Here is a 277,222-nt window from a genome sequence, read left to right on the forward strand (position 1 = left end):
CCCAGTAATGAGATTGAGGAAGGGGTATAACTTAGTGGCCTGGTAATTGCGGCAACGTGGCTTCCAGAAACCACCATTAAGGATGAGGGATGCCTTGGGCCACCCAGGGGAAGTTCCAAAGTTGAAAACTGCAACTTCCAAATGCTTGACCTCTCCCTTCCCTTCCATCTCTGTCGCCCCCGTCACCTGGGCCTGTCAGGTTAACTTCCTAAATAAAGCTGCATTTAGCCACTTCTGTCCGTCCCCACCAACCCTGGCCACCTGAGTCCAGGCTCCCCAGCATTGCTCTTTGTTTCTTTTTTTTTTTTTTTTTTTTAATTTTTTTAACGTTTATTTATTTTTGAGACAGAGAGAGAGCATGAACAGGAGAGGAGCAGAGAGAGAGGGAGACACAGAATCTGAAATAGGCTCCAGGCTCCGAGCTGTCAGCACAGAGCCCGACGCGGGGCTCGAACTCACGGACCGTGAGATCATGACCTGAGCCGAAGTTGGACGCTCAACCGACGAGCCACCCAGGTGCCCCCCCAGCATTGCTCTTTGGGACTTGGCCTGATGATTCTGACAGCATCTGCACTTGCCTCTTTCTCAATCCACTTTCTACACAACAGGTAGAATGGTATTTTCAGAGCAGATCTGATTATGTCAGTCTCCAGCCTGAAATTCTTCATCAATTTTGGATCCAGCCCTTTCCCTTCCCTGGCCTCATCTGGGGCCTCCCCTCCCCTCACTCACTGGCTTCCATTCACACTGCCCTTCTTTTGCTGCCTGGAAGGGATCTTCGTTCTTCTCATCTCAGGGCTTTTTGCACATGCTCGGCCATCTGCTGGAAAGCTCTTCCTCAGCTCTGAGACCAGTGACTTTGTTTCCTCCAAGATTCCATCTGAATCATCACCTCCTCAGGGAAGCCTTCTGTGACCCTTTAGACTTCATCAAGCCCCCAACACCCCTGCCTACTTCACAGCCTCTCATCACATGGGGCATTTCTCCTTCAGGACCTTATATCTTTGTTCAATTGTATGATTCACGTACGTGCATGGATTTGTATGATTAGTTGAATACTTTCTGTCCACTACCAGTTGGAAGCTCCATGAGTCTCTGGCTCCTTAGAACAGATCCTGGGCATGGTAGGTGCTCAGTCAATACTGTTGGATCAAGATGGATGGGAATGTGCATACACTACCTCTGATCTCTCAGAATGAGTTTCTGGAGGGTCTTCACGTCCTTTGGCAACTCCTTAATTCACTCTATTAACTTACGCATCTATTCAACCATAATTCACTGTGCACGGACACCAGGCACATACCAGGTGCTCAGTACCAGGGCTAGAGTGGCACATAGAACAATTCCTGCCCCCAAAGAGCTGGGGGCACTCAGAAGGCTTTCAGCTAGGAGAGCAACATGGTGGGATTAGTAATTTAGAAAGACCACTCTGGCTGCAGGGAGGAGGTTGGATTGCAGGGGCCAGGCAGGAGACCCAGATGGGAAGCTGGTCCAGTGATACAGACTAGAGATGATGAGGCCTGGTGAAGGCCACAGTGTGGAGATGGAGAGAAGGAGCATTTACAGGAAGTACACGGGAGGTAGGAATTACAGACCTTGGAGTCTAGATGTGGGTGGAGGGAGAGAAGGAGCCTGGGATAACCCCTAGGATCCCAGCTTGATGGTGCCATCATTCATGTAAGAGAAAACAGGAGGAGAGGAGAAAGGAGAAGGAGGGGGTGGGGAGAAACTTGGCTTCTCAAGCCATTTATCAGTTTCTATTTGTAGAGAGAGTTTGATGAGCCTAAGGCGTCATTTAGAAGAGACTCCACTTTTAGGAATAACCAACTTGACTCTGTTTTTAATTTACATACAGTAAAATTCACTGTGTACAGATCTAAGGGCTTTGATAAATGCATAGAGTCGTGTAAACACTGCCACAGTCAAGATACAGAACAGTTCTATCATGGCCCTTCCTCCCCCAAATTGCCTCATTTCTTGTAGTCAGATCTTTTCTAACCCTTAACTCCTGGAAATTGTTGATCTGTTCTTTATAATTTTGCCTTTTCCAGAATGTTACATCAATGGAATCATACAGTATGTAGTTTTTTGAGTCTGGCTGCTTCTTCTTCTTTTTTTTTTTTTTAAGGTTTATTTATTCATCTTGAGAGTGTGGGGTGGGGAATGAGTGGGGGAGAGGCAGAGAGAGGGAGGAGAGAGAGAGAGAATCCCAAGCAGGCTCCTCACGGTCAGTGCAGAGCCTGATGCAGGGCTGGAACTCATGAACCGTGGGTCTGGATCATGACCTGAGCCAAAATCAAGAGTCAGATTCAACCTACTGAGCCACCCTAGGCACCCTGAGTCTGGCTTCTTTTACTCAGCATGATACATCTGATTCATCCATGTTGTTATGTATGTCAATAATCAACTTTATGTTACTGTTGAATAGTATTTCATTCTGTGCATTTACCATGGTTTATCTGCTCTGCAGTTGAGGAACATTTGGTTTTCTATTTTTGAGGATTACAAACAATGTTCCTAAAAAATCTTTGTGTACAGGTTTTTGTGTAAACCTAGATTTTCATTTCAAACTGGGAAAGAGGTTGCTAGCTTGTATGGGTTGTATGGCAAGTATTATGTTTGACTTTGTAAGAAAATATCAAACTTTTCCAAAGTGGTTGTGCCTTTTTGCATTTCTACCAGCAATTTATGTGAGTTTCACTTGCTTCACATCCTTGCCAGCATTTGAAATTTTTAAAATTTTATTTTTAAATTTAAAATTATAACCATTCTAATAGATGTGTAATGGTATTGCAGTGTGTTTATCATTTGCATTCCCTCATGACTAATGATGATGAACATCTTTTTATGTACTTATTTTGCATATTTTCTGTGGTGAAGTATCTGTTCAGATCTTTTGCCCATTTAAAAACGTTGGTTGTTTTCTTTTTATTAAGTTGTAAGAGTTCTTCAGAAATTCTGAATGCAAGTCATTAGTTGGATATATGATTTGCAAATATTTTCTCCCTGTTTGTGGCTTGTCCTTTCATTCTCTTAATAGTGGCTTTTGAAGAGCAAAAATTTTAATTTTGCATCGTATCTAATTATTCTTCACCTAATCTGAAGTCACAAGTATTTTCTTCTCTATTTTCTTCCAGAAGTCGCAGCTTTGCATTTTGATCCATTTTGAGTTAATTTTTTATAGCGTGTGATGTATAGGCTGAGGTTTGTTTTTTTGTATATGTATATTCAGGTGCGCCAGCACTATTTGTTGAAAGACTGTCCTTTCTCCACTGAATTGTTTTGTACTTTTGACAAAATCTCTTCGCCATATGTGGGTTCCATAGAATATGGAATATTCTGTTCCATTAATCTATGTGAATATCCTTTTGCCAGTATCACACTGCCTTGATTTTTTAAAATATAATTTATTGTCACACTGTCTTGATTATTATAGCTTTATAGTGAGTTTTAAAATCAGGTATGAGTCCTCCATCTTTTTCTTTTTCATAACTGTGGCCATTCTAATTCCTTTGGTTTTCCAAATAGGTTTTTCAAACCAGCTTGTTGCTTTCTATTAAAAACAACAACAACAACAACAACAACAACAAACTCCTGCTGGCATTTTGATTGAAGTTGTGCTGAATTTATAGATTAATCTGGAGAGAATGGACATCTTAATAATATTTAATCTTTCAAATGATGAATAAAGTATACCTCTTTTGTTTATTTAGATCTACTTTGACTTCTTTAATCAGAGTTTTGTAGTTTTCAGCATATATATTCTGCACTTATTTGTTAGATTTATATCTAACTATATCTTTTAAAAAAATTTTTTTTACTGTTTACTTATTTTTGAAGGAGAGAGAGACAGAGCATGAGCCTGTAAGGGGCAGACACACATGCACGCACACACACACACACACACACACAGTCACACACACACACACACACACACACACACACACACACACACACACAGAATCTGAAGTATGCTCCAGGCTCTGAGCTGTCAGCACAGAGCCCGACACAGGGCTTGAACTCACCAACTGAGATCATGACCTGAGCCGAAGCTGGACGCTCAACCGAGTTTTTTTTTTTGTCCATTGAGGCATTTTATTTGCATGTATGTATTCCATCCCTAGAAAAAAAATCCCAGGATTTTTTTCCCCTCCTGTGTGTTTTCATCTTGCTTCTTCATGGTTCATGATGCCAGCTGAGGTTGTCAGTACAATGAAACCAAGCTGGTGACACGGGAACAGATTATTCTGCCATTTTTCTAGATCTTTAAGTTGTACAGCAAACCTGGGGCTGATCACTCCACACTTGTTTAACCTGCCTGTGAGGTTCACAACAATTTTCCCAGCTCAGTGATCATCAGTGATTTCCAATTTGCCAATGTAACCATGCTCCATCATCACAGTTAGAAACTGGATGATGACTTTGGAGCATGACCTAATAAGACCCTGGCATTTGTCTCTCCTGTCACATTAATGCTCTTGAGAGCATCTGCCAGGATGTTCATGTGCACTGTTATGGTGACATCGGAAGATGGGGAAAAGAGAATGGGCAAAATTAAAAAAAAATTTCTAGTGGTCTATTGCTAGTATATATAAACGTGATGGATTTTTCTATATTAACCTTGTATCCTGCAACCTTGATAAACTCATCATTTATTAGCTCTAGGAGAGTTTTTGGGATAGTTTCCATGGGATTTTATACATCGATGATAATGTTGCCTGCCAAAAGAGAATATTAGTTCTTACTTTCCAGCTTTTTTCCCCTTGCCTTACTGCACTTGCTTAGGACCTCCAGTGTGATTGCTGAATAGGAATAGTGAAAGCAGATATCCTTATTTGTTCTTAATCTTAGGGGGAAATCATTCATCTTTTACCACTAAGTATAGTGTAAATGTGTGATGGTAGGTTTTGTTTTTGTAGATGCCCTTTTTCTAGTTAAGAAAGTTCCTTCCTATTCCTACTTTCAGTTGGTTCTTATTCTCCCTAATCATATTTAAGATTTTATCTAGAACATCTTTATTGGTCCTTTATGACTGTGTTCCATATTAGGATTCTTCAGGGGTTTTTCTTTGTTCTAAAAAAGAGCATCTTTGGGACGCCTGGGTGGCTCAGTCAGTTGAGCGTCCAACTCTTGATTTCAGCACAGGTCATCATCCCAAGGTGGTGAGATCAAGCTCCGCGTCAGGCTCCACACTGAGCATGGAGCTTACTTGGGATTCTTTCTCTCTCTTTCCCTCTGCCCCTTTCCCCCATCCATGTGTACGTGCTCTCTCTCATAATAATTATAATAATAATAATAATAATAATAATAATAATAAATGATAACAAAGCATCTTCAAGTTAATAAAAGAAGTCTAGAAGTTGTAAAAGAAGTATGTTGGGTATTTCATTTATCATCATCATGACTTTTCATTTTCTGGTGGTTTGATCTTTTTCCACCTTCTCATTGAGTCTCCACAGAAGCCCTGGTGAGTCAGGGACTGTCATCTTTATTTGGCAGATGCAGTGTCAAGGAACCGGGGATGGTGACTTGGTCAGGTCCCTCAGCTTAATAGCACCAGAGCTACAACCACTAAAGAAGTCATTCTATGGACTGTCCTCAATGAAAGCTCCAAAGGGCAGTGAAGGAAACCCAAGCTTTGTACTCAGGCACACAATCTTTAATTTTAATTAAGTCAAAAATTTTTATTGCAGTAAAATTCATGTAACATAAAATTAACTACTTAAAAATGAGTAATTCAGTGGCATTTAATACATTCACAGTGCTGTGCAACCACCATCTTTATCTAATTCCCAAAATTTTTCCTTAGCCTAAAAGAAAACCTGTAGCCATTAAGCAGATAATCCCCATTAGCCCCTGGCTACCACCAATCTGCTTTCTGTTTCTACGGATTTACCTATTAAGAATATATCGTACAGGGGGCGCCTGGGTGGTTCAGTCAGTTAAGTGTCTGACCTCGGCTCAGGTCATGATCTTGCAGTCCGTGAGTTCGAGTCTCGCATTGGGCTATGGGCTGACAGCTCAGAGCCTGGAGCCTGCTTCTGATTCTATGTCTCCCTCTCTCTCTGCCTCTCCCCCACTCACATTCTGTCTCTCAAAAAATGAATAAATGTTAAAAAAAAAAATATGTCATATGGGGCACCTGGGTGGCTCAGTCAGTTGAGTGTCCCACTTTGACTCAGGTCACCATCTCACAGTTCGTGAGTTTGAGCCTGGCATTGGATCTGTCTGCCGTCAGCACAGAGCCTGCCTCAGATCTTTTGTCCCCCTCTCTCTCTGCCCCTCCCTCATTCACGGCCAGTCTCTCTCTTTCTCTCTGTCAAAAATAAATAAACGTTAAAAAAAAGATATAAGTGGAATCCTTTTGTGTCTTGAGGTTCATCCAGGTTGTAACATGTAACAGTACTTCATTCCTTTTTAAGGCTGAATAGTATGCCATTTGCGTGTGTGTGTGTGTGTGTGTGTGTGTGTGTGTGTGTGTGTGTGTGTGTACAGTTTGTTCATTCATCCTGGTGAACATTTGGATTGTTTCCACAGCAGTGTTCTTTTGGGTAGATGGTTAGGAGTGGAATTGCTGGGTCATATGGTAATTCTATGTTAAAATTTTTGAGGAACCATCAAACTATTTTCCACAGTGGCTGAACCATTTTACATTCCTACCAGAAATATATGAAGGTTCCAATTTCTCTACATCCTCACCGACACTTGTTTTTTTTGATTATAGCCATCCTAGTGGGTGTGAAGTGATACCTCATTGTAATTTTGATTTGCATTTCCCTAATGACTAATAAGGGTGAGCATCTTTTCATGTACTTGTTGACCATTTGTACATCTTCTTTGGAGAAATGTCTGTTCAAGTCCTTTGCCCGTGTTTTAACTGGATTGTCTTTTTGCTGTTGGGTTATATGAGTTCTTTATGTACTCGGGATACCAAACACTTATCAAATGTATGATTTGCAAATATTTTCTCCCATTCTGTACGTTGTCTTTTCACTATCTTCATAATGTCCCTTTGATGCACAAAAGCTTTTAATTGTGTTGAAGTCCTTTTTTTCTTTTTTAAATTTTGTTGCTTCTGTTTTGGGTTTCACATCTAAGAATCTATTGCCAAATCCAAGGTCACAAAGATTACCCCTACATTTTCTTCTAAGCATTTTATGGTTTTTAGCTCTTGCATTTAGGAACACTTGAGTTACTTTTTGTAGATGGTATGAGATGGGGATTCAACTCATTCTTTTGCATATGGATATCCAGTTTTCCCAGGACCATTTGTTGAAGAGACTATGTTTTTCTCAAATGATTCGTCTTGGGACTCTTGACTGAGAACTTTAGTAAATCACTTAATTTGGAACTACCTACAAAATGGGAAAGAGAATCTCTCTCTCAGAGTTTTTAGGATAAAATGAGATCACATATGAAGAGTGTCAGCCATACTATCTGGCACATAGTAGGTTCCCCAGTGAATGTTAATTCTTCTCTTGCTGCAAGAAATAGAGGCAGGGTAAGCAGTGCAGCATTCATCACCTCTATTCCTTCTCCTTTTGCATATCTCCAGGACACAGGAGACCCTCAGATACACAGAAATGTCTATTTTTGCCTTAACCATTTGCTGAGTATATTCTTAAGACCGTGGACAAAGATGGTGAGTGGGGAAGTCATGATAGGTTGAAGAAGCACTTAGCTAGAAATGCAGTTAAGCAAATGGAGTAGTGGTCAGTCCTTAATAATTCAATCAGCATTCCATAAACATTTATCTAGTACTGACTTTGTGCTAGAATCTGTTCTAGGTTCTGGAGTTACAAAGGCAAAAGGCTGCCCCTGCTCTCAGAGAGGTCTCACTCTAGATGAAGAGAGAGACTGTTAAATAGGTAGTTTTAAAACAGTATAAGTTCTGAGATGGAATGAAGTAGAGATTTCTGTAAGAGTGTATGGGAAGAAAATAATTGTAGCCAGAGGATTCCAACAAGGCTTCTGGTAAAAGTGATACTTGAGCTGTGTATCAAACAATTCACAGGAAGGAGTATGAAGAAGGACAGGAGGGAAAAATGTTAGCATAGTAAGCATCATATACAAAACCATGAAGACATGAGTATATGTTCTGGGTTCTAGGTGATGAAAAATATTCTAAGGTTCCTGGAACATAGGATAGGGCCAAATGGTACAATGAGAAAATGGTTTGACTTTATTTAGATGGCTGTTGGGATCTATTTTTTGTTTGTTTGTTTGTTTTTTTGTTTAAAAAAAATTTTTTTTTAATGTTTATTACTGAGAGACAGAGAGACACAGAGTGTGAGCAGGGCAGGGGTAGAAAGAGGGAGAGACACAGAATCTGAAGTAGGCTCCAGGCTCTGAGCTGTCAGCATAGAGCCCGTCACGGGGCTTGAACTCACAAACTGCGAGATCATGACCTGAGCCAAAGTCAGTTGCTTAACCCACTGAGCCACCCATGTGCCCCGGGATCTATTAATAATCATTGCCCTAAATAGGGAAATGATGTGATCAAATCTGTGCCTCAGAGATGGACAGAGGGACCTGTAGGGAAAATGGATGCTAGGGAAGAAGATGAGGCTGAGGCAGGAAGAAGAGTTGGGAAGAAATGTTGGTGTGGGGGGGGGGGGGGCAGGGAGGGTGGGATTGTTAAGTGGATTAATGGCAAATCAAATATGGGAGTGTGGGAGAAGAGGGACCTAGGCTGGGTCTCAGACTTCTAACATGGGAGACTTGACCATGGGGACATTCATCTAGGTAGTTACAGGAATGAAGACTTAAGTCAGAGAAGAAAACATGATGTTTGCTTTTGCAGATGGACCCTGATGGAGATATCTAGTAGACAGGCTGTATGTGGGACTAGAAGGGCAAAAGTGGGTTTGAGCTGGAACACTGGTGAGTATAAAAAACACACATTATGTCTGGCCTGCTAAAAGGAGAAGTGGGTTTTATTCATTTTGCTTGGTTTTGTTCTTGACAATTAAAATATGAATGAGTTTTATTTTCGTACCAAAACTATAAAGAAAAGAAATATAGCTCATACTCTTAATACTCAAATAACCCCTACTGAAAGAGAGGGAGGATAATATATACTGTTAGAAAATACTAACAGTTCAGAAGAGTAAAAAATGAAAAGTACAGGATTCCCCGCGACCCCCCCCCCCCCCCCCCGCCCCGTCCTCCATTCCCTTAACCACTGTTAACACTGCCTTGTATTTCCTTCTAGGAAAAAACCCGCATGCACCCACTGGATTCTGTATATCCCCAAAGGACTCCTGCAGTATACAAGTGTTTAAGAGGCCTATTTTATTGAGCAGATTAACCTTCTCATTGCTTTGTCAGGCTTTACAAACCCATCTGTCCTGGTGGGGTGGAGCTGTGAGCTCACTGGAGGAAGGGCAGGATCTCCATTTCTCTTCTTCAGGTGTGGGGGCTGGCTCAGGGTAGGTTCCCAATAAAGAGTAAGTGAATGAGCTGTTGGTGCACCTTGGAAATTGGAAGAGCCTTTGCCTGAAGTTCCAGTTGATTCAGTGACTTATTCAGCAAATGTTTTCATCGTCCTAAGTGTGCGATGCTGTATGTGAGTGTGCGTGCATGTGTGTGTGTGTGTGTGATATGTGTGTGTGTGTGTGTGTGGTGAGGAGGGAAGGCAGAGGACTCGGCTGAAGGGCAGAACTGGAAAGGCCAGCCATCTTCTTCCACCTGTCTTGATTTTGAGGTCCAGAGTGAGACTGTGATTTGCGAAAGCCACATGGCCTATTGGCAGCACTTCCGAAGGAGGGTGTGTGGAGTAGCATGTAGTGGTGTGTCGGGAGGGCTTACTGAGCTACTCTTGCTCCTTTCTACCCCTTCCCCTCCTACCAAAAAAGTAGCAACAATCCCTGACTCCAAATCCCTGGACAGAGGCAACACCTTGAGATGCCCTATACAACCCTTGGCCCTTGACCTATGTGTCACAGACAGGTTGGTTGACATCCTATACCTAATAGAGGCAACTGGCTGGCATCGAAGTGAGGAAGCCTGGATGCTGGTGCCACACCCAGTCACATCCTCTCTCCTTTGAATGTGGGGGTGGGTCTAACTAAATCTCCAAGGTCCTTCTTAGCGCTATTGCTCTCTAATTGTAAGATGCTATATTTAGTCAATTACAGGAAATCAGATTTTGGAATTCTAGGATTCTAAAATCCTGGTTTCCCAAGATTCCAGGGATGCTGCTTGAGGTCTCTTACTCTGTGCAGAATCGTCTATTGTGAGACCTGACTTGTGTCATAGGGAGGGGTTCCATATACATTTTTCAACTTGAGAGCAGGGCCAAAGAGGTCAGACCGCTCCCTTCAGAGAGTGTGAAGCCAGACAGGTCCCTTGGAGCCTGCCCAGGTCCCTAGCAAACAGTGCAGAGGGGGTGAACTGAGATGAAATGCAGAGACCACCTCAGGGGCCCCACTGGGCCCTTCCAGTAGCCCTGGCAAATAGTCCAGTCCAGCTAACAGCCCAGTTTTGTACAGGAGGAAACTGAAATTCAGAGAAGGGAACTGAGCCACTGCTACTGGTCACCCTGAAGTCCTGTTTGTGCGGTGTTCTTTCTATACATTGGACAGGGATCCCTGAGACACTACTGTCTGTGAGGAGCCCGGAATGCAGGCGAACCGGGTTCCAGGCCCGGAAGGGACTTAGAGGAATGCGTCTAAGCCTTTACAAGTCTGTGAAGATCTGGGAGCTTGCTAAAAATCTGGGCGCTGGGGCTCTGTCCCCAGACAGATTTACAGATTTAATTAGAAAATATCGGGGCACCTGAGTGGCTTAGTCGGTTGAGCCACCCACTCTTGATTTTGGCTTTGGTCATGATCTGGAGGTTAGTGGGACTGAGTCCTGCCTCCAGGTCTGTGCTGACTGCACAGAGCCTGCTTGGGATTCTCCCTGTTCCTGCTCTCTCTCTCTCTCAAAACAAATAAATAAACATTGTGTTTTGAAAAAGAAAATACTGACCTGGGCATCTGTTTCTGTTTGTCTTTTTTTTTTTTTTTAAACAAACATCTTTACCTTTCTAATTTTTTTAAGTAAGCTCTACGCCCAAAATGGGGCTGGAACTCACCATCCTGAGATCAAGAGTCACATGCTGTACTGACCGTGCCAGCCAGGCGCCCCTGTTTTTGTTTGTCTTTTAAATTTGGAGTTTGAGACCCTCTAGCCTGGACTCTAGGGTGAAAAACACCACAGAAACGAAAACGTTAAGAAAAGTGGTCTGAGATCCCTGAGTTTGCGTCCCAACGTTGCCGCTGACTGGCTTATGAAATGCGTGCAAGTGAGCCGCTTGGATCCTGCAAGAAAACTTTTAAAGCACTTTTCACATCTGTTACCTCCGCGCGTAGGTTTCGCCGGTCCCATTTGGTAAGGAGAAAACTGACCTCGGAGGAGGGAAGGGTCCTGCCTCAGTCGCTGGGACAGGCGGGGACACAGCCTGGCTCTCCTGACGCCCAGTAAACTCCGCCGCCCGGCCAGTCCAGCTCGGACGACAGAGCCCAGCCTCTCCCGCCTGCGGCGCCGCCCTGCCCGGCGAGGCGGCCGGAGGGCAGCGGACAGCGCAGGGCTCCAGCAGCCGCCGCCTGTCAAACCCTCCGCCCAGCCCCGCGCCGGGCCCTGCCCAGGCCCCCCAGGCAACGAGGCCCCGCCCTCGCGCCGCGATTGGTTTCCGCGAGGCAGCCGCAGCTAGCCAGTGGCTGGAGCGGCTGTCTGGCAGGCCGGGGCCCCGCCCCCTCCCGGGATGCCGCCCCGCAGGACGCGGCGGCAGCGGCGGCTGCGGGGGCTGCGGCGCCAGTGGAGGCGCGCGGAGCGGTGCGCGCCGCGAGCTGCAGCCGCAGCGGCGAGGTGAGAGGGGGCGCGGCCCGTGACCCGGGGAGGGGGCGGGCGCCAGGGCCTGAGATCCGAGGCTGGGGTCCTAGCGACGCTCGAATCCCGGGAGCTTTGGAATGGCGCGGGGAGTGCAGAGAGGAAAGGAGAGTTTGGGGGCCCCGGGCCCTTGCTCCAGGAGGGATGATGGAGGGGCTGAGACTCTGTGGAGGAGGACGCAACCCGCGTGTTTGTGGAGTGTGAGCCAGTGGCGCTGCTAGTGTTGCTGAGTGAGCGGGTGAGTGAGAGCAGGACGTGTGGCACACTGTGTCCCCGGCGTGCATTTGCGAGGGTGTATGGTATGCGTTGGAGCCTGCGTCCATGGGCGTTACAGACTTTGTGCGGGTTTGCGCGTGCGATGGGTTCATTTTCTCTGCTGCGCGTGGGAGTGTGCGTGTCTCTGTGTGCTCGTGATGGGTTTGTGTCGCGGGAGTGAGCGCCCATCGTCGGACTCTCATTCTCCTGGCTTGGGGGGGGGGGGTCTTGGTAAGTCTCAGAGGGTTTGCGCCCCAGGCTGGTGGGTGCACAGTCTGTGGTCCCTACGTGCAGCCGGGTCCCCGGAGCGCTCAGGAGGCGCGCAGCCTCTGACCCACCTGGAGTAGCCTCCGTGGCTTCGCCGGAGCCCTGCCCAGGGAATACTAGTTGCCTCCCGCTCCTGCCTCACTGGGTGTCACCGCACAGCCACTCTCCCTTCTCCAGGCCTCAGTTTCCCTTTTAAAGCGGGCTGGTACTGGTGGAGGTGGATTTGAGCGGGAGGATACACGGGCCCCTCGGAAAGCGCTGTGGCAGCGGGTAGCGGGGGCCCTGGACGCACCAGAGAAGGAAGTATGAGCCACTCTTGTGCCTGGAAGGGGCTTTTGCGGGATCAGGTGGGTGCGTCAGGTTAAGGTAAGTGTGGTGGAGCTAACTCATTTTAGAGACAAGAAATAAACCGAGGAGTGGTGACCTGCCCAAACCTCCCCCGGGACACCGTAGGGGCTGTTCCGTCCGTTCCTACTAATGCGCTGATGCTTTCTCCCCTCCCCAGGAGCCCGGCGCGACCCCCAGCGGCGCGCCCTGCCCTGGCGCCATGCACTGCGAGGTGACAGAGGCGCACTCAGACAAGAGGCCAAAGGAGGCCCTCGGCGCCCCGGGTTCAGGCCGCGGGCCCACTGGCCTCGGCGGCACGCACATGGCCTTTAGGGTCACCGTGAGCGGCGGCGGCTGCGTGGATGGGGACTCGCGTGACCTGTTGCCCCGGCCGCCCGTGCCGCCTCCGTGCGCCCACGACCTCCTCCGACCACGGAGCCCCAGAGACTACGGTCCGTCCAAGGCCACCGCCGGGAAGGGTAAGTCTGCCCTCGCCAACGTGTCTGGCCGGAGGTGTGGAGAAATTCGGGCTGCCTGGCCTGGATACCGCACACCTTGGTGGGAATTCTCCAGAGAACTTGGTGGAACTTTCAACAGTGCTCCTCAGTTTCTTTCTAGTTGTTTGGGACTCGGTTGTCATTATAAAATGATGCCTGTTTAGGAAGCATCTCATTTAAAATCAGTAAGCCTATTTTGGAGAAGTGTGTGTATAGGAAGTTCAGATTACATAATTTTACTTCTGTGTATTTCTGATAAAAGCTGTGTGAAACTTATCAGAATCTTATAAATTAGGGTGAATAGCAACTCGGGGATCTCTGAACCAGTTGCAGGCATATTTTGAGTTATTCCAATCTCCCTAAGTAGCAAAAACCAGAAGCCTTCAGCAAGACCTCTCCCCTCTTGGAACCTCAGTTTCCCCATCTTTCAAGTAAGGAATTAATTACATCAGATGATTTCTGGATTCCTGTTAGAAAATTTTATGAATCTATGATCTGTCCTGAGTCAAGTTCTGACTTAGAAAATGGCTTTTCTCAATTTGAAGCTTCAGAAGCATAATCTTTGGTCAGAAGTTCCTTTGCAATACCTTTCCTCCACCCAGTGAAGCTGGTGGGTATAAGGTGCAGGCCCAAGGAAGGTTTATGGGCTCAAAGTCAGCGATGATGTGGGGATTCTCATGAACCTGTTCTTCTCATCACAGTTAATTATTATTGAGCCATTATTTATAAGTTTCATGCTGACAGATAATTAACCAGAAATTGAGGAAATTGTTAAGACGCTGTGTGCTCCTCTCCCCCTGCCCTTTTTTTTTTCCTCCCTGAGAGAAACCAAGGCTTGGGATTTCATTATTTCAGCATTTGGAACCTCTTGGTTCTATCCAGGTGATTCTCAAGGAAGACAAAAAGTTTATTTGGCTCTATAGACATCACTTCTTTAGCATCAACCCCAGCAACTTAGGTAGGGTGTCTTGCTTTTAGAGATGAGAGCTTCTTCAGGGTAGAAAATATCCAACTTCCTAATTCAGGGACTGGTAAAACGAAATGAACTCAAACTGTTTTTCTTTTTAACAAAAACATCAGAGTTTGTTAGAAGAGTGCTATTTCTTGTCTCATTTTCAATGTCAGTCTCTTCTCCAGCAGATAGGGGTCCTGTTTGAAAGGGTAGATACAGAAAAAAAAAAAATGGCATGGCTTTAGAGTATTATTACAGGGATACACATATAAAGTTCTCTCTTTTTTTTTTTTTTTAATTTTTTTTTCAACGTTTTTTATTTATTTTTGGGACAGAGAGAGACAGAGCATGAACGGGGGAGGGGCAGAGAGAGAGGGAGACACAGAATCGGAAACAGGCTCCAGGCTCCGAGCCATCAGCCCAGAGTCCGACGCGGGGCTCGAACTCATGGACCGCGAGATCGTGACCTGGCTGAAGTCGGACGCTTAACCGACTGCGCCACCCAGGCGCCCCTAAAGTTCTCTTTTGCTAGGGAGAGAGGAGTGGTGTGTAAGACATGAGTAATATTTGCTGCCCTGAACTCCCTGCCTTGCCCGGCTCCACGCATAATCCTCCCTTAAACAGATACCCTCCTGCAACATTTTAAGTTTTAAAAAATCATAGCTGTCAACTGAAGATCGAGTTCTCGGCAGACCTGGTGAATGGCTCTCCTAAACATAGTCTTTGTCCCGAGCCTTGGTTAGAGACCTTTCATCTGGATGTTTTGCCTACGATCTTCCTACTTCCATTCTCCCAACCCCCAATTATTTTTATCCATACTCCCCCGCCCCCACCAATGTCTTATGTATGAGATGTTTAAGTCAGGATTATATTTGGAAAGGACAGAGGAGGATAAAGGGATGGGAGGAACAACTTTTTTCTTTGTACCCTAAGGTGGTTGTTCTGGTTAAGTGTTTGCAAGAGCCTTCTAAACTGTTTTCTTCACAGCCTTCAGCAAGGCTGGTGGGGTAGGATTTATCACACCCATTTGAAAGATGAGGAAACTGAGGCCCGAGAGTGGAGAAAGTGTCTCCTATGTAAAAGGGCACCCAGCAGGTCTGGGTGGGAGTTCTCTGGTCAGCCTTTGCGTGCTGACCTGGGCTTGAAGAGGTTTCCATCCTGGTTTCTGTCTTTTTATGCAAGTTCTTCTTCAAGTCAAGCCCTTCAGCGGCCTGAGACAAAACCAACTTCCAGCAGAGTGTCAGCAGTCCTCCTATAAATGCGTAAGGAACCGGCACCTCTTACCCCTACTCCCACCCAAATATTCCCCAGACCACGTAACCCTTTGAATGTTTGGTGTGTAGCTTCAAATCTTAGGTTTATTGGAAACAGACATAATACCAACTGAAAAATATTTATTGACTATGCCCTGCCATCTATGATTTGTGGGAGTTTGGGGGAAGTTATTTCCCTCTCTGAGCGCTTTAGTTCCCCCATTTGTAAATTTCCTGTGACACTGACTTAGAAAGCCTCAGTGCCTGGTTACTGGGGGGATTACTCTTGTAATGTGTTTAATGTTCTCAACCTCTGGTTCTTCATTTGCATGAGAGATAATAATGTCTTCCTCTCAGGGTAAATCAAACAATGGTTGTAAGAATGCTTTATAAACTAAAAAGCTAGAAGGGGTCACTTTTACTATTCATGCCAGGCACCATGCTGGGGTAAGTGATCCTTGAGATAAAGGGTGCAGGGAAAAGAGGGAGAAAGGTTTGATTTTTAAAATGTTGGATGTGAAGCGTACTCACTGGTACGCTAGCCAGAGGAAGCTGAGAGGAGCGAAGCTTCAGGTCTTTTGTGGCCACGGCTGCCCAGTGACCGGAGAGAAGACAGTATTGCTTGGTCTGGGGTCAGGTTTCAGATGATCTGCCTTCTTGCTTCAGACAGACCCTAAGCCGAGAAAGGGAGCGAGCCCTTTAGTCCAGCAGCTTATCCGCAAATGCTAGGGTCCTCTGTGTTTCCAGATCTGGAGTCAGGAGGCACTGGGATGATGCGACGTCATGGACTAACATTGTCATCATTTACAATAAGAATCACGATCTGTTTATGGCAGAGTCCCGTTTATCCAGATTCCAAGCAGCTGGAAAGGCCAAATTACCAGATGCTGCATTTTTCTTTCTTCTTATTAAACACCCAACGCTCTGCTTTTGGAAGTCCTGACAAGGAAAGAAGGTAAACATCTGGGCTTTATAGAGGCAGACAGCTTTGTGGCGATGGCCCGATGACGCTTGTTCCCCGTGCACAGCGTTTTACGGTTTTCAACGTACGTTCCCACGCATTCTCTCATCTGCCCTCACGCCAGCTGTGCTCTGCCTACCTCGTGGGCTGTTCGGACGTAACAGATGGAGAGCACTTTGCAGTTTTTAAGTGCTGGGCAGATACTGGCTCTTACTACTATGGTTCCCATTTTATAGATGAAGACGTTGAGTTTCAAGGATGTGCTCAAAGCTACAGACAGAAAGTGGCAGTTTCTTAGCCTTCCACTTCCAAGTAGCAGATCCCGGTGCCACGGGTTGTACCTTCTACATGTGTGTGGCAGCGGCTGAGAGCTGGCGTACTAGATGGCTTCTGAACGTGCCCGGGGAATTTAAAATATTTTTGCTTTTGGTATTTCTTCTGTCTTGAATTTTTGGAAGTAGTATCTGTGCCATAGTTAGAAAACTTGCTAGTTTACTGTTTTTCCAGAGTTGCTGTTCCCAGACTGAACCAGATAATGAGCTCACTATTTAATTCACAACGACTCTCTGGGCCCTTTCACCACGTACTGAGACTGGACACGTCCTAGCAATAAAAAGAAGGCTGACGATCATGACAAATGTGGACACTGCCATTAGTAAACAGCCATCATAATATGGCTGTAAATGCCAAAAAGGAGTCAATCTTGTAACTTAAAATAATAGCTAGTATGTGTGTGTATGTATGTGTGTGTGTGTATATATATATATATTTTTTTTCTTTTTTTTTCTTGAAGAAGGAAAACAAAATGCCATTCTAGTTTGTCCGCATGGGCATTAGGGGCTGGTGACAGTGGAGAGTAAACATGATGGTTTTAGTGGCCTTACCTGGTAGAATTTCTTCATCTGAATCAGAAGCCACAGAGATGTCCTGGGGAGGCCTTGCAGGGGCTAGCGCATCCATAATAGAAAGGTATGAGTTATTTTGAAAGCATTTACCCCCTCCGGCTCTGGTGGGCAATTTGCTTGCATTTCATCCATTTTAAAGTGCTGGTCCTGCGATCCGGAAATAATCAGATCCAAATTTTTTCGGTGCTTGAGGTTTCAAATAAGGAGGGGAGGGAAACCTGCTGGCCAAATGTCAGGCTCAGTGAGACAAAGAGAGAACCGTGTATGTGTGTGGGTACACAAATACGATAGGAACATGTTGCGTCTACAGGCATGAGAGTTATGTATCCGACAAATCTTTTATAGACGTGTAGCGGAAATATAATTCCCAAAGATTCCCTAAGAATCTTGTGCGGCTAGAATTTCTCTTCCCTTCCTGCCTCCCAAGCTCTCCAGAAGCTGCTAGGACTTGGCGTACAAATGGAGAGGAGACCATCACATGAGATCGTAACTTAATTTAGGCCTAGCTGCCTCTGAGCAGTTTACCTGCCATACTTGGCTGGGCCCAGGTCTCAGGACTCTTCTAGCTGTGGAATCATATCGATAGGCTGTCTTGCTCCATCTGTGATTTGAAAACATAAGTTTCTTTATATGCTGTGGTTTTCCTTCACACTTCTCCTCCTTCTGAGAAAAAAAAAAAAAAAAGCAACAACAAAAAAAACCCACCCCGTCTTTGAGTTATTCATCTCCCTGCGTTACATTTGCGTGAGAAGCTAAATGAGCCAAGCACACTTATTTTTACAGTGCGTTAAAATCTCATTACAGGCATAAGTGCACAATGAATCATTTAAAAAAATATATTCTTATGTTCTTTGTTCTGAATGTTGCATAATTATCATCATTTTCTTCGGTTTTATTTTGTGGAGTTTGGCCAGCATCCTAGAAAAGGGGAGAAAAAGTTTTCAGTCCTTTTTTGGATAGGATTAGGAAACAACAACAACAACAACAACAACAAACAAACAAATACCAACTTTATTTGTAAGTTGACCAGACTATGGCTAACTGTGGCTTTTGCCTAGAGAGGGTCATTTCCCTTCCTTGTCTCAGTTTTCTTGGGAAAAAAATTCCCTTTTTTTTTTTGAAGCCGATGTGGTAGTATTTCAACAATCTCACCTTATATATACACGATTGTATTTAAAATTAAATTATGTGGTTTGGTAATTTACTTTCCTAATGCAGATTTTAGTTACAATTAGTTTGGACCTAGAGACTTGTGTTGTTTCTTTTGGTAGGGGGTAGTTTATTTTTGTGCCTAAAGAAACAAAGACATTCAGTTCAAGGGGGAGAAGAAATGAAACAAATTTTGCAGTGGGCTTTGAAAAATTCAAGTGCATTATGCAGAAAGCACAGCTGTAATACCAGGGCCAGGAAAAAAAGAGCAAACTCCTGAAATATTTGTGCCGAGCGCCTTCACTGTGCTAATGATTCTAGCAGTTTAAAAACGGACTTCTTGTTTATCAACAGTGGCTGCCCGAATTAATAGTTTACAATGAAAAAAAAAAAAAGTGCTTTCAGCATTCGAAGCAAAGTCCGGGCTGATAGCTGAGTTAGTAAGGAAGGCAGAAAAGGGGGAGGGTGGTTGTAGCTGGTTTGGTCTCCCTAGGCCTTATTTATAAGAAACTGAAAGGAAACAGAGACCTGGGGTGGGTGGGGGTGGGGAGAATACATCCCTAACCCAGTGATCTTATAGTTTAAAGTCACTGAAAGCATCTGTTTTCTTCTTTTCCCCGTCTTCCCCTAAACTCCAAAGGGTTATTCCTTCAGAGGGTTTCCGGCGGATTGAGGCGGATTGTGTTAGCATTACGAGCTGTGTTTTTAAAGTCAGCATTTGAGTCAGATGCACTGAGAGGAGACCTTCAGTCCGCTAACTGAATAATGCATTTCCTGTATGGCCTGAATTTATTTGGTGGTTATGGTTGGGTCTGTCTGGAGCAAACACATGCACCATTGTACAGCCTCAATGCATGCAGGCCATGCTCTTGGCTTTGAGTCTGTTTCCCCATCTGTAAAATGGGAAGCAGTGGGGACTGGATGATCTATACATAGTCCCTTCCTGCTCTGATGCTCCGGGATTCCCCATGAACTGGACTGGGAAGTTTGGGAAGGATCTAGGGTATGGGAAGAAGGCACCTTTGTCTTGGGTCAGGTTTAGACTTGATTTCTCCTATGAACACTTGATTCCTGAAGCTGACCACAGAAGAAAACAGAAGAGGAGAGTCAACTAATCTTTACTGAGCACCTACTCTGTGACAGGCTGGGTACATTATAGTTGTGATTGCAGTTAATGATGCCCAATAACCCTGTGAGGAAAGGAGGCATTATTTTGGTTATACAGATGGGGCAGCTGAGGGTTGGAAAGGTTAAGTCATTTGCCCCAATAATAAGCTCACTATTTAGTTCACAGCGACTTGCTGTACGGGTAGTAAGTTAGTAAAGCCTGGGATTTGAACTCAGCTCTGTCTTACAGCAAAGCCAATACTTTCCCCCTAAAGCACAGCACTCTCAAGGACGGGCTTTAAAACCCAGGCAGTGGCACGGAGTTGCTGTGGCTGCAGAATGTGCCCCCATTTCTGGGGGGAACGTAGCGGAAGGCTGCGGGCTGGGCCAGACAGCCATTCCCGGGAGCGGCCCTTTCCGAGTCCCGGCTAACAAGCAGAGGTGTGACTTTATGGGGAGACTCCCTGCATCCATCCACCTCCCTGCTGCAGAAATGGGGGAAAGACTGGTTCCCAGCTGTGACACGGGGTCCTCAGGCCAGGCCTCTCTGAGGCTGCGGAGGGATCCTCTAGAAGCAGCTCCTTCTCAGAAGCAGCGGCACATGCATTATGGCGGGTTCTAGTCCCTTTTTGAGCCTTTCACACAGTCTGGGGAGATTTTCTTGCCCAGACCCTGGTTGTGGTCTTCCTTCCCCTGCTTCTGAAGGCATCTGTTGATGTTTGAAGAGAATTCCTCATAAGCCCCTCCATGCCTAGGGTGTAGAATGCATGCTTCACCGGGCACGATGGCTTAAGATCTATTAAGCTATTTCTTATTCAATGATGGGACGGAGAAGGGCTTGGTGGGGAGAACAACCCGGGATCAGGGTCAGCTTGAGAGTTTGCTTGTGGGAAGCGGGGCTTTTATATCAGATGATGAACACACCAAATGACCCCCACGGAAGGAAAAGTTCCCGCTGCTGGTTTGTGTCTGTGGCCTTGCACGAGGGTGCCTGTGTTCACGAGAAGGTGGACATTCTCAAAGAATCCTACTTATTCTGAGGATGGCTTTGCAGGAAACCTTGTTGCCCCAGGCTTCTTTGCCTTCGGATGTTGACCCTGAGTCTGAAAGGGAGAGGAGGAAGCAGTACCAGGATGGTGCTGGTTGTGATGTGGCCCAGCCCCTTCCTACTTGTGTCTTTTTAACCACTACATTACTCTTTTAGATGTTGTTGCTTTTGTTTTTAAATAACAGGTTTGATGGAAAATAGAGCTTTCGCAAGAAACCAGGGAGAATTCTAAACCTGACTTTAAAAATACAGATCCCATTTGCTGTTTTAAGCTCTCCGGAGGGCTGGAGAGTGGGTTTGTTTTGGAACGTTGCTGGACTATATGAATTACTTCTCTGAGGCTTGGGTATTTAATACCTAGTAGAAGTTTGTATAAGAGCTGATGATGTATTTTGCCGACTTTCCAACCCTGTAAATAAATTACATGTGCCGGCAGAGGCTGCCAGGATCCACTGTGTCAATTGAAGCTTAATTTTTATCCCAAACCACTTAATACTTTTGTCCTAGTGAGTAGGGAAAGTTACCCCGTCTTGTCCAGCAGCGGGCCCATTCCAAGACAGAGACAGCTTTGCGAGACCGTGAATAGGCCTCCGTGGATTCACCGATCTTGACACGGTGTTCTGTGATTAAGTAGCTTCAGCGCTCTCAAACCCAACCCTCCAGGCAGAGGATGATAGTATAATTTTAAGTGTATCGTAAAAATGAAACTCGATTGCTTCCACTCCCAAACCTGCCTCACTCCCCTTCTCTCTGGAGAAAACGGCCGTAATTATGTGTTTAATCTCAAGACCGCCTGTGCATTTTATCTTATTTGAGTGCAAAGCCCAGGTAATAACGTTGGCATTTCCAGCACGAAACAATATAGGGTTTCTAATTTGGAGACACTATTAAATATTTCATGCTTCAACCAAACGCAATTCTTTTTTCCTATAATAAGTTTAAATATTAATTCTCTGGAATGTCAGATGCCTAAAGCTAGGCATTTAGTGATCTGCAGTTTCAAGTATCTCGAAGAAGGTTTATGAAACAGGATATTTCACTGGGAGGGATGAGTTGTGTGTTTCAGAGATATCTGAATTCAAGGCAGCGTCTTCTGATTTACTTTTTAAAGGGAAAAGGTCATAAAATAAGTTGCTTTATGTGCTGAAGGATTAAGTGGCTTAGGCTGAAATAACAGCAGGGACTTTACTGTTTTTCCCCTTATATTTTAACAATGCTTTCTGGGGGAGGGGGTGGGTCATTTTCCCGCCTGCTTGTCTCCTCCCCCATCAACCACCCCCCCCCCCCACCAGCCAGATGGCTTTAATTCTAACCAAATCCCACGCCGAGGCCAAATGATTGATCAAACAGTCATTTGTACTTACGTAGCGCTCTTTGTGAGAATATCTCTGCATTGGAGCTTCTCGGCCGGGTCGGCTCTTCTTTGGGCCTTTAGATGGTTGACTTCCAGCAGACTGAGGGGCTCGGAGAAGTGGGAGTGCAGGGGTGGGTGGGGAGCAGAAGCCCCAGACCTTGCCATCTAAGAACTCCTTGCTTAGAAACTTTCTGTTACTTCCCATCCCTGACAACAGGAGTATCCAAGTTTTTTAAATACAAGGACAAAAAAAATCTTTCCCTGGTTCACATGACAGCAGTTATATATTTAGTGTCTGTTGATGGATAAGATGCCTAAAGAGGTTATTAGTTTTAAGAGCTCTTTTAAACAGATTTGTATTTTAGCATTCACTTACCTATCTATAGAGGTCTCCATATTCTCCAGTCTTTGGTACATGCTTTACAGGTGGCCTCTGATATTACAACTTGGCTTATAGATTGGCAGCTGTTTGGCCAATGGGAAACATCCAGGTCCTTTGATGTGATGTTCAAGGCCTTTCCCACCAGTCTGCCTCATCTCTTGCTGATGCCTGCTTTGCTTGTTCTCTAGCGGTGTCGAACTTTTCCTTATGTAGCTTCAGACCCAGGATTTTCTCTTTACTTGTCCTTCTGTCCTTATACACTGTGAGCGTCTTTTTATTCATCTTTGCACCTTCGTGTCCGGTTCCAAGTCTGGTACAAAGTGCATATCCGAGAAAGATAGGGTGATTCTGATTGAGGTTGTGTGCATGGAACTAGGCCACCAGGTTCAAATCCTAGCACTGGGTACTAATGTGGGGAATGTGGGGCATGCTGTGGAGCTTTCTGGGCCTTGGTGTCCTTATCTACAAAATGGGGATAATAATATCAATGATCTCAAAAGGCTGTTATGAGGATGAAACGAGTTAATACATGTATGGGTGCTTAAATATGGGGATTGGACTATGGTAGAATGCTCAATAAATGTTGGGATTATTATTATTGTTATTGTTATTGCTAATGTAAACGTTTGGTAAACAGAACCTCTTAGAAGAGCCTTCCTTCCCTTCCTTTTCACCAGACTGACTCCTACTTGTTCTTTAAGACCCAGCTCAAGAGCCACTTTCTCCCAGAAGGCTTCCCCTTCTCCCTAGGCTGGGTTTTGCTAGAGCTCTGGCATACATAGCCCTTCTCCTTCCTTCTGCTATAGCACTAGTCTGTGTGATTTTCTATTTACTTGTGTGTTCTTGAGGACAGGGGCAGAGTCTCCTTATCCCTGCACAGCTCAGGGTCTGGCTCAGAGTGGGTGTCTAGGAAGGTTGGGAATGGAGTCCAATGCAGTCTCTGCCCTCCAGGAGCTTGTAGCCTACAAAGGAGGAGCCAAGTTGTATGTTCTTGTTTTTCCCACAAGGTTGAGCCCACGGTAAGCTCTCGGCGCATATGAGAGTCTGATTAAAAGTACAAGGAGTTTTCACATACACACAGTCACATTCTCTTTCCAGCACCTATTTGGGGCTCTTCATAATGAAGTCTGCCCCTAGCTTGCTAGGTGACCTTGGGCATGGCCTCTGACCTATGTGAGTCTCCCCTTCCTCTCTTTTTTGGCAAGAGTTGGCTTCGGTTATCACAGACTCTTCTAGGTTGCAAGCCTATGGAGTTGCCGGGCCACGGACCAGGTGGAGGAGCTAGGGGCCTGATGGCTGTGCCAGAGTGACTGGCCCAGAATTGGAGGCACTTCCTGCTGCACACCTTCCCTCCCTCCCGGGAAAAATCAGACATTGTAAAATGTGTCCCATCATGTGGTTTAAAGAGCAGATGGTGGTGGTTGTAACACCCAGATTTCTCTACGATGAAGAAGAACCTCGGACCAAGTATTAGAACTGAGGGCCAGGAACCAGACGATGGCTCTCCGTAGTCCTGCTGGGGGGTGGAAATTGATGTACATACGCTGAATCTCCACTCGAGGTCAGGCTTAGACAGAGCCCCCCGGGGGCACTGTACTGGCCTACCAGCTTCTCTCCAGGCATTGTTGTGGTTTCAGCCCTGTAAACTGGAAAGCTCTGCCCAAATCATTACCGTTTGTTCAATCTGCCTTTGAACAGAGGGGAAGACTAAGTTCAAAGAGGCCATGTTGTTACTTGTGCAAATGTGGTCACGTGGCTTTCGGAGTCAGAACTGGGTTCAGATTCCTAGTATACCACTTGCTGGACCTTGGGCAAGTTCCTCGAGCTGTGAACCTGAGTTTTCCTCATTTGTACAATGGAGATAATTTCTGTCTCACCGGGTTGACGTGGGGATGAAGATGAGAAGTCTGTAGAGCACCTAGCTCAGGGGCTAGCATATAGTAGGCGTGAAACAAAGGTGAGCTGATGCTGTTGGTCTTGTTGCTATTATTTTTTTTTTAATATTTTTATTTATTTTTGAGAGAGAGACAGAGCACAAGTGGGGGAGGAGCAGAGAGGGAGACACAGAATCCCAAGCAGGCTCCAGGCTCCGAGCTGTCAGCACAGAGCCCGATGCGGGGCTCAAACCCACGAACCGTGAGATTATGACCTGAGCCGAAGTCGGGCGCTCAACCGACTTGAGCCACCCAGGTGCCCCAATTTTTTTTTTTTTTTTTTCAAGTTCGTTTGTTTTGAGAGAGCGCAAGTGAGAGAGAGCACATGGGAGTGAGGGAGGGGCAGGGAGATTTGGAGAGCGAGGAAGAGAGAGAGAATCCCAAGCAGGCTCTGCACTGTCAGGGGGAAGCCCCACGTGGGGCTTGAAACCCACAAACCTCAAGATCACGACTCGAGCCAAAATCAAGACACTCAACCAGCTGAGCCACCCGAGGCGCCCCTGCTGTTTGTCTTACAGAGCTGGGACAGGTTCCCAGTCCTGACTTCATCTGACGCTCCTCTGTGGCATGGCAGCCTATCCCCTTACTCTGATTCTTGTTTTACTTTTTTTGGTGAAGTTAGAAGAGTATGGACTTCGGAGTCTAAGGACTGAGGTTCTCATCGGAACCCTGTGGGACACAGATCTGATCGGCTGGCATCTGGGCTTCGCTTCGAGCTGGCGGTAGGTGAGGAGCTGTTGTCTTTGCCGAAGTGGGTGTGGGCTGCCTCAGTACAGCTGTCTGACAGGTCCTGGCTCTGGGTCAGTCCCAAACCCTCACTCGGCCTGTGGTGGCTCTGGCGTCCAGCTGGAGCGGGAGGGTGTCTGTGGGCCCGGTCAGGAGGCAGAGCCACTCACCCCCTGTTGATTGGGTTGGGATTCGCCTTCTGAACAACGCCCAGGTGAATTACTTCCATTCTGCTTCCCGAACTTGTGATGCCTTTACTGTTCTGCTCCCTGCTTCCCCATGCGTGCAGGTCTGTGCATTACTGTGGTGGCTTCCATTTGTTGAGCCCTGTTGTGAGTAGATAGCCTGTGAAGCCATTTAATGCTTTCTACATTTACTCTGTGTGAGGGGGAAACTGAGGCCCAGAGAGTGACCTGCCCAAAATTCTGGAGCTGGTGGCCGCAGGCCTGTCTGACTCGAAGACCCAAACTTTCTTACACCTTGCTACCTCTCTGGGTCCCCCCTTCAGGTCCTCTGGACCTCCTTGCTGCTTTGGGTCCAGTCTTATCTGTTCATCAGGGTTGAGAGGCTGCCTCTTCTGGCCGGAATTACCATTTCCTTGCTTCGGCTCCTGACTGCCCTTTGTCATTTTTCTTTCTCTAAACAGGTGTTATAGATGCTTGGGTCTGTGTTTTCCTCTGTGATGAGACCATGCGCTCCTTGGAGTTGGGTCCGTAGTAAACACATCTCTGCCTTGTAGAGGGAGTGTGGCAGAGAACAGAGTGAGCGCAGAACCCCAAGAGAATTAATCTGCCCCTTTCCAGTCCAGGTTTCCGAGGGGAGTTCCTCAGGCAGATTTTCTATTTGTAAAATGGGGACGGTGATCCCTGCCCAGGCAATTGTCATGAGCATATGGGATACAGTGTATGAAAGTGTCCTGAAAACGGGAAGGGCTGTACCTGGGTTTGCTTGTTGGTTCATTTGTTCATCAATGTGTATTGAATGGCTGCTGTGTCTCAGGTATTGTGTTGAGCCCTGGGACACCATGGTGGTCTAACAGATGGAACCTTCACTTGCACGGAGCTTGCAGTCTCGAGGGCAGTGGACAGTGGGCGAGTGTGTGCAGGACCCCTCCCAGTCCTCCTCTGTGCAGCTTCACCGCCTTATCACCTGTTTACCGTCCTAAGCAGACTCCTGGGCTCCAGCCAGTCTAAGCCTCATGACCTCGGACAGTCTCTCTGAGCCTTGGTTTACAGGCTTATGAAACAGAAATATTTGCTAGCTAGCTCCCCTTGCAAGGCTAGTGAGCGAATCAGTGAGGTCCGTGGGAAGGGGCTGGACACTGTTGGAGGGGGATAGTCAGTCCCTTTGCCAGCCCTTTCCTTGTACCAGTAGCCAGTTTTGCTTGCTTAAGCTTTCCTCCTGGAGGGGATGCCCTTTCTCATTGTCTGTGGCAGTATAGGCCAAGAACTTTCCTTTTGCAAAATCTTCAGTCCCTCCCGTCCCAGCTCACACCCCTCCTTGCCCACTCCTTTCAGTCTCTCAGTGACTCTGCCTACTCATATAGGAGAGCTCTTTGCTAGGGAGATCTGGAGGCATGTAAATTCCTACTGTGCGATATTGGGCACATAGATGGGGGCACTGGGGCTATTAGGGGCCCTTCTCCCCTCCCTCCCCTCCTCATTTTCAGTGTGCCGAAGTACCCATTTATTGAGTCCTGCCAGACACTGGATTATCTTTTTAAATTGACTACCTTAATAAAATTCTCCCCCCGCCCCATTTTGCATTCCTACATCTTTGCCAACACTTGGTATTGTAATTCTTTTTAAAGGTAGCCATTCTGATTGGTGGATGGGTGGTGGAATCTTACTGCCATTTTAACTTGCATCTCCCTAATGACCAGTGATGTTGAGCATTTTTCAAATGTGCTGACTGACCACTACTGTACCTCTTTTGTGACATGCCTGTTCAAGTCATTTACCTATTTTTTTGTTGAATTGTTTTATTACTGAGTTTTTTCTTTTATAAATTGATTTTTTTTAAATATAATTTATTGTCAAATTGGCTTACATACAACACCCAGTGCTCATTCCAACAAGTGCCCTCCTCAATGCCCATCACCCACTTTCCGCTCTCTCCCCACCATCCATCAACCCTCACTTTGTTCTCAGTATTTAAGAGCCTCTTATGGTTTGTCTCTCTCTCTCTTTCTACCTTTTTTTTTTTTTTTTTTTTACCCTTCTCCTCCTTCATGGGATATTAGGGGAGTTTTAAATGTTCTTCATATGTTCTGGATAGAAGGCCTTTGTCAGATATGTGTATTGTGAGTATTTTACCCAGCCTGGGGTTTGCCTTTTCATTTTACTAAGTCTTTGGAGTTTTCTTTCTCCTCTTAATTCTTTTTTTTTTTTTTAAGATTTTATTTTTTAAGTAGTCTCTACACCCAACATGGGGCTCAAACCCACAACCCCGAGGTTGAGTCACATGCTCCACCTACTGAGCAAGCCAGGCATTCCTTTTTCTTTTTCTTTATTTTTCAAATGTTTATTTATTTTTGAGGGAGGGAGAGAGAAAGAGAGGGAGGGAGAGAGAGTGCGCACAAGCAGGAGAGGGGCAGAGAGAGAGAGGGAGATACAGACTCTGAAGCAGGTTCCATGCTCTGAGCTGTCAGCACAGAGCCCAACACGGGGCTCCAGCCCACAAACTGTGAGATCGTGACCTGAGCTGAAGTTGGACGCTTAACTAACTGAGCCACCCAAGTACCCCTTTTGTGTGTGTGTGTATGTTACAATTTACATACATACAGTATATATACATATAGTATATATTATATATATATATTTTTAATTTAAATCCAAGTTAGTTAATATATGGTGTAATAATTATTTCAGGAATAGAATCCAGTGCTTCATCACTTACATATAACACCCAGTGCTCATCCCAACAAAGTGCCCTCCTTAATGCCCATCACCCATTTAACCCATCCCTCCACCAATCCTCAGTTTGTTCTTTGTATTTAAGAATCTCTGGGGCGCCTGGGTGGCTCAGTTGGTTGAGTGGCCGACTTCGGCTCAGGTCACGATCTCGCGGTCCATGAGTTCGAGCCCCGCGTCAGGCTCTGTGCTGACAGCTCAGAGCCTGGAGCTTGTTTTGGATTCTGTGTCTCCCTCTCTCTCTGACCCTCCCCCGTTCATGCTCTGTCTCTCTCTGTCTCAAAAATAAATAAACATTTAAAAAAAAAAAAGAATCTCTTATGGTTTGTCTCCCTCCCTCTTTTTATATTATTTTTGCTTCCCTTCCTTTGTGTTCATCTGTTTTGTATCTTAAATTCCACATATGAGTGAAATCATATGCTATTGTCTTTCTCTGATTGACTTATTTTGCTTAGCATAATACATTCTAGTTTCATCCACGTCATTGCAAATGGCAAGATTTCATTCTTTTTGATGGCTGAGTAATATTCCAGTCTATATAAAAACCACATCTTTATCTGTTCATCTGTGGATGGACATTTGGGCTCTTTCCATACTTTGGCTATTGTCAATAGTGCTGCTATAAACATTAGGGTGCATGTGCCCCTTTGAATAAGCACTCGTGTATCCTTTGGATACAGGGCCGCCCCCTCTTTTTTAAAGGATTATCTTGTGTAATCTTAAACTACCCTATGATGTAAGTGTTTTTGTGGAATACTCTTAAAATGACAATTTCAATTCATTACAATTCAGTGACATTAAAAATCCAATCCCTCGGTCATACTAGCCACATTTCAAGTGCTCAGGAGATAGATGTGGCTAGTGGCTACCCGTACCGGGTAGAGCAAAGATAGAACATTTCTATCACCACAGAACATTCAGTTGGGCAGCACTAGTACTAGAGTATCATTCTTTAATTTATTCATTTGTTCAGCAAACACTTTCTGGAGCCCTATCGTATGCTAGGCTCTGTATCCAGCCCTGGATAAGTAGATGTAACCCAGGCTCAGGCTCTGCCTTGGGGAGCAGCTAGTCGAGAGGGCAGACAGGTGGACATACCAGCTTGGAGGTAGGGCCAGCATGCTTGTTACTAGGCCTGCTCCTGTTGGGGATGAGATGTGAGTCCTAGGGTCTGTCCTGATCTCAGAGAGCTTACGCGTCAGCACTGATAGGAGAGATATCAGAGCAGGCTCTCTTGAGAAGCAGCGGCTGAGTGGCTGGTTTTTGCTGGTTCTGCAGAGAAGCAGCCTAGAGAGGGCAGGTGGTTCATGCAAGTGTGTCTCTGCTGGTGGAATCAGCCCAGGGCTTCCTCAGGGCGCTCTGCACAGCCTCTTAGACAGCGGTGGGTTCTTGACTTACGACCCATTGCTTGATGTTCGTTATCATCCTTCTTTGGGAGGTGGATTACCCTTTAAAGATAATTTGGCTTATTTTTATTCTTAATTTTTAATTTTTTTCTTTATTTTTTCACTTACATCAGTAGTGCATACTTTAGAAACATTGGAAACTATAGAAACATATAAAGATGGAAATAATATTTGCTTAAAATCTCACCCCTCCCACACAACGGCCACCATTTACATGTTGGTATATTTCATTTGTCTTTTTTTATACTTACTGTATATTAATGTATTTTTTGTATCATTGAGATCCTTCTGAATATGTCCTGTGTACTTATTTTTAAATGTAACATTATAACATAATAAGCCCCTTCCATGCTGTTAACATTCTTTGTAAACATTCAAAAATACATGCATTTTATTAAATCTGTCAAATCATTTTAAATAGGTGATACATTAAAATAGTTTAAAATTCAGAAGATCCAAAAAGGGTTCTTAGGAAAAGCCTTCTTCTTTTACCTCCTCTGCCCCATTCCCATTGCTGGCAATGACCAGTGATGCCTGGCTGCTCAGAGAGAGTTTATGTCCATACAAAAAATCTGTATGTGTATTACTTGTATACTGCATAATGCTCAGAATTTGTCACCACTTCCCCCAGTATAGATCATGCTGCAGTGGATAGCTTTATATAATAATCCCTATTTGCATCTCTGATTATTTTCTTAGGATAGTTCCCCAACACTGAATTGGCTGGGCTAAAGGGTAGTAACATTTGACACACATTATCAAATAGCTCTTTAGATATTGTACCAACGTTCACAACTGAAGGCCTCGTCTTAGGGAACTTGCTTCCTGGCATATTCACCAACATTTCCAAAATAATTTCCTAATTTGGAGGTAGAGATAACATCGGTTATCATTTCATTTTACATTTATTTGATTGTTAGTATAGCAGCACAGATATTGTGTGTGGATTCACAGTCCATAGCTCCTCTTTTGCAAGTTGGTATTTTATTATTTATTTTTTTTGAAGTTTATTTATTAATTTTGAGAGAGAGTGTGCAAGCAAGGGAGGGGCAGAGAGAGAGACAGAGAGAGAGAGAGATTGATTCCCAAGCAGGCTCCACACTGTCAGTGCAGAGCTCAGTGTGGGGCTCGAACTCACGAACTGTGAGATCATGACCTGAGCTGAAAACAAGAGTCGGATGCTTACCCGACTGAGCCACCCAGATGCCCTGCAAGTTGGTATTTAGGTTGGGGTCTGAATATTTTACTTGTAAAATTTAAACATTTACTCTCCATATACATAGAAAGTAAGCTAAGCATGTTAATTAATGCTTTGTGCATCATATTTGTTGCTGATGTTTTTATGAGTCTGCTGCTTAAACAAGTTTTCAGCGATGATTTTAAAACAAAAATTTGAAATTTTTTGTATAGTCCTATTTCCAAGACATTCCTTTCTCATTTCCTTCATTGCTTTCCTTTTTGTCATTTGCCAAGTGCTGTTGTTTGCTGTTATTACTATTTTAGGGAGCTTGTTTTATTAGCATTCTAAAAATAAATATTTATTTTTAGCAAAATAATGCTAAGCAGTTTTTAAAATCACCTAATACTATAAGACTTTAAAGAGAGTGGGTTTCCTTTCCTTCGTGGTCCCACACCCAAGAGGCAGCTGCCTGTAGCCAGGGCTGCTGCGAAGTGCACCTCCAGGGGGCGCCACTTGTCCCCCATCTATGTAAATGATGCTCCCCAGGTTGTGCAACACGGTGGTGGCCCTGCCTTCAACTTACTTGCTTATCTTTTTCTAGTATTTTCTTCCATATGTCTAGTCACAAAAACAAAAACAGTGGCTAAACAGGGTACTATAGTCCAGTCCTGCTCTAAGCACGTTTCAAACATAATTCCTGTAATTCTCCCAACAACCCTGTGAAGGCGTTACTATTATTTCCCCTGATTTGCAGATGAAGAGATAGACCCAGAGGAGGAAAATGACTGACTGGCTTGTCCGGGGTTACGCAGCTGGTGAGTGGCGAAGGCTTCACCGCTGTGCGCTGCGGCCTCTAAGTAAGATTTGTGCGGCTATTTCCGTATCAGTTGTACCCAATTGTCTCCTGGCACCTTGTTATGAGAGATGAGGATTCCCATCTCTTAAAGCCCTGCCTCCAGCCCAGGTCTTTCCCACTTGCACACCCGCCTTCCCGCTCCTGTCCCTGGGCTGCAGCACAGTCTTTGCGTGAGCCTGTGCAGAGGGGGGACTGTGCGTAACAGGATGCCCCGTGGGGATTTTGCTCTCTTGGTTGTGGCTGAGCCCCGACAAGAGATACGATGGGCACTGGCGGCTACCTTCTAAAGCGGGACTTTACTATGTTCTAAAGTGGGGGCTTTAGGTGCCTAAACTAAACTTGGGTTTTGAGATCCTTACCTGGCATACACTTGGGTTGGGGTGGATTTCTTCAAATCCTCCAAAGAGGGGATTTCTTTGGAGGGAGTTGTTGAGAAAGCTGTGACGTTTTCTTCCCCTGTCTCAGGCCAGCCGGGGTGGGGTTGCTCTCTCCTCTCTGCCACTCAGGGAGAGACCCCCTCAGACAAACAGGCACAGCCCCTGAAGCTGAACAATTGTGTTTCTCTGGGCCTGACAGTGTAGAAGAGGAAAGCAGTGGCGGAGTGAAGAGGGGTGTCTGCTGTTGCACCTGTGACGGAGCAGAGGGTTGTGTTCCGGGGGACCTGCCTGATGATTGTTCTCCCAACTACCCTCTCTGTCCAAGATGGCTTTTTGCCAGGCAGAGGCGAGAGACACTGGAGGTGTCCTGTGGCACGCAGTGGGGTAGGGGGTGTCTGCCAACCAGGGGAACTCTCCCACTGAACATCTGAGTCCACAGAGCTCCCACGGTACTGGGCAAGTCAGCCCCTTCCTGCCACCGCGATAGAGTAAGAGGACTGGAGACATGGCCCCTCACCCTGCCCAGAGCCCACAGCCCACACTGTGGGAGGGGAGGAGCTTCACTGTAAATGAAGCTCAGGGATGAGATTACTAATCTGGATGGGGCATCTTAATTACAACTCTGAGACTGTTTCGGGGACTGATGTGTCTGAAAGACGTTTTATGATCGAAGAATGATCCAGCGAGTTAAGGGGACTTCCAGAGACTTCACAGGGGAGGAGGTGGGAGTGGTGGGGAGCAGGTCAGCAGGTTGGGTTTTAAAAGGGACCGTTGGGGGGGCGCCTGGGTGGCTCAGTCAGTGAAGCGTCTGACTTCAGCTCAGGTCACGATCTCACGGTTCAAGGATTCGAGCCCCGCATCTGGCTCTGTGCTGACAGCTCAGAGCCTGGAGCCTGTTTTGGATTCTGTGTCTCCCTCTCTCTCCGCCCACCCCTGCTTGTGCTCTCTCTCTGTTTTCCAAAAATGAGTAAACATTAAAAAAAATTTTAAAGGGACCTTCTCTGGGAGGTGAGACTCTGGAAGGGGGAGGTAATGATAAATTGTTTCAATAGCTCTCTCTGGGGTCTGCTTTGTCAGCATAGTGGTTACATTTGGAACACAAGTCCTGTACTATGGGAACTTTAACCTTGAAGTACAGCATCTTGTTTTCCTGGGGTTAAATATCACCTCTTTCTTCATTTACTTAGTTTTATATTTATGTATCTGTTACCATTTCTCCCTAAATATTGCATCAGTTTTGTCAAGCGCCTGTCAATCATACTTTCCTAAATGCTCAAACGCATCGGGTTGTCTTGGCTCCATGCCACGCACCCCAAAAAAGTAGGAGGTATTTGTGCTGTACAACTGACCTCTGGGATTCCCCCTTTGAAGCTCTCCTATGCTGGATTCCCCATTTCTTGGCTCACACCTATATCATACACCGCAGCTGATTTAAGCAGAAAAGAGATTTTATTAAGAGGGTGCTGGGTGGCTCTCCTTATTTCCTACTAAGGCTGGAGAGCCTTACTCCAAATCCTGCCACAGGGCCGTGCAGTGAAAAGAGTGGGTGGCAGACATTGGTAGCAGAGTCATGACCCCTGGTAACTGGCTATCACTGACTCCTTGTTTTTATCGGTGCAGATGGAGGCCACAAGGGAGGCTGGGAAACCATGTCTTTTCTTCATTCGACAAGTTTTCATTGAGCACCTGCTATGAGCTAGGCACTCTCCTAGATGCTAGGAAAATAAGCAAACAGGCAAACATTTCTGCCCTCATGAAACTTACATTCTAGAGAGGGGAAGACAAATTATCAAGTAAACTGGTTAAATGTAAAGTTTGCTAAATGATGATACATGCTATGGAGAAAAAGAAGGGCGTGGGGGACGGCTGTTTCACAATGTGCTCATGATAGGGTGACGTAAAGCAAAAGCAAAGGATGTAAGGGATCAGATATTTCCAGCTTCTGTATGTATTTTCATTGTGTGTGTTTGTGTGTATGTGTTGAAGTGGAGTGGGGGGTGGGGTTGCCTTATAAGCTGAGCAATTTTCCCAGTAGAAGAAAGGCATTCAGATGCTGGACACTCCAAAAGAAAGGCAAATGCCCTTTGCATTGTGTTTCCTTTTTTTTCTTGGTTTAACCCTATGATTTGCTGGAGCACATCCTCCGATGACTTTGCAGGCAAGGTCAGTAAAGATGTTTGTCTGAAAAGTCTCTCATTCCTGATTGTTTGGCTGGGGAATTTTGATAAGAGTAAGAACTAACACTGAAGTGTTTATTACTGTGTGTTAGACATAGTTCTGCATGCTTGACGTGGATCCATTCATCCTTACAACAATGCATTAAAGTAGGAGGGAGAGACTATTATTGTGCTCGTTTTATGGATGAGGAAACTGAGATCCAATGAGGTTAAGTAATGTGGCTATGGTCACACAGCTAGCGAGTAGCAGGGCCAGGATCAGAACTCAGGCATCTTGTCTTCAGAGCTGATCCTGTTAAGAATTTTGACAGTACGGGGCACCTGGGTGGCTCAGTCGGTTGAGCGTCCAACTTTGGCTCAGGTCATGATCTCACAGCTTGTGAGTTCAAGCCCCGTGTTGGGCTCTGTGCTGACAGCTCGGAGCCTGGAGCCTGCTTCGGATTCTGTGTCTCCCTCTCTCTCTGTCCCTAACCCACTTGCATTCTGTCTCTGTCTCTCTCAAAAATAAATAAACATTAAAAAAAAATTAAAAACAAAAAGAATTTTGACAATACTGTCCCATTTTCTGTCTTTCGGCTTCCCTCCTTGCTGTTGAGAAGTCTGGTGCCATGCTGATTCTGCAGGTTTTGTATAGATAGGTTCTGCCTGATCCCCCCTCCCCGCCCCCAGCTCCTACCATCTGTTTTCTAGAAGACTTCTAGATATACCCTCCATCCCTGATGTTGTGAAAGTTTCTAGTGATGGGCCTTGATGTGGAGTTTTTCCCATTAATTAGACTGGGTGCTTGGTGGGCACTTTGTGGAGATTCAGGATTTTTGAATCATGAATCTGGAGATTCAGATTTTTTTCCGTACCACTTCTCTGTTTTTTTCTGGTTTACTTTCCGTATCGATCCTCTAATTTTCTTATCTTTTTTGTCTTTGTGCTTTTGATCTGTTTTCTGAGAATTTACTTTATCTCCCATTTTATTTTTTATTTTAGTATTTTTAGTTTGCAAAAGCACTTTCTTGATCTCCAGTGATTCCTTTTCATGCATTCTGTCTCTGTTTATGGATGTAATATTTTACCGTGCCTCTCTAAGGAGGTGGGATTTTTTAGGAGGTGAGGTTGTTAGGATTTAGAAATTTTTTAAATTTATTTTTAATTTATTATTATTATTTTTTTTGATGGTTAGGATTTTAAACCATCTCCTCTCCTGTGCCTTGTGTTCCTGTTATCCATTTGATTGACTGGGTTCACACTTCAGGTCGACGGCTTTCCTCCCATGGTGTGACAATCGTCTGATCTCGTGAAGACATCCTATTACACTAACCTTCCCACTTTTCGCTGCCATCACCACTGCCCAACTCACCTGCTCAGAGGCCATCATTTTACAATTGCCGTTTCCACAAAGCTGTTCTTTGCACCGTCAGGCCCCAGCCGTGGTGGAGACCTACCTGCCCCCACCCCCACCCCGGGTGCTCCCGGTGCCCTGCTTTTTTCACAGGCCAACCCATTTGGGGGTTTCCTCTCCTGCAGGGTGAGTTTCGCCTGCCCCAGTGGTCCGTGCCATCGGCGTCCAGATGTGCTGCAGAACCTACAGCCAACATTCCTGCCTCGATGGCACTCCTGTCCCCGGCCTGCTCCACCTCTGCTTCTGCTGAGGGTGAATGAAGCTTCCTAAGGGAGTTGCCTCGGTTTGCAGTCTCTCTTCCCTCAAGTTCATGTCCATGCCAGCCCCGCCCACATTTGCTTGTCAGGGTCCCCTGTGGCCTTCACGAGGCCCCATCTAGCCATCCTGCCTGCCTCCGTGCCACGGCCGGTGCGGCAGTGTTGGGCACAGGGACCACTCCGGGCTCTCTCTGCCTGCTGCCCTGCACTGGCCGTCACTTCCCTCGGCCTCCAGGCTCTGTTCCACACGTGTCTACTGCCACCTGGCCCAGGCCGCTTCCCGGTGCCTCTCCTCTGGTAGCTGTAGGAGTCAGCCTCCTGGCCTCCCTCACCACCCTTGCCTTGCTGTAGCTCATGCTGTCCCCAGCAGCTGGTGTAGGTATGATTTCAAGTGTAAATCATACCATGACACCGTTTAAAGCCCTCCTTTGGTTTTCTGTGCTCCTGCCCTGGCCTTGCCAGGCTGAGGTGATGTCCGCCCTCAGGTACCACATCACTCTCTGCATCCCTCCTGGCACGTCAGCCATGCTGACCTTTCTGTCCTCGGAACTCAGTAAGCTTGTCCTTTTTTTAGGGCCTTTGCACAGCTTGTTCCCTCTGCCTGGTGTGCTTTTCCAGCTCATCCTCTCGTGGTGGACTCGAGTGTCTGCTTAAACGCCCCCTCCCTGACCACCAGGTTCTTTTGTCTGATTTTACTCGGTTGCATTTTCCCCAGAGCACTTGTCATTATTGCCTATTCTCTCGTTCAAGGTCAGTCATCCTTCACTGTCAAGAACGGAAACTGGGAGCAGCAGGCACCTCGCCGGGGCCTAGAACAGTGTTTGCGAAGAGTAGGCTCCTGACCCCGGGTGGGCCAAGCGCTCTCCCGTTGCCACTACCTGTCTCCGCAGCGGTCACACTGTGTCGTCTGTCTCCCAGGCAGGCAGGACTGCTCTTCGTCCATGTCTGTGCCCATCTCTGCACAGGGCCTGGCACAGCATCAGCGGAGGCTGGGTCACTGTAGGAAAAAAGTGCATTTCTTGTTATTCTTGTGTAGGCCTTAGTTCTGATGCTGCCTGCAGCCGGTCTAGGAGAAACAGTGGGGGCCCACGGTGGTCCTGGATTTCCACACGATCCTGAGGATGAGGGCTGCCACATAAAATGTCCCAGTTTTCTCTTCTGTAAAACGGGATGATAATCCAAGCCTGGGTTCCTGTGAGGCTCACGGGAGACACAGGATAGGAAAGGACTTTAAAAGAGCTAATAAAGAGGGTATTTATGGAACCCACTCTGCCTTTCAGATGCAGTGACCATTTATGAGGCACCTACTGGGGCTAGAATGAGCTGCTGTTCTCATGTTACCATAACTCATCAAATCTTTCCAACAGTCTTGTGAGGCTCCTGGTGATTTTGCTCCTGAAGCAGCTGAGGCCTTGGAGGAGGTGATTGACTTGCTGGTACCTCGGGGAGCTGGTCATGGCTCTGTTTTCTTAGGCTCAGCTCAGTCTCCTACTAGTTTTAGATCTTTAGACTGAAAAACGAACAAAACAAAACAAAAATCCAAACTTCTGGGTTTTTCCTCAGTTTCTTTCTCTTCTTTTTTCATTTAGTAACTTTGGGGGGGCAGGGAGGATTGGGGAAGGTAGGGGACATGAAGACAAAGTCTTAGGACTCGCCCGGCCCAGCCACAGTCCTGAAGCCAGGGGTGTATGTAGGTGGCAGGAACAGCATGAAGAGGCTGAAGCCCTCAGGGGCCACAGCGCCCTTTGGTGGGGAGGCTGCCTGATACCTTGTGGATTAATGGCTTTCCCAATAGTTAGCTGCGGTCTTAGACGCTACCCCCTCTCCACTTGTAAAAACATCTTTTCTTCTCCCTCTCTCTCCTTGCCTTCTCTCTCACACTCTGGCGTGTACTCTGTCTGCCTTTATACTTGGTTCCTTTTTTCTGTTGGCATTTCTGATTCTTCCTTTTTGGTGTCTCTCTTTACACTGCTTCTGTTTCTTTCCCTTTTTCTCCTCTGCACCTTTCCATGTCTTTTTATCTAGGCTTCTCTCTGCCTCACTTCCTGTGTTTTTTCCTTCCTTCTCTCTGTCTCTGCCTTTCTAGGTCCATATTCACACTTAGGTTCCCGCTACCTGCTGTTTCTGGCAAGTACTACTTTTGCGGTTGTGTTAATGAAGAATCATCTGTGTGGTGACCCATGACGGCTCTTCCCTGCACCTGAAGTGCCTAGAAACAGAGGTCTGGTAGAACGGGACAAGGCCTCATGCGGTCCAGTCCTGGGGACAAGGTGGGAGGAGGGTAGACCTCTGTAGGTCACTTTGGCTCCTGACCCCTGGGGGCAGGTCTGAGAATGACCCCACTGCCCACGACCCTATTCAGTTAGGGGAGGCTCACTGACCCTCCCTCTGTGCAAGTTCTGTGCCCGGCACTGAGATACTGCCCTGCCCTCAAGGGGCTTTTGGCAGGGACACGGAGTCAGAAACGGTTTATTGTGGGGAGCGCTGGGTGGGTGATTATCAGTTATACACATAGGAGGCCTGCAGGGGCTTTATGAATCCTGCTGCGGGTGCAGGCTTCTCAGCGGAGGGGTTGCTTGAGCTAGGCTTGGAAGGATGAGGAGACATTTTACTGGGTGGTGAACAAGGATGAGGCATTCTAGGCTTTCCTGTTCGAAGTGTGGGTTGCAGCCCAGCAGCATGGGCATCACCTGGGAGCCTCTTAGAAATGCAAGAATCCCAGTCCCACCCCAGGCCTGCTGTATCAGAATCTACCTTTTTAAAAAAAAAAATTTTAATGTTTATTTGTTTTTGAGACCGTGCAAGAGAGAGACAGAGCACGAGTGGGGGAGGGGCAGAGAGTGAAGGAGACACAGAATCTGAAGCAGGCTCCACGCTCTGAGCCGTCGGCACAGAGCCAAATGTGGGGCTCGAGCTCACGAACTGGGAGATCGTGACCTGAGCCGAAGTTGGACGCTTAACTGAGCCACCCAGGTGCCCCAGAATCTGCCTTTTAAAACAAGATTCCTGCATGATTCGTGTGCACACCAAAGCTGGAGAAGGACTGCTCTAGGCCAAGACTGTGCAAAGGCCTGGTTGCAGGGAGAGCCTGTGTGCTGGGCAGCGGGGAGGAATTTAGTGTTTAGTTTAGCAGAGAAGTGGCTGAAAGTGGCTGGAATGAGGCAAGAAAAGAAGGTTGGACTCAAACTGTAGGGGGCCTTGAATGACCTACTAAGGACGAGAAGGGAGCTGAGGCCATGCCTGCTGCTTCCCAGACCTGCCAGACCCACAGACTGACAGACTTCACCGTGTCAGTGAAGAACTTTCAGGATCAGGAGGTCCTGTCTTCCCCTGAGTTGTATGGGGGAAACTGAAGCCCAGAGACCTCAGGTGACTTGCTTAAGGTCACATAGCAAATAGGAGGGATGGGACAGCTGGCGCTGTCTGGGAATGTATTTGTTTGTGATAAGAATGACGGTTACTTAGTGAGTTCACACTATAGGCCAGGTATGGAATCGGGTGCTGGCCATTGGGCAAATGAACTAGGTCTTTTCCCTTTTGTGATCTGCGTTTAACCCGTGGGGAAGTTAAGCCTCTGCGAAATAAAGTCACCTGCCTGAGGACAAGTGACTAAGAACAGAGCTGGACTCTGTACGTTTGGCAGACTCCAGGGCCTGCTGTGGCCTGCCCACCTGGACGACAGGCCAAGAAACTCGGGCTTTCTTCTAGAGGCAGTGGGAGGCCACAGGAGGCTTTTGAACAGGTAGGATCTGGTTTTGGGGGGAGATTGCACTAGGGCAGGGAGCACTCGGCTCTTTGGGTGGCCTCGGGTGAGCACGTTCCTTGTTCTCCGTTTCCTCACCCGCGGGGTTTATGCGGCGCTTCGAGAAGAGGGTCTTGAAGGTCCACTCTGAGTCTGGCTTTGTGTATGTCGTGCTGCGATGCGTATGACAGAGCTGATGGAGGGTGGCTTGGCCCTGATCCCGTGAGGGTTTTCCCGTCGACCTGTATTAGGGTGCGGGTAGTTGCCGTCCTAGGGTGGGAGGTATTGAAACAGGGCTTCAGGAAGACAGAATGGGTGGCAGCTGTGTCAGGGGAGGAGCCGGACCGGCCCCTCCAGCTCGGCCACCATGGCTGACTCCGTCCCACATGTGATTCTGATTAGGCGGCCTGTGTAAAAGTTACCTAAACACCACTCTAATTACTCTGTTTAGGAACATTCACATGCGTGGGAGGGTGCCTGGCACTGGCTTCCCACATGTGCTGGGGGTCTGCGGGGAGTACCACGTTTGCACGAGCGTGACAGGCACCGTGTCGGAGCTTCGCAGCCACCCGGGCTCAGGGGCTTCTGCAGGACGAGCTCGGGGGGTTCTTCCCGGGGGGCCTGGCAGGCAGTCGGGTGAGAGCATTTCCTCTCGGCACTTGGTTGCAGAGGAGGGCTTGTTTCGAGGCTCTTGTCCTTCCTGTGAAGTAGGGGGTATTGTCCCCACGGGGACTGATTCAGAGTCTCGGGGAGCGTTATCAGCTACACAGCACAGATTCGGATTCTGAGTCACTCAGCCCGATCCTCTCACAGGTCCCTTTGCCTCTTGGAGCCCCATCTGTCTAAGAGCGCCTGCCTCGCGGGCTCATCGTGAAGGTAAAATGAAATCAGCGTCACGTGAGGGGACTTGAAATGTGCAGCCAGGGCCGCCGTGTGGCACCGCGCCACTCGCTGTGAGCACAGCCCCTGTGCCACACACAATTCCTCACGGTTGACGTGTACGAGGCCGTGGGGCTGTTTATTTCACTTACAGTCGTGTGGGGGAGACGGCTCGGCTGGGTACGATTCAGAGTGCCCCTGGAGATGGAGAGGGAAGGCATTTAGGGGCCTGGCTGAGCGTCGGGCAACACCCAGCCCCTCTCCGAGCTGGATGGGCAGTCCCGGCAGGGGTCTGCAGCTGGGGGACTGTCAGTGTTTCCCCACTACGGTAGGCCTACGTGAGGGGGTGTGGGCAGCAGGCTCTCCTCGGGAAAATCGGGACATAAGTGAAGGTCTCTTGTGCCTTGAACTTCTCCTGCCCAACCTTCCTGTTCTGTCCCCGTACCCCTCTTGTGTATATCAGTGGATATTCCCATGTGCCTCTGCATCTGTTCCCAATAAGGCCTTCACCCATCCAGCCCCACAACCATCTTCGTGCCCGTTTGCATGAACGTCATCGGTATTTTCATACCTCTACCCAGTCACCCATCCGCCAACGTTTACCAAGCCTCATCATGTCCCCTTTTCTTGCGCTGTACTAGATCACGCTCAGATGAATCAGAACTACCTCTGGTGAGGGTTCATTGGAGGTGGGTGTGGCTTTCTGTTTTCGACATCAAAGAAGGCTGTAAATTTCTTGACTCTGCTTCAGAGATGAATCAGATCAGAGAGTGAATCTGAAGGAGTCTTTCCTTCCCAGCTTTCCTTTCCCTCCTGCCTACTTGTCCGTTCTCTCATTCACCCATCTTTCCATTCATGTATCCATCCATCTAACCACCTCTCCACCCACCCACCCACCTACCCACCCATCTGTATAACCAACCATGAAGGCCTCTAATTGACAGAGACCACCCAACTACCCTACTACCCAGTTAGCTACCCCACTACCTCTCAACTCATTCACCTGCATACCATCAGCAAACACATTTTTAAGATTCCAACATGTAAGAAGCACCGTATTAGATTCTGGAATAGTAGCCTGATATATGACCTGCGTCAGTTGAGTTACTGGGACTTGCTTTTAAAGCTCTGGTATTCTGGAATACTGTACATGGAAGCCCAAGATAGGGGCCCTACTCTCATTTAATCAACAGATTCGTATAAACAGCAGCTACTGAGTGCCCACTGCTAGACACTTTCTAGACACTTGGAATCCTGTGGTGAGCAAGACAGACAATCGTTGACCTCATGGAGTTTACATTCTAGTAGGGGAGCAAGTAAACAAAAAAAATAAAGATTGGTGTCTGTGTTCCTGTGTGCCGGGTGTGGGCTAGGCTCCCTGAGGGAGTTGGAAGTGAGGCAGGTCTGGGGTTCCCAGGCTCTGTGCACGTGTGCTGCGTTCCAAACTGGAGTGCGCTTAAACAGCGTGGCCAGAGGGGCAGTCAGTGAGGACCGCCCCAGGATGGGAGACGAGAGTTAAGCCTAGGAAGTCACAATACTGGAAAACCTGCTAAAACATGAGACCAAGTGCCCCTTGACCCTGAGGGCCATCCCAGTGCCCCCGTACCAGTGCTGGCCTCTATACCAACTTGCTGGGTGAAACTAGTCCCTTGCCCACACTGAACCCCTGTCTAGAACCATGAAATGAAGGGGTTGTATTAGACAAGCTGTAAAATCTCCTGGAGCATGACTCTAAGATCTATGAATTTAATTAAAAGGGAGACGTATTTATATTATGTTTTATGATGGCATTCTTGAATATACCATTTTATTTACTTGTTTATTTGTTTTGAGAAGGAGGGAGAGGAAGGGAGGGGCAGAAAGAGAGAGAGAGAGAGGGAGAATCCCAAGCAGGTTCTGTAGGCTCTGTACTGCCAGCGATGAAGGGCTCGAACTCACAAACCATGAGACCGTGACCTGGGCCAAAATCAAGGGTTGGCCACTTAACTGATTGAGCCACCCAGGCATGCCTTGAATATACATTTTGAGTAATAATCTTTGTAACATTCTTGTGAGGGAGGAGGTTGCTACCTGCATTTCACAGATGAGAAAATGGACATTTCCCACTCTGTCAAGCTACCTTCAGTCTTTACTTTCCTTTCAAAGATTTGGGAAAAGCTTTTCTAGGGGTGGGTGGATGTGTGTGTGTCTAAAGGGGTACCCGAGCCCGTCTTTGTCCAGTACCTCATCTAAGATGGCAAATGCTATTTTCATTTGTTTGAGGGGAAAAAAATCAGTAAATGGTTTTGATGTCTTTTTTTGTTTTATTTATTTATTTAGAGAGCTCATGTGCGCGCGCACGAGTGGGGGAGGGGCAGGGAGCGAGAGAGGAAGGGAGAGAGAGAATCCCAAGCAGGCTCTGCACCGTCAGCACAGAGCCTGTTGTGAGGCTTGAACTCGTAAACTGTGAGATCATGACCTGAGCTGAAACCGAGAGTCAGATGCTTAACCGACTGAGCCACCCAGGCACCCTGGTTTTGATGTCTTCAGCTGCAGGAACACTGCCACAGAAGGTGTTATAATTAACTGCTTTCCTATCAGACAAGACCTTGGCAGCAGCCACTTGGTCTTAAATGACATAGCTTGGGGGGGGGGGCACCCGGGTGGCTCAGTTGGTTAAGTATCTGACTCTTGATTTTAGTCATAATCTCATGGTTCCTGAGATCGAGCCCCATGTCGGGCTCTGTGCTGAAAGCCCAGAGCCTGCTTGGGATCTGTGCTGGAGCCTGCTTGGGATTCTCTCTCTCCCTCCCTCTCTCTGCATCTCCCCCACTCATGCTTGCTCTCTCTCTCTCTCTCTCTCAAAATAAGTAAATTTAAAAAGAAGTTGGCAAAGTTGGGACTCGAACCCAGGGCTCTTTGACTCTGCAAACCTCATCCTCTTTCCCCTATCTCCATTTCAGAGCTCTCTATACAGTCTGGAAGAGTGCCAGGGAAGAAGGAGATTGAAAGGGAAGAGGGAAGGCTTTTATCATACCATCTTCTCCTACATAGAGAAAATTGGGGGGAAGGCTCTTTTCTAAAAAAGTCTTTTTTTAATTAAAAAAAAATTTTTTAAAAATGTTTATTTATTTTTGAGAGAGAGAGAGAGAGAGAGAGGCAGAGCATGAACAGGGGAGGGGCAGAGAGAGAGGGAGACACAGAATCTGAAACAGGCTCCAGGCTCTGAGCTGTCAGCACAGAGCCCAACATGGGGCTCGAACTCACGGATCGTGAGATCATGACCTGAGCCGAAGTCGGATGCTTAACCAACCAAGCCACCCAGGCGCCCCTAAAAAATTTTTTTTTTAATGTTTATTTTTGAGAGGGAGGGAGAGAGAGCGAGGGAGGGGAAGACAGAGAGGGAGACACAGAATCTGAAGCAGGCTCCAGGCTCTGAACTGTCAGCATAGAGCCTGACATGGGGCTTGAACCCACAGACTGTGAGATCATGACCTGAGCTGAAGTTGTGGATGCTTAACTGACTGAGCCCCCAGGTACCCCTCTTTTCTTTTTTTAAGTTTTAGTTAACATACAGGAAATGCTCTCTTTAAAAAAAAAAAAGAAAGAAAGAAGGAAGCTTCTTGGGCTCTTAGAGTCTTTTTGCAGTGGAAATAGCCAGGTTTTGGTCCAGCTAGGAATGCTTTGTGATTTAGCAGGTGCTGTATAGGCAGATTCTTTTGTTGAAGGGCTGTGTGCACTCACACTCTGCAAACGGGACTAGCTCCGGCCTCTCTATTAATTATGAACATTTAGAAATGTTCCTGACTATACCCAGAGTTCCCTCTTGTGAAACTCCACAGGTCAGAGGCCACACATGTTTTGATTTTCTTATTTGAGGTATTATGTGTTCAAGGTAGATTTATGCTACAACCTTTGTTTATTGACTTGTACTTTTCCCTGTGAACCTAATGGAACATGACAGACGATATTTACAAGGCACGTGTTTCCGATTAAATCATGTGAGACATTAAAGCCCGATAAATGAAAGCCCCTTTGAAAGGCCAGGTTCAGAGAGAAGGAGGCAGTCCCTGGTGGAGCCTTGACAGTGGAGTCACCCCCTCAGCTGTGACTGTAGGAAATGCGGAAGGTGGCAGGCAGTCCTTTTGCTTGAATGGGACCCACTTGTCGCCACTTCCCAGCTGGGGACCAAGGCTGCATAGAGGTCTGAAAACATGGACACGAAGAACCCCTCTTTCTCTCAACTGTCTGGGGAAGAGAGAAGAGAAAAGAACACTCCTTTTTAGAGCACCTACTGTGTGCCAGGCTCTGTCACATAAGTGCTTTCCTAGAGAGTCTAGCCGAACCTCACAACAGCTCTGAGGTTATTACCTTCTTGAAGGGGAATCAGTATGGCATGGGTTAAGAATGTTGACTCAGCCCACAGGATGGCTTTTCAGGTCCCGGATGGCTCTGTCATCCACTTTCTGTGAGTCTGGGCAAATTCCTTAATCTCACTAGGCCTTGGTTTCTTCACCAGTAAAATGGGGACAATGATAGTATCCATTACTATCTGTGCTCCATACATTAGCCAATGTCACTATCATTAAATGGAGGCAGGGAGAGGCTGAGTAGCCACGATCACTGCCAGTAGGGGGTTGTAGCTAGAACCCAGGCGTCAGGTTCCAGAGCCTCTCCAGTCGTGCTGAGGGTGCTTCGGTGGGTGGGGCTGTGTGGGGCAGCAGATGACCAGGGAGGGCAGCCTTCACCAGGACATGGGGTATTCCCTCAGCCTTCCCCAGACTTCCCTGGAGCATTAATGGGAAAGCTCGGTAGGCAGGATTAGCCTAATCGGGAGTCTTTCCATGGAGGTCAATTAAAGGATTTGGGTAAATACAAAAAGTGGAAACAGCTTGGGATAGAAGGCTTCCCCCATCCCTACCTCCTGCCTTCTCTCTCCCTCCCACCCTTCCTTCTCTCTCCTTTACCCTCCCCCCTCTCCCTCCCTTCTTCTGCCCCCTGTTGTCTCAGAAGGGGTCTGGGGATGCTGCTGACCCATGGGACTGAGTATTGCCTGAAGACTCACCTTTTTTCCCTTATCTGGACACCTGGTGGCAGGTGAGAGAACTAATGGGAACAGGTTGGATTTTTTTTTTTTATGCTTAAAATTTCTTTTTATGACCTCTGAGTAGTTTTACTGCTTTATAGGAGTAGCAGTCGACAAAGAGGAGGAATGATACCAACTTTCCCCCCCCCCCCACATGGCATAATGAAAAAGCTTGCTTTTGGAAACACTGACTTCTTCTCTACTCAAAAGCCTTTATAAGAATAACCATCACCTGCCATTTTCCAGGACATGGGACTTCTGATTTCCATCCAGCTGCAGGGGTATGGGAGTAATCTGAGGCATCCTGGGGAATATGGCTTTGGAGTTGGCTAGCCTGGATTTACCCTCTAGATTTGCCACGTGCCAGCTGGGTACCTTGGGCAGGTTGCTTTCTCCCTCTGAGCCTCAGTGTCCTCAGATGATAAATAGTCTCCTTAGTTGATGCGAAGGTTCTGGACCAGGGTTGACACCGATACGACATCTGCCGTATCTTCCCAGGAGGCACCATGGGGCCTAGGAAAAGCCCTAACAAGCAAAAGGCCTCCTTCCTTCATTGCCCAGTATCCTGTTAGGTTGTGTGTTGGGAGCAGGTGTGAGTTCATGCTCACCCTGCTCATTTCCCTTCCCTGGCCTCTCTTTGCTCATCTGTGGAATGGGGAGAAGAATCCTCATAGGAGGCATATGAAAGCACTTGAAAACTTGCAGACCATGGAAGATTACGAAGGGGCATTGCCTCCTTGAAACTCCTAGCATTCCTCTGGGGGGCGGGTTGGTGGTGTCATCTTTCTCATCGTGAGGCAGCGTTGGGAGGGGGAGGTGATTTGCTCAAGATTTGGGAACTACTGGGTCCCCTAGAGCCAGGCTAACCTGAGGTCTGTCTCCCTGTAGGTCAGGCCTGCTCTGTCCCTGTTCTGATGTCCACTCTTAGACCCTGGACTCCTGGAGTTGGAATGGCTCCTAAGCAGGTGGCTCCTCTAGCTCTCTGTCCTAAACATACTCTCCTCCTCGCCCTCTTCTCTTCCCCCTATCTTCTCCTCCTTCTTTACTGCAGTCCATCTGCTCACCCACACTGAGGGTGATATGTGGCTCAGGGGTACAGGATGGGGGTGCCCATCGAATGGAAAGCTCTATGAACAAGTGAATGGCTCCGCTACTGACTTTGTGTGTCTGCAGGCAAGTTACTTTTCCTCTCTATGGCTGGATTTCTCCACCGATAAGACAGGCTAGATAATACCTGCTTAATCCTGCCACAAATTTGTTACAAGGGGGTAACAGCAGTCTGACAGTGAGCAGGTGGGACCCGGTGAAAAGTGCTGTTAGGCAAGGCGCTGGGAATGAGCACAGCGGTCCTGGGAGAATACCCCATGTTCTGCATCCTCGGCTGTGCGCAAACGTTTCTTCCAAGTGAGAAGGATTTTTAAAGGCCACGTATGGTCTTAAATGCACAAGTGGGACCGAGGGAGAGGGTTTTGTTTCTTTAGTGGGTAACACTGATTCTCAACAAGCCAAACAAATCCCCCCCTTATTGAAGAATGTTGCTCCGGGCTAGGCTTGATTAAAATCGGAAAATCTAAGAGGCTTAAATGTGTGCGGTTTGGGTTGTGGAGGGATCTGGAGTGCTTTGCCCTGCCCTGGGTCTCCCTGGCCATGGTTATAGAGTTGTGAGGCCACAGAGGGTCTGCGGTGGTGAGCGGCCCATCCGGCACCCCAGTTTACCAGCAGGGAGCTGGAAAACCTTCTGGGCTCTGACTGCCTTGGGGTGGCAGGTTTGTGTTGAGCGCCACATGGGGACCAGGTTGCTCCATAGGTTCTTTGGAACAAGGGCCATCCTAACACTCTCAAAAACCCCAAGACCTGTTCCCACCTACTCAGGGGAAGGAGGACTCATGCTTTAGAGCAGCGTTGGGTGCCAGGGCCTGTACTAAGTCCCTGTAGATGTGTCTCCTGCCCATCTGTCTGTCATGTTTCCTTCTCTGAAATGTGGGTAATAATAGTATTTATTTCCTAGGGTGATGGTGAAGGTAAAGTGAATTAATACATGGAAAGAGCTTAGAACATTACCAGGCACAGGTAAATGGCAGCTCCCATGTGGACTCTGCCAGAAAGAGATGGAATTGCTTTTTTTTTTTTCAACGTTTTTTATTTATTTCTGGGACAGAGAGAGACAGAACATGAACGGGGGAGGGGCAGAGAGAGAGGGAGACACAGAATCGGAAACAGGCTCCAGGCTCCGAGCCATCAGCCCAGAGCCTGACGCGGGGCTCGAACTCACAGACCGCGAGATCGTGACCTGGCTGAAGTCGGACGCTCAACCGACTGCGCCACCCAGGCGCCCCTGGAATTGCTTTTTACGCTGGCTGTGGCTGAAGCTTACAGAAGTGAAGTCATTTGCCCACGCTGGTGAGCGGCAGAGCAGGGGTTTGAGTTTGAGTCCACTTGACTTTAAAGCCAGAGAATGTCTTGGAAGATGAGAGCTCCGATGCCACAATGCTTTCCAGGCAGCGGGGGCACCCCTGCAAGGGGACAGTCTGCAGTGGTCTCCAGTGCCACTTTCCCCCCATAAGCCCTGTGGGCAGGCTTGGCTTCTGAGCCCTGTGGGAGGGGCTTATCAGACTGGTTAGTGCTGAGTCTTTGCTTAGAGTTTTATGACCATGCAGAGAATGACACAGTTGCTCCTCGTTAATTGGGCAGGGTCAAGTTTCAGAGCCGACTGCAAAGTGGTAGTAACCCCAGCTCTGGAGAGCGGCCCCTAGCCTTGCACCCCTGCTACCTGGGGGTGCCATGAGGGGTGCCCTGGTCCTGGGCAGTGAATGTGACTTGAGGGTGAGAAGGAAGCTCTGGCCCACCGCCAGGGGCTCAGGGTCAGCCACCTCTTTCTCCCCTGGTCCTATTCCAGCCGGGAGGCCTTGCCCTCCCACCCCACACGCCACAAATCTGTGCTCCCCGCATTTCGGCCAGGGGGCAGATGCAAGGGGAAGGCTCCCTGTGGGAGCTAACATTTACTGTACATTTATCCTGCACCTGGCACTGTTCTAAGTGCTTTCTTTATATTAACTCACTTAATCTTCACCATAACCCTATACAGTAGGTACTCATATTATCCCCAGTTTACAGGTGAGGAGGGAGCCTTGGTATCCTTCTGGAGAGGCAGCTTGGGGAAGGGGTGGGGGAGCATTGATCTTGGAGCCGGGACTGGACTTCTTGTGCTAGCCTCTCCTCCTCCCCCTTCTCTTCCATCTCCCACACCCCCCCCTTTTTTTGTAGTCACATACTGTCACCACACAAAGTTATTACTATGTTATTGACGACATTCCCTATGCTGTGCTTTTCATCTCCAAGACTTATTTTATAACTTGAAGTTTGTACCTCTTAATCCTCTTTGCCTGTTTCACCCATCTCCTCACCCCCTTCCCTCTGGCAACCACCACTTTGTTCTCTGTATTTATGAGTCTCTTTCTGTCTTTTTGTTTGTTTTTCAGGTTCCACATATAAGTGAAATCATACGGTATTGTTCTTTCTCTGTCTGACCTATTCACTTAGCATAACACTCTCTAGGTCCATCCATGTTGTTGCAAATGGCAGGATATCCTTATTTTTCATGGCTGAGTAATATTCCATTGTGTGTGTGTGTGTGTGTGTGTGTGTGTGTGTGTGTGTGTGTGTGAGAGAGAGAGAGAGAGAGAGAGACAGAGAGAGAGAGAGAGAGAGAGAGAGAGAGAGAGATACCATATCTTTGCCCATTCATCTATTAATGGATACTTGAGTTGCTTCCCTATCTTGGCTGTGATAAATAATGCTGCAAAGAACAAAGAAGTGCATGTATCTTTTCAAATTAGTGTTTTCATTTCTTCAGGTAAATACCTAGAAGTGGGATTGCTGGATCATATGGTATTCCTGCTTTTACTTTTTTGAGGAACCTCCATACTGTTTCCATAGTGGCTGCACCAATTTACATTCCCACCAACAGTGCACAAGGTTTCCTTTCCTCTGCATCCTCGTCAGCACTTGTTATTTCTTGTCTCTTTGATACTAGCCATTCTGATGGGTAAAAAGTGATGTCTCATTGTGGTTTTGATCTGCATTTCCTTGATGATGAGTGATGTTGAGCATCTTTTCATGTGTCTGTTGGCCATCTGTATGCCTTGTTCGGAAAAATGTCTTTTCAGGTCCTTTGCCCACTTTTAGTCCAATTATTTAGGGGTCTTTTGGGTGTTGAGTTGTATGAATTCTTTATGTATTTTCGATATTAACCCTTCATTATATATATCATTTGTAAATATCTTCTCCCATTCAGTAGGTTGCCTTTTTTGTCTTATTGATGATTTCTGTCCTGTGCAAAAGCTTTATATATTGGTGTAGTTCCAATAGTTTACTTTTGTGTTTGTTTCCCTTGCCTGAGGAGACAGATCCAGAAAAATATTGCTAAGATTAATGTACAAGAGTTTACTGCCTGTGTTTTCTTTTAGGAGTTTTATGGTTTCAGGTCTGACATTTAGGTCTTTAATCCATCTTGAGTTGATTTTTGTGTATGGTAAAAGAAAGCAGTCTAGTTTCATTTTTTCTTACATGTAGCTGTCCAGTTTTCCCCACACCATTTATTGAAGAGACTGTCTTTCCCCCAGTGTACATTCTTGTCTCCTTTGTCAAAGATTAATTGACCATATAAGTGGGAGTTTATTTCTGGTCTCTGTATTCTGTTCCTTTGATCTATATGCCAGTGCCATGCTGTTTGATTACTATAGTTTTGTAATGTATCTTGAAATCTGGGGTTGTGATACCTCCAGTAATCTCAAGATTACTTTGCCTCTTCAGGGTCTTCTGTGGTTCCGTACAACTTTTAGAAGTGTTTATTCTAGTTCTGTGAAAAATGCCATTGGTGTTCTGATAAGGATTGCATTGAATCTATAGATTGCCTTGGGTAGTATGCATATTTCAAAATATTAATTCTTCTGATCCATAAGCACAGAATAGCTTTCCATTTCTTTGGGTCTTCTTCAATTTCTTTCATCAGTGTTTTATGGTTTTCAGAGTACAGATCTTTTACCTTCTTGTTAAATTTATTCCTGGGTATTTTATTCTTTTCGATGCAATTGTAAATGGGACTGTTTTCTTAATTTCTCTTCCTGCTAGTTTTTATTGCCCTGGCCCAATCTTCATCCTTTAGTGGGTGGAAGGGTCCAGCTGCTGAAATAGAGTAGAAAGGGGTCGGAAGTATAAGTCACCTATGTGAGCAAATGCAGGGAAGGAGAAATAACATGAAGGCTGTCTGCCTGCCTCCTCTAAACATTTATTAAATGCCTGCTGTTTTCTGGGCATTGTGCCAGGGGCCGGGGCACTGAGCTGACCGTGGAGGAGGCTGGACTTTCTGATAGCACTGAGAGCTGATGGTGCTGTGGTCCTTAAGTTGACAAGCAAAGTGTGTCCCCTGGTATTGTCTTTATTGACTTGAGAGGCAGAAGATCCTGGTAGTTAAGAGCCAGGGCTCTGGAGCCAGGCTCTGAGGTTTGAATCCCTGCTCTACCAGCTTAGGCAATCACTTCTTTCTATGCCTCAGTTTCTGCATCCGTAAAATGGGGGACAATACTAGGGCTTAGACCAGTACCTGGTGCATCATGAGTACTCTCAGTAAGTGTTCCTTTGGGCAGGCGAAGAGGGTGTGGGACGGGAGGGAAATGAGGTGGAGCAGACTCTGGGAGGCTCTGAATCCCAAAGTTCTTCTTTAAGGAAGAGTTTAAAGTCCTGCCCAAACCGCAATGAGACGCCACGGCACATCCACTAGGATGGCTAGAATCAAAATGACAGACAATAACAAGTGTTGGAGAGGAGGCAGAAAAACTAGAACCCTCCCACACTGTTGGTGGGAATACAAAATGGTGCAGCTGCTGTAGAAAACAGTCTGGCAGTTTCTCAAAAGGTTAAACATAGAGTTAACACATGACCCAGCAATTTCACTCCTAGGTATATACTTAAGAGAGTTGAAAACCTACCTCTTTACAAAGCTTGCACACAAGTGTTAGTAGCAATATTATTCGTCATACTCCAAATTTATCAACCCAGATGTCCATCAGCTGATGAATGGATAAACAAAATGTAATTATCTATGCAGTGGAATATTGTTCAGCCATTAAAAAAGATGAGATACTGATACATGTTATCGCATGTGAGAACGTTGTGCTAAGTAAAAGAAACTAGACACAAAGGGCCACGTATTACATGACTCCGTTTATCTGAAATGCCCAGAATAGGCAAATCTGTGGAGACAGAAAGTAGATTAGTGGTTGCCGGAGGCTGGCGGGGAGGGGAAATGGAGAGTGACTTCTGAGAGGTATGGAGTTTGTTTTGGGGCTGATGAAAATGTCTAGAAAATTAGGTAGTGGTGATGGGTATACAACCCGGCGAACATACTAAAATCCACTAAATGACACTCTAAACAGGCGAGTCTGTGGTATATGAATTATATCTTGATTTAAGAAAAACAAATACGAATAACAAAAGCCCTCCCTGGTCTGACCCCTCTACCTCCCCTGGGGACATGCATCTCACTGTGTGCTCTGGGCAGAAGTACCTGGAATAGCCAGATCTGTGCTTATGTGCTGCTCTGTCCCGTTCCTCTCTGGCAGGCTGTCCAGGGCCAAGAAGTAAACACGTCATAGATGATCTCACGGCAAGAAATCTGGAGCTTTGGAGCCACTGAACCCTGGCACTCTTGCCCCTTCTTCTGGGTCTCCATTTCCTTACTGGAAAACATGGTGTAGGATCATTGGGAGGGGACATAAGGGCAGGCAGCAGCCCGGAATGGGCATGAAGAGCAGAGCACCTGGGTACTTCATTGTTCATTTGTTCTCCCAGGCCGGGTACTGAGTACATTGTCAATATTCCAGAATGTTTGGGGTAGTGTAGGACAATGGTGGGGCCGAGGCCCTGGCTGAGCAGGTAGCTGGGCTCTGCCATCACCCGATAGAAGCACCCTGGCTCCTCAGAGTCCCTTCTGTGGGTCAGGGAGGCCTGGATTTGAATCCCCACTCTTCTTCTAGCTGAGCATCCTATTGCATATCACTCAACGTCTCTGTGCTTCGGGGTCCTCTTTAGTAGACACAGGTTGTGGTAGGTATGCTCGGGACTGCATTGTGTGTCCCCAAGGCCCCCACCTCTCAATTCATACGTTGAAGCCCTACTCCCCAGTGTGCTGGTATTTGGAGATGGGGCCTCCTCTGAATTAGGCTCCGGGTCCTCATGATGCGATTAGAAGAGACACCAGAGAGCTTTCTCTTTTCTCTCTTTCTCTACAATGTGAGGACACATCAAGGAGGTGGCCATCCACAAGCCAGGAAGAGAGTTCTTACCAGAAGCCAACCATCTGTCCCCCTGATCTTGAACTTTCAGCCTCCAGAACTGTGAGAAATAAATGTCTGTTGTCACAGCCCCCCAGTCTGCGATGTTTTGTTATGGTGGTCCGGGCAGACTAAGACAAGGCATTAACAACAACAGTGGATGTAAGATGCAGAGCATTTTCTCTTCTATAGAATGAGGTCAAGATGCTGCCCACGCAGGGCTGTGGCAAGGCTCAGCCCAGATAATCTAGGTCGAGGGGCTTGTAAACTGTGCAATGGCTTGCCTGTGGAAGGGGCTCGGTGTTTATGGAGTAGAGACGATGGGAAAGCCGACAGGAACGTGTGGGAGGAAATGTGAGCAGTGCTGTACTGGTGGCAGGTCTGAAAGGTGCTCTCAACGTGGTCCTTTTAGGAAGTGTCGTAGTGTCGTAGCAGCACATCTGTCTACCTGTACCCAGGTGGCAGCACTGAATAGAGATCCCTGGGCTCGGCCCCGCCTGCGGGTGTTCTGGGCTCACAAGCATCTTGTCGCTGAACAGGGAGCCAGGCAGAGGGGAAGCAGGGCCCATGCCCAGAGGCAGGATGGGGCAGGGACAACCCACAGACAGCTCGTGACCTTGCCACTAGGCATTGCCTGAACCCAAGTGGGGGAGAGAGAACCTTGGCTTACAGAGAAGCCTTGCAGTCAGCGGCCAAAAGCTGCCTTTAAGGACATGAGTAGACCTGGAAGGGCTGGCTGAGTTGGCTCCTGTTTCTGCTCTGTGACATCAGGGACTCGGAAGTCTTTGGATGGAAAAGCACCGTCTGGAGCTTCTTCCGCGTCACCCTGGAGTGTGTCCCGAGGGGCCCTTGCCGGTCACATTTATCTGCAGAGCTGCGGGCTGAGTTGTCCTCCAGCTCAGACATCCCAAACTGGAGTGGCGGGAGGGGTGTGTTCCCGAGGGAGTTTATGGGATTTTCTGGTTGGTTCTTTAATGCAAGTCCTGTTTGTTTGCTGTCTGGTCTGGGCTGATGGGGTGGGTGGGGTGGGGAGTCCTCGGAATGTTGGCCTGGGCAGCACAGAAGGCCTCTTTGGGGCAGAGGAGGGCAGACGTCAGAAAACAGAGACGGGAGGTTTTCAAACGTAAGGGGTAAGGTTGCTGGAATAACTGGTCTCGCCCCACCCCATGGATCCTTGTATTTCAGAGAGGCGTTGGCTGCAGTGGTTAGAACCACTGGCTCTGTGCCCAGTTCTACCTCTGATGGGCTCTGTGACATCAGCAAGTTTCTTAACCTCTCTGTGCCTCCATTCCCTTGTCTGTGAATTAATAGTAGCACCTACCTCATAGGTTATCGTTAGGCTGAAGTGAGGTGATGTATACAAAAGCATTTAGAACAGTGTCTGGCACAGAATTAGTGCTAAATAAATGTTAGTTGGACTGTGCAAGAGGCATGAGGACGGGTAGGTCCTTCCAGTAGAACCGTGTCTCCTTCTTCCGAGTTCCTGTTTAGTTCGGCTTCACTGACACTCACTGAGCCCTTAGTGGGGCCACGCCCTCCACTGTGAGTGGAGCCTGTTCTCTGAGCCCATCCATCCAGGAGTGCTCACAGACTGGGCAAGGGGAGGCTCAAGAACAGACAGCCCCTCACCACCCCACCGCCCCCCGCCCAGGAGGCAAGGATCAGGGAGGTAACAGTAAATTGTGGTTTGAAGGATGAATAGGGGTTCCTTGGTGGGGAGCAATTGCATGTGTAAGGTGACTAGATTAGGAGGTAGAAATGGAGAATGGGGTGACGAGGCTGGTGACTGGCTCACAAGGACCTTGAATGCCAAGCTAAGGAAGTCAACTCTGCCCAATAGGCAGGGGAGCCACTGAAGGATTTCAGACGTTGTCTTTCCACTCACCTTGCTTAGAGGGCCAGTCACTGCATCATTCTTGGAGTCGTATGCCATGTGACTGCCTTCCCCATTACCTGGTTAGTGTCCAGAGGTTCCTTGTCCTGCCTTCTCCCGGCTCCCTTCCCCGGCCTTGAGGGAAGCAGCCTCCGTAGTTACTGAGACAATTTATTAGTTCACCCCGTAAATCTGGAGGCACCTCCTATAAAATCCTGGGCACCATGCTAGCCACAATAGGGGGGGTGGGGCAGCACGGTGTACAAAGTTGCCTGTGCATGGTGGGATAGCACATCAGAGGCCTTCTGTTCCTAGTCTAAGGTGCTTCTCTCATGAGGCTATCATCCAGGATCAAAAGGAAAGGTCTTCACAAGACCGAGAGTATCCCAGGAGTTCCACGAGCAGATGGCCTGTTCCAGCTGGGGGTGTTGGGCAAGGCTGTAGGGGGGCGGGGAGGCGGGGCTTGGAGCACTGGCGGGAAGGAGATGCCAGGCAGCACCATCAGCGTGGTCAGAGGCACAGGACAGGGAAGGCAGAGGGCGTGTGTGAGGAGCAGCCATGAGCTCTGCTTGGCTTGAGCAAAGGGTCTGTGGCGGGAACAGAGAAATATATTAGCTTGCAGGGTCTTGAGCGCCGGGCCAAGTGAGGCGGGGTGTGGATGGAGAGGGGAGTTTCATTTCCCTGTAGACACAGGGAGCCATGGAGAGCATTTAGCTGTGTTCTTGTTACATAGTATAGTTCTTTGGGGGAAGGGGCAAGAAGTGAATTTATCAGTCTTTAAGGTGGGGATGGGTAGTGTGGATCCTTTGTTTGCAGAAAGGTAACTTGTTAGGAAACCATTATAAAAATCCTCAGAAATTTCTGCCTTAATGAAGAAGGCAGTTTTTTCTCCCACAGATTCTTTAATACTTGGGTTTCAAGCAGGGAATAGCAACACATAATTTATTTCTCCTGGTGCTTGATCTGAGATCCCATGGGAAAGAACAGGAAGGAATTAGTGAGCTCTATATTACAATTTAATTGCTTGAAGGAAAAATATTATTTTTTATTGTTAGCCATTAGCTGCTTCTAGTTTTATTAAACTCAACCCTCTGCCGAGTGCAGCATTAGCCGCTTGGAGCTCTCCAGTGCCCCGAGGGAAGGAAAACCCTCAGAATGGTCCCACCTTGTAAAGCAGGGAGTTACTGCTGGGATCTGAGCAGCCTGGGATTCTTGCATTTCTGGCATCTCTGTAGCTGGAGCGCAGCCTTGTGATGGCAGGTTCAGTCCCCATTCTATCCCTGGCACTGAGACAGAGGCCAAGGAGGGCTCAGGAAGGGTCCCCGGCCAGCGCCTGGGTCAGGCCCGAGTCTCTCCTAAGATGTGTGAACTTGGCTGTATTGCTCTGGTTTTATACACGGGGTTTCTAGGGGTAGTTGCTAGGCCTAAATGAGACTGTATGTTAACTGGATACCCTGGTATTCAGTAAGTGCTTGATAAATGCTGGTTAATGGGTCCCAGTGCAGAACACTTCTGGCCATTGCCCTTTCTTTGTTTTGACTCCAGGCTCCAAGCTCTGGCCTACTGGAGCCCTGCTTGAAGGGCTAGCCCCACCTCACTCCCTATGCACTGGGGAGAGAGAGAGAGAGAGAGAGAGAGAGAGAGAGGCTCCAGCTCAGCCTGACTCTTCCACGGTGTTGCCAGCTCTGTGCTGGCCGTGTGTCAGCACCTGAGAGCCATGCCTTAGACAGGCCTGGGCCCTCTGAGAGCTCCCAGCAGGATGGGTGAAGACAGATGCGTGAATTGTGATGGTGTAACGTGGCCAGCGTGGGACCTCGTCCTCCCTGGGGGCCTGGGGGAGGCTTCTTATGCATGTGCCAGGGGTAGTTCTGAGGGACCGGGAAGAATGGGCTCACTGGGTGGGGGTGGGGACTGTCTTCATTCCCTGTCACACGGGTGTGTGTCCTGCCATGACACACACCTTCTCCTGGTTGGAAGGTCTCCACTCGCCCAGCTCTGCAGTGTCTCTTTTTGATCTCTATATCCTCCCTCACTCTGTTCCTTCACTCTTTCCCTACAGCTTGTGCTTTTTTGCTCCTATCTTCTTGGTGGACTTGCACCACCGCCTTGGAGACTTGTCACTCCCTTTTACAGGTGAAAGGTCACCCAGCTGGGGAACCTGGCCAAGGACTGGTAGAGTGCAGCTGAGCAGGGGGCTTCCCTGGGCCCTTCCTGCCCTGGAAGACCACACAGAAGGCTTTTGCAACAGATGGGGGCCTACTGTGCACTGTCACGTTTTCACTGACTTACCTTCCCTGACCTACTAGGAACCACTTGCCACTTGGCCCTGGTCCATCGCATCCCTCTGGGGAGGCAGTGAACCCTTGTTTTCAGAGTGGCCCTTGTAGCACTGCACTGAGGCTGCCCACTCCCCCTCCCCACCACCCCGTGACCTTGGCTGCTCTCTGTGTCAGAGCTGTCGCCTGCACATTTCCTGCTCATTGAGTGGCCCTATGGCCTAGGATCTTCCAGGATAGCCTTCATTTAGTATGATAGAGTTTAGATCCCGCTGTTCGATACTTAATGGTGCGTGCAGGATGATGTTGAGAGCCTTGCATAACTTGGTCTACAAAAACCCTTTTACTGCAGGTCCAGGGTCTGAGCCCTAGAGTGACTTGGTCACACAGCTATTAAGAGGCAAAACTGGGGTCCCCACAGTGTCTCTCCAGCCTGGGCTTTCTTCCTGTATGGCACTCCTGCCTCCTGATGTCTCCCTGTGGCTTGACCTTAATGGGCTGGTCCAGAAGATCAGGTCAGCGGAGCTCTCCTGGAACACTAGGTCCCAGCCCTTGAGAAGGAAGGTGGAAAGGGCCCATCCAGACCAGGGTCAGCCAGCTTGCCGAAAGGGAGTATGGAGTCCTGAGCTTGGACCTGAATCCATGGGGATGTGTGGGGACAGGAAGAAAATGGCCATGTTCTGCCCACCTACTGTGTGCCATGTGCCATGTTGCCTCTCCTAGTCACCCCTCCCCGCCAGCGCTCAACTACCCTTACCCTGAAAGCACATGCTCCCTCTGTCTCTGTGCTTCTCCCCATGTTCTCTCTGCCTAGAGTGCCCTCCTTTCCTTCTGTATTTGGCTAACTCCTGCTGGTCTTTTAAGACTCATTTCAGGACCAGCCTAGAAGACCTGCCCTGACCCCCAGGCTGGGTTAGGACCCCCTTCTCAGGCCCCCTGAGCACCCCTCCCCACAGCACTGACCACTTGTGTGCTGGTCGCCTGTTCACTGTCTCCCCCACCAGGCGATAGGTCTTGAGGTCTAGGATCATGTTCATTCTTCTCTGTCCCCAGTGTCCCCCATCCAGCTTGGCTCAGGGAAGTCTTGTCCAATTTGATGAGTAATGATAGAAGCCCCTGTATTGTCCATATTCCGAAGCATGTTCACGTCCATTGTCACTTTGAGTCTCACAGCTGTCAGAGTTTGGTAAGGCCGTGGTGATAAGGTGAGGAAACTGAGGCTCAGGAATTTGCTCTGGGACTGAGCTCCAAGTCCGAGGCCTGCTGCGCTCTCCCCCTGCCTGCGCCATGCCGTAGATGGCGCCTGCTTATGATGCCCACACCCTTGGCGACCCCGAGACCAGGACTGCTTGTAATCAAATTGCCTTCCTCCCCACTGAGCTCATGCTGCTGAGAGAATGGAAATTTGCATCAGTGGGTGGGGGTGAGAGGCTGGGTTGGGGGCGGCTCTGGCTGGGGTGCCGGGAGACCTGGACGGGATGGGGGTGCTGGATGGACACAGCAGGACCAGACTTAGTGGTTCTGGCCTCTGGGCCTGAGGCCTGCTGAACACCATCCCAAGTGATTGGCCAGATGCCTACACACATGTCTGAGTGTCCTGAAGGTTTGGGATGGTCAGTAGCAGCAGGGAGATGGATCAGACTTCTCTGGCCTTTTGAGGTGAAGCTGGCCATGATGGTGGCTTCTGGGCACTGACTGCTCCCAGGGAGACCTGGGTTCAAGTTCTCCCTGGTCATGAATGCTGCTGAGTTGACATAGGGGCATGTAAGTCACTTGCCTTCTCTGTGCCTCAGTTTTCTCAACTGTGAAAGGGGAATAAAAGCATTCTCATAGGGGACTGTAGAGAGGATTACACTCTTTTTTAAATTTTTATTTATTTTTAAATGTTCATCCATTTTGAGAGAGAGTATGCATGCACAAGCTGGGGAGGGGCAGAGAGAGAGAGGGAGAGAGAGAGAGAATCCCAAGCAGACTCTGTGCTGTCAGCACAGACCCCAATGTGGGGCTCAAACCCACAAACTGTGAGATCATGACCTGAGCTGAAATCAAGAGTCAGATGCTCAACTGACTGAGCCACCCAGGCGCCCCGAGAGGATTATGTCATTACACAGTGTCTGAAACATACTGAGTGCCACGATTACTTCCTTCTCTGTGAAGCGGATATGTATGCTGCCCTACTTATCTCCTTGGGTTGATGTGAAGTCCAGACGAAGCTGTATACATACTATAAAGTGCCATACGCTCGTGTTTCCTCAGAAGGGAGGTGGACGTAGAGGAGAGACCCTGGCTGTTGAGCAGCTTCTTTGGAAGGCTAGGCCACCTTTCTGGGGTGGCTAGGCCACTGGGAGCCAGGCTGACAAATGGGCCAGTCCAGCCAGCAAAGAATGAGCATCTTCAGCCAGAGTGCAGGCAAGCGGAAGCCGTGTTCCAGGAAGACCGTGGGGTTTATCTGATGGCAATGCCAGTGGTTTCAGCCCAGTGGGGAGAGAGAAGGTAAAACTGGGGTGGCCTGGATTTCCCTAACTTGCCTTCCCAGCCCTTTCCTCACTGCAACCCCTAATGCTAAATCAGGGACAATAGTAGCACCCACCTTGTAGGTCATTGTGAGGGTTAATATAACCCTGTGAGATAAGGTAAGTAGTATGTGTTAATATGTATGAAGCACATGGCAAATGCTCATTAACTGTTACATATTTTTATCGTTACATTCTTCACATTATTATGCCATTCTTTCCACATAGGTCCCAAGTACATTGGATATGTCATGTTGTTTTATGGTTGTGCTGAGTACTTTTATCCTTTAGGCAATGGGGAGCCATGCAGGGCTCTTGCGCAAGGGTATGGCATAGAGCTCGGCTTTTAGATGATTAATCTAGCAGTGGGCTTAAGCCTCATGGTGAGATCTGGATAGTTCAAAAAAAAGGATTTCTTATTTTATGGACTTTTAAAAAATGACTTCTTGGGGCTCCTAGGTGGCTCATTTGGACTTCAGTTCAGATCATGATCTCTCAGTTCATGGGTTCAAGCCCAGCATTGGGCTCTGTGCTGATAGCTCAGAGCCTGGAGCCTGCTTCGGATTCTGTCTCCCTCTCTTTCTCTGCCTCTCTCCAGCCAGCGTTCTGTCTCTCTCTCTCAAAAATAAACATTTTTAAAAAATGACTTTTCAAATCATTCTCTTTTAGTTAGGGGGAAAAGAGAGTTTGGATGGGAAGGAAAAGAAAGCTTGTGTTAAGAAAAACTGAGACAGGGGCGCCTGGGTGGCTCAGTCGGTTGGGAGTCCGACTTCGGCTCAGGTCATGATCTCACGGTCTGTGAGTTCGAGCCCCGCATCAGGCTCTGTGCTGACAGCTCAGAGCCTGGAGCCTGCTTCTGATTCTGTGTCTCCCTCTCTCTCTCTGCCCCTCCCCCACTCAAGCTCTGTCTCTGTCTCTCTCAAAGATAAATAAACATTAAAAAAATTTTAAATAAACAATGGCCCCAAGTCAGGTTGTGAGTGTGGAAAGAAATCCCCCTGCCCCATCGGCCTCATACGTGTGGCACTTAGGAAGAATTCTAATATACATGATCTCTGTGCCTTCAGGGATGCAGACATTGGGTGGATCCAGTCTGGTGGAACTGGTGGCACTGGTGGGTGCCGCTGGATTGGGGTGGGCGTAGCAGGGGGGTTGGGACTGACCTCGAAAGGAATACAGAGGCCACTTAGAGAAACTGGAAGTTCGATAAGGTGAGCTGTGTGGAGATGAAGGACCCTTTCTTAGCAAATCCGGAGCTCAGCCAGTGTATGATTTGATGCTGGCTGAGTGGCTGCTGGGAGCGGCCAGTGGAAAAGCTGAGGGGAAGCAGGGAGGAAGGGGGAACTGAGGAAGGAGGGAAGTTCAGGGAGCTGGGGGTGTGGGCGGGCAAGGCACTCTGAATGTGTGTGCATGGGACCCTGGGCCCAGGGGCCTTCCCAGGCTTCATACCTAGTGACTCTGACTCATGGAGTCCTGGGTAGACCCAGAATCTGCATTTTAAACAAGAGTCTGTGGGCAAAAGGCAAAGTCACAGGCTCTGAGGAGTACTGACTTAGGCCCACCTTTGCTTCCCATAGTGGGTAGAGGGGATGATGTGACAGGCAGCAGGGGGTGAAAGGGCTGGGCCTAGGCCCAAGGGACTCCCACTGGCGGGACAGAGGGAGGGGTGGGCCTAGCTTAAGGGGGTGGGAGCAAATGTTTTGGAGGGCTTTGGTTAGAGGCTGGTCGCAAGAGATGGCACAAATAGAGGGTATGCGGGGATCCAAGATCTGGGTGGGGACTGGAGAGGGGGTTGTCCAGGGAATCAGACTGAAGGGTCAGAAGTGGAGGTCCACAGCTAGGGAGACAAAGGAGGGCCAGAGCAAACGTGACGATGGTGTGGGGGGTGAGGGCGTGGTGGCCTTGCCCATGGAGATAGGGCCGAAGTCAGGGCAGGACCAGTAGCCGCCCTGAGTGCCTCGCTCTGGGTTCCTTGAAAACCCTCACAGATCTTCCAGCTGGAAGCTGTTTGGGTCCCAGAGCCTGGGCGGGGGACGAGCGTGCTCTCCTGTGTGGGTTAGGTGGTCCCAGCCAGTGGTGAGGATCAGGGAGCTAGTATTACAGACGGGGAGAGATGCCGAGGCTCTCCATTCATTCATCCACTTGTTTGCTCATCAAATATGAATTAAGGGCCAGGCTCTGAATAGGGTGCTGTCACATGCTCCCTTCCTTTTTGAGAGGCGGTGGTGCCTGGTGGTTAGGAAAGAACATGCCCCTGGAGCCTGAGTGTGCATCACCCCTGCTCCTTCACCTGCTGGCCGAGCAACCTTGGGAAAGGTACTTAATCTTTGTGTTTCAGTCGCCTCATCTGTAAAAAGGGGGGGAAATAACCGCACCTGCTTCAGGGGGTCGTCATAAGTACTTGGAGTTTAAGTACCTGCAGAGTGGCTAGAGTGGCACCTGGCTTTTGTTATCCCTGCTTCAGCCCCACCTTGCACAGTCCGTGCAGCGTGGCCAGCGTGTGTTCGTGCCGACGCCAGTCCCTCTGCCAAAATGCCCTTTCCTCCCGTCTTTGCCTTCTAAAGGCCCGGTTCGGATGTGCCGCCTCTCAGTCTCATTTTCTTAGCTGAAAATAGGAGTTAATCCTTTCTGCCCTGCCCGCCTCACTGGGTGACCCAGGGAGAAGAGACAGCCCGGGCGTGCTGGACCAGGCCGTGCAACGTAAGCCGCTCTGCTGTCTTGTCCTTCGTTCATCTACTAGATGTGGAAACTGGAACTGAGAGGTGCTTGTTGCATTAAAGGGCCCTTCCTCCGTCTGGGGGCTTGGCAGGTCAGTTCAGGCCAGAGCCTGACTGCCGTGTCCCGCACGAGGCCAGCCGAAGTGGTCCCCGCTGTGCCCTGCAGCACGGACCTTCAGAGCCTTGAAGATCACCCCTTCTCCATCATGTGGGGCCGGAGTGGCAAGATGGTAGACAGGGCCCATCTCTGCCTGGGGCCCTGAAGGTGCTCCACGATGGTGCTGAGCGAGTGCCTTCATTCTAGCAAGAGGTTCAGGCGACAGCTGGACCTGTTGCTGTTTGATTCCTGTTCTCTGCTCCTTCTGGTCTGTGCTGGACGGTGGGGACCCAGAGATAAATCAGGTCCAAGCCTGTCTGGAGGAGCTCACAGCGGAGGGGTTGGGCAGCTGGGTATGAGATAATGACCACACAGAGTGACTTTGGGTCCGGGGTCCAGAGGGAGCACGGAGCCCAAGGGAGCTTCATTCCTGAGTAGATGGGCTGCCCCAAGATCCAGAAACCCTCCTCCCTCCCTCCCGCTGATGTCTGTACCTCCCTGGCAGGGCCTGCCTCTGCTGGGCACTCCCTCTATCCCCTCCCCTTGAGGTCAGGACCCGGCCCGGCACACAGTGACTGCCCCCGGCATGCTACCACATCTGTCTTGCTGCCTTTACTCTGAACCACACGCTCCTTCCCCACGGCACTGTGCCTTTCCTCCACCTTTCCCTCAGCCTGGGCTGCCCTTCTTTATGTTTTTGCCCATTTCCTCCCTGATTTACACCGTTTGGCTCAGGTGTCACCTCTGTGAAGCCGTCCCCGAGACTGACTTCCCTCTAAGGGGCTGTGGCCCTGTGTGCTCCACGCCCCCCTCCTTGTTCCTGTGTTTGTCTTCCTGAAGTCTGTTGAATGCATGATTAAGCCTGGGCAATCTATGACTTTGGGCTGCTGTCAGCCTCCCCCTCCCATGGGGGTGGTGTCTATGGACAATCAAGTAATATGAGAGGAAGTACTCAGTTTTCCACAAAGTACTATTAAAGGCAAAAGTGGGATTACCATACCAATTACGATGACTGTTTTATCTCCGTATCGATGCCTGGCATGGAGTTGGCCCCTGGGCCGGGGGCATGTGGCTAGTGCAAGATGTCCCAACACCTGGGCCTCCAAGGCTCTGCCAACAGGTGCCTGTCCCCCTAGAGTTCTCAAGGTACTTGCCAAATGAATTCTCCACCATTCAGTAAAAACTTGAAAACTCTCCAAGTGAGAACATTGACTTACTCATGGACACGTTTAGCAGATTTTTGCTGAGCACCTACCCATGGTTCATGACACTTTCTAGGTGCTATGGGGCTGCCCTTGGGGAGCTGGTGGTCTAGTGGGGAAAGCACGTGTCAGACAAGGGAGGAAGCACATGCTGTGGCGGCTCAGGGAAGGAAGGCATCCTTCCCAGTAGGGGTAAACCAAGGAAAACTTCCTGGAAGAAGGGTCTTTGTTCTGGGCCTTAACGAATGGAAGGGTTTTAGCAGTTAATGGGAGGGAGAGCAGAAAGAGTGGTTGGAAAGGCCAGCACAGAGGCGGGGGGCGGCCTGGGGATGGCAGGGCGGTCGGGAGTGCTCAGCTCACTGCCTGAGCAGGAGCTCACACATCTGCACGGGGAAGGAAGGGGATCCTTCTCCGCTCCCACGTCTTCCCTCTTCCCCACCTTTCCCTTGCGAAGTGCTCAGAGCACATGTTGTAGGGACTAGTCAAAATAGAGACTCAGACAGATTTATCCCCCGTGAGCCCATGGTCGCATTCCTGGGCACAGGAGGGGCGGCGGGCCCGTGGAGATGTTTGCAGAGAAAACAGAGCCTAATGAGAGTCTGATGAGGTGCTCGCCATGAACCAGGGACTGAGCAGGCGTCGCCTGCCACACACAGGGCCGAGCTGGCTGTGCAGGAAACACTGCTTATATGGCCCCCAGTGGGGCGGCCCCCAGGGAGGGCAGGGAAGCTGGGGTCCCACAGGCTTGAGATCACTGTGTGGCCTCTGGCAGCCTGGTTTACCTTTGCAGCCGCTTCCTCATCTGAGACGCGAAGGATCTGTGGCTTTCCCGAGCCAGAGTGAGAGTCAGATACAGGGGAGGCGAGCAGCCGCCCCAGCGCCTGCACCTGCGAGCTTCCACAGGTGGGGGCAGTTGTCACCGTCACCTGGTGACATGGGGCTGCCAACCCCCCGTTAACTGGAACCCCCATTAGCCAGAGTTCCTGCCTCACCATCCTCACCTTGGAGAGCAGGTGGCAGGAAGGTGTAGGAGAGACCCCTGGGCTGGTTGACAGGAGGCAGGGACTTTGGCCCAGGGTGGACCCATCATTTGTTGAGCAGATTTCAGGGGTTGAGGAAGAGAATAAGCAAACCCACTCTCCAGCTGGGTGACCTTTAGGAAGCTCCTTGGCCTCTCCTCCAGGTGAGGGTGACAGGGATATGATAGTATCTGCCATGAGGTGTTATTGTGGGGATCAAACTGGACAAGCCCTGACACGGGGGCTCAGTGCCTCAGATTTGGCAAAAGCTGAGTTCGATGGTTGGACCAGGTGCTAGGTGTTGCGTCCAAAGTTTCCTTGGAATGGCGGGGAAGAAATAATTTGTAAAAGAACCCCACGGGAAGCTCTTAGGAGATCCTTTTTTTCCTCCTTCCTTTTACCCCTCGCCCAAGACGGTATCTGAGAGATCCAGGCAGGCAGCACCACGAAGGGTGTGAAAGGTATTAGGAGCTGGGCCCGCTTCCCTCCCAGCATCTGCAGAAGAGGCGAGTGGCCCCCTTCCACATCTGGCTCACCTGCCTGGTTTCGGTTCTAGCTCTCACCTCCCCTTGCTCATCTGCCTCCATCCTGTGAACATCTTCCCTTAACTCTGGACCTGCTAGGTTCCAGCCCAGGCTGTGCTCCTCATGGGCTGTGTGACCTTAGCTAAGTCACTTGGTCTCTCTTAGCTTGTGTTCTCACAGCAAAAGTCCTGGCATTGGGATCGCTCTCAAGAACTTAACAGAATCCTACACAGAGCTCTGGATTCCTTTGCATGTCAAGGCAAGGGAAGGGCTCAACACTGTCTGGAAGTTCAGTCAGATGACAGACTGGGCGACCCTGTAGGACGTGGTCTGACCTCCCTAGCATGGTGGACGAGGCCCTTCAGGATCTGGCCCGACAAACATACCCCTCCGTCCTTCATCCGGGCCACGCCGAATGTTTTCATCCCCTGGACACACCATGTGTTCTCATGCTTCCGTGCCTCTGGATAGTTGCTCTTTCCTTGGCTGGAGAACTCTTACTTATTTCTCAAAACTCAGCTCAAATATCCCCTCTTTGAACATCTTCCATCTTTTGCAAGCAGAGTCCATTATCCTGACTAAATACAAGCACCATTTACCCTGTGTCCTAGTATTTTGGCTCTGTTCTTTAGCTCCTGATAGGCTTTGAGCTTCCCAAAGGAAAGGAAAAGGCCCGATTCATCTGTGCCTTCAGTGCCCGGCTCAGGGTCTGGCACAGACCAAGCAAAGACCAGTTTCCTTCGCTTGTGAGTTTTGCTCCATTTCCCACCTGCTCTTCTTCTCCCCTTTGGAGGGAAGAGACAGTACTGTGAGTGAGAACAAAGCAGTGTCCTCTGTGGCAGAGGCATAGGAGCTGGCGGGAAGAGGGGTGGGGCTGAGGCAGGGAGGGGAGAGTGGTGCTTTGAGGCACTGAAAGATAAGAAGGGGCCATTATCTGACCTGCCGGTGTGCGGCCTCCATAATGGGCTGCAGGGCAATCTTCATTCATTCATTCATCCAGTGAGCATTTAGTGAGTACACAGGTGCATGTCCAACTCTGTCTGGTTCCCAGGGAAACAGTGGAGAATAAAAGAGCCCCTGCCTGCAGGAGCTCACAGTCTGGTGGGAGAGATGGAGGAAGCAGTGACCATAGGCAGGACTGGGACAATGCAGGGAAGCCCTCAGGACGGTGACGCTGAGGAGTCAGCCCAGCAGCCTGGTGTGAACTTTGGGGAGACGTGAAATAGCTAAAGGGTCTGGCGGAGGGGAGGGCCTGTGTCTCACACAACCTGTGGATGAGAGTTGGCATGTCACCGGTGGGGGGTGGGGGGTGGGGGTGGGGTTGCAGGTTAGGCTGGAGGGGTCAGGGAGCAGTTCCTGAGGCCAGATGGTTGGGGACGCCTTGCTTCTGATCAGATGTGGATTGGAGGGCCGAGGAGGCTGGCGGCCAGGGCCAAGGCTGGCAGGGAGGGGAGGAATGGGTCAGGGCCGCTATTTGAGACTTGGTGACTGGCTGCATGTGAAAGATGAGGGTGAGGGAGACTGTCGCAGGCAAGTGGGGAAGTGACAGTTGTCTCAGGAAATAACTTGTTGGTAGAGAGGGGAAAAACACAAAGGGCTCAGCAGGGATCTCTGCAACTCAGGGTAATTTTGGCTTCGGAGAGCTAGCCCTGCTAATCAGATTGTAAAAATCAGGTACCGGGGTTTTTGCAGAAAATGAAGCAGATCAAAGCCAGGGTCGATTAGGCTCTGATTAAACATTGCCGAGGAGGGTCAGACTCATTACCGAGGAATGTACACAGGCCGGCAGCACTGACGGGGGATAATAACAGATCGTACCCGGCAGCGCAGACACCACGGCGCTCTGGGGACGCAGTGCTCCACGGCGGGGTGGCCACAAGGAATGGTATGTCCGCGGGCTCCGATGGGCACGAAGGTGGCAGGGGGTGCGTGTGGAAGTCTGGTCCCCCGTCTGTGGCCTCTGTGGATGGGGACTGCTCCTGGGAGCCGGGCATTGGCAGAGGTCGGCCAGAGCGTGCGCCTTGCTGTTTTCTACCTTTGCGTGCTTGCTCATGCCCTTCCTGCTGGGTGGAGAGCCTCCTTTACCCTTTTCCTCTTTTAAGGCTTCCCTCCAGGACCTCCTCCAGGAAGTCTTCCCTGACCCCCTAGCCTGGGTGAGGTGTCACCCCCTGGATCCCCACAGCTCTGTCATTCTGGGTTGTCATCATCTGCGTGGGTGTGTCTCCTCCCCCCTCCCGCCCCCCCCCCCCCGCCCCCCCACACACCTTGAGTCCCTTGATGGCAGCATGCCTCTCCATGACCTGTGTGTCCCGCTCAGTGCCAGACACCGAGTAGATGTCCGTTCACTCATCTGGGCAGAACCAAGTCCCTGAAACCACAGGAAAAGAGCAAAGCAGGGTCAAGCCCTGCTTACCTGCCTTAGGAGTAACCCCAGGATTTTGGCCGAGAGGTGCTCATGGGGGCGGGGGGGGGGGGGCGCTGGGAGCCCGCTGGCCAGGGTCAGAAGTCCCTGAGTGTCTCACTCTCCTGCTGCCCAAATGAGGAAAGGCAGGTGGCTCCCCCAGCCTGGAGTCCACAGAGATTCATTAGAAGGGAAGATGGGAAGGAGTCCAGGCTGAAGAGCCTGGATTTGATGCTCGGAGCAATGGGGTGCTGCTGAAGGTTTGATTTGGGGCAGTGACACAGACAGAGCTGTGCTTCAGAAGACACCTGAGCTGCTTCTTCGTGAGAATGGGGTCCCTCTGAACCAGCTGCCCAGGTGGATTGAGCTCCCACGGGCTGTTTCAGCTTGCAGTATAAAGCGAGGCACACGTGCACTGGTCCCCATGCACAGCCCTGAGGGGCCCGGGCTGGTGTTGACCACGGAGAGCCCACGTCCGGCCAGGAGTGAGAGGGAGCAGGGCTAGCCTGAAATCAGGCCAGATTTGCTTTACACCCTCCACAAACCTTCACCTACCATGTGGCAGCTCCGTGTTGAGCCCTGGGGGTCCTCTGAGGTTCTAGCAGCCTGGCTCCCTCCAGAGACAGGAGGAGGAGCTGGAATCCAGAGGTCCGGGAGGGGGCTGCCCATCTGAGGAGACACGGACACTCCCAGGGCTGGCTGGGAACGTTTGGGGTTTAGAAAGAAGGAACACGAAAGCCTGTAACCTCCCAGCTGGAATGTGGACACTTCATCCATCCTGCTCTCGCGCCCCTCCTCCAGCCCCATAAATGTCCAATTTGGGGAAAGGATTCAGCTCTAAGCCCCGGCAGAATAAGGTTGATTAAGGAACTGAGCTCCATAAAATTGTCCGTGCTCTGGCAGGCCGGTGAGTTGAGAGAGTCGCTGAACCTCAGGCTTGGGAAGGACTGTCCAAAGCTTCTCATCCCTCCAGGCCAGGCCCTCCCAGGGCCCCGATCCCTTGTGCGGCGTCCCCAGCAAGTGACCACCCCACCCCGCGTGTGTTTGAGTGTCCCTGCTACCCACCCTCCCTCACCGTATACCCCTTCAGGGTGTGACACTCATTACCAGCTGAGCATTTACTGGGCACTTGGGTGGTTCCTCCATTCCACAAACCTGCCCCGTGCCGAGCCTTCTGCCGGTGCTGGGGACACAGTTGTTGTTCTTACCGGGAGCCGGGCACGTTGCTGACGGATTTGTTTGATGCTCTTATTTGATCCATGTGGGGACTGTCCTTGGTAGCTGGCACTATCATACCCCCATTTCACAGATGGGACCCTCAGAGGTAGAATAACTCACCCAGCGTCACCCACCTCTGCGCTCAGTCACCGTGCTCTGTGGCTCGTCGAGAGGGGGCCTTTGGTGCGGCTCTCAGGTTCTGGAGACTGCCCTCAGGGGTTCAAAGTCACAGCTACCACTTCCCTTCCGTGATAGGGGACTTACAGGGTATCAGTGCTCAGAAGAGGGCCTGGCTCTTGGTAAATGCTGAGGAGGTGTTAGCGAGGTCTGCCGGCAGTGCAGGTCGGGGAGTGAGGACACGGACCCCCAGATTCCACATGCCAGGACCGAGCTTGTCTGATCATTGTTCTCGATGCAGCCCCCTGACTTGCCACCTCCAGTCCCTGTGCCAGCCCTGTCGTTTTGACTTCCTGCATCTCTCTTGAGCGTGTCCACTTCCATGCATCTCCACTCTCACCAACCCAGGGAGAGCCTGGCCAACTGCAGTGACCTCCCATCTGGTCTCCCTGCTTCCCCACAGGCTGTTTCCCACCCTGCAGTCGGGGGGTGACCCTGTATAACACAGATCTGGTCGCGCCACACACCCTCACCTTGCTCACGGCTCTGCTAGGTTGCTCCTGTTTTCAGAACAGCACTCGCGTTTTGCACCTTAGCCCGCAGGGTCCTGGGCACTCTGGCCTGTGGCCGCCTCTGTGGCTTCATTCTTCAGTGGCCTCCCCCGCAGTCTGCGTATGCTAGCTCCATTAGCCTTCTTTCCCTCCCTTCCAGGGTGCTGTTCCCTCTGCCTTGTGGCCTGTGCACGGGTCGTTCCCTGACTTGGACTGCTTTCCCTTCCTCTGCTGCAGCCTTTGCCCACATAATCTTTACTGCTCTGCGTGTCTCTGTTCAGATGCTGCTCCTGCAGTTCAGAAGCCTCCCCTAACTTCTCTCCTGGGCTCTCATAGTGCCCTGTGCAGGCCCTTTGCGCCACCTGAAGAGTTCATTTTGCGTTTATCCGGGTGATTCTTACTCTCTGACCCTCTCGCTAGGCGCTAAGCTCAAGGCAGGGACATCTGTTTAGCTCATCATTATGTCCACAGCGTCTGGCGTATAGTGTCTGCAACAAATGCTTGTTGAATGAAAGTTCAAAGGAAAGAACGGGAAGGTACCCGGGGACCTTTAGGAGGAGAGGAGGAGAATCCAGTGGAGTGAGCCTGGGCCTCACAGGTGGTCAGCATCTCTGGGGACCTTCTCTGCAACAACTCTACCGAATTGTGACACTTTACTGGGAAGCTCACCGATTGTGGATTTCTTCGGGTGGGCCAGTATCCTCCTTGAGCCACCAGGACCTCTCTCGGGGAGGCAGGAGGAGTTTGGACTGATGAAGCCAGCATCGACCTTTCTGCTGGGCATCCCACCTTTCTGAGCAGGCCCTGTTCCAGCCTTTGTGGAGGCCTGTGGTAGCTTCTTCTCTTTTTTTGGGCCTCAGTCTCCTCATCTGTAATATGGCAGGGTTGTCTGAGATGATCTTTGAGGTCCCTTTGTACTCTCTGGTAGTATGATTTAATGAATTACTGCTGCTCTTTTGGGGTTTTTTTTGGGTGAAAATCCTCATAGATTAACCAGTGGTAAAAGGGCCTCTCCTAATCCTTTCCCTCCTTGCCTGACCTCCCTGGCTCTGTGGTTACTGCTCTCTCTCTCTCTCTCTCTCTCTCTCTCTCTCTCTCTCTCACACACACACACACACACACACACACACACACACACACACAAAATTCATTCAGACAGGAGCATAGAGGTATCCTAATGAGTGATGCCAGATCCACCCAGGTAAAAAGTTACCAACCTGCGACACCAGCACGTGGGGTCACTGCCAGGGCCTTTGGCATCTGCTTGTGCCCCTGCATTCTTTCTGGGGACACATGTTAAAAGGTAGCCCACAGAGGAAGTCCCTGTTCTGATTATGTTCAGTTTATTTCAGTCACATGTATGGGGTGAGAGGTGAGTGACCATTGGCCTGCCCAGACTGTGAGTGAGCTCCTCACATGGGGATGCAGGGACCATGCCTGATTCGCCTCATCCCCTGGCCTGGCCCAGGGCCCGCCGCCAGGTGTCAGCCCTGTCAGTGACTGCTGGATGGCCAAAGGAGAAAATGAATGGTTGCAGTTGGGGACAGTTGCAGAGTGGGTCGTGGGGTTGGGGTTGTTGAAGGGGTTGCAGAAAGGGAGAGAGGCTCCTCACCTTTACAACAGGAAGCATCTGTGCAGGGTTGGTGCTGAATCTGCCTGGAATGGCCCCAGCTGGCCAGATGCCAAGAGTTTATTGCATGCAACACGGCAATTTCAAATTTCCTTTATTCTCCAAGAGCCGATGAATTAGCTGAAAGATTAAGAACACTTGCAAAGTAGCCGACAAAGTGGTTTAAGTTAGTGTAGTATAAACTCAGCACAGGAGTGTATGTGTGTGTGTGTGTGGGGGGGCGGCGGGTGGGGACATGGAAGGTCCCAAGACAAGGAGCAAGTGGCTGGCTGGGTGCATGTGACTCTATGGAAGGATATAATGGAAGATCAGAAAACGGGGGTTTGAGACCCAGCCCTGTTGCCTATCTGCTATGTGACCTTGAGTGTATCACTTAGCATCTGAGCTATTTGGGAGAAGAAATTCCCGTCATAAGCTCCCGGAGGGCAGAGGCCATGTTTGGGGCCTGTCTGTTCCAGGCGCCCACACCTGCTTGTGGAATGGGTAGTCACTGAGGGGCCACTTCACCCGCCCATCCTTAGTGGTCCTTGAAAAGCAACCCCCCCCCCCCCCCCCCTGCTCCTGGAGCTGTGGAAGGAAGTCCAGTCCCTCACTTGGTCAGCCTAGAGAGAATGCGCGTGTTCTCTTTCTTGGCCGCCTTTGGAGACATAAGCCCTGGCCTGCAGCATCCATTTCTCTCAGTTTGCTCCAGTTTTACATGAATTCTCCCAAATATCTTCTCGGATCCAGGCCCCTCTCCTGGCTCTGACCAGCATATTCCACCCCACTTGGCATCATCCCTTGAACAGTGAGGCCTATGAGGGTCTGTTGTAACAGCCCAGGCGAGAGGCGACAAGGCCCTGAATCCCCGCCCTGATGGGCTTTGCCCACCACGGGCTGCGTTCCCGGTTCTGGGGAAGAGTGTGCCACGTGTCCCTCACCCCGTCCGGTGACTCACAGCTGGGCACACATTGTCACACAGCCATGGGCTCAGAAGAGAACCCTGCTCTCCTGATGCAAGTGTAGATCCCAGGACAGCAGTGGATCAGATATCTTATTCCTACTGCTTAGTTATTGGTGTGGATCAGTCTTAGAATACATTCAGGTGACCTGAACAGCTTTTGAAATGCCATTCGTTCATTCATGCACTCACCTGTTCCACAGGTATCTGGAGCATCACAGACACACATTTGCCTGGACCTAACCCCTCCCCAGATAGGGCTGATTTGTTTTCTGACCCTGTGAGTTTTAAAACCTTCTGTGATCATAAGAGAATGATAATCCTCACATCTCCATGTTGTTTACAGTTTACAGAACACTTTCCCTACCATTGTTCCATTTAATGTTCTTTATTTCTATTTTGTAGGAGAAGGGAACAAGCTAAGAGAGGTTAAGAATCTTGCCCCAGGTGACACAGCTCTAGAGGTCTCTGGCCTTCTGCTCTCCCCTCCATGTCCTAGTCTGGTGCTGGTGCCATCCGGTGGCAGGCCCCATGCTCGTGACATGGATAGAGCAGGGATTTCTGAGTCGATTTGGGTCTTGATGTTCCCATCCATTAAATGGATGGGATGGAAATCTCTCCCCTTGCCTTTCCTTATGAGGACATTAAGGACAGCCACCATATTTGATATGAAAAGGTTTTAAAGCTATTAGTTGCTAAGATGTAATGGACAGTCTGTGCTGTCAGACCCTTCCTGAGGCCTCCCTCCCACCCTGTCACCTCCCTCCTTCATGCAACATGTGGCTGGAAACCCCTGCTCTGTGCTCAGCGCCGGGATGGGCACCGAGGACCCAGAGAATTCCAACTTGGTACCTGACCTTGAGGAGTTCACAGAGCTGGAGCACTCTTTTGGCCGTCACTCATTTCTAGAAACCCAATGAGCTGGAGGGGGAAGTGGGGATGTGGGGCTGGCACTGCCATCACAGAGGCCCCTGAGGCCGGCACTGTGCCTGGGGCTTTCCGGACCGCGGCCCGTTCTCTGTTCACAGCAGCACAGGAGGCTGGTGTGTGCTGAGGAATGGACTCAGACCAGCACAGTGACTTGTCCTGGGTTGCACAGCCGGCATGTGGATTTTCGTGTCTGTGATTCTGCGGCCGAGACCTCTTTCTGGGACTCCTTGCCTCCGAGTAGCCCTCCACGTAAAAGCGGGAAGTCGACATGTGGAGGTGGAATGCTGGCTTTCTGGGTCCCGAATACCTTGAGTACTGGTTTGGGGCAGGAATCTTGGTCTCTGGGCAGCCCCTCCCCTCCAAGTGTGCAGGGACTCCTGCTGAAGCAGCAGATGTGCAGGTCAGACGTTCAGCCTCCCATCTGGCCTCTCTTCTCCTTTCATCTGAAACCCAACTCGGATTCTCAGTAAACAAACAGTAAATTCAACAATACAATCTTCCTGAAATGCCTTGTAGTTATTTTAAGGCTGTTTGGGGGTTTATTTTAATTGTGGGCCCAGGTCCCACAGTCATCCAACTGCTGCTAAGATGAATGTGGCCGCCGCCTCCCTCCCTGCCCTGTGGACCCCGTCCCCTTCCAGCAGAGGCCTGGGGTGGCCCAGAGGTAGTGGACCGTGATGAAGTGAGGTATGAGGCCACTCCCTCCCGTGTCCACCCGCTGTGAGGCTGTGGTGTCCAAGAGACCAGCTTCAGATCCGGGCCTGGTGGGAGAAGGACATGGAGGTGAGGGGGCAACCTTCCAGGCCGAGGAGGGGTCGCTAGGGAAGGAGCAGCCAGGGCTGGTCATAGGTTCACACTCTGATTACCAGGATCACAGATACACCTCACTTTATAGCCAAAATGGGTTGAAAGTTGGGTCCAGATAAGCCAGATTTTCTGGCTAGGAAGTGGACCTTGGGGGTCTTGTCCAGCACTTTCCTCTTGCAGTTAAAGGAAACTGAGGTCCAGAGAGGGAGGGGCTCGCTTCCCCTCCTCACCTCCCCTAGACTCAGAGGTATCACCCTTGCTCTGCTCTCAGCTCACCTTGTTTCCTGGCTGACAGCTCCAGGAGGTATGACCTCCCCCCGCAACACGCACACCTTCATGATGTGCCATTTATTTTTTAAAAAATACTTTTTTTTAACGCTTATTTATTTTCGAGAGAGACACAGAGCACAAGCAGGGGAGGGGCAGAGAGAGAGGGAGACAAAGAATCCGAAGCAGGCTCCAGGCTCTGAGCTGTCAGCACAGAGCCCAACGCAGGGCTCGAACCCACGGACATGAGATCGTGACCTGAGCTGAAGTCAGACACTTAACCGACTGAGCCACCCAGGTACCCCTGTGATGTGCCTTTTAAGTCAGTGGCTGTGGAAGTCAGAAGCCTTTAAGTCTCAAGGGAATCGGGCACTTGCAGTGGGTGTTAGTACTTGGACAGGCTGTGGACTATGCCGTTACTGCATCACTGCAGTAACCTTCTCGTCGTGGCCTCGGGTGGAAGGTACCAGCTTTGCAGGGAGTCTGGGGACTTGGTTTGCCGCGTGATGCCAGGCAAGTGATCTGATCTCTGGGCCTTGGTTTCTTCATGTATGTAGTGGACCGAAACAGCCTCAGCCCACTTCAAGGCAGCACCTCCTAAGCTGTCTAAGACGACTCTGGAGCAAGGCTTTGGATGACAGGCTCCCTCAGAGGGTATAATGTGCTGGTATGTGGTGTGGGTCTCCAGGAAGGGGTATTGGGGTATCTTCAGGGAATGGTCTGGTGGGGAACAGAGTTGGGACTGGTGGGGGTGCTCACTGCCTCAGGAGTATGGGAGGACTAGACTCAGCCCATGTGTTTCCCAAGGAGCCTGATGGTGCCAGGGAACAGTAAAGGAATCCCACATTTGGGGGCCATTTTCTCAGTGCCAGGCACGATGGTAGGGACTTCAGGTTTTTTTTTTTTAATTGATTTTGTTAATGTTTATTTATTTTTGAGAGAGAGAGACAGAATGTGAGTGTGGGAGGACAGGGAGAGAGGGAGACACAGAATCCGAAGGAGGCTCCAGGCTCTGAGCTGTCAGCACAGAGCCTGACGTCGGGTTCGAACCCACCAACTGTGGGATCATGACCTGAGCTGAAGTTGGACACTTAACTGGCTGAGCCACCCGGTGCCCCCAGGTATTTTTATTTTTACAACAGCTCTGGCAGGAAGACCTCATTATCCCTATTTTATGTATGAGGAGACTGAAGCTCTGAGGGGAAAGTAATGCCTGAGGCCCTCACAGCAGGGAGGTGGGCAGCAAATGCCAGAGACCCTGCTCCGGCCCCTGGCCTGGGGGAAAAGGACTGGGGGATCCCCACTAGATGGGCAGTCCTCCGGGTGATGACAGAGAAGAGGGAGAGGAGGTGAGGAGGCACAACAGACCCCAGAGATGGCGTGAGAGCAAGTGAGAAGTGAGGGTGCTCCACACAGCGCCTGGGGCCAGATCCAGTCGGAATGGAGCCCAGGCCCTGGGAGACGTCTGGTCTGGGCCTGGCTGAGGCCCCTCTATTTATTTGTACATCACCAGATGTAAACTAATTTGTTTAGCAAGAAAAAACACATTTTTATTGCCTTCCAAACAGGGCTGTTTTTCCTCTGGCCGGCCGGCGTGCCTTGAACGGCCAGGCTGGGGAGCAGAACTTTTGGGAACACGCTGAGGTGTTGGGGAGGCAGCTGTGTCACTTGCAGGATGTTGGGCTCTAGAGCCAGCAGACCTGAATTCCAGCCCAGCTCTGTCACCGGCTTTGGCAAGTCCTCCTGGCTGCTCCTTTTCTTACCTGGAAGAGGGGGTGACTGTGCGTCCTGCATGGAAGGAGCCCATCTGGTTCCACCAAGCTCGTTTGTGGGGGAAAAGCAGCTTCAGTGATCACTGACTTTCCATACTAACTACCCTGCAGACCGCACCCTGTTGATAGAGCTGTGGACCCCAGCATGAAGCCTGTTCTGCTGCCATGCATTTGTAATTATGAGCTGTAGCTAGTGGGGTGCACTGACCTCACGGGAACTGCACCCTGGGAGTGGGGAGGGGAGGAAGGAGACCTTGGGTTGTTTCACTAAATGCAGTCATTAAGTGGTATCATATCACTTAATCCTTGAGACCCAACAAAATAGGTATCATTGATATTCCTATTTTGTGGATAAGTCGCAGAGCAGCCTTATCAGTGTTGGACGAGAGGTAGGTGGGATTTCAAGGCCTGTTTGTCCAAAGCCCATGCTCCTTTGGGTATGAGGCAAGAGTGAGGGAGAAATTTTAATACCTTCAAGTGGTTATTAAAGTTCCCAGCCCCTGAATGAGGCCGAGGAGGGGGATACAGCCATGGCTCAGCCCCAGGCTGCGGGACCCTCCTTGGGACTTGGGAAGGATGGTGCTTCTGGCCCCAGGACACAAACATCAAAAACCGAAAGACTCAACCCAAGGGTTGGGGAAGGAATGGGCAGAGGCCTTGATTCTTTCAGCCTTTCATTAAGGAATTGTGACAGGCCCAGTGGGTGGGGGATTTTGGACTGAGGACTTGCTGCGGATGGGCCTGGGACTGGCATGGGACCTGCCCGCAGGGTCCCAGTGCCAGGGGGGCGGGTGGGGGGGAGGTGGAAGGATTATCAGGAAGACCAGGGCAGGCTGAGGGAAGTGTGGTTGGAACTCTCAGGCTCAGAGGATCTAAATTGGGCAGCTGTGCCAGGGTGTCGGGGAGGGGGCCATGCTGGTTCCCTCCTGGCAGGCTGGGGGCTGGTCCAGCACTCAGCCCAGGCTGGAGGAGGAGATGGCCCTGGGCAAGAAGGGATGGTTTTCAATCCAGGCCAGGACTGATTCCTGCCTGACCGTCTTTTCTTGTTCCCTGTTCCTCAAAGCCATTGAGGCTGAACCCTTCGGGGCCTGAGGAATGAGGTGTCCCCAGTTTTTTGCTTCCCACGGACTTGACCAAAACCTCAAACCCCAAACCAGAGCAAACGGTGCTAATTTGCTGAATCCCAAACCAAACCTGAGGATTAATTTTTTTTTTTTTTCCTGAACTGTGAACCAAGTCTACGATTTCTTCCTCAAAATAAAAGAAGGTTCTGTTCAAGAAGTTTTAAATCTTAGTGGTGCCTCTTATTCCCCTTCTGCTTTTGCCTGGGGATTCTTGGACAGGGTCCTGGTGGCTGCTGGCTCCAGGTTGGACTCTGGGCCAGGTAGAGAGAGGAGGTGGAGTCGGGTGGCGTGGGGAGGGCCCCTGTTCCCGGGAGTGGTTGGAGGAGGAGGTTTGCTGAAGGAGGTGGCAGGACCATGAGAGCCCTGATGGAAGGGACCCTGTCTAGGAGCCGGAAGACCTGGGTTCAAGTTCGGACTTGGCTTCTGTATGCTCTGTGAGAGCTACCCGGTCTCTAAACCTCTGTTAAAATGTTGCCTGCAGGGCTATGGGGAGATAACCCTTGCAGATGTCTGTGCCTTGCAGCCAGCAGTGAGAAGTGATCAGACAATGACACCGCATGTCTGCACACCTCCTTGTTTCCATCTTCTCTTTAGATTTCTCTAGTCAGGCCTGGGAGATAGATGATATTTTCCCTGCTGACTTTGGGACATCTGGGTTCGCTCAGAGTGGGGCTGTGACTTGCCTGATGTGGGACCTAATTTTGGGGGGAGCCAGGCACAAACCCAAGCTTCTAATTCAGGGGAGTGATAAGAGCACAGGTGGAGCGTGAGTTTCGGTGTCAGACTACTCTACTCTTGAGCTGTGTGACCACAGGCAGTTCACATGTCTCTGAGCCTTGTCTCTAAAAGCAGAATAATAACCCAGATGAATGATTTTCTTGTCCTTGCTGGGATTAAAGCCATCTGAGCAGAGCCTGGCACACAGGAGGCACTCAGAGAGTAATTGTCGAATGAGTAAGTGAATGAATGTGAGTTTAAGAGTCAGGACTGGGAAGAAGCTGTTTTGAGGGACCCTAGGTTGCTGGAGTGATCCAGAGCCCCCACCTTTAATCTCAGTCCAACAAAGCAGGGGGCCCAAGAGAACCAACCTTCACCTTGGAGACTCTGGCTCCTCACTGTGAATGTCAGCCCACATGAGGCTCCTGGCCCAGAGCATGTTGGGAGTACTGAGTTGGCCCCTATTGTATGTGGGCAACCTGTCCCCGCTGCTCTTGGGCTGAGGTGAGTGCGGGGTCCTGCAGTGGGCACTTCTGCTTGAATCTACTCGAAATCTCCCTAAATCCCAGGCTTGGCTCATCCACACTGCCTGGGTGACTTCCGGCCAGTCTTGTCCCTCTCTGGCCTTCGTTTCGTCCTGTGTAAAATGGAACTTGCAGGTTCCAGTAGTTTCCTAGCATTCCTTATGGGGGCAGCTTCAGCTCAATCCCAAGGGCCTCTGGATCAGCCAAGAGATTCACTCACGTGGCCCAGCCACACCACCAAACACGTCATCATACCCCCTCAGGTGTACTGGGCTTTTATCCTGAGCGTAAGCCATGGGGGGAACAGAGCTCTGGAGAGCAGAATGGGGCTGTACCTGCTACATCTGCATCCCTCCCTGCCCCTCTCTCCTGCCAGGCCCCTGGTGTAGGCATTTAGTAACAGCAACACGCCTGCGACTCTCCGGAGCACGTTTATGGGCATTGTCTCCATTTTGCACAGGTGGAAACAGGGGCGTCGAAAACGTAAAGAACTCAGACCTATGATTAAAATCAGAGTTTCTCAAACTTTCTCCGGTGCAGAAAAATCACCTGACAGCCTCGCTAAAATCCAAATTCCTGGGCCCCACTGCCCAGAGAACCTGTTTTAATAGGTCTGGGGTGAGGCCTGGGAATTTGCATTTCCAGCAAGTTCCGAGGAGATGCTGATGCCACCTGACTGTGACCCAGACTTTGGGTAGAGCTGTTAGCATCTGCCTGACACCAGGCGTGGTACTTGGCATTAGGGTTATAGTGGCAGGAGGCTTGAGTCTTATTCTAAAGGTGAACAGTAGGCCCAAAGAATCAAACTTTATTTGTTCTTTTGTTTTTCTGTCCATCTGTCCAGCCAAGAGATACCCATTGGTGTGCCTCTGTGTAGGCTGAGCTGGGTATCCCTGACTGGGAAGAAATCCCACTGTGGCAGGACATGCATGAGAAGCTCAAGGAGGAATGGGGCCAGTGCAGGGAAGTCAGGGAATGCTCCCCGGAGGAGGTGAATTGCTCAGAACCACATGGGCTGGTCAGCATAGCGTCAGGGCTTGAGGCAGGTCTCCCCTGCACTGTGCTGTCTCTATAAAACCCTCTGGCTCATTTTCTCCACGTGGTCTGACTGGAGGTATGGATTCACATTGTTTTTCCCGTGTCTCTGGGGTTGGGTTTTCCCTGGGCAGAGGGCCCCAGTGCTGATCCAGGCCCTTTCAGAAGCCCTTTATCACTGCTATCTCTCTAAACCACTCCAATGTTCACTAAAAAAAAAAAAAAAAAAAAAAATCTGTGGGGATGGTGTGGACAGGAGGTTAAAGATACAATGCTTATGGTCCCAAACTGAGCGTGGGCTCCAGGAGACAGAGGAGGCCTCAGGGGGACACAGACTGCAACGAGGCTTCCGTGACCGCTGGCGCCACTCTGCCTTTATAGACGTGAGATTGTGGAGAACATGGCGTGCTTGCCAGCTCAGGGAATAATGTACCCAACGCTGGAGTGATCTGGCAGGGCAGAGACCCGGGGACAGTCTGGCAAGACTGGGCTTGGGGGAGAGCCCTGCACGGCCTTAGCCTGGCGGGTGGGGTAAGGAGTGGCCGAGGGCCAGGCAGCGCGGCCGGTCCCAGCAGAGTAGGGTGGGGCTGTAGCTGCTCCCGGACACTCTCCATGTCATGTGCAGAGAGATTCGCGGAGGTGCCGTCCTCTTACGTGCCTAGCCCTGAGCTGGGTACTGTGGGGCATAGGAAGGAAAGAGAAACGGAGTCTTGTAGAGGGAGGTGGGTGAGAGGAACAGGTAGAAGAGCTGCTCTCAGAGGCTGTAGGCAGACTTTGCAGAGATCTGCAAATGTAAGCCCCTAAAGTCCACGCTGGTTTCGGATTGGCACAGAGGCCTTGTCCATCCAACTCACCAGTCTGTGCGCCTGGAGACGCATGGAACTTGCTTCAAGATCCACGGTCAAATAAATAGTCCAAGGATAGGGGATGTTCTGGGTACTAGTGAAGCAGAGTAACTCACTCTCGGCCCAAGGGCAGGAGGTGATCAAGGAAGGCTTCATAGAGCAGGTGATATTGGAGCTGGGCCTCGAAGGGTGTGTAGGAGTTCCCTGATAGGCTGGCGAGAGGGCATTCTAGGTGAAACTCCACGCAGCTTCAGCTGGACCAGGTGGATGGAATGGTTCCATTTTACACAAAAGTAAGCAGGGCTCAGGAAGGTGGAGAGGCTTTCCATAGGTGGAGGCCAGACCTCCTCCTGGTTCCTCATCTGCTGTTCTGCCCACTGCCCCACACTGCTTCCTAAGTCCACTCTCAGGCACCCAGCAGGAACCTTGGGAAGGCTTAGAATATGCCCTGGACTCCTGTGCCATTTCAGCACCTGGACTAGTGGGACTGGCTTGGTAGGGTAGCTTCAGGACTGCCTGGAGGCAGGACTTGACGCCATTGGCCTTGGCCCTCCAGCCCTGCAGATGGGCCACTGCCAGCTTGGCTGGGGTTTGCTGCATTCCCCAGGCCACACCATAGCTCACGGGTGGAGAAGCTGAGAATTTCCGCATTCTACAGTGGGAGGAAGTCTGAATTAGAATTCAGAGTCCCTTCTTGCTAACGGATGAAATATTTAAGATAAAAGTAGGGGGTGAGGGAAAGGAGCTTTGGAGTTGGGCAGATCTGGGTTTGAATTCCTGCTCTGCCTTGGCTGGCTTTGAAAGCTTGAGCATACCGTTTCACCTTCCTAAGTCTCAGTTTCTTTCTCTGTAAAAAAAAACAAAAACAAAACTATGATAGTTTAATGAAATAATATGTATTGAAAGTACATTCTAGTTTATATGGATGCTCAGTAACTATGCGTTCCATTTCCCACAGCATACATGAGATTAAACTGCCTATCTCCTCAAAATATTCCCAGTGGAAGGTCCGCAGTCTGTCCCCAGTTACTCCTAGTGATAGGGAGCTCTCTAGTTTCTTTTTTAATTTTTTTAAAAAAGTTTATTTTGGGGGGGGGGGTGTGAGCAGGGAAGGGGCAGAGAGAGAGAGAGAGACAACAGAATCTGAAGCAGGCTCCAGGCTCTGAGCTGTCAGCACGGAGCCCGACACAGGGCTCGAACCTACAAATCATGAGATCACGACCTGAGCTGAAGTTGGATGCTTAACCGACTGAGCCACCCAGGCGCCCTGTGAGCTCTCTGCTTTCAAGACAGTCCTTCTATTACATGAAATCTGGTCCCTTGTTGCTTCCCCCATTGATCCTGGTTTTGTTCCATGAGGCCTCAGGCACTGGAGGCCAGTGAGCCTTCCCCTTATTCAGGAGCCACTTCCCTGGGCCATCAGTCGTGGGAACCCTTCTCAGAAAGTAGGGTACCCAAGCTCCTTTCAGGATTTGGTGCCAGGAGCTGAGTCCCCCAGGGTACTCCCCAGCTGGGTATGGGAGGAGAGTTTTCACTCCTGAAGGTTTCTGGCAAATGCAGCTTGAGTCCTACCAACTTGTTGACTCACGGTATACAGACACCTCCATGCTTTGAAGCCCTCTCTGTCCTTTAAAAACATCCTCTGCTATTAAGACAGGCTTCCATCTTCTGTTCTTTGTAAATTATTTTGGAAGAATTCTTTAAAATGAGATGCACTTTCACAAACCCGCCCCCTCCCCACAAAAAATCACATTTCCCTTGCTCATTGATCCTTTCTGTTCACATGCATGGTTTAAAAATACCTTGGATCGTTTGTTTATCAGCTGTAGCTCAATATTAAAGAAAATACACTAAAAATAGTTTGAATCATGACATAGATGCTTTTATTTTTTTTTAATTTTTTAAAAATGTTTATTTATCTTTGAGAGAGAGACAGAGTGCAAGAGGGGGAAGGGCAGAGAGAGAGGGAGACACAGAATCCGAAGCAGGCTCCAGGCTCTGAGCTGTCAGCACAGAGCCCGACATAGGGTTCGAACTCATGAGCCGTGAGGTCATGACCTGAGCTGAAGTCAGACGCTTAACCAACTAAGCCACCCCAGTGCCCCTTGCTTTTATATTCTACTTTGAAGTTTTTCTTCATGAGCCATGTCTTCTCAGAGTAATGGCCACATGGTGTCTCATTACCTGGACACTACCTGGATCCATGGACTCTTTGCTCTGTTGCTGGACTTTTCGGTTGTTTTCTGCTTTTCTCTCACTATTGTAAATAATAATGTGAGGGACATCTTCATTTAACAAAGAACCAGTAAGCTCCTCCTGCAGGCCAGGGGACGTGCAGGGTGCTGGAGGGCAGAGATGAGCAAGGCACCTTGGAGGAGCACGGTTGGTCAGGGAGTTGGAGGTATGAACAAATGATTAGACCAGAGTCTGGCTAGTTCTCTGCCGGGAGTTTACACAGAGGCTGGAGTTCAGCTTGGAGGACCCAGCATGTAATTTGAACCTCATCATGGGACTTGATATGTATCCCTTCAGGATTTCATCTGGCTTGTGTCCCAGGATTTGAATGGAAGGTGTCTTCCTTTTAGCGAATTGTTAAGATGTAGAAACCATAAGTTTTTGTTAAGCACCTCTGTGTACTGGGGTCTGGGGCAGAGAAGAAATGAGTGGGGCTCGTCCTTGTCTTTGAACCAATAACAGTCTTACTGGTAAAACAGGTGGACATCCCAGAAGACGTGTTCAGAAGCTAGAGGGCTTAGAAGAGGGATCAGGTTGGAGGTTGGGGGTACCCTCACTTTTGGGGATTTGGGGGAGTTGTCGCCTCACTTGCAAAACGTGGCACCGCCTGAGCTATTCTGTGTTCGGCCAGGTGCTCTGTGACTCAGGAAGCCATCTCCGCACACGGGAGATGTGGGTTCAGGCTGGGGGAACACTCAGTTCCCGTCAGCTGAGCCATTCATACCAGATTCTGGTTGAATCCAGAGAGAGAGCCAGTCCAGAAATAGGATTCCTGCCTGGGCTGGGGCTGCTGGGCCACTTTTGTTTTATGCTTTGGGTCACTTAGATAAAAGCGGATAAAAAGCCAGACCAATAATCTCCATTTGTTGTCATGCAGGCTGTTCCATTTCCAGTGCCTGCTGCCAGCCTGACAAAGCAATGCTGGGCTGCAAGCCCTGGTCAGGAAGCACTCTCCAGACATCCCTCACCCCAGTCCTTGGATGCCCCATCTCTCAGTTCAACCAGTAAATGGTCTACTCCGGGCCAAGCTCATGCTGGGGGCAGGGCGTGGGGACACAGGGAGGAGTTAGATCTGGACTCTACTTTCGGGGTGTGCTCAGTCTTTGTGGGACAGATACATACCAGGCAGTGACCATGTTGTGGGAGGGGCTTAGACCGAGGGAACACGGGGGCTGTAAAGCTTGGACATCCTGCCAGCCCATAGGGTACATGGGGGCTGGGTTGTATCTGGCTTGTTCTCCATACTACCTGTAGCATGCTGCCTTGGACAGAATAGATGCTCAGTAAATATCTGTGAAATGAATGACTGGGTAGTACCTAACCCAGCCTAGGTATGCGAGTAGAGGGGACCAGTCATCACCTACTCTTACCTGGTAGAAAATAATCTGTGTTCCCTCCTTCATCTTTCCTTCATCTATCCCTCACTGAGCACCTGCTGGGATCCACTGAAGTCATGTGAGCTTGGAAGAGACAAGTGAGAATGTTATTTTGAAGCCTCGCTTGGGTATCAGGGTTGAGAATGGACCATGGGGCCAGGCTGGAGCTGAAGGGTCCTGAACCATGGCAGGGCTCCCCCACCAACTGGCTGGGGGCCCCTGGGGATATACTTCCCTGATCTGGGCTTCAGTTTCTTCATCTATAGCATGGGAATAATGAGGCCAACCTCAGGAGCTATGAAAGGTGGTTTGCATGGGATCTTGGCCATGGGGGGGGGGGGCTTATGTTCAGAGGAGGAGGGTGTGGGTTGATAAGCATCATACCTGGAGTGGACCACGTACTACTGTGGGTGGGGCAGATGCCCCTGGGCTTATGGGGGAGGCCCAGGGTGGCACACGTACTTGATATGGTTCCCACAGTGCTTTAGCCCTTTGAATCTCTTTTATCCTCATTATAACACTGAGAAGTATACATTATTATCTGCATTCACTGTCCATTGAGAAACCGAGCCTCAGAGGTTCCTAGGAAGAGAATGGATGGATGAAGTAGTACAGGGATAGGGCAGCACAGGAAAGGTTCATGAAAGGAGGCGAATATGCTCTGAGGACAAAGGCCAGAGCGAGCCACATCTTGGGAGAGGACTAGTCCCTGGCTCTGGGGCAGGATGAGTCTGCAGGGAGAGGCAGCGTTGCTAGGATAGAGGCGTTGGGAGCGAGGCAGAGTCTGACTTCCTCACTCTTGCCCTGTGGCTCCCCAGCCTGGCTCAAAACCAGCAGAGGGGAAGGGGTTTGGTAAAGTGCTGTGGAGGTCGTGGGGACTGTGCCTGATTATTTCCTCCATTCAGGGGCGTGCCTGGGCTCTGTGCCTCTCTGTGCTGGACTTCAAGTGTGCTGGACCCGGGGTTCGGGCCCACAGGAGTGGCTGACTGCTGTGGGGTGGGAGGTGGGCTGAGGACGAGGCTGGAGGGGAGGTAGGCCAGACCTTCAAGGACCCAAGAGCTGTCCACGGTGCTTGAGCTCTCTGTCAACTGGTGGGATTTGGGGACCCCAAGTCAGGGTGGTTGGCCTGGTCCCTGCCTGAACAGAGTACCTGATCCAGTGGGACCCAGGATGTCATCCTGGAAGCTATCAATGAAGGGCACAGGCATCAGGGTCATCCTGACCAGGGCCCAAATGCTGGTCTCACCTCTTGCTAACTCCGAGCCCAGGTTTCCTCATGTGCCAGGTAGGGAAGTAACAGACCTGTGTAGTAGGTGAAGGGGAGATAATGCTGTTGGGTGGTGTTTGTGAGGGGCTAGCCCTGGCACACAGCAGGTGCTCCGTAGACAGGTGGCTGTGTGTCTATCAGAGTCAGCCACAGCAGAGCAAAGTGGTTGGGACCAGCGGCCCTAGAGCCAGCCTGCCCAGGTTCAACGTTTGGCTTCACGCTTGCTGGCTCTGCTACCTTGGGCACTCCGGTTAGCCCTCTCCGTGTTTCTCTAGTTTTGTCGTTTTAAATTTGAAACTATTTGAAAAAAGTCATATTGACCTCCTAGGATTGTTGTGAGTAGGACATGAGTTAATACTCACTTTCTGTCTTCCATTCTCTCCTGGATCTACTCTCACGCACACTCTCACCCCATCGTGGAGTCACCAGTGCCCTCCGGGTTGCTGGAACCAGGACTGGGTTCTTAGGTCTCAGTGTCCTTGGCCTTTCGGCACCGTCTGACACACGATCGTTCACTCCCTCCTTGAAACATGTTCTTCGTTTGCTCTGAAGACATGTCTTGGTTCTCTTCCTGTATCCCTGGCAGCTCCTTCTTACGTGCCTTCTCTGGTTCCTCCTCCTCCCCACGTCAAAATGTCTGTGTGCCTGGGGTTCTCGTCTCTGCCTGCATTCACTCCCTTGGTGATCTCCTCCGCTTTGTGCCTTTAAATCACGTCAGTGAGTCCCAATTTATACTTCCAGCTTGGCCCTCACCTCTGCACTCCATGCTGCCCCCCTTTGCAGCTGCATGTCTAATAGCTAGCTCTACCTTGGCACATCCAAAGCTGAACTCCTAGAAATACCCCTGCAGCAACCCCTTTCACCCCCATTTCCCTACTAGTTGCTTAGGTCCAAAGCCTTGGAGTCCCCTCCTCTCTTCTCTCTCTCCCAAATCCTTCGGCAAACCCATTTCCAAATCTTGTTGTTGTACCTTCACCACGAGGCAGAATCCGACCCCTTTCCATCCTTTCCCTGCTGTTAGCCTGGTCCACACCTCCCTCAATCGTTCTTCCTTGGGTTGTTGCAGTCACCTTCGGTCTGGCTCCCTGCTCCTACCCTGGCCTCCCTACAGCCGGTGTCCTATTCTGACACAAAGCCAGCGATGTCACTTCGCGGCTCAGAACTCTCCAGTGGTTGCACACTAGAACTTTGGTGGACCTGGGCTGTCTGCTGGACTGGGGACTGTACAGACCCTGTCAGGGTTATTTCAGACTTTCTAGCTAACAGGGGTTCAACTTGGTGCAGAACATGTTCTGGGTTGCCCTTCTTTTTCTGAACTGGGTTCCCTGCCACCTTCCCAGTCAGCTGGGCACAAAAAGCAAAAGGGAATTGAGTGATAGGGGAGGGCCAGCCTGGGATGGGGCTCTCTGGGAAGGGGAGGGCCAGCCTGGGATAAGGCTGCCAGGGAGGGGAGGGCCAGCCTGGGAGGGGGTTCTCTGGGGAGGCGAGGGCCAGCCCGGGATGAGGCTGTCGGGGAGGGGAGGGGAGGGCCAGCCTGGGATGGGGCTCCCCGGGCCCATCTTGTGCTGCAGTCCCGGCTCCTTTAAGAGGTGTCTGGAGCCACATCAGAGGAGGCTTTTCCGGCGACATGAGCCCATAAATTGTGGCTCCTTGTAAAGGCCAGGGCTTGGGGCCACCCAGCTGCTGGCCCAGAGGGAGCCACAGCTCAGCCTCAGAACGTTTTGTCTTCCTGACCCCTGGCTCCCCCTGAGAGAGACCGCCATGGAGCATGGGCAGCCAGCGTTTCTTGAACTCCAGCTACATGCCAGAGCTAGGCCACCAGTTCCCTGATAGTGTCACTCCTCTGGCTGCCCCAGCCACCCTGCCAGGAAGGGGTGGCTCACCCCACAGAACAGACAAGGAAACTGAGGCATGGAGCAGTGAAGAGCAGTGAGGTGGGAGCACAGAGGTCAGCCTCACCTCTCACCTTGAACCATGCCCATCGCTCACCTCCGTGGTCTAAAGGGGGAATCTCCAGCTGGTGGAGCAGAAGGAGCCTTGATCCATTGAGTGGCACAGTTATACCTAGAAGGGTCCTGGTGTGGATGAAATGGGGTCATGCATGAGAAGTGCTCTGCCTGTGCCTGGCACCCAGGGGCCATCCATTTGCTGCCCATGGCCCCAGCATCAGCTTCAGCAGCCCCCAGGCCTCCTGAGTGGGTTTGGTTTGGGTCAGTGTATTCGGTGCTTACTGATGTCTGCCTGCTTTGGGCCCAGCCTTGTGCCAGAATTTAGAAGCCTCGGAAAGAACCAGACAGGTCCAAGCCCTTGAGTTACTCGCACCTGGTGTGGTAGGCAGGTGGGAATAGAGGAGGTGCTGGTGGCCTGAAATAGGGTGGTGGCAGGTGTCACGGAGAAGGGTGGGGAGCTGTGAGACGTTCAGCACGTGGAAGAGGCAGTTCATTGGCTATAGGTTGTCCAGGTTCAAACTCTGGCTCCAGTATTTACCAACTGTGTGACCTTGGGCAGGTTACTTACCTTTTCTGTGCCTCAGCTTCCTCATCTATAAAACAGTGTTTTCTAGGGGGATAACCTTAAAAGGGCTTAGAACGATCTCAGCGTGTATGTGGGGCTCAGTAAACATTAGCTGTCATTGTTATTATTGGTGACTGGTCAGCTGGGGGCCTGGGACAAAGGGAGGCATGTAGGATGATGCCCTGGGTATCTGGAGGTGGAAAGGAGGAACAGGTATGGGGTTGGGGTGGGAGGGAGCTCGGCTGAATTTGGGTACCTGTGAGGCATCCCATGGAGATGGGGAGGCCTTTCTGGGGTTGACCAGGCCTGTCAGAAACTGCTTCCCAGCCGCCTCCAAACCAGGAGGCTGATGGCCCCACAGGTGACAGGTCTGCCTTCAGGATCTACGGCTTGATTATTTTGGGCCGCTTGGGATCCCCGCGGCAGGAGATGGGAGAATAGCAATGGTCATCATCACCATCATCATCATCATCATGATAATGGCAATGATAACAACTACCATTTGTGTGGGGATTTACATTTTACAAAGTGCTTTCTCATCCATTACCTCATTGGGAACACATGGTTCCAATAGAAGGCAAAGGATGCATTTCTCTCGGGTCCTGTGGGGCCCACTCCTCTGAAAGTCTGTTTCAAATGATAATAATGCGGTGCATTTTTATAGTGCTTTGTACTTTGCAAAGTGCCCTCACGTCCATGCTTGCATTTGGCCCTCGCTGTGGCTCCTCACAAGGCTCATCAACCAGGAATGAATATCCCATTTGACAAGAAAATCTGAGGCCCTGAGAGTTTCAGTGACTTGATTGAGGTGTCCCAGCTTATGAGGCTGGGACTTGAGTGGTAGAATGGGGGGCTAATGGGGTCTTCGTTTTTCAGCTTAGCTTTCCATACAAGACAGGCCTCTCTTCTGTAGTAGCAGCTCAGCCACTTGATTACATACCTCCAGGGTCAGGAAGCTCACTACCTAAGTTGAACAGAGGTCTGTCCCCCAATCCATGGTCCTAGCTGTGTGGTCTGGTGATGCACAGCTTGGCTAAGCCATCAGGACAGGAGATTTGTCTCCCTGATGTACAGCCCTTCAAATAACCTTTCAAATGGCCAGGTGGTATTCAGCCCCGTACCAACTGAGTCCTCATCTCTGTGTTGTATCTATCCTGCTGTCTCTATCTTGACCCCCCGTTAGGGCACATCCTGAACCTACCCCAGAGAGGGGGCAGAATAGAGATCACACAGGGAGTGTTGGTGAACAGGAGCCTTGGGCTGGGCATCTGGGGTTCTGGGCTCCACTTGACCCTGAGAAGTCAGCACCTTTTAGGCCTCCTTGAATTAGAAAGTCTTTAAGGTCCCCCAGTAATCGAAAAACTCAATCATGCCCTTACCAGCCCCTTCCCTTTAAGGTTCTTCCAACTGTGTGGGCCTGTGTGGAATAATCTAGGGGATTTTAGACCAGACATTCGGGGGGTTGATGCAAGAGTTGATGTTTGGGGATTGTTTTTGATGAAAGCAAATTAAGCTTTTGGAGGAATTTTATTCCAGGACAAGGCTCAGATGTGTATCTGAGCAAACAAGCCATCCATGGTGGACCCCCCTTTTCCTTTGCCTGTCTGCCCCAGATGTGCTGCCCTCAGTCTCCCCACCCTACTCCCCATCCTGCTGCCCAGCTCAAATACCCCCTCCTCCAGGAAGTCTTCTCTGAATTTCTTGACTAGGTAAGGGGCCTTATCAGGGCCCCTGCAGTCCTCAGGCATCTCTCTTTTACCAAGCATTTGCTTTCTTGTCTTCCCAAAAGGCAGGGACCCAGCCTTGTCCCTAATGCCAAGGAGGTGCTAGCATTTCCCATTTTGCACCTCTCCCGATTGTGTCCCAGGAGTTGGACGACACCGAAATACACACACACGTATGTACACACACGTATATCTTCTTGCTCAGCCCTACAACCCTGTGGAGTGGGCACTGCCCAAGGCCACCCCGTCGTAGAGCCACAATTCAAACGTGGGTCTGCCAGCACACATTCCACCCCACGCAGTCACTTCCCCAGTGTATCCTGCTGTGACTGTCGACTGTGGTCCTCCCTGGCCTGCTGGGAGAGGAGCTCACTGGTGGATGTGCTTTGGTTTGCAGTGACCCACTCCTCTCTTCGTAGTCCTTCCTCTCCAGTGGACCCTGGGGGGACACATTCCTATAAACCTGAGCAGGAGAGAGCTCCCGCCTCCTCTGTCTGGCCAGATGAGAAGATGAGAGGGAGGAATGTCTAGGCTGGCCTGGGCTCAGGGGTCCCCTGGGACTGCTTCCCCCCCTCTTCCTGCCCTGCTCCAGGCCGGCCCAGGCTCTCCCCTCTCCCCTTGCCAGGCCAGCAGTCAGGTGCAGGGACGTTGGTCCAGGCTCTCTCCCTCTTCTACCCTTCCTCGGCCTAGCGCCCCTGGAAGGCACCTGAGGATGGACTGTGTGCTGGAACTCTGGTGTCTTTTCTGTCATGTCCCCATGTGACCAGGGGCCAGTCACTTCCCCTTTCTGGGCTTCCTTGGCACAAATGGGGTATGCTGTCCCTGCCCCTGAGTTGCTGAGACAGGTGCAATTACATACGTGGAGGGCCTGGTGCCCTACCTGGCACACAGGAGATGCTGACTAGATGTTAGTTTTCCTTACTCCATCCGTGAGAAACCAGCCCCTTCCTTGCTGAGAAGGGAGGATGACTAGGGCAGACTGAGGCGTGGGGTGGGGTGAAGTGAGCCAAGAAAGACCTTGCCAGAGATCTGGAAGAAGGAAGAGGCAGGGGATCCCTGGTCTCCTGAGGAAGGCCCTAGTGCCTTTTGGATGCTCCCCGACCTGAGGTGTCTGGAAAAGGGGTGAGGCTTCTTGTATGCTAATGAGATGGCTGGCCAACACTGGGAACACCTGAGAAAACCTAAAGTAGTTGGGAGATCTTTGGAGCCGCCCAGGACATTTGCCGTCACTCAGCCAAACTGCTCACTTCAGAGACACAGGGACTCAGAGAGCGAAAGAGGCCTCCCCGAGGCCACCGAGCCAGAAGGCGGCAGAGCTGGGTCCTATCTGTTTCAGTGCCTCAAATGGTCAAAAAAAGTCAACAGCTGACATTTACCACACCTTGCAATATACCAGGCCTGTTGTGAGTGCTTTTCGTATTTAATCTTGTTAATCCTCACCTAAAGCCTTTGAGGTAGGTCCTATTATTTACATTTTATAGATGGGCAAACTGAGGCTCAAAGTAGCTGAGCGACTTTCCCAGGGTGGCACAACCTTCCTGGTGCTGCAGGGCCGTGGGGTTAGGGTTCATCAGCGGGAGGGGCTTGGTGGGGGGGTGTCTGGGTGGAGTTTGCCTGTAGGATCCCGCACAGATGCCCCTGGCTCTGCGTCAGCTGAGAAGGGTGTGTGTAGAGTGGCGTCTTGCTCTACACTCTCTGAGCCTCAGTTTCCCTGTGTGTGTGCGGTGAGGAAGCGTGAGAGACCCTCCAGCCCTGACATTCTCTGTTCTAAGGGGTTACCCTATTACTGATCACCCTGTGATGGGCAGCTCACTACCTGTCTAGTCAGCCCGTCCGTGTGCTGGACAGCTCTCCTCTGCAAGGAGCCAAACTCTCTGAGGGCCCAAGAGTTTCTCTGCTGCCTCTTCTTGGTTCCCCTGTTCTAGTGCTCCCTCAGTGAATGTGGCAGCCAAGCCCAGGGCCTGGCCCTTGGCTGCTGCTTTGGAAATGCTTCCTTCCCTTTCCTGGGCCCTTCCAGACGCCTTCTCCAGTGTTAGAGCACCAAAAGGCCTTCAGGGCCTGAGGTCATCCCCCAGCAACTCCCTGGTGCCCGGATTCCTGTTTACTGCACATCAGCACACACTACCCTGTGCCAGAAACTTCTTGCATTCACCCTGCCATGATCCCCATTTACAGAGGGGAAGCCGTGGTGTCCCGTGGCCAGGACAGCGGTGCGGTGCCTGCTCCATGGCTCCTTGGGGCATTCTTTGGGCTGCTCTGAGCGTCATCCTGCCCACAATGCCTCCTTAACCTCCCCCTCACTCATTTCGACAACTGGCCTTTGTGTGTGTGCTCTGGGTGGGGTGCTGTGCTGGTCCCTTTCTCTCAGATGGAGGAGAGACAGCCCGGTTATGATGCCCTGGGAGAGATCAGCTTGTTTCGGAGCCCCTGGCTGGGCACTGTGGATACGGCAGGGGAGTGGGGCACATGACCAGCACCTGTGATGCAGTCAGGGGAGTGCAGCTAGTGGCGGTCTGAGGGGCTGCCTTGGCCCAGGGGACTCTCTGGGAGCTCCTGGAGGAGCTCATGCTGATACCAGTATGGTCCTCCTCCTCTAGGAAGTCCTTTCTGACTACCCAGGCCCTAGTGGCTTATCCCTTCTCTGACCTTGAGCCAGTAGTCACTGCCGTGCTGCTTGTCAGAACTCTTTGCTGGAATTCAACTTTTCATGTTTTCCTTCCCACTTGACAGCCTGGGGCCAGGACCTGCACTGGACTTCCTGTGTCATGCGTTTGTTATTGTACTAACTTATTCAGTCAAACTCTGTTGGACTCTATGCCAGGTACCATGTTAGTGCTGGGTTGATGAGAGCCCAGGAGCTTTTATGCTCTCCTCCAGCTGCTTCCCAGCCTCGTATATGATGGTGCAGGATGGTGAACACTAAAAAGGCCCAGAGGAAGGAGCCGACGAATATCCTGGATTTGAGCTGGGCACCGAAGGATGCGTAGGAGTTTGTCCAGGGCATTAGGCAAAGAGAACAGCATGTACAACAGCATGGAAGCCTTTCAGGATTGTACTCCATCTGGGGAATGGAGAGCATAGGGGTGGGGAATGGGAGTGGTGGGCAAGGTGATTGGAGAGGTGGTCAAGACCCTACAGGGCTTTGAGTTTGGGTGTGATCAGAGCCTCGGTGTAGCAAGGTCACCGGAGGCCAGGAAGAGTATGGCTGGTAAGGGACCTGATGGGAGGCTGGGAACCCAGGCCAGGGTGGCCCTTCAGGCAGAGGTGATGAGGCTAAAAGGGAGGGAACAGTGAGGATGGGGAGGCAGGGGGCAAGGACGGATGACCTACATAACAACTACCCCAAAACTCAGTGGTTCAAATCACCAAACATTTCACTATGTTCTGCAATTTTGTGGGTCAGGAATTTGAGGCAGGGCTCTTCTGGGTGATCCTTCTGCCCCACGTGACATCAGTGGGGGGGCCCTTTGGTGCTATTCTGATGGCCTCAGGTCTGACTGGAGAGTCCAGGACAGATTGATTGTATGCTGGCACATGGCTGAAGATGGCTGGAAGACTGGGCTCAACTGGGTCCTGCTCCCTCTCATGTGGTCTCCATGGGCTGCCTCCTGCAAGGTAGTCAGACTTCTTCTGTGGGAGCTCAGGGCTCCAGGAGACCAAGAGGCAAGTGGCCAGTCCTTAGAAAGGCAGGCTCACAACCAGGCACAGCATCACTTCCCCCATACTGCATTTGTCAAGGCAGTCATAGGCCAGCTCGGATTCAAAGAGGACACAGACCCGCTTCCTAATGAGAGGCCCGTCCGTCCACATGCAGCCCCCACCATCTCCTACAGAGAGATCTGAGCCCCTCTGAGGACTGGGAGGTGGAATCTTACGGATGCTGGGTCTCAGCCACTTGGTAGAGAAACAGAACTCTGGAGCACAGATTGAATGTCTCACCTGTTAGCACACACCTCAACCGCTGCCCCGTGACACACAGCTGAGCCTCTGGCTTCCTTCGAGATCATTAAGAGTTTAACACAGGGGCGCCTGGGTGGCGCAGTCGGTTAAGCGTCCGACTTCAGCCAGGTCACGATCTCGCGGTCTGTGAGTTCGAGCCCCGCGTCAGGCTCTGGGCCGATGGCTCGGAGCCTGGAGCCTGTTTCCGATTCTGTGTCTCCCTCTCTCTCTGCCCCTCCCCCGTTCATGCTCTGTCTCTCTCTGTCCCAAAAATAAATTTTAAAAAAACGTTGAAAAAAAAAATTAAAAAAAAAAAAAAAAGAGTTTAACACACACCTGCTTCCTTCAGTCTCGGAGCACACCATTGGCACCCCAGCCCTCAGCACACACCGGCGCGGGAGCCCACGGTTGGTACACAGGTTTCCACTTTCAGCCCAGCTTTGGCCACTTACTAGTACTGCCTGGAGAATGGTGTGGAAAAGGATTCTGAGCTTAGCAGAAAAGAGATGGTGTGATCTATTAGTGATGTCTGCCTTGTCTGGCTGGGGAAGGCCATTGCCACTATCCCTTGGTTCCCTGATTCTGCTTCCTCTTTCCCCTTAGCACCACCAGGACCGTTGCCATTATGAGGGTCCCTCCCCTGCTCGGGTCTAGCCATAGATACCCAACGGGTCAGCAGATTTGCGTATACCTGTCCCTTCAGAAGCCCATCAGCATGCGTCTTGCCCCCAACCCTTTGCCGCAGATTGGACCTCTGACCCAATGGCATGAGTTGCAGATGCCCCGGCACACCAGGACCATCTCCTGCCAGCCGGTACCTGAGCCAGGCAGACGCCCAGCTCTTTGGGTGCTAACACCAGCCTTTATCAGTCTCACACCACATTCCTTAACTTCACCATCTCCCTCCAGCCCCTCCAAGCCCTTTCTCAACCACGGAAGGTTTAATTGTTGCAAATGGAATCCGTGTTCTACAGAAGTCCAATAAATCTGCAGTCTGTCTTCCTGGTAATCAATCACAGATTGCAAATCGCACGAGGAGAAGTCTATAGATGTGTTCTTCACGTCTAGTATGTTGGGTTATTTTCATGTCTTGTGGTTTGAATTTGGCCACTGTCATTTTAGAGGAATTTCCTGCCATCTGCGTTCAATTGAATTTTCTCACAGATTTGTGCTTGCTTGTAAATACTAGGGGCTGGCAGAAAGGGGAGCTTTGTTCTTGGTGACATTTCAGAAATCCGTTAATGCAGCCTTGCCAGCCGATGTGCAGCCTGGCCTGCAGGGAGGCGTGAGGTGAAAGGAAGGTGCAGATTCCCAAATGGCAGTGATGCTTCTCTGGCTCAGGCCAGGCTCAGCTCTGGGGGGCTGGGGTGGGGTGGGGTGGGCGGGGCCTCCAGGTTAGGGTCTCTGCCTCTCCTGCCTTTCCTGCCTACGCCCCGCTCTGGTTTCCCCTGTGCTTCTGCTAATTATGAGGGGTGTGTGTGTGTGTGTGTGTGTGTGTGTGTGTTTGCCCAGCTAATCCTTCCTTTTCTGCTGGGGGCAGGGTCAACAGTCAGGCTAAGAGCCAGTCCCTGCCCCATAGACCCCAGCAGTATCTTCTGGCTACACCTCTGGTGATGAGGCCACTAGCTGTGAGACTAAGGATCCAGATGCCTCAATGTGGACCCCAGCTCTGCTGTAGCTTGCTCTATGACCTTCAGCGACTCACTTTACCCCTCGGAGCCTCAGTTTCTCCCATTGTAAAATGGAATACTGATCCCCCACTTCAGTGGTTGTTGCAGGGATGAAGTGATGTGCGGCTCACAGTTGGGCCTCAACAAATGATGGTTCTTGATTCCAGCAGCAGATTCTTGCCCACCTGCTTCGTGCCAGGCCCTCTGCTAGACATCGGGGATGAAGGGATGAGTAAGAAACACGTGGTCCTTGTCTTGAGGACCAGGATCGCTAAGGTGGCCACCAAGACCATCTATGAGTAGGGGAGAAACACCAGAATGGGGTTGATGTTTATGACATATCTTGTTTTGGGTGAAGGAAAAGTAATGACGGTCCTATGTGTCAGGCACTGTTCTGAGCGCTGCATGCATTTTTAGCGCCTGTGGTCCTCACAATGACCATATGAGGTGGGTGCTCTTATTATCTTCCATTTTATGGATGGGGAAACTGAGGCACAGAGAGTTTTTTTTTGTTTTTTGTTTTTTTTCCGTTTGGGCCACTCGGCCGAGGCTGTGTACCTAGCATGTGATAGAATAGTAGTTTATGTCTATGATTGATAAATGAATACGTTTTCTCCCGATAGGGATATGAGATCAAAAACATTTGGAGACTCCTGGTGTGGAGCAGGGATTGTCAGACTTGAGTGTGCCTGAAAAATATTTAAGGAAAAGGCTGACTGTGGCCTCCGGCCCCTCCTTGAGGGGCATGGGAGGTTTTTGAGGGGGCAGGTGAGGAAGGAAACTCCCGGGTGACTGTCCTGGAGATGCGGGTCAGTGGTATTCAGCCTTAGGACCCTCATCTGAAAAATGAGGGCAGGCTGTCCTACCTGCCAGCGGGGGTGTGTGGCACCAATGCACCAGATGCCCCTCACCTGCTCAAGGACGAGCCCCAGCAGTCTGGCTGGCCCTGGGCAGCTGCTTTTGCTTTCTGCTGAGTCATTCCTGTCTCTGCATAAGCAAGCTCTTCTTTCTACCATAGTGCAAAACAAAACAAACCTCTCTCGACCCACTTCAGCCTTCAGATCCTGCCTCGATTCTTTCCTTCCCTTTAGAGCAAAGCTCCTTGAAGGAGTGGGCTGTGCTTTTTGTTTCTCTTCCACTCCCTTCCGAGCCCACGCTAGGCCTTCATGTCCCAGCTGCACGGATGCAGCTCCTATAGTGGCCCCCGGGGCCTCTGTGTCACCCAGGCCACCACCGTCATCTCTCAGTCCCCGTGCCCGTCAGCAGCGTTAGCCCGGGCTCGCTGGCCTCCTGACCAACACCACACTCCCCAGATCTCGTGGCCCTCTGCTGCTTCCAGCCCCCTTCCCTGGTCCCCCTCATCTCAGGGAGCTTTCTCTTGCTCTCTGATTTTGTGTTGGTTGTGGCTTTGAGGAAGGTCCATTGCTGACCCTCTCATTTATGTGCCCAGCCCAGCCCCTCCCCTGGAGCTCAGACTTGTACATGTACCTAGCTGCCTTCCCTGCATCTCCCTGTGGATGTGTGGGTGACATTTCCGAAATGTCATCTCCCCGTGGACGTGTGGGCAGTGCCCCAGATTTAATGCGTTCAAAACCAGGCTGGGGATACTCTGGCCTCCAGACCGCTGTCACAGGGATGGAAGCTCTGTCGGCACTGTCCTCAGTGTTCAGGTTACGTATGTGGTCCGTCTCCCCCTCCAGAGTGTCAGCCCTGCTACCCACCTTGTTTCTGCCCCATCGAGGTGCAGGAGCTAGAACTGTGCCTGGCACAGGGGGTGCTCCCTAAGTATCTGTTGAATGGATGGATGCGGTGTCAGGACCTTGGAAATTGTGACGTGCTGGGCCCACGTGGACACGCAACCCACATTGCTGTTGTGCTGAGGCGTCTTGGTCTCAGCCCACAGCCAGTTGGAATTTGGTGATGTCCCTCACAGAGGATCACCCTGCTTCTGTCCTGGGGCAGAGGTGGCAGTACTGTGGCTGGGAGACCCTTGGTGCAACCAGCGCAGTGGTCTCTTGGCACCTGTTCATTAGGGTCTGAGCCGGGTGGGGACCTCCCTTGTGTACGCTTCTTCCTCCTTGCCCCTGCTGGCATCCAGAAGGTCTCGGCCACGGGAGAGCCAGGGCTCAGTACCAGCCAAGACGTGAGGTACCAGGTGGGTGGGCACGGCAGGGACTCCGGTCTCCTCTGCCTGTGACCTCCCTCTCAGCTGGGCTTCCCCCTTTGATGGGATGTGTACTTCACCCTGATCCTCTCTCACCGCTTACAAGCAGTGTGTCCCTGGTCAAAGCCCCAGTAGGCACACCTGCGCCGGTCGGAACTGAGGCTTTCACAGCAGGATTGGGAAGGCAGCCCGGTGATTGGGCAAGGGGAAGGAGAAGGAAGAAAGGAGAAGAGAGGCCAAAAAAGAGAGGCAGAGACACCAAGAGAGACAGAGGATACCCATTTCCTGAGAAAGCCAGAATGGGACAGAGAAAGTCAGAGACTTGGAGAGAGAGGCCAAAAGACAGAATGGTGCCTTCCAGGAAGAGACAGCAGACACAATGGGAGGGCCGAGCGCTGTTCACAGGCACTTCCATGGGGGTCATGCAAGAGTGTGGTTCTGGGTCTGGGTGTTTTGGGGGCAGAGCACAGCAAACCACCTCTGTGGGAGGAGGAAGAACGGAGAACTAGAGGTTTGAATCTTGCCCGCTCCGTTGATCATTCCTTTGTTCCCATCCGTATGTCCAACCATCCGTCTGTCAGTCCAACATTTATTAAGCTTCCATTTGAACCAGGCATCGGGTTCACAGCCACCTTTTCTTTCCCCTCCGCCTCTCCCAGCCCAGCTGATGCCCAGGACCTGCATTCTCACCCCCAGGCTGACCTCTAGCCTGGGCTCATCCCTGCAGGCCACAGAGCGTGGCCCACAGCAGGTGCACGGTCAGAATCTGCTGAGAAACAGAGACAGAGCAGAGAGAGAGGACTGGTGAGCCTCATGTGTGTCCAGCACCTCTCGTCCCCTTGTAATGTCGTTGGGTCCCGTGGGCAGCGCTGGGAGACAGAGTTGCTGCTTCATTATCCCCACCTGCGGATGCAGAAGTGGGAGCTTGGGGGTGCTGTCTCCTTCTCTTTTTTTGGTGGCCTTGGGCTGTCCTTGCATCACCTTCTGTGACCCCATGAACATCAATTTTAAGAGGGGTGACCCAGGAGGCTGTATTGCACAGGGATCCAGGCTTCCACCCAGGATGAGCGTCCTCCTGAACCGTAGGAACCATATGGAAGATGTGGTTGAGGACTCACTTGCTTATCAATAACCTTCGCTGAGTTTTAATCTGTTGCCACCCAGACTGGGCACTGAGGACTCGGAAATGAGTCAGATGCTATCCTTGCCCTCAGAGGGCCGATGGTCACAGGGCCTGGGGGACGTGGTCTGGGGCTCCCAGAGAGTCCTTGGCCATGTCGCCCCAGTCTGGCTTCCCCTCTAGCCTGTCCCTGACACCTCCTTTCCTGCTTGGCACTGGTCTGAGTGGCCAGCAGCCGAGAGATACCCCTTCAGGAACGGCATAGAAGAGACTCCCCACGGGGACTCAGATCCCAGCCTCCTCTGCACCTGAGCTCCCACAACATGCTGCACCTCCTGCTCTAATGAGCTGGCTTTCCACCAGGAGCAGTGGCCGTCTCTGCATCCTGAGCACAGAGCTGGCACGGAATGGGAGAAGGGGGCCCGACGTCAGATGGCCACCTGCTGTGGTCTCTGTGTCCAAGGACACATGGAATTCAGAGAACAGCCCCACACTGCAGATGAAGACACTGAGACCATCAAGCTAGGAAGTGGCATGTCTGAGACAGCCCTGCCGTCTTTGCCCTTCATCAGCTGCCCCACAGTGGGAGCGCTGTCAGCACTTGCTGACCACGTTCGTCTGGAGAAGATCGGGGACTTTAATGCACCCCTGAGTCCCTCCCACCTTTTAGTACTTGAACGGAGCACTGCCCCCTTCCCCAGTCAACGGGTGGTATGGCAAAGGGAGACCAGCACTCCCTGCACCAGCCCCCGTGGCACCAGAAGGCGGCCACCCCACCCCAACCCACCCAAAGACAGTGTCACAGGGACTTGGGTCGTGGTTTGGGTTGGGTCTGCACACTCCTCCTGGTTACGTGTTTCAGAACTACAACACTGGGAAAATGTTCTTGGAAATTCTGTGGTTGACCCTGTGTTTTTGTTTAGGCAGGACTGGGAGTGGGAGCCCTTATTAGTATCAGTTTGGAAAAAATACTGACGCATTCACGGCCAACTGCTTAATAGTTTTCATTGAATTAATTTTAAAATGAGAACCTTGTTTCCCTTATTTAATAGTAGAAAGCGACTTCCACATTCTGCCTAGTAACAGCCTCAGTTACAGGCTGTCCGCAAACAATGTGCACATTAAAGGCATCGCTCTGCCCATATGTGGAAGGAATAATTTTGTGCAAACTATTTATTATAAGCACACGATGCACTTAAACTTTTTTTTTTAATTTTTGTTTTTTACTGTCGTGGTGACAGATCCAGCCCAGGACTGGACTGTTAAAAAGACTCTGGCTCTTTCAGGCTGTGAAAAAATGGACTAACATTTGAGAAATGCCATAGGGCTGAAAGGAAATTGTTAACTTATTTGGCCCAATGACCAGGACTCCCTGGGCCAGAGTGCATTGCCGGAGAGAGGGTGGTGAGGGGGTTTAACAGAGGCTGCGCTAATTAGGCCAGTGCCGGCCAAAAAGAACGTAAGCACCGGGAGAGGTTGCTGGTGGATGGATGGGGTGAGATGAGCCCTGGTGGGGCGGGGGTGGGGGCGTGTCCTGCTTCCTGTATTCATTTGTCCCTCCAGCTCTTTTTCCCCCCAGTTTTATTAAGATATGATTGACATAACAGTGTATTACTTTAAGGTATACAACATACCGATTTGATAAATGAATGTATTGCAAAATGATCACCACGATAAATTTAGTTCACACCCATCGCCTCATATAGTTAGGCTTTTTTTTAGTGGTGAGAGCTTTTAAGATCTACTCTCTCAGCAACTTGCAAATACACGACACAGTATTAACTCTAGTCACCGTGCTGTATCTTATATCCCCGGGACTTATTTATCAGAAATCTGCCTTGTTCTAGATGCTGAATACATATCAAGACAATAATATTTATTTTATTCTGTCTTTGACAGGGCACTATACCACTCACTTGTCTCATGACCCTATGACGTGGGTGGTGGTGTTCTGGTTCCTGTGATTTCTTCCTGGAGCGTGGGTCCTTTTTATGTGCTTGTTTTTAATCTTACATGCTTAGAATTGGATTAAGCATTGTCATTTGTGTCACTGTCTTCTTTGGCCCGTTAATGTGCCCACCTCTCTCTCCCTCCCTTCTCCTCTCCCTCTTCCCCGTTTGAGCACTAACGAACAAGAAAATACATTTACTTGTGTATTCTCCCCAACCTGGTCTCGCTGCCTCCAGTCTGAAGGTTATCACATCACGGAATTTTATTCCTGTTATTCTATTTTAATTACACTTTTTATTGAAGTAAATCTTATATATATAAAATTACATAAATTCTAAGCACCCAGTTCGGTGAGTGTCACAATATGAATGTAACTGTGAAATCAAAACTCAGGTCAAGAAATGGAATATATTACCTTCACTCCAGAAAGTCGTGCTCACACTTCCTCCCAGGCACTACTCCCTGCCTCCTTCCCCAGGTACCCCGGCCTGCCTTCCAATGCAAGTCGGTTTTGCTTGCTTTGGACTTTATATAGCTGGGGGCATACAGTACCTGCTGTCTGTGTCTAGCTTTTTCACTCAACATCATGTTTCTGAAATGTGGTTGTATTTTTGTGGAGCTGTGGTTTTTTCATTTCCATTGATAGGTAGTATTACAAGTGTATTGATCTTTTTCCACTGCTGGTGAACATTTGGCTTGTTTCCAGGTTTTGACCATTAGTGGTGATATTACTATGAATACAAGTGTACGTGTCTTATCACGTACGTATATTTGCACTGACGGTTGGCTGTATATGAAGGGACAGGGATGTTCACTTGTAGTATGTAATGCCATACAGTTTTCCAAAGTGACTGCGCTGTTTTAAAACTCCCACCTGCAAGAGAGCAGAGTTCCCGCTGCTCAGCATCCTTGCAACACTTGGTGTTGCTTGTTTTAAAAATTTTAGCCTTTTCTGGGGCACCTGGGTGACTCAGTCAGTTAAGCATCTGACTTCGGCTCAGGTCATGATCTCATGGTTCGTGAGTTCGAGCCCCGCGTCGGGCTCTGTGCTGACAGCTCAGAGCCTGGAGCCTGCCTTGGATTCTGTGTTTCCCTCTCTCTCAGCCCTCCCCCTGCCCACGTGTGCTCTCTCTCTCTCTCTCTCTCTCAAAAATAAGTAAACATCATAAAAACCTTTTTTTTTTTTAATTTTAGCCTTTTCTGATGGATGTGTGGTGGTATCTTACTGTGGTTTTGGTTCGCATTTTTCCTGTTGACCTGTTATACTGAGCGCTATTTCACATGTTTTCTTGGCCATTTGAATATTCTTTTGTGAAGTGACTATTCAAGTCCTTTAAAATGTTCTTTAGGGGGGATGATTTGCCTTTTTGTGTAGGGAAGATGTCTATTCGGGATCTAAGCTCTCCGTCAGGTGCCATACAGATAGCTTTCCCCAGGCATCTTCATGGTGACCTTTGATGAGTAGACGCTCTTAATTTCAAAACAGTCTACTTTAGTGATCGTTACTTTTGTGGTTAGTGAGGTCTTGTGTCCTAGGTAAGAAATCTTTGCCTGCCTCAAATTGTGAAAATAGTCTCTTGTATTTTCTTCTTGAAGCTTGGTCGTTTTACGCCTCCTATTTAGCTCTATAATCCATCTGGATTTGATTTTTGTGTACGGTGTGTGGTAGGGGTCAGGTTTCATTTTTGTCGTATAGAAATCTGATTGAGCCAGCAACTTTTATTGAACACACTGTCCTTTCTCCAGTCTCCCTTGTCATAAATCAATTAAGCAAGGGGGTCGATCTCTGAATTCTCTGTTCTGTTCCACTGGTTTATTTGTTTGTCTTTGTGCCGATTTCACAGTCTGCAGTTTTACGGTAAGACTTGCTGTCTAGTTGTGGAGGCCCTTCTACTTTGTTCTTCTTCAGGATGACCCTGGCTCTTCTTGGCTTTTTGAATTTTCATGTAAATTTTAGGGTTCGCTTGGTGATTTCCTCACACAGAAAGAGCCTGCTGGGATTTTGAGTTGGATTGCTGTTAAATCTCAGGGTAAATTTGGGAAGATGAATTCGGAATTTCCAAATCCACATTTAGAATTTTTTGACCCGTGAATATACGTATCTCTCAATTCATTTAAATCTTGTTTTTCTCATAATGTTCTGTAATCTTCTGTGTGGTCTTGCACATCTTTTGTTAGATTCATCCCTACGTACTTAATGTTTTTGGATACTGTTATAAATGGCTAAAAAACTTCCTTTTCTGTTTACTGGAGATAGACATGCAATTGATTTTTGAGTATGCACCCTGTGTGCATGTCTTGTGAAATTCAGTTATTAATGGCAATCGTGTTTCTAGATCATTTTTGACATCTGATGGTCATCAGTGAGTAGTAAGTTTTCTTTCTTTCTTTTCAATCCTTATATATTTCTTTCATCTCTGCCTACCCATCAGAGATAATTTTATGTTTGTCATTCTATTTCTTTCTTTTAAAAATTATTTATTTGGTGGTGGGGCACCTGGGTGGCTCAGTCAGTTAAGCATCCAGCTTCAGCTCAGGTCATGCTCTCCCAGCTTGTGGGTTTGAGCCCCGCATCGGGCTCTGTGCTGACAGCTCAGAGCCTGGATCCTGCTTCGGATTCTGTGTCTCCCTCTCTGTCTGCCCATCCCCCGCTTGTGCTTTCTCTCTCTCTCCCTCCCTTCCTCCTGCCCTCTCTCTCTCTCAAAAAAATAAACATTAAAAAGTTTTTTTAATTACCTATTTTTCATTTTAAGTTTTTATTTAAATTCTAGTTAACATACGGTGTAATATTCATTTCAGGTGTCCAGTATACACTTATAACACTCACAACACCCAGTGCTCATCACAACAAGTGCCCCCCTTAATACTCATCACCTGTTCCCCTATCTCCCCACCTCCCCTCTGGTAACCGTTAGTTTCTTCTCTATAGTTAAGAGTCTGTTTCTTGGCTTCTCTCTTTTTTCCCTTTGTTCATTTGTTTTATTTCTTAAATTCACCTATGAGTGAAATCATATGGTATATGTCTTTCTCTGACTTACATCACTTATTTAAAAAAAATTTTTTTAACGTTTATTCATATCTGAGAGACAGAGAGAGACAGAGCGTGAGGGGGAAAGGGTAGAGAGAGGGAGACACAGAATCCAAAGCGGGCTCCAGGCTCTGAGCTGTCAGCACAGAGCCTGACATGGGGCTCGAACCCACGAACTGCAAGATCATTACCTGAGCTGAAGTTGGACACTTAACCAACTGAGCCACCCAGGTGCTCCTTATTTCACTTATTATGATAAGCATTATACTCTCTAGCTCCATCCATTTGTTGGAAACGTCAAGATTTCTTTCTTTTTTATGGCTGAGTAATATTCCAGTGTGTGTGTGTGTGTGTGTGTGTGTGTGTGTGTGTGTGTATCTCACATCTTCTTTATCATTAATTGATGGATATTTGGGTTGTTTTCATATCTTGGCTGTTGTACATAATGTTACTATAAACACAGGGCTGTATGTATCTCTTTGAATTAGTGTTATATTCTTTGGGTAAATACCCAGCAGTACGATTGCTAGATCATAGGATAGTTCTGTTTTTAATTTTTTGAGGAACCGCTGTATCGTTTTCCAGAATGGCTGCACCAGTTTGCATTCCGACCAGACCAGCAGTGTGAGAGGGTTCCCCTTTCTCCACATCCCCGCCAACACCTGTTATTTCCCGTGTTGTTAATTTTAGCTATTCTGACAGGTTTGAGGTGATATCTCATTGTAGTTCTGATCTGCATTTCCCCGATGATAAGTGATGATGAGCATCTTTTCATGTGTGTGTTGGCCATCTGGATGTCTTCTTTGTCATTCTATTTCTTTAAAACAGCTTTTATCAAAAAGTTTTTATCGTGTGTGTGTGAGTGTGTGTGTGTGTGTGTGTGTGTGTGTGTGTGTATGCTTGTGTGCATGGACTTAAACAATGTATTGTTTAGTTTTAGTTAATTTAGGGAATTCAGGAACTCACTTTTTAACTTCAACATTATGTTACTGGTCATTGCAGGTGCCTCTGGTTCATTTATTTCCACTGCTGTGTGACATTCCATCCTAGGAACAGAACACAGTTGTTGTTATTCACTCCAGTTGGCAGATATTTGGATTGTTTCCAGTTTTTTTTTTTCTTTTTGCTATTGCAAGTGGGGCTGCTACATGGACTGTATGTATTTTCTGGTGCACATATGCAAAGGTTTCTCTCGGGTGGTAGTTCAAACATTTTGGTCTGAGGATCCCTTTATAGTCATAAAAATTATTAAGGACACCCAAGGCGCTTTTGCATACATGGGTTATGTCCAATAATTTGCTAGTAAATGTTTACTAACTGGCTCTCTGAGGGGTTGGGGGGTGGGAAACCTTGATTGTAGTGTTTACTGATTTCTGTGGTCTGCAGACTGCACTTTGATAAACAGCGTTCTTAAGTATCACTGAGGTACGGAATCTCTGGGCTGAAGGGCATGTGGATTCACCTTTACAAGATAATGCCCAGCTGGTTTCCAGAGTAATGCACCAGTGTGCACCCCACGAGCAGAGCACGAAGGACGCGGCGCCCATAGCTTCTCCTACACCTGGTACTGTCAGACTCACTAATGTTGCCTGTCAAACAGGTGTAAAACGGCACCTCATTTGGTCTTGACTCACGTTTCCCTGCGGTGGCAACTTCCTAAGGCATCTCACAAAGAAGGCCTTCTGTGACCTGACTCCCGCCCCACCTCGCCTTTCCGCCTCCTCTTACAGCTGTCTATCCAGACCACACCACTCACCTCCAGGCCTTTGCATGTGCTGTTCCTTCTGCCAGATGATCCTCCTTACCTCAGCCTCCAGCCTCTTGTTCGCTGCTGCCTCCTGTTTACTTCCTCAGCACAGGGTGGGCATGGCCTGGCAGGTCTGTAGCCTGTGATTGAAAAAAAAACTGGAAGGAGCCCAGTAGGCCTGGGTTCAGATCCCAGTGCCACAGCCTCCTAAAGTCCGTGATCTTAGGAAAGGTGCTTAGCTTCTCTGAGATTTAATAGGTTTTCCTCTTGAGTAAAACGTAGATGATAACAGTTTGTGTGGTTACCCTGTGCTAACTCGCCATGAAACAGCTTAGCGTGAGTGGCGACGCCCTACCTTTTGGTCTGGCCTCTGTATCCAAGGCTGTGGTTTGCAGGGGGTCTTGCTGTTTGGCAGGGAGGCCACAGCCAGCCCCTGTTGCCATACTGCTCACCGAGGTTGGACAAAACAGCAGGCAGAAAGAGTCACTCGGTCATTCAGCAAGCATTTACTGGAGTCCTGGTGTGTGTCAGCAACTGTCCTAGATGTAGGATTTAATCAGTGAATATAAGAGAAAAGTGGATGGAGACAGATAGTAAGAAAGGAAAATGCAGAGTATGTCATTTGGTAACAGTGCAACAGAGAAAAAACTGAGCAGGAAGAAAATGTAGGATGTGTTAGAGAGGGATATGTGGCATGCCCCTCTTAAACAGTGTGTCTAGGAAAGGCCTCAGTGTTCATGTGACATTTGAGTAGAGATCTGAAGTGTAGGGGGGCGCCTGAGTGGCTCAGTCGGTTAAGTGTCCAACTTCGGCTCAGGTCATGATCTCACGATTCGTGAGTTTGAGCCCCACGTTGGTCTCTGGGCTGACAGCTCAGAGCCTGGAGCCTGCTTCAGATTCTGTGTCTCCCTCTGTCTGCCCCTCCACTGTTTGCACTCTGTCTCTCGCATTGTCTCAAAAATAAATAAACATTAAAAAAAAAAAAAAGATCTGAAGTGTAGGAATAAACCCTGTACATCTCTGGGGGAAGAGCATTCCAGATAGAACACACAGTAAGTGCAAAGGCCCTGGGGCCAGAGTATGTTTGGCATGTGTGAGAAATAGCCAAGAGGCTGGTGTGGCTGGAGTGCATGTTTGTTTATTTGTTTGTTTACCCAGTCATTCATTTCACAGACATTGTCAGAGCACCTGAATGTGCCAAGCCTTGTTCTAGGCCCTGGGGATAATGAAGATCAACTCAGATCAAGTGCTACCCTGGTGGATCTCACAGTTTTGTGGAGGAGACAAACAATAAACCGACTGACAACTGAGACAGCTCTTCTTTTTTAAAAAAAAAAATTTTTAATGTTTGTTTATTTTTGAGAGAGAGAGAGACCGAGCACAAGTTGGGGGGGGGCAGAGAGCGAGGGAGACACAGAATCCAAAGCAGGCACCAGGGTCTGAGCTGTCAGCACAGAGCCAGACATGGGGCTCAAACTCATGAACCATGAGATCATGACCTGAGCTGAAGTTGGATGCTTAACTGACTGAGCCACCCAGGCGCCCCGAGACAGTTTGCTCTTAACACAACAGTCCGAGTGATCCTTTTATACTCTCACTTCTTTGCCATTAATACTTGCTATTATGAAATGATACCCTTTTCACTCAGAACCAGCACCTGAGTCCTCACGGTGGCCTACAGGGAGGCCCGGGGTCCCTCTGACCACAGCATCATTTATTTCCCCCCCTACTTACTTCCCCCACTCCAGCCAAGTACACTCCTTCCTCTGGGCCCTTGAGTTACCTGTTCCCTCTGCCTGAATGCCCTTCCCTCTGATAGCTGCTGGGCTAACTACCCCCCCTTCTCTATGGTGCCCACCTCAACGACCTAATCAAGAGTACAGCCCCTCTCCTGACCCTGGCACACGCATTCCCATCACCCTGCTCAGTTTTTTTCAAATAACTTTCACAGTCTAACGTTTGCTATATTGACCATATTTATCAGGTTTATTACTTATGATTTATCTTCCTTTGGTATGTAAGTTCCACGAAGTCAGGGACTTGCATCTGTTTTGTTCACTGTCATTTCCCAGATGTCTATAACAGCTTCTGGTAATAGGTGCTCAGTTAATATTTGTTTAAAGAAAAAAATTGATATTGTGTCCAGTAGTATGCTATATGGTGATTTAACAAAAGAAAGGGTAAGAGGCTGGCGGGGTGGGGCTGCTATTATAGCTGGGCAGGGAAGGACTCTCTGACGCAGTGGCATCCAAACACAGGCCTGGTGGAGTGAAGGAGGGGGCCCAGCGCTCTGCGGGGAAGGGGGTCCATGCTTCTGACCACAGTGGGAGCTAGTGATTGGGGATGAGGTGAACAGAAAGAAACAGAGGCAAATCAGCTGACCCTAAGTGGTGTCTTTCAGACAGATCTTCTGGTATCTGTGAGCTAACCCTAGGATGGATTCTCCCTGCCCCCCTCTACACTGCCCCTTCTTTTTAAAACAAGTTGGCCCAGACCATCCTCTGTCAGGGAAAGAAAGAACACTGGGCTTGGCATTGAGAGTCCAGGGCCAGGCTCCCAGCTGGCTGAATTACAGGCAAGGTAAGGGCCCTCTCTAAGCCTCATTTCTCTCATCTCTAATGGGGGGTGACATGTACCTCCTAGCTTGTCTGAGGGATGACTTTGGACAATGGATTTAGAAGGGTCTTATTTCCACTTGTCAGCATCTGATGGCCGAGGGGGGTAGGAGAAGACCCAGGGGCATAGTGGAGAGGCTCCGCTGTGTGCCAAGTGCTAGTCTAGACCCCTCTCCAGCATTAACCCCCTTAGTGCTCACACTAGCCCTGGGAGGCAGTTGCCCCATGGTAGAGGTGTACAAAGCGGGGCAGAACTTCCATAACCTAAGTCACAGTTGGCGAGATTCAAACCCACAGCTGCTGTGCCTTCAACATTAATGCTGGCTGGGACCTAAACTCCTTCCCCATGGCACCGTACAGAAGGGGGGACTGAGGCCACACCATGTACATAGCAGAACCTGTACTAAACCCAGGTGTCTAGGCCTCCTGCCTGTGGTTCTCTCCAGGCCCCATCCTCTGTGCCTTCTTCAGGTGACTTTGACCCACAGGGTTTGCCCAGAGGGCAGGAGCATCAGAGAGCCCCCTTCCCCTCTCCTAGTCATAATGGGCAGTTTCCTGTTGCTCTGAAGGTTTGTTCTCAAGGCTTGCAGGGGCAAAGGTAAAGCTTTATAGAGCTTCTGGAAAGAAGAAACCTGAGTGTAAATCAGGTTTATGGCCTGGATAATAAAGTGTCTATTCCAACTGATATTTTATTCCTCAGTTCCCTTGATTCCTTCCATATGAAGCCCTCTGCATTTGGGTCATGGCAGCCCTTGGTGGTTTCATTTGTTCAGTTACTAGAAGCTGGGTCTTCTGATCAGTCTTAGATGCAATAGAGAGGACTCAAGACAGAGTCTGTGGGCCTCGGATTGCCCTGCCCCTTGGCTGTTTGAGAGTGATTGAACTTACTCGGTGCCAGGCCTGTGCTGGGCATTGGGAACAGAGAATTTCTAGTTTGCAAACATGCAAACTGCCAACTATAGTACGGGGGGCAAGAGCAGGGAGCTGGGAGGGATGGGGCAGCATCCATGGCAGCCTGGTGGCAGATCAGGCAGAGTTTCTCAGAGCAGAAGACACCTAATCTGAGACATGAAAGGGGAGCTGGAGTTAACATGAGAAAAGATGGAGCTTCGCTCTGTGTGAGACTGGAAGAAGCCCCTATAGCAGGAGGGAGGAATGCTTTACTGGTGGCATGCTCAGAAGGCTTCCTGGAGGAGGTGGCATTTGAGCTGGATATTGCAGGATGGATCGGCACATAGAATGACCTTTGCAGAGGCCTGGAAATGTGAAGTGCTGTGGTGAGTATGGAGCGCAATAAGCAGTGCCAGCAGGGTATTACAGAGGTGGGGACCGGAGGGGTTGGCAAGACCCCACGGAGCAAGGCCTCATGTGTCGTGCAGCGACTTGAAACTCTAGCGGTGTGCCGGGAAGACAGTGCAAAAGGACCCAGACTCCTCCGGCCTGCAGTGTCCCGAATAATCTAAGTCGAGCTGCTCTGCCACTCGTTCTCCCATCAAAGAAAGGCGGCAGCCCTGATCCCAGATTGCCAGGCAGCTGATGTTTATAATTTCAGCTCCTACCGTCACAATCTTTGTTCATAAGGCTTCATAGCCTTGATTTATTTGACGGGCACTTGCTCATAATGGGGAACAGAAGCAGGGCAGCAGGCTGCCTGGGGATTCATCAGGGTGGGTGTGCCCTGGCCCGAGGGGCTCTGGGCCTGCTGGGCCACTGAGGCGTCTTGGCCCTGGCCAGCTGGCCCCAGGAACAGCCTGTGAGGCTCAAGGCCTGGCAGCGCCTGAGGGTGGGGTAGACGCCATGTGAAGGAGAGCTTTGCGCTCAGCCTAGGGAGGGCGGTATGCAAAGGACAGGCTCTGGGGTGGGGCTGCCCTGACCATGAGACCTGGGCCAAGTACCTCACCCTTGGCATCAGTGACTACCTTGTGAAAGAGAGGTAATACGCACCCACCCCGCCTCAGGGCTGGGGAATTAACTGCGGTGCTGGCCGAGGCAATTCTCAGTTGCGCAGAACAAGTGCGCAGTAGTCATTAACTCCTCTACTTTTTCCCAGCACAGATGGGCAGACTGGATCTTCCTTCCCGAGAGGAGAGGTGGCCACATGTCAGGAAGACGTGTTAGGGATCTCACCCTCACTCCACCAGCGAGGTTGCCTGTCCCCAGCATCCAGTTATCATCACCACCCCTCCACTGTCCTTATCAACTCAAAGCTACATAATTCACAAAGTGCCTCCATATCCTCAGTCTCATTTGATCTGTGTGACAACCGCACAGGGCAGAGTTAAGACACCCACAGTTTTTCAGGTGAGGAGCCCAAGGCCCAGAGGGGAAGTGAGTTCCCCAAGGTCACGCAGAGTCAGGACCTGCACCCAGGGCTTCACCTAGAGTGCTGGGACTCCTCTGGCTCCCCCTGCCTTCCTCCTTCCTCAGACACTACTGGAGCTCCTACTGTGGGCACCAGGAGGTTGCGATAGGAAAGCTGTTCCTGCTCTGGGGGAGCTCGTCTGTGGGAGTCAGCAGATGGGCGGAGTGGTTCTGCACTGTGCCAAGCAGGACACAAGAGGGGACAGCACAGGAGCCCAGAGGCGTCAAGGAGCATGCCCTGGAGGAGGTGAACACTGGAGCAACCCTTGTTGGAGTATGAGTTCTCCAAGGGGAAGGGCTTTCCAGGCTGAGGGACCAGCATGTGCAAAAGCCAGGAGGCCAGCTTTTCTTGAAGGATGCTGGTTCTTTTCATTTGTGGAAGGACAGCTGACATTTCCAGGACTTTCTGGTTTTGCTGCTCATAGATCCCTTTGGGGTAATGCTCAGGAAGGCAAGTAAGGCTCTTTGTCTGGATGGATGGGTTGGTCCAGGGAAATGGGGGCAGGACTCACAGTCAGGTCTGGGTTTAGACTCTGCTGACTCTAGGGCTGATGTGTGTCTTCAGGCAGGTCCCTCTGCCCCTCTGGACCTCAGTGTGAGACATGAGGTAGAAAAGCCTCCTATAGGAGGAGGGCTAATGGTCTGAGCTGTCATCAGGTGAGGCCCCTGAATTTCCCTCGAGCTGGGTTGCTGGGATTCTTGGGCCCTTGGTTAGGTGTCTCTAAGTAAAAAGTGGGAGAAGGGATATTTGTTTCTGAGCTGCTGCAGAGAGAAGCCATTGGCCAAATGCTCTGAGGTCAGGCATGGGAAGAGGTGGAAGGATTCACAGGGCTTGATGGGGAGGCATTTCTGACTGTGTTGGGAAGAGAACAGGAACAGAAGCACTGTCGCTGGCAGAGAAGGGAGGGACATTGGGTAGTATGTGTGAGGGAGTGGGTACCTAACCCCATCAGGATTTCTACTCTCAGAGCCCACAGTGGTGGAGCACACTCCTGGAATTTGGTGCTTGAACCTGCTGTGGTTCCCTACTGCCTCTGAAAGCCACAAGCACCTTGAGGGGCAGGCAGAAAAATGGCAAAATGACAAGCACTGAGGTCAGACATACCCGGGTTTGAGCCTTGGCCCGACCTCTTTCCATGGAAAGCACTTCACACCGGGTCTGGCTCCAAGTGTTCATTTTGCGGGTCCCAGTGCCCCATTTTCCATCCATCTGTTTGTCCATCCAGAACTCACACAACCAGGGCGACCCTCTGGAGCCGGGAGGCCTGGAAGCTGCTGGTTGTGGAGGACCAGCTGGGCTGCTGATTGTTCAGAAGAGCTGGGGGCTCTTTCAAAGGAAACTGCAGTCAATTAGTGGAGAGTGGAATTTGAAAGGCCCAAATCCCTTTTTTCCCCAAAACTTCAAATCTGGTTTTCGTCAGTGGCTTTGAAAACAAATACCAAAAGAACCCTTTTTTATTATTTTTTCCTTCTCCCCTTTTCCCTTCCCTCTCTTGTACACTCTTGTTTCTCAGGCTTTTTTATCTCTTTGCAGAGTCAGCTTTGGCAGCCTGGCCTGCCTGGCCTGGCCACACCGTGGTGCTGAGCAGGTGGCCATCGGACTGTCACAGCCTCTCCCTTTCCAGAGCTGGTGCTTGGCAGGAGAACCTAATGGGACTGTATTGCCTGTGATTTACGGTCCCTTCTGAGTCCCTCGGGTTCACCTCCATGTTCCCTGGGCCCATCCCAGAAAAGGAGTCAGTATGGGTGCCTAAAGGAGAGGTGTAAGGGGAGGTGGATGGACAAAATGCTTTCAGGGCACAGAGAAGACACAGTGGGGGAAGCACAGAGCCTGGTTTTCAGGGAGGTGTTCTGGCTCCCCATCCCTGCCTCATCCATCTGTTGAATTACTAACTCATTCATGCCACAAATGTGCACTGAACACCTGTTCTGGGCCAGGCCCTTGGCTGGAGGCCCCAGGTGAATAGACACAGCATTAGCCCTGGAAGAGCCCAGAGTCTAGGAGAGGGGAGTATGTAAAGCTGTGTAACCCAGAGTGAGCATGGCTGGGGTGGAGAGAGGCCAGGAGCAGCCAGAGCCAGAAAAGGCTCTAGCCTAGCTTATAGTAGTCAGAAAAGGCTTCCTGGAGGAGGTGGCTGCTGAACTGAGTCCTGAAGGATGAGTAGGACTTTGCCAAGGAAAGGGATGATGGAAGATATTATGGGCAGAGTGATTTCGAGAGCATAGGCCCAGAGGTGGCGAAGAGCCAGATTGCTCTGAAAGATGTTGGGTATAGCTGTACCCTAAGAGCAGGTCATGGGGAGAGGTTGGCCGAGGCCAGGCTGCGGGGGCCTCAGGAGCCAGGTTGAGACCTGTGTTGTGTCCATCTTGTCATAATTCTCTGTTCTTGGCTGTTCCATTATAAGGGCAGGGAGGCCGTGTCAGCTTGACCTCTGAAACTATGTCATCTGGTGTTGTTTATTCTCTAAAACAACCCTCTGAGGTACGTGTTGTTATTCCCTTTTTACAGATGAGGAAACTGAGGCTCAGAGATAATAAGGTCATAGTCCTGCTGTGACTCTCAGCTGAGCCTAGACTCTGACAGCCGCTTCAGCATGTACATGAGAGAAAGTGTGTGTGTGTGTGTGTGTGTGTGTGTGTGTGTGTGTGTGTGTGTAGGGGAACAGGGTAGGGGTAGGGCCAGTAGAATGGCTCAGACTGCCTGGGTTTCAAATCCTGCCTTTACATCTTTAATGACTTTGGGCCAGTTATTTAACCTTTCTGCACGATAACGCTCCTCTGTACGGCGGGCCCAGTGATGGTGCTCCTACCTTGCAGGGCTGGGGTGAGGCGTGGGGTGGTCTGGGTGCTCAGCATGGTGCCGGCGCATGGTACACGCTCAGCAAATGGCCGTGGTTGTTAGATTCCACACACCCAGCTGGCGGGCGGCTGCCGATCCGGACCCCGCAGAAGGGCAGAGTGCCGGGGACCGCAGACGCCCTGCCATCCGATGAAAAACTGAGACCCAGGGAGGGGCAGGTCAGGATTTTAGCCAAAAAAGGTGTGGAATCACTGGCCTGCTTTTAAATCAAGACTCGTGGCCTAAATTTTATATTCCTCCTATTTGGTTACAACAAAAAGTAGTTGAATCATTAACTGGTGCTCGGGTATTTTTCCTTCTTTCTGGGCATTCTTCATACAGGGTGTCTGTGGGACTGTGGAAGGGGGAGTTGGTGTTTGCCCTGCCTAAAGCCTGGCTGCCTGGGACCCGGCCGAGTGGTGCTGGCCACGGACTCTGTCTTCCGGGTGTCCCATCCCTGCTTCGTGGGGCAGGGGCCCAGCACACAGGCGCACCCATTGTGGCGTATTTTCCTTTCCTTTTCTTCTCCTTGACCGGCTGCCCCGGTGCCCCCTGTGTTGAGGGAGGGACCGGTCCGTCCAGTCGGCTGCAGAGGAAGTTGAGAACGTCTTGGACTCTGGAGCTAGCCCGCTGAACTTTGTGCCGTGACCTTGTTACAGGTGTTGAGCTGTGTTCCTTTCTGAGCACTCATCATCATACTAGTGACAGCTTATCAAATATATAAAATGTGCTGGACTCTGTGTAAGCTATTCCTGTGTATTATTTTCCTTTAGCCCTCGCCTCACTATGATGTGTTAAGTGTTCTCATCCCTGTTTACAGAACAAAACGGAAGTATAAACTGAGTCTCAGGGAAGTGTCAGACCTGGGGTTAGAACCCAAGACCACGGGCAGGAAAGCCACAGCTTTCGCTGTTGGTTTCCTCAGGCAGAGCCCCATGGGTGGCTGTGAGGAAAATGGAGTCCCGTGGGAGAAGGTGTTCGCACGCTGGGAAGCCCCACAGCAGTGCTGGCTGTCCTGGTTACTGGCTTCCCCAAGCCCAGGGGTCTATAAATATGCACTGAGTAAACCTGGGTTTGCTGTCAGCCCAGGAGAGAGGGCTGGAAAAAAAAACCCCACCCTGTCTCCGAGGTAAGACAGGAAAGAAAATATTATCGTCACCCGCTGGTGGATCCAGGCCCAGGCCCGGCCCTGTCAAATTCTGAATCACCTGAGAGAGTCTGGTTTCACGGCAACCGCAGAGAAGGGCCAGGGTTCCAACTCAAACAACTTGTGCGCATCTGCTTGGAATTTATTGATTGATTTATAGGGCGCCTCCTGCCAGCCCTGAGGAGATGGACAGGCCCTCTCAGAGCTCCTACCCTGTGGGACGAGTGGAGAGGGGAAGGCGAGTGGCCCTGGGGGCCAAGGAAAACTCTGAATGAAGCAGGGAAGCCGAAGAGGTTTCCCCGGCAGCCAGGCACAGACTTGGTGCAGCTGGGAGGAGCTGGGAGGAGCGCAGGGGCCTGGTGGAGGCTGCTGGACCCCCCAGCCTTACCAGGCTCTCTTGGCGTAGATCTGGAGAGTGTGAGCATTGTCACATGGCTGCTCTGCGTCTCCTGGTATGGTTCAATCTCTAGAACAGCCTTATGAGGTGGTGTTATTATACCCAGTTTACAGATGAGTAAGGACTTGTTCCAAGTTGCACGGCTACCAGAGGCAGATCCTGATATTGAGGCTTGTGCTGTCACTATGAAGCTGAAGGGCTTTGGAAGCATCTGGTCCAACTTTCTCCTTCTGCCCTCCACCCCCTGACCCCCATTTGTGGATGAGGAAGTCCAGACCCCAGAGCCCAGTGGCCCTCTTCCCACTGGTTCTGCTTCCTGTGTTTCCCAGTCACCCGGTCAGGTCCCACTTCCTTCTTCCAGTGACCTCCCTAACCACGCCCCTTCAGGGTCACTGCTGGTTTTATGTCCGTTGGCTCCTCCTCCACATCCCTCCTTTGGCCTCTGGGTAAGTGAATTTTTAGTGTTGGAAAGGGGCTTATTGACAGCCATCTGGCCCAGACTGGCCGTGACAGGAGCTGGCCAGGGACACACAGGGGTGTGCAGCTAGGACGTGGACACGGGACTCCCTGCTCCCAGGCTCCTGAGGCCTTGCCGTTGCTCCCTGTTGCCTTGGTGGCTCTGCTGAGGTTGGGAAGCTGCTGGGCTGGCGAAAGAGAGAGCTCGGATCACGTTCAGGACTGGCTTGGCCATTTCTACACTCTGACTCTGTGGTGGCCTCTGGTTAACCCCCTGTGGGTCTTGGCCTCATCTGTCAGCTGAGGGAGGGACCTGGACTCCTGACCAGCTGGGCCTGAGATGACCTGGAGGAAGCCTGTCCTTTTGAGCCAGTATCTGTTTTGCTCAGTCTTTCCTTCCTGCAGCTGACACCCATTATAGTCGCTGTGATCGTAAAGAGTCGGCGGGCACCCTTGCCTTTGGATTTCTGGTGTCCAGCACCAAACAGGCCTGTAGTTATTATCTGTCAAAATGAAAAAAAAGGGGGGGGAGGGGAAACTTCCTTTCCCTAGAGATACTTTCCTGGTCTCCCCAGACCCCTTCCATATGCACTGTCTCTCTCAAGTCAGGCCCCGCCTTGAACATGACAGTTACCTCCATCATGTTGGATCCCTCTTCACACCCAACCAGAGTGATCGCTCTAAGCCCAAATTGGATTCTGGCTACCCTCTGCCTTCGGGATAGCACCCAGGCTCTGGGATCTGGCCCACAGGGGCCAGGATGTTCAGTCAGTGTCCTGGCATCGGATCCTTCAGCCAGGCCCCCCTGAGACACCAGGCTCTTTCAGGTGCACATCCTCTACTCACATGTGTCCTGTTTCAGGAACAGCCTTCTCTCCCCTGCCTGTTTGACATATGCTTATCCATTATTGCTTGGCACGTGGTAGGTGCTTGGCAATTTTGGTAACTGTGATGGTGCTCACGAGGCAGATGGTGACATTTCCCTCGCAGTGATGGAGCCACTGCAAGGCCTGTGCTGGACACACTCTGCTCAGTGCCATGGGCCAAGGCTTGCGGGACCTTTGCAAACTGGAAGTAGAGTGTCTGTTCCAGCTGGGAGGTCAGCCTTAGCCTTGGAGGGATTATTTTGAATCTTGGCCCACGTCACAGGCTAACATGATCAGCAAGTGAAACTCAGTTGTACTCTTCTTCCCTAGGCCTGGACCAGTTTGATCTTGCCATCCTCAGGAGACCGTCCAGATTCTTAGAACCTAAGGGTCCAGGATGGGCTTTAACGTATGTGCACAATCTGGTGACTGTGTCCCTGCATTTTTCTGGGGGGAGGGGGAGGGTCCACGGTTTCATACATTATAGGAGTGACTTCTCTGGTCTCAGTGCCCCCCTTATTCCTCATTGATGCTCACAGCGCTTTACCCTCAAGAACCTACCTGTACCTCCTCCTCCTGGGAGACTCTCCTGACCTTACAGGCTGGGTCAGGCACCTGCTTGTTCCCACCATCCCATGTGGCCACTGTCAGCCCTCCGCAGAGGGGCTGGTCTCAGTGTGCCCTGTTTGTGTCCCTAGTAGCCACCCAGCGTAGGGCCAGTATAGGGTAGCTGCTCAGTGCATAGCAGCAGGAATAGTCTCTTAAGGAAGAAAGGCAGAAGTTGATGTATGTTGGTAAAGTAGAAAGGCCCTGCCTGGGAGACAGAATTCTGCAGCTGCAGTCACAGTCCATTTATTCATTCATCGTTCAGCAAGCAGTAGCTGGGACCTGCTGCATGTGCAGGGCTAGGGGCACAGGTGAAGCAGACCTGGTCCTGCCCATAAGGAGCTAAAGAAGCAGAGGGCAGGACAGTCCAGCCTTCAGAACAATACAAGAGGGGTCCCGGCCCCCAGAATGCAGTCTATGAGGAAGGGAAGTCAAACACACCATAGGTCCAGAGCAGCAGTAGGCAGAAAATATCAGGTGATGAGTGGGTTCACAGACAGCCCAGCAAACATTTGCTGAATGACTGAGTGAGGGAGTAGGGGCAGGGTTAAAGACTGATAAAGGAAAACAGAAACAAAATCAGAACAAAGAAAAAAACAGGTAAAGCTCAAGTTGGAACCAGAGGTGGGAGCGCTCAGTGTGGGCTAGAAACAGAGAAGCCTGGGCGTGGATGTCAGCTGTATTCATACATTCTAAATCTTGTCATTTCTTTTTCTTGCCTTTCCATTCTGGCTAGGACCTCCTTCTGACATTATTATATAGAGTATGGTATAGAATGTAATAGGAGTGGAGGACGGGGGATAAAAGACAAAGATGAACATCCTGGTCTGCTTTCAGTACCAAAGGGAAAGCTTTCAACATTTTACCACTGTCTGAAATTTACTTGTGGCTTTTTGTAACATACTCCTTATTATATAAAGAAAGTTCCCTTATTTTCCAGATTGGCTAATCGTTTTCTTTTTAAATCACAAATGGATATTGAATTTCATCAAACGCTTTTTCTGCAGTTATTGAGATGCTTTTATTATTTTTTGTTTTTAAATCTACTGATGTGGTGAATAATGTTACGTGACTTTCTAATGTTAAACCAATTTTGAATTCCTTGGATATACCCAATCTGGTCATTGTATATTTTTTTCCATTTACATACTGCTGGATTAAATTTGTTAATGTTTTATTTAAAAATTTCCCATTTATGTTCACAAATGGAATTGACTTGTGATTTTCCTTCCTCATACTGTCTTTTTTGAGATTTAATAGCAGGGGTTCCTTAGCCAAATGAATTGTGCATTATTCCCTTTTCTAGTTTCCAGAAGAGTGAGAGTTAGATTAGGATTGTTTCTTCCTTGAATGTTGGGTGTAAATCACTGGAAAAGGCATCTGGACCTGGCATTTTCATGGTAGGGAGATTTTAGACCATTTACTCCATTACTTTAGTGCCTATAGGACTATTCAGGTTTTCTATTTCTTCTTTAATCAGTTTTGGTAAATTACATTTTCCTGGGAATTTGTCCATTTTGACTACCTTTCAAAATTGTTGGCATAAAGATATTCAGAATATCCTCTAAACATTTTTAAATTGCCTGTAACATCAAGTGTTGTCTCATTTTTCATTCTTGATATTAGTTATTCATTCCACTTCTTCTCTCTGGTGATCTGTCTTGTCAGTTGTTTGTTGATGTTACTCATCTATTCAAAGAACCAACTTTAGACTAATTTACTGATCTCTATTATGTGTGTGCACATGTGTGAATATATTTTCTATATTCATGATTTCTACTCATATCTTTATCATTTCTTTCTGCTTTATTTTGTTCTTTTTAATGTTAATGTTAATTTTTATTTTTATTTGAGAGAGAGAGTGAAGGAGAGAGGCAGAGGGGGAGAGAGAATCCCAAGCAGTCTCCGTGTTCAGCACAGAGCCCGACACGGGGCTTGATCCCATGATCCTGGGATCATGACCCGAGCCAACCAAAATCAAGAGTCAGGCACTCAACTGACTGAGACAACCAGGCACCCCTGTTCTTGAAATGGATATTTAACTCACGAAATCTCAATACTTCTTTTCTAAAAAACGCACTAAAGACATTAAAAGCCATAATTTTTTCTGAAGCACTGCTTTAGCAGCATCCCACACGTCTTGCTATGTAGATGTTTCATTATCAATCATCCAAAATGTTTGGTAGTTTCCATTGTGTCTTTGAGCTGTAGCTAAAGGGGCATGTTTCTTCTAAACCTAGGAGATTTCTAATTCTCTTTTATATTGTGGCCAGAGAACACGTTCTGTTCATTTCAGTCCTTTGAAATTTCCTGAGGGTTGCTTTGTGGCCCAGTTTTTGGACCCTCCTCTCACTCACTCAAGGACACCTCTGCTCCAGTGTTTCTCCCCTTTCCTGCATCAGTTTTTGCATCCCTCCTGGATCATTGCCATCGGCACACAAGCCTGCTGTTATTTCTGACATCTTTAAAAAAACAAAAGCAAAATCCTCTCCTGACTGCATATCCATCTCCAGTCCCCTTCTCTTATCCTTCCCATCTGTCTTACCCTGTCTTCCCCCTGAGGCAGAGATTTTCATGCTCTGGTACAGGTAGTTTTCTTGAGAGGTGATTCCAGGGAGCCCGAATGAGAGATGGAGGAGTCAAACAAGGCAGCGGGGAGAGCCTGTCAAGAGAGTCTTTCGCATGCCTAGCGGAGCGCTGTCTGTCAGGGAGGAAGTACTTACTCATGGGTGCCCATGCCTGCTGGCCAAGGGTGCTCCAAAGCATTAACCCCTTCCCACGGTAGGGTTGGGTGTGTGGAGTTGCACCGCACACACTTGTTCTGCAGGAGGCGCTGGCAGGCTGCCCCTGCCTGAAGCTCGAAGCCTGCCTGCACCTGGCCCCTGCAGCAGTGAGAGGCAGCCGGGAGGATGACAGAGGAGCATAAGAGAAGTCTGAGGATGCATTGTAGCAAACTGAAAGAGCTGCCTACGCTCAGCATCTCAAGTTTCTCTCCTCCTGTTCCTTCATGAATGAACTCCAACCACCCCTTCACTCCCTGCCTACCCCCAAGCAGCTCTGTTCAGGGTTTCTAGCGGCTTCCACATGGCCAAATCCAGGGGATAACTCTCAGTCCTCATTTTGGTTGTCCTCTCAGCAGCCTTGGACACGGTAGATCACTCTCTGCTCCTTGAAACACTTCTTTCTCTCAGCATCAGGACTCTGCTCAGACGTGGCTTTCCTTCTGCACCTCTGGCCACCCCCATCAGCTCTCTGACCTCTACACATTGGTGTGCCCAGGCTTAGTCCTTGGACTGCTTTCCTTTCTGTTTCTTAACTCACACCCTTGGTGGTCTCATCCTGTATCACTGCATTTCAAACACCATCCATCTGCTCTTGGTCCAAAGTTATGTCTCTGGCCCTGATCTCGCCCCCAGACTCCACACTTGTCAATCTAGTTGCTATTCAGTGTCTTCATTTACATGTCAAAAAAGTCTCTCCGGGGCGCCTGTGTGGTTCAGTGGCTTAAGCGTCCTCTTGTCCCACTCTGGATTCCTCTTGATTTTGGCTCGGGTCACAGATCTCATGGTTTGTGAGATCGAGCCCCATCTTGGGCTCTGTGCTAACAGCAAGGACCCTACTTAGGATTCTCTGTTTCCCTCTCTCTCTGAACTCAACAACGACGACAACAACAACAACATTTGTTTTAGAAAGTCTCTCACACAGACTAAGACTGAGCTCCCAATGATCTCCTCCAAACCTGGTCCTTCTCCTATGTTTCTCATCTCTGTAAACAGCAGCTCCGTCCTCATAGGTCTTGAGGATATAAAACAGACTCGTCTTTTTCTTTCATTCCCCAAAGGTGATCTGTCAATAGATCCTGATGCCTCTGCACTCACAGTATATCCTCAATCCAGCCACTTCTCACTGCCTTGGCTGCGGCTGCCGTCATCTCACTGATTGATTGCAGTGGCCCCTTAGCTGGTTTCTCTGTCTCCGCCTTTGCCCCATCAGCACAGCGGCCAGAGTGGTCTTGTTAAAGCAGTGGTTCTCAACCAGGGCCATTTTGTCCCGTAGACAACATTTGGCTACGTCTGAAGACAATTGTCACAACTGTGTGTGTGCACGTGCACACACATGCACGCTCACGCTGCTGAGGATGCTGTTAAACATCCTGCAAAGTAGAGACAGCCCCTCAGAACGAAGAATTATTTGGCCCGAATGTCAGTAGTGCTGGGGTTCAAAAACCCTGTGTGAAAACATTAGTAATGTTGTTCCTCTGCTTAAAACACATCCAAATCAATCATCCCATCCAGATGTGGAAGTAAAGCAAGATCTGTATAAAGCCCTGTGAGGCTCTACGTGATACACACACACACACACACACACACACACACACACACACACCTCTCTTGTAACTCTGGTCTCAGCTCCTCCTTTGTGCCTTCAGGCTTACTTACTCCTCTCCAACCACACTGGTTTGCTGCTGATCCTGGAACATGTTAGGTCTCCTGCTGCCTCCGGGCCTTGGAACTGGCTGTTTCCTCTGCTGGAATGTCCTCCCGCAAGCCTCAACATCTCATGGCTCAATCCCTCACCTGCTTCAAGGTTTTAGCCAAGAGACACTTCTCAGCGAGGCCTTCCTTGAACATCCTATGCAGAAGTACATGTTCCCCTCAAATACTTTCCATCCCCCTCCTGTTTTATTTTTCTCCTTATCACTAACATTCTGTATAATTTACTCGCTTATTTTACATCCCCTATTAGAAGGTGTGCTCCGTGAGAGCACGTATCTGTATTATTCCCGGCTCTATTCCTAGCACTTAGAATAGTCCCCAGTGCATAGCAGGCACTCGACAAAAATGTGATGAATGAATGAATGATGAATAACGTTTTGTAAAGCGTAAGTACATACACGTGATATCTGTGATGATTATTATTACACTGTGGTCGCTACTAAGGGAGATGGTAGAAACTCTGCCATAAGGTCTTGAAAAAAAAGAACACAGATGGGGACAATTGGTTAACTATTCGGGGAAAAAAATAAAGTTAAATCCTCACCTACATTATCCTGCAAAATACATTCCAGATGGATTAAGCAGCTAAGTGTGAAAAATGAAGCCGCACAAAAAATTAGAAGGTATTATAGGGAAATATTTATCTTATGTCTGGTTGGAAAAGGGCTAGCTTTACATAAAGCCCGTGGAAATGATCTCAACCAAAGCCTGTTACATCGGACTGTGTGAAAATTTAGAAGACTTTTCGGTGTAAAAATGGATAAACAACAATAAAAGGCAGTCAACAAGTTGAGAAAAGCATTTGCTACAGAGAGCAAGCCTGATGTCTTTAGCACATGAAAAAGCCACCCCAAAGCAATAAGAACAAAGGAGGAAGGACAGGAGCCGGCAGTTGATGAAGAAGAAATACAGAGAGCCAAAAAGTGTATCCAGTTATTTGCCCCCTTTGGTATTCAGCTCCAAATAAAAATGAACTATCGCTTCAGTCTTGCAAAGTAGCAAACGCAAAGGAAATCCTGCCGCTCCTTGCTGCGATGTGCAGTGAAGTCACTGGTGTGAGTATAAATTGGGACGATCTTTATACTCACTGGTGTGAGTATAAATTGGGACGATCTTTCTGGGGGGCGATATTTTCCAGGAACCTGGAAAGTATTCAGTCCCTTTGACTCAGGAGTTCCTCCTTTGGGAAATTCTCCTGAGGAAGCATTCAGAGATGCAGACAGTCATTTATGTCCAGGGGTGCTCATCACAGCATTATTTATAACAGTAAAAAATTGGAAACAACCTAAATGTCTAACAACAGGGAATAGATAAATAAATTATGGCGTGATCCCATGATGGAGTACTATGCAGCCTTTCAGAAGGGAGTTTTTGAAGAATCCTTCATGACAAGGGGAAAATGCTCATGGTTTGTGTAACAAATACTAAATAAATGTCAGTATGTAATAAGATGCTGAATATTTGTATATATATTTGTATGTGTGGGTACCTATAAACACAGACACATTCACACACGTAGGTGTAGTGAAAAAAAGGAGTGTGTCAAAATCTAAGCAGTCTGAGAGATGAGATTATGGAATTATTTTTAATTTGGGGAGATTTTCCTCTGAAGGTTCACCATAAATGAACATGCACAGTTAGCCATGAATGTATCTCAGGAGGGAAAGCCCAAGGCTCACACATTGCACGGTCTGTGATGGCTTTCTCAAGGCTGTGTGTGTGCGGGAAAGAACAAGAAGGCTCTCCAGGCTTTTCTAGAGTTCACTTGGTGTAGCAAAAATACGTACTGAGGCCAGAGAAACTCCCTGTCCTCATGGAGCTTGTGTTCGAGTGGGGCAGACAGACAGCAAATAGATGATATGTAGGTAGTGGCATGTGCTAAGAAGAAGATCGAAGCAGGTGAGGGAATAGTGAGTGGTGAGGAGGGCAGGGAAGGCCTCTCTGGGGAAACGAGCTCTGAGTGACAAGAAGCAGCCATCCATGAACTGTCTAGGGCAGCGCACATCAGGCAGAGGAAACAGCTAGTGCAAAGGCCCAGAAGGAAAAGCAAGCTGCTGGTGTGGGATGGGGCCAGCGTGTCTGAGCCGTGGTGGGGAGAGTGGAGTAAGGCTCCCAGTGACGCTTCTCCTTCTCCTCTTACCTTTGGGGGGAGGCCTTCTCTCCAAGACCACCTCATGCCTCATTTGTTTCCAGAGCACCATTCTGAGCCAGGCACTGGGCCAGGAAGTGAGGCTAGCGGGAGAACTAGAGAGAGGACCTGAGGCGCCAACCTCAGGGGGGCAGCTGGGATCTGGGGGTGCATGTTTATGGGGCTCTGAGGCACAGAGGAGATCTGGGAGGGCATAAGCAGGAATGAGTTCGCCACGTTGAAGTGGATAGAATGGCATTTCAGGAGAGAGAAGGGCACGAATCAGGACATAACAGGGGAGTGGGAAATAGCTGTTAGGCTATGACTGTATGGGGGTATGTGAGCGTAGGTGCAGAGAATCCCGGAAGATCAGACCAGAGAGGTGGTTCGGAGCCAAGGGCCTTGAATGTGCCAGGCCAGAGGTGAGACTCACTACTCTTGAGGTTTGGTGGTGGCCAAACACTAGGTAAGGCTGGCACTAGGCTGGCTGTAGCAGGATCCTCTGTAGCCCTCATAAAAGTACAGTTTCCTAGCCCATAACCCCTGAGGTTCTGATCTGATTTATCAAGGGCAGGACCCAGATATATTTTTCAGGTCCCCCAGGGTGATTCTGATGTGAATCAGAAGTTTGGAGCCCACTGCCACGGATGAGGAGTGGCTGAGAAGTGTAGACGGAAAGAGTCAGGACTCTGCCCTCTGCCCTGGAAGTCCTCCCTGATGGTTGCCCCTTCTGACCTCTCAGGGTGGTGTCCTGTTCCTGTATTTGAGCCTTTGGTCATTAAGTCCATCCTGTCCCTGCATTTTGCACCCCTGACTGCCTGATGCTCAGCACATAGTAGACTGCACTTAGACCCACTACGTTGGCGAGTGGGGTGGGGCTCTGACGGGTAAGGGGGACCTGACGGGTGGCCTGGGTGCACATCCCAGTTGATCATGGCTGAGCTGCCACACCTTCTGAGCCTCAGGTGGGGGTAATTATCCCTTCCCCTAGGTTGATAGGGTTAAATTAGTATATAAAGTGTCTGGTACTTAAGCTCTGGGTAGGCTGTAAGTGGGCACCATGTCCAGTTCATGGTTCTATCACTGGTGCTGGTACAGAGTGGGCATCAAAACGGTGTGTTGAATGAATCAGTGAGGTGCTCTAAAATATCAGCTTCCTCCCCTGGCCATTCCCCTGCCCTTGGTGGATGTGATCCTGGTGTTCAGGTGCTGGGGCAACAGAGAATTCAGTAGAAACAGCATTGACCATCTCCTAGGTGGCCGTGGGAAGATGCAGGGATGGATAGGGTTATATTTATTTGAGGCAAGCCCTCTGGGGATCAATAAGGCAAACACAAAAATGCTGTAATTGAGCACACTCTCTTGAGGGCAGAGACCCAGGCCAGGTCCTGGCCTGATTATGAGCTCAGGAAATGACTGCAGAACACAGCCCAGGTAGAGAGCACAGGAAGGCTAAAAGGACCGGTGGTGGACAAGTACAGGGGTCACTTGGGGAGATGGCCCCTCAGGGTGCCGGAGCTCATGCTCTTGCTGTCTGCTTCTCTCTTCAGAGATCTGTGCTGTCGTATTGGGCCATCTCTTTTCCTATATCCTGTTAAGTAGAAAGAGCAGAGCTTTTGAGGCAGGGAGGCCAGGCTGTGTGGCTTGGAACAAGTTATCTTGGAGCATCTTAGAGTCCTCTTCTGTAACGTGGGGACAGTATCGTGTTCTTCACGTGGTTGGCATCGTGGCTTAGATAAAACAAGTCATGCCAAGCCCAGTGCCTGGCACACGGCAGGTACATAATTAATGCTGGTTCCCATGTCCCTCCTCCCTTCCTGTCCCACCTCTTCTCTGGTTGATAATCAGCCTTGGGAAGTCCCCAGTGGATTTCCCAGCCAGGCACATTGGCCCTGCGTTCTGCTATCTCTTCAAGATAATAAATACGAACAAAACCGAAATCCATTATTAGCTTCTTCTAGACTGTCTGCATGATTTATGGCTTCAAAGTGTCTCTAGTTAATCTGTCGAAAGGGATTTTAAATTTCATCCGTCTTCCCTGCTGGCAGCCTCCTCTACCTTGAACTCAGCTGTTTGACATGGCTAGTGCCGGGGTCCCATTTTAGAAACATTACAGTGGGCCGGCAGGAAAAAAAAAAATCTGAGATGGAGAGGCAAGTAGGAGGCTCAATTTGGCACATCTGCTTTTAATTCCACGCATCTCCAAAAGTGCAAATAACTTGAAAGTTCGCCCAGGGAAGAGGTCCGCTGTGCCCACGAGGGCTGCCTTAGGTGACTTTAAAGGAGAGAAGGATAATTACTGAAAATGAATTGTCACTGAAATAGAACTCTCCGACTGGCCAGGCTGACCATCTGCTGCTCACATGTTCAGGCGGCCCTTTGCGCCTCCCCCTCCCAGGCTTGCAGAGCGCTCAGCGCTGGGGTTTTCTTAACCTCTGCCTCCCAGGCTGCTCAGGTAATTGTTCAAGACTCATGCCAACCGTGGTAGTGGCTGTGCAGTTCCAATGCGTGGCTGTGATTATGGGACCTGGAGTTAGGGCACAGGCAGAAACTGCCCAGAATTCAGTTCAGCAGATGTACGGTAAGGCCCTGTGACCGTCAGGCCCTGGAAAGTGTGTGTGTGTGTGTGTGTGTGTGTGTGTGTGTGTGTGTGTGTGGTGTGTGTATGAATGCTCGTATGCATGTGCACATGGCACTCCACAGTTTGCAGAGTCCTTCCACATATATCACAGGTGGTGAAGCTGAATTGCATTCATTTATTTATTCAGTGAAATTGTATTCAGCCCCTGTGGCAGGCCAGTCCCTGTGTAAGGTGCCGGATGTGGAAGTGAATCAGCCACAGCCGTGCCCTCGGGCACCTGGGGGAGAGACTGCGAGGTCTACACCTCTGAGGGAGCTGAGCAAGGGTGTCCAGGCAGATTTCACTGAGGAGGCATCATTGAAAGCTGGGCCTTCTGGGATTCATGCATGTGACAGGTATTTGTGAATTCCTATCGTGAGCCAGGCTATGTTCTCTAACCTGGGAAGTGATCAACACAGACCAAGTCCATGCCCGCAGAGAGTAGAAAATCAAAGATGTGAATAAAGAAACAAGATGCTGTTAAAGAACACAAAAGGCCGTAAAGGTCAAATAGGACGGCATGACCGTGAGGCTCCCAGGAAACAAGGGAAGGCTTCCTGGATGAGGCGACGTTTGTGTTGAGACTGGAGTGGTGATAAGAAACTGCTGCGTAGACCTGGGAGAAGAGAGGCTAGAAAATGCAAAGCTCCTGAGGTATGTTTGAGGACGAGGCAGGCATCTTAGTTGGTCCAGGCTGCTATAACAAAGATACAATGGGCATTTCTCTCTCACAGCGGTGGAGGCTGGGAATTCCCAGACTCCATCTCCAAATATACCATCACCCTGGGGATATTCAACATGTGGGTTTGGGGAGGACATGAACATTCAGCTCATAACAGTGAGGGGCTAATAAGGAGGCAGAGAACTTAGCCCCCAACTAGTTCAGGGGTTCCTGATACAGGTGGGGGACCATCAGACTTGGGGAATGGGGGTCCCTGAAGAAGGTTTGGAGCAAAGTTGGGGCTTCCCGGAGTGAGGTGGCAGTGTGTAAAGCCTGTGACTACTGGGCTATCGAGGTCAGACTTGGCAAGAGCTCCAGAGGGGAGGTAGGGGAGGCTGTCTCCCGGGGAAGTAATGGGTTGTCTGTTGTTTGTTTATGTGACTTGCCTGTGATTGGATTCATGACCCCACTAGCTGCAGTAATGGGAGCTTCAGTATTTGGCCAGGGTCTGGTCATACCAGAGGTGTGGGCTCAGAGCAGAGGAGGCTAGACCTTGGCACCATGCACTGCCCCCCATGCCATTCCCAAGAGCAGTCCCCAACTCTGGGCCTGGTAGTTCTACAAGGAGGCGAAGGGATAGTGCATCCACTGTTGTGAGTGGCTAGAGAGGAGAGCCAGGGAGACTGGGTCAGTGCCCTCACTACAGCTCCAAGGTCACTCAGCCCAGGCATCTGGGGGCCCACCTAGATCTCTGTGATGGAAGGTGGCTCCACCTCTGATAGGTGAGGCAGTTGTGGGCAGGCAGGCGTGAGCTCTTCAGAGGCAGCATTGTGGCCACCTGTGTCCCCCACCTGTCTCCCTGGCCTACAGCGTGCACTTGGGCACCATTTCTGCACAGATGGATGGATTGATCTGAATAGGGGTTTGGGAGTCAGATAGGCCTAGGTTTAAATCAGTTTCTGATCTGAGCTTCTCATTTCTTCATCTACAAAATGGAGAAAACACGAGTATTAAATAAGGTTTTGCTTAAATAGCATCAGGCCCAGCTCCTGGCGTATAGTAGGAGCTTACTCTATAGGGGCTGCATTTCCCAGGGAAAGAGTGTGGGCTGGGAATGAGGGAGACAGGAATGTTAACAGTAGGTGCACAGTTAATGTCTGTTGAATGAATACTTAAATAAATGAAGAATGAATGGCTAATAATATGGCGTGCATATTGGGATTTGGTCCAGACCTGGGCCAAGTGATAAATCTACAGCTCTGTCATAATAGAGGATAAAGTCCAAGGTTACTGGAGTGGCCCACCAGGCCCCACCTGCCCCAGCCCTGCTCGTCTTACTTCCTGGGCTTCTTGGTCCTAGTTCTGAACACTCAAAACCCCCACATGCCTCCTGCCGTTGCATATCTCTGGCTGGTTGGTGGTCCATGCACTTTTGATGCTCTTCTTGCCCTTTCTGGAAAATAATCTTTTAGGATTTAGCTCGAGAGTCATCTCCTCTGGAAGGTTTTTCTGACTCCTTCCTGCTCAGAAGCAGGAAAAGAAGCTTAAGGGGCGCCTGGGGTGGCTCAGTCCGTTGAGCGTCCGACTTCAGCTCAGGTCATGATCTCACGGCTCATGAGTTTGAGCCCCGCGTCGGGCTCTGTGCTCATAGCTCGGAGCCTGGAGCCTGCTTCGGATTCTGTGTCTCCCTCTTTCTCTGCCCCTCTCCCACTCATGCTCTGTCTCTTCTCTCTCTCTCAAAAATAAATAAATATTCAAAAAAATTTAAAAAAAAAAAAAAAAAGAAGCTTAATACCAGGTATGTGATCCAGACCTGAAGCTGCCAGAAGCTGGGCTTACATTTTGCTTTCTGTTCAGAACTGTTCAACAAGAAGACAGTCCAGCAGTAGGTGTGCAGGTCCAACCTTCCAGCAAGCCAAGGTTGCTAGGACTGGCTGTCTCCCCGTTTTAATTTCCCTGGTGACTAAAAATGTGGAGCATCTTTACACCTTCTCGTGTGCATATTGGCATGTGCATATCTTCTTTCAGAGTCTATTCAAGTCCTTTGTCCATTTTTCAGTTGCACTGTCTGTCCTGTTACTGAGTTGTAAAAGTTCTTTATATCTTCTGGATACAAGTCTTGTTAGATATATGTGTTGGGAATATTTTCTCACATTTTCTGTCTTGCCTTTTCATTTTCTCAGTGGTGTCTTTTAAGAACAAAGATTCTTAACTTGGAAGCAGTCCAACGTATCAACTTTTTCTTTGAGATATTTTCTGCTTTTTGTGTTCTGAGAAACCTTTGCCTGTCCCAAGTCATGCTCTCTTCTAAAAGTTTTATGGCTTTAGCTTTATGTTTAGATTGATGGTGTACTGTGAGTTGATTTTTGGGTATGATGTCAGAAAAGAGTCAAGGTTGGGGCGCCTGGGTGGCGCAGTCGGTTAAGCGTCCGACTTCAGCCAGGTCATGATCTCGCGGTCCGTGAGTTCGAGCCCCGCGTCAGGCTCTGGGCTGATGGCTCAGAGCCTGGAGCCTGTTTCCGATTCTGTGTCTCCCTCTCTCTCTGCCCCTCCCCCGTTCATGCTATGTCTCTCTCTGTCCCAAAAATAAATAAAAAACGTTGAAAAAAAAATTTTTTTTTAAATAAAAAAAAATAAAAAAAAAAAAAGAAAAGAGTCAAGGTTGTCTTTTCCATGCACTTATTTAGTTGTTCCAGAAGCATTTACTGAAAAGACTTCTTTCTCATTGGTTTGTCTTGGCACCTTGGTAAAAAATCAATTGTTCATAGTCGTGTGGGTTTATCTATAGACTTTTCTATTTGTTCCATTGATCTATATGCCTATTCTTCTACCACCACTACACTGTCTTGATTACTGCAGTTTTATAAAAAACCTTGAAATCAGATAGTCTAAATTCTCTCACTTTGTTCTTCATTTTTAATATTTGTTGGCTATTCTAGGTCCTTAATATTTTCAGATGTATTTTAGAATTAACTTGACAAATTTTGCCAAAAAGCCTGTGGGAATTTTTATTAAGATGGCATTAAGTTTATAGTCCATTTGGGTAGAATTGACATCTTAACCATGTTGAATCCTCCATCCATGAACATGGTATCTCTCCCCATTTATTTAGGTCTTCTTTTTTTTTTTTTTAATGTTTATTTATTTTTGAGAGAGAGAGAGAGAGAGAGAGAGAGACCAAGCGCAATCGGGAGAGGGGCAGAAAGAGAGGAAGACACAGAATCCAAAGCAGCCTCCAGACTCTGAGCTGTCAGCACAGAACCTGACCCGGGGCTCAAACTCACAAAATGTGAGATCATGACCTGAGCCAAAGCCAGACGCTTAGCCAACTGCACCACCCAGGCTCCCCTATTTAGGTCTTTTTTTACTTTCTGTCAAGAGTATTTAGTAATTTTCAGGGTAAAGGGTCTTATACAACTTTTGTTAACCTTATTCCTAAGCAATTTATGTTTTTTGATGTTATTATATATGGTATTATTCCTTAAATTCCATTTTTGCCTCATTTTCTCTAGTATATAGAATTATAATTTATTTTTATATGCTGGCCTTGTGTCCTGTGACATTGCTAAATTAATTTATTATTTCTGTGTTTTTGATTTTGGAGATTACTTAGGACTTTCCATGTAAACAGTCATGTCATCTGGGAATAAAGAGTTATGACTCTTTATTTTCTTATTTTCATGCCTTGCCTAATTGCACCAGCTACGACCTCTGATAAAATATTGAAGAGAAGTAGTGAATGTGGACATCCTTACTTTGTTCCCAATCTTAGGGAAAAGCATTGTTTTTTTTTTTTGTTTTTTTTTGTTTTTTGCAATAAAGCATGATGTTAGCTATAGTTTATCATTGATTTTATTTTATTGTATTGAGGAAATTCTTATCTATTCCTAGTAAGCTGAGAGTTTTTATCATGAATAAGTATTGCTTTATTGCTTTTTTTTTCCATCTGTTGAGCTGATCATATGGCTTTTCTTTATTTTTTTAATTTAGTGAATTATGTTGATTGATCTAAAACCTTGCATTCTGAGGATAAACTTTACTTGGTCATGATGAATTATCTTTTTTATATATTGCTGGATTTGATTCACTGATTTTTTAAAATAATAGATAACAAACTTGATATCTTTAACCATAAATATGAAATTTTATTTTATTTATTCTTTTTTTTGAGAGAGCATTCAGATGGGGGAGAGGGGGAGAGGGAGGGAGGGAGGGAGAGAGACGGAGAGAGAGAGAGAGAGAGAGAGAGAGAGAGAGAGAGAATCTTAAGCAGGCTCCACACTCAGCACAGAGCCTGATGCAGGGCTGGATTCCATGACCCTGAAGTCATGACCTGAGCCGAAATCAGGAGTCAGACAGTCAACTGACCGAGCCACCTAGGTGACCCATAAATATGAAATTTTAAAGAAAAAAGTAAGAAGTTATTTATAAGCCATAAAAAGTCCTAAACGATGGGTAAAGTAATAAATAAATTAAGAAGTCATGTATGCAGCCCTGTCACAGCTGTGTGTTAATTGCCAGAGATAAACAATCTCAAGTCACTAGGTTTCTTGAGAAGTTAGCAAAAGAATCCCTTAAAAAGAAAAGAGTTGGCAAAATAGGAAATGGCATAAAATAATGATTTAGAAATATGTATATTAGATTCTTGAGGCTGCTGTAGCAAATTACTGTAAACTTTGTAGCTTAAAAACAACAGACATTTATTCTCTTACCCTTCGGGTAGAGTCTGGCATCAAGGTGCTGGCTTTGGAGGCTAACGGATAGAATCCGATCTTCGCCTCCTCCAGCTTCTTGTGGCTGTTGGCGTTCCTTGACCTGTAGTTGCACTGCTCTAGTCTCTGCCTCTGGGGACACATTGTCTCCTCTCCTGCGTGTGTCTCTCATGAGGATGCTTCCCATTGGCTTTAGGGCCCCCAGGATAATCCAGGAAGATCTTCCCATCTTAAGACCCTTAACTTCATTACATCCGCAAAGACGGTATTTCCAAACAAGATCACGTTCACACATTCCAGGGATTTGATGTGGGCTTATCTTTTCGGGGGCCACTCTTCAGCCTATTACACAGTGTAACTTTAAGATTTCCTGTATGAAACAATGGTACTTGATTTCTGATAATGAAATAAACTGAATAAATACTAAATAAGAAGACTAAATCAATCTATGATCCTTGATTTTGACCAATTTAATACTTTTTAAAATGCTAGTCTGAACACAGAATGAAAACTTACTAAAACTAAAACCGTCTCCTCCAACACAAATTGTCATCGTTATAAATGGTTAAAATAAACAAGTTTTGGGTAACTGTTTGGGTAATTTGGGAATATTGCCATTTGGCAAAGTAATTTGTGGCTAATTGGCTTTTGATAAATTGGTCATTTGACATGTTGATTTTTGGCCAACTGGCTCTTGGAGAAGTGATGTTCGTCAAGTTGGACTGCCTCCCACATGGGCCTGGGGCTTGATGTCTGGGGCCAGGCTGTGAGGCCCACACGGGCGCCTGGCAGGCTGAGCGCCTGGTCCAGGATCCAAAGATCATCTTAGATCAGGAGGGGAGAATCCCAGAAGACCTGGCCACCCCCGCTTCATCGTGAGACGCTCCTCCAGGAGATTTAGGAGCTACAAATAATTAACAGAATGAGAGTGACCTTTCATTGACTGTGTGCTGGGCCCCGGGCTAAGTGCCTGTGGCATTTGACCCCTACAGCAAACCTGTGCAACAAGCATGATCGTCTGCATTTTACAGTTAAGGGAGGGGGAAGTTCAGAGAGTTTGGGTTACCTGGCCATGACCACACTGGCAGATGAGTGGCAGAGTGGGGATTCCAGACCAGGTAGGTTGTCTGTCTGTAAAGCCCATGCTGTTAACCACTTGGTCAGAATGAATCAGATACAGTCCTTGTTCTTAAGCAATTGCTGGTGCAGTCAGCTCATTCAGAAAGAATTTCTGTGGGCCTCATTGCAACCTGACAGTGAAGCCCTTTCCTGTTTCTCCAGATGAGGAAACCGAGGCCTGGATAAGGTGTGAGATTTGTGGAAGGTTGCACAGAGGATCAGCGTCAAAGCTGGGATTAGAACCAGGCGGGGCCTCATTCCTCCTCCATCGGCCACCTCCACCTCCAGCCCGGCTCCTGGATTTCTGCTCCTTTGTGTCCTTTGTGTTGTCTCTGAAAGTGGGACAGACCCCAGAGGCCTCCCTGCCTTCCACCCCCCAGCCCTCCTTGTTTATGTCCATGTTAATGGGCCTTTGCAGGCTGGTCCAGCTGCCGGGTGTGAGCCAGCGAGCCACCTGGCGCTGCGTCTGCCACAGAATGTTTACGGTGCGTGGAGCCGGAACGAAACAACATCCATCTTGTTGACTCTGCTCCCAAACACTGCACTCATTCATGGCCGGCCCGCTGACAGGGTCCCTGTGCTTGGCGGTGAGCTGCCACGGCTCACCCGGCAAAACCTGGCAGCCAAGCAGGGTGAGGAGGAAGCAGGCAGCCTTTGGGGACCTCACGTCCTGAGCCCAGGCCCTCCTGCCCCTTTCTGTCCCCACTCTTCTCTAGCCAGATGCCTGGATTAAGATGGTACCCTGCAATGTCAGGGTTGGCCTGAAGAAATGATGCTGTGACACTGAGCTGGCATCAGAAGCACAGGTCAGTGATAGCCATAGGCTTCGGTGAGGCCCAGTGGGGCCATACAGGTTACCGTGAGGTGCCGTATGGTCAAAGCCAGCAGCCTAGCAGCCTGGCATCCTAGAGAGAGCCTGGGCGTGACCCCAGGCAGTTTACCGGCATGGTCCTCATTGCCTCCCAGACTTAGTTTCTTCATCTCTCCAGTAGGGTTAACGATGACCTCTGCCTTCAGAACTGATGGGAGAATCCTTGAGACGCACTCATAAACCAAGTTGTGCCTGCGAATGTCTTATCTCTTCCAGGAGGCTAAGGAGAGTGTTACCCCCTCCAGCCACCATTAAGAGGTAGAAGTGAGGCACCATGGAGTGAGTGCCTCTTGGGGACTGCAGAGAACTGGGTCTGATCCTGACTTGGCCACTGTCTGTGTGAACGTGGACAAGCCCCCTTGCTATCTGTGGTCCTCAGTTTCTCTTTTCTGTAAAACAGGAGGCTGAGATTAGATGATCGTTGTAATAGAGATTTTAGCCTGTTTTAGCCCTGGCATCTTAACATCAGAATGACTGAGGTGATGCTTCTTAGGATGTGTGTTTGTGGTCCCACTGGGAATGGCCTCCCTGGGCCTGTGGGTTGTCCTGTGGGTGGGGCATGGGATGAACACTATAACCCTGGCTAAGGGGTTATTCCAAGTCTAGAATCAAGTCCCAGGTTGGCTTGTTTCTAGGTGTGTGACTCGGGAGAAGTCATTTCACCTTTCCGGGCCTTGGTTTCCTCACCTGTAAAATGGGCTAACTGATCTATCTAGCAAGACTATTGGGAGGCTCATGTGACCCACTTAGCATAGTACTCTGCCCTACCAGGTGCGGACGTAACTTACGCCACGCAGTAAGGGCTCAGGAGTGGGACTCCCAGCATTCCTGGGAGCAGCCAGTCGCAAGGCAGGGTCAGGAGGAAGTGGCCACGACGCTGGAGAAAGGATGAGTACCAAGGTATGCCGCCTCATCCTTGGGGATGGGGGGCACTTCAGTACTGGTACTGATCTGTCCTGATGTCCTTCTGTATTTAAAGGTCCATGTCACTCACCACTGACTGGCTCCTGAGGGCATCACCAGCGTCTGGCTCATCTCAGTGTCCAGTACCCAGGCCTGGCTCTAGTAGGAGTGTCAAGGAGGGATAGGTGCTGTTCTCAGCACATTCCAGAGAAAGCCTTGGGTTCCTTTGGGAGGTGGCAGGCCCCAGGGTAGTGAGGAGCCCCAAGTGCTAGGGCCTGGGTTGGGGCGGGGGAGGCTGGGGCCTATCCAAGACCAGCCCCTCCTCTGGGTTGTGAGGCCTTTGACAGGGAATTCAGTATGGCTGTCTGGGTCTAGAAAGGACACGAACATTTAGGGGCACCTCCAGTGCACTTCCTTTATTTTATAGGAAAGGAAACAGGCCCAGGGGCTGGGAGCTGCTCAAGACGTGCTGTGAGTCTTCAGGGAAGCCTAGAATGCCAGGCTCGGCGTCCCTGCCCAGGGGGCCTTTCCTCGGACTCTTGACCCCAAGTGTGAGATATGGGGTCAGCACTGAACGTGAGGGCCACTGGACCAAAATACACCATTGATGCGTTTACTTGTAATGAGAACCTGCCTGCCTCCCCACGGAGGTGAAATGTGACCTCGTGGGCAGACTTTTCTGCAATCACAGCAGCCACGAGCATCCTCGAATGGGCTGTCCCTCATCAGCTGCGTTTCCTAGAAACCTCTTCCTTGCAGCCTGCAAAGTCCGGGCGGTGCAGCTGGGAGCAGAGCCCGGGCTGGGCCAGGGCTGCGTCCACCCACACTTCCACCACCCCACAGAGGCCTGCTGCTGTTTGGAATGAAAACACTGCTAGGTGCTGCTTCCCAGACCCTCAGACACGTTTGTGGATATGTTTGCTGCGTTTCCATCCCCCACTTCTCAGGGGAATCCGTGGGTTTCGGTCAGTAAAGCTGTAATGGCTGGAGCGGAGTCTGCGCCTGGCCGGCCCACCCCCAGGGGCTGAATCTTAGAGAAAAGGCTTCTTGTCTCTCTTGCCTTTCTAGATCTGCCTTTCCTGGCAGCAGGGGTTCACGAGTCATCCAAGGCCTCGTTCGTGGATGTGTTCGCTTCCGCAGTTTTTCTTCAAGTTTCCACCTGAGCCACACTGCATGGTGCACGGGGAGCTCTGACGGGGACCCAGGGCCGGGGCGGGTGGCGGCACAGGGGGCATGTGTGGTGTGGGGGGAATGGCAGGGACTCAGAGGAACAAAGAACAGGCCAGGTCTGTGAGCAGCTGGCCTCAGCTGCAGCAGGGAGCATGTTGGGAACGGCGGGAGAGGGGCTGGGGCCAACAGAAGGTGCTCCGTCTTGTTTTCCTGGCTTAGACATTCAGAAGCTATCTCATGGGTTGTGGGGCCTTGGAGGGTGAGGAGCAGGGGGGGGCTGGTCAGACTCTCGTGCTTTGGAAAGACCACCTGGCTGCTGTGGGGTGCAGGGATTGCATTCAGGGAAGAGGGGAGACTGTCGTCCAGGTGAAAGAGGTCGCTGTTTGAACTGAGGCAGAGATTGAGAGTGGTTAAGTGCGGGAATGGGGGGCTGAGGGAGAGAAGAGAGCTGAGTTGGGGAACATTGCAGGAGAGTGGGGAAGGTTTGGGGTGGGGGAGGAAAGGGGGTGCGGAGGTGAGCTCAGTCTCAACCCCCCAGCCGCTGCTGATCAGCCAGTGCCAGGGACTACACCTGCTGGAGCCCTTTCTATGGCCTGCCTCTCTGGGGGCTTCCCAGAGTCATCGTGGCACAGCCCACCTTGTGTCCCCAGGCCCCTTCCCTGGGGACCCACCTGGGAACCATGCACCTGCCTTCTTGACGGTCCTTCTGGGTTCAGGGCTCTCTCTGTGTCCCTGAATCCAGAAACGGACCATGAGATTCAAAGACCTCAAGACATGGGCCCTCCCTCTGTGTGTCTGAGCACTGTAGAATCAGACACACTTGGCCAAAAGGCTCTCCGGTACTCCCCTCGCTATGCGACTGTGGAGGAGGCCTTGCTTTCCCCATCTGAAAAATGAGTTGGCTGCGGTCGGGGGTTCACATCAGCGCTTCCTTTTTCTAACAGGGCCCTTCTTGTCCTGCCTCCTTTACTCTCCTAAAATGAAATTCACAGATAATGTAACCCGCCTACACCATAATTCTTAAAAATTCCATATAATGTTTCAATTGTATTATAAAAAAGAAATGAAAGGGAAGGAACTCCTAAGTAACGTGCATTTCCCTGCATAAGCTGAGGCACAACCGTGCCAGGAGACGGGATGAAGTCGTCAGCTGCCTGCACCTGCGTGTGGCATCCCCAAACCTGCCAGCTACAGACACACAGACATCACAAGCTGAGTGACCGAGGGTGACGTGATTTTCTGAAATGGTGAACAACTCCTGGGAAAGTTCCAAACAAAACACAAGCCAGTCTTTCCTCAATTTACATGGTAGTTCCATTCCTGGAAAATTCAGTATATGTTAAGACCATGAACAAGTTGTTTATATGTAAGATGGAGCTATGTTCTAGGCATTGGTGGTGAGGTTGCTCATTTACAGTTCTTTTAAGTATCTGGAAAGATATACAAAAGTTAGTGGAGAGCTGACCCTCCTTGGGGCCCATCCCTGACTCCTCCCCACTAAATGACAGTGACTTCCAGTCCTTGTGACCAACAGAAATTCCCCCAGTGATTTTCAGCATGCTCCCTGGGGTAGAACATACACTCTGGAGAGTCCCTGTTGCAGTGATGCCCCTTGGGCCTGGTGGGTGACAGTGCAGACTGGAACACTGGCTGTAGTTCCTCGACGAGGGCAGAGGAGGAGAGCAGAAAGGCTTCCTGGAGGAGAGGCCCTGGGAGCTGTGTGGATTCAGATCTGGGGTACCAAGGTCGGGAATTTTTTCAGAAGCCGAAGCAACTTCTATGACTTCTTCAGTAGGCTTTGCCAGCCTTTTGTGGCCTTAATACGAAACAAACCATCTTTTCCAGAGTCTGAAACTCTGATTCTCTCTGAGGGATGAGGAAAGGTTCCCTCTGCCTGCTCTGGGCTGCATCCCAAGATGCACCCTTTCCTGGAGGTCGAGGTGTCTTCCTGCAGGTGGTGGTATTTTCTCAGTCAAAACAACTGATCCTTCCCAGGGAGACCCAAGAGGGAGGATGGGGATTTTAATGTGCTGGCATCTCACATCCTACCCCACATTCCCCCAGCTGCCTGGAGCTGGGCATTTCTCCCTATTGTTATGTCTTTCTTCTTGTTTCATATACTTTTGAGCACTTTGGGGGAATATTTCATCAGTTAGGGGGAAGAGCCAGCATGAACATAGAGGTTAATTAGCCTGATTTAAAGAGAAAGAGGTTTTTTTTCTTTTTTTAAGTCAAGCATGAAATAATAAATATATGCCTCACATAAACATTTATGGTCCTGTATTTACTGAAAAAAAAGACAGGTGGAATATGTTTGTCTTTGAGAAATTTTTATAGATTCAACAGTCATTTCCTCTGAATTTCTTGTCATCCTATGACTCTTGGGCTGTTTGGGGCTTGGATAAAAAGTGGTTCTTGGTGATCATCACTTTTGCTTCCTGATGATTTGGACCAGCCAGGGTCGTGCGTGGGCTCAGGGCACTCTAGGTAGTGGCAGGACTTCTGATTAGAGACATGTGGGATTTTACAATCCCAGAACCAGAGAATCTCCTCGTGTCTCATCTGTGACATCACAGAATCTTAGAACCGTAGTAATTGAAATGCTTAGCTTTCTAAAAATGCATCATCTCAGAAGGAGAGAACTGTGGAATTTTAGAATCCCAGATGCATGGAAATTTCTCATTTTAAATTTTGGAATCTTGATGGCTCAGCATGAGAAAGTGTAGAAACAGAATTTTAAGAGATACCAGTTTATTAGCCCTCCGCTGCCCCCCCCCCAGTATATTTACATATGCTAAATACACATAATGCTTTCTTCAGCCAGCCCCTGGGTTCCCTCCCCACTCAGCCTGGAATCTCAGTCACTCCTGGGGAGTGGGGGGAGCACACTAGCAGTCATTTACAACCAATGTGGGTGCAGCCTTTCAGCCTTTCCCAAGGATGGAGCTGGGAGGGGGAGGGGAGGTGTAGAAGGAGAGGGTGGGGAGGAGGACAGGCTAGGAGGCTGTGAGACAGCAGGGGGAGGGCAGAGGCTCCTCTTGAGGAGAGGAAGCCCTGAGTCCTGAGGACGTACTGGGCAGCGCATCTTTCGAATCAGTTCCCTTACCTCATGTGAACATGCCTATGTCCTTTAGGGCTGTTCTCTTCTGTAAGCCATTAAGAGGACAGGTACCCAGAGGTCCCCCGGGCTGGTGTCTGGGCGTGCTCACACGTACCCTGCCCCGGAAGTGCTTGTGGTGGTCTGGGAGGGAAGGGTATGCTGGAAGATGGTCTGTGCCATGTTAGGGACAGCCAACTCCATCTTGGGTCTATACTCAAGGATGGATTTTGGCACAGATTTTTATTAAAATAATAGAAAATATTTTGGAATGTGTAATACAGAGATTTTCAAAAGAAATTATTTTAAAATTTGTGTAAGGTAAAATTCACATCACGTGTGAGTGTGAACAGTTCCATGCGTTTTGACAAATGCATAGTCATTATGTCAGGAGTGCAAACACCATTACAGTCAGCAATTGGGACAGTTCCCTCACCCCCCAAAGGAATGGCGAGTTTAGAAAACATTCCTATGATGAAGCCACCGCTCTCCCTGCATCATCTACTCTTTTCCTTCTAAGGTCTATTTTCAACACAAAACTCAGATGTGATCCCACACCATAGGTGAGATCTGGTTGCTCCTGCTTTCCCCCTCTGATGGCTTCCTGATGCATCAGGGTAAAACCCAGATCCTCACCAGGACCTTCCCAGGACCCTGCCAGTCAGGTCCAGCTTGCTCATCACCTGCCCCTTTCACCCCTGCTCGATGGGCTACAGCCACCCCTGGACTTCTTGTGTTCCTACTCTGGAGAACACTCCTACCTCAGGGCCTTTGTACTTGCTGCTCTCTCTGTGGGAATGCTCTTCCTCCTGGTTCCACCTGGATCTTTCCTTCTCTTAAGTTTCTGTGCAGACCCCTCAGAGACACCTGTCCTGACCATCTCCATCTCTGTACTTTCTAGCTTCTTACCCCTATTTTAATTCGCAACGTTTATCTCTACCTGATATTGTAGGATATATTTGTGTGTTTGCCTTTGAAATTGTCTTCTTCTCTCTTAGCAGAATGAAAACACTGGGAGAATAGGGATTTATCTTCCTCATTCATCCCTGCATTCCTGGTGACTGGTACCTAGAACACTGCATTTCTGGTGCCTAGTGCCTAGTCCTGGCACATAGGCATTTAGTGTACATGTGTTAAGTGGGTGAAGGAATTAATAGCATTTGATGTACATTTTGCATTTGATATTAAAGGAAATTTTGCATTTTTTTTACAACCCAGGTTATTTTCATGTCTATGGAATTTTGAATCCTGCCCTTTCCTTTGAATATACTTCTCATAAATATTTTCCCTTCTAATTAAAGCCTTTGATAAATCCAGCAAAACCTATCAGATGCCTCGTGATGAGGCAAATTCATATAAAACATGATTGGCCGTTGCCTCTGCCCTCCATCCCTTCTCTTCACAAATGGGGCTTTGAGATTGTTCATTTCTCTGAGGCTTGCAAGGCATGCTGGTCTTAGGAACTGACCGCCTCACAACCACATGAGACTTTCTCAGTTCCTTGTGTGCTGTGTATTTTGTGGTAAATGGGCTATTCCCAACATATCTAATAACTAAGAACTTTTTTCCCACATATTAGCTGGAAAACCACCAAAAGTATAATTTTTAAATTATGTAATAACATAACTCTGTACTTCTAATTAATTACAGTTTTTGCACCACGCTATTGCATTATGGTGAGATTTTACTGTATCATGTTTAATGGCCACGTGAAATTTCTGAAGAACCTTACTGTGGTTTACCTAATAGTTGTTGTATTATTAGATATACAGGCTGTCTCCTACTCTTTTCTGTTATAAACAACCCTGAACTGGTAAATTAAGAGATTTGTTTGTTTGTTTTAACAAGAATACCAGACTGGCGAGGGTACAGGGAAACAGGTATTTTCCTATACTGCTGATGGTATCAAATGGTATATTCATATTACTTTTGGAGAGCAATTTGAACTGCAGGTAGCTAAATTCTTAAAATTTTGCATGTCTTTTGATTCAGCCATCCCACATCTAGGAATTTATCTTAAGGCTGTAAATATGGACGGACATGAAGACAGGTCTATAAGGACATTCATTACATGATGGTTTCTAGCTTTAAACTTTTCTAAACAGTCTTAATCCCAATTCTGGAGGCTAGGTTAAATAAAGTATGTACAACCATATGATGGAATACTAGACAGTCATTAAAATTATTTGCTGGAAGGGGCTTTTTACATTTGGCTATACCAAGTAAGTTTGTATAAAATATAAAAACCAACTGTTTGAAGACATCAGAGGACTACCAAGACATCCAGGGCTTGAGAAACCAACATTCTGAAGAGAAAAGAAATGCACTGATGTGGATTTGACACTCTGTACCACTTCTTCCTTTCAGGTATTTGCCAATTTGCAAGTAGTGTAGGACTAAGAGAGAGCTGAACAGCTTTCTACAACCTTACTTTGCTGGAGAGACAAAAATTGGAGTTTAGGGTTACCAAGATAGGCAGCTCTGGAAGGGCCAAGATTCCATGGAGACAGGAAGTGGCAAAATGCAAGCCTAACATTCAGTGTGTTGCTTTTCCTTTCAAAATATTTGTTGCTTCTTAAGTGGCACAGGCTAAGTGGCTGAGAAATCAACAGAGTATGGCAGTTAAGAGGTTGAGAAGCTAAGCAGAGCTTTCAACAGCTTCAAGTTCTAGGAAGACACATACTGAAGTTTAGTGTCAACCAAGGAAGAGGAGCCCTGGCCTCCCAAGCTTTTAATTGGGACCCCTGAAGGGCAGCATCCTAGGAGAAAGGATGAGCAAGACATAGATCTACTTTTACAAAGACTTAAGCCCAGCTTTAAAGCAGCTAAAGCCTAAAGTGGATAAAGATGATCTTCCCCTCTTTTAACTACTTATAAGAAGCAAAAGAGGGGCGCCTCGGTGCTTAGCTGTTTGTTTAAGTGTCTCACTCTTGATTTGGGCTCAGGTCATGATCTTATGATTCATGAGATTGAGCCCTATGTCAGGCTCTGTGACAGTGTGGAGGCTGCTTAGGATTCTTTCTCTCTCTTCCCTCTCTGTCCCTCCCCTGGCTCACACAGACTCCCTCCCTACCCGCTCTCTCTCTCTCTCTCAAAATAAATAAACATTTTTTTTTTAAAGAAACAAAAGGAAATTCTCTCTTAGGAAGGTAACATCATCTGAGGCCTGTAAAAATTTCATACACAACATTGGGAATTTAGTCAAAAATTATCTGGGATACAAGGAAACAGGAGCAAGAGGGGGAGAATCATGATAAAAACAGATTCACAGGTCCACATTTTGGGGTTATCAGACATAGCATTTAAAATAACTGTCATGAATATGTTTGAGAAAATAGAGAAATGGAGAATTTCAACATATCTGAAAGCTGTAAAAATAAATGAATTGGAAAATTAAAAGATACAATAAGCTTAAGGACTCAAAGGTGGATTTAATAGATTAGATATGGCTAAAAAGAAGATTAATGGATTGGAAAATAGATTAGTAGACAATATCTAGACTGAAGCTTGAGTTTAAAAAGATGGAATACAGAAAAGAGCATAAGAGGTTTATAGAACATGATGAAAAGGTCTAACATACATTGTTTCCCCAGGAATGTAGATGAAAGATAATGGGCAGAAGTAATATCCACAGTGATAATGGCCATCAGTTTACCAAAACTGACAGAAGACATCAAGCCACATATTTAAGAAGCCCTATGAACTTCAAGCAGAATAAATACAAAGAAATTCACATCTAAGGGTGCCTGGGTGACTCAGTTGGTTAAGCGTCTGACTCTTGATTTTGACTCAGGTAATGATCTCACTGTTTGTGAGTTGGAGCCCCACACAAGCTCCATGCTGAGAGTGCAGAGCCTTCTTGGGATTCTCTCTGTCCTCTCTCTTTGCCGCCCCCCCAACTCACTCTCTCAAAATAAATAAACTTAAAATAAAAGAAAATCACATCTAGGGACATCTTAGTCATAGTCAAACTGTTGAGAATGAAACGTGAAGAGAAAACTTTAAAAATAGAGATGGGGGGCAATGTAGTATCTTGAAAGACTTAAAGATGACTTTTCAGCAAAAATGATGAACTCGAGAAGACAGTGGAATGAATCTGTAATGTACTGAAAGAAGGTGACTGCCAACCTAGAATTCTATACCCAGCAAAAATATCACTCAGAAGTAAAGGTGAAAAAAGAATATTTTTAGACAAACAAAAGTTGAGAGAATTCTTTGCCAGCAGACTTAACAATTTTTTTTTCAACGTTTTTTATTTATTTTTGGACAGAGAGAGACAGAGCATGAACGGGGGAGGGGCAGAGAGAGAGGGAGACACAGAATCGGAAACAGGCTCCAGGCTCCGAGCCATCAGCCCAGAGCCTGACGCGGGGCTCGAACTCACGGACCGCGAGATCGTGACCTGGCTGAAGTCGGACGCTTAACCGACTGCGCCACCCAGGCGCCCCCAGACTTAACAATTTTTTAAATACCTTTATGTAGAAAGAAATTGACTCCCATATGGAATCAGTAGAAGGTAAAATATTTGAATAAATATAGACTATATAAAACATTGATAATATCTGGTGAGGTTTAAAAATATATGTAGAATTAAAATACACACAAGAATAACCCAGCGAGAGAGCAAGAGAAAGAAAGTGTGTGTGTGTGTGTGTGTGTGTGTGTGTGTGTGTGTGTGTGTAGTCCTGAGGTTCTTGCACTTTGCAGGAGATAGTAAATATATTAGTCTGTATTAGACTGCATGCAATAAGTCTACAATGGAGACTATAATTGCTAGAAAACCACTAATAATAAAAGAATGTGTGTTTAGCAAGTTAATAGATATAGAAACTGGTATGATAAAAAAAAATCCCTGATCTGAAAGATTGCAAGAGAGAAAAAGAATAGAGAGTAGGTGGGACAAATAAAACACAAGTAGTAAGATTGTAGATTTAAAGCAAAATATAAGTTACTTACATTAAATGTAAATGGTATAAATGAACTACCCAACAACAAAAGTTGTCACAGTAGATAAGAATTATTTTCTAGAAGAATATTGTATTAGTAAGGATGCTTTTTGTTTTAAGTAACAGAAAACCCATTTGAGATAGGCTTAAAGTTGTATAGGAACTTCACTCTTCACACAAAACGTTCTTAGCGCCACCAATGCTATGATTTAGTGTCTCTTGGTTTATTGTTCTTGCCTTCCAACCAACTTCCCGTGGGAAGACAAGATGGCTCCCCCTAGCTGTCAGGGCCTCATGCCTCCTCACTTGCATGTAAGGGAGGAGAGGCTGCTCTTTCCCCAGTTGTCAACAGAAGTTCCAGGACTCTAGTTAAACCAACTTGCATTATGTGCCAATCACTGTGGCACTGTGGCTGGCAAGAGAACGTCATGGTGATTGGTTCAGGCTTCCACAGCCCCCTCTGGAGTGGGTTAATGAGGAAACAATGAGGCAAACACTCACATGGCGTCTACTATGTGCCAGAGGTACTATCTATCGTAGGCATTTTACGTGTGGTATAGGAACCCATTTCACCTTCATAAACCGGCACAGAGATGTTAAATAGTTTGACCCAGACAAGGTCACAGCTAGGAAATGGAAAAACCAGGATTCAAACCTAGTTACTTAGGCCCCAGAATCTGCATCCCACATGCTATCTATACTAAGTCTCCTTCTCAAGCCCCATAGATATAGGAAATATGGGACTCTGTTAAGGAATGAATACTATGTGTTATGGACTGGATGTTTGTGCTTCCCCAATCCATATGTTGAAAGCCTAACCCCCAGTATGACTGTAATTGGAGATGGGGACTCTAAGGAAGTAATTCAGGGTAAATGAGGTCATAAGGGTAGGGCCTGATCCAATACAATTAGTGTCCTTAAAAGAAGAGATACCAGAGGGTATGTGCATTCACTCCCTCCCTCCTTCTTGCCCTCTCCTCTTCTCCTTCTCCTCCCTCTCTCTTTTCTTTCTCTTTCTCTTTTCTTTCTGCATACACTGAGGAAAGGCCATACGGAAGACATAGTGAGAAGACCACCATCTACAAGCCAGGGAGAGAGCTCTCACCAGATACCAAATCAGCAGGAATCTTGATCTTAGACTTCCTGCCTCCAGAACTGTGAGAAAATAAATGTCTATCGTTGAAGCCAGCCGGGCTGGGGTGTTTTGTTATGGCAGCCCAAGTGGACTAACACACTGGGGAAGCAATCACTGCATTGCCTCTAAATCCCTTCATGATGGGCAACAACATCAGGCCAATCCTGCCTTCCAAGTCCGAGAGAGCTGGGCTTGCATCTCCCGACTCCACCCTCTGCCAGCTGCGTGACCTTGGACAAGTCAGTTACTCTTGCTCTGGAAAATGGCATTGGTAATTCTGGCATGGAAAGAGCCTAGTACTTCTCAGGTTTCACTAGTCTGAGTTCCCGTAAATAAATCTAGCTTAGCTTTAAAGGGGGAGTTTATAGAGTTTGGGGGATGTGGGATAAGAGACGATGGGCAGCCATGAGCCCGGTGTGAGGCCTTGAGCATTAGGCTCTGCGGCTCCAGAAGCCCTGACAAGATTACAGGCCCCCTGATGGCTGTGAATGCCCCAAGGTGGCTCCAGCGTGGGTGAGTGGACCTTGGCTAGCTCATCCCACCTGGTCTGTGGACATGAGAACAAATCTGGCTGTGTGCCTTCCTGCTTCTCCTCTTTCAGAAGCCCTCACCTCCTGCTGTTTGCGAGACCTTTGGGTTTGGTGAGGAGAGGGAGGTATAGGGTTCCTATACCACACATAAAATGCAGCCTGGTGAGGCCAAAGGGGTCCTGCAGGGTGGCAGTGCGGGCCCTGCTTCTGCTGTGTGTCCTGAGAGAACCACTCGCCCTTCCTGGGCCTGTGAAGTGGAGCCTCTTGTCTCCCACTCTGTGGGATCTCTAGTGTTCCTCCTGCCCTGGCCTGGCACTCCCACTACTCAGAGGGGAAAGCTGAGGCTCAGAGAGGGGGCCAGGGCCCTGCTCTACCCTGACCGAGCCTGCAGAGCCCAGGCTCAGACTCAGGACCCCATTAGCCTGAAGTTGCCCTTCTTTGGCCATTAGTGCTCACTACTTGGCAACACGCATTTCTGTCCCAAGAGACACAGGTCACCCTGGGAAGGCGATTACTCTGTCTCCTCAGCCCGTCAAGAAAGTAAAACAGAGGGACCTTTTCTAGGGTGCTGCACCCACCGTGCCTCTAAATACATTAACTCATTTACTCCTCACTGCCTTTTTCTGGAGCTGGGATTCTTATCCCTGTTTTACATATGAAGAAACTGGGGCTCAGAAGGGTGAGGTAGGTCATCTAGGGTCACATAACCTGAAAATTCAGGGTAGGGCCAGGGCTTCAATCTGGGTGGATGTGTCACAAAAACAAGTGACAGTGACAGTCCTTCCAGCCACCCACCTTTCCAGGGTTTCCAGGCACCTCCTGCGGGTCCAGCCGTGTGCTAGGAATGAGGGGAATATCTCCAAGGGGGCCTTGGTGTCTAAAGAACCTGCTTACTGTGTGACCAAGATAAGCCTGTCCTTCATCTAGGTTCATGTTTTCTGTATGTGAAGTAAGTTGGACAAAATAATGTCTCAGGAGGCATTGACATTTAGCAGCTCTGGGGCTCCACAACTCTTGTCCCGAAGGTTTTTATAGACTTGTGGGGGAGGCAGGGTTCTAACTGCACTTGAAAGCATCGGTGTGGCAGTACAGAGTGGTGTAATCTTGATTTTGTGGTGACATGGTGGAGATTTAGAAATAAAATATTTCAAGTACTTGGCATGCGCTGGGTGTGCATAAAGTACACCTTGAATGGTAGCTGTTCACAGAGACTGCTGTGAGCTGAGGTAGGGGAGCTCGGAGGGCAGGGAATATCCTGGAAGGAGATGCACTGCTCCCAAGCTCTGAGGGCCCAGAGGAGTTTGGGGGGTGTCAGGCTGTCCTCACTGGGTGGGTGAGGATGTGTGCAGCATAGCAGCAAAGCACTATGGGAGTGCAAGGTAACGCCCAAGTGGAGGGATGGGCCCAGGCTGTGAGAGCCCCCCATCCAGGCCAAAGGGACTTCATTTATTGAATGCCTGCAAGGGACCAGCCCTGCATTCAGTATTTTCCAGGGGTTTTCGCATCAACTCCACCTTCTAAAAATCTCCACGTATTACAGATGCAAGAAGGTGCGATGGTTTCATATTTTGAACCTCTGTCTTTCTAACTGCAAAAACCCTATGTCTAAATGCTGCATGAGCTCAGGGGTTGGCAGATTACAGCCCCAGAATCAATGAGCTGTTTTTCTAGATAAAATTGTATTGAAACAAAGCCCCATTTGGGGCGCCTGGGTGGCGCAGTCGGTTAAGTGGCCGACTTCAGCCAGGTCACGATCTCGCGTCTGTGAGTTCGAGCCCCGCGTCGGGCTCTGGGCTGACAGCTCGGAGCCTGGAGCCTGTTTCCAATTCTGTGTCTCCCTCTCTCTCTGCCCCTCCCCCGTTCATGCTCTGTGTCTCTCTGTCCCAAAAATAAATAAAAAACATTGAAAAAAAATTTAAAAAAAAAAAAAAAAAAGAAACAAAGCCCCATTCATTCATTTACATATTGTCTGCGGCTGCTTTTCACTGTTGAGTAGTTGTGGCAGACTGTGACCTGCAAAACCTACAATATTTGCTGCTTTGCCCTTTTTTAGAAAACATTTGTTAGAGTAAAAATGTTTGCTAGACTAGATAGCTAAGTCAGAAGATTCAGTGTATGTCTGAGCCCTATACTTGCTGTGTGAGCTTAGGCAAATTGCTTGCCCCCTCTGAGCCTGCCCAGCCAACTCTTGACAATTGTGGTGAAGGTCACAGGTGATGGCTGCAAAATGTTTTCTATACTGTGAAGTGTGGTACCCTATCGCCAGCCTGGCACCTGGTGGACAGTAAAACTCTGCTTGTTGGTGAACGAGGAACAGTCATTGTGCAGGCCTTCCTAGACCCAGCTGCTGGCTGCTCCTGGGACCGCAAGGAGGTGGCATCTGGGCCTGAGATGCTGAATGCATCATTGTTCTTCTCGTGCAGACTTGGCAGGTTTGAGCATAAATTAAAATTCTTGTGGGGAGTCACCTTATATGTGGTACCACTTTATAGCCAAGTCATTACGGTAATTTGCAAAACTCTCTGGTGTGTAACTGGAGTCATTTGCTTCAGATTTGCTGGCTGTGACCTCATTCAGGCTGCCCGGTCCTGCATTTGGTGACCCTTGAGCCTTGGAGACTTGTCCTGAGTCTGGCCTCAGGGTTAACCAGACCTGACATTCTGGGGCTAGAATACAGGGGCTTTGCCTCCCTCATGGATAAATAGGAGAAGAAAATGATTATCATTATCATTCTCATTTCTTTTCAAGTTCTGTGAGCTAGGCACCATGCCAAAGGCATTGTGTCCATAATCTCGTGTGATTGTCCTCACAACCTTGTGAGTAGCTGTTAGCACCATTTTACAGATGAGAAAATAGAGACTTAAAGAGGAAACTAAACCAAACCCTTACCTAGTCCCGGGGTGCCATCCAGGCTGTGCTGTGGATTTGCTGTCTGACCAAGGCAGGTCCTTTCCTTCTCTGAGCCTCAATTTCTTCATCTGTTCATTAAATGAGTGGGCAGTCGGTTCCAGCCCTAACATTCTAGAATTTCTCACTGACTTATAAAAGCGAACATAGGACTTCCTCACCCTCCAAGTCTCCAGTGAAGCTTCATTTACATGGAAACCAGGTCTAGTATCTGCTCTTGGCTCCAGTGGCACAGAGAGAGACATGGCTGCGGGCATAGCCCTTCCCAGGGCACCTCCCTCCCCCAGCCTGCCTCAGAGCAGCAGGGCCAATGTGCCCTTCTCATTCCTCTGCCTGTGCAGGGAAAGACTCCGCCCTTGCTCCCTGGAGATGAAGAGTGAGCAGGGATGGTTCTTGGGATGCCTTTGGGGACGGAGAAGCAAGATACCAGTAGGCGGGAGGGCAGTGGGAGGCCCCCTGGCTGACTGGGACCCGTGGTGGGCAGTGGTAACAGCATCTCTGGGACACACATTATAGTCTATGGTTTAATTTCCAGCCTTTGAGAAAGCAGGTGGCCCAGGGAAGGGTCTGGCATGGGCTTTGGGAGACCTGGGTTTGGGCCCCGACTGTGCCAGCAGTTGCCACGAGACCTGGGACAGTCGCTCGCCAGCTCTGATGCTCCCCTCCCTCTGCGAGTTAGGGAGGCTGATGCATTTATCCAGAGTGTTGTGAGGGTCACACAAGACAAGGGCTTGGATGGGCTTGGAGCCCTAAACAGTGCCAAACTGTGACCTGAGGGGCTCCTTCTTTCCTCCCTCCAAGAGCTGGCTTCTTTGTTTATTGTAGGAAGACATCTTACATATCCAGTGGAGAAGAAGCCAACAGGCCTTAATTATTTGTCGGGTAATAACTGTTTTTTCCCACGGAGGTGATGGGTTTGCATATCAGCTCTGCCCTTTACTCCCTGTGTGACTTTGGGTAAACCACTAGACCTCTCTGAGCCTTCATGTGCTTGTCTGTAGATGGAGTGGTCCTATCCTGTGACAAAGACTGAAGTTCAGGAGCCATTGGAATGGTTGTACTTTGACTTCCCACAAGACCCCCCCAACATGATCTTCATTGGAGTCAAAGGTGGGGATGCCTGTTTGGGGGTCCCCAGTTGTTCATCGGTTGGCTGAGAAGCAGCAGGACCGAACTCAAGCTTTGAAGTCTGAGAGATCTGGGTTTGAATTGTGACCCCTACCTCTTACCCCCGAGCCTGGTCAGAGGCACTTAATCTCTCCAAACCTCAGTTTTTCTCATCTGAAAAATGGCTCTAATGAGCCTGCCACATAGGGATGGACACTTGAAGGGAACCATGTGCCTCATGCCTAGGAGGGGCTTGATAAGTGCTGGGCTCCCCAGTGCCTTTCTGGGGGCTCACCTTCCATCGCTCCACACATACTCCTTAAGTGAAGGGAGGGTAAGCAACCCAGAGGCCCCCAGTGGGTCTGGTGGGTTTTTGGAGGAAGCTCAGAACCACCTCCCCAACCCAAAGACTGGGAGAAAGACCCTGGCAAAACAGCTCTGTGTGATGATTAAGCTTTCTTTGCTCCAAATGCTATTAATGGTCATAAAATTATCCACAGTTTTCTGAGGCCCAGGCCCAGGGTCTGCCTCAATGGGACGATAAAATCGCATGCAGAAACGATTTGGAAAAGGGAGAGACCGCCAAGCAGAGCTGGGGCTAAACGAGCGGCAGCCTGCTCTCATTAACTCAGGCCATTCACATTTGTTACCAGGGATTTCTTTTTAATTAAAAAACAACCAAGTTATTAAAAAATAGGCTTGTGAGCGGCTGGCCCAGCAGCAGCCGGAGCCAGCGGGAGTGAGCGTTCCTCGCAGCAGGAATGAGCCCAGGGAAGGTGACAGGCGCTTCTGAGCAAATCTTCATGCGTGCCCTCTCCAGCAGGCTCGCCTGTGCTTGGGAATGCAGAGGCTCAGCTGAGCCCCGCCTCGGCCCTGGGAGCATTGCTTCCGGGCTGCAAACTGCAATGTGTTCGGCAGGTGGATGCCTGGAACCTGTCAGAGCTGTGGGCACTCGGCAAGTCAGCACGGAGGCTCCAGCCCTGCTTCGGGTTGGGCGAGGATTAGGGTTGGGTGAGGTGGGTCCTTGAGGATGGGGTTGCATTTTTGTCTAAGAGGCTACTTTTTGTCACGTAGCGATTCAGAATTGGGGTTTGGGTGCGACAGACCTGAGCCAGAGATCCAGCCCAGACTCTTACTAGCTGTGTGATCTCGGGCAAGTGACATAAGCTCCCTTAGCCTCTGCTTCCGCTTTGCCTCTCCTCATCCTCAGTCTCGGCGGCTAAAATCAGGACCTGGGGGCAGCTCCCTGCTCATCTTAACGGCTTGTCTTGCTCAGAGTTGACCGTACTGGACAAATACCTGGGCCTGTTAATAATGCTTTATCATAGGGGCGCCTGGGTGGCTCAGCCGGTTAAGCATCCGACTTCGGCTCAGGTCACGATCTCATGGCTTGTGAGTTCGAGCCCCACATCGGGCTCCGTGCCGACAGCTCGGAGCCTGGAGCCTGCTTCGGATTCTGTGTCTCCCTCCCTCTGTCCCACCCCTGCCAGTACTCTGTCTCTTTCTCTCAAAAATAAATAAAACATTAAATAAAAAAGAATAATGCTTTATCACATCTGTAGGACACTTCATGCTTTTCAGAGTGCTGTTTGACAATGAGAACAATTTCCATTCCTGGAGCTCACCCACTAGGTGCCAGCACTGCCAGCACTGAGGGGGCTTTGCACCTCAGCTCTCAAAACCTCACGGCCATCTCTGGAGAGCTGGTGCGCCTGTCTTCATTTTACACCAGGGAGCGGAGGGTCAGCCTCGGGGAGGGATGTGTCCAAGGCACAGACTTGGTTAGGGGCGGTCGGGGCTCACCCCGAGGTCCATCAGGCCCCAAAGGCCGTGTCTTGTCCTCCTTAGGGTTATGGCTGCCAGGCGACAGGACAGAAAGACTGAGAACATAGCTTCCAGATTAACCCTCCTCGTGCTGTAGAAGAGAACGCTGAGGCCCAGAGAGAGGAAGTAGCTTCTAACAACTGTGCCTAACAGTTTTGTTACACTGTGTACAGTTTTTTTTTTTTTTCAGCGTTTTCATATCTTCTCCCTCAATTAGTCTTCATAAAAACCCAGTAGCTGGGCAAGGCGGGGCATGTGACAGTTAGGCTGTCAAAGAACCGTGGAGAATCGTGACGTGGTGCAGTTTGGGGAATAACGTAGATTGAGCTTCGGTGAGAACAAGAACAGATGCTGTTGAGCGAGCACCTGCTCCGAGACGTACAGATATCAGAGCTGCTCACCCGGCCTGCCGAGCAGGGCAGCCCCAGCATGCATCCGTGCACCTTGTCACATGAGCGCTCGGTGACCAACGTGAGGGTCATAGATGGTTACGTTCCAGGAGGCAGGAGCTCGTCTGCCTGGTTCTCCACTGTTTCCTGCACCTGGCTCAGGGCTCAGTGCTTGTGTCAGGGTCCTTTGACTACTGGAGCTCGGCATCCGCATCTAATTATTGGGGATTTTATTCCCGATCCTGCTGCTGATTATGGAAATTAAAAAAGGGATCCCCAGTGCTTTGAATGCAGCAGGGGTTCAGTTAGTGTGCTCTGTTCCACGCTGTGCCCCGGAGACTGCCCTCTCCCTGCACCCCTCTGCATGCTGTCTCCACTCACGTTGTCTCCTCTTCCTGTCTTTCTTTGCACAGTGAACGGGAGCTACGGCCACTGCACCCCAGGCTCGGAGAAGAGCCTGCTGGACCTGGACCTTGCGGAGGGCCCCGGCCCCACCTGCCGCCAGGGCCTTTTCCTCCCCGCGGGCACCCCACCACCCCGGGGCCACCCCCCAGCCTGTGAGAGGCTCCTGCACTTCCCCCACCCTAGCAGGTAGGTGCTCTATCCTCGCCCATCAGCTGCCTTCTGCGGACACTTCCTGAAGGTCAGGGACCTCACCTGGTCTGCCCGGTTGTGGGATACGCAGGGGAACTGTCGCACGGGAGGGCCGGGGACCAGCCAGAGCCCGGTAGCACAGTGGTGGCTGCCTGGTCTAGGCCTTGAACCTCTCACGTCGCGTTGCCTCATGAGAGACGGAGATGGTTTTCTTGGGGTGTCTTTCCCCATTGTGGAAGCTGAGGTGGCTTTTCACAGAGAATCAGTAATTTCAGAAGAGGATGATGCATGGTGGGATGGGGATGGAAAACCCAGCTCAGGGTTTGTATGCATTGTGCTGTCAAACCCTGGACTACTCCTGGAGGGAGGGGCTCCTCCGCCTGGGGCCATCTCCTGCCCCAGGAGGCCATACCTCGCAGAGCCCTCCTGCCAGGTGACCTTCATTCAGTGCTTGCACATCTCCAGTGACATCCACTTGCAGACAGATGTTCTATCAGATTGCATATTAGGCTGGAATCTGCCTCCTGGGGTCCCAGTGGTGCCTCTGTGCCCTCTGGTTTGTGACCTCTGACAGGCAGAGGTCAACCGCCGGCAGGCCGCTGTTCCCATAGCTCAGCCCCAGGGCCTGCACCTCACCGCCTGGGCATGCTGGCCGAGGCCTGCTTCACAGATAAGAGATTCTAAAACCTGGCCCAGTTGCCTGTTCGCAATTCATTCTTTTATCATTTATTAAGTATGTGCTATGCGCCGGGCACTGTAGGATGCTGGAGATGCCTTGGCAAAAGAAGCAGAGGGGCGCCTGGGTGGCTCAGTTGGTTAAGCGGCCGACTTCGGCTCAGGGCATGATCTCGCGGTCCGTGAGTTCGAGCCCCGCGTCGGGCTCTGTGCTGATCGCTCAGAGCCTGGAGCCTGTTTCCGATTCTGTGTCTCCCTCTCTCTCTGACCCTCCCCGTTCATGCTCTGTCTCTCTCTGTCTCAAAAATAAATAAACGTTAAAAAAAAAAAATTAAAAAAAAAAGAAGCAGAGAGCTCCTCAGTGGCATTGACGGTCCAGTAAGAGCTTCAGGTGAGAGATATTACTAAATAGCAGGATGCTTATTCTTCCACACGGAGCCTTTTTTTTTTTTTTAGCACATAGAATCCCTGTGGCCTTCATTGGTATTAGTGAGACTTCTGATTTCTAGGAGTGTGTTAGTCTGCTTGGGCTGCCCTAGCAAAACACCACAGCCTGGGTTGTTAAAACAACAGAAGTGTATTTCTCACAGTGGTGGAGGCTGGAAGTCTGAGGTCATGGTGTCCCCTCAGGCTTCTCTCCTTGGCTTGCAGACGGCCACCTTCCTCACATGGCCTTTCCTTTGCACGCCCTTCGTCTTCTAAGGATGCCAATCATATTGCATTAGGGCCTCACTCTTACAACCTCATTTAACCTCATTTACCCCCCCAAAGGCCCTGGCTTCAAAGACCATCCCACTAGGGGTTAGGATTTCAACATGGGGTTTTTGGAGGGACGCGATTGAGTACGTAACAAGGAGCAAGCATCTTTTCGACTTCAAGCCACGTGTTGGTCGGTGACAGGCCAGTGCATTTATCTGCTTGATTATTCACTGAGGCTCCCCCAGCAGCATCTGGTTTCTCCAGGGAAGTTCTTCCTATCTCAGGGTAGAAGCTATGCTAACTTAGGGAAAGCTAAAGCAGGTGGGATTTTTCTTTTATTTATTTTGATACAGATGATCCAAAATATTTGTCATTTTGAGTGTCATTTTGACGATTTAGAGCCTGTACCTAGAACCCCACATACGCATTGATCTGAGGAGCTGCTATTTTTTCTGCTGATGTGGCAGCATCATACCCCCTCATTTTCTTAAAGCAACAGAGGGCTCTAGCCCCTGTCCCACATCCAGTTGGATCCTGTCCCTTCTCCCTCCCATTGAACTGCCTTATGTTAGGGACCCCTCCCCTCCCTTCGTACTGCCCCCTTCCTGATCTCTGGCTCCTTGACCCACTGCCTGGGTTCTGGGAGGCCTCCTTGCCTCCAGCCCAGCTTTCTTTTTTTTTTTTTTTTTCTTTTTGCTTTCTTAATTTTTTTAATGTTTTTATTTTATTTTTGAAAGAGAGAGACAGGGGCACCTGGGTGGCTCAGTCGATTGGGCGTCCGACTTCGGTTCAGGTCATGATCTCGTGGTCCGTGAGTTCGAGCCCCACATCGGGCTCTGTGCTGATAGCTAAGAGCCTGGAGCCTGTTTCGGATTCTGTGTCTCCCTCTCTCTCTGACCCTCCCCTCCTCATGCTCTGTCTCTCTCTGTCTCAAAAATAAATAAATGTTAAAAAAAAGAATTAAAAAAAAAATTGAAAGAGAGAGACAGAATATGAGTGGGGGAGGGGCAGAGAGAGAGGGAGACCCAGAATCCAAAGCAGGCTCCAGGCTCTTAGCTATCAGCACGGAGCCCGATGCGGAGCTTGAACTCACGAGCCACGAGATCATGACCTGAGCCGAAGTTGGATGCTTAACCAATTGAGCCACCCAGGCACCCCGGGCCCAGCTTTCTAATACTAGTAAAAATGGCTCCCGCTTTCTGAGTGCCTGAAATGTGCTTGTGCATATCTCTCATTTAATCCTCGCTGCTAATGAGTGACAATCCTGGAGTACTTGCTATGTGCCACACACTAGGCCAAGCACTATTCATGTTATTAGCTCACTCAATTCTCGTCTGCCAGAGGGTGGGGAAATTGAGGTTAGAGAGGCCACAAAACCAGCCTGAGGTCACCCAGCAAGTGGTGAGAGTATTAAGTAATGTCAGCGATACCTTGATTTTGTCATTTCTGTGCTAAAAATGACTACCCGCCACTGCTGTGGTCAATAGAATGTATTTGTACATGCAGTTTGAGGTCTAGCCCCATCACTGGCTTTCTGGGTAACCCCAGGCAGGATGCTACTCTTTCTGGGCCTTGTTGCCTTACCTGTAAGGTGAGGATAGGAACACAGAGTGCACAGGCCGCCAGTAGTGTGGGAAGGTGCCCTGTGATCTGGCCGCTGCCTGCCCACCCGTCACGTTGGCCTCCTGGCTTTGGGACCCATGGGCTGCACACTTTCCCACCTTCATGCGTCAGCCTTCAGAACTCCCCCTTGATCGCTTATGTTTGCCAGAACTCTGTCTGCCTCTTAGCAGAGTTTAAGTGTTCCCACGAGAGCCGGTCCTCGGTCTCCCCTGTGAGAAGGGAAGCTTCTCGAGGGCAGGGACCTGGTTTATGAAACATCTCGTGTCCTCAGCATCACAGAGCACAGAGGGAAAAGCCTGCAGAGCGACCTCACTGGCCCCTAGCCCAGGCTGTAGCCCCTGAACCAAAGGGTGCATGGACCCCATGAGATCCAAAGACACCCTCCTTTCCGCTTGAACCTCTGCCCGAGAAACACTAGTTTTCCCAATTTCAGCAGCTCCCTTCCAGGGACCAGGATGACAGACAGAGTTGGAGTTCTTGATACTCACAACATTGAAGCTGCCAGGAAACGTAATGGTCATCAAATTACATCATTTTATATAAGAGGAAGCTGGGGCCCCTGGCAGTACATTGTTGTGGGAAAATCCCAGGCTTCTGATTCAGACAATCTAGGTTCAGATTCCTGCTCTAACACTAACTGCCTCTGAGGGCTTGGGCAAGTTGCTTCAGTTTTCCGAAGTATAAAACAGATGGTGGTCTCTCCCCCGAAGAATTCAGTTATGCATTCGGCAGATACCATGCATCGGTTCTGCTGGGGTCGGGTTGCGTGGGACAGCCTTCAGGAAGGTTCCTGGCATGCAGGGCTGCTCAGCAGTTGTTTGCTCTGTCCAGGGACCCCTGCTCACAGTTTCCAGAGATGTGATGGGAGTTGTCTGGGGAACCCAGGGCTCAGAGGCAGAGCAGGGCAGGAATCGCTGCCAGCCTTCCAGGGGCTGAGGGACCCACGAGGACAAGCAGGGGGCTGTCTCAGCTAGCATTTGGAGCCAGGAGACACCACAGCCTGAGCTGTCCCCTCCCCACCCGATACTCATAGGTGCTATAACTGTTCTCTTGATTGCTTCTCCTGTTCTCTTTTGCTGATTATTTAGCCTGATGCTAAGCTGGGTTTTTTTTTTAATGTTTATGTATTTGTTTTGAGAGAGAGAGCGAGCAGGGAGAGAGGCAGAGAGAGAGGGGGAGAGAGAGAATCCCACGCAGGCTCTGTGCTGTCAGCATAGAGACCAATGTGGGGCCCAGTCCCACGAACCATGAGATCATGACCTGAGCTGAAATCAAGAGTTAGACGCTTGGGGCGCCTGGGTGGCTCAGTCAGTTAAGCATCTGACTTCGGCTCAGGTCATGATCTCACGGTTCGTGAGTTTGAGCCCCGTATCAGGCTCCATGCAGAGAGCTCAGAGCCTGGAGCCTGCTTCGGATTCTGTATCTCCCTCTCTCTCTGCCCTCCCTTGCTTGTGCTCTGTCTCTCTCTGTCTCTCTCTCAAAAATAAATAAACATTAAAAGAAAAGAAAGAGTTGGATACTTAACCGACTGAGCCACCCAGGCACCCCCTGATGCTGTCTTTAAAGGGATTATTCCAAACAGATGCTTACCTGGGGCCCACCTCTGCCATGCCCAGGATGACAACCATATGGAAAACAGCTATGCTTTAATTTTTTTAAGCTTCACAAAGTCACAACTTTCATATCGGCTCTTTAAGCTCCTCAGTGCTTTCTGCTGGCAGTGGTGGCCCAGCGTCCCCAGGCTTGGGGAAGGGGGGGATGTGCATCTGCTGTCCACCTTGGAGTGCAGGATCCTTCTGATTCCATCTGGTGGCCAAGCTCTGGGCAGGGAAGGGAGGTCTTTTCTGGGTGAGGCAGATAATTATTGGTCAAGTGTAGCTGAGAAACAGAAGGGCCTTCCCGCAAGCCTTTATCCGGGGAGTGCCTCAGGTCTACAGTGAAGAAACGCACACCTCCAGGAGAAGGGGAGCCTGGCTCCTGGCCCCAGCCCCATCACTGGCTTGCTGCTCGTGACTGTGGGCAAGCCCTGTGCCTTCTTGGCTCCTTTCTTGTCTGTGGAGTCATGAGGTTGGAGCCCATGCTCTCTGAGGGCCTCCGGGCTCTGCCTTCCTGTCTCCCGTGCCCCTTCGTTCCTTCTCCTCCTCCTGAGTAGTGTTGGGGCTGCTGCAGCTGCAGGGAGCCAGAGACAGAGGGGCTGGGGGCTGCCGGGCGGCTTGGAGAACAGGGACAGGTGATGACCCCACAGCCCATCTGCAAAGAGTTCCAGAACACTGGCGGTGATATGGCGGTCACGAAGGCACCATTCACCCTGCTGTCCCCCTTTCCAGAGGACTGTCACAGCACCTGCCGTCCCACTTGGTCCTGGTAGCCACCCTCTGAGGTAGTGAGGGTTAGTCCTCGCTTCACAGATGAGGAAACTGAGGCTCAGGCCCAAGGACACATGGCGTGTCCTAGTCAGGACAGTGGGCCCATCGGCCGGCTTCCTGTTCTGCCCAGCCAGCCAAGGGGCTTCTCTGACCCTTCATCTACGTCCCCTTGCTGGTGGCTGGAGGCCCTGGTGCCTCTACCTGCACTTACTTGTCCTGCGTTTGGGAAAGGCCCTCTCTACGAACGTGTGCGCCACATGCCTAAGGAAGACAGCACCACGTGCGGCCCTGCGCGTCACACCGTAGTCACGCTTGGGAGAAGAACGTGCAATGAGGAAAGGGGCCCAGAGTGCCTTGCCCAGCTTTGTGCAGCTGGGAGTGGCCGAGCCTGGTCTCAGACCCCGGTCTCCCACCTCTCCCGAGCTGCCCTCCCAGCCTGCCTGCCCGCCCATAGCCTCACCCCAGAATTGAGTTTCATGTAGTCACAGTGTCTGGGCTTGAAACCTGGGACCACCCCACCTGGCTTTTCCTCAGTCATTCCTAGGATGCCCCCTGTCGTCGTGACTTGTGTTTCAGACCCCCAACTTACTGATATTCACTGTGGAAAAGACAGACTGCTTGGGGCAGAATGTCACATAATTAACATTTCTAGAAATTAACGAAGATTACAAAAATTAAGAAAGATCTAAGGGACATATAGGCAGCATTTAAAACATACTGGACCTGGGGTTCCTGGGTGGCTCAGTCGGTTAAACATCCGACTTCAGCTCAGGTCATGATCTTGTGGTCCTTGGGTTTGAGTGCCACGTCGTGCTCTGTGTTGACAGCTCAGAGCCTGGAGCCTGCTTTGGATTCTGTGTCTCCCTCTCTCTCTGCCCCTCCGCCACTCATGCTCTATCAAAAATAAACATAAAAATTTACTGGACCTGGATGTCCCTCAAAATGACCGCCTTAGCCTCCTTTCTCCAGAACTCACTAGAAGGTCACAGGGAGAAGGTCAGGGGAGACCCTAGGGAAGCCTCAGCAATAGGACAGGATGGCATCTGGGGCTGGAGAGGTAAAAGGATGAAACGGTGGTCTTTCCTGGCATCCTTTTCAGACCTCCTCCCTTTCTGGAACCTCTCTCCAGCCCCTCCCCTTTTTCTCTCCCCCATATTCTTTCCTGCTGACCACATCCAGCCTCTGCTTTCTCTCTCCCTCTGCCTCCAGCCCTCAACCTTCACTCCTGCTCTGGGCTTCTCCATCCTTTGGTCCCAGGCTCCCTGCTGTCTCCTGCCCGGGTCTCCCCACTGTGAAGTGCCCACCCTCTCACAGCTTCTCTGGTCACTGTCTTTCAGGTCGCCCAGACCCCAGGCCACGTATGTGAATGGTGGCCTTCCAGCCACACAGCACATCAAGCAGGAGTCCCTGCCTGACTACCGGGCCATGACGGAAGCTCGCACACCCCTGTCTGCTCACTGCCGGGCCCCGCCAGCCACTGGCCTGCACTCAGATCTGGACCTGCCGGGCCGAGGCCTCGCCAATCCCGCACCTTCCTGCTACCTTCTGGGCAGTGAACCCAGCTCTGGCCTGGGCCCCCAGCCCGAGGCCCACCTCCCCGAGGGTGGCCTGAAGCGCTGCTGCCTCCTGGGCCTGCCTTCCACCTCTTCAGCCTCCCCCTCCCCCTGCGCTTCCTCCGATGTCACCTCCATCATCCGCTCTTCCCAGACGGCTCTGGTCACCTGCGTGAATGGACTCCGGAGCCCCCCTCTGCCGGGAGACCCGGGGGGGCCCCCCAAGCGAGCCCGGCCTGGCCCTGCAACCACAGAGAGCCACGAGGGCGGCTTGCAACTTGAAGCCTGCCGGAAAGCGGGCTTCCTGAAGCAGGAGCCTGCGGATGAGTTCTCAGATCTCTTTGGGCCTCCCCAGCAAGGCCTGCCGCCCCCCTACCCCATGTCTCAGTTGCCGCCCGGCTCGGGCCTCGGAGGCCTGGGGCTGGGCCTGGTGGGCAGGGGGGTGGCTGGACGGCAGGCATGCCGCTGGGTGGACTGCTGTGCGGCCTACGAACAGCAGGAGGAGCTGGTACGGCACATCGAGAAGAGCCACATTGACCAGCGCAAGGGCGAGGACTTCACCTGCTTCTGGGCGGGCTGCGTGCGCCGCTACAAGCCCTTCAATGCCCGCTATAAGCTGCTCATCCACATGAGGGTGCACTCGGGTGAGAAGCCCAACAAATGCATGGTGAGTTCCCACGGCCACCAGGCCTTGCCCCTGCCTGGCCAAACAGAGCGGCCCCCACCTCCATGCTAGGAGTGGCCAACCGGGGGCTCCTTCCCTGGGGGCTGACTGAGATCCCCTGCGGTTGAGGAGGGGAAGGATCAGTGCTGTGGATGTGGTCATTGGTCAAGATAATCAGTGCCCGTGTCACTGGGAATCTTTGGCTCCTCTGCTCACCGGGTGCCCTTCCCCCACCCCAGGGCACATGACCTGGTCAAGCACACTTGTTCAGGTGGTGACAACACACACTCTGAGGTCAGAGCAGGCCCGGCCACCTTCTGTATTACACACAGATGCTCAGTGTCTCACCCACCACTGGTCGGGCAGCCTTCCCAGGGAGGCTCTCCGGGCCTTGGAGCGGCCCACAGGCTTGGCTTCCTCCAAGGAGCACTGTGTCCTCACAGGCATCTGGCTTGAGAGCTTGGGTCCCTGGAGCAGGTTTGGAGGTAAGGGGAGGGGTAACAGATAAGGCCCTGGATGGCACCTGCAGTGCCATGGCTGGGGTTGAGCCTGAGGTTTCCAGGGAAACACACACACACACACACACACACACACACACACACACACACACTAACAGTGGGCACCGAGGCCTCCAGCCCTTCTCACTGGTCATTTCTGTATTATGCTCTCACTGTGGTAGAAATCCCTATCAGTCTTAGTCCCTGATACCCTCCGCCGAGCTGCTGTGCCTAACCCCAAGGCCCAGCTACCCCACCGGGAGAGGCTCCCGCCTGGGAGTGGAGAGGCTGGAGGAGCCACCCAGTCTTCTAAGGCCCAGCTCCATCTTCCAGCCACTGGGGCGTTGGTGACACAGGAGAGAAAGCAACGTGTCTGGTCTGCAAGACCAGCGTCATAGCCGACGTCAGGTTCCCCCACACGTGCATGCTGTCACTGATGCTGGGCCCCTCTTCATGAAGCACTCGGTCTGGGATGGAGTGCCCCTCTGTCCCTGCTCAAGGCCCAGGGTAGTATTTACAGGGGCCGGGGGAGGCAGGAAGCTTTGGCAACCAGCAGTATAAACTCCACCTTCCTGGGACTGGGTGGTCACCCTTGGGGCCCCATCTGCTTGTGGAGCTGTGGCCTGGGCATCCAGCTAGACCAGCTTATTCAGCTCAAGGGGGCCGGTTCTTGAAGAGGAGGAGGAGAGGCAGTGAACAGCCTCTGCAAAAGGACAGCCTCAGATTAGGAGGGAGCCTGCGGTTGGCGTATTAGTGTTGTGGGGAGAGGCTGAACTGGGCAGGCTGAGGATTTGACTTCATCGTGTGCCTTGGGGCTAAAGCCATGCTGGGAAGGGCTGGGGGCCGGGCCAGTCCCGGGCATGCCCCTGTTCCTCTGGGGTGTTGTAACACAAGGCTTGCTGAAAGGCATGCCCCCCCCCCCCCACCCCCGCCGCCGCCGCCCATCTCTGGAAGGAGATTACCAGCAGACTACTGGAAGACTGAGGGTACCGTCTCTGAGACCCTGGAGCTGACAGCTGTTGAACAGCGGTCCCTGATGTCTTCTTTCCTGTGGGGGTCCTCCTGTCTGTGGGGGCCGGGGCGGAGGCCCAAACCGTGGCGCGGTACAGTCCGGGGCCTCCGCCCACCAGGGCCTCTTGTGTGGAATTACAGCATCCAGTAGTGCCCGTGCTGGACGGCAGGGACCTTGAGATAATCTAGCCTTCCCTGCCCATTTGCTGGGAAACAGAGGCCTAGTAATTGGGTCAGAGAAGCCCAGCTTACTCAGTGCGGTCTGGGGATCTTTCTCTATGGTTCTTTTTCCTGGGCCTTCCAGGATCTCATTTGGTTCAACGGACTCCGCACAACACTGGCTTACACCTGACTCGTGCCTGTCTCCGGCGACCCAGACGTAGACTTTCCAAGGTCTTTGCCTGAAGGCAGTTGTGGTCAGCAAGGGGTGGGAGATGGGTGTGGACAGGTTCTGGATGGAGTTTGCATAGACCCAAGGACAGGAGGCCCACAAGGGCTTCATGGAGGAGGTGACGTTCAAGCTGACATTTAAATCTTTACAAAAACCCTGTAAAACCAAGGTTTTACAGATGAAGAAACAAGCGCTCAGTGGTGTCCAGCCGGCCTTCTCCCTGCCACTATGAGAACACTTTATCTTGCCTCCTGAGGGGTTTAGGATTTTGATGATAACACCAACAAGCAGCCTCTGAGTGTTGACTGTGTGCAGAAGCCATTCTAAGTGATAACTCCATGCAATCCCGGGAGCAGTTCTACAGGGTGGAGACTATTAACTCCCATTTTACAGATGAGGAAACTGAGGTTCAGAAAGATTGCTGAATTTGCCCCACGTCACACAGCTAGTTAGGAGCACACAGTAACAACAACAATAATAACAGAGACTGCTAATCATCGTGGTAATAATAGTGACAACAATAAAAATAACTTGCCTGAGGTTACACAGCTAGTAACCGTTAGAGTGAAATCTGAACCCCCATCTTTCTAAAGTGTGATGCTTTTGTTGTGTAGATTGTCCCGTTACATTCCTCATTCTCTGGGGTCCTCGGGCCAGCCTTGCTGGGTGCCATCATCTGGAGTGGTGGGAGAGACTTCCTCTGAACATCTCCCTGCCTGCCGTGGGAGCGCTCCCCCTTCCTGTGATGCTGGTGCAGTAGGTGACCCAGGGGAAGGGGCAGACCCCAGCCCGCACCCAAATAAGTACAGTCTCCCTTCCCTGTAAAATTATTAATTTCTCATGACAGGCCTCTGCTACCATGTGCTGTAATAGACAAAGGAATTTTGGGCCCAGATCCTCTGGAGAACAGGAAATAGATGAGACACTTTGATTGAAGAGTAAATGGCCCACTAAAATAGCAGTTAATCCTTTTATTATCTTTCCAGCAGCCGTTTCCACAGTTCTTTCATGAGGTAAGCCTTCCCCGCCCCATCCAACTATACCACTCCAGTCCCTGCCAGCTGGTTTACATTTAGCCCGCGGAGCCTCCGCTCACGCACCAGGCAGGCCCGGAGGCGCGGCGAGGAGCCGCTGCCCTCTGCCCAGGTTCTCAGGTCCGCCCCGGGATCGGGATCGGGCCTCGGCTGGCGGGGGCCCCCGGGGTAGGCTGCGCCATCCATCCCCCCGCCCCCCAGCTCTGCCCTCTCCCCGGCCCATCCACGCCATCCAGAGGAAGCTCCCTAATCTCTTTGCAATATCCTGTTATGTTTCTTATGTTGTCCGAGTTGTCTTAGCCTTATTAAATTTGGGGTTTCATCTGCATTAGGATAGCGAGGATACGTCCAACCCAAATACTGCCGCGACGCCTCGAAGACGTTAACTTTGAAAAGATTAATTTCTTGCTTTCTTAGGTTGGCTCTCCCAGACAGTTGGAATCCTGATTGTCTGAGACTGCAGAAATTAGCGGGCTGTGTAGTTTGCTTTCCTCCCCATCAAGAAAAAGAGAGGGAGAGTGAAAAAGGAAAACCTTTCATAACCTTGGGTTTCATAAAATAACAATAATAATGACAGCAATTCCTGCCTTTGTGAAGAGCTTTAACCGAAGCCGTGAGTGCAGTGTGGACGGTATGTGTAGGCAGGTCTGGAGCCACACAAACCCAGTTCCCTCCTGGGCCAGCCACGTAGCAGCTGTGTGACATCAGGCAGGTGACTTAGCCTCTCTGAACCATAGTACATTTGGTTGTAAAATGGAATGATAATCCTACCTCCCTTTTAGGATTTTTGTCATGAGGGTTTAAAGAGATGACACAGGGAAGTGCTTCGTTAGTTCTCTTGTCCCCCGTCACGCTCCGTCACGTCGACCATCTCAGGAGATTAACACTGTAGCCCTGAGAGTTACAACAGGATCGTTTGTGGCTATCTTACAGATGAAGAAACCCAAAAGAGCCAGTCAATAGTGGAGCTTGGACTTGAGGTCAGCCAGTTCCAACGGCCTTCACTGTGGGTGAGGTGGACAGGGCCGTCACCCATGCCGGTGGCCTGGTCAGGTGTCTGCCAGCAATGTGGAGCACCTGCTCTGTGCCAGACGGTGTCTGCTCCGGGTGACGGGAGCTAGAAGGGGAAACTGGGGTGGGGACATAGGGAGGAGGCTCTGGTCCCTGCCTTCCCAGGCCCGGTGTGCGGCTCTGGTAGCTGCACCTGCTCTGGCCGCTGGTCTCCATCCGTTACGCCCCTCTCCACCACTGGACCTGGCACCAGGGAAATACAGCCCACTGAAAGCCGAGCATTATTGGTTGGCCGTAATCAGCCAAGGAATCAGACACGAGCCACCTGGCTGGGCCTTTTGGGAGGGCCTTGCCCACTTCCTAGAAGGGCCAGCCTGGGCCAAAGCTTCCCTCCTTTCCCATAATCCTGGGGCTTCCGGCTCTCCCTTTTGGCTTTGCCTCAGTCCCCCAACCCCTGAGAAACAAAACGTAGGGTGCTGGAAGAGGTGAGGGAGGCGGAAGGAGGTGCTCTTGGCTGAGACGCCGAGATTCTAATACCCGGGCCCAGGGCTAGCCATGTCCTAGTCCATCTTCAGAAAACCACTGGTCAAAACACTGAGGCCCAGAGAGGCCAGATCAGGTTCCAGGGTCACACAGTCGGCCAAGTGGCCGGGCACAGCTACACATCAGATTTGCCCACCTGCCCGGCCAGGCTGTGAGTTGGGAGTCAGAGAGAATCTTGACTGGCGGTGAGGTCATATTTCATTGGAAGTCCTCAGGGAGAAGAGAACTAATACATTCTGAGGTATGCTAGGTACAGCCAGGCATCACCATGCCCATTCTTTCAGGAGAAATTGATGTTCACGGATGAAATGGCTTGCTCTTTGTCACCCGGCTCAGCTGCCTGGGCCACTACACGGGCCACATGGCCCCCCACCCACCTGCCTTTGCTCAGCCTCTTCCACACAGAGGCGAGTCGGTGCTTCTTAAACCACAATGAGTGGGTCCCTGGGCATGTGCTCCCCCCGTGCCCCACGTCCTGAGACTGGCCCCGTGGGTTGGGCATGTTTCTGGGCCAGCGGACACCCCTGACTCACGTCAACATCTCCAACTCATTCTCGGGAATTTTCCTAGAGCCCAAAATGCATGCGCAGGTGGGTCTTCCGTCCATCTTCATCGTTACAGAGAAGAGACAGGGAAGACAGATCCTGAGAGGACAGTGAGGGGCCCAGGATCCCACAGCAAATGGGGCAGCTTCAGTGGACAGGGAGTTTCCTGAAGGGGCTAGTAACCAAAAGTTGGGGAAAGTTAGACCGTGGGGAAAGTGACCGCAGATGAGGGAAGAGTCCTTCCCAGAAACACTTGCGTCACCCAAAAGATGGGTGCCCCCGTGTGCTCAGCCTCATGCTGAGCTGGGGGTCCTGAGACAAAGATGAGGTGATAACGAGACTTCTGGCACCTTGGGGAGGACACCAACCACCCTTGAGTCTCATGCTGTTATTGCTGGATGAAGGAGGGAGGGGAGCCAGACACTGAGGATTTGAGGCCTGGCTGCATAACCTTGTCTAAGTCAGTCAAGGTGGCTGGAACATTATTGGGAATTTTTCAGCTTATATAGGGCTTCCACACAGGCATTCCTCAGAGTGGAGGAATAATTCCTGGGGACTGGATCATTATCCCCATTTTACAGGTAGGGAAAGGGTAGTCCAGTTCATGCCCAAGTTTAGGTCTCAAGTGCATCATAGGGTGAGATTTGAACCCAGGTCTCAGCCTGACTCCAGAGGCTGTATGCTAGCTGTGACCTCAAGCCGCTTCCCAGGCAGAGGACCATCAGTCTGCCTATAAATATGAAGAAAATATCCAGATTTGAAACTCATTTCAGCAAGCTGTCAAGGAGCATGCACCTCCTGTATGCCAGGCCTTGGTGGACCCAGGGGTCACAGAAGGGAATCAAAGCCAGCTTTGGTCTGGAGGAGGCTTTGTTAAGCAGAGAAAACCAATAGACGCTTGCATTTTTGCATTTAACTGTTTTCCCACACGAATCCCCCCCCCCACCCCCACCACCACCTTGAGAGCCTGTCGCAGGCCCCCTGCCCTGCTGATATGATGACTCCTTTGTTCTATCTTGGAGGAGAGGGCCCTTGTGGGATGAGGGGGGAGACATTTCACCTTCTTTATTTTATTTTATTTTATTTTTTAATTTTTTAATGTTTATTTATTTTTGAGACAAAGAGACAGAGCATGAACGGGGGAGGGTCAGAGAGAAGGAGACACAGAATCCGAAACAGGCTCCAGGCTCCGAGCTGTCAGCACAGAGCCAGACGCGGGGCTTGAACTCACAGACCATGAGATCATGACCTGAGCCGAAGTCGGCCGCTCAACCGACTGAGCCACCCAAGCGCCCCCATTTCGCCTTCTTTAAAATAAATAAATAAGTCACCCGAAGATAAGCTTACTTTCTGGTGAGCTAAAAAGCTACAAAGTGGAGCATGGTTTAAAACCCCTGCCCTTGAAAATCCTGCTGTAAATGAGCACGGAGAGGTCAAGCTGGCCCAACCAGCTTAGGTGACAAGTCCACCCACTTTGGAAATGGGGTCTGAGTGTCACTTTATTCTCAGGTGGGAAGGGTCTGGGTAGAAAGACCTTTCTAGGCAAAGGAAGCTTTTAAGTTGGCATGCAGATGTGCCCTTTTCAATGACCGCGACTGGGGTACCTCCTGGGATCATAGCAGTTCTCGTGTCTACTTATTATCAGGTGGGAAACCCGAAGCCCAGAGAAGGTGCAGAGTGGCCCATTGTCACCCAGCAAGTTAATGGTAGCCGTGGGATGCCTGCTTTATTTCTCCCTGCCCTGAGGTTTCCTCTGCAACCAAACTCCTAGAGAGTCTTTGCACATTCCAGCTCCTTTCACTCCTCTGGGCCTTGGCTTTTGCTGGTCTCTCTGTCTAGAATACCTTTCCCAGCCCAGCAACTCCTAACCATCCTTCAGAACCCAGTCCAATGTCCCCTCCTCCGCTTCCCCCCTTTCCATGCCTCCCGCTCTCCCCACACATGTTGCCCCACGTAGAGCAACATTTCCTAGTATGGCCAAGTGTCTTGGGGACCGTGTGCCCTCTGATGTCTGGCTCAGCCTTGAGGCAGAGGAGCTAAGCCTGCCCTCTGGTGCAGAGGCTCTGACCAGCTCTGTGCATGAAGCAGCCTGGGCACTGTCCTCCAGAGCAGTTTCCAGTGAAGTCACAAGATGGGAAGGGCCCTAAAGATGAGCACGTCCACCCTCTAGTCTGGTGCTTAAAGTTTTTCTGCAAGAAAGTCTGAACTTGACACGTGGCTTTGCTACCTGACAGTCTGTGACCGTGTGTGAGTAACCCGGCTTCTGTAAGGCTTTGCGTTCTTACCTGTGAAGTGGAGGGAGCAGGACAGCTGGGAGGCTCCCATGAGATGCCGTATGTGAGGTGCTTCGGTAGTGCCTGGCACATAGTAGATGCACAGCAGATAGTTCAGACTGTTTTGGGCAGGTTGTATTAGGAAAAGAGAAAAGGGAGAGTCTGAAACGGATAGTAGCTATGCAGTCGTGAACATCCCCATAGGAACAGAAAGGGCTGGTGTAAGTCCCAGCTTGGTCACCGACTGGCTGTGTGACCTTGGACAGGTCACCTCGCTGTGCTGAGCCTCAGCTTCCTGAGCTGTGAAATGGGATAATGTCTAGCACTCTGTGTCCAGTGAGAGCCCAGTTTACACTAGTGCCTTTTACAAACCTCTTGGACCCAACGCTCCAGCTCCACAGAACTTGGCTCAAACTGGGCTGCCTTTCTCCTCTAGTTTGTAAAAATCAAACTCAGGGGACTTCCTAAGGAGAGGCTTCCTAGAAGCTCTGGCCTTGCGATTGGGTCAGAGCCCTGTACAGGAGGAGAAACTGAGGCCCCCGACGGAAATGACTTGCCTGGGGGAAGGGAGGAGAACTGGAGGCAGGTGTGGGGGCTCATTCCAGCTCTCCTGCACACTAGCTGTGTAACCTCGGGCAAGTCATTTCGCTCCCCAGTCTCTGCTTCTGTGTCTGTAAAATGAGGGCTGTGATGCTCGCCCCAGAAGAGTGTCTGTGAGAGCCAGAGGGGCCGTGATCTACAAACCGCAGAGCGCCCTTCAGGAGGGAGCCACCTGACTCCCAGGCCTCAGAGGACACAGGCACCCTCATAGGCGTGTTCCTCCCAGATAAGCTTTCCATCAGGCGCGGTGCTGGTTAGCCGCAGGCTCCCCAAATGCAGTTCCTAGCCTGCAGCTCTCCAGGGCCTCCTCCCTCCCTGCACCACAGCCCACCCTCCTCACTTCCACCTCCACAACCCCATCCAGTTCCCCACCCCCTCCCCTACCTCATCCCCATCCCTGCCCACCCCCTTCTGCCTTATTTAAATTCTGAGTCAGGAATCCATGAGCCAAGTGGAGGCCTAACCAGCCCCGGGACCTCAAACAAGCCACGTGGCCTCTGGGAGCCTCAGTTTCCTGTGTGTGTGTACAGGGGAGACAGTTGTGAGATTAAATGAGATCATGCATGTGGAGCACTTACCTCATGCCCGGCAAATACTTGGCACTTGAAAACAGGAACCCTTGTTCTTTTTTTTTTTTTTTTTTTTTTTTTTTTTTTTTGAGTCATCAAACCCAAGGTCTCGCTCGCATCCTAGGAGCACCAAACTTGAGGGTATGGGAACGCTGGCCAAGTTTTGTGAACTCAGCACTGCTTTATGGAATATGAAAAAAATTAAGGATTAAAAAAAAACAACCTTCTGAATTGAATTTAAAATAATAAAAGGGGGGGAAAAAAAGCTTTTTAATTTAATGTAAATGGCATTGAAATGATTGTCTTATTAGAATGAGAAAGTCAGATAAAATCAACAGTGACTCTAAGAAAGTGTCCAGACCATGTTTTCTGAGAGGAACATCCTGGAAATGGTAAACTTCATGATTGAGCCTTAATAGGCACTGTCTCCACTGGATGGCAGATGGGTTAGCTGAGCTGACTTCCCGTGCCTCACTTGGACTGCCACAGTGATGGACCTCAGGATCCTGCCCTCATCTGTGAGACGGGTCATGGTCTCACCACCCTGTGGCCTCAGTCACCGAGGACACTCTAAGACCCGGGATACTCAAGACTCCTTACCTGTGCCCCTCCCTCAGGAGAGAGCCTTGTGCTGTCTGTGTTGTCTCTTTCCTCACCCCTGCCAACCCTTCACCAGCTTTATTGACACCCATACTGTGGCAGGTTTGATGCTAGAAGCGTGGGGTGCAGCGTCAGTAAGGAATGGTGAAGGAATTAACAGAAGGGGGAGAAGGCTTCCCCCAGGATGTCATGAGAGCTGGGCTTTGAAGGGTGTGTAGGAGCTTTTGAAGGGTGTGTGCGAGGAAAGGCTTTTCAGGGAAAGGGAACAACACATGCAAAAGTTTTGAGATGTGACAGTCTTGGCCCTCGGGGGGAACATAGGTGTCTCCTTGTGCTTGGGGTGTGTTACCTGCACGGTGCTGGGAGCAGAAATGGTAGTTGGAATTGGACCGTAAGGGGCGTCCAAGTTCAGTATCGGGAGCTTGGCCTGTGCCCCGAGGGAAGTGGAGGGAGTGGTGGAAAGGTTCTGAGCAGGAGAGCAACGCAATGAGCGTTAACATGGAGAAGAACGCTGGGCATGTGGTGGGTACACAGTCCTCGGAGGGGGAGTGACAGCAGGCAGATGAGGACACGGAGGCAGGAGAGAGCCTTCTTTCCCAGGTCCACCCGCGCAGCCCAGGTCAACTGTGACCCCCAGCCAGCAGAGCTTGGCTGTCAGCCAGGGCCTGGGCACCGCGGGCCAGGCTGGCTCAGCCCAGCAAGCCATGCAGGGGCACTGTGTCCGTAAGGTTGGGTAACCGAGCTCAACTCCCTTTGGAAGCAGCGTCCAGCACATTCACCAGTGGGAAATGGGAAAGGCATTTCCCATAATGTGGCTCTGTAAAGTTTGCACAACTGTTCTTTGTTTTCCGTCCATCCCCACAATAAATCTTCCTCCACTGCCAGGACCGGGGCCTCCATGGTCTGTAAGTGATTACAGCACCAAATGGTGCAGCACTGCCTCCTCACGATCGTTCTTCTGACGTGGGTAGTGATAAAATGGGAGCCCATCACTGGGACTCTGTGGCTTTGTACGTGGCGATTTCCAAATAGCTAGGAGGTGGCCTCCTGAAGGGGCACAGCCCACGCCTGCCCTCCACATGCCCCCGACCCCCTGGACGAGTCTGTCACATGAGCCCGAGAGGGCAGACATGCACAGGAGTACTGGACTGTGCATTTCTTGCAGATGGGACAGTGGGACTGGAGGTTTCTGCAGGCCTGTGCATTCCTGTGGGCAAGACTGGGAAGTCTCTGCTGGGCCCGGCACCCAGTGAGTGTTCGATGAACCATCCACCAGCCTCTTTGTTTTATCAGAGCTGAAACGCATAGCGTTTTGAGCTGAAGGTAACATTTGCACCTTTCCAGGGCCCTGGGATGCAGAGTTTTGGTGGGTTGTTCCCGTGCAGGACCCTGGGAATGCACAGGGCAGTGGCAGAATCCGTTTTACAGTGAGGTCACTGAAATCCAGAGCTTCTGCTACCTGGCCAGATGTCCCATCTGGGACTCCGCCTCATGTCCCTGGCTCCCTGCTCTGTGATCTTCCCACTGCCCACAATTGCCTCTGTACCCCCATTTAACCATAAGTCCGTGCTTCCCAGAATCTTCTGAACCCACGTTTCAGGAGTCCTTTTGGCCTGTGGGGTCATTTCTGACCAGGTTTAGTTGCCAATGGTCACCATAGCAATTGGAAGTCAAGAGGGCTTGGCTCCAGGGAGAAAAATGAGTCTGCCATTCTCAGATATTTCCTGGAGGTCCTCCTCCCCTTCCAAACCCTGCTCCCTGCTCCCATTCCTTCTCCCCAGGCATCCAGGGGAAGAGGAGGTGGTTCAGTGAGGCTGTCAGTCCCAAGGCCTGTTTGTACCCTTGCTGTTTGCTTATGTGGACACAGGCCTGTAGAGAGGATTTGGCTCATCGAAGGTCACAGGGCAAAGGAAGGAGAGCTCGGCTCCCTCGCCTCCCAGCCCGGTGCCCGTCCCACGCCACAGAGCCACTAACTGTTGAGAACCTACTATGCGCCAGGCCCCGTGTTGAGGGCTTTTGTGCACTGTCTCCGTCTGTACCGTCTTTCCCTCCTGTATCCTGAAAGAACACAGGCTTGTGTTGTGTTTGCACCAGGGCGTCTCATTGGATGCTGCCCGCAATCCCTGCAGCACCCTCTGACGGATGGGGACCTGATGACCCGCTAGAGGTCACACAGTGGGAGATGACTTGCGGCCTGTGCAGCTCATGCCTGTCAGCATCACCTTCGCCTCCCGACAGGGTCTGGTTTGTGAAGCACTGCCCAGCAGGCTCCAGGGAGACTCTAGCGGCCAGTAGGTGTCAAAGCTCACACCTCTTTACGTGCACTGGGAAAGCATGATGATTGATCACTGGGGGTGTCAGGCCCCAAGGAAGCCTGGCTTCCCTGCAGAAGCCCGCAGGCATGCTCTTCCCCTGCCTGCCCCCACGCTTTACTTTCTTCAAGCACTCAGAGCCACCTGGCCTTGGGACCTCACTTTCTTCACCTGGGTGATGAGGTCTTTGCTTAGTTCAAAGCTCTTAGGACTCAGGACCCTGATTTGGTCAGTAGAGGTGGAGCATGGCCCACGAGTTCAGAGCTCAAACTGGGAAAGTCACGAGACCCCTTTGGGCCCTCAGTGTTCCCATCTACAAAATGGGAGGCTAAGTCTCCAGGACTTCTAAAGATCCTTTGGACTCAGGTGTTCAGATATCCATCTTTATCATCCCGGGGGGAGGAAGGAGAGGGAGTACAAAGAAAGGGCAAGTGTGGGGGCCCCCAGTGAGCCCTCTGGTCTCAGTTCCTTCCACGCTTTGCTCTGCTCCAGCCACCCGGCTCCTGACTATTCCTCCAACACGCCAAGTTCATTCCTTCCTCAGGCTTTTCGCTTGGCTGTTCCCTGTGCCCCAAATACTCTTGCCCAGCCCCACCTCTGCCCACTCAGCCTCTGCCCCCACGTGCAGCAGCTGCCCACTAATTCGGTCTCCACAGGTTCTGTCATTATGACCGTGGGCCCAGAGCTGGAGGAGAACAATTTTGTATTAATTGATGACAAAAACGCATTACAGCCAAGAATGCAACAAGGGAAACGATTAAACTACCCAAAAGCAGCTACTTGAAAGTGCGAGGAAGGAAGGAAGGTGGTATTTGTTAGGAATGTGCTCTCCTCCAGATACCAGGTTAAGCCCTTTGTTCATGTTTTCTCAGTAAACTTTTGATGTTGGCTTTAGTGCCCCATTCTATGGATAAGCAGACTGTAGCTCAGAGAAGTTAAGTGCTGGGGTATCAGCCCCTGGCCTCCCACCGCTCCAGCTTACTCTCTGTGTCCACACAGTTTTCTGTAATCAAGCATGAGCTGATTATTCCTTATTTTCATTGAGCTCACCCAGGGAACCCCTAACAAGGAATCTTAATTCGTTACTGGGACTCCTCAAAAGCAATCACATGGAATCTGGGCTTTTCATGGATCTGGAGCTGATCCTTCCAGTTAACCTGCACTGGATGGCAGGGAGGGGGTGCTGGATCAAGAATCAGCACCATGAGTCCAAGGACTCTTCATGTCCCACTGTCCTGGCTTCTACGTGCAAAAAGATAGCTGGCCTCACAGCTCAGGGTGGCCTTGCAGGCGTCAGAGGAAGGAAGACGTTGGGGGACAGCTGCCTGGAGCTCCAGACCCGAGAAGCGGTGCAGGAACCAGGTCAGGATGGAGGGGCTCTGCAGTTCATGACTGCATACACCGGGACAGAAGAGAACGTGGGGAGGTCTTACAGCCAGGAAGAGTCAGGGTCGAGACTTGAATCCAGGTAAGCCTGCAGGTGGAACCACTCCTTGGAGAGATCTAGACCCTGCCCTCAAGGCTCCTGGAATCCAGGTTCCAGGTCCAAGGTCTTGCCTGACCCCTAATTTACCATGACCTTGGCTGGGTAAGCTGTTTGCTGGTCCTGGCCCCAGTTGCCACCTCTGTTCAGTGGGAATGATAATCCTGCCTTATCTGGGTGCAATTGCTTAGGGTTCTTCGCTCCGTATCATCCTCATAATGACTTCGTGTCTTTGAGAACATTGCCCCATCTTCACAGGAAGGACACAGGGGCCTGAACAAGCAGGGTGGTCAGCAGAGGGTCATACACGGGGCCACAGTCATGCCCAGAATCACACAGCAGGTCAGCAGCCTTGGCCAGAGTCCTACAGCAGGTTAACAGCCAGTCCCAGGGTCACACAGTGGGTCCGCAGCCAGGCCCAGGGTCACACAGTGGGTCTGCAGCCAGGCCCAGGGTCACACAGTGGGTCTGCAGCCAGGCCTAGGGTTGCACAGTTGGTCCGAAGCCAGGCCCAGGGTCACACAGTGGGTCCCCATTCAGGCCCAGGGTCACACAGTGGGTCCGCAGTCATGCCCAAGGCAAGGTATTCCCCTGCCACACCTGTCCTTTGAGTCCTGTCAGCTGTTGTGCCCAGGGATTATATGGTGTCTCTCAGCCCAACCCTGCTGCTGCTGCTGCTGCTGCTGCTGCTGCTGCTGCTGCTGCTGCTGCCCGCACAGTGAGCCCAGCCCAAGAGCTGGGGGAAGACGAGGTGTGGTCCTGAGACCTGAGGAACAGAGGGTCTGCCGCCTGCAGTCAACACCTCTGTCAGGAAGTTCTCGGCTCGTGCCTTCAAAGCGCCAGCCTTTAATTGTCTCCACATTGTGAACCCAGGAAGGTTTGTCCTGACAAGCGGTTGGTGAAATCAGCCAGGAGATCCCCCTCCCACAGCTTTTCAAGAGCTGTCTGAGGTGGTTACCGAAGGGTATAAATTAGATTCACCTGGCAAGGCCCCACTTCCCTCTGGAATATTCGTAAAAACGCTCCCATTGGATCCTGTCAGATGGAGAAGCATGGATTAGGCCTGGGCCCCCAGGAAGTTGGGCAAGTGAGAAGTAGGAGCTTCCTGTATTCCCTGGTGAGGTGGTAAAGGGAACAGGGCCTCACCATGGCATTCGCCAACCCCAGCACTTCTGGCTTCAGCTTCTCCCTCCATAAAAACACTAAAAACTACATTTTATGGTGGCATTGGCATAAAGACACATATTCATATTATGTATTAAAACATTTTCTTTGACCTAGAAGTTCCTTTTTTTTCTTCCCATTTTAAATTAAAACATTTTCACGAGGCCCTGAAAATTTTGTGGACTCTCGCCACTGTGCCTGCACGCCCAATGGATAAGTCAACCCAAAAGCCAAGCCCTGCAGAGGCTGGAAACGCTTTAAGTACGATCCATGCCTCGCCTTTCCCCTTCCTTCCTTGGGCTTCAGCTGCATCGTCTGTAAAGAGGAATAGATAGAGGAAACACCAGAAATCCTGTTGTGATGTTCTAGTCTCTTCCCTTCTATTCTAGTCCATCTTTTTTTCTTTATCATCGAGTTCTTGGCTTCCATTAAGGATTCATGGACATTTACAATAAAAGATCTGTATGTAGTTAAACTGACAGTGAGAGAAAAGGATATAAATACATGAAAAACCTAAGTTTGTTTAGTTATTGTGTGTTTTCTTGGAGCTTCCTAGAAGCCAAGGCAAAGAAGGCAACTTGTTGAATTGCAGAATTCTGGCTGTCTGGGAAAGGAAACAAACCAGCCAGCTTGTGTATTGGGACCAGTTCTTTGTGCTCTCAGATCCTTTTGAGGCAATGGTGAGAGTCACCTGGATTAAATGGCTGGAGGAAGGCTGTTGAATTGATTGTTGATAATGCAGTCACTGAACAAAACAGTAGACCTTATTTTCACCAATAACTTTGCTAACATTCTTTGAGAAAAGCCGGGGCAAGTAAATACTGGCAGTGAAGGTACCTTACTTGTGTTCTCTAGTCTATGTCCTGCTTTTAGTCTGTCCACCCCCCTTTTACGGATGAAGAAACTGAGGCTCAGAGAAGTTAAGTAACTTGGCCCTGATCATCCAGCGGGACCTGAATTTTTTGGCAAGTGGCCTTTCTCTGCAGATGTCATGCTTTTACTACTTGGGGCATACTCGGTCCCTTCCTCGAGGAGCTCATAGCCTAAGGGGACTCTATGGATCTTAAAAAGAGGGTAACATTGTGTGCTGTGTGCTCTGAGGGAGCTCAGGGGGTTTGGGGGGCTAGGAAAAGGAGTAGCTATCAGCCTGGGCCTAGTGGAAGGCAGAGTCAGAATAGCATCATGGAGGAGGTGAGAGAGGGCATCCCAGGAGGTGGCGCTAGCATGGGCCAGGACATGAGATGGTGACACCTTGGTCAGAGCTGTGGCAGAGTGGAGAGAGGCGGCTGCTCTGGCCGTAATGAGCCCTGTGTCCCCCCTCGCCCCCCCACCCCCTAGAATTTATCGGCAGGCCCTTGTGAGCACAGACCATCTGTCTAAGGAAAGAGGAGCAAGGCCTGCAAGCAGGGAGCCTCCACCTGCTTCTCTAAGACACCTCTGTGCTCTCGCTGCAGGGCCAAAGCTGTAGCAGGACATCCCAATGGCCTGGCCTTTCTCTAGTCTCCCTCAGGCCGACAGAATATCGCTTCCTCCTTTGTGGAAGGCATAAGGGCCCTCCCTGTTCACACCTTCACCTCCCACACTGAGGGACTCTTCAGTGTGGGGGAAACTGGGCTGCCAGTCAAACCAGCACATCTGTCAGCTACAGAAATGATTGGCTCTGAGAGATACCCAGGAGAGACGGTGGGCAGAAGGGGATGAAGCTGTTAAACGAGGGATTGGTGCTTCACGCTGGCCTGGGATCATCGAGAGGATGCTGGTACAGCCTTAGCAGCACAGGAGAGGAGGGTGTGAGCCGGTTGGGTCCATGCTGAGTAGGGAAGTGCCAGCCGGAGAGTCCCTGGGGTTGGGATGTGCAAGAAGATGGGCGTCATCAGCCTGGGGGCCGACCCGGTCAGTGATATGGGAGGGGCTGGAGTGAGCCTATCGGCCTTTACAGGATGGGGGAGGCCAAAGCCAGGGGGAGAGAGGTAAGGCATTTGGGTGGTAGGGTAGAGCACGGTGATCGGTTGAAGAACCAAGTGATGAACTTGGTTTCAAGAGAGAGAATCTTGGACTTGCTGGAAGTTGGATGAGACAGGCTGGAGGAGAGCAGGGGAGTTTTGGAGAGGCGGAGAGGGGCGTTGGAGGGAAACTGCGCACTGGGCTGGGTGGCTCGGACAGAGAAGCCGAGTCCACGCAGGCAAAGCTCATGTGTGGATTTGCCCCAAGAGTGGGTGATGTTGGGCAGTAGCCGAGAAGCTTGGGAAGAGAGTGAGAGGCATCTGAGCTGGGCAGGGAGGGAGATGGAGATCCGAGAAACCAGGACAGACAGGAGGCCCGTGGGTGAGCTAGTTGGAAGGAAAGGTAGCCGTGGTAACAATGCTTGAGCATTTTACATGTGTCATCTTGAACTGGGAGAGACATGTTATTACCTCTCTGTTGTGGATGAGAAGACTGAGGCACAGAGAGGTTAGGTAACTTACCCATGGTCACACAGTGCCAGAGCTAAGTTTGTCCCTGCAGTCTGGGGCTACACTCAGACTCCCACTCAGATGTGCAAGTCTGCAGCCAGAACCCAAAATGTGGTGGGGAGAGGGGGTGCGTTTGAGGTGAGCAGAGGAGGGAGGATTGGGGGCCCAAGACCAGTGCAGGGAGTCACTAAGATGAGCCCCTGGGCCAGGGAGCGAGCCTGAACTGGGAAAGGACTTTGCTGAGTATGGAGGGGGAGGTGCCCAGGGACCACTTCTCTAGGAGCCAGGGAGGAAAGGGGGTGGGCGTCCGGAAGGTTGGGAAGGAACAGTGGCCATCCAAAATGAAGAGGCAGAGAAAAGTGGGCTGTTCCCACTGAGAAAGCTTGGTGGAGTCACAGGGGACAGCGAGGGCAGTGTGGCGGTGTGGGTTGTCTTGCCTAGTGAATCGGCTGGATCACATAATACGGGATGCTTTGGGTTGTTCACTCACCTGGGCCCTCTCGGATTCTCATCCACCCCCTACTGACTGGGCTGGCCTGTTCTCCAGGAAGAGATAGCAGCCCAGTGGGCCGGGGTACCTCTTCATTCTGCTGGGATAAGGGGAGTCCTCTGTGCATCAGCTCCTGCGCCATCCCCAGTGCCTTGGGCAGGTGCATGGGCCGGCTCAGAGCAGCTTCTGTGCGTGTCCATTCACCGCCATGTGCCTGCTCTGCGCCTGCTTTGTGCTGAGTATTTTCCACACAGCATGGAGTCCTGCCCTGGAGATGCTCATGGTTAGAGGGGGGACAGACGAGGGCCCAAGTTACTAGACCCTGTGATGAATTCCCCTGGAGGAAAATAAATGGGAACCGAGAGGAGAAGATTTAATCCAGGGGGAAGAGGCTTCTGGAAGAGAGCTAGGTAAGAATTATCCAGATGCAAAAGGATGGGAAGGGTGTCCCAAGGAGAGGGAACAGCATGGAGATGAGAGCTGCAAGTGACTCAGAACATGGAATGGGGGAGAGGTGATAGGGCCATATCAGAGGACCTCGTGTGTCAGATGGAGGAGCCCAGGCTTTGCCTACAGGGCTGCAGAGACCCGAGAGTAGGTTGGAGCAGGAGGGGCATGAGGTGTGTGTGAACATACACGCGTATATGCTTCTTGTGCCTCACGAGAGCCAACATGCAGACGGTCATGCCAGGCCACTAACCAAACTCTCTGCCCCCCTCTTGTTAATTAATAGGTAATGACTTGATTTTGGAGGCTTCTCCAAGAACGTAGTGTCTTTGGTTGCGGTTTCTCAGGGTTTAATAAACGCTTTTCTCCAGATTTATATAGGCTGCTGGAGAACACTGTGCTTGCAAGCAGTTTTCCAAGTTGGCCCAAGAACCCTCGGTGCCGGGCCAGGGTGTCCAGTGAGGAACCCTTATGAGATGTCAGGGCCAGAGAGGGCCGCCTGCATTGTGCCTGGAGTAATTGCACTGTGTGTCTAGAGAGGCCCTCCAAAGGAGCCCGAGCTTTGGGTCAGGTGGGCATCCCCCCTCCTGCGGGCCTGAGGTCAATCCCTGGCTGCACTCAGTTCTTCTCCTTTTAACTATATTCGTGTCTAGACCCCAGAGCTAGGCGAGGGTCACAGTGGCCCTCGTCGATGGTACAGCTGGAACCACGAGTGTGGCTCGGACACGAGGGCAAAGTGCAGCTGCTTTCTTTATTGGGGACCAGCAGCCACCCCAGTCAGATAAGGTCTGGGGAGCTGCCTCCCCAGAACTAAACCTCAAGGGCTGGCTATGCTATGTGGCATGGGGAAATTTTCTTTACCTTTCTGAAGCTTCCGTTTCTTCCTCTGTAAAATGGTGCTTAGGTGGCTGTCCCAGAAGCAGACCCTGAGAGGAAGATTTGTGTACAAGGATGGGAGGCAGGGTCTGCCACATATGGTAATGTGCCTGTCTTGCAGGGTGGAGAGGGGTTCAATCATTCCTTCAACAGTCTTTTAGTGATCCTTAGAATATGCCCAGCAATGTGTGAAATGCTGGGGACACAGAGGTGAGTGGGGCCTACGAGAAAGACAGGCTAGGTGGAGAAGTTGCAGGGGAAGCCGACCAAAGGCTCAGTAACACTTGGGGAAACTGAGGCTCAGAACTGTGCTTGACCGGGGCCTTACAGAGAGTGACCTCGATGGAGCTCAGAGCAGGACCGCAGAAGTGGAGGTCAGAAGTGCAAATGGTCCGGAGGTGGGTGAGGCCCTGTCCCGGATCACCGAGTCCTGCTGTCTGGAGGGGGGCGGGGGGTGGGGGGAGGCGGGCTGCAAGGTCTGTGTGCACGGGCTGACTGGCCTGCAACAATTGCTGCTCTAATTGTCATTGTCGTGTAATTTGTCCAGCAGCTTGCGTGGCATGGAGTCGAGCAGAGGCTGTTTCTGCCATTTCTAAAAAAAAAAAAAAGCCCCTCCCATGCCAGGCTTGCTGAGAGTGGCCAGAGGGAGACCTGTGGTCTCTGGCATTAGCCTGAGCTGCCCCCAAGGGATGAGTTCAGGGTCAGTCAAGTCCATCTCTAGGGAAGCATGGAGCCCTCCTGCCCTGAGGTAGCTCTGACCCTGGCCGTCTGGCTTCTGAAGTTTCCACATGCCTCTGAGGGCCTGCATTTGTGCTTGCTGTCTCTGGGTGCTTCTCACCATGTCTCTAACTACATGTACCTGGTGTGTGTGTGTGTGTGTGTGTGTGTGTGTGTGTGTGCACACGTGTGCATGTGTGACTGCATGTTAGTATCTGTGGGCACGTTTGTATGGTTGAATGTGTCTCCAGGGGCCAGGTGTCGTGTATGTTCCTGTGAGTGAGTTGGTTTGTGACTATGTGACTGTATAAGGGGTGGGTGCCTGCACCTGTCTTGTGTATCTGTATTCTTCCTGGCCAGAGTGGCCAGGGGAGGACCCCTGAGAAGAGCAGGCTGGATTCGGGACCTGGAGAGTGGGTACCAGTGGGGAGTGGGGAGGCTTCTCCTCCCCACTGCCCTTCCCCCATTCTCAAGGCTCAGAGGAGGATACTGTCTGGAAGCAAGTTCAGCTCGGTACCAGGAATGACTTTCTAACGGGCAGGACCTTCCCCAGTGGAGGGAAAGGGTGAGGTTCTCATCCCAAAGTGTGGGTGCAGAGGCTGGCCTGCTGCTTGGTGATTTCAGTCAGCAGACATTCCCTGAAACTTCTATACCAGCCCTTGCTCTGAGCCCTGAGAATAATTAATAATAATAATAATAATAATAATAATAATAGGGGTACCTGTGTGGCTCAGTCAGTTAAGAGTACGACTTTGGCTCATGTCATGATCTTGTAGTTTGTGAGTTCGAGCCCCGTATAGGGCTCTGTGCTGACAGCTCAGAGCCTGCAGCCTGCTTCAGATTCTGTCTCCCTCTCTCTGCCTTTCCCCTGCTCATGCTCTGTGTCTCTCTCAAAAATAAACAAACATTAAAAAATAACTAAAAAAAAAAATAATAGCTAAAAGCGATGGAGTCCTTACTGTGCTAGACATTGTTCTAAGCCTCTGATGCACTTGAGCCAGGTGCTGTTTTACAAATGGGAAACTGAAGGCCGACTGATGAAGCAGCTTGCCTGGGGTCTGCACAGCAAGAAGAGACATGGAACCCGCTAGGCGTGGAACCCGCATGCCCAAGTCAAGAGGACCTGAACTGCCAGCCTCCCTCCCTTGCCCCAGTTCCAGGCGATAGTGCCACCCAGGGCCTGGAAGAGGCTCATTTCTGTCCCCAGAGCTCATGTGCATCCAAGAGGTGCCCGGGCCATCCCGCCTGTTCCCTGCCAGCCATCCTCTGAGAGCTCTTAGCACTAGAGCCAGGTTATTAATCACCAGGGCCCCGAGGCCGCCGCTGCAGTGCCGGCTGAGGATTTTAATCCTCCAGGAATGTAAACGGCCCGTGACTGCATGGGGGCTGTTGGCCACTGTGCTGCCCACTGCAGCTGCTCCTCTGACAAGGCCTGAAAACTCGCCCTGCTGCAACCCCCAGCGGCCTAGGGACACCAGGCAGAAAGGGCAGCGTAGAAGGAACATTGGAGTGGGAGGTGGGGGTGGCCCGGGTCCCTGCCCAACACTATGTTTATTGTTATCACGAGCAATACAGGTTTACCCCACTATTGGAAAATAGTGAAAACTTTTGCAAAGCCAAAATGCAGGTCTTTGATAAATGCCAAGGGTCATAATGCAGACTTTCGGAAAGCGGGGGATACCTGGCCATAAAAATAGCAAACGCTTATTGCTTCATACATGCCAGATACTGTGCTAAGTTAGGATTGGCTCCCAACACTCCAGGAGGGAGGCGTCACTATCCCTGGTTTACAGATGAAGAAACGGAAGCTTAGGAAAGCGAAGAGAATTGGCAAGGACACACGCTAGGAGGTAGAAGCACCAGGCTTTAAACAAGCGCTGATTAGCCCCAGAGCCCTTACTCATGTTTACATTTTTAAAAATTACATCCTATTTGATACAGTCAAAAGAATACATGCAAATATGTGTACCTAATAAAGCGTAGCAAAATGAACATCCATGAGTTTCGGGAACCCCTGTTCTTTTTCTGCTTAGCATTCTCTGCTTTTCTGTACATAGTTTCATCACACATATTTATCCATAAACAGTGCATTGTTTAGTTTTGCTTGGTTTGAAACTTTATAAAAATAGTATCGTACCGTATGTGGTCTTTGCAATTTTTCCACATAATATTATGTTTTTAGGATTTTATCCTTATTATGGTATGTGGCTGTCATTCATTTTCACTACTGTGTAATATTACATTGTGTGAATAATCCAAACTTTAATCATTTTCCTGTTGGTGGACATTTTGGTTGTGTCGGTTTCCTGCCAGTTCACAGTGCTGCTGTGAACGTGTGTCTTTATGTGTCTTTCTAGGCCAGTGGAAGAGTGTCACTAGAATGTGTGCCTAGAAATGGAATTGCTGGGTCAGGGAATGGGAGATAGTGCCAGGTTGTTTTCAACAGTCCTTCTATAAATTTACACTTCTACTGGCAATACCAGGCCCCCCTGCTTTTCAGAAGTTCACGTTATGCCACTTTACTTTTACAAAAGACTTTATGTTAGTACCCGTTTTTGCTAACCAGAAGAAATCGGAAGACGATTTTCACTTTTATTTTTTAAAAAAGCTAAAATAATCACCTCACGCCAGTCAGAGTGGCCAGAATGAACAAATCAGGAGACTATAGATGCTGGCGAGGATGTGGAGAAACAGGAACCCTCTTGCACTGTTGGTGGGAATGCAAATTGGTGCAGCCGCTCTGGAAAACAGTGTGGAGGTTCCTCAGAAAATTAAAAATAGACCTACCCTATGACCCAGCAATAGCACTGCTAGGAATTTATCCAAGGGATACAGGAGTACTGGTGCATAGGGGCACTTGTACCCCAATGTTTATAGCAGCACTCTCAACAATAGCCAAATTATGGAAAGAGCCTAAATGTCCATCAACTGATGAATGGATAAAGAAATTGTGGTTTATATACACAATGGAGTACTACGTGGCAATGAGAAAGAATGAAATATGGCCCTTAGTAGCAACATGGATGGAACTGGAGAGTGTGATGCTAAGTGAAATAAGCCATACAGAGAAAGATAGAAACCATATGTTTTCACTCTTATGTGGATCCTGAGAAACTTAACAGAAACCCATGGGGAGGGGAAGGAAAAAAAAAAGAGGTTAGAGTGGAAGAGAGCCAAAGCATAAGAAACTCTTAAAAACTGAGAACAAACTGAGGGTTGATGGGGGGTATGAGGGAGGGGAGGGTGGGGGATGGGTATTGAGGAGGGCACCTTTTGGGATGAGCACTGGGTGTTGTATGGAAACCAATTTGACAATAAATTTCATATATTGAAAAAATAAAAAAATAAAAATAAAAATAAAAAAGCCAAAAAACCATTCAGGGTTTGTTTTGCAGCAAGCCATTATATGGGCAGCATGCGCCCCAAGCAGCCCACATGGCATGGCCACGCTCCTTCCCTGGGACCACACTCAGCGTCTCAGCATCCAGCGCATGGCTTTGAACTGTGTCTGTGAGCATCTGTGTTTTATCTCCGTTTATTTTGTGCATCTGTTAGCGGAAGGTGTCCTAAGGTACCAGAAAAACCTAAGAGAGTTTATTTTTTGAGTCTGGAAACCCTCAAAATATTTTTCTATTCATGGTAATTGCTTCTTCACTTTATGCCATTTGGGCTTACAGAAGTCTTCACAGGAATGCTCTATTTTTGCATAGCAGGGGAAACCTGTGTATAGAAGTTCTGTTGTTCCACACCCTCAAAAACACTGCACCACTTTGTCAGTCTGGTGGGTGTGAAAGGGTATCGGGTGGTATTCTTAATTTTCATTTAGCTGATTACTAATGATTACTAGTACCTTTTCATAGTTTGTGGGCCATTCACGTTTTCTCTTCTATGAAATGTCTTTAGTGTCCTTCCCCATTTTTCTATTGGCTGTTTGCTTTTTTCTTTATTAGTTTATAGGAATTCTTGGTACTTTCTGCCAGCTTAGGACTTGTAATGTCTCCTTTTTGACGGTGTTTTTCTTGAGCAGAAAGTCTTAATTTTAATGAGTTGAATTTATTAGTCTTTCTTTTCATTGCTTTTATCTTTTGTGGCTGTTACAATAAATCCTTCTCTACCTAGATGTTGCAAGTAAATCATCTTGTATCATAATGAGAGGATTTATTTTCAAGTTTTTCAAGTTTTAAAGTTTAACTCTCATTTAAGGTTTTAATCCAGTGGAAGTAGTTAGGGTGTATGGTGTGAGGTAGGGACTCAATTTAATATTTTTCCATGTGGATAACCATTTGTTGAATTGCCCATCCTTTCTCCAGTGATCTGCAGTGCCACCTGTCATATATCAGTTTCTTACATTTGAGTCTGTTTCTAGGCACTTTTGTTCTATCAGTCAACTTTTCTATCCTTGTACCAATATCATACTAACTTAATTACTATCATTTTTGTAAGAAGTCTTTGCTAATCTAATGGAAAAGTCCATGCCCCCCCCCCCACTCCCACTCCAGTCTCTTTTAATGTTCCTCTACTGTTGTTGGGACTTTAACCCTAGCCCTTCCATTTTTATTTTAGAATCAATTTTAAAATTTCCACGAAAGGGGTGCTGGGTGGCTCAGTTAAACATCCAGCTTCAGCTCAGGTCATGACCTCATGGTTTGTGAGCTCGAGCCCTGCATCAGGCTCTGTGCTGACAGCTCAGAGCCTGGAGCCTGCTTCAGATTCTATGTCTCCCTCTGTCTCTGCCCCTCCCCTGCTTGTGCTTTGTCTGTGTGTGTGTATGTCTCTTTCTCTCAAAAATAAACATTTAAAATAAAATTTTAACATTTAAATTTAACATTTAAAATAAAAAAATTTTAATTTCCATGAAAAAAATCTTGTAATTTTGATTGGCATTCCTTTTACTCTATAGATCAATTTGGGGAAATGGATCCCTTTATGATATTAATTATTCCTGTCGGTAAACATGGTCTTTGTTAATGACTTTCTGCAAGGTTTTATACGTTTTCCATACATGTTTTACATATGTTTCTTTTAAATATTTATTCACAGGTTTCTTTTGTTCTTTGTTGCTAATGTTAATTAGATCTCTTTATAAATTACCTTTTTTTCCTGGTGAATAGGAATATAATTGCTGTTTTGTATATTGATCTTACACCCAGCCATCTTAACAAGTTCTTCTGTTATTTCTGTTAATTTTTGATGTAGATTCTTTTGGTATTTCTATATAGATTTTAATATATGTGAGTAATGATAATTTTATTTATTCCTTTTCTGTCTTTATACTTTATATCTCTTGGAAAAGAAACAATGATAGTGGACCTCCTTGTTTTACTGCTGATTTTAAATGCGTCTAACATTTTATTATTGGTATAATGCTTTCTGTAGGATTTCTGTAGATACCTTCTACAAAATGAAAAGCACTTCTTTTTTTTAAATAGATTTTATTTTTTTAGAGAAGTTTTAGGTTCACAGAAAAATTGAGCAGAAAGTACAGAGAGTTTCCATGTATCCCCTTCCTTCCCCAGCCCCCTGACTATCAACATCCTGGACTCAAATGTGCGTTTGTTACAATCAGTGAACCTACACTGACACATTATTATCATCCAAAGTTCATAGTTTACATTAGGGTTTACTCTTGGTGTTGTACATATGTGAGTTTGGCAAAGGTATAATGACATGTATCCACCATTATATCATACAGAATGGTTTCACTGCTCTAAAAATTCTCTGTGCTATATTTATTTCTCCCTATCCCTTAACTCCAGGCAACCAGTAATCTCCATAATTTTCCCTTTTTGCAGAATGTCATACAGTTGAAATCATAAGATGTAGCCTTTTTCAGATTGGCTTCTTTCATGTAGCAATATGTATTTTAAGGTTCCTGTATGTCTTTTCATGGTTTGATAACTCATTTCTTTTTAGAAGTCAATACTATTCCACTGTCTGGATATATACCATAATTTATTTATCTACTGAAAGACGTTTTGGTTACTTCCAAGTTTTGGCAATTATGAATGAAGTTTCTGTAAACATACAGTGCAGGTTTTTGGGTGGACCTACGTTTTCAACTCTTTTGGGTAAATACCAAGGAGTGCAGTTTCTAGATTATATGGTAAGTGTATGTTTAGTTTTATAACAAACTGCCAAACTCTCTCCCTGAGTGGCTATACCATTTTGCGTTCCCATCAACAATGAATGAGAGTTCCTGTTGCTCCACATTCTCTCCAGCATTTGGTGTTGTCAGTGTTTGGGATTTTAGCCATTCTAATAGAATGGTAGTAGTGGTAGTGGTAGTGTAGTGGTATTTCCTTATTGTCTTAATTTGCAATTCCCTAATGGTATATGATGTGGAACATCTTTTCATTTGCTTCTATGCCATCTATATATCTTCTTTGGTGGGCTGTCTGTTCAGACCTTTTCCCCATTTTTTAACCAGGTTGGTTGTTTTCTTATTGTTTAGTTTTAAGAGTTCTTTGTATATTTTGGATAATTGTCCTTTGTCAGATATGTCTTTTGCAAATATTTCTTAGTCTTTGGATTGTCTTCTTGTTTTCTTGACAGTGTCTTTTGCAAAGCAGGAATTTTTAATTTTAATGAAGTCCAATTTGTTAATCATTTCTTTCATGGATCATGCCTTTGGTGTTGTATCCAACCCAAAGTCGTCAAGATTTTCTCGTATATTGTATTCTAGGAATTGTATAGTTTTTCATTTTATACTTAGGTCTGTTATCTGTTTATAGTTAATTTGGGTGAAGAGTGTGAGGTGTGTGTCTAGATTTTTTGGTTTTGTGGATGTCTGGTTGCTCTAGCACTATTTTTTGAAAAGACTACCTTTTAACCATTGTATTACCCTTTTTCCTTTGTCAAAGATCAGTTCATTTTATTTATGGGAGTCTATTTCTGAGCACTTTATTCTTTTCCATTGATCTTTTGTCTGCTCTTTCACCAGTGTCACACAGTCTTGATTACTGTATTGATATAGTAAGTCTTGAAGTCAAGTAGTGTCAGTCTTCCAACTTTGTACAGAAGTCTTCTCCTTCTGTATTATTTTTGCTCTTCTGTAGATTTTGCCTCTCTGTATAAACTTTCATATCAGTTTGTCAGTATTCATAAAGCTGGATTTAAATTGGGATTTTGTTGAATCTGTAGTTTAAGTTGGGAAGAACTGGCTCCCTGACAGTGTTGAATCTTGTTATACATAAACGGAATATCTCTCCATTTATTTAATTCTTTGATTTCTTTCATATCTCTCTCTCTCTCTTTCTCTCTCTCTCTCTCTCTCTCTCTCTCTCTCTCTCACACACACACACACACACACACACACATACACACACATACACACACACACACACACACACACACAAACTGTGTAGTTTTTCTTATAGATCTTGTACTTATTTTGTTAGGTTTGTATGTAAGCATTTCATTTTCAGGGTGTATGTGTGTGGTGATGTAGATATTATTGTGTTTTCAGTGTTAGTTCCATCTGTTCATCACTGGCACATAAGAAAGTGATTGACGTTTGCCTGTTAACCTTGTATCCCTGTAACCTTGCAATAGTCACTTATTAGTTCCAATAGTTTTTTGTTGGTTCTTTTGGATTTTCTGCATTGTCGTGTCATCTGCACAAAAGATTTCATTTCTTAATTTCTGATCTCTTCTTTTTATTTTCTTTTCTTGTCTTACTTTATTAGCTAGGACTTTCACTGTGATGTTGAAAAAGGAAAGAAGGAGGACATCCTTGTCTTATTCAAGGCATTCATTTTTATTTCTAATTTGACAAGAATTTTAGAAAATATGAGCATTGAATTTTATCAGATGGCCTTTCTGAATCCATTGAGGTTCTCATATGTATATATATGTATAGTTTACTTCAATTTGTAAATATGATGAGTAAAATTTCTAGATTTTTCTGTTAAATCATTTTTCTGTTAAATCAGTCTTACAATTCTTAGGATCCACCTTTCTCTACTTGATTATGGTGTACTTTTTTTTTTCTATTATTAAATTCAGGATTTTACATCTTTATTCATGAGTGACACTTGCCTGTAGTTCTATTTTTGCATACTTTTCTCATTTTGGTATCTTTTTTTGGCTTCATAGAATGAGTTGGGAAGTGTTCCTCTTTTTTCCTATTCCTTGAAAAGTTTGTATAGGATTGTAATGATATGTTCTTCAAATATTTGGCAAAACTTGCCTGTAAAACTGTCTTGAGTCTGGAGTTATCTTTGTGGGAAGATTTTAAACTACTGTTCCAGTCACCTCAATTAGCATAGAACTAGTAAGGCTTTCTATTTCTTCTGAAGTCAGTCCCCCCACCCCCGGAATTTGCCTATTTTGTGTATGTTTTCAAATTTATTGGCATAAAATTGGTCATAGTGTTCTCTTTTATTTTATGGTCTTTGCTGGATCAGTAGTTATGTCTCCCTTTTTATTCCTAACATTATTCTTTTTTTTTTTTTTGTGCCTGCTCTTTTTTTTTCTTGATTCATTTCACCAGAGGTTTGTCTCTGTTGTTAGTCTTTCCAAGAGCTAATTCCTGGCTTTGTTGATTCTTTCTATTGTGTCTTTGTTTTCTACTTTATTAATTTCTGCTTTTGTATTTATCTTTTTCCTTTCATGTTTTTGTATAGTTTATTTTGCTCCCCTTTTTCTAATTTCTCAAATGGGTCGCCTAGCACGTTAATTTTTCAGACTTTCTCTTTTTCTAGTATAATCATTTGCAAAATAAATTTCTTTTAATACTACTTTTACTGCATCTCAGAATTTTATATGTAATGTTGGTATTATTGTTGAGCTCTGAATAAGTATTTTTAATATCCATTATGATGCTTTGATTTACCCAGTGAGCCTTAATTTTCCAAACATAGGGGAATATTTTCCCTTTTTGTTATTGACTTCTAATTTGATTTCAGTGTAGTTGGAGAATATTTCTTTATAAAATATCAACCATTATGACTTATGAAGCAGTTTTTTATAAGTGTTCCATATGTACTTGAGAAGAATGTGCACGTTTTATTTTCACTCAACAGATCAACATTTTGATAGCCTTGCTAATTTTTTCTTTGTGAGACCTATTAATAATTGAGAGAAAGGTGTTGCCATCTCCCACCAAGTTGGTAGGCTCTGCATTTCAATCAATATTTGCAACAAAATTAGGTCCCTAGAAGTTTAAAACCTTTATCATTTAGATAACTCTACTCCTAATAATTTTTTAAGTTCTACTTTATCTAATATTAATATGGCCATTACAGCTTTGTTTTGGGTAGCATTTGCATGATCTAGGTTTTTCAATCCTCAAACTTAACTTTTTCATGTGCTTATGCTTTAAGTATGTTTATTGTAATTAGCAAATAGTGGAAGCTGTGGTTTGCTTCTTCAGTTCATTTGGACGTATTCTCTTTTAATTAGAGCTTTGTCTGCTCTCAATTATTGTGATTACTAATGTATGTAGATATGTTGCTGGTATCTTACATTTTGCTTCTACCTCTGCTTTTTCTATGCTAACTTTTTTTGTTCGTTTTGGGCTTAATTTTTGTTGTTTGTTTTGTTTAGCTTTTTTGATCGATTAAGAGAGGGTTTGTTTGTTTTGTTTTGTTTTTTGTTTTTTGTTTTTTTTTTACTCTTTATTACCTTTCTCCCTCTGCTGGTTTGGAAGTTATATACTCTAATTCTTTTGTTTTAGTGATTACCTTAGAATTTCCATCATGCATTCTTCACCTAAGGGAGCCTAAAGTGAATACCTTAATCCCTTCCCCAGTAACAGAAGGACCTCAGAACACTACCTCTAATTACTCCATCCAAGTTTATATGCAGTTGTCATACAGTATTCTCTTTCTGTCCTGGTTTCAATGCCACAAATTAGAGAATGTTATTATTTTGTAAGACAATGTTTGTTTAGCTCCACCTCCATATTTACCTGTTTACACATTTATTTGCCCATGATTATTAATTCTTGAACATTTTAGACCCTCCTTCTGCAATCCTTTTACTTCTTCCTGAAGTTCATCCTTTAGAGGTTCCTTAGTAAGTTCCTTAGAGGTTCCTTAGAGGTCCTTAGAGGTTCCTTGAGTAAGTCTCTCTTCCCCTCTCATTTGTTTATCCGAAAATGTCTTTTCTTTCACCATTGTTTTGAAAGATAGTTTTTGGAGTGCCCCATTCTGGATTGACAGTTACTTCCTGTCAGCATTTTGAATACATGATTCCATTGCCTCTGGTTCCCATTCTGTCGTAGAGAAGCCTGTTGATAGAATCGTCATTCTTTCGTGGGTTTATCTATATTTTTTCTCTATTGCTTTTATGATCTTGTACTTTGGTGCTCTGCATTTTCACTACTCTGTGAGTAGGTGTGACCTTGTTTTAATTTTTTCCCCCAGCTCTGGAAAATTCTCAGCCATTGTCTCTTGAAATATTGCTTCTTTTCCATTCTTTCCTCTTTGCCTTTGAGGCTTTGATTAAAGGTATCCATGCCTTCTTCTTCTGGCCTCCACACCTCTTATTTTCCAAGCTGCACATCTCCTTGGTCTGAATTCCTGAAATTTCTTCAGCTCTTCCAGTTCAGCTGTGTCTGATCTGCTGTTTCACCCATTTCAGTTTTTAAACATTTATGTCAACAATTACGTTTTTAATTTCTAAAAATTCTACCTGATCCTTCCCAAATCTCATTGGTTGTTTTTGACTCTGTCTTATTACTTGCTCATATTTTGTGATTCCAGCCTTCATTTCTTTCAACATTTCACCCATAGCAGTTTATATGCACAGTCTGATAGTTTTAAACTGTGAAATCTTTGGAGGGAGCATCTAATTTTGTGCTTCTTTGTCTCCTCAAGTTCTCCCTGTGCTTGTCCCCTAGTTGCTGGGTAATTTTGAGTGTGAGGTCCTGTAGTTGGTCTTTGTCTCTGGGCACGCTTGAGGCGTGAGTTGACCTGCTTTCCTCTCTGGAAGATTAGTGTTTGCATTTGCCAGAAGCCAGGGAGCACTCAGAATCAGGTCACTCCAAACTCCAGCCAGACCCCAAGCTCAGTCTAGGAGTCAAAGGTCCCCAACCCTGCTGCCGTCCTGATGTTAACGGGACAGCTCCGCCCCTTATCTGTCTAGTCTGAGCTCATGGCTTCTTGCTTTTGTGTCTCCCCGAGCCTCTGAGAGTCTTCTTACCTTCTAGGATACAAACAACTCAACAAAAACTCTTTTATGCATAATCTGGTTCTTTGCCTGGAAGCAAAACCTCAGTTTCCTCATCTGTAAAATGTTCACCGATACGAAGAAGAAGAAAGAAGAGCTGCCCCACAAGTCGTTGTAGGAATCATAGGAAATCATATATGGCAAAGCACCATAAAAATGTTATTTGAAGTATAACCACCATATGTTGTTGATCTTTTACGGTGCTGAGTGCTTTACATGCATTATTTCATTTAATCCTCCGGCAGATCTGGTTCTGTCATCACCTCCATTTTACAAAGGAGGAAGTTGATGTTTTAAGTGGTTAAGGTTCATTTGCATCACTGTTATTATCATTGTGTTGTTGTTGGAGGAGAAGGAAGTGAGAGTACCTGTGGGTGTCCTAGGGTCTAAGGGAGCTGGGTAGGCCACCCGCCTGTTGGTTGAGAGGCAGTGTGGTGTGGTGGGAAGTTACGCAGCGCAGCTCGGACTCAGGAGGAAGGGTGGGGTTGTGGCTCCGGCAGGTTTCTGCTGGGTGATCTTGAGCCAGCTCAGCTCGTGGTCTGGGGTGCTGGCTCATCCCTTAGAAGCAGAGGGGTGAGCTGTGGGTGCAGGAGTGTGTTTCAGTACATCGTGAGTCACTGCAGAGGTGTGGCTCTGAGTGTTTCACTGGGAGAGTTGCACTTCTCAGATGTTGCCAGGTTCCTCGTCTGTCTCATCTCTGTGGCCGGTGGAATTCTTGGTGCCCTGTTTTCTGCCGGCTTCTTAGCTCCTTGAGTGGCAATGCTTAAAGTCACGGATTCTGCTTGGCTCTTTGTCACCTGGCAAGGGCCTGGTGCACCGGTGTTCAGCAGACGCTGCTTCCGGGAATGGACAATGGCTCTTCTCTACTGCATCATGCAGGGACCCCACCCACATCTACAGCGTCTTCATGAGCCTCTGCTCGTTCATCTCTGGGAAGCTCCCTCCCTCCCCCCGCATGGTGTTCCGGCATCATCTTACCTTCGATCTGTCATGTTGCCCTCATAATCACCCTGGCACTTGTCATTCCTAGCGGATAGATCTTCTGGTTTGGCGAGTATCTGTAACCCGTTTGCCCTCTGAGTGCCATACACTCTGTTCCTGTGTGACATGGAAAAGGGCTCTGGAACTAGTCAGCCCTGGACCCACGCTGTGGCTTCTACAGTTGCTGGCTCTGCGGACAATAAATATAAACTCTGGGAGCCTCTGTCTCACTAGCTTTGAAATGGGGATAGTGAGGCCGGCCACCCAGGAGTGTGGAGAGATGTGCATGCTGTAGGTTCATGGTCAGGGTGAGTTCCCTCCAGTTTCCCTAGCTGGCCTTTGGCCCTGCTATTGGCCAACGTGTTCCACCTGACCAGAACACTCTGGCTCACAGGGGCCTAAGTTCCTTTGGTTCCACTCCTTAGGATGACTGCTCCATGGGTTGCTGGGCCCATCAGCCCCTGCCAAGCCCAGCATGTTCTGAGGCTTCCCGTGTATGAGCCCAGCCCCCACCCCAGGCCCTTTGCTCTGTTCTTGACTGGCTGGGAGGCAGCTGCCAGCCAACTGTTTACCTTGGGAGTGCGATCGCCTCTCCTGCAGCATTTGCCAGCCATGGAGCGAGGGCAGATTTATGAACTTGGTCACACAGAAACTATTTAAGGCCCTGGTTGGCCAACAATAATGTAAAGACATACAGTACTTGTTTGAAAAAAGATTGCATTTAGGTGCCCACACTCTGGTCTGATTTACAGCGTAGGCTGACGATCCAATTAGCAGTCACAGTCGTCTTTCAGCTGAAATCCAGCGCCTTCCAGGATTATGCAGACTTTCCAGGGTCTGTGCTATGATGAAATTATAGCTGGAGGCTTGTAAAGTTGCACACCATTTATAAATGCAGTATATTCTTAACTGTTTTGCTGCTCAGCTTACCTGCAAGCCTAGAGCCCCTGTGGCCTAGCTGCTTGTTAAAGTGACCCTAGGAGATTATTAGAAAGGGGGACCTGGTTTCAATCCTGGCTCTCTACTATTTGCTGTGTGACCTTGGGCAAGTGGTTTAGCCTCTCTGAGCCGAACTCCTTCATCTGTAACTTGACTAGGGTGGCAGAGTGGGACTTGGGAAGAGTTAAGTAGATAGCTCTGCCTTGTGGGAATCAAACAGATGAGCAAGGGCAATAGGGAGCCCATCACAGTTCTAGCACATAGGAGGTGCTCAGTGATGGCATGCACGTTCAGGCTCTTGAAAGAACCACACTTCTGGCATGGGGCTGGCCTCTTCTCTGGTACTCTGCCTGGCTGCCTGAAGCCAGATGGGGCAGGAGCAGAGGCAGACGTGGGAGTGGAGAGCAGAGTGTAATATACCGCCTGCGGTCCTTCGGGCAGCAGGGCCTGGAGTCCTAAAGTCACGAGCCTGTCGGGGTGGCTGCTGCAGGGGCTGAGATGGGCTGGAGCTGGGCTTGCCGGTGGAGGTTGAGCAAAGGGAGAGACTCACAGGGGCCTCAGGACCAGGACCCTGTGCCTCATTAAGGCAGTTGGGCTTGACCCTGAGGACAAGGAGAGCAACACGGTGAGAGGATGGACGGGAGGGGCAGGCCTGGCAGCCAGATACCAGTCAGAGCCTGCCAGTCATCATCCCAACCTGAAGTGGCATGGCAGGATCAGGGCAAGGCCAGAGCAGATGGAGGGATCTTTAGAAAGACAATCGCCAGGGCTGAGGGATTGACAAGCAGTCAAGGGAGAAGTCCTTGGTGAGGGCAGGGACCCAGAGTCCATCTGTCTCAGAGAGTCCCAAGTTCTGGGCCAGTTCTGGGATTGAACGCATGACGAGGCAGGGTTGTGACTTTGTGGTCTTTGGGGCTCCGAGGTCCTCTTTCCAGTCAGCAGCTCCAGTGCCTGTCCATTCTGTGCCAAGTTGGGCTCTGAGAGGGATGGGCACAGCCAAAAAAGATTTAGTCTCTGCCCCTAGAGAAGCCAAGGTCTGAAAAGACAGGGTTTATACAAATGGCAGAGGCCAGCAAAGCCTACTGCATTATGGGTTACCATTTCTACGAAGCCCCCGGGTTCAAGACTAGAACGTTTTCTAGGCTCTTCTAACTGTGCGTCTGAGTCTTCTCTCAGCTGTGGCACACACTTAACCAGGTTGGGCTTTGTGCCTCTCAGCTTTTTGGTTTCTGGGACAGCACAGACGAGTCCAGGATTGTGCTCCGTTTACCTACAGGCCTTGTTGGCTCTGTGACAAATTCTAGGTGGCCTAGAGTCCTACAGAGTCCTAGGCCTACAGAGTCCTGAACTGCGCAAGTTAATTGGCTCATCCCAGGGGAGGATGGGCATTCGTTTGCTCACTCATTCGGCCTTTGCCAAGAGTTCCTCTGGGCCTGGCTCTGGGTTGGTGCTGAGCACCACAACACGAATGGAACACCCTTCTCAACCTTGCCCTGAGTCTTGGCGGGTGGAAGCCAGGCAACTGGAACAAAGGGAGTAGACGTGCAGATTGGCCCAAGGGGTGGGAGTTTGCCAGGAAGAGGAGGAGGGACAGTGTGAGCTAAGGACGGTCATGTTCTAGGACTGACTGGGAGTCTGCTGGGGCCAGAGTATAGGGCCTGGGGTGAAGAGCAGCAGATGGGGACTAGAAAGGTCTCGCAGGGCTGGGTCACACAGAGGAGCTGGGACACGATCTTGGAGATCCAGAGGAGTGATACCATCAGCTTTCAAAAGATCGCTTTGATAGTGTCAGAGCAGTGACTTAACCCCAGGGGATGGTGCACGGTATGACACTCAGCCTGCCTCCGGGGTCATTAAGCTACCTTCTCTACATTGGACCCTTTGAATGTGTCCCCCTGCCCCACAGCCCCACCCATGTGCTGTTCCATTTCCTGAGCCCAGGCTCCCGGCACATTGTTTACACATGTGTGCTTTTGACCGTGTGCCCTTCTGCCTGACAAGCATTGCCCACTGCAGGGCCTCATCCCTCATCATCTAGAGCCCTGTTCCCAGTCTAATTAGTGGCTCCATCCTGCTTTGATTGGGGCTCTCCTAAAGACATTTGATTGGCAGTAACTGGAGTCAAGCATAAGCTCATGCGGAAAGGCAGATTCTTTACGTGTTTTCTTCTGTTCTGTTAACAATGACTTCAGAGGGGCATATGGAACAGATAAGAGATTATTTAGAAATCAGAAATTTGCAAGAGACTGGAAAGAACTTGATAAAAACCGTTTAGGTACTATAACGTGCTTCATTTGAAAAAGATACATATTTACCTAGTCTGTCTGATTTTACAGGAAGTGAATTGGGAGAGACATTCAGAAATGTAATTGGAGTGACAAGATATTTCATGGTAGCTGCTCGTCGGTGCCACGCACCCATGCAATCTGCATGAACTTTGTCTATCTCAAGGCACACCTGATGGGGTCACAGGCTCTGCTCTTCCCAGGCTGGCCTCTGCCACAGGGTGTGATGCCTCTGCCTCTGGAAGCCCACTGGTGCCCCCCCCCGCCCCCCCCCCCCCCGCCAATCCCTTTCCTCCAGGACCCCAAGAGGCTTTCTGAACTCTTCCTCACTTCCTTACATCTAGTGCATCACCAAGTGCTGATGACCCGGCCTCCTAGACCTTTCTCCCGAGCTAGGCTGCTTGAGTCAAATCCCAACAGCAACTACTTTCTCTGGGCAAGTTAACGAATGCTCTGTGCTTCAGTTTCTTCATCTGTAAAATGGATGATGGTGATGCCCACCGCTGAAGCTGATCTGAGGACGCAGGCGTGGCCAAACGGATACAATTTGTTTCTGGTCCCAGCCCTGGCCTGCGGGATCACCCTGGGGTTTGGGGAAGTGAGTGGGTGTGCTGTGCACAAAGCTTGCTGAGCCCCAGGCTGCTGGCTCTGAGGGTGGCTGGCTGTGAGTGCTGGGTGAACACGGTCTGTAGCTTAGCATTCTCCTCCCAGAGCCGGGAGTGAATTCTTCGCCTCATTTTGACTAAGTGCTGCTCCCCGATGTGCCTGGTGTTGAGGAGCTGAGGGGTTTTGTTCCTTAAACCTCTCCTGGAGCTCGTCCCTGGGGCCACAGTGCTGCAGCCTACACACACACACGTGCTTGCAGTAAACCTGCACGCGGCCAGGGGAGCCATGCCCTGTCTCTTTCAACAGCCTTCAAAGCCACAGACAAGGTCTGGGGTAGAGGAACTAAGGAATCAGGGTGGCCCAGGAGCCTCTCTTGTCCTAACACACTACTTTGTAGGGAAGGGAATGGAGTCACCTGAATGGAGAGGAGGGGTGGCCAGGCTTTAGACCTGAAAGTCCCTGTGGAACTTTCTGGAACATGCCAGCTCTGTGGGTTGCTGAGCCTAGAGAAGTCACCCAGTGGGCAGCACGCATGTCTGCCCAGAGAGAGAGCTTCAGGGCCCTGGGAGCTGCCAGTCCTTCTCAGATCCCCAGGTCTTCTGCCCTTCTTATGAGGTCTTATCCATTCTGCACCTCAGAGAATGTCCCCTTCAAGCCTCATAGGCCCTGATGGAACCTGAGAGGATGACACAGTGTCCTTCATTGGTGGCTTCAGCAGGACCAGAAGGAATGTCAGGGTGGGGAGCCCTCCTGAACCCCCGAGGCAGTGGTTCTTAGGTTCTTAGTGTCCCTCAGTTTCTCAGAAGTGGCCAGTGAGGCCCAATGACAGGTCAGAATTGGTGGGGCCTGTGTGTCACTGCCTCCCTGAGGTGACGCCTCACCATCTAACCCCACACTCTTCTCCCGGTGACCCTGTTGCCCACCACTCAGGTTCAAACCTGAGTCCAAATCAGCATCAGAAGAGGAAATTTGCCTGAACAAGCTGCTTGATAAGTCCTTTGGTGCCAGACTTGAGTCAAGTCCTGGCCCCTCCTCAGATTTGCTCTGTGACCTTGCGCAGGTCGCTTCACCTCTCTGAGCTTTGGTTCTCTAATTTTATAAGCTAACGTATGTAAAGGGCTTGGCCCCTACTGCCTGTCACTACCTCAGTTGCCCAAACATTACCTCATGGGGCTGTGGTGGGATTGATGGGGTCCTCTGGACACCCCAAAGAAAGGGCTAGGGTTCAAGTCCCACTCACCAGGTGACCTCAGATGATTGTCCTAGGTCTTTGTGCCTCAGTTTATTCATCTGTTTAAAGGACATTGTCATGCTTGTCCTCCCTTCCTTGACTTTGGAATGCTCAGATGGGATTTCCTTTTTTTTTTTTTTAATGTTTATTTTTGAGAGAGAGTACATGCAGGGGAGGGACAGAGAAGGAGAGAGAGAGAGAGAGAGAGAGAGAGAGTGTCCCAAGCAGGCTCCGAGCTGACAGCACAGAGCCCGATGCGGGACTCCAGTTCATGAACCATGAGATAATGACCTGAGCCAAAGTCAGACGCTTAATCAACCGAGCCCCCCAGGCACCCCATCAGATGGGATTTCAAGTGTGAAAGTCTCACAGGGCATGTAATGGAAGGGGCTGCAATAAGGTGGGGTGTGGGTTAGAGAATGCGGGGTGGAGTCTTGAGGTCTCATGGGTTCAGGATGGCATTCTCTGCACCGAGAAGTGGCCCTGGCAGGGGATCCTGGAGCCAGACTTTGGAGAGGTCTAGTGTCCTCTTTACTGTTTAGGAACACCCAGGGAGGCTGTCAAGGCTGACACTACACTGTCTTAGTGGGCCCTGTCTCCCGGATCATTGGCCAGACCCAGCAAAACAGGCTCACTCATCTCTCTAGACCCCTTTGGCTATCTTTCCCCTTGCCCAGTCTGCTCCAGCCATGCTGGCCTCCTTGCCCTGCTTCCTTTCCTGCCTCAGGGCCTTTGCATTGGCTCTTCCCCCTACCTGGGATTCTTTGTCCCGAGAGCTCAGTGTGCCTTGCACCTTCTCATCCTTGAGGTCTTGTCTCAAATGCCACCTCTTCAGAGAGGCTTTCCCTGACCGTCTCTTCCCTACCACAGCACTCCCATCACATCACAGGGCCAAGTGCTTTTGCCCACTGCACTCACATGGTCTGACATTATCTTATTGGTTCGCTTTCTTGGTTGTTATCTGTGTCACCCCACTAGCATGTGAGCTACGAAGGGCAGAGGCCATGTAGTGTCCTGTTCACCACTGTGTCACCAGCAGCTGTGACAAGGGTACCCAGCATCTTGTAGGCACTTAACATTGGATGGGTAATGGATGGGTGAGCGTGTAGATGCCTGAGTCATGGTTGGATGGAAAGGTGGTAGATGGATAGGAAAAGGCTACCTGGGGTGGGGGGCACTATCTCAGCAGGTGTGTAAGCCAAGGGAATGGTTCCTGGCAAGGAGCCATGGAGTAGTTTCCTATCCTGGGGGAGGGTTGGGTGAAGTGACCCCACAAGTCCTTCCAGCCCTGGCTGTGCTTTCTTGGTGTCCTCTGGATCTGAAGCACAACCTGTGTTCATCAAGGCTCCCAAGGGTGGGGCTGACTACAGCTGCCTGACCGGCCCCTGCGGGCCAGCTAGGTAAGGTGAAGTATCGTAGGAAGGCGGAGAAGGTTGGTGGTCTCCTTCCTCAGCCTATGGAATCTGCTCAAATAACGGCTCTGTATTGCTTTGTCTGAGCCCTGCCACTAGTTGAGGACTTGAACAAGTTACTTATTGCCTCTAAGCTCAGTTTTTTTGTGTGTGAGATAGAAATAACGGTAGTACTTACCCTCCAGGGGGTATTATTTGTTTAAAAGGTCCGATTAAATAAATGGCAGCTTCCTTCTTTTCTGTCACTGAGGTGGTTCGTCTCTGCCTGCCCAACTCCTCCCTCCAGGGTTGATGATAAGACTAAAAATAGGAAAAGGCTCGTAGAGATAGTCCCACAAGGGGCTGTGGCCTTGGTGTGGCCGGATCCTCCTCTGGGCCCTCAGCCTCCAAGTGGGGAGCCATCCCTGGAAATGAGCCAAGCCTGCAGAGGAGAGGAGGGAGGCAGGGAGGGAATGTTTCTATTAGGCCACGGGAATGTTTGCTTTTCTTCTCCAAGAACTGGTTGTGGTCATGTAAATCACCCTGGAGGAAAATCAGAGGGTCCCCAAATGCATCTGTTGGTTTTTATATTAAAAAAAAAAAAGAGAGAGAAAGAAAGAAAGACAAAGACAACAATCTTTGTGGTTGGCTTGAAAGTATTTTAATCATCAATGAACAAGGGAAGAATAAACCTCTGGAGCAGGCAGGAATGTAGCCAGGGGACCTGAGGATGAAGGCCCAGTGGGGGCTGCCAGTCTGTGAGCCACCTGGGCCCCGCCGTACAGAACTGGCCCAAGCATGCAGTTTGTACACAGGCTCACAGGGACCTGCCTGTCCCACTCCCATGGGGACACAGTCTCCACCCGTAGAGGTTTAAGGTTGAGGTGTGTGGTGAGGCCTGGGGAGGTGGTCTGTGAAAGTGTGTATGTGTGTGGTTGGCTATACCCGGGTGTGTGTTAAGCATTGCAGGGATTAGGAGAGAGGGGGTACATGTATTTGTATGATTAGATCTGTGTGGGTGTGGGGGTGTTGTTTGCAGTAAGATTGGAGGTATATGATTTCAGATTATACATTTGGGATTGTGGTGGGGGCGTGTAGCGTTTGCTGTGGGATGGGGGTGTTATGCAGTTAAGTGTGTATATACTGGGGATGTGGTCGGGGAAATATATGGCTGAGACAGACATATACCATTGCACACCCCATCTGTCCCTACACATCAACACCCAGAGCATACCCAGACACCCCTAATACCACACCCAGCACCTAGTGAACACACACATCCGGCCCCTAGTGAACACCCCCTCACCAGCATATACTCACATGACACCCTCCCAAGCACGCTCCTCCAATAGACGTGCATCTGTGTGCCTGCGGGTGAGTAGGAGCTTGAGTTTGTGTTTGGGAGGTGTGGTATGGTCGTGCATGTGCTTATATTGGGGGAGAGTAGTTTGCGAGTGTGGTTGAGTGTTTGGGTGTGTGTTGCATGTGCTGTGTGTGTGTATGTGTTGAGTGTATAGTGTTGCATTGGGTGTTGATCATATGTTGGGTGTGCATGTGCGCAGTCAAGGCACGCGTGTGTTTGGAGGAGTGTGTTTGAGAATCTGTTTCCTGCGCGTACGTGTGTATCGGGTATGGGAATGTATGTTGATGTTGGTTTTGTGTGTGTGTGTTTAGGCGTGTGATGGGATGCTGGATGTGCATCGGGTGTGTGTGTGTGTGTGTGTGTGTGTGTGTGTGTGTGTGTGTGTTAGGTATAGAGGTGCCGGAGTAGAGCTCGCACTGGCTGGGGGAGAGGAGTCTGCTGGCTTGGCCCAGCTGCAATTTGAACCCAGGAGCCTGTAGCCCCCACTCCTTCCTCCTCGAGTCAAGGACCATGTGAGGTATTGAGGGGGCATCTGGGAAGATTTCTTGGAGATGAGCAGAGCTTAGGGTGCTCAAGAGAGCACCGGCACCCAAGGACGTTCAAGGCCAAGGGGCCAGGAGGCAGAGGTCATGCAGTGCATTCAGGGAAAGCAGGTGGGCGTGAGAGTGAGTGTGAGGTGAGGGAGAGTAGAAGGAAGTGGCGCTTGGGCCATGACACGGTGACTCTGAATGTCAGGCCAACAAGCAGAGACGTGATTCCGTGGGCAGCAGAGGGAGAGATGGAGCAGGCTACCGCAGAGGTCCTGGGAGAGGCCCTGGGAGGGCCAGTGTTGCCATCGGTGGTTTCTGAAGTGCACAGAGGGTCCCTGAGAAGAAAGGCAGCCACTTCATGAGGCTTCCGTTGGTCTCCAGGGCTCTGCCCAGGTGCCTGTAGAGCGACTGTTTGACCTGGCACCCTCCCAGCACGCACGGAGGCAATAGGCCAGACATGGTTGCCCCACTGGACAGATGAGGACACGGGATGGGAGGGAGGAAGCAGCCTGAGGCCTGGACGTCTCCCATCGTCTGTGAGAGGCCTCCCTCCTGGGCTCAGATGCTGAGTGTAGGTGGGCTGCCACAGTTCCCGGAACGCCACCTCATTCGTGACCTCCCCAGGCTTTGCTGCAACCCCAAGAGGCCGGGGTTCTGAATTTCTTTGTATGAACGTGACATAATCGTATGCTGGAAATTTTGCAGAACCAAAAAGAGAGAGCGGACCACTCTGGACCAGCACGGGACGCAGTTGCCTTTGGGCCTGCTCCCGTCCATGTGTGACATAGTGCTTAGCGCAGCATCTGGCACACAGCACGTGCTCGACAAGCGGTGGCTTCAAATTCATTGCTGGGATTTTAGAGTGAGAAAAGTCCAAGTCCCAGCCCAGCCCTCAAATGTCGGATGAAGTATTCACCGCTCTGTGCCGGTAGGAGGATTATTAAGAATCAGCGTTGAGGGGCACCTGGGTGGCTCAGTCGGTTGAGCGACCGACTTCGGCTCAGGTCATGATCTCACGGTTTGTGAGTTCGAGCCCCGCGTCGGGCTCTGTGCTGACAGCTCAGAGCCTGGAGCCTGCTTCTGATTCTGTGTCTCGCTCTCTCTCTGCCCCTCCCCCAATCATGCTCTGTCTCTGTCTCAGAAATAAATAAACATAAAAAAATAAATAAATAAAAAGAATCAGCGTTGATAAATTTAGCATTGTGGCTAAGGAGCTTCCGTGATTCCATGGCACATCATAGCCATCGTTTTTCATGGCAGTATTATAGTCCATCACGCGGATGGTGGTACAGTTCACTACGCTTTGCTCGCGTTGTTGGATCTAGGTTGTTCCTGAACTTCCGCTATTCCTACTTCATAACAAGAACGTTTCATTAACTATCTTCTGGCATAAAGCTTGTCTGATTGCCAACCTTCGTAGGTGTCCAGAACCCAGATGGCAGTAGGGCAGTTGGAACGTGGCACTGTGTGAGTCTGTGTTCACCCTACACACAGTCACACCTAATCCTCCAACCCCTGGGGCAAGACTCTCCCATCAGGCTCGCTGCTCCTCCAGCATTACCGCCTGCCTCCTTCCCGCCCAGACTACAGAGAAAGGCCACGGATGCTCGCTTGCTAATGTGTTAACGGGCGAGGTTCCCTCTGGCACTGACGGCTCAAAACCTCATCCTTTGTGATTTTTGCAGTGATTTGATTCCTGGACAGGAGTCTGAAACCTCCTGGGAGAAAAATCCCTTTTCCACCCAGTTTGAGCCTGTATGGCTTATAAGGAAACTGAATCCTTCCCGAATAAAATCGAACCCAGCTCTCCTGACAGTGGCAAAAGAGACAGAAAATCTCCTGGCTCTTGTCAGGAGCATCGGGTCTACTCTGAGGGTTCTCTTGCCACTCTGCCCCATATCAGCCCCAGGGGCACCATGCCTTTCCCTTAATGCCCCAAAGCTTCCACTTTGCCACTTCCTAGATGGGCGACCTGAGCAGGGTACTGTTTTATGACTCTGTATACTCATCTGTAATATAAGGATGATGATAACACAACAACAGTAATAATACCTGCATCATGGAGTTGTGGGGATGAAAACACTCATTACATGTAAAGCACTGGCAACGGGGCCCAGCACATAGTAAACACTCAGTCAGTGTTAGCTGTTGTTGCTTTAGCTTGAAAATGGCTTTACTTTTGCAATCACTTTTCTGATAAGGGACTTGTACCTGTAATATATTAAGAGCTGTTATGATGCAATCGTGAAAAAGATAAATAATCCGTTGTAAAAGTGGGCAAAGGATTTGAAGAGACATTTCTCCAAAGAAGATACACCCATAGCCAAAAGCGCATGAAAAGATGTTCAACCTCGTTATCATTAGCCATCATGTTAATGCAAATCAGAACCATAATGAGATACTAGTCCATATCCACTGGATGGCTACAATAAAAAAGATGGGTAATGGGGTGCCTGGGTGGCTGAGTCAGTTAAGCATCCGACTCTTGATTTTGGCTCAGGTCATGATCTCATGGCTCATGAGGCTGAGCCCTGCACTGGATTCTGCACTGACAGCTGGAGCCTGCTTGGGAATTCTCTCTCTTCTCTCTCTGCCCCTCCCCTGATTGCTCTCTGCTCTCTCTCTCCCTCTCTCTCTGCTCTCTCTCTCCCTCTCTCTCTCTCTCTCTCTCTCAAAATAAATAAACATGAAAAAAAAAGATGAGTAATAACAAGTGTTGGCAAGGACGTACAGAAATTGGAGCCCACATGCACTGATGAGAGGAATGTATAATGGTTCAACCACTTTGGAAGTAGTCTGGCAGTTCCACAAACAGTTAAATATAGAGTTACCCTAAGATCTAGTAGTGCCGTTCCTAGGTATTATACCCAGAGCAAATGAAAACATATGTCTACACAGATCTTGTACACGAATGTCCGCAGCATCATGATTCCTGGCAGACAAAAGGTGTAAACAAACTGACCGTCCATCAACTGATGAATGGACAAATGTGGTCTCTCCATACAATGGAATGTTACTTGGCCATAGAAGGGAATCAAGTATTGATTCATGCTAGAGCACCGATGGACTTTGAAATCATTATGCTTACCTGAAAGAAGCCAGTCACACTAGGCGTGGCATGCCAGAGCCAGAAGGGGCTGTGGGATTATCTTCAGCCCTCTTCCCTTTATTTAACAAATGGGGAAACTGAGGTCCAGAGAGGGAAAGTGGTATAGTGGAAAAGAGGAATCAGGCAGACTTGTATTCAGGTCTTAGCCTGGACTCCTGGGGTGGCTTTGAGCAAGAGTCATCTTTAAAACATAGAGTTGTTGAGGTGCCTGGCTAACTCGGTCGGTAGAGCGTGTGACTCTGGATCTCAGGGCTGTGAGTTTGAGCCCCATGCTAGGCACGGAGGCTACTTTTTAAAAAATAAAATAGAACGTGGAGTGGTTGAGAAGGTAAAGTGAGCAAACCCAGAGTCCAGGTCGAGCTTGGCAACTGGAGGGGAGAGATTCATCCCATTTTAGCAGAAACTGCCCCAGTGCAAAGAAGCAACGAGGGAGGCAGGCCATTGGGGAGGAGTTGGAGACGCAGGAGGATTCTGTCCTTGAGTTTTTAAAAACAAATATTTGTAGAAGTTTTATACGCATATTGCGGAAAACATGGAAAACACAATAAGCATAGATTTATAAGAACATGAAAGTCCTCCCTGCTCTCCCCTCACAAAAAGACTCTCGAGCTGGACCTCTCTGGGCTGCTCCTGGCTCCTTGAGTCAAATAGAAATGGACTTTATGAACCATATTTCTAATGAGAAATTACCGTCATTCTGCTCTGGTAATCCCTGGCAGCCCAGGCTTGGCTCGGCACGAAGGGAGAGGCAGGGAAATAGAGTTTGTCAGACCTGGACTGAGCCAAGTTCGCCAAGTTTGTGTTCCAGAATGTACAGTCATTCCAAAGATGATGAAAACCCACTGTGGTGCTTGCAGTTAGCAGATACACTTTAAAGCAGGGCCCTTGTCATCCAGGCTTGAGTGGGCCTGGAGGGGCCCACCAGGGAGCCCTGGCTCTTGGTGAAGTTCTGGGTGGCTAGGTGTGTCACGGGGGCTTGGCCTGGGTCGGGGCCTGAGACATGGAACATTGCAGAGATAAGTAGCACCGTCCATCCATTAAAAGGCAGGAGCAGGCGGTGAAAAGTGGAATAGAGGTCAGGGCCCAGGAGTCAAGAGCTAGTTCTGTGAGCATGCAAGAGGAGATGACCTTGACGTCCTTTCTCTGGGTGAAGGAGGAGAATACCCTTGAGCCCAAAGGTCAGAGAGCACTAGGCTGGGAGTCCGAAGACTTGGCTCCCTGTCTTGGTATCACCACCGACTTAATGGGCAGCCTTGAGCCAATCTTTTCTCCTTCCCCAGCCCCAGTCTCCCCATCTGTAAAATGGGGGCAGACTTCCCCTAGCACTCCTTCCAGCTCGGACCTTCTGTGATTTTAAAAGAGCCTTTCTCCCTACCCGAGGGTGGGACTGGACAAGGGTGACTAACAGCGACTGAGCAGATTGTTCCAGTCAGCAAATGTGCCCTGAGCCCCCGCTGTGTGTCAAGGCCGTTGCTGGGCTCTGGAGTGAGACCAGTCAGTGGACCATCCCCTGTCTGACTCACACCCCCAGCTGGCAGGAGGAAAGGGTACAGAAGCTGACAGTTATAATCCTGAGTCCCGGGAGGCTGTGATGAGGTGAAGGACAGGGCTGTGGAACCCCAGAGAGGCCTAGCTGTACCAGTGGGGCAATCAAAGAAGGTTCCCTGGAAGAGATGGCATATGAGCTGAAGCTTGGAGGATGAGCAGGATTTTGCCCGGGGCAGGGGCAGAAGGGCACTCTAAATAGACAGTGATGGGAGCAGAGGCACTGGCTGCATGGAGTGTGACTCCCGTCATTGTCATGTTGTATTGCTGGGTCGAGCCCTGTCCCAAGCCCAAAGATGGTGGGGCCCTGCCACCTCTTATCTCATTTGGCCCTTACAACAAACCCACAAGGAAGGCTTGTTGACTCTTTTCAGAAGATAGTTCTGGACCAGAGAGGCTAATTACATGCCTAAGGACACAAGCCAGTAAGCAGCAGAGCTGGGACTTGAACCTTGGTCCGCCTGACCCGAAACCCACACCCCATCCAGCTGGCTCAGAATCGTGTCCCCAGACACTCAGCCGAGGCTGTAGAGATGGGTGTAGAAGGAGCACTGTCTCCTCCCCAGTGCTCTGAGCTCTTGGCTGCTGCCGGGAAGTGAACTGCAGCCTTGCTCTCCCTCATCTGGGCTTGTGGCTCAGACTTGCCTGTGTGTCCTCTGCCCTAGGAGTGAGGCCGTCTGTCACCATTATTTAATTAAACTGTCCACTCCGTCTCCAGAGACTCTTCAGTCATCATTGGCCACTGTGTATCTAACAGCTCAGTGACATCATCCTGTGAGGAGGCATCTGTGTCCCTCAGGGCATCCAGGGGGGTGGGCCTTGGGTCCCCTGATGCAGGTACACAGCTGTCATTGTCATGGGCTTCCTCTCCCGTCGTTTGGAAAGTTGGTCACATCCATGTCTTCCTTGATCCTCAGATCCCCTCTAGAGGTCATCGTGTTGCCCCCATATATTAATGTGGAAGGAAACTGAGTTCAAAGCAAAGTCCTTTGCCCACATCACAGAGGACGGAGGGAGCACGTGTTAGGTCCAGACCTGACTCAATCTCTCTGGCTCCACATTGAGGGTGGGAGCATCCTCGGGTCCTATTCCCCAGGACGACTCCTCCAAAGCCCCATGGAGAGCTGAGAAGTCTGGTTCGGCAACCTCAATCTGGCTATGAAAGGATTACATTGACCACTGTGATTTTTTGTTTTAACTTCCAACAAAACAGAGTAGCATAAAACATAAAGTAAAAAAATGTAAAAGTATAACCTATCAAGGGGCACCTGGGTGGCTCAGTCGGTTAAGCATCCGACTTTGGCTCAGGTCATGATCTCACAGTTTGTGAGTTCGAGCCCTGCATCGAGCTCTGTGCTGACACCTCAGAGCCTGGAGCCTACTTCAGATTCTCTGTCTCCTTCTCTCTCTCTCTCTGCCCCTCCCCCGCTCATGCTCCATCTCTCTCTCTCTTTCTCAAAAATAAACATTAAAAAATTAAAAACAAAAGTGTAACCTATCAAGAAGTAGAAAGTAGACAGTGAAGTACAAAGAAAAAAAGGAAAAGTTACTCCTAACCACACCACTCAGAAATACCCCTTGTTTAACATTTTAGAGTATTCTTCCAGACTTTTCTCTGTACATATGATAATTATACTCTTTAGTAGAATGGAATCATGCTGTATTTACTGTTTGGTTACTTGCTCTTTTCACTACATTATATTTTGGACATCTGGTTCTGTGCACTTAGCTGAGCGAGTGAGTGAACGAGGAAATGAATGAATGGCTAGTAAAGATCTGAATGAGCTGCTATCTTGTGTCACTGAAACAAGTCAGGCTTTGTGAACTGCACTCAGACTGCCTTCCCAGGGGCAGGAGCTTCTGACTCTATCCTGTCACTGATGCCCCATCCTCTGTAGCCTCAGACCTCAGTTTCTCCATCTGCACAGGGGGGTGATGGTCGGTGTTGCAGCAGTATCTGATGCTGACTCTGCACAGCCCTAGGAGGGGGTGACCCTATGCTATCATTACCATTCTTGTAATGCCGACAGACGTGGAACCTCAGAAAGGTTAGATGGTTTGCAGCTCTCACGGAGCTGGAGGGGAGTTGCAACTTGAACTCAGGCCTGGGTGACTCCAGGGTACTCTATACCCCAGAATGAGCCTGTGGGAGCAGAAAGAGCCTGCCCTAAGAATCCAAGGGGCCAAAGCTAGGGCGGGGGGGCCAGGGAAGCCTTGGTCAGCCCTGCCCTCTCTGGTCTGCCTCGATGTCCCTATGTGTAACACAAGGGCCTCCAAAGGCTGGCCAGTCCTAACACTGAGTCTTGGGTTCCTACATAGTCTGGCCCAGCCATCCTGCCTTTATCCCAGGACCAGAGTGGACCCAGAGAGGTCTCTGGCCCAGGGCCTGCCTCAAAGCCCAGAGCTTTTGCAGAGGAGCCACTATTGGAGTTTAGCCCTGATGCCTGAGGGAATTCCAGGCTAAGGGAACAGCATATGCAAAAGCTGAGAAAGTACAGGAAGTTCTGGAAGCCCAAGTAGTCGGTGTAACTGGAGCCCGGAGAGGAAACAGGAACTTGGGGAGCCAGCCACAGCTGGAAGGCCTGCAGGGTCAGATGCTGGGAGGCTGGAAACACCAGGCTGAAAGCCTTGGGTCCTATCCTGAAGGCAGTAGGGAGCCATCACTGGGTTTTGAGCAGTGATAAGGACAGGCTTGCGATCTAGGAATCTGTCTGACTGCAGGATAGGTGATGGATTTGAGCACAGTGGCCAGGGAGGTAAGGAGGGGCCAGTGAGGAGAGCGGCAGGGTGGGCGCGAACCTGGCACTGCCGTGGGGAGTGAGCAGTGGGAAAGCCTCACCTGGGCCCTGCGCCCCCAGCCGCCCCCCACCCCCCCACCGGGCTCCCAACTTGGCTTGCCCCAGGACAGAGCTGCAGACTCATCGCTCAGTCCTCAGTCTTGGGCTGGGCCCAAGTGCAAGGCAGAGATTTATATTCTGTAAATTATTGGTGCCCAAGTCATAGCTGCATGGCTCAGCACAATGGCATCCTTCTCTTTTTGTCCTCCTTAATTTTAGAAGCCAAAGCTAAATGTTTTAATTTTACATTATTCCTGACATAATGCTAATGAATTCCAGGCGTCCCCCTGAGTTGGGCTCAGCTCTGCAGGGCCAGGCTTCTGGGAGGGGCCCTGCTCCCCGGAACGCCCCTCCAGCCGCCCCCTTGGTTCTCGGCCAAGTGCCTTGCAGCGTGTTTCTCCTTAAGGACCCCTTTCTGTTTTATCATATGGTTACACTTTTTTTCAGTTCACTTGGTCTTCTTTCGTGGGGTGACCACAGGGTGTTTCCCTTTGTCTGAGGGACAGAAGGCTCCCAGGAGAGCCGGACAGCACGCCTGACCCAGCAGAAGCCACATTTCTCCTTCAGAACCGTGGGGCATTCGAGGCGCAGGTGAGGGGTGGGATGCCTCCCCCAGACTCTTCCAGAGTTTTCCAACCTGTGCTGGACTGAAGAGCGGGGGGATTTGGGTTTTAAGGGCAATCAACGCTCTTAGGGAATCTGAAAAACGGCGTGGTGGCTGTTATTGCTAGTACTGCTATTTTCTGGTAAGGTGAGACACTTAATGTTTTTTGCCATTTCTTTCCCACGGCCTAGTGTTTCCTAACCATTCTGCTTTTTGTCGAATGCAGTGTAAGAACAGGGCCAAGGGCTTTGCCCCACAAATCAGTCCCCCGTCAGTTCAGTCCCAATGCTGCCTCTACTCCACGGGTGCCCTGAGCTCAGGCTCTCTGGGATGGCCTGTCTCCTTATCTGTGAAAGATGGTGATATGGCACCTTGTGTCCAGGGTGCCCTGAAGGTCAAAGAAGGCAGTGCACCGAAAGGGTCCACGGCTAACTTATTTACGTCGGGTTCAAGCATCAAGTCTGAAAACTCCAGTGAGAGAGAAAGAAATGTAACGTGGACATTTTCCTTGAACTCCCTGCCCATTCTGAGCATCTACATGCTTGCATTTCAAGAACACTGCCATGTTTCCTCTTAGTTGTATCTAAGTTCTTGGGGGTGGGGGGCATACACTGAACCGAGGGGTCCTCAGGGCCTTTGTCATGCTGGCACCTGCTGAGCTGTCCAGCATCCGGCCCCATCTTTGGCCAGACTCTGCCTGTGCGCCGTCCATCTGAAAGGCTGCCTCAGGGCCAGCTCAGACTGTCTCCCCCATAGTGCGGGGGGGGGGAGACCTCCTGAGACATCTGGAGCCCTGCCTGTAAGGGGGCCTGGGCCCCGCCTGGGGAGAGCCCTGCTTCAGGTCACACAAGTCTAGCTGGGGGTGCTATTGCATACCCAGGGGTTGGCCCCAGAGGCGTAAGAGCAAAGTCCAAAGCCTCTCCACTTCCAGGGACTGCAGCCGTCTACACATCTCGCTACCCCTCCTCTGTCCCTGTCGCAGCTGGAGCGCTGTCTCAGGAGCAGGGACACAGGAAGCTTTGCTCTTCCGACAAAACCTCTCCTGACCTCTACTAATTAGGGGTCTCCCTGCCCCTCACTTCCCTCGAGGCTCAGTTGTTTGTTGCTCGAGGCTCAGTTGTTTGTTGCTCGGGTCTTTCATTCATTAACAGATATTTACGAAAGCCCACTCGGTGCCAGGCGCCGTCGTGTTGGGCACTTTTAGGTTTATGGCAGAAAAAATCGTTTGAAACATTAACTGTGCGTGACTCATCTCTGTCTCCAGAGATCTTTCCATTCGGTCCCTGGGATGATGAAACCCAAAAGCCAGAAATTCACTCCTGTCTGCCCTGCTTTCTACTAAGTTATCTCTTCCCTGAGGCACCTGAGTAGAAGCATAATGCTGTTCCACACATACCCATTCAACAGATGAGGATTGAGGCCCAGCAGGGAATGGGGCTTTCCCTGGATACCTGGCCCAGGGGCTCCCCTGTGGCTGACCAGTTGGGTGCCTGGCTTGTAGCTGGATGTCACTGTGCACAGTGGGGCAGTTGGGGACAGGGCGGAGGGGCCCTGACAGCAGTCCCAGCTACAGAGAAACCCCACAGCGCCTCTCACGGTGTTGCTGTGATGCTGGTGGAGCCAACAAGAAGAAGTGTCCTGCCGACTGAGGCACTTGGCCACCAAAACGGTTTGCTGCGTCTCTTCTTGAGCTCTCATCCCCTCCATGGGTTGGGTTTCATTTGGGGTTTTTGCTTGGGTAATGTGTTCCTAATTGTAAGTGACCTTCCTTCACTAGCTCAAGTACAAGTGCAAGACTGTCACCTCTCCTTCCACCCACTGTTACTAAGAACCCATTACGAATCCATGGCAGTAGGATGTGACTTGGCCTCATTCAGAGTGTGGCCCTACGTCACCTGCACAGGGTCAGCCCACCTTGGCACCCCTGAAATGATCAGTGATGGCTGGCTAGATGAGGGAGTGGTAGTGGTGCTGAGGCGGGTCATCCTGGCCCGTTTATACCGCTGGGCCTCAGGTAGCAGGTCCAGCCCAGTTTAGAGCCGGTAGCTTTGGGAGCCATCTTGTACCGTCCAAACAGCCCCAGTGAACACAAAGTTGCCTGGTTTTGTTCCTGAACATCGGGAACAGGCCACTCCCCTCCTCCCTGCTAGGGTTCCTCCTAACATTGAGCAGGGCCTCTGTGACTCCTCCACCGACCTCCGTGGCCCTTGCTGCCCCCAGAGCTGCCCGTGCGGGACCTAGTCTGACCCAGCCTGCTCCTGCCCCTCACAGGCCTGGTTCTGAACGCTGCTCCCACCTCAAGGTGGGGGCCCGGAGCCTCAGAGGACATCCTCGGACAATCTAAATCCCAGGTGCACACTGGGCAGCTTGCTCCCACCCACCCACAACCTTAGATGGGAGCTTTGCATGTTGTACATTTGTAATGTTTCCCGGTGGCCTGATGTGAGGTTTTCTTTCAGGAGATGGGTGGGAAGTCTGGGGTCTCTTTCCTCCCCAAGCAGTCCTAGGACACTGGGAATTATGCTGCTGCCACCTGTATGACCCCGGTGCACATTCACACCCACTGTCTCACCCGTCCTGGGCAGGCAGCCTCGGGGTGATTAAGCCCAGGGAAGGCAAGTGACTGCTCTAAGGTTATATAGTTGGCCTCGGGTCTTCAGACCCTGATGTTTTCACATCTGGACCCATCCCTGCTGTTGCTGTTTGGAATTTGAGAGAGGAGCCAAAAAGGGGACTAACATTACTGAGCACCTGTCCTGTATTCAGTACCAAGGGCATGGCATTCTGACGTCCATCACATGCATCTCAGGCCAGGAACGTCACCCCATTTTGCAGTGGGAACACTGAGCCTCACAGGGGCCAGCAGGAAGAGGAACCGGCCCTGAACCCCAGCTGTGCTGGTGGTGGGGAGATATCCTGCCCAGACCGGGGCTCAAGCTTATTTGGGGGAAGGCGGTGGGGTTTGGAGCTGATGGCTGGAAAGGATCCTTTTGTTCACTGTGGTCCCTCTCCCTCCTCGTCCCGAAGCAGCTCTTCCAGTTGGACACTGCAGCCATCTGCAAAGGTGTCACCGCAGTAAAGGGGACCAGGCACTCCTGCTTGGTGGTTGGCCATGGAGATGGGGTCGGCTGCATGTGGCTCTCTGGCCTGTGCCTGCCTGCCTCCCCTCCTGGGGGCGAGTTTCTAGACACCGGGCCCAGCAGCAGGCAAGGCCCCAGGGCATGTGTGGTGTCTGCACCAAGGGTGAGCAGTGAGAGGCGGGCAGTCCTGGCCTCAGCACCAGGATGGCGGCCCGGCAGAACTCAGTCCCAGGTGCTCAGAGAAGGGCGGAAACAGGGAGGGTTAGGGAAAGACTGGGGAGAGGAGCAGGCGTGAGCCTTGAGCCAAAGCCTTAGAAGACAGGGAGGACGAGACAGGCAAGTAGATGGACCTCATGTGAAGAGGACACTGCATTGCCAAAGGCCTGGAGGCAGGAAGGTGTGGCTTGTGGCTGAGCACGGGGAGGAGGAGGGAGCATTGGGCTAGAGGTCAGCACAGCCAGAGGGCGTTCTTGGCCTTGTCTTAGGGTTCTTTAAGGTCATGTGTGCCCTCCCCAAAGCCAAGCCAGTCCATCCAGCTGCCATGGGAAAGTTGGGAGATACGGTGGGCCCCTGAGGGCTGCCTAGAGCCATGGAGAGAGGCGAGTGGGAGTGGGAGTGTCCACAGGACTGGCTGGGTTGGGTGTTAAGATGGTATGAGGGCGTGTCTTTATCTACTGACCTCTTGGAAGACTTTCTGGATGTTGTCTCTGGGTGAGTGTCTTCTCCCTATGCGCACAAACCATCATGAGGCTGTCCTGTGCCGAGATATGGGCCGGTTCCTGCATGCGCTGTGCTGTGCGTGGGGTTGTCTGTCAGTATGTCTGGGGTCTGGGGGGGTTGTACGTTTGAGCCTGTGGTGGGGCCTGGAGCTCGGTCCTTGGTTCATGTGTGAGCATGTATGTGCTGGCCTCTGCGTCTCTGTGACGTGAGTCGTGTTTGTGTGGCCATGTGTTTAAATCGGTGCTGTGTGTTGGTGTCCTGGGTTCTGTGTCTTTGATGTGGAGCTTGGTTGGAAGGGGAGGTATCAGGCAGAGTGTGTGTGTGTGTGTGTGTGTGTGTGTGTGTGTGTCTCCAGGTCTGCGGCTGGGGGCTTGGTGCGTGTGCGTGTGCTAACCATTCCGTGCTGTCTCCTTCTGCTGGCCCCTGGCCCCTAGTAGGGCCTCTTTCCGCATCTCCAATGATGTCTGGCCTCCTCTTGACACCGGGAGCCTCCCCAGATCCCACCTGTCTACGCAAGCAGACTCTGAGCCCCTTCGCTTCTCCCATCCCACCTGGAGGGGTGGCATAGTCCTCTTGGCCCTTGCTGCCTGGGAATAAGAACCTGCTTCTGGCCCAGAGACCTTCTACTGGAGAGTTCTCGGCCAAGAGCCTCCAGTGCAGTCCTGGTGAGGAAAGACAAGGGGTCTGCAGCCCTCATCCCCCCTTGGAAACCTGGAGAGCCGTGGTGCCTCTGGCCCAGTCTCCCTTTGCCTTTTGTGTGCCACGCCCCCCACCCCCACCCGCCCTGCCGCCTCTCTGGATGATTACGAAGACGAAGACGAAGACGCAGAGAGCTGAGCAGTTGTGAAGAGACCCCCACGCTGCCTCGGATCTCAGTCCTGGCTGGCCCAGGGCACAGAGCTCAGGCGCTGGAGGCAAACCCAGGCTCCCTCCCTCATGCGCTCTGGGAATGTGACCCCTAAACTCTCTGGGCCTTTGTTTCTGCCTGTATAATGAGGTGGGGGGGGGGGCGTGGTACACTGTCCTAATGGGACAAAGGAGATCGTATTTAAGAAGAGTTTGGCCCAGTCCCAGGTACAGAGTAAATGTGATAGTTGCTGTTAGGGTCATAGTCTCCCTCGTACACACATCTGCCCACTCCTTCATTTATTCAGACGGCACTGCGTGCCCAAAGCTAGACCAGACCCTTGTGGGCTCACAGCGCAGAGTCCAGGCTGGCCCTCCAGCCTCACCTCCCAGGGATCCTTCCATATCTGTTCCTCCCCTTCTTGCCCGGACCCCCTGAGGACTGGCGAAGCACAGGCTCTGAAGAGACTTCCATGGAAACCCCAGAGGGCCTCATAGGACAGTAACCTCGGGGCCAGAGTCCCCTGCAGGGGTGCGGGAGTGAGGAGTAGACCTCAGCTCCCGGCTGGCTGGCCTTTCAAGCTGGCCAAACACAGAATTATTTGACATCTTGGAGAAGAATCTGGCACTGCACGTCCAAATCATTGTTATAAAGTAAGTTAAAAGTTTGCACAAAAATGAGAAGTTGATCCCCGAATGGCCTGCCAGACTGTTGTAACCCAATATATTTTACCCTTAAACCAGAAATGTGTTTGTTTAGAAGCAAGTCACTGGCAAATGCCAAAAGTGGAGGCATTTCCTCCCCTGCCCCCACCCATGCCCTGTTCCCCCAAGACTCCTTCCTTGCCCTTTGCGTCCAGATTCTTAGCCAGAGCATGAGAAACCAGGCCCTCACTCCTCTTCGGGCCACAACAGCGACAGGGAGGAAACTTGACGTTCGCTAGACGCCTACCGTGTGCCAGTTGCAACAGTAGTTAGTGGCAGCCCCGTTTTAGAGAGGAGAGAAGTGGGGGCAGGGATGGGGCACGATTTGCCCAAGTTGGTGACTCTCGGTGGTGGAGCCCCCGGGAACAAGCCTCTGTCTGCACGACCTTGGGGTCTGTGGCATGCGGCGCGTTGCCCTCCATGTGGAACGGCACTCTTGCTCCTTCCCCAGGGGCCAGAGGGAGAGAACGGTCGTGCTCAGCACCAGAGGTGTGTCTGGCACCGTGCTGGGGCTTCCCCGAGTGATCTTGCTTAGCCGTTCGACAGATGAAGGCGAGGCTCAGAGAGGGCAGATTGCTGAGTGGGGGTGAGCCCAGGCCTGCAGATTCTGACAACTGACCCAGTGCCCTCCCCCACCCCCAGCCAGAACTTAAAGGGCCCTTTGGCTCGGCCTCCCCGGCTCCTGGGATGGCTCCCCCGTCTTTCATCTCCTGCCCTTGGTTCTGTGAGCTGCACGCAGCGGTAATGGATTGCAGTGGACTTTTTTCAATTAGGTTCTGATTCTCCCCTGCCTGTTACTATAAAACTCCAGATGGTCTAGGGCTTCACGGTTCCCGGGGTATTTTCCCCCGTTATTTTAATCTTCTCTTGTAACACGCCCCACATGTGGAAACTGGGCCTTTCAAGACTCTGCGCTCTGTGCTCTTTCTTCTCTGCTCTGCCGCCTTGTTTTTCCTTTTTGTGCGGTGGTATCTCCTCTCTTGGAGGGCGTCCTCCTCTCCCAGCGTCGGCTCTACATCCTGGGCCGGGCCTGGCCTTTGCCTAGGAATGGAACCCAGGATGTGGGCCCAGCTGGAAATCCTAGTAACAGCTGCTGAGTACAACCCCGTTGTTGGTGCTTTACTCCTGAGGCAATGGCCAGAGTGTTTAGGGACACATAGGGACAGACTGGCACATCAGCCATCGAGATCAGACCCCAGCTCCGCCGGTTACCAGCTGTGAGTTGAGCCAGTGGTGTCATCATTCCGAGCCTCAGTTTCCTCATCTGCACAGGGGGGCTAAGAAGGAGGCTTATCAGCAGAGCATGTTGTCATGATTAAATGACACAGCCCGTGAGACACACACAGCAGCCGGCCCTTGGTAGGTGTCCGAGAGGGTGTCCCCCAGTCACTTACATCATTCTGAATTCACCTGTTTTGTCTTACGATATAGTTCACGTTTATGCATTATAAAGTAAAGAAGAAATCCCTAACACCCATTTCTTTGCATTTTTCTAGACAGAAGTCCTTTCTGTTTCTTCTCCCCTCTCTTTGTACCTCCTGTCCACAGCAGCTACCCTCTCTGCTGCCCATGGCGTGTGAGCCTTTGTTTCTGGCCAGATAAACTGTGTTGTGTGTTTGGTTTTTTGATCTGGTGTGTTTCACATTCACCCCAAATAAGACGGAATGCTGCATGCACCCTGTGGTTCACAGAGACCACCCACCTACTGTGTGCCCAGGTGTGCCCGAGCGATGCCCCACTTATGGATGAAAAATCTGGGCTCCGGCAGAATGAAGTGAACTTGCCCAAGGCCATCCAGCTGGGAAGTGTGGATTTGCATCCATGTCGCTCTGATACTGAAACAAGCCGGTTTGGAGGTGGGAGTTGGAGGGGGCGGGCACTACCAAACTGTCACCTGGGACCAGATCACACCAGCTGGGATGCCGTGGTGAGGATTTGTACTCCCCAAGCACTAGGGAACCGTGCAGGGTTTGAGCAGGGAGGGACTGGGACAGACCTGTGGGCTTCAGTTTTCGTTCTAGATCCCAGATATCCTGTGGGAATGAGTTGAGAGAGGAGGGGCAGGAGACAAGATGGTGGCTAGTGCAGTCACCTGGGTGAGAAATGCTGGGGGTGTGGACCAGGGCAGCGGGGCAGCGAAGAAGAGAAGAGGGTGCACGTGAAAGATGGTTTAAGAGGTGGCATTTCCCTGACCTGGTGGCCGATCAGATACAGCGACCAGGGAGGAGGGAACAGGTTCCTGGCTCAGGCATCTAGGTGGAAGGTGGGAGGTCCAGGTAGTGGGGAGTCTAGCCAGCAGCAGTGGCACCGGAGTCCCCCCAGTGAATAGCCTCGGGCCACCGCATTTGCTGGGCCACGTAAGTGAGTGCACAGGGCAGTTTCTGTGGTGTCTTAATGGGATCGAAAACTCCCTAAACTTACCTGCTCTAGAATGGATCACCACTGCATGGGTGGGAATGAAGGGAGCCCCCGAATTCCCATTTCTACTTCCACCACTCCTTCCCTGCTCCCCTTAATCTCCAGAATATTCAGCACCCCTCCCAGTCTCCCTGTGCTTCCCACCCTGTTTGTCCAAACCCTGCCTGGGCGTCAAGTCCCGGCTCCTCCAAGAAGGCTTTAGTGACCCCCGACCTCCCCAGCTAGAAGCCCCCTGAGATTAGCCCCTCCTTGGGGCTGAATACATGTCTTTCATTTGGACTTATGGGTCTTTTGTGGTCTTCTTTGCCCTGAAGTCTCAGCTCCCAGAGTGCCGCCAGGCACACAGGGGCAGCTGAGTGAGGCAGAGGATATGAATCAATGTGCAAAAAGATGAGAGGATGAGAGTGAATTCCAGAAGTGAATAGGTGGAAGCCTGGGCAGGTGCGGATGGGATACCAGCAGTGAGGGTGAGTGATAAGGTCGGGGGCAGGTGGATAGGGTGCATGAACAACTTTCAGAGTCAGGGGGTTTGTCCAACCTGCTAACCTCGGGTTGAAGATTGAGGAGTCCCTTCTTTCTGCGAGAGAGGGCAGTTCTGACTGTGGCTTGGCCCTTCTGGTATGGTAGGGACAGTTCTCCCTGTGCCCCCCTTGCAACAGGGTGAGGGATGCCCCAGGAGGTCTGCTCTGCAGGGTTCTATACCTCAACATTGACAGCCGGGAGGAAGGGGTCTGTCTGTCCAGGGCAAAATCTGCCTTTGAACCCTAGGGGACTGGAGTGTTGTGGGAGGAATGTCAGGAAGGCCCTTGTGTGTACCCCCTGGGGGACAGACCCCACCCATGGAAGCATCCTTACATCCTTGGGTCACAGTGGCATTGCCTTAGGACCCATCTTCCACCCCACTCAGGGAAACCAAATGTCAAAGCCAGAAACAAAGCCAAGACCCATGCTGTAAGACCCTTCTGCTACAAGACACGTGTGTCTATTCCAGCAGCATCTGTACCCCCACAACACAACAGTGGTGGGGCACCTCTCCATGCTGACCTCCCAGCCCCCACACGGCCAGTAGATGGGGCCCCATCGGGCCATTCCCACCCCCAAAAGGCTGCCTTGCTCTCATTAGAGGCTGTTGCTGGCACCCAAAGGACACCACATGGGGTTGCCCTGGTAAAACCTGACCTAGGCTGGTGTTTTTTTCTGAGGGCAAGATAGAAAGAATCACCACCACAATAACAGTGATGACATTTACAGAGTATGTCCTGTGTGTCATGCACACATGCACATCGTCTCACCCCACAACCAACTCCGTGAGCTGGTTTCTGTCTTCGTTTTACCGAGAAAGACACTGAGGCACAGAGGGGGCGCTGACTTGCTGGACTTTCTGCTTTCCAAGTCTGGACCCTTCACCCCAGGCTGTGTGGCATCAGACCCTAGAAGGCCTCCAATGCTAAGGGGATTGACTGGTTGTGAGAAGGCATGATGAGCCCTAGAGAGTCTTGAGTGGAGGTGACCCACCTAAATGTGCAGCGTAGAAATAGACTCACAGAGCGGGAAGGGCCGTAGGGGTGTCTGGTGACGCCGCTGGCTGTAAGGCAGCGGGGAGGGGCTCATAGGAAACTCAGATGGGCAGGCTTCAGCTTTAGGCTTCCAGATCCTGGATCCCCAGGGTAGAGAGACAAGGGGAGACAGACCTGTCCAGGATGCATATGCTCCTGTAGAAGTGGAACCAGGACAGCCCTGGACACCTGCCCCTCAAGCCCCCATCCTGTTCCCCAGTCCCCATGCTGCTCCAGGCCCCAAGCCCAGGCTAACCGCCCCCTACACCTGAGCCAAGGGGGCTGAAAGCACAGGGTGTGATGGGATGGTTAGTCCAAGCTGCCAGGCCGGAGGAGGAGGATGGGGAGCAAGGTAAGGGGTGAAGGAGTGAGAAGTGGAAATGGGACATGGGGAGATGTGGGAGCCCACCATGCCACACACACACATACACACCCTTCCACTCTACAGAGGGGCAGCCCGGGAGACGCCACCCCAGCAGAATGCCACCTGCTGCTTACCTGCTTGGTGACCTTGCCTGGGAGCAGCAGTGACAACACTAGGTGGGGACTTGGTGCTGAGCTAAACACTTAACCTGGCACTCTTTCGTTTCACCCTCACAGCCACCTTCCACAGTTGGAAGGACTCACCTAGTTTTACAGATGAGGAAACTGAGGCTCGAAGGCTTGGAGGGACTCCTCCCGGAGCACTCAGGGAGTTGAGCAGCCAGGACACAAGCCCGGGTTGTCTATGACTGCTGTGCTGGTCCCCTGAGCCCCAGCTCCTGGCAGGAGGAGAGGAATATTTGCCCCTAGGGCTGTGGAGGGATACGAGGTCACCCTGGTGACGATCCTGGGCCCAACAGAGAGGGTGCGCCTAGGTGTGAACCCACAAGTGTGCCATCCTCCTGTCTCTGCCTCTGTGGGCCATCTGCGCGGCGCTTGAATGGGGAGGACCGAGTGGACCTAGGCAGCTGCAGACAGAGCCCCCGTGGCCTCACGGTCCCTGGCATGTCTGGGTGCTGGCCTCATGGGGGAGTTATTCTGCCGTGGTACCTGCAGCATCCTCACCCTGGAACAGTCTTGATGGGGCAGCAACCTCTCCCCACCTACTGCTGCTACCTCTGGTTCCACCTCGGGGGTTCTACCCCGATAGCTGCTTGCCGCACCCCAGCCTGGGACTCAGCTCCGGGAGGTTCCGCGGGTGTGGGGTTAGGACAGGGCTGGGCCAGTGTACGTGGGCGTGACACAGACATAGGGCACAGGTATCAGGGTACTTCGATGGACACTGGAGGGAAGGGGGTGCACTCACAAGGGCACGTATGTCCCCAGGCCTGGGAGTTTCTGTTCGTGCTCCCGTTGGCTCAAGTTTCTAACCCACCCTTTGTCCCGTGAATGAGATGCCAGCCCTGCCGTCAAAGGAACTCCCAAACCCTCAGCCTAGGGGCATGGTGAGAAGTGAGTGTGCAGCAAAAATCTTCTAACCCCTAAGCTCAGGGTGGGACCAAGGAGCGGCCACGGAGGTTGGGGAAGCTTCTCAGAGGAGGTAGTGCTTAGCACCTCTAGCAGACGTCTGCAAGGTGAGTGGAGGGAGGGAGAGGCATTCCAGGCCCAGGGAACAGCTCAAGCAAAGGCCCAGGGGCATGAAAGTTCCTGACACATTGAGAATCACACTCCCATGCAGCTGTAGCAGGACACACGGTGGGTGCGCAGACGGGAGAGGCGTCGGGGCTGTGGTGGAAGGCCATGAACACCAAGCTTGCAGATCCGAGGCTTTTGAAAAATGTATGAATTAGAATATCAACGAATTGGAAGGGAAGGTGGGGTACCCAGGAGGGGTACAGCTTGAACGAAGCAACGCTGCCGAGACGGAGGCTGGCCAGCGGGGAGAAGATGAAACACCGGTCTCCAGGGTCTGGTGGACGCCCCCAGAGTCAGGAAGAGCACACAGCACATTAGGAGTCACTGCCCCTCGGCCTTAGATGTCCACCCTTCTGGCATGGGCCAGAGGAGGAACAGAGGGACCGGCTGAGCGCCAAGAGGCAGCCCGCTTTCCAGCCGTGGCTCCTCCACCTCATTTTGGGGTGAACTTGGCACAGGGCCATTGCAGGAGAGCAAGGGAGTAGTTGTGGCCTATTTATTTCCCAAACAGGATTTCCTCCTGGTTTTGATGCATGGAAAAGGCGCACCATCTGGGAGAAGGGGGCGGGGCAGGCTCTCAAACCCGGCTGCAGGCGGCCTGCCCCGGATGAGCCCCAGTTAGAGCTCCCTTGCGGCCAGGCCTTCAAGGGAGAGACAGACGTGAAGGGAGTTCACCCGAGAGAGAGTCATTGTCTCTCGAGTCTCTGTCCTCGTGTCTGTCCTGAGCTGGGGGATGAAACTAATGATTTGGGCAAAGGAGCTGGTTCCTCTGGCCTCGTCCTCCTCAAGGGTCACCTCCCCGTGCCCACCTGCAGGGAGTGGGCATAGCAGAGCCACCTGGGCTTTGGCGTCAGTCGTGGCCTGCACCCTGTCGTTGCCATGTCACAGCCCTGTGATCACCACACGAAGCGTCTGTCCCTGAGGTGTTGAGGCCTCACACTTCAGAGTGATGGTGTGGTTCAACACCTCACACCATGCCTGGGTGGACAGAGCAGGTTCGGGTGCGTGTCGGTTCCTCTTCCCACCCCGTGGCGCCCACCACAGGAACACCGGCCTGGCTGGGCCCCCCAGACACTGAGGAGAAGCAGGAAGGAGCGGCCGGTCACACGAGGGGACCAGGGAATGTGCCATGGGGCAGCATTCAAGCTGGACTCTGAAGCCTGAGGGGGGATTGGATGGATGGTTATGAGAAAGAGGACGTACCTTGCTGAGCAACTTGTGTGAACTAAGGCTTGAGATTGCCCGGTGGGCTCCTGCCGTGTTGAGGGTGTGGGTGGGAGTCGGGAGGGGCAGGAAGGTGTGGAGGGTGCAGGGCTTAACATTTTTTTTTTTAACGTTTATTTATTTTTGAGAGAGAGAGACAGAATCAGAAACAGGCTCCAGGCTCTGAGCTGTCAGTGCAGAGCCCGACTCAGGGCTCAAACCCACGAACTGTGAGATCATGACCTGAGCCGAAGTCGGACACTTAACTGAGCCACTCAGGCATCCCAGGGCCTGAGGTGGAGCAGCGGGGTCCTGTTGTTACCTCAGAGACCTCGGGTGGTCACGTGGGGAGGAGTGAGCAGTTAGAGGATTCTGGGGTGGCAGGTGGGAGGTGGACAGAGGCTGTGGGACGGAGATGGGGCAGCCTGCGCCATGGGAGGAGGCGGTGCATTTGTTGCTGTCCACCCCCACTCCGGCCAAGGGCATCACTAGGTCTGTGCTGTACCCGCTGCATGCCCACCGCCCGGCATGGGGCCTGGTACATGGTGGGCACTGGACAAATAGCCAAATGATAAATCAAAGACCCTGAGTTTACATATACGGTTGTTACTCTGACAGCAATCAGCACCGATGCCGAACTCCAGGTGGACAAAGCCCTTTGACAGTCATCGTCCCCCCACCCTGAGGCCCTCATATCAGCCCTGGGTGGTGGCCACAGGGTCTCGAGTTTGTAGGCAAAGAAATAAGGGACAGGGAGGTCAAGGGCACTGCCCAAAGCCTCACTGGGACAGAGCCCCACTCAAATCCAGGCCTTAGGTTCCGAATGCAGGTTGTCTGCACCTGCTGTCCTGTCTGTCCGTTCAGGGTTGCCAACAGCGGTGTGTCCTTTCCACATGCCACTGGGATCCTTCCAGATCCGGAGTTGGAAAGACCGCTTTCTTTTCTAGCACCGGGAGCCATCTCTAAGTCAGGGGAGTACTTTTTCTGGACCCACCAGGGCTTCCCAGATATAGTCTGGGTCCTGATCACTTCACGGGGAGCTGAAACAGGGCACCTGGAGGCCTTGGGCAGGACTGGGGGCAGAGGAGACGGGGGGCCATTTCCAGGCTGAGTAGTGGGCCCTCCGGGGGCTGCGGAACGCCCCTCACCAGCCTCTCCTGCAGTTCGAAGGCTGCAGCAAGGCCTTCTCACGGCTGGAGAACCTCAAGATTCACCTGCGGAGCCACACGGGCGAGAAGCCATACCTGTGCCAGCACCCAGGCTGCCAGAAGGCTTTCAGCAACTCCAGCGACCGTGCCAAGCACCAGCGCACCCACCTTGACACGGTAGGCCCGAGGGCAGAGGCCGAGGGGGAAGGGGTGTGGGAGGCGTGCACAGTCCCTCGCTCGTCTGATGCAGGGTAGCACCCAGGGTCCTCGCAGAAACCCTGCCTTCGTCCCGAGCACTGGGCATTCTGGGCAGGATGACGGCATGCAGGGAGAGGGAAGTCTCATCCTTGTAGGACAGTTAGTAGTATCCCTGGCGTCCAGCCACTAGACAGGTAGGAGCAATTTTCCCTCTCCCAGTTGTGGCAGATGTCTCTCAACATTGCCAGATATCTTGCGGAGGAGGAAGCAAACTCTCCCCAAGTTGAGAACCACTGCTTTAGTCTGTGGATACTGGCCCAGGCACCAATGGCCAGGCACGTCCCCATGGAGAGAGTGGGCTCACCACCCTCTTCCTCTCCCCAGGCCTGTCAGCCAGCCCCAGAGCAGGCCTTCCCCGCTCCGCCCACCCCACGCCCTCCGTGCAGACAGTCCAGAGCCTCTCCAGAGCTGTTCTTTACGCCCTGAGCACGGTGGGTGAGGGGTTGAAGTGAGCAGGGCCTGAGACTCTAATTCTGGTCCCCAGATACCTGTATGTCCACCCCCTTTCCCTTGTTTGGGCCGAACTGTGACAACCTGCAGCTCTATCAGTGTCAGTCTCCCCGTTTTCTCCCAGACCTCAGAGGTTAACAGGGCACTTTCTAGAACATCGTGTCCACCATCTCATACTGACCAGGCCAGTCAGTCACTATGCCATTTGACAGATGGAGGAAGCAGGGCTCCAGGAGGTTCAGTGCCCCGAGCTGGGCCTCACACCCCTCTTACAGGGCCTGTGTGAGGGGGTGTGTGCAGCCGGGTAGGAGCCCAGCCCCCATGTACGGCAGGAGATAGTTCCACAGCCGGAGTCCATGTACCTGTGCTCTTTGGGCAGATGTTTGGGGAGCTCTACTGGTCGGGGGCTGGGAGACCCGAGTGGCCATCCGGCCCAGCCTGTCTAGTACCAGATACACAGATGAGGAAACAGAGGCCCACAAGGCCGACTAACCCCTCCAGGGTAAGTTGGAGGCCACAAGACAACAGCGGTCAGAGCTGGAGGCCCTCTGATCCAAACCCTTTATTTGGATGTGAATAAGCTGGGAAAGCCAAGACCCAAAGAAGATGGTGGGGAAGGGGGTGGCAGAAAACATAGGGAGCTCAGTGTTTTGGGTCCCAGCCAGGCCCTGGGCAGAATGTTCTATACATTTTCTTCACAATCAGTATCACGTACGCTCTCCTTGAGTTTAATGTTGGCAACAACCCACAAGGTAAGGGCCATTATCCTCATTTTGCAAGGAAACTGAGACTCACGTTAAGTCACAGACTGTCACGCAGCTCCTAAGTGGCAGAGTCCAGTGGCCCTTGCTGGAAAAGCCAGTGTATCGGCCACCCTGGAGAGGTGGAATGGAGTACAAGGGACAGGGTACGGAGGAGGAGCCCTGTCCCTGGCTGAACCCGACCCTTCTCTCCACCCCTCCCCTCTCAGGCTGCATTATCACAGGCTTTGTTGGAGACACAAGTGAGGAGGCATTCTAACAAACCCCTGCCTTCATTACCTTCTCAGAAGCCCAGCCCCTGGGGCCCATGGCCCCACCCAGGTCCTGAGGGGCACAGTTTGTGCCCAAGCCTCCTGGTTACATGTCCCAGAGACCACAAGGCAGCACCCACAGCACCAGGCCTCTCTGCACGCCCCACCCCCAGCCTGAGCAATGTCTCTCCAGGCCTCTCAGGGTCACCTACTCTGACTTACTCCCTTCCTCCCTCCCTCCTTGCTGCATTTCCTGGACCCAGCCCCAAAGCAACAGGCCTCTGGCCCCCACTTGGTGTGTGAACAGAGCTCTGAGGACTAGGTCAGGTCAGGCCCAGAATGAGCCCACGGGGTTATCTCAGGCCTTCATCTCCCCAAAGGTCCTGGTGAAGCCTGTAGGTACAGCCGCCAAGCCCTGCACCCACAGCCCAGAGGCCAGTGGGTCAGGCCCATGCAGGCTGGGCCTTGTTTTCCAGAAGGGACCCCGTCATGTTCCCAGCTTCCCTCTGGCACCAGAGATCAGAGGATTCTCCCCACGGGCAGGAAAGTGGAAGAACAGACTAGAGAGAGCCAGCCAGGTTTTAACTCTGGCCCTCCACCTGGGCTCAGACCTCGAAGAAATGCCCCTAGCCTCTCTAGGCCTCCATTTCCTCAAACACCTACATCATAGGGGAATCAACTGAAATGATGCAAAGACAGGCTTGACACACGGTCTGCACGGCAAATGTGAGTCCCTCCTTTCCCTCCTCTGACTCGCTGACTGCTGAGCAAACCCTGCCACATCCCCAGGCACTCAGTGTGGGCTTTCAGTCCTGACTGCCACGGCCCCAGGGGGCGATGGTCTCTCCTTTGCCCAGACGAGAGGAGGCCTCCTAACAGAGTGTCACTGGCACACTCTTACTGCGAGATCTTGGACAAAGCTTCAGCCTCTGTTTCCTCATCTGTGCTTCGGCTGTGGCACTGTGTCCTTACTACACCGTCACGAGTGTCCTTGTTACTAACAAGGCTTCGGAGCTGGGGCAGTGACTCCAGGCCTGGGGCTTGGCTGCTGCTTGGGACAGCCACAGGGTTTCCTGAGGGCTCACGGAGGAGCGGGGCTGGAGGAATGTTCTGCACACGTCAGGCCCTGGAAAAACAAACACAGAGATGGGCCTCGCGCCCTTTCCAGGCAAGCGCGCCTGCACACACGGAGCTCTGTTTGTTTGCTTTTTGGCAAAAACGTGTGGATTTGTATCAGCATCCCCCGGGGACGGGGCCTGGGGCAGGACAGGGCAGGGCCCACGAGAGAGAATGTCTCTGTGTATGTACGTGCATGTGTTGGGGTGAGAGCAGGCCCATGGCGTTGTGTGCATGTGTGTGTGCGTGTGTGTGTGCACGCATGTGTGTGTGTGCAAGCATGTCTGTCTCAAGCGGCTGGGGAGGGCATGTCTGAGTGTGCCTTCCACCCTCCTGCCCCACACCTTCCTTTCAGCGCGGCAAGCCTCTCACTTCACTGTCTCTTTCTTTTTGCTCTCCTCCGTTTCTTTAACCTGGCAACTGTCCGTGGCAGCACCAAGGTATGGTCGTCTCTTTCTGCTTGCCCCTCCCCATGAGGTCCCTGGGTCTGCAGTTGGACTGGCCTGTCCTCAGGCCAGCAGGGACAGAGTTGCCTGAGGTCTGGGGTGGGGGAGGGGGGCAGTTCCACATGGGCATGTCTGACAGGGACATAGTGGTCCCCGGTACTTAATGTGAGAGGCACCACATCCTGCAGACACCCTCCCTGCTAGTTGCTAGAGGCCGGAGGGCCCTGAGAAATCAGGACTACTAGGTATAGTCAAAAAGGGAGGCCTTAGGGAAGGACTGTTTCAAGCCTCAGCAGGAGCCCCTAAGGGAGAGCTCAGAATTCAGTTGGAGCAACTTCCTGGGTCAGTCCCTGGGACCTGAGATGAATCCGAAGGGATCATCCCCCGAGGAAATGCACCACCAGGTAGAGAAGGACACTGAACAAACCCAGCATTGCTGGGTGCACAGTGGTGCCCTTGGGAAGATCAGGAGGTAGAGACAGAAAGAAGATTCCAGGAGGGCTGGGTGGGTGGGCGCACAAGGACAGGGGCAGGAGGAGAGGTGAGAATTTCAGGAGGCCCAAGTCACAGCGCGCCCTCAGTACCGGGAGATAGGCTGTGTCCGAGGGCACGAGGGAGCCATGAAAGGATTTTTCAAAGGTGAGAGCATGGCAAGGTCTGTGAGAAAGGCTCTCTGGCTGTGGTGGGAGGGGAGATGGGAGACAGGGAGAGCAGCATGAGGCCCAGGCAGGAACAGGGGAACAGGGGAGGTGGTAAAGGGTATGGATTGGTTCTACATGAGCAGTGGGGGCCCCTAAGAGGAAGTACACAAAGGGCACAGACCCCTAGCCTCCCCAGGCCTGTGTCTGAGATCCACCTTCCCCCAGCTTCCCGTGATCATCAGAATGAGGATCTGGTTTTCTCATGGTCCAGAGAGCAGTCTGGCATCTCTGGACCCACTACAAGGTGTGATTAGTCACTCCCAGCCTGGGGCCCTGCCGTACTCCAGCTTGGCCCTGTGCTGTCCCCTCTCTTCCCCTGCCCCTCCTCTTCCTCTCCAAGGCCGCCACCTCACTGTACTCCTTGTCCACTCGCACCTTCTCTGCAGCCGTGGGCTCCAAGGGTGTACTCTTCTCAGAGCCACTGTCAGAGCTGGGAGAATCCTTAGAACTCAGTTGGCCCCATTTTGCAAGGGAGAAGAATGAGGCTCAGAGATGGGACGCAACTTATCTGAGGTTCCAGCACGAGAGTAGAATGGAGACACAACCCCTCCTTCACTACAAGGCTGTGGGCAGGGCTGGCAGAGTTGGATCCTTCCTGGCTGGGGACAGAGAGGGAGGGACAGGGTGTGAACCTGCTGCCTGCCCCCTCCCAATTGCAGGTCACACAGTATGACCTTGGGGCCTGGCAGATGGCCCTGACTCACCCACCTCTGCACCTCTGATGTTACAGAAGCCGTACGCCTGTCAGATCCCTGGTTGCTCCAAGCGCTACACGGACCCCAGCTCCCTCCGAAAGCACGTGAAGGCCCATTCAGCTAAAGAGCAGCAGGTGCGTAAGAAGGTAAGACGGTCTTCGTTCCAGACCCACCTCTGCAGATGCCCCGCTGGCCTCCCAGACACCTGTCCAGCATCCAGCCAGGTGCCCGCACTCCTTACGTGCATTCACCCACACGCCCGAGGATGGTCCTGTCCATCGTCCAGGATCTGCCTCCCACCTGGCCCCAGAGTTCACTTCCTTACCTCCAGCTGGCCAGACATCTATCTGCCCACAGACTGTCCACCAGCTTCTCTGTCATCCATCTGCCCACTCGCCATGGCTCATTTAGTAAATACATGATGTCGGGCCCTGTGTAGGCATCGAGGATACAAAAATGGAAAACCAGAGATAGACATAAAGAGATAATTCAATATCTCTTGGCAATGGAAGATGCAGAGAATAGTCAGGGGCACAGAGAAGGGTGGGAGCAAGAGGGTCCATGGAAGAAATGACATGGGGGACAGTGGACTGCAGTTGTGTGTGCTCTGGAGCCAGTCTGCCCGTGGCCTTGGGCACATCTCTTAGCGCCTTTCTTCTTCATATTCCTCAACTGTCAGATGGGGGCAACAGAGGACTTGTGTAGAGGGTTGCCGTGAGGCTTAAACTAGTAAGGGTGTAGAACAGTACTTAGCCCAAAGTAAAAGCTCCGAGAAGGAGTTGGTGCATGTTGTCATTAAGCAGCGGGCAGGCCAAGACAGTAAGGAGAGCGTTCCCAAGAGTGACTAAATCTTGAAACAGCAGGCACCTTGCCTGTCTCAAGGCCAGGCAGCTATGCAAGGAGGAGAGGCGTCCTGTGGGGAGCAGACGTGACAAGCCCAAAGCTCTGCCGAGGAGTTTGGGCCATCCTGAGGACAGTGGGTGTCATCAAGGGGTCTTAAGCAGAGAAGGGACGTGTCACCTTGAAAGATGGCTCTGGGGGCCATATGGAGAATTGGTTGGGGCTGGTTGGGAAACCTGAGGCAGGGAGGCCGCTGCTGGGAAGCAGGAGAGGTGGTGGGGGTGGCTTGGGGCATAGCGGGATGGTGGGCGGGGGCGGGGGAGAAGGGGGTTGGCAGAGGAGTAACAGAAACAGATTCTGGGGTGCAGGATGGTGGTGGCCCCCTTCACCAGGACAGAGGGTCTAAGAAAGAAGCAGGCTTGCGGGAGAAAGCATTGAGTTCTGTTTGGACAACAAGTGTGTGAGCCACAGAGGGACCCAGTGCAGCAGGGGGATGGGACAGCTACTTGGTGCAAAGCCCACCTCTCAGTTCATCCCGCATCTCCAGAAGAGCACCAGGGCCATGTGCGGTGGGTACTTGAGTGCAAGGGAGGACGGGGGGTGGGGGGGGGGGTAGGGTGAAGAGAAAACCAGGGCCAATCCAGGGACATCAGCATGACAGTGGACAACAGAGCAAGGAGAGCCTGTTAATTTGCCCTGCAAGATTTATGGAGCACGTACCGTTTTCCGAGATACAGCTGCAAATAAAGCAGAGAAAGTCTAGAGGCTGGAGAAAGAAAACTACTTCAGTCCTGTGGGGTGGGGGCGTACAGAGATGGGTCTGGGACAGGCAGGCCTCAGCTGGGAAGACGTTGCAGGGGCACAGCCAGGCTTGAGGCTTTGGTCTTCATCCTGCAGGCAATGGGGAGCCACTGGAAGCAGAAGAGGAGAGGAGGGACACCGTCAGAGTATGCACATGAGCTTGCTGGTGAAAACACCACATGTGTATTCACTCTGGTGAGGGAGGGACGAACCTGAACCTGAACCCAGTGCTGAGCCTGGTGTTTCACACACCGTATCTCATTTAGTCTTCTCTATGAATCTAGGGGGTGGGCAGTTTTTAATCCCCCATCTTAGATGTGGAAACTGAGGCCCAGAGAGTTAACAAATCTGCAGGGTTGTGCAACGCAGGAGTGACGGAGCCAAGGGTCCCACCCCAGACCTGCCTGTCCCCGGGGCCTGAGCTCTCTCGACTGATCTCAGGTTGAAGGGCCTGAGCAGGGACAGGGAATGGCCCGGGCTCCATGCCAAGGAGGCCTCTATCCCGAGCAGACTGGTGCCCGAGGACCAGAATCCTGCCCTGGTTTTCCCAGGCCCCATGCTTGGCTTGCACTGAGCCCCAGGGACCTGGGGCCGCAGATCTGCAAACTTCCCAACCATAAGCATCCATTAGGAGCCATCGGGGACGATGTATCTTTCTGGGTAAAGCGACCCTTGTATTATGACAGCTCCTTGGCAGTCCTGCTGCGTTTCAGAGAGAATTAGAAATGCTTTTCTTCCTTAATTCTCCTCTCCTGCTGCTCCTAATCCGATCGACATTGCGGTCTGCAAGAACATGCCTTGGCCCTCTTTTGCCAGAAACTTAATTTACATGGAAAACAGCTGCTGGGTCAGGGAGCTGAAGGCCCATCGGGAGGCTGGGCACACCTTCCCCAGGCCTGGGTGCTAGCCCTTCTGGCCTGGGAAGGTGGAAAAACCCTTGGAGCTGACCCTCAGCTGCGGTGTGACGTCGCACAAGGCTCTCACCTTCTCTGGGTCTGTTTTGTCCCAGGTGGAATGAGGATCTGGACAAAATCTTCAGGGCTCTGAGAGTCAGGCTTGGGGACTTCCCTAGGAGAGGGGCCCCTTCCCTTCCAGATGAGCTTTTGCCTCATGGCCCGATGTCCCAAGGGCCTCAACTGGCCACTCCCTCTGTCCCCATCTGGCCTCTCTGGGAAGGTGAAGACGTTCTGGGCTATGGAGCTCGAGTCTACCTTAAAGACAGCTAAGGGTTGTTGGCCAAGGATTTGCCCACCCAGGCTTGCTCTCAGCCAATGACCTCAAGTCCATGTATGGATCCAGCATGCCTACTGTCACATGACCATGTGGGACATGGCCAGCTGGGGTCAGCCAGCCCTTCACACAAGCTTGTCCATACCTGTCATCTCCTTACTCCACCTAGCAGCCTGGGGGGTGGTGGTGGTGATTGTCATTGCTTATTACAGGCAGGGGAGAGCCAGAGAGGTTAAGGTGTTTGTCCAGTGTCACACAGGGAGGAAGAAGAGATGGGAGTGGAGTTTGAACTCGGGTTGCCCTGGACTATTTCCATCATGCCTCATACCAGGAAGAAAGGAGGATGGGGGCAAGGGGGAGAGAAGGAAAGACACTCCCTGGGTGCCCACTGTATGTTACTCTGCCCACATGAGTTCATTGTGGGGCAGCCCCGAGAATGGGCCACACGGAGCTCTGGCTACCTGCGGGAGGCCCCAGCTGCTGTACTTTGACACCCTTCTGGGCACATGTGTGAGGCCATGGCTCCTGTAGGCTGCTCCCAGCCAAGGACTGAGTGTGGCAGGCCCTGCAGAGACGCTGATGCCTGGGAGACACAGGACCCCGTGACTTCCAGCACACTTCAGCTCCCTGAGGACTCCTAGTCTAGAAGCTTCCACCAAACTCCTTCCTCCCTCTTCCCTTTCCCAGACTGCCCAGCTCCCTGGTTTTCTCTCACGCAGGCACTTCCCCTGTTAAAATCCTTGCATGTTCACTCCTGGTGTTTGCTTCTCAGACCTGAACTAACCCAACGTATACAGTTCGCTCCATTTTACAGATGAGGAAACTGAGATGCAGTGAGGCGAAGGGTCTTGCTCTGGAGCCACCATCCTTGCCCTGTCCCCTAAACCGAGGGTTGCCGGTGGGAAGATGGTCTCGCACTAACACCCTCTCTCCCTCTGCTTGTTCCTCAGCTGCACACAGGCCCTGATACTGAGGCTGACGTTCTGACCGAATGTCTGGCCCTGCAGCAGCTCCACGGGTCCACACAGCTGGCGGCCGGCGAGAGGAAGGGTGGCCGCGCCCCGGAGCTGCTCCCAGGTATGCGTGTGGGGAGGCAGCGGCCAGGTGCACAGCCCAGGAGGGCTCTTTCACAGCCAGCCAGCCCTGCAGGAAGACAGTGATGCTCTGTGGGTGCCCAGGGGCCGGTGGGGGGCACCCGCTCCTCTGACATACCTTCCTTCACACTCTCGTGTGGCGCCAGTGCCCAGGGGAGGAAGCCCAGGATCCTTTCAGCCTGGCTTTCGGGGCCTCACGGGGCCGAGGCACTCCTAGCGGCCTCCCACACCAGCCCTGATTGGCACGTCAAACATAGTTCTTTGGACATCCCGTGCTCCCTCTTGCCTCTGAGCCACCGTATACACCCTGCCGCCTCCTCACCCCAGCCCTTCACCGAGGCACCTCCTGCACTTTCTTCAGGCCCCACCTCAGGGTTCAGGCCTGGGCCTCAACCTAAAGACCCACGTGCTCCCCACCAGGACTCCATACCACAGCTTCCGGCTTCAGAGGAGAAAACCGAGGCTCGGAGAGGGTGGGCAAATTGGTCCGAATCACTTCCAGCTTATTCAATTCTGTGGCCTAGAGGTGGAGCCCCTCAACCCCTGGGACCCTTCAGGGCCATCCAGCTGGACACTCAGAGCCACTGGTCCAGCCGACATAGCCTGTCTGTCCTCCCCAGGAGGCCGCAGGCCGGGAGGCGGGTCTCGGGTCCGGCAGGAACGCTTCACTGCGTGGCTTGCGATGTGGCCCGCGGGCGGATTCCAGCTGACAAGACTTGTCCTCTACCCTCCCCATCCCACAAAGAAACCACAGTATCAGAGCAGAAAGCTCTTCCCACCCTCTGGGATTTCTTGAATTACTCTACCCATTTTAGACATTTTTTATTTTCTAATTTTTAATGCTTTCCCCTCAGGGTTGAGGTAGCAACAGATTTAAAACTATGTCGAAGCATTTACCAAACAGCCTCAGGGAGAGAAGGTGTTTACACTTTTTCTGGGTTGCCCTTACACTTTTTCTGGGTTGCCCTACCCTCACATAGGTCCACAAGGGCAAGGACACCCCGGGAGGGTGGATCTATGGAGAAGGAATCACACCCTCCTTCCTCCAGCTAGAGGCCCCTCTGCCGTGGCTGTTTCTCACAGCATCAGATTTGCTAAAATAGCTGGCGACAAGGAGACCCAAGGGATAATAGGGATGTGTTGAGGATACTGAGGCCCGGCAGAAAAGAGGGCTGTGACTGATTAGCAGTGGCTTCCTTGGGGAAGAAGTCCTGCAGCCCCATCATTTTTATCCTGGGAGGATTCAGGATTGGGCAGGAGGAGGACTGACCCAAGGTCATCTGGAGAAGTCAGCAGCAGATCCAGGCTAGAAGCCTGTTCTCCCAGATACCAGGCCAGGGCCTATCCCAGGGAGAAGGGCTAGGCCAGCAACAGCCACCTCTTGAGCGCCCGCATGGGCTGGTCACTAAACAAACATCATCTCATTCAGTCCCCATGAGCCCATGCTGCAGATGAGAAACAAAGTCACTGAGGCCGCAGCATGGATGGCGGGGGCATTAGGGTAATACGCCTATGCAGGCCTGCTCCAATAGCAAGCGAGTGGTGTCCTCCTTGCCTCAAGCCTCAGTTTCTCCCCCAGACTTGCTGTGACAACAGATGTGATTGTGACGCCATCACTTATATAAACCCGCTGTGACCGATAATTTTTGTCATCATTATTATTCTTGCTCATCGTGAATGAAAAGAGGAACCATTTATTCACCCATCTCCTAATAATTTACAGCCAGCATTTATTGAATATTTTTCACCGCAGGAAGCCATTCTAGGGGTTGTACAAGTACATGTTCACAGAATCCTCACGTCGGCCTCATAAAGTACATGCTACTATGCTCTTTCTTTTCCAGATGAGGAAACTGAGGCCTCGAGAGGTTAAGTAACTTTTTGCTGACGTCCCACAGCCGGTAAATGGCAGAGGCCAGGCTTGAACCCGGGCCGTCTGGCCACAGGCCCTGCCCTTAATCAGAGAGTCTGCTGCCTCCCTGCTGTTGATGCTAGATCTCACCATCCTGGGCACCTGCTGTGTGCCAGGCTCTGTGCCGGTCCCTGTCCTCAAGCTGCTTCCAACACAGCAGGGAGACAGGGACCAACCAGGAGAACCCAGAAGTCCTGGATCCCTCTGGGTTTCAGTGCCAGGTTCTTCCTTAGGCAACACTGCAAATGCTTGAGGCACAGTTGGGAACAGATGTTAGGGCCAGAGGTTAAGCGCTCATGGCTGATGATTGATGATGCTGATTTATAGCCTCAAATGGTGCATTTGGGGGAGAGGCCAGCAGGCTCCATGGCGTCCTCCTCCTGCTGCCCCTCATGATGACTCCCTCATTGCCATCCACTGTCTGTCCACTGCTTGACATGCCTGGTTCACACACTCAGTGGCCCACCCTGTGTCTGTCTGCGTGGGGCTGGACAGTCAGGGCAGAAGGCAGGGGGAAACGGGACAGATTCAAGGAGTGTTAGGTCAGAGAAGTCCAGAACAGAAGAGTTGAGGACAAGGGAGGAGCTGGCAAGGATGACCTCGAATTTTCGTTGTCTGATGGTAGGAAACTTCCCCAAACCTGTCTCTCATCAGGAAGGACGAACTCACCTCACAGGAAACCCTCAGGAGTTTTTCTGGCAGGCTCCTTTAGCAGACCCAGGTAACGTGATGGGCAGCGAGGATGTGAGAAGCACGAGGTCGGCATGGCTGAGGGAGAGAAAGCAGGATTTATCAGGATTCTAGGCCTTCCTAGCTGTCAGGCCCCCAAATTGGTTCAAGATGGCAGGTGAGGAGGTGCGCCGAAAAGTGGTGAGCAGAGCAAGCTGTGAGCAGCACCGAGCCAGGCTCCATCCACAAAATCTTCTCCAGTGCCTTCCTGACAAAGCTGGGGGGGGGGGGGGGAGGATGGGTGGTAAAGGGTGGTGGTGGATAGATGGATGGGCAGGGCTGTCCGTGGGCAGAGTTCCCTGAGACAGAGGGGTAAGGACTGCAGAAGGGAGGAAGGCCCCCAAGAGCCCATTTAGAGCACTGGGGTCTCACAGCCCAGTGAAGCCTGGACCATAGGACCCTACCTGGCTATCTAGGACGTAGCCTGAGCCGGAGCCCCAGGCCATTTCCTGGGCCTCGCTTTAAACAGACTTTCTTTTGGTATCACTTGGGAGGTCTGATTAGCTGCGGTTGAAGATTTGAGCTTGCAACCCCTGCCCTGGCCTCCTCAATCCCTGGTCGTAACTCCCTGAATTGCAGGCCTGGGTGAGAGGGGCCAGCCTGAGACAGGCTAGCCTGGAACAGCAGCCATCTGACAAGGTGAAACTTCCTTCTTTATGTGGTTTGTGCTCAGATGGTCCTCGTGATAGGGAGCCTTGGGTCTCGATCCGTGATGACCAGAGTAATATTCAAAATGTAACAGCTGGCCCAGGTGAGCTCTGACTAATCAGCATGGACACCGCATCAGGACGGCTCTGCGTGTGGCCCCCCGGTCTGCAGAGTCTTCCCAGGGCATCAACTTGATGGGTTGATTTCTAGGAAAAGGATGTCAGTTTCTATTAAAATGCAAATAAACGTGGCCAGATTTAAAAAGGGGAATAAGATTGGCCCCATTTTTTTTTTCAGATAAAATGGAGAAAAACATGGAACCCTTGCTGAGTCCCTCCCAGGCTCCAGTCCCAGAATAGGGGTCCGATCTCCCCTCTAATTGGGGTTCCTTGGTGAAGGCATTTGGGAAACACTGGCGTCAGTAACTGCTCTCAGACCGTCAGGCCCCTGGAACGACATCTGACTATGACCTAATGTCCCCCATTTGATTCTTCCCCCACCTGTCTTCTTAACAAGGGTAAGGCGCTTAGGAGTAAGAGGTGACAAAAGGTGGTATCACCCTGCAGGTGTCTTCTAGAGGTTTAGAATCGTAGACTAGAGCATGGCCGACTCCTCTCCTCAGTCAGGACCCTTGTGCAGCGTACAGCCTGTGCAACCATCTCTGGTTGTACAACCATAGGTCTCCTAGGCCGGCCTGCCATCTAGCTAGCACAGCCATCCTCTATTTGGGGTCCTTCACAGTGGACATCCAGGCTGTGCTTGCACATCTCTGGGGATGGGTAGTTCATTTCCTCCAAAGACGGCCCATCACCCTCCAGCGGCTCTGCCCGTGAGAAGCCATGGCCAAGCCCTGAGTTCCTCTCAAGCTTCTCTCCATTCCAGGACCCATGTCTGCCTCTGGGGCTGCACAGAGCAAACCTCTTCTTTCTCAGAACAGCCCCAGAGACTTGAGGCAGCTTGCTCCATACAACCCTCCTCCCCCAAACACACACGTGTGGGCACACACACGCGCACACGTGCACACGCACACAGCCTGACCACCTAATGCCTCTGACAGCCCCTGGTAGTCCACCACCTACCCTGCTTTCAGGGTAGGCCTCAGCCCCACATGCAGCCCTTCAGTCAGGGTGTGAACCGCAGCGTGGAGCCATCGTCTCCCCGCTTGGGCCCCTAACCTTCTGTTAATACAACCTTGATGGTTTCCTTTTGTGTCTTTCTCTTTCTGTCAGCAGGCACACAGCTCCGGGGTCATTCACAGCCACCGCTCAGGAGTGGCCGAAGCCCAGTGATGTTTGTTTGCTTTCCTGCAGGCGTATATCCTGGCTCCATCACCCCCCATAATGGGCTCGCATCAGGCATCCTGCCCCCCATGCACGATGTCCCTTCCAGGCACCACCCACTGGACGCCACCACGAGTTCCCACCACCATCTGTCCCCCCTGCCCGCGGCCGAGAGCACCAGGGATGGGTATGTACAGCCAGCCAATCCTCCTCCGGCATAGCGAGCAGGCACCTGCACGGGACGAGGGCAAGGACAGGCGTCCCACGCGCTAGGGGGTCGCTACTGACCACGAAAGTAGCCAGCATTTATGCGGCACATACTGTATACCGCACCCTGTACCAAACACCACCCGGGCATCATCTCATTGGCGCCTCACGGCGACCCTAGCAGGTAGATGGTATTGGCATCTGAACTTTGTGCCGCCTCCCCTCGTGTGCGCCTCCCCTGTGAGCGCAGCCGTGGGAAGACGCTGTGCACCCGCACCGCATTCCGGACTGCTGTACCAGGCCTCCTTGGGAGTCTCATCCTGGCTTCTCTTCGGCTCAGACCATGCGTTTGGTGAGCAGACTGCCCGCTGCCCACACCAGAGGTGCTCATCCTGCCCTCACCCCCACTTCTGGCCGCTGCAGCCGTGATCATGGTTCAGCCTGCCGGGCTGTCCCGGGGCCCTTGCTGTATGATCACTGCAGAGAGGAGTAGCCTTTTCTGTATTCAATGTGGTTCCCATTGTGGCCGCTTAATTGGCTGGAAATGGTAAATGTGCTAATTGCTGGTCCCTAATGCTGCCAGAATCTGTTTTCCTTGCAGATGGGCAGAGGGAGGTCACATAGCCCCACCGCCTGCCTTGCCTGCCACTTTCACTTATCGCTAGCAGGACTTGATCAGACTTGGCCCCCAAGGCCTGACCTCAGTACCTGCCTCCTCCTCCTCTGCCCTTCCTCCCTAAGGCCACAGCCTTAGCCTTGGCATTGGCCTGCCTGTGCCTGGGACCAGCCCGGCTTCATCACCAAGTTTGTGGCCCAGGACTCCGAACTAGGCTCCTTCTGCTACTCACTCATCCATTCATTCGGTGTCCGGTTCCTGCGTCCTTGGTGTGGGCAGGCCCTGGGCCCGGTGCTGGAGCCGCCGATGAGCCCAGTCCTGGAGGAGCTCACCATGAGGAGGGGAGATAGAGCCGCAGGGATTGACCACGCGGGACAAGTGCTCTGAGGGAAGAAGCAGAAGGGGCTGTGGAAGCCCAGAGGAGAACCCAGTGAGCTGGAGGACGTCAGGGAAGGCTTCCTGGAGGAGATGCTAAGCCGGGCCTCCGAGGTTAAGTAGGAGTTGACCGAGTGGAGAGATTGGGAGGGACTAGCAGTGAGAGTGTAGACATGGTGAGAGCTTGGCGTGTTCTGGGAAACATGAACCTTCGTGTGGGGTGACAAGCTCAGGAGGGAGGTTGCTAGGGCCAGATCACGAGGCCTGCGGCAGGAGTGTATCCGAAGGGTGCCGAGCAGGGATGTGGTCAGTCCGGAGAGGAGAGTGCAGCCTGCAGTGTGGGGCTGGTTGCCAGGGCAGGCATCAAATGTGGGTGGATGGCAGCCTGGGCCAGGGCTGGTGGGTGGGGAGGAGGAACACCAGGAGGCATTAGTGACAGAGCATAAGCAGGGCTGGGGAAACTCCCACTGGGCGGGGAGAGGAGGAGGGAGGAGCCACCAGAGATGAGCCCCTGGGGAGGCAGAAGTGCTGTTCATGGAGCAGGGAAAGTGGGAAGACTGTGAGTGGGGGGAGAGGCACGAAGAGGCTGCCTGATGGGGCTCAAAGGGGGGCCCAGAGAACCAGCCCTCCCTGAGCCTCAGTTTCTTCCTCTGTAAAATAGGTATTAAAGGGCGCCTCGGTGGCGCAGTCGGTTAAGCGTCCGACTTCAGCCAGGTCACGATCTCGCGGTCCGTGACTTCGAGCCCCGCGTCAGGCTCTGGGCTGATGGCTCAGAGCCTGGAGCCTGTTTCCGATTCTGTGTCTCCCTCTCTCTCTTCCCCTCCCCCGTTCATGCTCTGTCTCTCTCTGTCCCAAAAATAAATTAAAAACGTTGAAAAAAAAAATAAAAAAAAAAAAAATAGGTATTAAAATACCCTCCTCTAAGAAGGTGCTGAGGATCAGCCATGACTGAAATACACATGCCTGGCATTGTATGTGTCATCTGGGACAGGTTCCACGGACACTACCCACCTCCCCACCCACCGGCTCAGGCCACCTGCTCACCCACCAGCCGGCCCCAAAACATCTCCAACCAAGGAAAAATAAACCACACAGGCCTTTCCCCGCTCAGGCCCATGCTCTCTGCTCTGCCTCATTCATCACCCGCCTGCCGCCTGCATAAGTGCCGGTCAAGAATTCCTGCAGCGAGAGGCAGAGTGATGACAAGACCAGGACAGCGGGGCCCGCCATCCGCCTGCCCTTGCCTACGGGAGTGGGAGCGAGGGCTCGGGTCATCCCAACAGCCAGGCGCCTCGGCTCCTTGGGCTGGGCTGCAGGAGAGGAGGGCCCTCAAGCCCGACACCAGGCCCAGGCCCGGGCCCGGCTTGAATGGGTTTCTTTTTTCAGCCCCTGAGAAGAGAGGCAAGACGGGGAAAAGGCCTTCAGCCTCCCCTTCCTGCCAAAGTCAACAGGGAAGGCCACTCGCGGCTCCCCGGTGGTTTGCTGGGACGTTTAAATAGCTTGACAGAATTATCTGATTCACTCAAAAATATGCTAAGAGGGCCTGACTTCATGACCAAATTTATTTACCCTGGCTCAGATTAGACGCCGAATAGGGCAGTTTTTTTTTTTTTTTCCCCAAGCCCCATACGAGGTATGAAGCCCTCAGTCTGCCAAGCCAGTGAGGTTTTATATTAATTTTTATAGGTTCCAATTGAAGCAAAAATATTTGATTTAGGAATCATTTGCATGACTCAGAAGAGGAGCTCCAGATGATCTTTTTTTCCTTTTAAAGAGTTCAGGTAGAGCAGCGTAACCTCAGCCTTCACGTCTGCTGTGGAGAGTCGTGTTCTGTTTAATTTCACTGGCTGTGAAGGTGGCAAATGTGAATTTATGGCAGGTTTGAGACAGGAAAAACAAACTTTGGGAATGCGTGGTTTTTTTCCCCCTTCAGATCTGGTTCTCCTTAATTCTGCAATGCTGTTAATCTCTGGGTTTTGTAGCCAAGTGATTAAGAAACCCATTTGTTAGTATTTATCAGCTGTTTGCTGTGTGTCAGGCCCAGTGCTAAGCACAGAGTGCCTCAGAGGCAGAGACCTGGCCCTCCCCACGAGCTCCCAGGGGAGGGGACAATCAGGAAGTCGGGGAAGAGCTGTGTATGGGTGCCAGGATGGGGTGGGCGTAAGGCCAGTGGACCCCATGAAGAGGGCTTGAAGGAGGACCCACCCCCCTGGCCACGCCACGGCCCAGCCTCTCTGGCCTCAGCCAGAGAACTTGTTGTGAGGACACACAGCTTGTGCACAGCCCTCTACAGTTTACAGACTGCAGTGGTAGACCCTGTCCCACTTGACGGCCCTGTGAGAGAGGCCTAAAAATGTTAATGATGACGATAATGAGAATTTATGGAGCTTCGATGAGGATTCAGTTCATTAACTTGAGGTTGAGGGGTACCTAGAGTGTGTTAGATGTTGGGCTCTGGACTAGGGACCCAGGCCTAAGGCCCTCCCTCTGTCTTCAGCACACTCACAGTGGTGGGGTTCCAGACATATGAATGATGGCGGTGCAGCCAAGGGGCAGAAACGTCAGGATGCCCAGGCTGGAGGGAGCAGATGGGGACCCAGCAGAGTTACAGACGTGGAGCCCACTGGCCTCTCTCCAAATCTTTCTCTGTTTCAGAGAAAGGCACTGATCTGTCCCTTTAACCCATCATGTTTTAGAGGGTAGGCAAGGGTAATATTCCTGGCCTGAAAAGGTCACCTACAGCTGTGACATTGAATTTATACTATATTTTAATGTGGATGGTCCAAAATCCCAAATGCCAACAAGAAGATGGACTCTTTGAGCTACCCCCCACCCTTTCTGCAATGCATGTAAGTGCTTTGTAGGCTAGGAGCCTTCAGCCTGGTCCCAAGAGCCCCTAAGTCCATCCGACCTCAGGGCCATGTTGGTTCCTGTGAACAGACTCCAGAGGCTTAGGTGGCAGCGTGAGGAAGGAACCTAGTTCACAGTGATATGCAGTCCAGTTAGATGACCCACATGGGCTCAGCTGGGTTCAAGGTAACTAAACAGCTCTACACTACTACAGCCGCGTTTCAGAACATGAGCTTCCAGAGAGCCCAGACTTGGGCCTGTACCACCTCAGGCTCTGTATGAATGGAGGTGGTGAGCCCCCCATCACAGGATGTATGCAAGTGGAGGGGAGATGTCCAGGGATGGAGACAGAAGGCCCCTGAAGGCACACTGTGCAGGGGAATAAAGCCCAACTTGGACATCAGACCTATCTTCTAGTTTTCTTTCCCACATCTTTAGAATAACGATGACGATTCGTGGAGTGGCTGAGAATACCTCTGATGTCATCTTGGGTGCTTTGTCTATTTTGATTTATTTAGTTTTACCCTTGTCATAACCTGTGAGGTCAGTGCTGTGTGGCCAGGAGTTGGTGAGCAGCCTCTCTGAACCTTGGTTTTTTGATCTGTGAGGCGGACACAAGAACTTCTCTCATGGGGCCTGAGGCGAGACAGAGGCTCAATAAGTGGGGACTGGAAGTGCCATGGAATGTTCTCCTGCTAAGGAAGCACGAGAGCTTTCAGTGCACCTGCTCCTGGGCTTGTCCTTCAGAGGCGGCCGGAGCAGCAAGCACAGAGGGAGAGTGTCAGGATCCAGTGGGGGAGGCTGGTGGTTAGCCCTGGGTGATAAGAGTAGTAAGTGCACCAGGGGGAGACACAGCCACACTGTGAGGAAACCAAGGCTTTAAGAGACATTAAGCAACTTGCCCAAAGTCACGTGGCCAGTGAGAGCAGATGGGTAGAAAACAGTTTTGTCGACTCCAAGGCCCATGTTTATAACCAGTGTTCCTTGCTGATTTCCAGTCCTAAATGCCAGATAGAAGTTCTTTACTGATTCCTTTGGATTCTGAAGCTCAGAGGACTTTAACATTTAATTCCAGTTTGAACAAACTCAGAAGTAAAAGCTTCCTCTTCTAACTGCACTGTCTTAAGTCAGAGCGGAGCAGGTAGTGAGCTCAGCGTTGCTAGAGGGAAGCAAGCAGCAGCAGCCATGCCTCTGGCCCCCACTCCCCACCCCACACACTGCCCCCAGAGCCTCTCCTGCTGATGGCCATCTCTGTTCTCTCCAGGTTGGGACCCGGCCTCCTCTCACCTATGGTCAGCCCACTGAAGGGGCTTGGGCCACCACCATTGCCACCATCCTCCCAGAGTCATTCTCCAGGGGGCCAGCCCTTCCCCACACTCCCCAGCAAGCCACCCTACCCGCCTTTCCAGAGCCCTCCACCCCCGCCTCTGCCCAGTCCCCAAGGTAAGCTCTGGCTGAGGGCCTCTCCGTATACCTCCACTGACTCCTCCAGTGTCCAGGAGGAACAAGGTACTGACCTAGGGCAGGGAGGCGGGGACTCGGAATGACGGAGGGCACTGAGGGCCACCGTGAGAGAAACCAGGAGTCGGGTGACCCGACATACCTTGTCCGGGGCACTTCCTGGAGGAAATTCCACCTAAGGGGTGAGGAAGCGTTTGTCCCATTGACAAGGCATCGCAGGGCTCTCCCAGCGGAGGGAACAGCATCTACACTGGCAGGGGGGTGGGTACAGCCTGCTGCTTGGAGGAGGTGAGTGAGCGGGCATCTCAGGAGGTGGGGATGGAGGGCCAATGGTCCCCTCCCTCAGAGCACTATGTCAGCCACAAAGTCCAGCGCAGCCACATGAGGCTGCCTCGCCCTACCCCCTCCGGTGCCAGACAGAGCTGGGAAAGGGGCCCAGGACCCCTGGCACCTTCTCCACCCTGGGGTTCTCTTCTCTGCTTTGCACCCACCGTGCCTGGATAGGACAATGCGGGAGGCTGGACAGTGCAGCGGGATGGTCCCCTCTCTGCCCTGGGCGGTTTTCCTTTGTTAACGCATCCCCTGCCGCCTCCCTTTGCAGGGTACCAGGGCAGCTTCCACTCCATCCAAAGTTGCTTCCCCTATGGTGACTGCTACCGGACGGCCGAGCCAGCAGCCAGTGGGGACAGTCTGGCCGGGGAAGCCCACGGCTTCAACCCCCTGCGGCCTAATGGCTACCACAGCCTCAGCGCACCTTTACCTGCCACAGGTGAGCCCCACTTGCACGCCTCTCTTCCCTGGCCACCTACCAAGGCCCAGCCCTGTGCTGGGTACTTGTGCACATTGTCCTGAAGCCTTGGGACAGCCCAGAGGGGCAGAGTCCTCTCCATTTTACAGAAAGGGAAATAAAGGCTCACACAGGTCCCAGGACCCCACAGAGTTGGGATTTGCACCCTGTCTACCTCCGATGTCAGTGTTTCTTCCACACTGTCACACAGCAGGTGTGTGATACGTGTCTGGACTCTGGCAGGTTTCTGAAGACAGAAGACTCAAACTGGGCGCTTGAAGGCTAGTTGAGGTTTCCCTTTAAATATTTAGTGAGCACAGAGTATGTACACAGTTGTGGACCCTGGGGAGACAGCAGGGAAAGAGACAAATACTGATCTCTCTTTAACAAATAAAGAAAATGAGGCCAGAGAGGCCACCCTACCGGGAAAGACAGGACCTAGAGGTTGTGCTTGTTCCTTGTGCTGCATCCGTGTCCCCTACAGGGCCCTGGGCCTTCCCCACGTAATGCCCCCTGGCTGGGGTGGAGAAACCCAGTGAGAGGGAGGGCTTTGCACAGCCCAGGGTGGAATCAGGCTCAGACCAGCGGGGCCAGTGCTGATCAGAGCAGGGGCATCGGGTTGGGGGTGGGGGGCGGGCCGGCCAGACCCTCCCTGAGTTCCCCAAGCCCAGCTCCACCCCGAGTCAGCCTCCAGGCCTGGGTCCAGCTGGAAGTTATAAGTTCTGGGCAGGCTGGGGGCCCCAGACAAAGGGGAGCCTGAGACCCTGTGCCAGAGGCCCCTTGGGCAGCTCTGGGTGTGTGCAGCCGGGGATCGAGGATTAAGGACATAGGGACAGTAATGAGGCCACAGACAAGCATGCAGAAACCTGTGGGTCCATCTGCGTGAGGGTCCATGTGTTCCTGTTCACACACAGGTTCTCACGTCCACATACGTCTTCTTTTGTCACGTGTTTGTGGTCCCGTCTGTGTGGACACATTGTGTGTTATCCATCCCATGACCCCTGTGTGCACAGACTGTGTTCAACCGTGGTGTAGGTGTGTCTGTAGGTGGACGCGGGTCACATACATGCACCATAGGCAGATGTGTGCCGATCACAGGGTGTGTGCGGGTGGGTGGGGCGTGTTCCGCGTGTGCACATGCGTGGGTTGGTGTGCGATGAGGCCCTGGCTGCTGTTCCCGGCACTGCTGGCTCACCACCTCATCCTCCCCCTGCTCCATCCGGCCTGCGGCGAGCTTTCTTGGGGTTTAGCAGCAGAAATAGGTAACTCTCATGGGCAAGAGGCAGCTTCCATGCCCCCACACCAGGGTGGTGGATTCTTCGGGCCTCCCGTCTCCCCTGCTATCTGGGTGGCAGCCCGGCGTTCAGTGCCCGTCCCAGGCCCCATGCATCTGCCTGTATGTCCTCTGCCAGGCTGAGAATAGACACGCGGGATTGATCCAGACTGATAGGGTGGGGCTGTGGGGCCTCGGGGTAGTAGTTCGTCGTGATCCCACTGCACAGATGGGAAGACTGAGGCCTGCCTGTCATGGGCTACGCGGATTTGTGACAGCAACTCAGGGACAGAGCCCTTAGGGCAGGGACTGGATAAGACAACCTCTCCAGGCCCCTCCAGGGTAAGGGCCTCTGAGCAGCAGAGCATGTCCAATGGAAGAACCAGGTGTCTCAGGGCCAAATGGATCTGGGTTCAAATCCCAGTTCCCCCACTTACTGGCAATATGACCTCAGGCAAGTGTCTTGGCCTCTCTCAGCCCATCTTCTCGGTTATAATATAGAATAATGACTCCTACCTCACAGGATTGTTGTGACTGAAGGGAGATAAGACTTTAGTGAAACCTTGGTAAGAGCCCAGTTAGTGCTGGTCCCTTCTTTGGATTTCTCGTGTCTGGTGGGGTGAAGGAACCTGAAAGGGTGGGGTTGGGCTGTGCTGCTCTGCCAGGAGGGGCCCAGCCCCCGAGTACAAGAGCTGTGATAGCCCATCCCACCCTCCCCCACATTCGGCCCTATAGTCCAGCGCTGGGTGACGGACTGCTCCGAGCCAGCCGGCTGTCTGTCCAGCTTCCCCCGGTCCCTTGGCAGTGCAAGGCCTGGAGCACCTCCTCCCACCCAGCAGCTCCCCTGTCCGGAAGAGCAGAGGCTCCGAGCAGGCCCCACTGAAGGGATACTGTGTGAAGGGACCCTGGACAGGAAGGTGGGGTCAGGGGGCTGGGAGAAGATGACAAACCATAGCCCTTGCATCCTCCAGCCCGGACCCTGTTCCCTCCCACACCCACAGGCTACGAGGCCCTGGCCGAAGCCCCATGCCCCACAGCACTGCCACCACAGCCATCTGAAGACATTGTGTCCAGTGGCCCTGAGGACTGCGGCTTCTTCCCCAATGGGGCCTTTGACCACTGCCTGAGTCACATCCCGTCCATCTACGCAGACACCTGAAGGAAGGCCCAGCCTGCACCTGTCCTCCCTCCATCGCAGACACTACCTTGCCCACTTGCCATCTGTCCCCACTCTCTGTGCACCCAGCCTGAGCCGCCAGGCCAAGGTTCCCCACAAACTCAGGGTGCTGGGTCTGCGGCGGCTGCCCTGCGCTGGCCAGGGACAATCGCCTGAGCCCGAGCTGGGTGCTCAGAGGTACCCGTCAGGATCCGTGACCCCCCGACATTCCCTTGACTATGCCTTCCTTTTTTTCCTCCCCAATGGTTTTGAAATCACAGACCTCGTGTATATAAAATGTACAGAACTTGTTTTCCATTCCCCTTCCAGTTTTATATTTTGGGTTTTACAAGAAAAACATTAAAAACTGGAAACGAGTCATGGGGGCCTAGTTTTGCCTGTGAGCCAGCAGAGTAGAGGCCAAGACTAGCCGCGTGGCGGAGGGGTGTGTAACAGAGCCGGTGTGCGAGGCTCGGAAACCAGCCCAGGCCCTGGATTCCGTCAGCGGGGATGGGCACCCACCTCACGCGGCCCCCACCATGTGCTAGTCCCAGGACCGCGCTGCAAGGCAGGTGAGCCGACCAAGGCTAGGGCTAAAATTGGAGCCCGGATCACCTGACTAGACCTTTGTTCTCTGCACTGACTTCTCAGCTGGCGGAAGAACGCACTTAAATTCTGGCCCGCGGTTGGGCCAGGCTGCAGACAGCATCCCAGGTACACAGACATCCACCCCGCACCGAGAGGTCCGGGAGGGGGGAGAGGAAACCACTTCTGAGGGCACCAGGGCTCACCCCCTGCCCGTCTCCCTCCCCATCATCCAGGCCTGTGCAGATGGCCTGGACGCTGTCCTGCATCTCACCGTGTCCCCCTGAAGGTCACCTGGTAAAAGAAAAGTCCTCCAGGAAAATTTCTGCCTCGTCGCCGCCGAAGTGAAATGAAACAAGGGAAGTCACGTGTACTGCATGCCTACTGCGTGCCGGGCCCTCCTCCTCCAGCAGCTCTACGAGGATCTTCCTAGCCCCCTTTAGCTGCGGGCGAGCAGTCAGGATTCAGAGCCAGGTCAAAGGAACACCTCTGTGTTCCATGTGGCTGGGTTAGGTAGGCAAACCAGATGGAAAGATCTAGCCAATCCCTCTTTACATAGTGGGAAACTGGGGTTCAGAGAAGCCATCCAGTCAAGTGGTGACAGAACCAAGACTGCACCCTGTGTGCGTGCCTGCTCTCTCCCCGCGACCGAGGGAGGCCGCGAGTGCTACTCCGTGTCTAGGGCTGACCTGTCAGCCCTTCCCTCTGGCTCCCAGCTGGCTCCAGCCAATGAGGAGCCCAGCTTGGGGTGCGGGCGGAGAGCAAGAGTCCCTGGGCAGGCCCCATTCTCACGCAAGGTCCCGGCTCCAGTCAGGTGGCCCTCTCCACACTGCAGGTCACAGCAGCGGCCCCCTGTCCTCCCTCTTCAGGCATGGGCTGGGGCTGGAGTTGCTCTCACTCTTAGGAAAGTCAGACCCCGCACTGTCCCTCATTTGCCTGCCACTGGCCCCCACCGTTGTACAGAGTCCTCTCCTTAAACCCTCCTCAACCGCCCCACTCAGAGGGCCGTCTGTTTCCTGCCAGGGCCTGACGGTTACCCCACTTTACAGATGCAGAGACTGAGGGACCGTGAAGGGAAGTAACGTGTCCGTGCCGCACAGCCAGCGGGTGGGAGAGCAGGGATTCACACCTGGGGATCAGGCTCCGGAGCACATGCTGTCACCCACCGCACTTCCTACCCTGGAGGACTCTGGGCACTTGGCTCCCACCTCTGGCTCCCAGAGCAGGCCAAGTCCAGGCCCGCAGTGGGGAGATTCTGATCTCGTGTCACACAGCATCCCTAATGTCATCAGGGATGAGGACCCAGGACTCCTGACTCCCAGGCTCCCCTGGCCCCCTCGTCCCATCCTCCACTGGTTTTATGGAACTAATTAGGTCGTGGCAAAATTCCTTTAACAGGGATGCTCAGGAATCAATACTGCATGTCATTGTAAGCACTTAATCCACTCCAGATAAGCAGAATTAAGCTGTACAATGAGGACATATTTCTATTAATAATGAAAGGGCTGAGCCGTGAGCAGGAGAACACACAGGGAGCCAGCAGTTGGATCCCATTTAGTTTCTGAGAGACAGAGAGAGGGAGAAAGGGGGACAAAGGCAAAGACAAACAAAAGAAAAAGACAGACAAGTGAGCTGGAGACAAAGGCTCGGCACACAGTAGGGATTCAGTAATAGCAGCTTTTATTGTGCCCCTAAGCTGTAAATGTGACTGTTCCCTTCCCCTGCTGGGGTCTCCTCTGAGCCTCCGCTCCTCCTCTTGGCACCAGGAGGCCTTCCTCCCAGACGCCTGCAGGTCTCCATCCTGGTCGAGTGGGCACAGTAGCCGGTGGGCCCCTGGGGCAGGACCCGCCGAGAGACTGGATCCGAGCTCCCTTCTCAGCCATGCTTCGTCCCTTGTTTAGAAAGCACTGAGCACCGAGGCCCCTCCTGAGCTCTGCCCGAGTGCCAGGGACTGCAGCTAGGAGTGCGGTGCTGTCACAGGGCGGAGTGATTACTGCCAACCCTCACACAGGGGGTGTTGGGTCAGGTGGCACTTCTTACCTGGAGAGGCCCCAGGCTTTGGGCCCTGCAGGGTCTGTAGGGCAGTGGAGCTAAGTCTGCCCGAAAGCCCCTAAAGGGGGACCCAGGGTACCGGCACGGTGCCCAGCCCTGCCAGGGGACCACACTGCCCTTCCAGCCCAGCCACTCCAGGTGGCCCCTGCAGCCCTGCCCTCCGTCCAGTCCAGGCTCATATGGGCCTGCCCCCCACCTGCCCTGTCCCCATCTCCATCAGAGGCCCTCTGTCTTCCATCTCCCCCTGTCCTGTCTTGTGTCCCCTGTCCCTCTGTCTTCTGTCCCCCTGTCCCTCTGTCTTCTATTCCCTGTTCCTCTGTCTTCCATTCCTCCCTGTTCCTCTCTGCTTCCCCCTCACTGCTACCCCTGGTCCCCTAGCAGCTCTCTGCCCCTCCAGCCCTCCCTCTGTCTCCCCATCTCTGCTGTGCCCTTTTGTCCCCCTCCCAGTTCTCTCCTTACCCCCTTCCTCTGCCCCTCCAAGTTCACTCCCCGTGTCTCTTTTTCTTCTGTTTGTCTTTCCCTTGCCCTCTTTAAACTGCAGGTCTGTCTTCTGTGCCCCTCTTCTCCTTGCCTTGTCCCCCTCCTGACTGACTCTTGCCTCATTGTCTGGGGCCTAAGGCAACATAGAGCCCTAGTGGTTACGAGGAGGGGAGGCCAAAAAGGGGAAGAGTGCTGGTGAGACAGGCCTTTGGGGCAGGGGTCTGTGGTCACTTGACCCCCTCCTCAGCCACCTGCCAGGGGTCTCTGGGGAGAGTGGGTCTCAAGACCTCCCCTTCTGCCCTTCATGACCAGGCCCAGGGTCCCTTAATGCTGGGCACAGGGATTCCCCATTCCTGGATCTGCCTGGACTCCCTCTGCCTCCAGAGTCTCTGTTGCTGCTGGCCGTCGGGGTCCCCCATGACCCAGACCATCAGAACTAAGAAGCCCACTGAGGCCACCGGCACCGCCCCCTCTCACTCCATGGATGGAGAAACCCAGGGGACATGGAGAATGGGACACCAAGCAAGGGGGGAGTTGGGGTTGCTATGCCCGCTTTATCCCTCAGGATGCCCTCCGCCCGCTGCTGTGAAGGGAGCGGGCAGGGGGAGCTCCCCCTGGACCATGGGCCCCGGGAGGTGGATCCTGCTCTGCCCTCCTCATCGCTGACTGCCCAGCCCCCGCAGCACATAGTAGGTGCTCCGTACTTGTTTGTTGAATACATTAGTGGAGCATGAGAGCCAGGAGCAAGGGAACCAGGGCCCATCTGCACAGAACCTCGTGCAGATTAGGGCCACAACAATCATTTTTGAACTCCCCACCCCGTCCAACCCCTTGTTTTCCAAGCAAAGTGACACAACCAAAGTTACAGAGCAGGTCAGTGACCCACAGGGGACAACCCAAGCTCCCCGGTCCCCAGCCTACACTGTGTCCACCGCCTCCTGTCAGTCGGCCTGAAAAATGACAGCATCCGTGCTTTATGGCTCCGAGAGAACCTACGTGACATCGTCATGACACTCCACAAGGTATGTGCAATTAAGCCCATTTTGCGGAGGAAAGAACTGAGGCCACCAAGAGAGTGAGGGCAGAACTGGAATTCCAGACCAGGTCTGTGGCACCAGCGCCCGGCCCACCCTCCCCTGCTGACTGGGGTCCAGGGGAGCAGCCTGAGGAGTTTTGGCGCACTCCCTTCACCGTCCGGGGGGAATCATTAGGCTTTTACAAGTCCTGATTTATATACTCGCCTGGGCCGTCAGCCCTGCCAGGGATTTATAGGTTTCTCAGTGATCGTGTCTCTGAAGGGAAACGCCATCGGAACGTGAACCAGGAAGGAAAGGCCCGCTCTCATCAGCCCTGCGGCTCTGGAGCCAAAACTCGATTTATTCCCAGGGGCCCCAGGCCTGTGGTGCAGCAGGCCGAGCAGAAGGCCTGTCAAGGGGCTGGTGAGGAATCAGGCCTCCAGGAAGCCACGTGCCAGGCTTTACCACCCAGGAGATGTGTCCCAGTCTCTACAGGAGGGAGGGAGCTGCTTGAGCTCCCACAGGGCCAGGGAGCGGGGGACACGGTGGTGGATTTGGTCCAGTGGGTGATTTTAGGGCAGAGCAAAGAACTGGGGCAACCAGGCTTCAGCATAATTTGGAAGAGAGTGCATGGAGGGGATGGAAACAGGCTTTGCCTCGAGTTGACGATGCTAAAGCTGGAGGACGGGCCCATTATACTATTTTCTGTGGCTCATTATATTATATTCTCTGTACTTTCAAGTATGTTTGAAATCTTCCAGAAAAAAGCTGACCCAGCCCCAGTGTGGCCAGGCCGGGGTTTTCTTGCTTGTCTGGCAGCCTAGATGGGTACAGGAGGCAAGTTCAGGCTAGCGCTCTGGAGGACGGTCTGGGGCCCAAATTCACCTTTGCCGTAGGACTGTCTTGTCACAGCAGGACCTGTGTTGGAGGCCTTATGTCCCCAGGGCCCAACACAGGGCCTGGAACGCAGTTGGTTCTTTGGGTTAATTTGCCAGTGACAAATAAAAGTCTGTGCAGAACAAGGGCCAGGACAGGGAGAAGTCTGCTCACCTCACACCTGAAGGTGGCTGCAGAGTACGGGAGACTCGGGGACGAGGTGAGGTGGGGGGGACCTTGAACACAACCCCAGAGCTCAGCAGAATGCCCTGAAGAGAGGGTGCTGACAGTACTGGGAGACCCCCAAGTAGGCTGGGACCCCAGGGAGTGGGGCTGAGGGGCAAATTTCAGATTTCTAAAAGGCAAAGCCCTCTAAAGTAGAATGGACTATTTTGGGATGAAGCGAGCTCCCCATCCCTGGGGGTGTGCAAGCAACAGTGGGCAGGATGCTATGAAGCAGTCCTGCCCCTGGGTCAAGGGCTGGGCTGCACAACCTCCAAAGGCTTCTCAGGCCCAAGCTGAGACAGCAGCTGTCTCATGCCCACACAGGCAGCAGTGGGGCCCGCCATGCCGGCATCGTTCCTGAGACTGGACATAGGGCAGAGCGTGTCCAGGTGATTAATTGCACGTTTGCAGGGAAAGCAGGTGGCCAAGGCTTGGGTTACTGCCTAAATATTTTCTCAGAGGTTCAGGGCTGACAGACCTCACACCCAGGCAGCTCAGGACAGCAGGAAGGGGCAGCCATGATGGGAGCCTCTGTTCTCATGTTTCCCCAACAAGGAGCCCATGCGTTAGGAAACTAAACCTTGTCTGGAGACTGCAGGGGAAGAGCGGTGTTGATGTAGGGCTGCAGGCTGGAGCACGTGAGCTTCTGTCGGTCTTTGGAGTCTGGAAGGCGGCCAGTCCACAGGTGGGACAGCATCTCACCGGCATTTCTCCTCACAGATGGGGAAACCAAGGCTCAGGAGGTCAGACTGGCCCCAAAGGGTGGGGGCAGCAAGGGACGGTGGTTATTTACAAGAGAAGAAATTAAGTCGCAGAGAAGGAAAGGCTGTGCCCCAGACAACTTAGCTTACCCATCTGCAGGATGAGTAGCTAAAGCAGAACCATCTTTTTACCGCCGGTGACTACACATTAGAATCATCTGGGAGTTTCCACACCTCCACACGCAGATCCTGCCTCTGAGCAATGGAATCAGCTCTCTGAGGGAGGGCAGGACTCCCCGGCAGGTGCCCAGGGAGGGCTGGGAGCATTGACTGGTTCAGAGGCTCCACCTGCTACAGGCCAGGCAATGTCAGTGCTCTACACATGCTAATCATTTAACCCTTACACAGCCCTGCAGGGAGGGTCTTGTTACCGTGCCCCAGAGAGGTCTGGAACGTGACAGGCAGATGCCTCTCGATTTTTATTGATGGAGAAACTGAGGCTCAGGAAGCTTGTAGCTCTCAAAAGATGGTGAGGCCCAGAGTGCTGCCAGCAGGGATTCCAATGTCTCCAGATTTGCTCAGAATTGTAGACAGGTCCCCTCGCTGAGTCTGGGGTTCTGCTCTGTAAGATGAGACAATGGCCCTCCCTCAGGAGGCAGATTAAATGGGACAATACTGTCACATAGTAGGTGCTCGAGAAATATAACCATGGTGCTTCCGTTTTAGGACTGCCCATTAAGACAAACGCCCCAAGTATTTTCCCCATAATTCTAAACCAAGCTTCATGTTGCAAGTAGGGAAACTGAGGCCCAGGAAGATGGTTTGCTTGGCTGGGGACATGTGGCGATTTGGCAATGGATCTGATCTCAGGATTCCCAGGGCAGTGCTCACAACATCCCATGCTATCTTGGGCAAAGGCCTCGCGGGTCAGAACACCCCAGCCTGTCTAGTCAGGTCCTGCATCCTTGATTCAAATTCTGACTCTGCAGCCTTACGCAAGTCACATGTTCTCTCTGGGCCTCCGTGCCCTCACCTGAGAAATGGAAAACCATGGTCACACATAGGGCTGTACTGAGGACGAGATAAGAAACCAGATGTGGCAGCATCTGGTGACCATGAAGAACCACAGTATTGGGGGAAGGGAGGTGGCCTTCATTTATCAATTCAGCAAGTGAGTAATTCATTCTACCTCACTTTGTTCTAAAGAAGAATTTGAGGCTTCTTCAAGAATTCATCTACCTGTCCCATGAGGTAGGCTTCTCTAAACGTGTTTCAGGGCCCAGCAGCCAGAAGTGCCCCCAACACGACCTGCCTTCTCGTAGCTTGCGAATCTCTGCCTTCTCTCTCAATTTCTCTCTGTGCATTTAATGTGCTCTTGAAATAGACTTTCCTCCATGGAGCCCTCTTGATGGCCATTTGGACATGTGCCCAGAAATGGGCACTGCTTTTACCATCTCCCTGCATAGGCCGATAATTGGGGAGGGAAAAACCATGCCATTGCAGGAACAGATAGACTGTGACCCTGCCCACTGACAGGCCAGGGCTGTCTAAAAGCAAAGCCATCGCTCCAAGGTCAAGACGTCTTCTACAGTCCGTGCCACCTACTCCCTCCCACTGGCCGAGAAAGTGCCTGCCTCGGTCTCGATAACTTCCAAGACTTGCTCGTTAGAACCGTTTAAGTGCCTCTGTGTTCCAGCCACCTACCTATGTTAACTCATTCTCTCTTCAAACAACCTAGAGAGAGAGAAAGAGGAAATCCAGGCTCAGAGCACCAGACAGGCCCACTGGACCGTGAGACCCCTCTTCTTTTTACCAGGACAAGCTGCCTCTCTGAATCCTACTTCCTCCAAACTGACCTTCATTGTTTCATCCAGTTCTGCAGCTACGACCACCAGCGCATAGTCAGTGCTCAGCAATCCACTTGGATGGTGTGCAGGGTCTCAGGATGAGCTCATAGGGTCACAGGCTCGGGACCAGGAGAGGCAGGGAGGAGTGGGGCCTGCCCAGGCCACTCAGCAAGTGGAAGAGGGGTAGAGGCTGGATTCACAGGTCTCCAGACGCCTAGCCGGGGCCCCAGGACTCCCACGGCCCCACCCAGCTGGTCAGCCTTTCCCTAACTTGTTTTTGAGGTATCTTATCTCCCAATGACAGGGAGTTGCTCTAGGTCAAGTTACCCAAGTCTCCCATCCACACAACACAGCACTCAGTATGTCACACGGCGTAGATGCCAACAGGTTGGCTGGAGACTCCCACACAGCTGTCGTCCCCTGTCCGCCCACCCCCGCCCTGGGAGATGGCCCCAACTCCCGAGTCTCCAGTCTCTAAGGTCCGTCTGTCAGCAAGGCCTAGAGTTGCACCCAGGCCATCTCAGAAAGGCCAATCCCCATTTTACAGACAGGGTAGGTGGGAAAGTTGCCCCTGAGTGTAGAGCCCAGGTCGGGACACTTCTGTCACAAATCCTTTTCCTGAAGAGATCCAGCCCGGAGAGACTTTAGACTCAGCTGTTTCTCATTTCCCTCTTGCGTCCCTTGGCTCGTGCCGATCAATTCATCAAACTGTCTCCACGTCTTCTCTGAGCTGGGCACAGGAAAGTGGGATTCGTCAGTCTGGTCCCAGCCCTGGGCGGCCTCACAGTCCTGGGGAGAAGACAGGCTCATAAACAGCCCATTAGAGTCCTTGTCCCCATGTGCGAACCAAGTGCTGTGCTCACACACTCCCACTGATAAGGTGCTTACTACCAATGAGGGGGTCTCTTTCATCTTTGTTCAGCTCCAACTGTGAGGAAATCCTTCCTTCAATATTTTGGGTACACTATACAGTGAAATAAGGCAGTATATGCGGTGTAAAAACAATTTCCTAAAAATATATACGCACCCAGAAGAAAGTTCAGACAAATGTACTTCCAAAGGTTAAGAGTGGTTTATCTTTGGAAGATGGGGTTGATGGTGACATTTATTGCTTCTTCATGCTTATTCTTATTTTCCAAATTTACTCCAGCTTTTTTTTTCAGCCTTCATTTCCTAAGCTATAAAATAAGGACAAAAATGTCTACCTTCCTGGCAGCTATATAAATGGGATGAGACATCTGAAAGTGCTAGAGATAGAGTAAACATTTAAAAATAACACAGTAGGGGCACCTGGGTGGCTCGGTCGGTTGAGCTTCCAACTTCGGCTCAGGTCATGATCTCACGGTCCGTGGGTTCGAGCCCCGCGTCGGGCTCTGTGCTGACAGCTCAGAGCCTGGAGCCTGTTTCAGATTCTGTGTCTCCCTCTCTCTCTCTGACCCTCCCCCGTTCATGCTCTGTCTCTCTCTGTCTGAAAAATCAATAAACGTTAAAAATTTTTTTTTTAAATAACACAGTAATAATACTAGTTACAGAATGCTAGAGTCCAAAAAAGGCTGCAGAAAATCTTAGCGACTCTAGGTCCCAATCTTCTCATTTTAAAGGAGAAGACACTGAGGCTTGGAACTATTGCTCGAGGGAGAAGGAGAAGGGGAGAGTGACCCTTTGACAGAGGCTGAGATAGGCTTCTTATTTCCCTTGCCTGGAACCCAGCAGGAGCCCGTGGAAGAAGTTGCTGTTCTAACGTCTTTTGTGCATCTGTCCAAAATCAATTTTAAAACAAAATTGAAAAATTGTTATCAGAGACAAAGGGGTACATGTGATAAAAGAGTCAATCCATCAAGAAGATATAACAATTATAAACATATACGCTCTGAACAGCAGAGCCCAAAATACATGAAGCAAAACCTGACAGAATTAAAAAGAGAAATAAATTCAACAATAGGGGGAGACTTGACTACCTCACTTTCAATAATGGATAGAATTAGGCAGAAGATCAGCAAGGAAATAGAAGAATTGAAGAATACTGTAAACCAGTAGACCTAACTGACTTCTACTGGATATTAGAGGTTCTAGCAAGGGCTATCGGGTGAAAAAATAAAAGGCATCCAGTTTAGAAAGGAAGTAAAACTACTTCTATTTGTAGATGACATGATTTTGTATATGGAAAATCCTAGGGAATCCACCATTAGAGCTAATAAATGAGTACAGCGACGTTGCAGGATACAAGACCAATGCACAGAAGTTCATTGAATTTCTGTGCATTTGCAATAAATAATCCAAAGGTGAAATTAAGAAAAAAATGTCCAATAGCACTAAAAAGAGCGAACTGCTTAGTAGCAAATTTAACAAAAGGACAAAATGTGTATTCTGAAAACTACAAAACATTGTAGAAAGAAATGAAAGGAGACCTGAATAGATGGAAAGACAACCCATCATCATGGATCAAAAGACTTGATATTGTTAAGCGCAAGACTCCACAAGTTGATCTACAGATTCAACACAGTCCCCTTCAAAATCCCACCTGGGTTCTTTGCAGAAATTGACAGTCTGATTATAACACTCATGTTATCGTCCAGGAATCCGAAACAGCCAAAATACTCTCAAAAAAATAAGAACAAATTTGGAGGACTCACACGTCCCAAATTCACAATTGACTACAAAGCTATATAGTAATTGAGGCAATGTGGTACTGACAGACATACAGATCAATGGAATTAACTTGAGGGTTCAGAAACAGAGTTTCACATTTATGGTTAATTGATTTTGGGCAAGGATGCCAAGACAAATGAGGGAAGGGATAGTCCTTTCAATAAATGGTGCTGGGACAAATGGATATCCGCATGCAAAAGAATGAAGTTGGACCCCTATCTTACATCATATACAAAAATTAACTTCAAATGAACCAAACATCTAAATGAAAGAATTAGAACTATACAACTCTAAGAAAAAAATATGTAGATCTTCATGAGCTTGTATCAGGCAATATTTTTTTAAATATGACAGTAAAAGCATAGCAACATAACACAACAAAGATAAATTACACTAAAGTTAAAAAATTTGTGCTTCAGGGGTGCCTGGGTAACTCAGTCAGTTGAAGGTCCAACTTCAGCTCAGGTCATGATCTCACAGTTCGTGGGTTAGAACCCCACGTAAGGCTTTGCACTGACAGCTCAGAGCTTTCTTCGTATTCTTTGTGTCCCTCTCTCTCTGCCTCTCCCCTTCTCTCTCTCTCTCTCTCTCTCTCTAAAATAAATAAACATTAAAAAAAATTTTTTTAATTGTGCTTCAAAGGATACAATTAAGTGGCGTCCTGGGTGGCTCAGTAGGTTAAGTGTTCGACTCTTGGGCTCAAGTCACGATCTCATAGCTTTGAGATCGAGCCCCGCATCAGGCTCTGTGCTGGGTGTGAAGTGAAGCCTGCCTAAGTTCTTTCTCTCTCTCCTTCTGCCCCTCCCCTGCTCACACACACTCTCAAAACAAAAACAAAAACAAAGGACACAATTAAGAAAATGAAAAGACAATCCATACAATGGGAGAAAAGACTTGCAATTTGTGTATCTGGTAAGGGTAAGGGACTTGTATCTAGAGTCTATAAAGAACTTTTACAGCTCAGTAAGAAACAGACAACCCAGTCAAAAAATGGGCAAAAGATCTGAAGCAACATTGCTCCAAAGAAGATTTACAAATGCAAACACACACACACACACACGCGCACGCGCGCGCACACACACACGCACACGCACGAAAAGGTGCTCCACATCATTAGCCACCAGGGAAATGCAAATCAAAACCACAGTGGGATACCACCTTACACTCACCAGGATGGCTCTGAAAAACAGTTTGGCAGCTCCTGAAAAAGTGAAACCTAGACTTAACATATCACCTAATCATTCCACTCTCAGGTGGAATAAAAACCCAAGGGAAATTAAAACCCAAGCCCACAAATGTACAAAATGGACAAAATCTCGTACGTGAGCGTTCACAGCAACATGACTCACGATGGCCGAAAAGTGGAAATGACTCAAATGCTCATCGTAAACATAAAATGTGGTATATCCATACAATGGAATATTATTCCACAGTGGATAGAAATGGCGCATTAATATTGCCACCGTATGGGCAACCCTCGAAAACACGACGCGAAGTGAAATGAAGCCAGTCACAAAAGATCACGTGTTGTGTGATTCCATTTATACACAGTGTCCCAACTAGGCAACTATATAGTGGTAGAAAACAGATGCATGTTTGTCCCGGAATGTAAGCTTGAGAGGGAATGGGGAGTCATCACTAATGAGTATGGGGTTTCTTGTGGGGGTGATAAAAATGTTCTAAAATTGATTGTACTGATGGTTGCACACCCCTGAATGTGCTAAAAGTCAGCGAGGTGGGGCCCCTGGGTGGCTCAGTCGGTTAAGTATCTGACTTCGGCTCACATCATAATTGCACAGCTCCTGAGTTCAAACCCTGCCTTGGGCTCCACACTGCCAGTGCAGAGCCTGCTTGGGATTCTCCCTCTCTGCCTCTCTCTCTCTCCCTACCCTCCTTGTGCTTTCTCTCTCTCTCTCTCTCAAAATAAATAAACACATTTTAAAAAATAAAATAAAAATCAGTGAGTTTTACACTTCAAATGTTTATTTATTTTAGAGAGTGCAAGTGGAGGAGGGGCAAAGAGAGAGGGGGACAGAGGATCTGAAGCAGGCTCCACACTGTCAGCAGTGAGCCCAACGTGGGGCTCGAACTCACGAATTGCGAGATCATGACCTGAGCCCCTCAGACACTCAACCACCTGAGCCCCCCAGGCCCCCCAGTGAGCCATACACTATAAACACATGAATTGTATGATATGTAAATTATTATCTCAATAAAGCCATTATTTTTTAAAAAAGAGTGTGTGCTGAATTTCTTACAAACCTCTTAATGATGGCAAAGTCCATGCAGTCTATTAAGTGTCTTGGCAGCAGCAAATGACTAATTATGACTTTTCCCACTGGCACTGTGTTTCTCATCAGTATGTAACCCTTCCCTTGCTTGGTCAGCTGTCTCACCTCAGAGACAGAAAACTAACAGGTCTGGCACAAATTATTTTTAAAAAACAACTCTCGGGGCACCTGGGTGGCTCAGTCAGTCAAGCGGCTGACTTTGGCTCAGGTCATGATCTCACAAGTGTATGGGTTCGAGCCCCGCGTCGGGCTCTGTGCTGACAGCTCGGAGCCTGGAGCCTGCTTCACATTCTGTGTCTCCCTCTCTCTTGCCCCTCCTCTGCTCACACTCTGCTCTCTCTCAATAATGAATGAATGAATTAATTAATTAAAAAAATCTCTCCTATGGTGCAAAAAAAAAAAAAAAAAGAGGAATCACTAGGAAGGGTATACAAACCTTTTATACAAATCAAAATTATTATTCTTATTATTAAATTTTTATTTATTTATTTTGAGAGAGAGAGCAAGCAGGAGAGGGGCAGAGAGAGAGAAGGAGAGAGAATCCCAAGCTGGGATTCAACCTCATGACCGTGAGATCATGACCTGAACAGAAATCAAGAAATCGAGAGTCAGACGCCTAATTGACTGAGCCACCCAGGTGCCCCACAAATGAAAATTGTTAAAGGAAAAGGTTTTATTTCTAGAGAAACCACAAAGAAAGGCTGTGGAGAGGTGCTCCTATAGACACAAAGGATCATGGGAGGTGTGTTGAGGGCTTTCACCCCTGCCTTAGGAGGTAATCTTTATTCTTACAAGCAAGCTATCCCCCAATGTCTTTTGTTCCTATTCCAGGGGAACCACCTGTGCAAAGGTGTGGAAGTGAGAGAGAGAATGTGGGGTGAGCAGAGTACTGGACATGGTTCAGTCCAGTGCAGTGGGGAGGGGTGGCGTGGGGGGGTAGGAGGCTGGAGAGGTCGGCAAACCAGGACCCTATCCAGGGCTCTGACTCTGGCTGAGGAATTTGAATGGCTTCACTGGGTGACCTTGGGCAAGTCCCCCACCTCTTTGAGCCCAGCTTCACATGTATGATTTCCCTCCTAGGGGTAGTAAGAATCCCATGAGACAATACATGGTCACATACTTCATAGTGCTCTTGGGATGGAGCAAGCTCTGGACAAACATTGGCTGTTATAATGACAATGATGTTTCTTTGGCACCTCTGATTGCCTGACACGAGCAAAGTCTAACTGAAATAATGGAGAGAAATTAGACATAAGTGTTGATCTCATCTCCTTCTAAAACGCCGTGAAGGTGACGGTACAGGAATCAAACAGACCATGAGAATGGGAGAGTTGCCAGTGGAAGATGCGGCTGGTGGCGAGCAGAGCCCGAACCAGTGGGCCAGAAGCAGCTCCATGTCTGTGGGGGGAGCATTGCCAGACATGAGCAGGGCTGCCCACAGAGCCCCAGAATGGCTCAGGACTCACAGGCACCAGATATTGAGGAAGGGGGAAGGGGCAGGATTAAAAAGAAGGGGGCTGATGGCAAGTCAGTGTAGAAGCACTTAGACTCCCTGGTACCTCGTTTCCCAACTCGCGCAGCCACTCCCAGGAGACTGGGAGATGAAGGTCATTCTCCAGAGACCAAACCAGAAACACCCAAGCAGCCGCAGAAGACAGGAGGATGGAGAATCTTCTCTGGAGTAATTGGCCTCTGGAAATGGGCATTTGGAGCCCTCCTGAAAAAGCTGACTCACCACCAGTTCACCCCAGTGAAGCCCACAGCCAACAAGCCGTGCTCCTCCCCCACTGAAATCAGGTGCAGTTTCCTATCGGATTTTTAGTGCCTGCAAGAACACATGGGGGGAAACCCTGGAGGAAACAGAGTCAAGCAGGCAGAAGAGAAAAAACAAGTAAACCAACAAGATAACTGAAATCAAATCTTTGATAGATGTTTTGAAAGGTAACATGAAGGAAATTGCTCAGAGAGTATGTAAAAACACATAGAAATCAAGAATAGGAAAAAATAAATAAATAAGAAGGATTGAGGGTCAACCCAAAGAGTCAATATCTGACTAATAAAGGTTCCAGAAAGAGAAAAATGAGAAAATGAAGAAAGTAATCAAATAAACATAAGAAAAATTTCCAGAACAGAAGCATGTGAGTGGCAGCTTAAGGGGTTCACTGCATGCCCAGTACAATGGATGAAAAAGCCCCTCACCAAGGCACATCATTTGAAAACTTCAGAAAACCAAAGATAAAGGACATAACCCTAAAAAGAGTAGATGGAGAAGAAACAGAAAGCCCCATACAAAGATAAGGAATCAGAATGTCATGGAATTTCTCAGAGCAACACTGGAAGATAGACAAGTGGAAAGCGAAAGTCTAAAACATTCTGAATGAAGACAATTTTCAACCTAGAATTCTACACCCAGCTAAACTATTAACCAAGGGTAAGTGTAGAACAAAGATATTTTCAGACATGCCAGGACTATTTTTCAAAAAGTTACTGGAGAATGAGCTCCACTAAACTGAGAAAATAAAACAAGGACAAGGAGACATGGGATCTTACCAAGAGGGGGTCCAGTCCAAGTGACTGTCAAGGAGAAGGCCAAGCAGACAGTAGTGCAGCAGGGCTGCGGGGGGAGTCAAGGGCTGAATTGGGGCTCTGACACGTGATCAGGAGAGGGGGTGTGTGGCTATCAGAAGGGTTAGGGAAAGGGGTACCTGGCTGGCTCGGTCAGAAGAGCCATGTGACTCTTGGTCTCAGTGTTGTGATTCAAGCCCCACTGTTGGGTGTAGAGATTATTTAGATACATAAAACTTTTTTTAAAAGGAGGGTTTGGTTTGGGAAGAATTAGCACTAGTAACATAGAAAACCAGGGGCGCCTGTGTGGCTCAGTCGGTTAAGCGTCTGACTTCGGCTCAGGTCACGATCTCACGGTCCATGAGTTCGAGCCCCACGTCCGGCTCTGGGCTGATGACTCAGAGCCTGGAACCTGCTTCCAATTCTGTGTCTCCCTCGCTCTCTGCCCCTCCCCTGTTCATGCTCTGTCTCTCTCTGTCTCGAAAATAAATAAACGTTAAAAAAAATTAAAAAAAAAAAAGAAAACCAGACAAACGAGAAAACAAGGCAGTTATTTCAGAAAATGGTAAAAGTAGGAGAAAAAGAAAGCAATCAGAGTACAGCACTTGGAGGAGCTGAGTACAGTTACACGGTCATGATTACATAAATCCAGAATATCTATTTAATGAAAATGTATGTGCCCCAACTACTGCGAGCCTGGGGACAAGGGAGGTGGTGGCAGCACCAGAAGAAAGATCATCACTGCCCTCCCCAGGAAGGCAATAGAAATACCTCAAAGTGAGGAGTCAAGAACAAGCAGTTAACATTGCTTGTATTGGTACATGTAGAATACGTATTGAAGTTATCAAAGTGAGTAAGAAAAAATGGCATCAGAATTTGAATGGAGCTGCCTCTGGAAAGTGATGGTACTGGGATTGGGGCTGGGCGAGCGGGATAATGTGGGGACTGGTGATTTTTGTTTGCAGCCCATACATGGTATGCTATTTGGTTCTTTGAAACAATGTGTTCTTATTACTTTGAGAAAAATAAAAGTGAATGAGCAAGAGGTATAATTAATCCCTGTTAGTAGGAGAAGACAATGAAGCTTAGAAGACACTGACACTTGGGTAAGGAACTAGCATGGCCAAGTTAGGGCAAGAGCCAGGGCCTCCTCTTCCAGGCAGCCCTTGGGTGCCCATGACTGCAAGTGATGGTCACAGAAAGATGAAAACTGGAACGTTACCGCACTGAATCTGGAAGCGAGTCTGCTTGACCCTCCAATGCTGGAAGGATGGTTTGAAAAAAGTTCAATCCACTTATGTTATGGCTAGTGAAGTCAGTTGAGTTCAGAAGAAACGTAGGCCCATAATTTACATTTATTTGATCCAAAAGCTTTACTTTCAAAGAAGGGGAAATATGGGACCAGGGGAAATTCTTCTCAATGACCGTGAATTCCCAGGCCACAGAGCAGAGGAGACCATTTCCATAATATTCCACCTTATTCTATACACGTTTCCAAGCAGCCTTTGATGCTGAAGTTTAGGAAAGCAGCACAGAGCCTCCCCCTCTAAAACAAATCAGCTGCTCCCTACCCTCCCTCCCCACTTCCCCCTCCACCCCCACCTCACTGCCTACTTGGCAGCCTCAGCTCCCACCCCCCCCCAACTCCACTGCCCCCTCCCAGCCTGCTTTCCAATGGGGCAGCTCAGCACTAGGGGGCAGGGTTTTGGGGGTACCAAGGGTGGGCTCACACAGTTAGCAATGGGAGCCCCCAGGCTGGCGGGAGACTTCCGAATGAAAAGACAATTGCAGACCAGTGTGAGAGACATCCAAGCTCCCCTACCCCCAGCTGAAAGTTCAGAGGCCTTCGTGAGGCCTCGGGTCCTCCATATCAGAGGTCCTCCTTGGCCCTCTTCCCATCACACTCTTCCCTCCCTTTCTTTCAGTTCTGCCTCTTGCTTCCAGGCACTTGTTCGTGCTGTTCCTCTGTCTGCAACATTCTTCCCTGGACTTGCCAGGTCACAGCACCAGTCACATTGCCCTGCATTGTCTGTAGTAGGCGGGCGGCTCCCTCCTAGGCTCTGCGGGCAGCGGTTTCTCTCTGAGTGCGCTGGCACGGGGGTGGTCTCACCAGGAGCCAGGTCAGTGGGGGAGTGTCAGTTAATGCTTGTTGAATGAAAAAAGAAAGGAACTGAAGTGTGACTGCTGAGCTTGGAGGTGCATCCGGCCTGGTGCCCGTGGACAAGCTACGTCCACCTACGAAGTGGTTTCTCATTCGGTGGCCTTCAGTCCTCTGGTTCACAGCCATTTGGGGCAAGTGCTACAAATGCAGATTCCCGGCCCCTCTGAGGCTCTCTAAGGTTGGCGGTCATGTTCCATGTTCCAGGGCTATGTCTGGGCTCAGTGCCCTTCCTTGGGGCAGCCTTCTCCTGGTGTGATGAGTATCTTTGTGGCGCCTAACCCTGGTCCTAGGGGATTCCTGCCTCCTGGGCACTCCGAGCAAGCAGGGAAGAAACAGAGCCCACCCTGGGCCCAAGGCCCAGAGTGCAAAGCTGTGGGCATTTTCAGGCAGGTGAGCTTGAAAGCATTCAAGCTTCAGTTCCCTGCACCTCAGTTTCCACACCAGCAGAGTCAGGACTCCTGCCCTGATTTCCCAGAGGGTTGTGAGAGTTGGGCCAGTGTGGAAACATTTTCAGCAAACCCCAGAGCCCTACAGAGCCTGAAGACACCCTCATGACCAAGAACACACGAATGGAGGCCTCCACAAGCAGTGTGTGGGTGGGGCCAAGCACATGATTACTGCAGTGTGTAGGGCGGTGAGGCACGGGCAGTTCCGGAGAGGCACGGGCAGTTCCGGGCCCTCTCCTTCCTTCACCCACCCAAGTGAGTAAGATACTACCGTAGACCCAAGGGAAAAAGGCCCAGAGAGCCCTCAGTAGGACTGGCACGAAGCCTCTGGCAGAGCTGGGAACGGAGCTGGGCCCCCTGCCTCCTCTCAAGGACAGGAGAAACCCTACACCATGATAAAATTAAGAATTCTCATTGCAGCTAACAGCCCCTTCGAAATATATAATAAAGACCACAAGCACTCTCGCTAGAAGTAGCTGGTTGGCTTGGGTCATGGCGCCCCCTAGTGGCTATTCCTTCAGTTTTTCCCACAGGCACTTTCCCCACTGGAAGCGCTGGTGGCAAGAGACTGGGGGACCCAGACAGGCTGCGGGGTGCTGCTCCTGGTGGAGGAAGGGGCCAGAGGACTGGACCTCCTTGCACTCACGCGGAAACCTTGGACAAGCTCTTGGACACAACCAAACCAATTCATCAGAAGGGACTTTGGAGATTACTAATCTCCCACCAACTCAGGACTCCAAGAACACAGGGCTGCCTAGAGATGCCAGGCAGGTGTGACATGTGCCCGGGGGATGCAAAGGTTCTGGGGAGGGTGCAACATCCTGCACTGGCTGGTCCTGGAGAGGGGGCTTCCAGAGCCAGGGAAACCAGATGAGAAGCCAGAGCCACCCTCACCAACCCCCTACCCCTGCCCCAGGGGCCTCAGAGTCCTCTGGTCAGCCACTCCCCTCTCCCCCCCTCCCCCCACTGCCTCCAGCATCCTCCCTCCCCACAGCCTGACTGCCAGCTGCTCCTCCTGCCCCAGACCCCCAACACTGCCAGGATGGACACTAAGGCTGAGGGCCAGCTGGGATTCACATCCCAGCCCCAGGGCTGCCCCAGTCTTGGGGCCCGGGGCCCCTCCCCCAGGTCCACACCCCTCCACCCATTCAAGGCTCACACCGCAGAGACCCCCACGGGCCAACCCTGTCTAGGTGCCGGCGACAGCCTCTACTGGAGCTCACAGCAAGCCTTCTTCCGTCTTCCTTCTCTGTCTCCTAGACCCCCGGCCACAGGCCTCTCCTCCTGCTCCCCCAGACCCACCATCTGATGGCCCTCTTGTGACAACTGGCCACAAAACCTGGTCCTCCCCTTCCTCCATGCCCTACCTCCCGCCCCCTCCATCTGTAGCCTTTCTTCCGCCCTTTTCTGATCAGCATTTAGAGTTCTCGGCTCGTCTTCACACACACACAGACCCCCTGCCCTCACCAGCTACTTCCTATCTCTGTCCTCCCTTCAGAGCCCAGTTTTTAAAAGACAAGTGTTCACTCACTAACCCTTCCTGCCTTTCACTCCATCACCTTTTTTTTTTTTTTTGAGAGAGAGAGAGAGAGGGAGAGAGAGAATCCCAAGCAGGCTCCACACTGTCTGCATAGAGCCTGATGTAGGGCTCAAACTCACAAACTACAAGATCATGACGTGGATGGCAATCAAAAGCTAAACAGATGCTTAACCGGCTGAGCCACCCAGGCGCCCCACTCCATCACCTCCTGTTCCTGAGCCCAGTAGACACTTTTGATCCCATTCGCCCAATGAGCTAGCCAGGCTCACACCTCACCAAGCCCTGCTCTCTTGGGTCTCCAGGACTTTGCACGTGCTGTTCCCTCTGCCTAGAACACCCTTCCCTCCTTTCCTCACGAACTAATACCTTCTCATTCTTCAACACCAAGTCTGAGTGTCGCTTCCCTTAGGAAGGCTTCTGTGATGCCCCAGGCTGGTTCTGGCAACCTCCAAGGGCAGCCCATGATCCTTGTGACCTGGCTCCTGGATGTCTCAGGCCCAGGGAATTTCTTTTGGTTTCTCAAGTGTGAAAACCTCTTTCCAACCTCAGAGCCTTTACATGTGCTGCTTATCTGCCAGGTCCCATCTCTGTCCACCTTGTCCCCATTTTATGTGTGGAAAACTGGTGTCCTCTCCTCCAGGAAACCTCTGTCTGTCTTCAAGCCAGCCAGTGGCCTCCCTGGGTCCCTCAGGTCCCAGCTTCCTCTGTCATAGCACTTATCCCTCAAGGCGTCACAGAACACATACATGCCTGTCTCCTGTAAGAGTAACAGCTCACTCTTCCTGGGCACTTTCTAAGCCCTATGCATATATTAATCCTACAGTGTATAGAATAATCCTATTGTTATCCCTGCTTCACAGATGGAGAAAGTGAGGCCTCGCGTCCTTCATCCAGGGCCAGAATCAAGCACACAGGCTGTACCAGGCAGGGCTTCCCAGACCCAGAGCTCTGCAAGAACAGATGCCTCCAAATCTGGTTTAAATGGAAACCAGCCTCCGAGCCGCTCCCCGCCCCACCACCAGCCCTGGATGAAGGCTCTGCACCACACCACCCCCCTTTCATGCTGTTTATTCTTTTGAACAAATTGTGAGTTTTATAAGACATTCAGGGCCTGTGGTGGCAAACACATGTTCCCATGGAGAGACCTCTCGGACCTGCTGGGCCCCCAGCCCCACTCCTGCCCCTGTTCTTCCATGCACTGAAGGTACGCCCGAGCAGGCCCCCACCCTGCCCCTCGGACTGCCGGAGACAGGGGCCACGGCTTCTTCACCCAGCGTCCCCTCAGGTCCACGGCTCCCCACCCTGCAGAAGCGGGGCCCTCACGGCATCCTAGGACAGGGCACGACCATTGTGTCTGTTCAGCAAAGGAGGAATCCGAGGCTCCAAGAGGGAGGCCAACGTGCCCACAGTCACACAGTTGGGTATCGAGGATGCTGGGAATCAGAACTCAGGTCTCCTGGCTACAAAGCACACAACTTCATTCCTGCCTTCAAGGCCAAGAAAGCAGAAAGGTTTTGCGTCCCTTGTGCCTGAGATGCTGTTCTCCATCCAGACTGTCCTGGAAATGCCTGAAGGTCTAGGAAGCAGGGACGTTGTATTCTAGGCCTGGGTCTGCACTTCAGGAAGTCACCCACCTCCCCCGGCCTCAGTTTCCCCTCCTGAAGATTGTCAGGTCACACCCCTCTGAATGGCACTCTGCCAGTGATAAGGTTCTCTCCATCTCTCTTTTCTACCACTTCTCCAGATAATCCTCAGAACTGTCAGAAACGCTGGAGCTTGTTTAGTCCAATGTGCATTTCGCAAGTAAAACCTGCGTTTTCAAAATAAAGTAATTGAACAAGGGCCTCATAAGTGTGAAACTACATAAAGATGCAAATATGAGGCAGCCCTCTCTCTTCTGAGGGATAAACTTGGGGGGAAACCCACTTGCCTTATATTCGAGTATATATGGTAGCTGCCCCTCCTCAGAGGCCTGGGGGAGGACCTTAGCGGCCTTCCTGCATCTCTCAAACAGCGTCTGTGGCCCACCTCTTACCCCAACACTGTGCCCCCATGCTCCAGCCATCCTTCCCTGAGCTGCCCAAGACTTTGGGCCCATGGGGACTGTTCCTGGGAGGGGAGGGCTGTAGACCCAGGTGAGCCAGGGAAGGCATCTGAGAAGGTAACATTGCATTGAAACCAGAAAGATAAAAAAGCAGGGCCAGCAAAATCATTCCAGGAAGAGGGAACAGCAGGTGCAAAGGCCCTGGGACAGGGATGAGCTCAGAGTGTGTACAAAGAGGCCAGCATGGCTGGCATGTGGCGCGGGAGGGGAAGAGCGGTAGAAGGGGAGGGGAGAGGTAGACCAATAGGGGCCTGGGTGGTGATGTCCTCAGCAGCACTGCCCCACAGCCGAACCCCCACGCCCGAGTGCCAGCAGGAGGGAGAGTGTGAGAAACCTGGGACGCCACACAAGAATGTCATGCGGCGGGTGAAACAAATGGGCCACAGCAGCCCACAACAACATGGATGAGTGTGAGCAATATAATATCCAGTGAAAAAAGTTTGCTCCAAAGACAATAGCCTAAAATAACTTTAAAAAGCCAACCATTTAGGAATACATATGGATGTGATGAAATAAAAAAAGGAAAGCGAGCAAATGAGGCCCTGGGATTCAGGATGCTGGTGACCGCGGGTGGGGGAGGTGAGAGCAGGATTGGGGACCAGATGGCTGGGTGGAGGGCTTTTGTCTGGAGCAGTGGATTCGTGGGTACTTATCACATGATTAAAAACAAGCGAGCAAATCAGAGTGGCTCATGCATGGACCAATGATGAATTTGTCTCGTGGACCAGCCCAGGTGGGAGCCATTCGATCTAGAACCTACCTCGGAGACCAGGCGCGGGGGTTGGGGTTTTACCTGAAGAGCAACGAGAGCCACCGTGGGGTTTGGGGCAGGGGAGTGACTTGAGTGGATTCCTGGTTATAAGGATCACTCTAGCTGTGTATGAAGAACACGGTGAGGGGTGGGGAGGAGAGGGAGGCAAACCAGCCAGTTAGAAGGCCACAGCCATTGTCGGTGGGGGGGGGCGCGATCTGGGGGGGTGGGGGCAAGCAGTGCTTGTTAAAGTGAGAGCTCTGTTTTGCCCCTCGGGTTTGAGATGTGGGCTGGTTGCTCTCCCTTTGCCTCTCACACACAGATCCCTTGTCCACCCTGCTTCGTGTCCACAGGGGCTGACCCCTGCAGACAGCACCTCCTGGGCTCCCTCACTCTCTGGCTTTCAGTAGGAGAGCAGAGGCCAGGAGGAGATAGGATCTGGAATATCACCTCTAAAATGAAAGACCTCTAAAATGAAAAATCTTTTTGGATTTTGGAAGTTGTCTACACCATACCTGGGGGCCAGCTCTGACCCACTGACTGGGGAATTAGCAAGCTGCCAGTTTGGGATGGGCCTGAAGTAGGAGAGGGCTCTGCATTTTGTCCAGATTATGGTACCAGCTGCCCTGCCACACAGGCTTCGTGGCCCAGCAGATCCGGCGGGCCGTGGAATGTGGGGGTGCGGCGGGGGTGGGATCCCCGGCATGTCCCACAGCATCAGCACAGACCGCTGAGGTCCTGGAGCCCAGCCTGCTCTCCTCTACTGGCAGTTCTTCCGTATTAGAAAAGCAGCCTGGCCACTTGCTCTGGGAGAGACTGGACCCCACAGCCTCGGGACACCAAAGGGCTATGTGACCTGAGCTGCTGGCTGGTTGTCCTCCTGCTGCCCACGTTTCCCTGTCCCCTGTCCTCTCCCCTGCTCTGTGCCCCAGGAGGCCGACCTGTGGGGACTGTATTAAGGGGCTCCTTTGCCCTCTGGCCTCTGGCTGAGCTTACCGCTGAGGAGCCCTGGCAGGAGACTGGAGAGGGGAGTGGGGGTGGCGCAGGGGGCACAGCAGTTATTCTCCCAGCTCCCTTCCTCCAGGGTGTCTCTGGGAGAGGTCACTGCTCTGTCATAGCAGACTTCGCTACATGACTGTCTCCTTCCAGGTCCCACTAGCTGCTCTGTCCCTCATTCTTTCAGCCCTGGGGATGCTAATGAAGCTCCTATTTATTGCACTAACCTATGCACTTTCCTACTGCCTACCAGACCTTTTTATGAGTTCCCTTATGGATACCTCCCCCTTAAATGATCTCAGTTTGAGCATGCTGTTTCCAGCTGGAACCCTATGAAATGATAGGTGTGCAGGCAGATTTTTTTTTTTAATTTTTTTAGTGTTTACTTATTTTTGAGAGAGAGAGAGAGAGAGAGAGAGAGACAGAGCACGAGTGGGGGAGGGGCAGAGAGCAAGCGAGACACAGAATCTGAAGCAGGCCCCAGGCTCTGAGCTGTTAGCACAGAGCCCGACTCGGGGCTCGAACCCACAGACTGTGAGATCGTGACCTGAGCTGAAGTCGGATGCTTAACCAACTGAGCCACCCAGGCGCCTCCAGAATTCTTAAATGAGCCCAAGAATCCTGCCCCCTAGTGTATGTGTCCTGTATAATCCCCTTTGCTTGAGTCTAAGTATGATGCAATCGTCTTTCCTGTGATTGCCTTATGTAAGACCCTGTCCTAGCTGACTGAAGAATCTCCTGCTGGCTTTGATGAAGAAATTAGCATGCTGGGAGAGACCCATGTGGCTAGGACCAGAGAGGAGCCGGGAGGAGCTGAGAGTGATTCCCAACCAACAGCCAGCAGGAAGACGGGGACCCCAGTCCTGCAACTGCCAGGAACCAAATTCTGCCAACAACCTGAATGAGTCTGGATGGGAACCCTAAACCTCAGATGACATCGCAGTCCTGGCTGTCACCCCGATTTCTGCCTGGTGAGACAGCGGGCAGAAAACCCAGTTGTGCAGTTACCCAGTTTCCAACCTACAGAAACTGTGGGGACATAAGTGGGTGTTGTTTTAAGCCACGAAGTCCGTAGCGATTGGTCACGCTGCAGCAATAGCAAAGGAACGCACTGATGTCGATCTGCTCCTCCGAACTGTAAAGCTAGGTGCAAGCAGCAGCATTTCTGCATTCGATGCAGATGTGTGTCCAAACTGAGACAAGTCAGTCAAAGAACACATGGCTTTGATGCCCATGGAACCTCGTGCTGCTGTTCTGACAACCCCTTGGGGGAACTCCCTTCCACCAGTTAGCAGAAGAGAAACCACTAGGAGGCAGGGTCACAAATTAGTGTGCGTTGGAGTGGGTGGAGGCTGCGTTACAGCCCCAACTCGGGGCTGCCTCAAAAGAGAGTCGTGAAGGGAGAGCTTCCCGTGGGCAGAACTTCAGGTGGTACCTGACTGCCCCCTCCAGTGGAAAAACAGATAGCCCGAGGTGTGGGTCCACACTGATTCGTGGGCAGAGATTCCTGGGTTAGCTGACTGCACAGTAACTTGGAAAGAACAAGATTGGGAGGCTGGGGACAAGGAGACAGGTATGTGGACCAGCCTCTCGAAACAGGCCGTGTGTGAAGACATCCATCTCCCATGTACATGTAACCACTGCAGAAGAGGCTTTCACGAACTAGAGGAACAAGATGGCCCATCCTCGGGATGTCAGTTAATCTTTCTCCCCAGAGAGTCGTGTCCTCGCTCCATGGGCGCATGAGCAAAGCGACCATGGCAGCAGGTGTATTAGTCTGCCTGGGCTGCCATAAGAGACTGGGTGGCTTAACCAACAGAATTTCACTAACCATAGTCCCGGAGGCTGGGAAGTGCAAGATCAAGGTGCCGGCAAGGCGGGTTTCATTCTGAGGCCTCTTCTCTTGGCTTGTAGGTGGTGCTGTCTTCCTGTGTGCTTACATGACCTCTTCTCTGCGTGCATGGAGAGGAAGAGAGAGGGAGCTCTCAGTGTCTCTTCTTATAAAGACACTACTCCTGTGAGATCGGGGCTCCACCTGTATAACTTCACTTAACCTTAATTTCCTCAGTAGAGGCCCCATCTCCAATATGTAAATTACTGGGGGACACAAACATTCAGTCCATAATGGCAAGGGTAGGGGCTTTTCATAGGCTCAGCAGCATGGACTTCCCCCTACCAAAGCTGATCTGGCGACTGCCGCTGTTGAGTGCCCAGTCTGCCGATAACTCGGGCCAAGCTGCCCGCTTTGGGCACCGCTCCCCAGGAAGCCATGATGATGGCACATTGATCACATTGGGCGTCTTCCATTATGAGGAGTGCATCCATGAATCCTCATGGAATCTGGGTATAGAGTCGCCTTCTCTCCCGGACACAACTGCCAGCACCACCATCTGTGACCCTGCAGAATGCTTTATCCGCCACCAGGGCCTGCCACATTGTATTGCCTCCAACCCAGGAATGCAATTAACAGGGAGAGAAGCGTGGCGGTGGGCTTGCACCTAGCAGCTAGCCTGCAGGGGCGGCAGGGCGGCCTTCTGAAGTTTCCTTTACAGCACCAGCAGGAAGGGAGCACCCGGGGAGGTAGCAGATCTGTCACATAGGATGGGAAGTGTGCCTTAATCAGTGACCAGTGGATGGTGCTGTCTCCCGCCAGGAGCATCCCCGCTCACTTTGTAATTGAAATAACAGCTTTCTCGTATGGAATTCGCATGCCGTACCGTTCACCCATTCAATGTGCACAGCCTGATGGTGTTTAGCGTATATTCCCAGTTGTGCAAACATCACCATAGTCCACTCACTCTCACACCTCCATAACTCTCTGCCATAACTCGTTTCCCATCTTTGCAACACACCAGATCGTATCGAACCCTGCCCAGCTTCCCTCAGGTTCCTTTTTTCCATGTTTGGGCCCCTCCTGGCTTCAGTGTGTTTTTGCGTCTGACAGATGGATCTGAGGCTGTTTTGCAGAGACCATCCCCTGGGCTCCCAGAACCTGCTTGGCCCACGGGTCAGGCGGTTGGAGGTGCCTGGGCATGTACATCACCCCCCAGGGCAGCCCTTAACCAGTGACTGAGGGCGGAGGGGCGCAAAAGCCTGATTCTCTGACCTCATCCAGATAACTTGGAGGCATAATGTATACTCCAGAGCTGTCACACTGAGGCTGAGCGCTTACCTGAAATGGCATCAGCCTGGCTTCTCTCTCTTCCCTGTCCTGCTCCCCACTCACCCTACCTGGCCTCCCCCAAGAGTACTTCTTTCATAAATCACTTCTCCCCCAAACCTCATCTTGTGGGGGGGGGGTCTGCTTTTGAGGAATCCACACCATGATAGCAGCCTTTGGCTCAGCAGGTTTGGGGGAGCTATTTCCCAGTAGCCTTTCTCAGCAGTTTCCACTGGGAACCACAGCCATGATTCCACTAAATTAGGAGCTAGGCTTCCTCTTAGCCACCTTGACCCCCGCGATCTATAGAACTAACAGGCAGAGTTGCCATACTGGCCTGGGTGGGGGTGGATGGTGGTCCTGATTCCCAACAGGCAACGGAGCTCTGCTGCACATGGGGAAAAGGAACGTCTGCCTGCAGCCTGGGTACTTACTGCGGTCAAGGAGAGATGCTTCCATGTCCTCTAATGGCAGCTGGGGGGAAGCTGCAACATGCAACGAAGACAGGATGACCGAGGACTCAGGCCCCGTGGGGGGCGGGGAGGGGAGGCAGTGTATAGAACTGGGTCACCTTACCACATACGGAACTCCCACCAGCCCTTACAGAGCATAGGGGGACATAGAATGGGGGCTGGAAGAAAGTAGTAATGATTCCTGACTTCTGCCCCTCAATCCACTACAGACATGGTGACTGCAACCACTATCTATCGTACGTTGATCGATCAGTTTCCTTCCCCTTTCTTGCCACCTAGCTCGTGCTCTAGTTTAGCTTTCAGGTGGGAGCATGACTGAGTGACAGCACTCCATGGCGATACAGCAGCTGATACACTTCCTGCCTTGCCCCCCATTTTGAAGATGAACGTCTCTTGCCCTGAGAGAAGAGCAAAGACACTGAGGGGCACAGGGGTGGACTGCCATAGTGACTCTCTGATTGCCCCTCTCCAGCCTATCCTCTGCCCTTCTCTGCCCTATTCTGTGCTGAGGGGCCAAGCCAGATGGCTGCAAACAGCATCACGCGGGCTCCTTTGCCCTCCAGCTTCTGGCTGGGTTTGGCCAACGGAAGACACTCGCAGGAGGTCTGAGGGCGGGAGGAGAGCAAAGCAGGGCTGTTTCTAACTAGTCCCTCTATGGTCTGGGCTACTTTTTTGGGCTGAAGTTCTATCCCTTTATGACCACAGCAGGCTTCGGCGCACTCGGGGAACACTACTTGTGAGCCTTCCAAGTTGACTTCTGTTTCCTACCAGAGCCCTCACGGCCAGGAAACCTGTCAGACATGCAGTTAGAGAGGTCATGTAGATAAAGGTGTCACATGTCCGGAGCCCAGGCTAGCCCTTACCACGTACTAGATGGAGGGTAAGGACACGGACCTGCATGAGCCACTCTAGAGAAAGAGCACTGACAAGCAGAAAGGAGGGTCCGGGACCCACTGGGGAGCGCCAGCCTCCAGAAGGCAGGCAGGAGGGGCAAAAGTGGCAATGGGTGGAGGAAGAGCAGCCATGAGACAGGAATGAGGAGAGAAGAGTGTTCCGGAAGTCTAGAGAAATGGGTGAAAACGTGTTAGGAGGTCAAGGGAGCAGAGGACAGAGAACTGACCACAGGACTGGCCAAACGGTCATCACTGGTGATGGGTGATGCTAGATGTCATCCTTACCTGTGATGAACCCAAAAAAGAGACAAGGAACTACTGTGAAGTCTTGGAGGGAGACATGCAGGGCACATCAGGCATCAAAGGAGAGCAAGGCTGGACCTCCTCGCAGGGCTCTGAGCAGGCTACTCAGAGGTGCCCATGAGGCTCGAGGGAGGGCTTGCCTAGGCAGGGGACACTGCACAAGCACAGCCTAGAGGCATTTTGGAAAATTCCAGTGCAATGAGGACTAAGAGGCACAGAAGACTCTGGAACAATCAGTTGGGTTGCAGGTTTCAAAGGCCTTGCAGGCCAGCCTGGGGAGCTGGGCCTCGGTCCTGGGGCAGTTGGGAGCCAGAGAAGGGCTTAGGTGGGGGAGTACTCAGAGTGCGGTGTTAGGATGCCCAGGTCAGGATATGGGAGGGAAACACCCATCTCATTGTAGGCGCAGTACAAGGCCAGGCCCATTGTAGGTGCCTGACGAATGCTTATTGACTCTGGGAACAGAACATGGGCTGTTGCGAATATTGAAGATGGTGGCTGACATCACCCCATGACTGATGTTAATATACTGCGGTAGTAAAAAATTTACTCCAAATTGGAAAAAAAAAAAAATCTAAAAGCCAGATGTTCGAAAGCACTGACTTAATTAAAGACTGACGGTGAAATGGCCAGGGTTTCAAAACCAGGTATGTCTCACACATTTCACAACGAGGTGTTATCGCTTATTTTCCCAAGTGGGGGGATGTGGGGGGAGCAATCGCTTTAGCAAACGGCTGACAATGTTGGGAGGTAACTCAGGGTTTGCCGGGCAACTGGCTTATAGCTGGGAATTAATTGCCCATGAATGTGGAAAAACAGCCAAGTCCACACAGAGTGTTCCATGGACTGCATCTACTACCAAGAAGAAGAAAGAAAGAAAGAAAGAAAAAAGATGTTCTGATTCCAATTATAAAAAGAAAAAAGATGAAGAAAAGGCACCACCCAGCAGCTAATTACTGACAGGCCAATGCCTGCACTAGCTCAAATGCAAGAGCTGACATGATAGAATGTTCACGTCTTACTATCTGCTGTTAATAAAATGTAGCACAAAGGCTCAGAGGTGCTGTGCATCTGCTCACAGGATGCCGCACAGCTTGGGGAACCCTCCCCAGCCTGCCTACCTGCTGATTCACCGAGGCTTAGGGTGGAAACCCTAGCCTGGGCTTGAGGGCAGGGGCAATGGATGTCCTCGGATGGAGAGTGGTCAGTCCCAGAAGGAGGGGAGCATGGGCTGGAGCCTGCTGGCCAAGATTCCCTCTGCAGATCCGCTATGGATGTGTCACCAGCCAAGGGTCTCTGAAGGCAGAGGGGTCCTCTGGATGGCTCCCAGTGGGGCCAGTGTTGAGAAGAACATTTCAGTAGGAAAAAACACTTATAAAAATTAAGTGAACACTCATAGCAAAAGATTGGAAACAACCTAAAAGTCTCATAGCAGGGGGGCGCCTGGGTGGCTCAGTCGGTTGAACATCTGACTTCGGCTCAGGTCATGATCTCACGGTCCGTGGGTTCGTGCTGACAGCTCAGAGCCTGGAGCCTGCTTCGGATGCTGAGTCTCCCTCTGTCTCTGCCCCTCCCCCGCTTGTGCTCTGTCTCTCTCTGTCTCAAAAATAAATTTAAAAAATTTAAAAAAATGTTTTAAAAAGTCTCATAGCAGGGCCCTGTGAAATAAATTAAGAGGCATCCATTCGATGAAATACTACACAGCTGCTAACAAGAATGAGGCAGCTGGGAGGCCCTCCAAACTTTAATGCAGAAGTTCATGATTGGGGTTGGGAAGAGAATTAAGGGCTCTGTGAACTCGGCTGGGGAAGAATTACATCTTGATTTTCACTAACCTCTAACTGTAATTTAGTGTTTCCTTCAATTAGGAACGTAGGCCACAAAGCCCAGAAGAATTAGCAGTGACATGATCACCAGAGAAGTCACAGATTTTTCTCATATCACTTTACAGTTGCTGCAGGTATCTCAAAAATATCAATTACATCACGACTTTGAAACTATTCATAATGATTACACCCACCACTAGATCTTGTTATTTAATGCATTAGTAAAGAAATACATGTATTACTAAACCACAAATGTATTTCTCTATTTTGACAAGTATATTAAACATAATTGGTTTCCTCTGTAACCTTGTGTTTTATTTTATCCATTTAAAGCACTGCTCTGAAAAGGGGTCAGAGGCTTTCCCAGACTGACAAAGGGGTCCATGGCTCAAAAACGACTCCAAAGCCCCGATCTGGTGTTAATGAAAAGAGAAATGTGCAGAACAGCATGGCTCATATGCTACCATTTGTGGGGTTTATTTAAAAAAAAAAAAAAAGCAGATCAATGGAACAGATTAAAAACTCCAGAAATAGACCTACACGAGTAGGTCCAACTGATGTTTGACAAAGGTATAAAAACAATTCAATGGAGGAAGGGTGGTCTTTTCGGTACATGGCGCTGGAGCTCATGGACATCTCTACGGGCAAAGGAGGAAAAAACAATGAAAAACAAAAAACAAGAAAACAAACCCTCAACCTAAACTTCACACCTTATTACAAAAACTAAACGTAACATGTAGAAGGGAATCTGAATAAGTTGAGTGGACTGTGTCAATCTCAATATTCTGGTTGCGATCTTATACTATAGTTTTGCATATAGTAACCATTGGGGAAAACTAGTTCACGGGTCCATGAGATTCCTCTGTATTATTTCTTTTTTAAAAAATTGTTGGGGCGCCTGGGTGGCGCAGTCGGTTAAGCATCTGACTTCAGCCAGGTCACGATCTTGCGGTCTGTGAGTTCAAGCCCCGCGTCAGGCTCTGGGCTGATGGCTCGGAGCCTGGAGCCTGTTTCCGATTCTGTGTCTCCCTCTCTTTCTGCCCCTCCCCCGTTCATGCTCTGTCTCTCTCTGTCCCAAAAATAAATAAAAAACGTTGAAAAAAAATTAAAAAAATAAAAATAAAAAAAAATAAAAAATAAAAAAATTGTTTTGGGGCGCCTGGGTGGCTCAGTCGGCTAAGCGGCCGACTTCGGCTCAGGTCATGATCTCGCGGTCCGTGAGTTCGAGCCCCGCGTCGGGCTCTGTGCTGACAGCTCAGAACCTGGAGCCTGTTTCAGATTCTGTGCCTTCCTCTCTCTGACCCTCCCCCGTTCATGCTCTGTCTCTCCCTGTCTCAAAAATAAATAAAACGTTAAAAAAAAATTGTTTTAATGTTTGTTTATTTTTGGGAGAGAGAGGCACACACAGAGCAGGAGCAGGGAGGGGCAGAGAGAGAGGGAGACACAGAATCGAAGCAGGCTCCAGGCTCTGAGCTGTCAGCACAGAGCCTGATGTGGGGCTCCAATTCACTAACTGTGAGATCGTGACTTGAGCCGAAGTCAGATGCTTAACTGACTGAGCCACCCAGGCGCCCCTCTGTATTATTTATTACACCTCCAAGCGAATATATAATTATCTCAAAATTAAAGATTCATTAAACAAAATAAAGCTTGTACAAATTATCTCTGGAAGGAGACACAAAAAAGAGGGGACATCACCGAGGAGAGAAATGAGAAAGGACAACAGGGGTGGGGGAAAACTCTTGTTTCTGGCTTATGCTTTTAAATTGTGTACAATTTCCATGAATTCCTTATATTCACAATTAATTGTTTTTATTGTTTATTTATTTATTTTGAGAGAGAGAGAGAGAGACAGTGAGCTGAGGGAGGGGCAGAGAGAGAGAGGGAGAGAAAGAATCCCAAGCAGTCTCTGCGCTGCCAGTGTGAAACCCAAAGTGGGGGCTCAAATTCACCGCAAGATCATGACCTGAACCAAAATCAAGAGTCAGGCACTTAACCGACTGAACCACCTAGGCACCCCTCACAATTAATTATTTTCAAAGAAAAACAAACATCTCCTGGAGAGAGATAAAGAAATGAGCATGAAAAGAAATCAAAACTATTCCCTAGGTTACACTTGAATTGCAAGCATTATGATTGATCAATTTCCCAGCAACCTTGTGAAAGGATTTCGATTACAATTTTAATATGCTATTAATACTCAGCTCTTTAAAAACTGACTTCACGCTTCTTTGTTCATTTTCAAAATGAAATTAAAGGGTTTGGGGGGAAAAAAATTAATGGTTTCATTCCTTGTGTTAAGACCCGAGCTGGGTTGCTCTTTGTAGTCAACCTGTCCATGTCTTGAAAACCAGCTGCACTGGATGGACTGCAGTCAGGCAGCAAGCCCCAAGACGCACCATGACTTCCTCAAGACTCATAGCCCTCCCTTTCTGGGAAACAGGAAAGCACAGTGTGGTTAGGAACTTAGCTCTAGACTCAGGTGCAACTCGGATTTAATCCCGGCTCTGCCATTTATAGGCACTATGGCCAAGTACAAGAACTTAATCTCTGTAGGTCTCAGTCTTGCCATCTGTAAATCAGGGGTATTATGGTGCCTGCCTGGAGGCGTCGCTGTGAGAATTCGCAGAGAGCATTTGTGAAAAGTGCTCAGTACAGTGCCTGGCACATGGGGAGCGCCTGGCAGTAAAGAGCCTCAGCTATTGGGCTTTGCAATTCTTAACCTCCTGACACAGTTTCAAAGAAGAGGCTTCTGTCAACCATCCAACGACGCAGGTACCATATACTGTACATTAAGAGGTGGCATTAGAAGTGGCATTTCAGGGGCGCTTGGGTGGCTCATTTGGTTAAGCGTCTGACTTTGGCTTAGGTCATGATCTCACAGTTCTTGGGTTTAAGCCCCGCGTCGGGCTCTGTGCTGACAGCTCAGAGCCTGCAGCCTGCTTCAGATTCTGTGTCTCCCTCTCTCTGTGCCCCTCCCCACTCATACTCTGTCTCTGTCTCTCAAAAATGAATAAACGTTAAAAAAAATTTTAAAAAAGAAGCAGCATTTCATACAAGAGCTTCCTGTATCCTCAGCACACCCCTGAACCAATGTTACAGGGGCCAAGGGAGGCTCAGGGAAGAGATGCGATGTGCCCAAGAACACACAGCTAAGAGGAGGCAAGGGGTGGGGGGCTTAGCTGGGGGTGGAGCCCCTGGGGTGTGGCCAATGAGAAGAGGCTGTGACCCATCTAGGGTCTCTGAACAGCCCCCCAGTAAGAGGAACGTAGGCCCAGGTCCACCAAGACCACAGCACCCAGGAGTGGAAGGAGCTGTGAGGATCCCCAGAGCTGTAGGGAGAGGGTCTCATCCCCTGCGCTGGGGCCAGAGGGGTGTGTTTCGTCTCCAGGAGGGTGCGGAGCACCCCCACCCGACTCTCCGGGAAAACTGGGGGCATCACGGTGGGAGAGCTTCTCTCCAGTAAGGTTTGAGGAACCAAACCTATTTGTGCAGCCTTAGAAGACACAAGGACACAGACGTCCTTGCTCTGCACAAGCCACAAGAACAAGCATTCTGTCAATCCTGGCTCACACAGTGGGGCTTAGGTGAACCCCAGGCCACGATGGGAGCTCAGGCAACGGGAAATGCTGACCGCCTTCTGGCTCAGAGGCCCGGAGGGCCCTTCCCACACCCATCACCATGATGCCTACTTTAGCATTTTCTCAGGAGGCTCTGTGTACTATGGTCAGTAGAGTGGAAGTGGTTTCCAGAGGCAAAGATCCTTAGGCTGTTCTCCCTATACTATGCTAGAATCTGCTCAGAAACTAGGGAGCTTTCATATGGTTAAAAAAAATCTGAAGATAGGAACTCAGGGGAAAATGGGTATTAAAAACTCTGTAACTGGTGCCCACGGATGTATGTGGCCCTTTGCACACCCTTAGAAGCTGTGTGACATTGGGCAAATCGCTATCCTTCTCTTTGCCTCGCTTTCCTTCGTGAAATAGGGATGATAACGCACCTCTTCCCTGGATTGTTGTGAGGATTAAATGAGGGGAGGGATGCAGTGCTCAGCACACACAGCATAGTTTCAGTGAAGGCTCACTCCCTGTTCATCTGCCCCTGTGTGGGACCCCAGCAGACAGGGCACAAATGTAAGGCAAAAGATGCAGTGAGCGGCGAGAGCAGGGCATCTCAACTCCTCACCCCCAAATCCCCAAGATGGCCCTGAGATGCAGCCATTCATTCTGCAACAGGCACTCGGTAACTACTTGCCGAACCAATGCTGAGCCCACATTGGGAGCTGGGGACTACAGGGACAAATGAGACCTTGTCTCTGCCTCCAGGAAATTTGAAGACTTGGGAGAGGGGCATCTATTCAGTGGGATGGGTCATGTGATAGAGGGCTACAGAGAGCCTGGACAGGCTGAGTTGGCCTGGAGGAGGGGGCAGGTGAGCTAAGTCTGAAAGGGTAAGTAGGAGATGAGGGGGTGTACGTGCAAAAGTGCAGAAAGGAGAGAGAGAGGAATAAGCCATGGGACGCTGGGGTTGGGATTGGGGCTGGTGTCTGAAATATAGGAGGGTATCTATTTCACAGGCACAGCAAAGATGATTGCTGAGCAGTTGGCAATCACACAGCCCAGCCTAGAGGCTCATCATTCTGATTTCCCAGGGAGATCCCAGGTCTCTGGGGGGCGCTTCAAGCCCTGAGCTGCGGAAACCTATTCTTCCAGCTCAGCTGGCAACGGACCTGCGCGTGTCTCTGAGGCCAGTCGCTAGGCAACAGGCCCCGCCCACAGCTGCTCCCAGCGCGCCCTCTCCTGGCGGCCTCCTGACAGTACCTCCGGCGTCAGGCAATGCCAGCCAGCTGCCTTCCAGAAGATTCTCCCAGCTCATAGCCAAGCCTCGGTTTTTAGGGATGAGCAGTGCTGCCGCTGGCTGCCGGTCTCTCTGCTTCCCATCCTTTTCTGCCTGGACCTCACGGACTCCACCCCTGCAAAACCTGGGCTGGGCCAGCCTGTGAGAGAAGAGGCTGGAAAGCTGGGCAGACAGATTGTTGCAGATACTGGCCTCAGAGCAGTAGGGAGCCATAGAAGGTGTGTGAGCAAGGCAGCATGCTCAGATCCTGTGTTTCAGTGCTCATGCTGAAGCTGCTTCAGGAACAGGGCATTCAGGGAGCAAAGATTGGATTGACTGGAAAGGCTACAGGGAGCAGGGGTCCACCGACACCACCAAGGTAAATAAGCATGGTGTGAACACACAGGAAGGGACAAGCTGGGGCTATCAGAACTTGGGCTTCACACCAGGGGTAAGGGAGGAAGGCAGGTCTCCAACCCTGTCCCACAGTTGGTCTTTTTACCACAGCAGGCACCTTCAAGGTTCCAGGAAAAGATGCTAACCAGTCTTCAGACATTCTTCAGATCACAGGCCTATAGAACTGAGCAATCTTCCTCTTCCTAGAGTCCTGTGGACATGGACTCTGGCAACAGGACACTGCGCTTCTCAGCAGGCCAGAGCTTCCTATCTCAAACCTCACAGGCTAACCAAACATCCTGTTTCCTTGCACTGGTCTGGAATTTTACAGAGTACACGTGGTCAGACTCTCCCACTTCTGTGTGCATTGAGCAAAAATGCTTTGATTAATGTAGCTTGGTCGAAAAATCTTTCAAAACATGGAGTCCAAGATAAAACAAAGTGTATTGAAAAAGTAGGGGTTGGGGCGCCTGGGTGGCTCGGTCGGTTAAGCATCCGACTTCGGTTCAGGTCATGATCTCACGGTCCGTGAGTTCGAGCCCCGCGTCGGGCTCTGTGCTGACAGCTCAGAGCCCAGAGCCTGTTTCGGATTCTGTGTCTCCCTCTCTCTCTGCCCCTCCCCTGCTCATGCTCTGTCTCTCTGTCTCAAAAATAAATAAACGTTAAAAAAAAAAAAAAAAAAAAGAAGTAGAGGCACCAATCCAGCCTCACTTGGCCATATTGACAGGTCAGGGTCCAA

At 50.6% G+C, this 277,222-nt stretch overlaps 1 protein-coding gene and 1 pseudogene across 2 annotated transcripts; one reads left to right on the top strand and one right to left on the bottom strand.

Moving 5' to 3' along the window:
- Positions 1–1,370: 1,370 nt before the first annotated feature.
- Positions 1,371–5,223, bottom strand: LOC131491174 (small ribosomal subunit protein uS8-like; annotated as a pseudogene).
- Positions 5,224–11,764: 6,541 nt separating this feature from the next.
- On the top strand, positions 11,765–241,691 carry GLIS1 (GLIS family zinc finger 1). 2 transcript variants are annotated; one of them, XM_058717313.1, is made up of 11 exons: positions 11,765–11,853; positions 12,902–13,202; positions 150,715–150,892; positions 157,596–158,478; positions 219,393–219,554; positions 224,091–224,201; positions 227,877–228,003; positions 232,620–232,776; positions 237,902–238,080; positions 238,700–238,867; positions 241,160–241,691. In XM_058717313.1, the coding sequence occupies exons 2-11, from the start codon at positions 12,944–12,946 to the stop codon at positions 241,315–241,317; spliced, it is 2,382 nt and encodes a 793-aa protein (XP_058573296.1). In that variant the 5' UTR covers positions 11,765–11,853; positions 12,902–12,943; the 3' UTR covers positions 241,318–241,691. The 2 variants fall into 2 exon arrangements, with proteins under 2 accessions (XP_058573296.1, XP_058573297.1); XM_058717314.1 differs by having other exon boundaries at positions 224,091–224,189.
- The last annotated feature ends 35,531 nt before the right edge of the window (positions 241,692–277,222 follow it).

The sequence above is a fragment of the Neofelis nebulosa genome, chromosome 2 (genome assembly GCF_028018385.1).
Source record: "Neofelis nebulosa isolate mNeoNeb1 chromosome 2, mNeoNeb1.pri, whole genome shotgun sequence".
Taxonomy (NCBI): Eukaryota; Metazoa; Chordata; class Mammalia; order Carnivora; family Felidae; genus Neofelis; species Neofelis nebulosa.

What these genes read in the sequence shown, in the direction of transcription:
- GLIS1 (XM_058717313.1), top strand. Translation starts at nt 12,944, where the DNA reads ATGCACTGCGAGGTGACAGAGGCGCACTCAGACAAGAGGCCAAAGGAG. An exon ending in AGCAGCAGGTGCGTAAGAAG is followed by an intron (nt 224,202 to 227,876) that starts GTAAGACGGTCT and finishes CTTGTTCCTCAG; the next exon opens with CTGCACACAGGCCCTGATAC. An exon ending in CGCCCCGGAGCTGCTCCCAG is followed by an intron (nt 228,004 to 232,619) that starts GTATGCGTGTGG and finishes GCTTTCCTGCAG; the next exon opens with GCGTATATCCTGGCTCCATC.